We start from the raw sequence: 288,358 nt of genomic DNA, 5'->3' as shown, positions 1-288,358 counted from the left end.
AAAAAAACGATTAAAAAAACTAGAAAATTAAACAAAACAAAAAAATTTTTAACAATTTTAACTAATTTAAAAATAAAAACAAACTAACAAAAATTTAAAAACTATTAAAATTAAATTTTAAAATATAGAAAATAATAATAATAATAATAATAATAATAATTAAAAAAATTAGAACATTAATATTAAAATCTTAAAAAGAAAATATCATTAAAAATAAATAAATAAAAATTGGAGAGCGGGGCTAAAATCTGATTCTGAGAATCGGATATATATATATATATATATATATATATATATATATATATATATATATATAGAATTGAAGGGTAGGGTTGAAATCTGATTCTAAGAATCAGATTTAAGGTCCGACCTAGGTGCCTAAAGGGGCATGGACTAGGCAGGCGGAGCTGGCCCAGTGTCGCGCCCCCTAGGCCACTGGGCAGGGCTGAAGTTCGATATCGGACTTCAGCCCCACCCAGGGGCCGGGGGCGCCACCCTACACTGGCGGAGCTACGTGCAGCTCTGCCCACCCAGGGTCGCACCAATTAGATTTTAGCCCCACCCTCCAATTTTTTATTTTTTTTTAATAATTTTTTTTAGTGGGTGGGGCTGAAATCTGATTCTCAAAATCGGATTTCAGCCCCACCCTCCAATTTTTTTTTTTAATATTTTAATATTAATGTTCTAAAATTTTTAATTAATTATGTTTTTTTTGTTTTTTTTCTTTTTTCAATTATTTATTTATTTATTTTTATTTTTTTAAAGTAGTTTTTAATTTTTGTTAGTTCATTTTTGTTTTTGTTTTTAAATTATTTAAAATTGTTTTTTTTTTTTGTAAGCTAAGGCGTTACTCTGATTTTCCATTACCAAAAATTAAAAACAGTACATATATATGTAGGTCTCAACCCGCCCTTAAGGGAAACTGTGTTTCTTGACCATCTGAAGTTTTTAAAAGCCAACCAAAAAAAGTATATTATCAGTCTATCTATCCAAGCTAAATACACCTCTATTCTTCCTCTAGTCAAACTGTTTTTTCTCAGAATCAGTAACATTTAACATTACAAAAATCAAAATGGAGATTTATATAAAAACCTCCCTGCAGCCGCTCCTTCTTCTACTGGTTCATTGCGCCAGGCTCTGGCTCCTTCTCTATCTTGACTCCCATTCCTCCCATTCGCAGCATCTGTTGAATCTCATCCATTTTCCTATCCTGCATGAGCAGGGTGATCTGAATATTCTTCAGTTCCTTTTTCAGGGTGGGGATTCCTTGGGACAGTTCGGCTATTTCCATGGCCACCTGTTCCATTGCTTTGGCCAGTAACCGTTTCATTCCCCAGTAAACATGTAGCGATTGTTTAAAAAGGGACATTCTCCCCCTCGTATGCCCCGGGTCTGGGAGGAGCCGCTCCCAATCTTCCATTTCGGGGTCTGAAGTCTCTTGCATGGCTTCTTCCTCTAAGTGGTCAATTATCCTTCTGATGTTCGGGTTAGTATCGTGGTGGTAGGCCTCCTCTGCTTCCTGTAGCTTTTTTCTCATATCCCTCTTACCTCCTTTTCTACCTCTCGCCTCACTGGCTTCTCCCTCGTCTAATCCCCTTCTTCCGCCCCTACTCCCTCTTCCACCTCGTTCTCCAGTCCCTCTTTTTCCTCTTTGGTTTCCCCGACCACGCGTTCCTCTGCCCCTTACTCTTCTACCATACTCCTCCTCTTCTTCTTCTTCCTGGTCATCTTCCTCGTCTTCTCGGTTTCTCGTCCCAGTCTGGTTCCCCTCCGACTTACTTTCCTTTCCAGCCTTTGCTCGTCCTGACCCCTCTTCTATAATGTAATTCCTGATATCAAATTCTTCCTCCGACTCGTCCGGGATTGTTAGAAAGATCTTCTGTGGAGCTTCCTCTGCTATACTCTTTCCTTTCTATTCTGGAACTGCCACTTTGCTTCTCGTCCACCTTCCTGCTCCCCTTTCTTGATTCTCTGCCATTTTCCTTGCCCTCTTTTGCTTTCTCCAGCTGTCCTTCGTCCACTGCGGTTTCCCAATTCTCCCCCTTACTTGGCTTTGGTTCGCTCCTGGTTTCTCTCTTTGCGTAATTCTATTGCATGCTGATCCTATATTACCCCTGCTTTGCCACCTTTTCTTCTTGAAGCATCGTTGCTTCCTGTCCTCCTCATTACTATCCTTTTCATTTGTTCTTCCAGTTGTCCTCTTCTCCCTATCATGAGGGCTAGCGGTCTCTGTCTCTCTGACCGTTCCACCTCCCCTTCTCGGTACCTTTCCCACCTCTCTCCTTGAGATGCTCACCTTTCCCGTGGTTTGATTTATCCCGACCTTCATGACTTGATCTTCATATGCTTGATCCTGCATACGCTCTGTCCGAGCATTGATTAACCTGTCCTTTCTCCTCCTCCCCATAACCCAGAGGCATTTAATTGTTTCTTTCCTGTGCGATCGCTTCATTATAGTCCTGATTTAGTATGTTATTTAACTCGATCCAGCTTGGATCATCCTTTAATGATGTCCAGCTGCCATCCACTATCCTGTTCGAACCCCCACTTCCCCAATTGGCCAATAGATCAGCTGTGCGGTTCCCTGTTCTCAATACGTGGTTAATGATTGTGTATTCAATCCTACTCAGCAGCCCCTCAATATCCTGGATTATCCCTGTTGTCCTCCAACTGTTCGTTACCTGATCCCATCTCCTACCATCCCTTAATTTCCTTAACATCTCTATCGTAATTTGGGAATCTCCTTCGATTTCAAGGTTCATGTAACTGTTTCTAACTGCTATCCGGAGACCCTGATGTACTGCCCACAACTCTGCTTCGTTGTTCGTCATTTCCCCTCCCCATTCGGCAAACACCCACCTTGTATTACCTCTACTATCTCTGAAGATACCTCCCATACCTGCTTGTCCCGGGTTACCCTTTGAGGCCCCGTCGAAGTTTAATTTGATCCGTTGATCCCCAGGTGTTTTAGTTGCTTTGTTCTTTTCTTTTTTCTTTTTTTTTTCTTTTTAGTTTTTTTTTTTAATCAAGTTTTTTTTTTTAAATAGCTATTTAAAATTGTTGTACTTTTATTTATTTATTTTTATAGTTTTTATTAAAAAAAATGATTTTTTTTTTAAACGTTTACAAGATATTTTTTTTTTTTTTTACATTTTTTATTTTTTTTTAAAACATGTTTTTGTTATTTTATATATATATATATATATATATATATATATATATATATATATATATATATATATATATATATATATATATATCTATATATATATATATATATATATATATATATATATATATATATATGTATAATTCTTATCTTTTATTGGTTAATTTGTTTTTCTATTTTAACATTTTTATGTTTGATTTTTTTTTCTCTTTTTTCGGTTAATTTTGTTTTTGTTTTTTTGTGCTTGATTTTTTTTTTTGTCTTTTTTATATATTTGATTTTTTTGGTTTTTTTTTTTTTTTTAATTTTATGTTTTTTTTCTTAATATATATTTTTATTTACTTTTGTTAATTTATTTTTTTTTTATTTTACTTTTAAATTTATGTTTTCATTATTTTTTTGAAATTTTAATGTTTTTCGAAGTCATGATAAAATCCTTTACGCCATTTTTTTCAAAATGTTGAAAATTTATCCAAAAAAAATGATGTTATTTCAATATAAACACAATAACACTTTTCGTTTTCAAGGTGTATTTTGCACAATTTTTGCACAAAAAATTAGTTTTCACAACCATTTTTAAAACATGTTGAAAATTTACCGTTGAAAAAAAAGTGTTATTTTAGCATCAACACTTTTCATTTTCGAGTTGATTTTTCATGTTTTTGGGGAATTTTTTGGCTAGAATTCTTGTTTTGAGTTTATAGTTCCCATTTCAAAGTTTACATTGTTATATATAGTGGTCATGGAAGTTAATGACATGGGGGGAGTGGGGGTGGTAGGAAGGAAGTTATAAAACTATGTGGGATATAGTGGAAATAACATATAGATGTTCCTGTCACTTATAATATAAACATTGATTCAATGAATCAAATAACCAGGTTATATTTAAACTATAGCACGCATTTCCATTCCAATGGTCAATAAAACCTATGAGACTTAAAATATCAAAATAGTACAAGAACAGAAAAAATCATATATAACGTATAATTTCTTAAAAATTACCAAATGTTTATGCTATATTCACTTCCCTATAATTACTTATCGATCTTTTATTGTGTTTTTCATTTTTCAAGAAGAATAGGAAAATTATACCAATGAACAAGATGATATCAAAAACATGTCAAAATGGATTTCAAAAAATTGTATAAGGATATGGTCAAATAAATAAGCATAATTAAATTGCAGGAGAGCTATCCCAACAGGATAGTGCATCAAATGTATGTAATCATTGATTTAAATGTGTAGTTAGAGAGATCAATTATCTTTTTGGTTTAAAATTTTCCTCTTTATTATTGCAATAGAGTACTACACAAGATACATCATTGTACTATTGGTCTACCCACTGGGAAACCATACCATTAGTACAGATAGAGACTCTTGATATTGTCTCTTTTCAATAGTTCAAATGACAAACAAAAGACATGAAACTTAATGGCATACATGGAACCGAAAACAAAATTTAGGAAGCTCTGCTTGGCAAGATAATTATAGCTAATCTGGTATAAAAAATGAGTCTTCCATGACAATTATAACAATAAATGGGACTTAACAAGGACCTGGAAGTGCCGCATAGAAAGGCGATGGTGAAGAGCATCTCCCTTACTGTGGCATAGATAGCAATGAGGGCCTTGGAGCCATGCTATATTCACTTGAAGTGGTGCCACCTCCGCACTGTCAGAAAGCCAAAAGGAACTCCCAGGAGAGGGAGAAATCACCATGCAAGGGAAGTTGTGATAATAGCGAGCCATCCAAGTTGCTTGTCAAAAGAAACCAGTATGGAGCCAATATGAATATCTTTGAATGGGGAGAAGAGGAATAGCATTGTCAATGCTATGCCACCACCAGTTTTCCCTAGCAGTCAATTTCCCAAAGCAGCGCAACATTAGATAGATGAAACTTATACACAATAGGGAGAATTTTATTTTTTATCCAGGAATTTCCCAAAGTGTTGAAATTGGTCTTGTAGGTGACTTCCTTAACAATATCCAATTCCCCATTTTAAGACTTCATTTGCAGAGAGGAGAGCACTGTTCTCTAACACCATAAGTATTACTCAATGCAAGATGAGGAAATTTAATTAACTGCATACACCAAACTAGGCTTACCACATGAAAATTCGATCTTCGCCACTATTGAAACAAACTCTACAAGGTTGTGAGCATACCCAAACTATGCTGCAAGTGTCATTTGTTAACCATGAGGGAGTGGAACGTGAAGGGAATTGTTGTCAAAATTGTCTGCTCATGGCTATGAAGCCTAACATCTACTGTGAAAGACACATTATGATGATAAATTGAAGAGGATAAGATAGTGTCCATGACCCCCACAGTCACGTAGGAGGGGGAAGGAATAGAAGACCAAAACAATGTTGATTCTCCATCTTCTCATGGACCAGTGCAAACCCATGGAGGGAGCCACAACGAAATGAAGGGAAATTAGTAGGAATGTAGGCATGGAAAAGTGAATACATGGACATTGCAGAGCATAAAGAGATGCCTTCATGTAAACATTTTGGGCTTGTAAATAGAATGTGGGAGTTGGGAAGAATGACCATGGTGTAGCCCATACACCACCTCCTTGAATGCTCACAATGAACTACCATGATTACGTTACTAATGAAGAGGGAGAATTCGTATGAGGACATGGCCTAAAGGAGTACACCCACTGCAATATATTGAATTCGTTCATGTCATCCAACGATGGGAATCAAATTAGCTAGATGGCTATCAAATCTATGATTTTTATGCATCAATCAAAGTGGTGTGAATTTCCACCCGCATTAGGGGAGTAGTCTTGGTGAGCAATCGAGAAACATATTGACTTAAGCTGAATGTGAACTACATGAGGTCAATGGTTTTAGAATTAGAGTCCAAAGGATAATTGGCCAAGAGATCCATGAGGTTATTCCTAGTGCAACAGATGTGATATAACGAGGGAGTAGATATGTTATTCAGAAGGGTTGCAACTGATCCGGAGCTAAAAATTTGCTCAAAACTCAAATTTATCAAATCAGTGTGGAACCTAAACGACCACATAGTTCTCGTCATCTTGAATCGGTGCAACTTGTTTCATGAGAAAAAAACATCGTATGCTCCCAAAAACACGTTATGTTCATTTTTCAAAACAGGTGAATTTTTGCAAAAAATTAGCAGCACTACATAGTCAGCAGTTCATACTACTAATGTGGCAAACTGACTGGGATGCTGACGTGGTAGGGTGACTGTGAATTGACTAGGTTTCCTCTGGTGAATCAGGTGGTGCCAAGTGACACCCCGTCATTGGTGTGACGTGTCAGTTTCTTGTTGGTGGGTTGGTGGCCCAACTAGGGGCCGCCACATGGCAGCCCGAGGGCCACAAAAATTTATGGCAGGTCAGAAATGCACTTCGTGGGTTTCAAAATTGAGACCTTCTCAACACAAACAATGGACCTAACCACTATGCCAAACGGTGGTAATTGTTATACGTTTGCATAAATATATATTTCAAAGGTTGGATGCGCAGATATGGCGTGAAGGGTCAGGCTTAGGCCTAGCCCTTAGAGACCCTAGTGCCATGAGACCACAAATCGAGGAGCATTGGGGACTAGGCCCTAGCCCGCCCCCATGGTGTTAACCCAATCCTACGACACATAACCATTGCCATGTGACATGGCACAGATCGTGGCGCTAACCCATAATCATCGGGCCGCCATAACCGCCTTCACCTTAATCGTTGCCATGTGACAACTACGCCCCGCAGCATTAGCTGCCAGCACAAACCATTCCCACCAACCAAAACTGCCATGTTAAGCATACATGTGACAAGGTTCACCACGACCATTCCTACAATTAGTGGAATGGGCGGGTGCGGGAGTTAAGAGCCCGACCCCTAGTCCCATGCGCGCCCATGTGGCTACAAATTTCAAAGTTAAGGCCTTAATGGCTAAATTAACACTCCGACAATTTCGCCCTGCGTTTGACGAAATCGACACTCCGTTAGTGGATTTTAGGGCAAAATTGTAGGACCGGTGCAGGATTTGGGGGAATTTGTATAGCGAATAGTGCAAGAGCTAGGGAAGCTCATAACTTCTTCAGTTTTGATCCAATTGAGGAGCATAAAGAGGATTCTTAGGCATTTTTGGGCACTTTGAAACCAATGGAACAAGTTTCAATGTCATTGGATCACTTATGAAGAGACTTTTTACAGATTTAAGTATATGGGAGCGAGGATCAACTAGGAGGTTGAATTCGTTTTTGAATGTTTTTGAGAATGGACAAGACCTTGCAGGGGTTTTCCAGCCTTCATATGTTTTCTGAAGTAGTTGATACATCTATGATGTAGCTCATTTTTCTCTTTTCTCATTATGTCTTTGAGGAAAGTTCTCTTTTAGTACTTCAAGTGAATTGTTCTACTTGTTATGCTCATTGTCAGATGGAGTATGGGGTCTTGATTCGAGAACCCTTTTTCTTGATGATTGTTTCATGGCTAATTGTAGGTTGTCATGTCTTTAGAGTGAGAGTTCTTTTCAAGAGAATGTTTCCTTGAAGGGGAAAATAGCCACTCTTTTGGTCATCACACTTTATGTACTCTTTATCACTAAAGTATTTTGAGCATAATGAGATTGGGACAAGCCATTAAAAGCTGGACCAAGGACACGTAGCCCAGGAGGGGTGAACTCCATTATCAATTGCTGAGTGTATTACTATTATGTTGTTATTCAGTGTTTTACTTATGTTAATTTTCTCATGAAATTTACATATAAAAAAACTCATGTAAAACTAGCAATTTACCTCATAATCGTCAAGAAATTTGTTTACTATTATGAATTGGAATTTAGCGCAACAAACACTAATTTTCCCATTCAGATCAGTAACTTTGGATATATGTGATTTGATTCACTAGTTTTTAGAGATATTGGAGAGTGATGATCCACAGTGAAGATTTTTTAGGATTTATATTATAAGAAATGAGTCTCCCTCAATGAGAAATTGTTGATAATCATGGTGAAGAGAAATGGTGATACTACGCTCCTGAGCCTAGATCTCGGTCTCATTATTGGTAGTAAACCTAATTTTCCTACATAAACATGCAAAATTTGCACTGAGCAGTCCCTGAAGCCCCCCCCCCCCCCCCATAGCTAGAAGGTCCTGGATTACCCTAAGAGGCCTCATCAAAGTTAAGTTTGATGAAGCTTAGGGGGGAGGGGACTAAGAAAAAGGGCTAACAGGATGAAAATAGGGGACAATAGTTAAGGATTGAGGAAGGTTATGAGGTTGGATCCCAAGGAGGCACAAGATTCCTTGTTCAACAGGAGGATAATCCCAGCCCTGCAAGGACCAATTTGAAGAAACAATGGTCTCCTAGAGTTGGGAGAGAATAAGATGTTGAGTAACTTACAAGGAGGATGAAGAGGATTTGAATATCCTAGAGTTTCTTTCTTTCCAGATGTTCTAGGTGATGAATCTAGGAATTAAAATCCAAGAACAATTCAAGATAAGACTGTGGAAAGGAGTGTTATTCAAATTCTCAAGAGAGGAAGAGATGCAGTTTGGCACAAGGTTTGATCTCTGGAAGGTGTTGGCAACCCATTCCCAAATAATAGAGGTGAAATAATAGGTTAAAAATAAGTGATTGTGGTCTTCTACATGAGTCAGGCATAGATGACTGATAAAGGGTCCTACGAAGCCTCTTTTTTTAAGTTTATCCTAGGTTAAGTTCTTATGCTTTAGAAGAAGCCAAAGGAACATAGTAATTTTTTGCCAATGCTTCATTTTCCATAAGTGCCTCCAAATGATATTGGGTTCCATTAGATGAGCCTTTGTAATAATTATGACAAGCATCTTTTAGATTGAAGTGCATGGATGACCCATAACCCAACCGAAGAATGTCATTATTGTTCTGCATCAGGATGTTTCTAGTAGCTAGGATAGGGGCGAGGGTCTGATTCTCTTCAGCATGTGTGTTGGCATATTTAGGAGAGTCAATCTACCAAGCATGCCAAGGAAATTTTGATAAGTGAGGGCCCTAGTATTTTGATACTATTGATATCCCTCGTTGATGAAAGTTTTCTTTGAGCTAATGAGAGTTAATCAAAGATGAAGCTTGGGCTTGGTTCCAAGAATTCTCCCATATTAATGTTTCTAATCCATTTAGAACCTCCCAAAAGCCATGATCATAAATTAGAGCTTTGTTTTTCTAGGTTTCTTTCCAAATATGATATCCTTTGTTACTTCATGTCATGCATACTAGCTGAGGGGAATGATGATTTTGTACATACTTTTTGGTCCACATTTAACACCACAATATTGATGGATTTTTAAGCCACCACCAGATGTTTTGGAACTCATGGCTTTACTTAATACCTGAGGATTCCTCCTGCATTTTTGGGAAGACAAAGTTTATCCAAGCCACTAAATCCCACTTTCTCTCCAGTGAGGTGCTTCCCTTAAGAAAGGATCATTGAAGACTACAAAGCTTGTTGAGAATGGCCTTAGGTGTTTCTAGGGATGACAATAGATATTTTTGCATAGCTTATAGGACACATTTTAGAAGGGTGAGATGACATGCTAGGTTGAGGACCCTAAAAGTCCAAATGGATAGCTTGCCCTCAATTTTCAGAAGGAGCTCTTCCCATACTTATTGGTGAAGAGGATTGAAGGTCAAGGGTGCACCTAGGTATTTGGATGGAAGGGAGCTTTTTTGAAAGCCAAAAATATGAGTGATGTGGACTTGAAAAATAATATGAGTGTTAAAAAAGAAAATATGGGACTTACCTTGATTGATGTTAGTTCCATAGGCCGCAACAAAGATATCCAAAATCTTCTTGAATTCCATATCTTCCTAAAGGGATGGATGCCCTGTGAGTAGGGTATCATCCAAAATTTGCTGATGGCTGGAGTGTTGATGATCATAACCAAGCGAAAGGCCTCTGAGGCACTTCAAGAGAGAGCATGATGGGTGGAGTAACTCAACCCTTCAACTACCAATAAGAATAAATAGGGTGAGATGGGATCACCTTGTCGGATACCCCATGAGGGAGTTTGGATGAGGGAAGGAGATTCATTGATAAATATGGAGAAAAAACTTTGGAGAGGAGATCCACAACCCAAGCAATCCATTTTTCACAAAATACATAGGCATTAAGGGTATGATATAAGAATTTACAAATTGCTATAATATTCCTAAGGGGAAATTAACAGTGATAAAAAATCAATAACAACACATGCAACACAAAATTTCACACACATAATTAAACACCCAAAATTTCTCCAAAAAAATGCACCAAGATGAGCCATTGTATTATAAATCAAGGAGATTGCAATATAAGCATGGAGTAGATGCACCTGGGCTTGCAAAATCAAGGTAGACAAGTGCTAGGTGAAGGAAACGAATGCTCAGATGTTAGAAGTGTCTCCTCATCAATGCACTGCACTGGCCCTGGAAATAATACTGAGAGGGGGGGTGAATCAGTATTATCAAGCAATTTACCAAATCTTCCTTATTTGATCTTTTGAATTATTCTTGCATATCAGTACCATAAAACAATGAGCATGAATAAAGAAAATAGACAGTCACACCAAAGAACACAAGATGTAAGGTGGAAACCCAATGCGGGAGAAAACCACCTGCTGCAATATGTCTCTATCTTCTTTCAAGAAATTCTTTTTACAATGATTTTGTACTGGTGCAGTCCTTTACCAGCACGCAGGCTGCAACCTGCAGAGAGCTACAACTCTCTCTCGTTTTCCAGTTTCTCCTGGAAGGGAGCTACAACCCCCTACTTCTTTTCATGAAGAATCAAATGATCAACAAGTATATAACAGATACAGTCCACTACAGATATCAGATCAGTAATTACAGAAATAACCCAGAACACCTTATGAACAGAAATATACAGTCAACAGATCATCTTAAGACAGGGACGCATATTTTCTTTCTGTGACCTGCGACTGGACGCAGTCTACCTTCCACTGTTCTGCGTGCCGACGCACTGTTCCTCTATGCTTTGCTGCGACCGGCGCACTCAGAAACACTATCGCGCCGCGTCTTTTGCTTCAGAGACGCACTCAATAACACAGTCGCGCCGCGTCCTTTGCCTCAGAGACGCACCTGAGCCTTTACTGTACTGCGTCCCGGCGCACTTTCCCTTCACTGAACCTGCGTCCCTTCAGATATAAAAGATATGAGGACTTCAGAACCAACCCAAACACTCAGATCCACAGATCTGATCATGCGCCATAGAGATCACAGTCCATTAGAAGATTCGCCTTCATAGATCTGGACTAGATCTCACCAAAAGATATTCAACCAAGATAATGCTTAATCCAAATGAACTCCTTTGCTTTATATAGGCAAGCTTCTCCCCAAAACATGGAACAATACCACGAGCCGACACCATAGAAACACAAAAACGTCGGCTAGATACCACGCAAGAAACCCCCACGTGCTTTTCTCTGCCTTGAAATGTGTGCACTGGGCGGACGCACCTCCTGAACGGCTGGCCGGCGTCCCTGGACGCGGGTTCTGTATGGTATACCTGCGGGGACGCACTTGCTGAACATATTTCCTGCGTCCTTCTTGATTTATCACCTGAAAGGGTTTGCCATCAAGGACAACACCTGAATCATAATGCCAATAATCTCCCCCTTTGGACTTGATGGCAACCACATAATCTTCAGCTTCATTCTCCCCCTTTGACATCAAGAGTAAAGGGTATGCTCCCCCTATGCTCATGCATCTCCAGATCTGTAACCAGAAATCCATCATGAAGGAGATAGAGACATATTGCAGCTATTTCCAAGATCTCCTTTTCCATAATGCCAACAATGCATTATGTGCTCCCCCTGAGCCTATACCACCAATAGGAAGATGATCAACAGTAAGATGATGCATCAACAACCCCCAGCTTTTGCCTGAGGTATTCAAAAGTGTCCCTGGGCAATGGTTTGGTGAAAATATCAGCAACTTGTTCCTTAGAAGGAACATACTCCAACTTGACCTTCTGTTCAAGTACTTGTTCCCGGAGAAAATGGTACTTGATTGGTATGTGCTTGGTTTTTGAATGCATAACCGGATTCTTTGAGATGCTGATTGCACTTGTGTTGTCACATAAGATAGGGATTGGAGGAGTACAAGTGATTTGATAATCCTGCAAATTCTGCATCATCCAAAGGAGTTGGGTGCAACAAGATGCAGCAGCAACATATTCTGCTTCAGCTGTAGACAAGGCAATTGAACTCTGTTTCTTGCTGAACCAAGAGACCAGTCTGGGACCCATAAAGAACGCACCACCACTTGTGCTTTTCCTGTCATCCACGCTTCCGGCCCAATCTGCATCTGTATAGGCATGAAGAGTAAGATCTGTATCTCTAGGATACCATAAGCCATAATTTTGAGTCCCTTGAAGATATTTGAAAATTCTCTTCACTGCTTGAAGATGAGTCTCCTTCGGATTTGCCTGAAATCTTCCAACTATTCCAACTGCATGCATGATGTCTGGTCGGGTACCTGTCAAATATAGTAAACTTCCAATCATAGATCTGTAGGTTGGTTGATGTACTGCTGCAGATTCATCATTTGCACTGAGACTACATCCTGTGACCATGGGTGTACATACTGGTTTTGCATCTTCCATGCCATATTTCTTCAAAATCTGCTTGAGATACTTGGTTTGAGATAAAAAGATTCCTCCTTCCTTCTGTTGGATTTGCAAACCAAGGAAATATGTCAGTTCTCCTAGCAAGGACATTTCAAATTCTTTCTGCATGACTGAGGCAAAGCTTTGACTCATAGCTTCTTCATTGCTGCCAAAAATAATGTCATCTACATACACAACAAGTATTAGCAATTTGTCATTTTCAACTTTTATATACAGATTGCTATCTGCTGAACCTTTTAAGAAACCTTGTTGATGAAGATATTTGTCCAACCGGTAGTACCAAGCCCTTGGAGCTTGTTTGAGACCATAGAGAGCCTTTTTCAATCGGCATACAAGATTTGGATCATTTCCAAGAATGAACCCATCTGGCTGTTCAATGTATACTTCTTCTTCCAGGTCTCCATTCAAAAAGGCTGATTTCACATCCATTTGAAATACTTTGAAGTTCTGAAAACTTGAGAGAGCAAGGAACATTCGGATGGCCTCAAGTCTTGCAACAGGAGCAAAAGTTTCTTCAAAGTCTATTCCTTCTTGCTGCGCATACCCTTTACAGACGAGTCTGGCTTTGTTTCTAATTACTTCTCCATTTTCATTCAATTTATTTTTGAAGACACATTTTGTTCCAATAACATTCTTATCTTTTGGTCTAGGAACCAGCTCCCAAGTGTTGTTCTTTTCGATTTGCTCAAGTTCTTCATCCATTGCTTTCACCCAACATTCATCTTTGCATGCCTCTTTCACATTTTGTGGTTCGGTGGAGGAAAGTAATGCCAAATAGCTTGAAGCTTCTGCAACTGTTCTTCTAGTTTGTATACCTGCTTCTTTTTGTCCCATGATCTGAGATTCTGGATGGTTCTTCTGAACATATCTGGATGGAGTCTTTTCTTCTATTCTTGTCCGTTCTTCTGCTTCTTCGTGAGGTTCTTCTTGAGATTCTTCTTGAGGTTCTTCTTCTTCATCATTCTGTCTTTGAGGGTAGCTCTCATCTTCTTCGATGTCTTCACGATGTATTTGCCTAGGAATATATCCCTTTTCATCAACCACTACATCAATGCTGTCAACAATTCTGCCAAGTCTTTTATTGTAGCATTTGTATGCTTTGCTATGTGGAGAATAGCCAAGAAGAATGCCTTCATCTGCTCTAGGATCAAGTTTGCCAAGCTGCTCCTCAGTATTCTTGATATAGCATTTGCTCCCAAATATTTTGAAGTGCTTTACCGAAGGAGTTTTACCACTCCAGAGCTCATGAGGGGTTTGAGTGCTGTTCACCCGGACATTTGTCTTGTTGAGAATAATAACCGCAGTATGTGCAGCCTCACCCCAGAAGGTTGCGGGGTTCCTGATTCATCAAGCATAGCACGAGCCATTTGTTGGATTGTTCTGTTCATTCTTTCAACAACTCCATTTTGCTGAGGCGTTCTAGCTGTAGAGAATTCTCTCCTTATCCCATGTTCATCACAGAAATAGAAAAATTCATTTGAAGTAAATTCCCCACCTCTGTCAGATCTGAGGCACTTAATTTTGTGACCTGATTCATTTTCAGCCAAGGCTTTGAAGGTTTTGAATTTTTCGAATGCTTCATCTTTGTGCTTCATAAGACCTAACCAAACAAACCTGGAGAAATCGTCAATAAATAATATCAAGTATTCCTCTCCTCTAGGTGTTCTTTTTCTGAATGGTCCACATACATCTGTATGTACTAGCTCAAGAGGCATGCTGGCTGATCCTTCTTTCTCTGGAAAGTTAGTTCTGGTTTGTTTTCCAAACTGACATGATCTGCATATGGTGTTGTCAGGAATTTTGATATCTGGAAGATCGCAAACTGCCTGATATTTGCAAGCTTTCCTTATTTGTGAGAAGCTTAGATGTCCCAACCTTCGATGCCATAACCAGTGCTCTTCATTCTTGCTTAGATAGCATTGTTGTTGTCCTTCATCAAATATGTATAGATTATTTGGAGTTCTCTTTCCTTTGAGAACTGTTTTACCTGTATCAAGATCACGAACAAGGCATCCATTTGATCTGAATATAACCTCGGTTCTTTGATCACACATCTGGCTGACACTTAGTAGATTATGCTTCAATCCATCAACAAACAAAACATTTCCAGCCTTAACATCTTCTTTTAAAGGAGCAATACCTTTTCCTTTTATAGTTGCAGGAGTATCATTTCCAAAAGAGACTTTCTTTCCCTTTTCTAAATTAGAATAAGACTCAAGTTTTTCTTTATCACCTGTCATATGCTTCGAACATCCACTGTCAATGTACCATAGATTTTCTTGTCCTTCTGCATAAAATGCTATCCCACATCTTTCTGTTTGAGGTTCCTTTATTCTCCATGTTTTGGCGCCTGAGGCTTGTTCCTTTTTCTGCTCTTGTACCTTTCTTTCCGGAAACCTGCTTCTGCATTCAAAGTCTTTATGTCCAAAATTATTGCAAATAGAACATTCAACTTCATTTTCAAGAGCTGAAAAGTTGTTATAGGTCCTTTTTGTAATCCCTGTCATACTTCTTTGTTTTTGAGCTTCCCTAGTCATGATTGTTTTATACGCAACACATTGAGCTGCTTTGTGACCAAAGTTATGGCAAGAAAAGCATTGTCCATTGAAGAAGCTTCTGCGATTATTGGATCTACCAGCCAACTGATTGTAATTTCTATTTTCATCTATTCTTGAACCAAATTGAGAAGATTTTACCTGTGGCTGGTTGTGGCTTTTGTTCACCCTTAAGCTGGATTGCCCCTGATAGTTTCTGCTTGACATTTGTCCCTGCTTTGCCTGATGATCTTCCTTATGCTCTTGCTCATTTCTTCTTGCTGCATCAAGACAACTTTTTGAAGTGGATGCTTGAGAAGTTTCTCCATTATAGCCCAAACCTGTCTTATTTAGTGGAGACCGCTGCACACTGATAATCTCATCCAAAGTTTCAGATCCTTTGACAAACTTGAGATTAATAGTTTTTGTTTTCTCAATTTCTTTTCTAAGACCAACAATTTCACCTTCTAATTTTTCAAGATGTTTTTCCTTTTCATCAATTTGGAATTGTAGAGTATCAATAATCATGTTCTTTTCTTCTATGCATCTCTTGAGTCTAGTAATTTCATCATAAAGGTTATCCACATCTACAGCATCCTCATAATCATCATCTTCAAATGCCATTAACAACCTATATTTATTACCTTGTTCATCTTCATCACTGTTTGATAAGCCATCACTATCTTCATGGGTGTAGTAGCTTTTCTTGCTTTGTTTCTTGTTCCATCTAACTGGTTCCTTTCCTTTATCCTTATAAGAGCATTTTGCAGCATAATGACCTACTCTTCCACAAGCAAAGCATTTGAAAGGTAGCTTACCTCTGAACCTTCCAGAACCTCTTTGAAGATTTCTGACAAAATTTGATTCTTCTTCCTCTTCTTCTGGATCATGGCTTGCTTCATAGTAATCTTCTTTGCCTGATGCTTTAAAAGCAGCCTCCCTTCTGTCTGATGGTCCTCCCTTTCTCATTTCATAAGCAGTTAGAATTCCATGTAGCTGAGACATAGTAAGAACACGGAGATTTTCTTTTTCTTCTATTGCAGATACTTTGGATTCAAACTTGGGGATAATGATCTTAGAATCTTTTGAACTACTAGAGACTCCTTTACTTCTTCACCCAAATTTTTCATACAATTTACAATCTCATCTACCCGAAGAAAATAATTAGCCACACTTTCATCATTATACATCTTGAGAGTCTCATATTGAATTCTGAGAGTTTGAAGTTTGGCTTGTTTTACCTGTTCATCTCCTTCATAGCTTGTGATCATTTTGTCCCATATTTCTTTTGCTGATTTGAAGTGCATTACCTTCATGAATTCTGTTTGGGATATACTTCCTAATAGAGTACTGACTGCTTTTGCATTTGTTTCATACTTCTTTTTCTCAGCTGGATCTGTAGGAGTAGCTGAAGGAAAAGCATAGCCTGTTTCTACAATGTCCCAAACTTCAGTACCAAGAGATTGAAGATATGCAGTAACTCTTACCTTCCAATAATTGAAGTTTGTCCCATCAAAAACTGGTGGCCTGATTGATGCTTCTCTCTCGTAGTTGCTCATGATGAACGATCTACCTTCAAGCGATCAAGCTTTTCTGAAGGACCTGCTCTGATACCAATTGTTGGAAATAATACTGAGAGGGGGGGTGAATCAGTATTATCAAGCAATTTACCAAATCTTCCTTATTTGATCTTTTGAATTATTCTTGCATATCAGTACCATAAAACAATGAGCATGAATAAAGAAAATAGACAGTCACACCAAAGAACACAAGATGTAAGGTGGAAACCCAATGCGGGAGAAAACCACCTGCTGCAATATGTCTCTATCTTCTTTCAAGAAATTCTTTTTACAATGATTTTGTACTGGTGCAGTCCTTTACCAGCACGCAGGCTGCAACCTGCAGAGAGCTACAACTCTCTCTCGTTTTCCAGTTTCTCCTGGAAGGGAGCTACAACCCCCTACTTCTTTTCATGAAGAATCAAATGATCAACAAGTATATAACAGATACAGTCCACTACAGATATCAGATCAGTAATTACAGAAATAACCCAGAACACCTTATGAACAGAAATATACAGTCAACAGATCATCTTAAGACAGGGACGCATATTTTCTTTCTGTGACCTGCGACTGGACGCAGTCTACCTTCCACTGTTCTGCGTGTCGACGCACTGTTCCTCTATGCTTTGCTGCGACCGGCGCACTCAGAAACACTATCGCGCCGCGTCTTTTGCTTCAGAGACGCACTCAATAACACAGTCGCGCCGCGTCCTTTGCCTCAGAGACGCACCTGAGCCTTTACTGTACTGCGTCCCGGCGCACTTTCCCTTCACTGAACCTGCGTCCCTTCAGATATAAAAGATATGAGGACTTCAGAACCAACCCAAACACTCAGATCCACAGATCTGATCATGCGCCATAGAGATCACAGTCCATTAGAAGATTCGCCTTCATAGATCTGGACTAGATCTCACCAAAAGATATTCAACCAAGATAATGCTTAATCCAAATGAACTCCTTTGCTTTATATAGGCAAGCTTCTCCCCAAAACATGGAACAATACCACGAGCCGACACCATAGAAACACAAAAACGTCGGCTAGATACCACGCAAGAAACCCCCACGTGCTTTTCTCTGCCTTGAAATGTGTGCACTGGGCGGACGCACCTCCTGAACGGCTGGCCGGCGTCCCTGGACGCGGGTTCTGTATGGTATACCTGCGGGGACGCACTTGCTGAACATATTTCCTGCGTCCTTCTTGATTTATCACCTGAAAGGGTTTGCCATCAAGGACAACACCTGAATCATAATGCCAACAAACAACCCCCCCATTTATATATAGTAATAGCTAATATTAGACATATATATGGGGACCCTTTTAAATTTTTAGTCTTTAAAAAATAAATCCTAACTCTAAGAAATTTCCCTGAAAACTCTTAGAAAACAACCCAAGTTTAGGATACTTATCACAAATCGCATTTCAAACTTTTTCATGTAAACACCTTTAAGTAAATCCAGAATTGTGATATGAGATCAAACCCCCTGCTGCGATATTCCAAGAAAAATGCCTTGAGAATTTGCAAACACATTTCACAAAAATCACAAATAAATAAGACATGTCATTGTGTCATCCTTTAACGATTTGCAAAATGCGATATTGCGATATTCGCAATCTCATTTCGCATTATAAACAAGAAACTCTATATAACATCATTCAAAAGTTGTGATGCGCGAATAAAGCACAAAGCGTGGGAAGTAATTGTGTTTATGAATGGTTTGACAGGGTAATAAATTTTTATTAGCCTGAGGAGAAGTAATTATGTTTCAAGTTATGGCTAGTTAGCATTGAATATCTCATTCAAAATCCTCCCATGATTCAAAGTCATTTGAGAGAGCTTTCAGCCTTAATTTCCCTATATCTTCTGCATTGATATATCTCTTCCATTTCAGGCAAGATTCAAAATACATGTCATTGCAGAAGGTGGTGCAAAAATAGAAAAAGCAGAGCATTACAGAGTCTGAGCTATCATAAATGTCTCCTATATTCTCTAATACGGTCTGCAGCTCCGATGGGGGAGAAACCGCATGGGAGGTCATATACAACAAGCTTGAGGATGAGAGTCCCAAAGTTACTATCGTAAAGGAAACAACCAACTCAATAAAACCTTCGAGAGTCCAATTTAAAGATGCTTCCTGCTATTTCCTTCACAGAATAGGAGCAAGAGCGAAAATACTCCCATATACTGATATGGTTAGGTGGGTGGTGTAAAACCTCACTATTGAAGACATGCAATTCAGAAACTCGAGAATGGAACTCATGGGCTCATTCAAAGTTGAAGACCTGAAGCAAATGTACCATATACCTGACCCTCAAGACATATATGATAGCTCATACCTCACCAACTTTGCAAAGAAAAATGAAGAACCTTTCAAGATGATCCAGGGTTGGAGGGTACTGGAGAACAAGCTCAAATTTGATAAAATGGGTATGTATCCTATAGCCTCTTAGGCTAACCCCTAAACTATGTAGCTGCTATGTTATGTAGGCTATATGGATTACCTAATCATGCTAAGTTTTCCATATAATGGATTCCTTTGATTGATTCCTGTGTCAATTCCCACATTATGAATTGGGCCACTATCCTATCTGATAACCTAGCCACTGTCATAACCGAGTATTGTCAGAAGAGATCCTCCTTAGCAGAAAACCTTCCTCCATTCTATTTTAGTGCCTACATCATGGATGACATATGTTTCTGCACTAAATTTCCAATCATGGGTTGGAAATGGACCTTGCAAGACCCCTACCCTATCCATCTCAGCCATAAACAAATTTGGGAATCCCATTACATACCTCATTTCTATAAAATATTTCATGTCGTTATTTTTCCATTGCATCAATTAATTTCTAATAAGAAAGTCTCCATGTTTTCCAAAGAAGCAGCTATAGACCTTCTAGTAGTGGGCAAGTATTTTGTTGAAGAATGGTTTACATACATCAGGGTTTTTGGCAGTACAGTGGACCCGCATGTCATCCCTTCATATGTCTCTGATAAATTATTAACAAGAGAAATAGCCCACCAAACTGTGGGAAAAGGCAAGAAGTCATTATGGCCATATTTTCCTATTCGGTGCAGTTCATTTTCATTAGAAAATTTTAACCATGCAACCAAAGAGTCAGTAAGCCTAGAAAGCCTCAGGCTCCATACTTGCCGAAAAGGCAATTCGATCCAGACAAAATAGCACAATACATCACTACTACAGTAAAGATCAAGCCTTATAATCATGAGGCTAATAATTTTGAAGACCTTTTACAATCATCTAAATCCTTCGAACAAGCGTTCGAGTGGGCAAGGGAAAATATGAGTCTTGAATATTTTGAAAGCTTTTAGGAGTTCAGAAACAAAAGGCTCAAAATAATTCCACTGCATTTGTTAAAAATCAAGGACAAGCCTACAACTAGTGTGACTGTCAACAACGAGGGACTTAATTCTCGCATAGATTCTCAAGTGGATACAGGGAGGGCCCAAGACACCGAGAATATAGCCGAATCCAGCAAGAGGTCAGCCGAAAACCAAGGTACGAGCAGCCCACCTAGAGATATCAGTTCTGAGATCAAAAGCAGTAGTTTTGAAAAGGAGTGGGATTAATTCAAGCAAAAACTACAAAACACTCCCAAGACAACGGATACCCAGGAAACCATGGAGGATCAAAATCCTCTGCATATTCGGAAAAATACAAAGTCTGAATCGATGGATGAGAAAGCGACAACATCTCAACAAACTGAAATCATTCCCTCTTTGCCCATATCTGAAATTGTCTTAAAGGTGTCTGAAATCCCTCCTCTAGATGTGTTCTACAACTCGCTGCACAAGGTTGTAGTAAGAAGATAGAGGAAAAGAAGGAGGGTAGAGACACCTAAAATCCCACCTAGGAATGAACCGATGGACATAGTCTGGAAGGAAATTCCTTCCAATCTAGCCGAAAACTTGACCAGACTGTCATAGTTTACAAGGGCATATGCAACTCCCACCATGGATAAAGCTACCAAGATATCTATTTTGTTGAAGGAAAAGGAAGAAAAGATTGCACAGCTCCAACAACAGCTCGAAACAAAGAAGGCAAGTGTGAATAGGTAGGCCACTGAGCAGCTAGCCCAATTGCAACAGAACATGGAGGTGTTGAAGATAAGCCATGAAGTCGACATATCGGCCAAAAACATGCAACTCCAAGACTTGCAGCAAGACATGGAAAAATATAAGGATGTTCCTACTCTCAAGGAATTCATCAAAGAGGCGCTAGAGCTAAATTCCCTCCTATTAAAACAACAAGAACAATTTTTCCAAAAGATGTCACATATCGCTCCTTATCTGATCACCAGTGACCAGCTAATGGATAAGGTGTTTGACCAAAGAACTAAATTTACTAATCTAAACACAAGAATCTCATTATTCAGCGAGTGGCAAGAAACAGAAGAGCGAAGAAAAGTTAATATGCTTGAGATAGAAGACACGCATAAGGACATTCTATTCACTAATTGGGATGCGAGGATCAAACAAGTTGAATTAGCAGTGGCAAGAAAACCCAGGGTGTTGAAGAACATAGTAAAGGTGGTAAACCACACTTTGTATGCCACCAACCTGGTGAAGGAAGGCAACCCAAAAGAACTACCCGATCTAAATGAATTGCATAAAAGATGGAAGGAAAGAGCGGAAGTCCAAAGGGAAGCAATCGCAAAGATAACAAAGACTGACTGGGAGGTTTATTGGAAATACCTTGTCAAGCCACATAGCCAGATCATGACCCTTAACTACTCACTCCATTCAACTCAGCGAATGTTGCCACCTCTCATAGATGCAATTTTCACAGGACAGGTTAGAACACAGTTTGGGGCACCTCCTCAAGTCAAACCGATGGCCGATATATGCGATTTAAAAGATAAGTTGGAAGACAACAAATCACTATCATAGCCTCTGCTCATCAAGTCACTTTTATTTTTAGAGTTAGTTAACTAGTTAGGAGGAAGGTTGTTTGAAACCTCCTCAAATTTTTGTATAATATATTTTTGAACGTTAGTTAGAATAATATTTATACACTTCTCATGCATTTAGAGAAGGGTCCACAATTTTATCAAAAACATTTGCAAAGAATGCACTTTTGTAAGTTTGTGAATGCTTTGGTGAAATTATGGAACATGATCGTTTCTTTTAAATATCAGACTACTTTCATTTTTTGATGCACTATTGTATACTTGGAAGATAATTTGATCTGAAGAAAGAAGTTAATCTATGTCATTAGTCAAATGAGAAAAACTTCACATATATGGTACTTCTATCTTGTATGATTAGTTATGTTTTCGTTTAATTAGTGATAACACTCTATTTTCATGAATTGTATGTGAGATATGTTCATCCTGTTAAGTGTTAATTGCACTACCGTATGATGCCTAGATGAAATTGTTTATTTTCATATATAAATCATCAGATATATGCGATATAGTTTATACATTTATTTGACTAACTATTTAGTCAAAGAAATTATGTTTATATGTTATCACCTATGTTTTATGCGTGATTGATTTTTATTATCACATGTCAAACATATATCTTTTTAGATCGCATATCACATAGAAATACCCTGGTTTATATTAGATTAAGTTAGCTAGATATTTGCATGACAGAATAGGTCATTTAGTTATCATTGTCCTATTTACAGTCGCTTGAAAACCACCCACTCTCATTTTAAAACCCAAACTAGGAAACTAGTCCCATCATACCCAGTCAGAGGCACCACTTTAAATGGAAAAGGAGTTGTCTTAAGGTCCGGACCAGGTGGTTATCCCCCATGTTGGAGCAGTAGAAACCTGAGGCTTCAACATTTTGGTGCTAGAAGGTGGGCCATCCGACTATGAATGGCATATAAACCTAAATATCAATCGAAAAAAATTCATAAGAGTCAACCCCCCCCCCCCCCCCCCCACAACTTCTACACCTTCTAGATCTCGCTCAAAATCTCCAGATCAGAAATATGAAGTTGTAGAGACATCTCCCTCATCTCCTGAAGTAGCAAGACAACCACCTTCTCTAGATTACACTCCCGAGTCTCTCGAAGTTCACTATTTGATATAGAAATTGGAACAGATATCCATTTATGCCAAGAAACCAGAGAGACACAAAGTTTCTAAAGACAGTGTTACTTCCTTATTACGTGAAACTGGTGTATTGACTAGATTGCAAAGTGAAAGGCTTGGAGTAACTCCTTTTGAGTTTCCCATCCCTCCACGATGTAGGAAATTTATCACATCAAGATCTAAAATGGATACCAGCAAGATCACATCACCCTTCCATCCATTCACTTCTACTCAATCCACTTCTCCAACTAGTATTGCTACTAGTAGTACTAACCTAGTAGTAAGTTATTCGCCATCTATACCTACTTTTGGACCGGCCTTCCTATCTTCCCAATCTCCGACTCAAGTTATGGCCAATCAACCCGCTCAACCTTGGACAAATCCTAGTGTTGTTCTAGTTGCTAATCCAAATTCTCTCCTAGCAAACCCAGAAAAATGGTTACCTAAGTACAATCTTGATGATATTCTTCCTGTTGAAGAACATCTTAATAACTTTATGGTAGCCATGAATCTTAATGGATTTTCACATGAAGATGTTGTAATCATATTGTTCCCTTATACCTTCCAAGGATCTACTGGATCTTGGTATTTTTCCCTTCCAGCAGGCTCAATAAGGGACTAGGACACTTTTCAAGAAGTATTTCTTGCAAAATTTGGTGATGACGGGACCATAGCATCCTTAATTAATGACCTTTATAACTTAAAAGCAAATTTAGATGAAAGGATCAAAGACTTAAACTCCATATTTAACAAGTTACTAAACAAAATCCCAACTGCCTCAAAACCTGTAGTCGATGTACATATGGAATGGTACATATCCTCCCTTCCTTCTAATATTGTGATTTTTGTAGATAGAGCCAATAAGGCTACCCTTGTAGAAAACATGAAGGAAGCGTTGTCTGTAGAAAGAATAATTATTGCTTTAAAAAAGGTCACATGCAGACGAAAGGAAGTCAAAAAAGGTAACATTCACAGATGATTCAAAAAAGAAAGCTTCAAAGGACCCTTTCGATCTTTAAGGCCTTCAGAAAGTGTTAAATACCATGTCCAATAAAATGGTCAAAACCAAGAAGCAGGTTGCAGAGTCTTCTGCTCCCAAGAAACCCTTTCGCTCATTTAAAAGAAACCATTCTTCTACGTCACAACCACTGAATATTATTTCAAATGATGAATCAGATCAAGAAGCAGAAGAAGACTCACCAGCCAAAGAGGAAGCTGAAACAGAAGAAGAAGTTGAATTAAATGGAATGTGGGATTTCATTCTACCAGCTGAAGAGGAAGCACAAGTTATGCCAGTAACTACAAGAAGTAAAAGCTATCCTGATATGTCTATAAAAAATCAGAAACAAAAAACTGCTACCCCTGTAAAGGAGAAAACAGTAAGTAAGAAGTCTAAGATTAGTCGAACTGATCTTATTCCACTAGACCCCCCAAATGCTTCCAAAACATTGGTAATATCGAACACAATGGACTATAACATAGTCAAAGATATGAAAAAGACTAGAGAAAATATTTCATTACATGAGCTGACTAAACTCAAACAACAACAGAAAATTCTATTAAGAGAGTTAAAAGCAGTTCTTGTATCCCCTCTACCATCTACTGTAGTTACTCAAGCTGCCTACGATATGGGAAAACCTCCCTCATCTTCAAATAAATTAAATCCCACAGATTTAGTTTTAATAGGTGATAGGTCTATTTCTCATACACCTCCTTTCCTCCTTACATATGAGATTTTCAACAGAAATGTCCATAATTTCCCCATTGATTCAAAAGCCTCTTCAAATATTGTGCCAAGGACTGTGTGTACTAAATTGAACATTACGCCTCAAAAATCTGCAGTACACATAGTTCAATTGGACAGGACAAAAGTAGAGGTTCTTTGAGAAATAACATCAGTTTCAATTAGGCTTTCCTCTAATCCAAAAGTTTCGCAGATAATCAATATTCTAGTGGTTGATATCCCTAACTTTTATGGTTTAATTCTAAGAAGGGATTGGTCTGAAAAGTTGCATAGATACTTTGCAACAAATTGGTCTCACATGCGGTTGCCACACAATGGTAAGCCAAACCAAATCAGATTAGACCGAGAGAATTTCATGAAATACACAGCCATTGATCTCGAGGGAAGCAATGAACCTGTTGCTTTCACCAATAATATCATTGGAAATTACTCAGCCGATTCATTTTTGGGGTCTTTTAATGCCCAAATATCTCCTTTTCCAGATAATGTTGTAGTGTCTCAAATAGAAAAAATTTCACAAACAGATGCTTCCAAGTGTGTAGATGTAGTTGATACAATTTTAGATAATTCATTGTTCAGGACTCTCTATTTTGATGGTTCCAAATATGAAGATGGTGCAGGTTCTCAATGTATTTTAATCAACCCGCAAGGAGAGAAACCCATTTTAGCCTGCAAACTTGAATTTCAATGCACTAACAATACTATGGAATATGAAGCATTGATTCAAGGGATGTATAAAGCCATTGGCCTTAAAGTCAAGTATTTGTAAGTATATGGAGATTCCGAAATAGTCATTAAATAGGTAAGAAACACAATTCATTGTGTGTCTGGCCACCTTAAACATTATCAATCTCTAGCCCAAAATATTACTTCTCATTTCATTGTTTTTAACATTTCTTCAGTTCCTAGATTGCAAAACGCAAGTGTTGATTTACTTGCTAATGTGGCATCCAAGCTTATACCTTCAGAATAATTTAGTCCAGATATATTTTCTATAGAATTATTTTTTAGGCCATCCATTCCCGATAATGTAACAAATTGGAGAGTGTTTAATAATGATGCTAATATAATCAATTTCCTTACATCAGAAGTATCTTATGAGGAACAAATCATAGATGAACATGAGCATGACTTACAAATCAACCATAAACAAGATCAAAACCTAATCCCAAAGTCTGCAGTTAAGATGGAAGATCTCAATGATTTAAAGGACAGATTTAAGAAAATTACCAACTCCAAACCTTAGAGTTCTACTCTAAGATTTGAAGTAGTAAACCTAGGTTCCCCTAAAAAACCCCAAAATGTCAACCTAGGTCTTGCTTTGTCATCTGAATAAAGAATGCCATTCATTAAGTTGTTGAAAACATATAAAGGTGTCTTTACTTGGGATTACGTAGATCTCAAGACCTATGATACCTCTGTAATTCAACATACCATACCAATGACTTCTAATGAAAAGCCAGTTCAACAGAAGCTTAGGAAAATTCACCCAAACCTTGAAATTCAAATCAAATCCGAATTGAACAAGATTTTGAAAGCAAAAATAATCTTTCATGTTAGACACTCAAAGTGGATATCAAATATGGTCCTTGTGAGGAAAAAGAATGGCGATATTAGGATTTGTATTGATTTTAGAAACCTAAATAGAGCTTGTCAAAAGGATAACCTTCCTTTGCCTACCATGGAGAAAATATTTCAATCAGTTGCAAGTTTTGAATTAATGTCTTTTCTAGATGGATTTTCAAGATACAATCAAATTCCTGTACATCCATATGAAAAATTGAAGACAACATTTAGGACCAAGTGGGGGACATATGCTTATGAGAAGATGCCTTTCAGACTCATTAATGTAGGTTCTACATTTCAACGTGCTATGGATATTGCTTTCAAAGGCCTGATTAATAAATCAGTTGGTATTTACCTAGATGACATTACAGTCTATTCTAAGGATAGAACAATCATTTAAATTACCTAAAACACATTTTTGAAAGATGCAAGAAATATGGCACTTCTTTAAATCCAAAAAAAACCATATTTTGCTTTACCGAAAGGCAAAATCCTTGGATTTATAGTGTCCAAGAAAGAGATTTATATTGATCCTGATAGAGTCCAAGAAATTGAAAATATTCCTCTCCCACATAATAAAAATACCATGCAATCATTCCTAGGCCAAATTTATTTTGTAAAAATATTTGTTCCAGATTTGTTTCAAATGGGGTAAAGATGAAAGAGAGTCATTTGAGTTGATAAAAAAAGCCATTATCAATGCTCCTTATTTAACAACTCCTGACTTTCTCAAACCTTTTGTGTTATACACTTTTTCATCCGATACATCATATGCAACAGTTTTAACACAACTGAATGATCAAAATATAGAGGCACCCATCTCTTTTTTCAGTTCCAACTTGCAAGGTGTCAAGTTAAACTATTTAGTTGTTGACAAACAAGATTTTGCTATTTTTAAAACATTGAAACATTTCAGACCTTTTCTTCTCAAAACCCATACAAAGATAGTAGTACCCTACCCTGCAGTAAGGCAATTATTGATTCAAATAGAAGTAGGGGAGAAAAGAGCCAATTGGGTTATTGCACTTCAAGAATACGATGTAGAAATCCGACCAGATAAAATTGTTAGGGGCCAAGGTTTTTGCAGGATGCTAACTGGAGCTTCCCACTTATCAGTAGAAGAAGATCAAGGTAATGAAGTGCAAATATCATAGGTAAGCCTCAATAATGCACAATCACAGTATGTTGATTTGAAGTTTTATTTAAAGAAAGGATATGATCCTATGCATCTCAATTATAAGACAAAGTGTGCTTTAAGGTTAAAATCAAATCAGTATGAATTAATTGATGATGTATTCTTTAGAAAAAACTATGATTTGGTATTATTAAGATGCCTAGAAAAACCTGAAGCTAAAAAGGTCATGCAGGAATTACATGATGGACCAGTTGGAGGTCATTTCGAAGGAAACACCACAGCTCACAAAATCCTTCATGCGGTTCATTATCGGCCAACAATATTCAAGGATGCACATGAATATGCAATAAATGCAAAACTTGTCAAATTATAGCCGAAAGAGAAAAGAAACCAGCGTTCCCTTTGCAACCAGTCAATATCCAATAACCATTTGAACAATGGGGATTAGATCTAATCGATGAGATTGTTCCTAACTCTTCCAAGCAGCACAAATACATCCTTACTGCTACTGATTATTTCATAAAATGGGTAGGATCTATCCCACTAAAGATAGATAATACAGAAAATATTACAGATTTCATTGATTAGTACATAATTACCAAGTTTGGCTTACCCACAGCTTTAATGTCTGACAATGCATCTTATTTCTCTGGAAATACAATGGTAGAATTTTCTTTAAAACGAGGTTTCAAATTAAAGTATTCAGCCAACTATTATCCACAAGGTAATGGATTAGTAGAATCAACGAGAAAAACCTTATTAGAATCATCAAGAGGACTATAGACCAAAATCATAGGAATTGGCACAAAGCATTGACATTTTCTCTTTGGGCAGACAGAATTACACAGAAGGCCTCCATCAGTTCTTCTCCTTTTGCTTTAGTTTATGGAAAATAATTTGTCCTCCCCACAAACATACCATTCCCATCTCTCGCCCTAGTGCAATTCATTGATGAAAACCATTCCTCTTCTCTTCAAGCAAGACAATTCCTAATTCTTAAGCTTGAAGAAGAAATAGAGAAGGCTAAAGCAGCCCACTTCCATCATCAGCAATTAGTCAAAGCCTCTTTTGATACAACCTCTGCCAGTCATAAAACTTTTGAAGTAGGTGATCTGGTTTTGAAATGGGAAAAAGCACACAAGGAAAAAGGTAAACATACCAAATTCCAAAGACTATGGCTTGGCCCTTTCCAAATCATTGAGAAAATTGGTCAATCAACATTTCTTTTACAGGACTTGTCACGTAGGATGGATTCCTTACCTGTTAATGGGAAAATTCTAAAAAAAATGCTTTGCATAGAAGATAACCTCTTCTAATTTTGTACCATATCACCTTTAAGATTCATAGGGAAATAAAGGTTAAGTAGTATTTACTTTTGGCTTCTCAAAATAAAATCTTTGATAAATTTTCGATTTTTTGCTTCTATAAGTAGGAAAAGTTAAAGAAATAATTAGGACATTTGAGTATCAAAATAAACATGATTTTTTTGTAAAAACTTGACCTTGCTAAAACATTTATTCTATGAACAAGCTCTTATCTTTATAAAATATAGATGTTTTGTTATCAGTCAAGAAAAGAAGCTTCAACCTAGTAAGGACTTTCTACAAATAAGTATCTCAAAACTCTATCATTATCATCCAAAACTCTTAAAAGGGCCAATGATTCACCCCATCTAAGAAAATTTTCCTTTTTGAGAGTGTAATTCTAAAATATACAAAACTTAGAAGATAATAAATCTCATTACAAGCTTGTTTACCATCATCATAGGGGAATAATTAAACTAATATTACCAAAACTGCATACCAAAACAGGGTAATAGCCAATGATCTAATCAATCAAAAGACAAGGGGTTTCATCAAGAGCCAACTTGTTCAGTTTAGTTACAACCAGTGAATGGCATTATCATTATTAGGTTACCAAGCCTAGACAATGTCTTTTAAGGTACTTAAAAAAGAAAGGTTATATAAGAAAGAAAAAGGACAAGATCCAAATGAGATTGAAAGCAAGTGAATATCATTTTGAATTTTGAAAATTGCTTCAAATGGGACAATGAGTCATTGTTGGTTAAAAGATAACCCTATCGAGGCTACAAATGCCTACTAGCAGCAGAGGCTCTATTTGTGATAAATGAGTAAACAATAAAAACTAATCTATGGAAGACACCTGCTATATCTCTTTAAATCTTAATATTGACTGATGCAAAAATTTATATTTTTATCACTACAAGAGAAAAGTGGTTGAATAAACGGGTTGAGTAAGTGATTATGATTCCAGAGAAATTTTTTTTAGTTTATAACTCATGTAATTATTATTCCTATAACTCTTCTAATTTTGAAAGTTCTAGAAATTTCAGAAAACCATCAGACATAACTGGTTCTCCCAAGTGAAGCACCAATTGTTGTACTATGTAACAACCCCCCATTTATATATAGTAATAACTAATATTAGAGATATATATGGGGACCCTTTTAAATTTTTATTATTTAAAAAATAAATCCTAACTCTAAGAAACTGCCTTGAAAACTCTTAGAAAACAACCCAAGTTTAGTATCCTTATCGCAAATCGCATTTCGTATTTTTTCATGTAAACACCTCTAAGTAAATCCCGAATTGCGGTATGCAATCAAACCTCCCGCTATGATATTCTGATTAAAACACCTTGAGAATTCACAATCGCACTTCGCATAAATTACAAATAAATAAGCCATGCCATTGTGTCATCCTTTAATGATTTGCGAAATGCGATATTGCGATATTCGCAATCGCATTTCGCATTATAAACAAGCAACACTATATTACATCGTTTAAAAGTTGCGATGCGCGAATAAAGCACCAAGCGTGGGAAGTAATTGTGTTTATGAACGGTTTGACAGGGTAATAAATGTTTAGCAACCCGAGGAGAAGTAATGATGTTTCAAGTTATGGCTAGTTAATGTTGAATATCTCATTCGAAATCCTCCCACGATTCAAAGTCATTTCAAAGAGATTTCAGCCTTAATTTCCCTATATCATCTGCATTGATATATCTCTTCCATTTCAGGCAAGCTTCAAAAGACATGTCATTGTGGAAGGTGATGTAAAAACAAAAAAAGCAGAGCATTACGGAGTCTGAGCTATCAGAAATGTCTCCTATATTCTCTAATACGGTCTGCAGCACCGATGAGGGAGAAAAAGCATGGGAGGTCATGTACACCAAGCTTGAGGATGAGCATCCCAAAGTTACTGTCATAAAGGCAATAATCGACTCAATAAAACCTTCAGGGGTCCAATTTAAAGACATTACCTGTTCTTTCCTTCACAGAATAGGAGCAAGGGTGAAAATACTCCCATATACTCATATGGTTAGGTGGGTGGTGGAAAACCTCACTATTGAAGATAGGAAATTCAGAAACTCGAGAATGGAACTCATGGGATCATTCAAAGCTGAAGAAATGAAGCAAATTTACCATATACGTGACCCTTAGGACATATATGACAGCTCATACCTCACCAACTTTGCAAAGAAAAACAAAGAACCTTTCAAGATGATCAAAGGTTGGATGGTACTGGAGAACAAGTTCAAATTTGGTAAAACAAGTATGTATCCTATAGCCTCTTTGGCTAACTACTACAACTATGCAGCTGCTATGTTATGTAGGCTATATGGATTACCTAATAATGTTAAGTTTTCCATAGAATGGATTCCTTTGATTGATGCCTGTGTCAATTCCCACATTATAAATTGGGCCACTATCCTATCTGATAACCTAGCCACTGTTATCACCGAGTGTCATCAGAAGAGATCCTCCATTCTATTTCAGTGCCTACATCATGGATGCCATCTGTTTCTGCACAATTTCCAATCATGGGTTGGAAATGGACCTTGCAAGACCCCATACCCTATCCATCTCACCCATAAACAGATTTGGGAATCCCATTACATACCTCATTTCTATAAAATATGCCATGTTGTTATTTTTCCATTGCATCAATTAATTTTTAATAAGAAAGCCCCCAGGTTTTCCAAAGAAGCCGCTACAAACCTTCTAGTAGTGGGCAAGTATTTTGTTGAAGAATGGTTTACATACATCAGGGTTTTTGGCAGTACAACGAACCTGCATGTCCTCCCTTTGTATGTCTTTGATAAATTATTAGCAAGAGAAATAGCCCACCAGACTGTGGGAAAAGGCTTGACCAAAGTCCTAAAAGAAAGCAAGAAATCATTATGGCCATCTTTTCCTATTCGGTACGGTTCCTTTTCATTAGAAAATTTTAACCATGCAACCAAAGAGTCAGTAAGCCTAGAAAGCCTCAGGCTCCATACTTTGCCGAAAAGGAAATTCGATCCAGACAAAATAGCACATAACATTACTACTAGAGTAAAGATAAAGCCTTATAATGATGAGGTTAATAATTATGAAGACCTTTTACAATCAGCTGAATCCTTCGAACAAACGTTCCACTGGGCAAGGGAAAATCTGAGTCCTTAAGATTTTGAAAGCTTTTAGGAGTTCAAAAACAAAAACCTCGAAATAATTCCGCTGCATTTGTTAAAAATCGAGGACAAGCCTACACCCAGTGTGACTGTCAACAACGAGGGACCTAATTCTTGCATAGAGTCTCAAGTCGATACAAGGAAAACACTGGATACAGAGAGGGCCCAAGACACCAAGAATACATCTGAATCCAGCAGGAGCTCAGCCAAAAAGCAGGGTACGAGAAACCCACCTAGAGATATCAGTTCTTAGATCAAAAGTAGCAGTTTGGAACAGGAGTGGGATCAATTCAATAAAAAACTAAAAAACACTCCAATACAACAAATACCCAGGAAACCATGGAGTATCAAACTCCTCTGCATATTCGGAAAAATATAGAGTCTAAACGGATGGATGAGCAAGCGACAACGTCTCAGCATACTGAAATCATTCCTGCTTTCCCCACATAGGAAATTGTCTTAAAGGTGACTGAAATCCATCCTCTAGATGTGTTCTACATCCTGATGCACAAGGCTATAGTAATAAGACAGAGGAGAAGAATGAGGGTAGAGACACCCAAAATCCCACCTAGGAATGAACCGATGGACATATTCTAGAAGGACATTCCTTGCAATCCAGCCGAAAACTTGACCAAACTGTCACAGTTTACAGGGGCATGTGCAACTGCCACCATGGATAAAGCTACTAAGATATATATTTTGTTGAAGGAAAAGGAAGAGATGATTGCACAGCTTGAGAAATAGCTCGAAACAAATAAGGCAAGTGTGAACAGGCAGGCCACTGAGCAGCTAGCCCAATTGCAATAGAACATGGATGTGTTGAATATAAGCCATGAAGCAGACACATCAGCCAAAAACATGTAACTCCAAGACTTGCAACAAGCCATGGAAAAATATAAGGATGTTCATACTGTCAAGGAATTCATCAAAGAGGTGCTAGAGCTAAATTCCCTCCTATTAAAACAACAATAATAGTTTTTCCAAAAGTTGTCACATATCGCTCCTTATCTGAACACCAGTGACCAGCTAATGGATAAGGCGATTGACCAAAGAACTGAATTTACTGATATAAACACAAGAATATCATAATTCATCGAGTGGCAAGAAACATAAGAAGGAAGAGAAGCTAATCTGCCTAAGATTGGAGAGACACATAAGGACATTCTATTCACAGATTGGGATGCGAGGATCAAACAAGCTGAATTAGTAGTGGCAAGAGCAGCCGGGGTGTTGAAGAACATAGTAAAGGCGGTAAACCACACTTTGTATGCCACCAACCCGGTGAAGGAAGGAAACCTGAAAGAACTCCCCAATCTAAATGACTTGCATAAAAGATGGAAGGAAAGAGCGGGAATCCAAAGGGAAGCAATTGTAAAGATAGTAAATACTGACTGGGAGGCGTATTGGCAATACCTTCTCAAGCCACATAGCCAGATCATGACCCTTAACTACCCATTCCATTCAACTCAATTGATGTTACCACCTCTCACAGAGGCAATTTTCGCAGGACAGGTCAAAACACAGTTTGGGGCACCTCCTCAAGTCAAACCGATGGCTGATATTTGCGATTTAAAAGACAAGTTGGCAAACAAAAAATCATTATCATAGCCTCTGCTCATAAAGTCACTTTTATTTTTACAGTTAGTTAATTAGTTAGGAGGAAGTTTGTTTGAAACCTCCTCAAATTTTTGCATAATCTATTTTTGAACATTAGTTAGAATAGTATTTATACCCTTCTTATGCATTTAGAGAAGGGTCCACGATTTTATCAAAAACATTTGCAAAGAATGCACTTTTGTAAGTTTGTGAATGATTTGGTTAAATTATGGAACATAATCATTTCTTTTAAATATCATACTACTTTCCTTTGTTGATGCACTATTGTATACTTGGAAGATAATTTGATCTGAAGAAAGAAGTTGATCTATGTCATTAGTCAAATGAGCAAAACTTCACATATATGGTACTTATATCTTGTATGATTAGTTATGTTTCCATTTAATTAGTGATAACAATCTATTTTCATGAATTGTATGTGAGATATGTTCTTTCTGTTAAGCATTAATTGCACTATTGTATGATGCCTAGCTAAAATTGTTTATTTTCATATATAAATCATCATATATATGTGATATAGTTTATACATTTCTTTGACTAACTATTTAGTCAAAGAAATTATCTTTATATGTTATCACCTTTGTTTTATGCATGATTGATCTTTATTATCACATGTCAAGCAGATATCTTTTTTAGATCGCATATCACACAGAAATACCTGGGTTTATATTAGATTAAGTTAGCTAGAGATTTTCATGATAGAATAGGTCATTTATTTATCATTATCCTATTTGCAATCGCTAGAAAACCACCCACTCTCATTTTAAAACCCACACCGGGAAACTGGTCCCATCATCCCCAGTCGGAGCCACCACTTTAAATGAAAAATGAGTTGTATTAAGGTCTGGACCGAGTGGTTATCCCCCATGTTGGAGCAATAGAAATCTGAGGCTTCAACACTATGAAAATCCCTTTACAAACTTCCTGTATTATGTGAAAATGCCCAAAATCCCCCTTAAATCAATCACATTTTAGGGAACTAGCCAATCCCATATGGATCTAATCTTCTTCTCATGCACCTACACACCATCCTCTCCACAATAATGTGCCCCAAGTAGAGCATCTCAGCTAACCCCAACTTGCACTTGGACAACTTCTCATAGAATTGTAGCCCCTCCAAGATGTGAAGCTCCTCCTCTATATGATGTAGGTGCTCCTCTCGTGTCCTGTTGTAAATCAGTATGTCGTCAAAGAATACCAACATGAACCTATGCAGTTTCTTGCGGAACGCATGGTATATGCAGGACTAGAAGGTTGTAGGTGCATTGGTCAACCCAAAGGGAAAACCGAGGAACTCAAAATGGTCATAATGACATCTAAAATATATCTTAGGTATATCCTGATCCCTCACCCAAATCTAGTGGTACCCCGAGCATAAGTCTATCTTAGATAAGTATTTAGCTCCTCTAAGATCATCTATGCGGGGAATGGGGTACTGGTTCTTCAGGGTCTTCTTATTAAGGGCTTGATATTCAATTCATATCTGCAATGTACCTTCCTTCTTCTTCACCAGAACATCTGATGAAGCGAAGGGGCTAGAGTTGGGCCTAATGTGCCCCAATTCTAGCAACTCATGGATAGCTTACTCAATCTTATCCTGATATGCCTTGGGATGCCTGTATGGGGTCATAATGACTGACTATACCCCTGTCTATATCTCAATGGTGTGCTCAAACCCCTTGTCAGGTGGCCCCCCAGTGGGATGTCTCCAAACAATGTTGGGTATCTGTCTAGAATGGCATAGACATCCGAGGATGGTGGTTTGGTCCCACCCCTTGCATCAGATATCCCAAGCTCTAAAACCCACTCTATATCCCCATGTCTCAATTCTTCCTCCATCTTATGCATTAACATTGTCTATGGGGGATATGAATGCATGCCTCTCAACAAAATTGACTTCCCATCTATCCTGACGAACTCCATGTCCAATTTCTTCCAATCAGTGGTAACATGCACCAAAGAGTAGAGACAGTGAATACCAAGCACCACATTGGTGTCAATAACATCAACCACAAAGAAATGGTTCATACCAAATAGTTCCCCACACCATTGCCATCCCGGGAACATATATGGTGCACTACATGGTATGGTCTCTCGACACTAAGACCGAGAATCCCTCAAAGAACTATGTGTGTACGCCCCTCCTCTCCACCATCTGGGCATCTATGAAATCATGGGTTTCCCCACTATCTACTAGCACTGAAACGCATTTCCCTTACATTGTGTCCCTAATTCTCAGAGTAAGGTACTTCGGTACTCCTTGAAGTGAAGTAATAATTATTGATGCTAGCAAGAAAGGAGCTCCTCCTGGTGTGGATGGTGGGCCTCCAAATTTTCCTCCTCTTATAGCACGTGGCCCATCATCACCAGTGCTTATCTCCTACAATGCCTCATCCTTTGGCTCACTATCAAAAAATACCTCTATGTAGTGGGCCTTGCCCTTAATGAACATGTGCGCTGGTTCCTAAGCCTCCTGGAAAGTGAAGCACAACTTCCTCCTGTGGAGGTCTCTTTAGATCTCGTCATCCAACTACCCACACCCTTGAATGTCTCGCTACCATGGAGGCCTAGTGTCATGGCCCCTTTGTGGAAAAGGATCTTGTGGTGGGACTAGTTCCCTAGCCTTGGGGATTGTATCTTGCAAATCCTTGGCACAAGATATTGCCTCCTATAAAGTGGTGGGCCTGTGAGACCTCACTAACCCACACAATGGCTCAACTAAGCCCTCAACAAAATTGTAGACCCTCCTGGCATCCAAAAGGTCCAACACCATCACTGATACTCTCAAGAACTATGTTATGTAGTGCTCGGGGTTACCTTTCTGTCTGAGCTACATCATCTCTCTGAAATGGACCTTTGGATCTCTCCTATCAAAATGCTGCACAACCATCTATGTGAATTCCTTGTACAAAGTCACTATGGAATTCCCTAGCATGTTCAACCCATGGAACCACCAATCATGTGTTGCTCCCTCCAAGAGCATAATAACCAATTTAATGGCTTCCACCTCAGCCATCCAACTAAGCTGAAAGTATGTGTCCATCTTCTCAAATGATGCCCTAGTCATGCACTTGGATGACCCATCAAAAGTGGGAAGATACATCCTCCCAACAGTTTGTTGCAGCCCTGAATTTTGCATGCCTGAGCCCCATATGCCCTTTTCCTTTTCATTCTACTTGAGCTGGCAAAAATCCTGGAAGGATGACGCAACTTGAAAATCCTCCCCCATAGACTGCCACTCCTGAAATTATTCTCCCATAGACATGTCATCTTAACCAACCTACTCACCAACTCCCGAGGGCAAGAATATGAGAAACATGGTCCTGGTTGGTCCATTGAAAGCATGTGGGTGAGTCAAGGCGAAATGGTGGTCATATTGGTGGGAAGCCCCTGAAGTTTCCCCAAATGGAAAATCTCGGTGAATGCACTTGTCCCAGTTCTGATGCTTGATCTCCTCCAAGATTTCTTTTGTCCCTTAGACAAATCATTCAGGGCCCTCAAGAAGGTCTCAAAATATTCCTCCTATTTTCTCTTTGGTTCCCCCATGTCTACTTCCTATACTGCCTGATATGGGGCCTTAGTGTCAGGTATGATTTCAACCTCTCTCTCTCGGCTCCTGTACCTATGCCTCTAGTATGTAATGTTCTTCTTTTCCTCTACGATCATAGAAATATTCCCATGGCTGAGCCAAGACCATATCTATGATACCAGTGTAATATTCCTAAGGGGAAATTAATAGTGATAAAAAAGCAATAAAACACATGCAACACAAAATTTCACACATGTAATTAAACATCCAAAATTTCTCCAAAAATTACGCCAAGATGATTCATTTCATTCTAAATAAAGGAGAGTACAATATAATCATGGAGTAGATGCAATTGGCCTTGCAAAATCAAGCTATAAAAGTCCCAGGTGAAGGAAACTAATGCCCGAATGTTGGAATTGTCTCCTCCTCAATGATTTATGCTAGCCTTGGAAAATTGCACTACTGGCTTGAAAGAATTTGTTGTTTTCCCCTCCTTAAGTGCTCATAAAATTTTGAGAAATTAAACTACCTCTCCTCAAAGAACCCACCAAAACCTAAAAAGGGTTGTGTTAGGTCCCTATACTACTAGTGTAACCCCTTATTGTTATTAGTACAACCCCTTTATTATATTGTTGTGCCCATGTAGTCCCCATATTGTTATTATTGTGCCCCATAGAAGCCCACTATTGTTATTGTTGTGCCCTTACATTATTATTGTTATGTTGACTCTAATTATATTATGACCCCTTAGACTCCTATATATAGAAACGAGGTCTTGTCATTTGTATCATCCAAGAATTGTTAATTTGTGTAATGTAAAGGAGGTTGCCCCCTCAAAGAGGCTTATTTTGAAGGCATTTATCTATCTTTTCTATCTTTTTTGTGAGCTAGTTTCATAACATTTGGTATCAGAGCTTTGGATTCTAGGGTTTTGTTGCTCCAAACAGGTCATCGTGGAATTTTAACTATAACATTTTCTCTATGAAGTTTCAGAAGCTAAAACAAAACCCATTTGAGAAGAAATCGGTCTGAACCTAGGGTCAAAATTTCAAATCTTGTCTCGCTATATTTTCAGAGGTATGACCTGAGGAAGTTAGGGTTTTTGCAAGCTCCAGAATTCCATCTCAAATAGGTCATCATGGAATTTTCACTATAAATTGTTTTTTACGAAGTTTTAGATTCTGAAATTAAAACCCATTTGAGCTGAAATCGTGGTGAATATCAGGACCGAATTTAATATTTTTATTCGCTATATTTTAGGAAATACAGTCCAAGAAATTTAGGCTTTTTACAATATCCTGCATTACATCCCAAACAGGTGACCTTGGGAAAATTGTCATAACGTTCCTTCTGAGCATCAGATTGAAGTTTTGTAAGAAGTTACAAAAAGAGGATGGCCACATTTTTGTGTATCAGTTTCAGGTCCGAAGGTTGAAACATTGACACGTGGAACTTCATACAAGTTCGCTCTACTGAACCAGTCTATAATCAAGTCATTATGGGAGATTTGGAATAACTCTTCCTTGGAGAATCCAATCTTGATCAAACTTGCGGAGTTGGAAAGAGGATGCAGCGAGCTACCGCATTTCATAATTCTAGACCTTGTAGGGCTGAAATTTCAAATATACAACAAATTCAAGATCGATATCCTAAAATAAAGAAAAGGAATGACTTGAATCAAGAAAATAGAAACACCTAGTAATCAAAATGGGATGGATCATTTGAAGAATGCGATCGAAGCTAAGATAAATAGTTTTATCTATGCCATGGAAGATGATATCAATGGTATGAAAGCATATTGGAAGAAAGGCATGGAAGATTTGAAGAAATACATGGAAGGTTTGAAGGAAGGTGGGACAAAGCTGCTACAAGAAAGGCCTCCTAATGATGAAAAGGTAGTAGAGGAAACTCATGATGATAAAACAATAAATTTTAATCATTATTTCATAGAATCTAACATTGTATTGAAGACCCACCATATTCCAAAGATCGATATGAGGAAGTTTGATGGAAAGGACCAAGAAACATCAAAAAAAGAGGAAATACACCAGGAACCAACCCTAGAGAAAGAATAAATGAATCCAACCATATCTTGTAAAGCATTGGCAAGAATTACCACTCCTCAAAATCTCAAGATAGAAGGACATATCAAGAAGAAAAAATTTTAAGAAGTTAAAGATCACATCGAGAAAGAAGAAGTGAATTCGACCTTATCTTGTAATGCATTGGCCGGAATTACCACGCCTCAAACTATCAAGATAGAAGGACATATCAAGAAGAAAAATGTTCAAGAAGTGAAAGATCACATCGAGCATAAAGAAATGAATCTCACCATATCTTGTAATGTATTGGAAGAAATTACCACTCCTCAAACTCTCAAGATAGAAGGACATATCAAGAAGAAAAAGATTCAAGCAGTGAAAGATCACATCGAGCATCAACAACAAGTTCTCCGACTTTTAAAGGATAACGCCACTTTGGTGCAGAATCGAATGAAACAACAGGCAAATCAACATCGCAATGAATTAAGTTTTGATGTAGGAAATTGGTTATTTTTACGGCTACATCTCAAGCAATCTATTTATGAGAAGGAAATGTTGGAAATACTACATGCACTTAAGAAATGGTGACCTTACCTAATGGGAATACACTTCAAGGTAAAAATGGGTCATGATAGTCTTAAATACTTTTTAGAACAAAGATTATCTTTAGAAGAAAAGAAAATGGGTCACAAATATGTTGGGTTATGACTTTGAAATCATCTACAAAAAAGGGAAGTAAAATGTTTTTGCAGATGCACTCTTAAGAAACGATGAGGATGTGGAAGCATTGTTTTGTGCTATTTATATTATCCAACCAGATTGGATAAACGAAGAAAGGGATGAATGGAAGAAGGACGAAGAAGTGTGGCCACTCATTCAAAAGTTGCAAAAGATCCCAGTTCAAACAATATTGCGAGAATTTGATGAGGAAGGAAAAATCATATTGGAACCTGGAGCAGTCATAGAAACAAGAACCTGATAGCTACGAAATCGATCAATTTCAGAGTATCTCATCAAGTGGAAGAACTTACCCATTGAAGATTCCACATGGGAGGACAATAATTTTATACAGAAGCATCAAGAACTACTCAAGCGTTGAGGACATCACTTTTTGAATGAGAGGGGCATGTTAGGTCCCTATACTACTAGTGTAACCCCTTATTGTTATTAGTACAACCCCCTTATTATATTTTTGTGCCCATGTAGTCCCCATATTGTTATTATTGTGCCCCATAGAAGCCCACTATTGTTATTGTTGTGCCCTTACATTATTATTGTTATGTTGGCTCTGATTATATTATGACCCCTTAGACTCCTATATAGAAAGGAGGTCTTGTCATTTGTATCATCCAAGAATTGTTCATTTGTGTAATGTAAAGGAGGTTGCCCCTTTGAAGAGACTTATTTTGAAGGCATTTATCTATCGTTTCTATCTTTTTGTGAGTTGGTTTCATAACAGGTTGGGCCTAATGTCAACTTCCAAAATTACCCCCAATTTCTGTGTGCTCCTCCACTAGCCCGTTAATTCGACCCACCTAGAAATGGCATTGCCTAAATCCTCCAAAATGATAGCAAAGGCTAGCAAAACTCCCCTCTGAATGCCTCCACAAGTCCCAACTCAGTTCAACCCCCAAGTACCTATTCTCCTATCTCCCACGTGTGGCATAGAAAACACCTATGTGCAGACCTACGCAGTCCCTAAAGATGTTTTAATGCAACAACAAAACTCCCACAAAAATTTTCTCAGCGAGCACCCAAAATCATCAGAAAAAGATGGTCCAAGTCTCTCCTGGAAAGCCCAACAAAAGTGTTTCTCCACAACTAGCTCCCACAGGAAGTGTGTATTTCCCTACTACACCCAATCTGCTATAATAATACCACGAAATGCCTGATAAAACACTCAGAACAACTCCCAAATAGTGTAGATCTCTTCCTTGGGCTGGCACTTGAAGTCCATTGAAGGTAGGGTGATATTCTCGCATGAAAACCTCGTGTGCTCAAAAACACTTGTAAACTTGGTTCAACAACTCAAGCATGCTAGGTGAGTTTGATTTTCAAAGGTTCAAAAACCCCCAAATGATGCATGCTTCTCCTATTTATCCTTGAGCTTCCCTTTCTCCTTGTGGGTCCCATTCATCGACCCTCTTTTTCCTTTCTCCCTCCAAGAGTGTGAATTTTCTAAGGGGTGCATATTTCCCTTTGGGCGTGCCCCCCACCATCCCCTAAGGAATCAATTTTCCCCTTTTCCCCTATGTTTGATGCCTTCCTTAGCAAAAAATTGCAAGCGGGGCCCTACAACCCACTTTTTCTAAGTTGAAAACCAAAAATGTCATAATTGAGCAAAAATGATATTTCACCTAGAAATATTTGCTAAGTGGGAATATCACATTAAATTTATCGAAGTCTTTAGACATATCAAGTTTGATAACCATGCCAGATTGCTTGGATGTGTGAAGAGAGTGGATGGGATCTTGGGCGAGAATGATACTATCAAGGATTTGTCTCCCTTCCACATAATTATTTTGTTAAGGGGTGATGAGGGAAAGGAGGAGGGATTTTAGTCAATTGGAAATGGTCTTCAAGATAATCTTATAAATAACATTACATAGCGAAATCGGATTGAATTCAAAAGGAGATGAGGCTTTGGAGGATTTAGGCATGAGAGAGATGAAGGTGACATCAAAGGATAAAAGTAGAGAAGTTGAACCATGTGAATATTCTACTACCATCCATACATCCCTCCCAATAATTGGCCAGCAAGCCTAGAATAATTCGACTGTGAAGCCATCTGAACCAAGGGCCTTGTCTCTGGGCATGTTCATGACCACTTGTTCTACATCTTAAAAGGAAATTTCCTTGAGTAAGAGAGCATTATTTTCTTCATCCGCAATCTTGGGGATGTGTTAATTTATTTTTTGAATTGCATCCCGCTTGTTTGGAATTAGCTCAATTAAAAGAGAGGAGAAATTATGGGAGAGGGCCTAGACTATATCCTCATGATTCTCCTTGACCTGATTATGCTCATCATAAATGTGATGAATGTGATTGTGTTGTTTATAACTGTGCATAGATCAATGAAATAATTTAGTGTTGCCATTAGAGACATTTTGAGGTCTAAAATGGGCATCCTAAGGAAATTATAAAATAATCATATAATAATAAAATAAGATTGGATTACCTCATCAATTTTTGGTGGGAAAAAATAAAAACTACTTTTTCAACTTACCTCCCCACATATTGTGACTCAAATTTTGAGCAGGATCCTTCATAGGATGCATAATTTATATCCTCATCCAAGGACTACCCATGTTGCATACTTTTGATGGAACCTACTACATGAAAAATGAGAAATACATGAAAAAAACATGATTGCAATCATGTTTTTTCATGTATTTCTCATTTTTCCTATAGCAAGGTCCATCGAAAGTATGCAACAAGGGTACACCTCAGATGAGGAATTGAATTCTTCATCCAATGAGTGCTCCCACTCGAAATTTGAGTAAAATTGTGGGGTGATAAGTTGAAAATACGAGTTGAAAAAGTAATTTTTTATTTTTTTATTATTTGATCTTTTTACCCTTTTACTCCAAAAATGTTGAATCACCCCCCATAGTTTACATCATCATCTTGAATCCTATTGGTTCTTATAAAATTGATTTTGGGTGTACATTTTTGTTTTGAGGCCCATTGTTTACCTCAAAATTTCTCTAATGGTTCTCCTTCTTTTAGCCCTTTCACCCTTGATTTTTGTTTATATAAGATTTTTTCCTACAACAATATTTCCTCCAATTTGTGCTTTAATTCTGTTTCTGCTGAGATTAGATCCTATGTTCTGCCTTCTTGAATAATAACTAGTTTTCTCTCATTTTCTTTTCCAAGTGAAGCTTATCTTCGAAGATGTTTCCCAATTCTTTGATGTTACACTCCTTTAATTTTTGTTAGATGAATTTGAGCTATTGCTAGAAGATGCATGAGGCATACCAAAATGGAGGTTGATTCCTACCAACAAGTCTCTGTATTGGATAGGAATTTTGGATGATGGAGCCAAAAAGCTTCAAATCGAAAAGGCTTATTGCATGGCGAGAAAGTCTAACCCATCTTGAGTGTAATTGAACAACAATCAGATCCATGGTTAGGAAGGATTGAGGATTCCATTGAGATTTCTGCAAGGATTATGAATTGTGAAACTAAGAAGTGATCCAATATAGATGCTACTTATTTTGCACCACCCTGATAGTTCTTCCAAGTTTGAATACCATTTGGTATTTGAACATCTACTAGGTTTCCATTATCTATAAAGTATTTGAAGAGCCATGCCTCTTCTTCTAGTCTCCTTATGCCACCCATTTTTTCGTGCATAGAGAAAATAAGGTTGAAACCTCCCTCCAAGATCCAATGACTTTGTTCTGTCAGACAAACAACCATTGAGTGAATGGAAATGAAATCTCTCTTATCTGAAGGGATTTGGGGACCATAGACATTAGAGATGGAGCCTTGCTGAGAGGATCCTATGGGCTAGAACTGGACAATAGGATCCTGAGAAGGGAAAAGGAGTCAATAAGAGTTATAATAGTCAGATTCAAGAGAATGGCCAAGCATCCCAATGCCCCTAAGGCACATTGGGATAGGATATCACAATTTATCCATAAATAATTTTCAATTTGAGTAAGGGTATCACTAGAGAATTTTGTCTCCTGAATTAGGTTAATGTCAACTTTTTCAGTGGAAATTTTGTTCTTTAGGACTCGACGCTTAGATTTTCCATTCAGGCCCCTTGCATTCCACTATATGATCTTCATCATTAAGATTTTATGAGAGGAGGAAACAAGGTGTTCATGGGAGCAACTATTCCTGAATTGAACAAAAATTCTCCAAGGTCTTGGAGAAGTTAACTATTGGTTTTTGGCCTTTCTTCTTAGGTTCTTTGACCAAGATTAATTGATCCTGGGGTGCCTTTCATTTAATTCCCTATAAGGACAAGGAGGGGGCAGGAGTAGAAGAGGTACCTAGAGTTTGGATTTGATGGAGAAGAAGATATTGATGTTGCAGATATACCCTTGCTATGATTTGAATCTAATATTTTGGGATGGTTGTTGGATCTTTATTGCCCCATTATTTCACGATCTATTGGAGGTATAGGTTTTGAATACCCATATCCTCTAAATATTCCTCCTCCATTGGGATGGTAGTTTCCTGGTTGGTTGAACATTCTTTGTTGCAAACTCCTAATATTTCTAAGCATGATCCAGCTTTGAATTTGACCCATCTTCCTGAATTGGAGGATCCTGAGAGTGATTGGTTGAAGGTTCTTGTTGGGGGGTGTTCCTTAATTGTCTATGTGTTGTAGAATTGTGAAACAGTTTCGGTAAGGGCCACCTTTCCCCTAAGAGCCTTCTCCATGTCTTATGGTTGCTCTCCTTTTTCCATAGACAGTGGTAAAATCATTTTCTAGAGCATTTTCAGGTGTGGTGTTATTGCCTACTTCAGGTTGTGATGGGATATTTGCCATAAAATCTCTAAAAATATGACCATACTCGTGATAATGGCGACATCAAAATGCGATTTTTTCATAATCAATTGGTTTTTCCCATATTATATTTTCAAAACTCAAAAAGATACTACTGGGAAGGGACTAACTGAGATCCAAGTAGACACACATCCTAGCATACAAGGTGTACCACCCTTTCCTAGTAATCCCTGACAACATAATGAAGTGCCCAAGTTTTCTTCCTATGTGAGACAAGATTTTTGGATCCCAATCTTACTCCTAGGGAAGAGAGTAAATCCTAATCTAGATTGGCAAGAAGGTAAAGTATTTTTTCTCAGGGTTGAATCAAGGCACCCAGGGTTTCATGAAGAGACCATTGAATTCATGAAGGACCAACCAGAAAAATGGTGTCATGATATGCAACATTATTGAAGATGATGGTAAAAAATCCTCTTAATCCGAGCTTAATTTTTTCATCTCCCTTAATGACCCAACTTTTATGCATCCAGTTAATGAGAGTCCACTCAGAGAGCTAGGGACTAATGAATTTAAAAATTATCACATGTTCCCTCATATTTTCTACTATGGCACCCAATTTCTCTGTAGGAATATCTAAAATAGTTTATTCCTTAGCTTGTGAGACAGGGACTAGTTGACGGGGACACAGTTCTTGCTGGCTCCAAGTGGGATGTTGTCGTTGTTGGATGTTGCATGTTGGTGTTGGGGTCTTTTGATTGTAAGCCTCAGGTAGTCTTACCTTATTGTTTGTCGCCAAAGTTTCATGTTCTGCGTGTTGTTATGAGGAGCGGTTGGCTATGACATTCTGGAAGAAGGGCCACCCCCCCGTGGAGGAGCCATGAGGGCTAAAGTGTCAAATGCAAGCTGCAACACAAAATCCCTAAGGAATCTCAAAGCTTAGATCAAGTGTGATGGAAAAAAATTACAATTACAGAGATCAATTATCACATGAAATAGTAATATCAAATTTTATTTTGTTGTAGAGAAGAAAGAAATGGTACCCATTCAGCACATAAGATAAGATAACAAGGAAGAAAATGGTTGATCACAAATTTTATGAGTACTTTTCTTTTCTTTAACATTTCACTTTTGTTGTGATGTTTATATTTTAATTAATTTATGATCATCCATGGATGTTTTCAACCAAGTGTTAAAAACAAGAGCCATCCTAACATTTGATTGAAAATGGATTATGTATGGGTTGTGAGTATATGTTGGAGTATCAAGGGTTAATTGAAAAATTTATAAGTAGCTATGTTGTTTTACTTCCCTTATTTTATAATTAATAGAACAAGAAGAAAATTTTCCTTATATATATGCTTTGTCATGGCATATAAAAGTTGCAAGAAACAAAGTATGGAGTAAAGACAATAGAAGGTATGTTGAAAAATAGCATGAGGAATGGCTTTGAAAGAGTATGTATTGTTTATGAATCACTCACTATTATGGTACACTTTTGATATATGCAATTGTATTTTACAATATAAATTTAAATATAGTCATTAAAGTTTATTTCTATCATTTATAGAGGGAGCATTAATACCTAACAAAATAAAATTAATTAGGAGAACATTGAAAATAACCCAAGGATAATATGTCAATTGGGTATATATCGGGTGGTTGGGAGGAATGATTGTTATCCTCCCCACTAAATTTCAATTCCCACAAGTGACATGATGATATTTGGTGCAATGGATTCGAGCCTTCTTGTTTATTCTAAGCAGTCCCTTGAATACTGAAACATGTGTATTCCTCATATAAAATATTAAGATATTTCTCATGGAAAAATGATCCAGATTGGATCAATATATTATTTTTCATCCATCTTGATGGTTTTATAGTGGATTCCATATCATCCCTCATTGCTCATGGAAAAGGGTCTAACCATGTGGGTTCTTTGAAGAAGACACTATAAGAGTCAAGTTCTAACTCATATTGAGGGTTGGATGGGTAAAATTTAACTCCTAGTTAGATATCAGGTTGTGTTATAGTCGAGGCACTAGGAGGAAAAATTGTTTCACTCTATTCAAGTGCATTTTGTTCCATAGATGAGAGAAGTAGTTGCGAGTGGATAGGGAGAGAGAGAAAATAGAGATATTTTGTGCTATGTAGTAGATTGCGAGCCACAAGTCTCACTCCTTTGTACTTGCATCCATTTCCATTTAAAGAAAGAAAGAGCATAACAACCTCACCTTCTAGTTAGGTTTTCTCCCAAAAAGTGTTTCTCAAACCATATCTTTTGTTATTGTGGTTTTGTGACTGTTTTTTTTATTTGTTTTCTATTTTCTCCATATTTATATTTTTCACGCATACATAGTAAATAGTAAATTGATCATTTCAAAAATACAAGGAAAAAATAGCCCTCATAGTATATATTTCAAAGTTCAGTATTTTTGTTATGAAACCAGCTCACAAAAAGATAGAAAATATAGGTCAACGACTTCAAAATAAGCCTCTTCGAGGGGGAAACCTCCTTTACATTACATAAATGAACAATTCTTGGATGATACAAATGACAAGACCTCCTTTCTATACATAGGAGTCTAAGGGGTCACAATATAATCAAAGCCGACATAACAATAATAATATAAGGGCACAACAATAACAATAGTGGGCTTCTATGGGGCACAATAATAACAATATGGGGACAATAGGGGCACAATAATAAAAATAAGGGCTACAATGACAATACTAATGGGGGAATCACTAGTATTATAAGGACCTAACATGCCCCTCTCCTTCAAAAAAAAAAATTCCTCAATGCTCGAATAGTTCTGGATGCTTCTGTATAAAATTATCATCCTCCCATGTGGAATCTTCAGCGGGTAAGTTCTTCCACTTAATGAGATACTCTTGAAATTGATCAATTTTGTAGTTGTCGAGTTCTTGTTTTTGTGACTTCTTTAGGTTCCAATATGATTTTTCCTTCCTCGTCAAGTTCTAGAAATATTTTTTGAACTGGAAGCTCATCACCTATAACCTTCTTTAAGCATGAAACATGGAAAACTGGGTGCACTTGGGAAGCTACAGGAAGCTCCAATTTGTATGTCATAGTACCAATATTTTGCAACACCTTGTATGGACCATAATAATTTAGTGATAATTTATTATCCTTCTTAGCTTGCTGGAGGGACATTTGTTTATATGGTTGTGGCCGTAGGAATAACCAGCCACCTACATCAAAACTTCTTTCACTGCGATGTTGATCTGTCTGTTGTTTAATTCTATTTTGCGCCAAAGTGAGGTTATCCTTTAAGAGTTGGAGAACTTGTTGTCGATGCTCGATGTGATCTTCCACTGCTTGAACCTTAGAATTTTCTCTTAAATATGATGTGATGGATGGTGGATTATATCCATAAAGTACCATAAATGGGGTCGTTTTTTTTGTAGTATGGAAGGAATTGTTATACCACCATTCAACCAGAGGCAACTATTTCACCCATTGTGTCTGTTTATCAGAGAGAAAGCAACGAAGATATCCTTCCAAACATTTGTTTACTATCCCAGTTTTCCCATTAGGTTAAGGATGATAAGATGAGCTATGAGCTAACTGAGTACCAAGACAAGAAAATAATTTTGTCCAAAAATTTCCAGTGAAAATTGGATCTCTGTCGCTTACAATAATCTTTGGGTTTCCATGTATCTTTTGAATACTTTCATAAATTCAATAGAAACTATACTAGCTTTAAATGGATGAGATAATGCAAAAAAGTGTGCATACTTGGTAAGTCTATCAATTACCACCATGATGACACTCTTTCCTTTGGACTTGGGTAAACCTGTGATAAAATCCATTGAAACCTTCTCCCAACATTGGATTGGAATGGATAAAGGTTGTAATAGACCTGGGTCTTAATTGTTTCAACATTATTTTGTTGGAAAACCAAACATTCCACCACAAACTTTGGAATATCTAATTCAAGGCCATCCCAAAAACATTCCTTCTTAACCCTGTGGTAAGTTTTTAAAAATCTTGAGTTCCCTCCTAAGGGATAAGTGTTCAATTCCATAAGAATCTTTTTGTTTAAGTTGGGAGTTCTTACCTAGGTATAAGCGATATTTGTACCATAACGAATCAATTTCTAGCTAAATGTATTAGATGTACTAGGATCTTGTTGTAACTTTTGAATGCGTGCCCGCACTTCTTCATCATTCTTTCATTCATCCCTTGCTTTGTTTATCCAATCTGGTTGGATGATAGAAATGGAGCAAAGAAATGCTTCCATGTCCTCATCCTTTATTGAGAGTGCATCTACCACAACATTTCTATTCCCTTTTTTGTAGATGATTTCAAAGTCGTACCCCAACATCTTTGTGACCCATTTTTTATGCTATTCTGAAGATAAAAAAATTTCTAAAAACTATTTAAGACTATCATGATCTGTTTTTACGTTGAAGTGTCTTCCCATTAGGTAGGGTCACCATTTCTTAAGTGCATGTAGCATTGCCAACATTTCCTTCTCATAAATAGCTTTGCGTAAATACTTTCCTTTTATTGGATGACTTCCGAAAGCAATGGGTCTTTCTTCTTGCATTAAAACAACATCAATTCCAATTCCTGAGGCATCACATTCCACAATAAAGGTTTTTGTGAAGTCCGACGTAGCTAAGACCGGTGCTTGGCACATTGCCTCTTTAAGATGTTCAAAGGACTTTGTTGCTTCTAAAGTCCATGAAATGCATCTTTCTTCAATAATGTTGTTAGAGGTGCTACTATTCTCCCATAATTCTTAACAAACTTGCAATAATACCCTGTCAGCTTGAGAAATCCTTGAAGATGCTTTATGGTTGTGGGGATTTTCCATTCCTTAATGGCTTTAATTTTGCTAGGGTCTACCTTAACACCTTCATGAGATACAATATGACCCAGATATTCCACCTCTTGTACTCCAAAGAAACATTTGGAGATTTTTGCATATAATTGTTTCTCCAACAATAGTTTGAGCACCCTGTCAACATCTTGAACATGATCTTTCCAAGACTTTCTATAGATTATTATATCATCAAAAAATACTAACACAAATTTTCTAAGGTAGGGTTTGAAAATGGAATTCATCAAACCTTGAAATGTAGAAGGTGCATTGGTAAGGCCAGAAGGCCCTTGACCAAAAATTCATAATGACCCTCATGAGTTCTAAATGTTGTCTTTGGAATGTCTTCTGTCTTCATTCTAATTTGATGATATCATGAACGAAGATCCAACTTGGTGAAGTAAATTGATCCATGCAATTCATCCAATAATTCATCAATGATAGGAATGGGAAATTTATCTTTAATAATGAGCTTGTTGAGCTCCCTATAATCTGGACACATGTGCCATGACCCATCCTTCTTGTGTACCAATACTACTGGAGCAAAGAAAGAACTTTGACTAGGTTGACTTATACCAGCCTCTAGCATTTCTACAACCATAAGTTCAATTTCACTCTTTTAGGCATAGGGATATATGTAAAGCCTGATGTTTGGAGGAACACTTCCTGGAATCAAATGAATAGCATGATCATGAACACGAATAGGTGGGAGGCCTTTGGGAGTCTCAAATACCTTGGAATGATTGTCCAAGAATTTTTGGAGATCTAGAGAAATAGATGATTTTGATGTGGGAACCTCTAGCAAACATAATTGTGCAATTACGCCTCGTTGTTCTTTATTTAGAATATTTGTCATTCCGTCAGAGTTGATTATATTTCCTGATTTCCCTATGATACCCCTTAATTCAACTTCCTTTCCTTCCAAAGAAAATTTCATAAAAAGTTCTTTAAAATTAAAAGCTATTATACCCAAGGATTGTATCCATTGGACTCCTAGTACAACATCAACACCACCCATTGGAATGGAAATCATCGGGTTATTCAATACATATTTTCCCATGGATAGCTTGATATTATGGCACTTTCCAGAGAAATTTATCGTTCCTCCACTTGCAACCATCACTTGACACTCTGGTGCTGGATATAGGAAGCAATTCATTACAATGAATAAAATTATGGGTTCTTCCCGAATCAATCAAAACTATTACCTTTTTCTTCTTGATATGTCCTTCTATCTTGATAGTTTGAGTGGTAATTCTGGCCAATGCATTACAAGATATGGTTGGATTCATTTCCTCTTTCTCTAGGTTTTGTTTCTGGTGTATATCCTCTTCTTTTGACATTTCTTCTTCCTTTTCTTCCTCCTCTTCACAATCTATGTAAAATAATTTCTTCTCAGCACACTTATGACCTTTAGTGTATTTGTTATCACAACTCTAACAAAACCCTTTTGCTATTTTTTCTTCCAATTGTTGTGGTGCCAACCTTGTAGGTTGTGGAAGGCTAGGGGAAACAACACTTCCATCTTTATAATTGTGAGTGATAGGCTTCCTTGTTTCCATAATTTTGCTTTCCATTTTTCTTTCCAACCTGAATGCTTTCTCCAATGAATCAGGTTCCCAAAGGAAAACCTCATGTTGGATGTTATCCTTTAAAGTCCCTATGAACACATCACCTATGCTTCTCTGGAATATATTTTACCCTTATATTCAATTTTTGGAACTCCTCAATGTAACACATATTTAATTAAAATTGGAATTTTTTTATTACAAAGACATCACTAGAATTGAGGTTTTTGGTTATTTTGAAATTCTAGATTCACTATTTAATTCCAAATTTAATGAAATATGTGTTATGTGCTCCATCATTGAACCCTTTTGTTTGAGATTTATCAATTAGCTAAAAAAAGTGTTGCTTCTTGTATCCTCATAATGTGTTATCATTTCTTCCGTAAAAATTGCCCAAGTGACAATTTGTTTACGAGAGCAAAGCAATCGATACCATACAAAGTGATTTGGTTCCAAATATAAAGTTTCAATACATACCTTTTGTGTGTTTTCCACATTATGGAGATCAAAATATTACTCCATCTGTAGTATCCATGTTATGGGATCCCTGCCATCAAACTTCCTCATATCGATCTTTGGAACATGGTGGGCCTTCAATCCACCATTAGAGTCTATGAAATCATGATTAACATTTATTTTGTTTTCATCATGAGTTTTCTCTATTACCTTTTCATCATTAGGAATTCTTTCTTGTAGCAACTTTGTCAAAACTTCCACGTCTTTCTTCAAATCTTCAATGTTGTCATTCTTTGAATCATGATTAACATTTATTTGGTTCTCATTTTGAGTTTTCTCTACTACCTTTTCGCCATTAGGAAGCCTTTCTTGTAGCAACTTTGTCAAACCTTCCTTCCAACCCTCCATGTCCTTCTTCCAATATTCAATGTTGTCTTGCATACCATCCATCTTAGCTTCCATGCCTTTCTTTAAACCATCAATCTTATCTTCCATGCCTTTCTTTAAACCATCCATCTTATCTTCAATGCCTTTCTTTAAACCATCCATCTTAGCTTCTATTACTTTTTGTGAGAGTGAAATTTGTTGCACTTGGTCTCATAATTTTGATATATCACGTTGCATTTCTTCCTCTTCTGTTGGCATTATGGCTAAAGTGTTGTCCTTGATGGCAACTCATACAGGTGATGGATCACTGTACAACACGTCAGTAGCAGAGATTGATGATTAGCTCACAAATAATGAAGAAAACAAGAGGTACGCAGGTACACCGTACAAAAGTTGCGGACCCGCAGGCATGTCATAGATAAAGTGCGTACATACCCGCAGGTTACCCGTTCATAAGGTGCGGACCCCCAGTTCACTCACTTCAAGGCAGAGAAGCGCGCTCACGTGGGGTTTCTTATGTTTGGCCCGTGGTATTTAGCCCGTCGTTCTTGATTCTATGGTTTTGGCCCGTGGTATAGGATCTAATTTAGCCCCGGTTTGGATCCCTTGTTTTGGTTATCTATGGTATTGATCCATGATTTTAGAAAGAGCTTGCCTATATAAAGCAAAGGAGATCATTTGGCTAGACACTTGTGAAATTAGAAGATCTTAAGAGAAGCTAGATCTGAAATTCTTGTAATCGGTTTGTGAGAGAGAGTTGAATCAATATCAAGGAGAAACATGAGAATTACAAGTTGGATCTACTAATGGGTTGATATCTCCTCGGCGCATGTTCAGATCTGTAGATCTGACAGTCTGGGTTATTCTTGAAGTCTTGAAATTATCTATACCCGCAGGTACGCAAGTACAGTGAAAGAAAAGTGCGGAGATACGCAGGCGCAGAAGCGTTGCAGGTGCGCAGATACGCAAGCGCAGAAGCGTTGCAGGTGCGCAGATACGCAGGCCCAGAAGCGCTGCAGATGCGTAGGTACGTAGGAAGTCAGTGAGGCACAGTGCGTGGGTACGCAGGAAAGCAGTTGGAAACAGTGCGTATGTACACAGGTGTTCTATGGGTGAAGCTGCGGACTTTTCATGAAATCTATTTAGTTGCCCCTGTTTATTATTGTTGTGTTCTGGGTTTTAAAGTGATGTTTGGTTTCTGATATTATGTTCTGATAACAGCAGTGATTAAGTGAATGATTATGATTAGCTTCAGTATTGATAGATGAATGGATCAGGTTCATAATGACTTATCCTTATATGATCTGGTGGACTAGATCTGGTTGATAACTCTCATTGTATATGTATTGATCTAGTGATTGGGTGATTCAGAAGGTTGTTTGATTATGAGCTTCAATGTTGTTGATGGGTCCAGTATGAAAATTGGATGAAATGTGGCCTTTCAGATTATGTGTTGTGCTTCAGTGTATCCAGTCTGAAAATTGATGAAATGTGGTACCTGGAGGAGAAAAGATTGTAGGCCAGCACCTACGTACTAGTATCTAAGCTAGTACAAGAGCTAAAGGAAATCTTTGGAGCATTGTAGCAGGTAGCAGCCTGCGTACTAGTAAATGGATCGGCTAGTACAAGAGCAAAGGGGGTTGTAGCTCCCGTACTGGTATAAGACTGCACCAGTACAAAATATTGTAAAAGGATTTTCTTATTAAGAAGAAGATTGAGATGACTTTCAGCAGGTGGTTTTCTCCCGCATTGGGTTTCCACCTTATATCATGGTGTTCATGTGTGTGCCTTATGTGTGATGATCTATTCTATGTTACTGCATATGTTAACTGATAATATGGTTGATAATGTTCCAATGCACTCATTGAAGATCAATTAACTTAATCATAAGAAGTTGTGGAAGTAGAATATATGAATCAGAGTTTAGAAATGAAAAAGTTTTATTGACTTGATAATACTGATTCACCCCCCCCTCTCAGTATTATTTCCAACATCTTCTTCATGAGTCATGCTAGAGCTTTCAGGTTTCTTACTAGGTGTTTCCATTTTATTTATTCAAGGCATCAATTAATGATAATTATTCTTCACTATGCCCTTTGAATTCCTTCAAACTATTTTTTCAAACCAAACTTATGAAAAATAAAAAATAAAAAACTACACACATTTTTTCACTTTGTAGGAGCTCGATATTGAATCTGATGTATCTCTGAAATTTCAGATCTCAAAGGTATAAAATTGTGAATTATGGTATCCTTATGAGTCCTCTTCCAATGCCACCATTCTGATCAAAATTGAATTCTCCAAGAAAGCATTATGCCCAACCTCCCAAGATGACCTGATTATACACTTTTTCAGTAGAGCAAACTTGTACGAAGTTCCACGTGTCATTGTTTCAACCTTAAGACCTGAAAACAATGCACAGAAAACTACAGCTCGTCTTCTTTCTATAATGGCTGACGAAATTTCAATCTAATACTCAAAGAGAAAGTTATGACAATTTTACCAAGTTCACATGTTTGGGATGTAATTCGGGAGCCTGCAAAAACCCTAACTTTCTTGGATCATATCTCTGAAAATATAGCGAGACGAGATCTGAAATTCAGACCCGAGGATCATCAAAATTTTGTCTGAGGATGATCAAGGTTTCAACTCAAATGGGTTTTTTTTAGCTTTTGAAACGTTGCAAAAAATAAAAAATAAAAAAATAAAATAAAAAATAAAAAATAAAATAAAATAAAATTATAGCGAAAATTCCACGATGACCTATTTTAGAGCAGCAAAACCCTAGAATCCAAAGCTCTGATACCAAATGTTATGAAACCAGCTCACAAAAATATAGAAAAGATAGGTCAATGACTTCAAAATTAGCCTCTTCGGTGGGGAAACCTCCTTTACATTACATAAATGAACAATTCTCGGATGATACAAATGACAAAACCTCATTTCTATATATAGGAGTGTAAGGGGTCACAATATAATCAAATCCGACATAACAATAATAATATAAGGGCACAACAATAACAATAGTGGGCTTCAATGGGGCACAAAAATAACAATATGGGGACAATAGGGGCACAATAATAACAATAAGGGCTACAATGACAATAGTAATGGGAGAATCACTAGTATTATAGGGACCTAACAATGTTTTCCTTATCATATCTTTTGTGACAAAATGTTGAGTGGAATATCCTCGATAGTTTACAAATCATATTGGTATCAGAATATATGTCTTTGGCCATTTTGTGAGAAGTCGTAGGTATCTACATCAGTTTAAGCAAAAATTCATTAAACCCAAACTATGGTCGATGAATATATTATTTACCCTCGAGATGCGACATAGGAGAGGTTCTCAAGACTGGAAGAATGAGTTGTATATATTAGTTATAACTTGAATGTCCTTATCGTGTCTCTGGAAAATAAGTTGGGAATTGAAGAATATGGAGATTCCAAATTAGAGGTCAAATCAAAGAGGAAAACTAGATATCTCGAAAGAATCAAAGAGGGAGTCTAAGAAAGAACCTTAAAAGGAACAACCTAGTTTGAGTGACTTGAACCATTCACAATCCTTGTTCAAGATAGAATTGAAGGTCAACATCAAGACATATCAAGGTGAGATTGATGCTTTGAAGTTAAATCATTTGTTGTAGTAGTTAGAGGTTTAGATTAGTTTTAATTGCATGGAGAAGAACAAAAAAAATAATTTTTTCACCTAAAACTAGAGACCCATGCCTTGACCTAGTGGGAAATCCATGCAAAAACCCTGATATTTGAGGGATGATTCCAACGACATCTATCTCATTCATTCAGGGAAGTAAATTCCTCCATTCTTCCTTTTCTAACAAACAATAATGTGCATATCATATTAAATTCACACACAAATGGTACAATTACATAGACAATTCCCACAATCTCTATTCAGACAAAATTAAATTGGCTAGTCATCATATGGGCCTTTCTTTGACCTAGCCACATTCTAACATGCCTCATAGGATTACATAGGTTTATAGAAGTATATATAAACCAAAATTGGTTTCGGATCCTAAACTAACTCCTACAATCTCTTTAGATCCCAAAAATCCTCCTAATATCTCTAACAAATCCTTGATTCTTGCTATGACTCAACTATGTGGAAAATATATACATTATTTTTCTCCAACTCCTAAAAACATTTTCCTCAAATAATTTATACATGTCAATGAGGAAATTCTCTCCTCATTTCTCAACTAAATTTCTATAATCAATTCTTTATTTCATTAAGAAAAAAACTAATTCCTATATTTTAATCACATAAATTTGGAAAGATTGCAATCCACTCTCTAGTAAAGATGGCAAGAGCTCCTATGTCTTGTCATCATGTAAAATGCGTCTACATTAGACACACCAGGGAAAAATAATTCTTGAAATCTTGTTCATGAGTCTGCTTTTGTTGGTTGTACCTTTGACATTTTTCAATTGCAGGTGCATCTACTATGATTTCTTCTCCGCATAGATCCCAAACTTTTATCTGTTGATGTCCATCTGATTTGTTATCATCATCATCTTTAGTAACCTACATTTTGATGCCAAATTTCCTCATTTGTTGTTGATGCCAAATTTTCAAGTTTTCATACTTTATTTTGTAATGTTCCACTTGCATTGCTGATGTACTATATTTTTGTCAATTATTTATGTTGTTGTATATCTTCTTCAGTTCAGTATGCCTTCAATAGTCGATTTCTTCATTAGCATGCATAACTTATTAATCTCGAAATATAACACATTCCTTTGTTGATCCATGCTGCTAACACTGCTCCATTGTATCTTTGTTTCATAGATTGAAAATTTTATGGTATCCATTGTCTCATCACTATCTAGCTTCCATTCTTCATCAATAGGCATCTTTCCAAAAATGTTTAAGTCACTTTGTTTCCTCCTCCATGGTTGTCTTTTTTTCCAGAGAAAAAATTGAACTTTCTATTATGGCAATAAAAAGTTACATAGTATATGCACTGAAGAATTCAAAATATTGTATGTTCATCGACAAAACATAGAGTGTAAAGTTGGGCTGGTAATAAAAATAAGCATACTTCTCCCACCCCAATATATGCAAAAGGGCACTGACTCAATTTCTCGGGCCTCCTCATATGTGAGGAAAACAACCCAAACAGGAAACGAAACAGTTATTTTTATGTTGCAAAAGTTTTCTTTTTAAAATAAGCATAGTAAAAGACAAGGGTTTTAATTGTTTATTAAAAATCCTTATTTACATATCGATCAAAACCAAAGTATAGTTTCATACTGAGGACCATGAAGAAAAAACAAAAAAAAGGAGAAACTAGATATAGAAATTCAAAGCACACACGGTAGTTGATCCAACACATGGATCATATCTAGTTCTATTTCTTTTATGCTCCAGCCATCCATGGCCTATTGTAGACCCTCCTTAGGTAGGAGGTCTGCAACCATGTTTCGTTCCCTGTAAATATGGCACACAGTAATTGAATTAAAATGTTGTTTCAAATTTAACACTTCTTATAACAAGGGACTCAACATATAGTTTTGACATCTAAATTCTCCATTAAACCAGTTGATAACATTCTGTGAGTCACCTAAAATTTGAACCAATCTCAAACCCAGGTGTATAAGCCAACATAGTAAAAGTTTTAAGGTTTGAAGTTCTCCATAATTATTTGTTCCTAGTCCAAGGCCCACCGAGGATTTTAAGGTTTTTTGTGCATTTAAATTGATTACTATTCCTACCCCACATATATTCCTATGATCAGAGGCACCATCGAAGTATGCCCAAGGAATATCTCCCCTTATTTGTTCCTCCCTAATCCCCCTCTCATTTGTTTTTGGGATTGGTAAGGGGATGCTCTCATAAATTGAAGTGCATTCAATCACAATGTGCTCACGTGATGGTTCTAGGTCCTTGGATATACTCCTGTTCTGGGCCAGCCGAGTGCCCCAAGATATTATTAGAGGTAAATTTTTCATATTTTCCTTCGGAGTGTCATTTCACCATTTTTTCCACACTTCTCTAATAATTTCTTCATCCAACCTCTAGGTTTTCTCAATCAACCTCAAAGTCTTGAGCCATACTCGTTTGTTGGAAGGACGCTTTATGAACAAATTTTGCACCGACTCCTCTTCTTTCTTGCACAACGAGCACCAACCTGGTCCCATCTTATTTCCTTTTTGAAGATTGTGTGATGTTGGTATCTTATTCCTTAGAATACACCAAAATAACATTCTTTCTTTAGCTAGAAATTTTAATTTCTAAATAGATTTAGACCACCACTCCAGCTCGAACCATCCTTTCTTTGACATGAGATAGTTGTATCCATGCTTTGGTGAGTATTTTCCTATGGGTGCACGAACCCATCTCAGTTTGTCTGGACGGTTTCTAAGGCATACGTTCGATCTCTGAAGTTCCTTGATAAAGTTTTTCCATTCCTCAACCCATTAGGGCTCCAAATGTAGGTCCCTCCTTATAAGCCAAGCTTGATGCCATATTGTTGATTGTCCAACCTTCTCTATTTGGTACAAGTTATAAACCCTCTTGATTTCAAATGGTTGATGATCTCCTGAGATAGGGAATATCCTTCATTAAATCCCACCCATGGATCATGTCCCACCCTTATTTTCTCTCCATTCCCAACATGTTAGGAGAGCCTTTATTCAATGATCTTGATCGAATCCAGTGTTGGTTTCCACACAACAGAGGCTTGGGGGTATCTCTTATCTGGCTTTCTAAACCACTCATCCATTGAGATCATATCAATATATTTCCTTTTGAACACTGTCGTCCATAGATTTTCCATTGATATAAGCCTCCATCCCAGTTTTGTTGCTAAAGATGGGGTGAAAGCTGAGAGGTATTTTATACCCCACCCCCCCTCATTCCTTCAGGCTTGCCACTTTCTCCCAAGCCACCCATGGAAGGACTGAGTCCTCTTTTGAACTGACCCACAAGAATCTATTGCATACTTTCCTTACCCTCGCAAGAATTCCTTTGGGAACCCATGTTAACGCAGTCCAGTAAACCGGGATTTCCATGAGTACTGACTTAATCAATACCAGCCTTCCCGCTCTCGATAACCATTTGTAGCTCCAATGTTTTACCCTATTCTCGATTTTTGCCACCAACCAAAACCAATCTTGAATCCTGTAAGTATCTAGCTTTAAGTGGAACCCCAGATATTTGAAATTGTCTGACATCCTCTTTTCCTCATAGGGAAGGTCCTCTGATATCCTTATAATCTTTGCCCTTGAGAACCCTTCAAGTATCAAGGAGTATTTTTTAATATTAATGCACATTCCAATGGCTTTTAAAAATAGATCAAGGATTGTTTTTAGCTGACGAGTTTCACTCCTGCTTCCATCACTGAAGAGAATTATGTCATCAACAAATAACAAGTGAGATATATGAAGGTTGACAACCACTTCAATGCCTTTTATATCACCTCTTCTCCTTACTTCTAAGATCATTTGACTGAGCCCCTCTACTTCTAGGAGAAAGAGTAGTGAAGAGAGGGGGAATCCTTGATAAAGGCCCCCTCTGGCTCTAAAAAAAAGGTGTGGCTACCCCATTGATCAGGACTACAAAACTAATGTTTGTCATACATCCCATCACCTAGTTTATGAACCCAATGTTAAAACCCAGGTGAGTCATTATAATTCTAATGTAAAGTCAACTAAATCGATCTTATGCTTTGGAGAGATCTATTTGGACAATTTCTCCTTTTCTTTGGCTCTTTTTGATGCTATGTAAAGTCTCTTGTGATACTCCCACTATTTCATGGATCTGTATACCATCCAAAAACACGAATTTCTCTTTTGATATGTTCCTTGAGAGAATTGGTTTCAATATTATTGCAATTACTTTTGCAACAAATTTTTAAATGCAATTACACAGGGATATAGGTCTGAAGTCCTCAAAAGATGAAGGATCCTTCATCTTCAAAATTAAGGCCAAAAAGGTGGCATTGAAAGGTTCATATATCGATCCTTTTACCCAAGATTATTCAACTACCCCTGTAATTTCATACCCAATGGACTCAAATAAATGTTGAAAAAACTCCACATTCCATCCATCCAGGCCTGGGCTCTTATCCTTTTGCATAGACCTTAAAATCCCTGCGACCTCCCCTTTTGTTACTGACCCCATGATAACTTCATTGTCCTCCTCCTCTATATACCTTGGAAAGTTTTGAGCAATCCTGATCACCTCAGTGATAGACACCTCCGCTGGCGCTTTAAATAATTTTTTAAAATGATTCCTTCCAAGGAGGGACAGTTCCTCAAAGGACTTAGTTGGAAGTCTTTGTCTGATTTTAAACCCCAGATAATGTTTATATTTTTCCGGCCTTTGGCATAATTCTGGAAGAATTTTGAGTTTTCGTCCCCAACTGTCAACCAAATTTCTATGCTTTTTAATCTCCACTGCTCTTCCCTATTTGTGAGAATTTTCCTTCGATTGGATTCTAGTTGTTTGATCTTATCCCTATTCACTGTTGACTCATATCCGTCCTCTTCCTATCTCTCTAGCAAATCTAGATCCTCTCCTATCCTTTTTAGTTCAACGTCTTCTTTGTCTTTCTTTATTTTGGCCCATTCAATAGTTTCCTTTTTCATACATTTCAGATTCTCCATGAACAAATATTCTTTTTCCGTACCCTGATCATCATCCCTTGTCCTCCAAGTGGTTTTGAACAAGTTATTGAAAGATTCATCTTTGAGCCATGACGGATTGAACTTGAACAGGGTTGTCAGGATTTTTATTTGGGCCTTTCATCTCTAGCAATATGGGAATATGGTTAGAGTCTCCTCCTTCCCCCACCTAATGTCTAAAGACTGAAAGCCTAGCCACCACTTCTTCTCTAAGAAGGAAGCAATCTAGCCTCTTTTCCACCCTTGCTTCCCCTATTCTCCTATTCCTCCAAGTTCACCTAGACTTGATCAAATTAATGTATATAAGCTTCCTGGAACTGATTATTTTCATGAAGAAGTATGTTAGTGGGTCTACAAGAGTTGTAGGTCCGTTCCGATAGCCCCAACAAGAAGTTCAGGTCTCCGCCTAAAACTAGGTTTGGATTCTTCATAAAATATTTAGAAAAAAGGTTATTCCAGAAAAGAGCCTTGTCCTAACAGGGCCCATATATATTTAGAATTAAAAGATTTGTGCAAATATCCAACGAGTAAATTTCTACTTCCAAATATTGATCTAGTCCCCAGTTGTTTAGGACCTTCAACCTTCCTCTTTCATTCCCGTAGCCAACTGTCGTGATCTTCCTTAAAGACTGAAAGGTTCAACCTGGAAACAATTTGTTTAAATCCCTACGAATCTCCTCTCCATATCCTAGGGTTTCTTGGAACATTAGCACATCAGGATCATAGGATTTTATTAAATCCTTTAAGGCTAATTTTTTGGGGGCACTAGAAAACCCTCTATAGTTAAAGGACAATATAATCATTTAAGACCAAGAGAAGGGTTCTACACTGCTCTAAGCACCCCTGAAAGAGATAATTGTTTTCCATCGGCAATATCGATTTCTTCTCTTAACTAAGCCTTTGAAATGATTGACTTCCTTCCTCTGGATTTTCAAGGCCCAATCGAAATTAGGTGAACCCCCAACCCCCCCATGACTTCCCATGGAAGAATTTTATTTTCTCGAGGCTTGAGGTTATAGTGAGGCTTCTCTAAAGGAACACAGGGTAGACTAGGAGTCTCAAGACTTGACATTGCAGAATAGTTCAGATGAATCATAGGGATAGAAGTGATAATGCTATCAAGGGCTTCATTTACAGATTCAACATGAAGATTTTCTAAGTTCAGCAGCCTAGAATGACTAGGCCTTGATAAATAATTGAGAATAGAAAACAAGGACAAATTAAAAGAAGGGATATGTTCTAGATCCGTACCCTCCAACTAATTTGCAGAAACCACTTCTTCACCTTCCACTGTCTTTGCCCGTGTTGTCTCCCCCTAAAGATCTTGCTCATGAACATGTCTCTCCTCAATCTGCATATCCTCTAATTCATCGAAATCCATCTTCATCTTTTTCTCTTCATCCTATCCCCCTTCTCCTCTAGATTTTACTTCCCCTTTTCCTCCTCCAAATGTATTTCCATCATTCCCCCCTCACTTCTCTGCCTTCTTCTTCTTCTGAAACCCAGAGGTCATTCTCTAGCAAGATGACTATATTTCTGATAGCGGAAAGGTAGATATTCATAATCGATCATCTGAGAATAGGATAAATCCTTATACTTGAGGTGGATTTCCTCTGCTAATACTTCCCTTGGGTTTAAACTTACTAGTATTCTTATCAATCCTTTATCACTTGTGTGCAGGAAAGACATGTCGGCTTCCAAGAATTGTCCCAAAGTATTCCCAATTGCTCTAAAGACCGACTCCATCCATAATTGTGGAGGTAGTCCTAGAAGCCTCATCCATACCAGAATATCATCCACCTTCTTTATTTGAGCATTAAATATGGGATTCCATCTTTTAAACAGTATTGGACTTTTCCCAAAGCTCCAATTCCTTTCCAGCACCCATTCTAGGGTTTTTCCCCCTTGGTGAATTTAATCATGAACTAGCCCCTAGATAGGGTTGATACCTCAAAGGATTTATCAGGTGCCTCCTTCCAACTTTTAGTAGTCCATTCCTTAATGTAATTAGCTAAATCTTTTTTCCATTTAGCCCTCCCGGCCAAGGTAACTTCTGATATCTCCATAACTTCATCGATCTAAAGATCAACTCCTAGGACCAGATTTGGGGTAATCTCTTTTCTTATTAACTTATTTTTCTTTTGCTTCTCCCCTATATTCCTATGCCTATGCCCTTCCTCACCCTGGTAAATTATTATCCGCATTGATATCTACTACCAGGAGCGACTCTAAATGCCCCTGTGCCCAGTTGACTTTGTGGCCATTAAAAATCCCTTCCCCTAACTGACCTTCCTCTCCCACTGGGAGTGGTGTCTCCCCATTTTTGAAAAATGCTCTGCCCGAATAATGCCTTCCCACTCCACCAAAAGGGAAGGTCTGAAAAACCCTCCCTGTTGTTCATAGTTTCCCCCCACCTCGGTCTCTGAGAGCTTCCAAAAACTACTCAAATCCTCCACCCGTCCATTTTCCCTTGGAAACCCTGAGAGAGGACTTCCTTCTTGGTAGAAAACCTCCCCGCTTCACAAATACAGAGGACTCCTACATGCAGTGGTGTTGTCCAGTCGTTTCCCCTTACAACTTCTGACGGCCCCAAATATTCCACTAAAAATCATTTCAATCCCTCATGTCCCTTAATCCCACAACTAATGACTATATATTCTAGCCCACCCAAGAAGAAAATTTGTTCTTTGAGGAAACTAGCAGACATATTACTTACTTGGATCCTGCCCACTTCTCCTATTATGCAACCTATCAAAGAACCTAAATTTTCCTGTCTCCCATTTGGCTCCCTGACTATTCCCCAACTCTCATGTTTTGACATGCATAAGATTTCCTCCAAAATCCCTAAATCTCTTCCCTATCTCCATCCCTCCCCCGAACCTCACCTCTTCCCGCCTAGTAGTCTAGTTGAACGAATGTATTTCTCTATATTATGCCCTGTGACCTCGAATCCCCACACCGACAAAATGTCTCCAGGTTCAGGATCCAAATCAACACAGTCCGGCTGGTTGACCATGGTTTCTCCCCCTGTTTTCAATTTGGATTCTCCCTAGAAACTGGTAGGTGTTTTCTCCTTCTACGAGTGCATGTAGTCACTTACTGTCGGTAGCGCAATGAAAATCAAATAATAAATTAAACCTAGCCTCCATCTTCCTTGCTCCCTATACCCCCATTTACCTTCATCATCGTTCCCAATGCGACCAGACTTAGTGACAGCTACCCACCAGCTGCCCTCCTTGCTCTGACAGCTAACTCCATGCTTCTCCATCTGCATTGTGTACGGCCTCCCTTCTGCTTTCATTCACCAGCAACAATACTAACCCTCACGCCATTATTAGGGTTTCAAATCTCTCCCTTCAACTGCTTTCCAATCTATCTCCTCCATGGTTTTCTTATGAATGATTGACTTTCCTTTTTAAACAAATCATCTTTGCCAACATCTGCGAATTCCCAAAATTATCATTGGTCTCAAGAATGATTATCTCTTCTTCCCCATTATTGTTTAGAAATATGTAGTTTGGTGTCCCTCCATGTGCATTCATTCCTTTTTCATCTTTCACAACCTGTTGGTGACTTTTACTTCTTTCTTCCTATTTATGCTTCATATCTGCAATTTCCTTGTTGTCTTCATTAATCTTTGGACTCACTAACCATTCCTATAACATCTTCAATTCTGCGTTCAAATATGGATTTCCAAGATTTTCATCATTTATTTCATGTGTTGAAATCTTCTTGTTTATGTCATCATCCTCTTGTGTTGAATGAAATAAAGTTTCATTCTCAGGTTCTCTCATCAATCTCTCCATAAAATTGATTTCCTCATCAAATTTCATTAACATTGGATTTTAATGTTGTTCTTCATCTTCTCGGTCCATCCTTTGACTATCCTTAGAAACCAAGATTTCCTTGTTCATTGCAACAATAGTCTCTTGTAGCTTTTCTCTCATAACTGCACCTATCCATTGTGTATGACTTCCATCTTGATTTCCTTCACATGATAATTTTGTCTCTTCCTTTCTTGTAATAGAATTTTGATTATTTTTTTCCCCTATGCTTATGACATTCTTCAATGACCGTCCTTCACCTTCGATATCTGTAATACATACACACAAATTATTAATTTTTAGAACATAAGACTTTTTAGCCTCCCTTGTTGCCGTTTTCATCTTCATGTTGATATGAATTTTCCAAGTTCTTCATGAACTCATCCCAAATTTGATTTTCTTCTTTCTCATATTGAGTTGTTTTGAGTTCCTCTTCTTTCACACAAACACTCATCATGTGCCTCATATTCTTCCTTAGATTTCTTGCAGACAATTCCTTTGTTGGAATGTTAGTGTTTCCATTTATGTCAACCAGTGTTTATAAGTGTTCATCATCATTTCTATACTTTGTATGGGTCTAATGTGTGGTCTCCTATGCTTGGAACAATGTTTCAAAGTTGCATATCCAGACCTTGAATTTGAGTTGCAAATTGAATGGTGTAGGAATATGAAGGTGTCAAGATACTTGCAGAGGAAGATTGATTAGGTTTGTAGTATTTTTCATCATTATCAATGACTTGGTATGGGTTGTAGAGGTCCTATAGGATCAATAGGTGATTGAAGACTTGTTTGCACAAGTTCTGGAAGTTTGGTAGCATGAAGAGAAGGTCTCGCCTAAATAAAGTTACAGTTGTTGGGAGTTAGACCTACATAGTGCATTTGTAGGCTCTCAACCACTGCGAGGCCAATGGAAAGAGTGTGACTATAGTTGTTGGGATCTAGTAGTTGTCCCAATGGGTGTTCCTGTAGATGAATTTTCTCCAGATTACGAGAACACCTCAAAGTTTTTAATGTTTTTAAAGTGATTAAAGTGGAAAATAACTCTCATTTAATGAAGTTAGTGGTAAGATCAAGTCAAGGAGACGTATCAAGGAAAATTCAATGGTGTGAAAAGAATTGAGTGCTCCATCATTTGTTGCATTTGATATTTTAACTATCTCAGAAAATTACAAATATGAGGAAGCTATGTGGTTATTTTGTTAGTGTGATAATGTGCCATTGAGAGGGTATTGAGAGAGAATAAATGTGGTTGTATCAGCTCACACCAAATACCAAAAATAAATCAGTGTTGTATGCAGGTAGCAGTGATCAAAATTGATGTGAAGATGCATAGGTCCTAGACAGTTTTGGATGCAAATTGCAGTGATTAGAGTTGAGGAGAAGTTGTAGAGGTTTGTCTGATTGGGAGAGGACTTGATATGGATATTTTTTTCCACTGGTCTATTGTGATTGTGTTGTAGAGATAGTTGCTTTGATGATTAGGGTCCTAGTTTAAAATATTTTGAAAAGTGGCCCTAGAGAGTTTCAGGGGTGGTGGCTCCTTGTTAGTGGTGGCCAGCTAAATTGTTTCAGGGGTGGTGGCTTCTTGTTGGTGGTGGGAAGTTCAATTGTTTTAGGGGTGGTGGCTCCTTATTAGTGGTGTCCATATTAATTATTTTAGGGGTAGTGGCTCCTTGGTGGTGGTGTCTAGCTAAATTATTGTAGGGGTGGTGGCTTCTTGCTAGTAGTGGCCATATAAACTTTTTATCATAATATTTTTTTATTAATAGAAGATTCAGTGCAGTGTAGAAGAAACAAAGTGGTTTTTCTCCCCTTTAGGGTTTCCACCAAAAACACTTGTGTCTCAATGTGCATGCTTGTGTTAATGGTTTTCATGTTTTTCATGTGTTGAGTTTATGTTGTCTTTACATTCAAATCTAATAATGTTATTGATGTATGTTTCTATTCAATTAATCAAAAAAATAAGTTAAAAACTAAATATATATTATCACTACTAATTCATCCCCCCATCTTAGTAGTGATCTACATTTATAACATCCTTAACATGTTATTCAACCCGCTTCTTCATTTTCCATCCACATCGTTGGTCTCTTGCACTATCCTATAACAGCTCCATTGGTACACTAAGTTGTACCTTTGTCTCAACCATTTCTCAGTCAAATTCCTTTTGACTTATCCTCTTCATATTCATTCCATCTGCCTTAGCATTCTCCTTTATTTTGTTATGGATTTTACTCGAACCCTTCTCATGACTATTAGTAATCATCTTCACGTCTCCCCTTTGTAAACTTCACCTTGTTCACTTGTGATTTTCACCAAGCCTCTGCAATAGTAAGTCTACTTCACCCTGCTACAAGTGCCTCACCAAGCTTCTTCCTAAACTTAGTCGTTTCATAATGTTGGTTCTTTCCTTTGGAACCTCCTGAGCTTCTTCTTTCCTCTAAGCTTCTGCACTAAAACCACTCATGAGAGTTTCACTCATTTTTCCTTCGGACAACTCTACCCACATCTACAGTTTGTGGAGTTGTCTCAACAACTTCTTCCCAACCTCAGCTGAAAGTTGTTCTTATGCAAGCCAAAGTAATTTTTCTATTTAAAATTTCATTTTACAGTAAAAAGAAAACTTGTCATAAATTTTATTAGCTTTCTATTGCTTATTTTTTTTTTTAAATTTATTCACATTTGATATGTAAACTTAGCAATTATTGATTGTGTGTTCTTTAAAAATCAAGGGATTCATAATAAGTCATGTTTTTTGGTCCTAGTGTATTCTTTGTAAACCTTGTGTTTTTGAAGAAGAAAAAATATGTTGCAACAATCTAGACAGACTCTACTTCGGTATGTCTAGATTTACGAAACCAATAGATGCACATCATAATTACTAGAATTTTTTGAATTGAACCAATATGAAAAACAAATATTTTGAACATGTTTAACATAACACCATGTTTCTCAACATATTAGTTAAAAACTAAAAATCTAAAAACTATCCATTAAAGAAGACATACAAACGTAATACAAAATAAATTTTCCATTTTTTTCACAGTGTATTTTGTATTTTGGAAGATACAGAATTTTGATTTCACTAAATCATAATGACCTTCAAAAAAAATTTGCACGCATTTTATTATAAAATTAGTTAAAATTAGCAAATATCTATGAAATTCCAAAAATTGTATATCTACTGAAATTAGATTGAACTCTGCAAATGTTGGTATTGGTTCTGAAATTAAATTCACCATATTTGATGGAGTTTAACCATTCCAAATTGGAAAAAAGTGAACAGAGTTGAGTTGTTGTAGAGTTGCAGGTTTTCCGCTGAAAATATATATATATATATTTTCGTCCTAATTTAGTTTTTCCTCAAATGTACATCAAAATTACTGGAAAAAAAATTCGGCCGAAATTTTAAAAAAGTTCGAGCAAAAAGCCTATCCATAATTTTCGTCGACCACGAAATTGAAAAGATGCGACCCTCCGATATAATTGTTTCAGCCGAATTCTATAAATAAACTTGACCGAAATGTCATTTTTTTACTCACATTCTTCATGTACAACTTTTGAATATCAAACTTCTTTGAATCTAATTTTTGGACAGAAATTTTTTTTGGGCTGGATTTTTAAAGTGAGTTTTTTGCGCTGAATTTTGAAAGTGAGTTTTTTTTTGCTAGATTTTGAAAGTGAGTTTTTTGTGCTAGATTTTGGAAATGATTTTTTGGACTTGATTTTGAAAGCGACTTTTTTGGGCTTGATTTTATAAATCTACATAGATTGAATTATCATGGAGAATCAAAGAAATTGCAAGAGAAAATACGATTGAATTAGAGGCATTGAGATTCGTAGAGAATACTCGAGAAACTATTACAAAAGAAAGAAGGAAGAACACTTGAATATTAAAAGGAAAAATCACTCTCAACAAGAAGTTGAACCAGGTACGTAAATGTGGATATTATAAATGATATTTAAAATTTAATAATGTATTGTGGAATTTAATTTTTATTTGGTGAACTAATTTGAAAAATATTTTGCAATGTAAACAGAGAGAGATTTTCCTCATAACATTGATGATGAGATTGAAATGTTGAAAGACAAAGTGAAAAAGAAAATGAACCAATGATTGATGATGTTGTTGTTGAAGATGTTAAAAGAGATTCAAGTGAAGAAGAATTTGAACCACCCTTAGGTTTGTATATGTATGTCATGTATTATTGAATCTATACATATTTATTAGTTTCAATTTCGTGAACTCTATTTTTTAATTTACTTATTTAATGTACATTTATACTCATTTACATTGAATTCTCATATGTACATATGAAATCAATATCGATAATGGGATGTTAGAAAATGTTGACACTGGCACATATGGAGACAAAAAAGTTGACCATGTTATACGATATCATGTTAAGCTCATTATTGATAAGTTCTTCAAAAATGAAAATGTGACAGTTCAAGCTCAAATTTTGAGAGGTCTCTTAACATCGAAGAAATTAAAAGAAGCTACAACACTATTAGGCATTCAAAAATCAACGAAAGCTAAAAAGGTGAAGGAAAATGTGATTCAAAATATAAATAATGCTCTAAAATCAATTGGAATATCTAGAAAGAAAAGTGATCTAGATGCACATATAGAAATACAAATAGCAGTGGTTTCATCAAGTACTAAAGAAAATAGTTTGGTAAAATCCATGGAAAAAGAATTAGGGAATTCATGAAAAGCATTGCACAAGCATAGGAAATTTTGATTGCAACTAGATGCAAATGATGAGCTTTCTTGTTGGACAATTATTTGTAGGCAACCATACAAAGATAGGCTTCGAGAAGATGTTAACAAAATAATATATGAATATTGGATGAAAAATTCACGTGTTTCACCAAAAGTAATAGAATTGATGCAGCGAAGAATAGCATGAAAGCAATATGAAGAAAATGCAAAACATATATTGGACGCTACTCAGTTAGAGTTATTCAATAAGTTCAAAGAAGAGAATCGTGGAATTAATGTCTCAATCAATGCTATTGTGCAACAAAAACCATGGTATGTTAAACCTACCATTGTACGTAACACTTATTGTTGTCGTTATCATCCGGAATTTCAATTATATTATGACACCTTCCTTAATTTTGGAAAAATTCACCTCCTCCTCCCACTATCCATGATTTCATATCCCAAATTCTACGTGAAAGAGAAAATCATGAATTATTTTACCAAAAGAAATGTGTTGGTGGTAAAAATGTGATCATTGTGGAAAATTAACTTTGTTTCACGATAAATATCCTATTGATATGAATGATAAATCATTGTACAACATAAAAGTGGAATGGAAGAGATATAAACATATCCATACATCGATTGGTTCAAGTAGTAGTACAAGTGCTAGAAGGATTGATTTACAAGAAGAATAAATTTTTGTGATAAATTTTTTGAAGAAGTTTGAGACAGAAATTTATAAATACACCAAGCATTCTTAGAGAGCTCGATGGTAGGACTTGCAATGAAAAAGATTCCATGAAACTTTTCCACAGGGACCATTTTGTCGATAGTTGATTTTGCAGAAAATTACACATTGGTTGCACAAAATGAAATACAGAGTGAATATTGTCATTCTGACCAAGTCTCTATGTTTCTCCATGCTCTATATAGACATGTTGAACAAAATGATAATCATAAATAAATCACTAGTGATAATTGACATGTTATTATAGAATATCATTTTTATATCAGTGATGATCATACACATGATACACATTTTTTACAACACTTCTTTGATCAGATTTATGACTCGTTGAAAGGTTGTGGAATAAAATTCAATGAACATTGGATAACATCTGATGGATGCACGAGTCAATTCAAATCTTCACAATCATTCTTTTGTTTGTGTCATCTTCACATGAAAACCAACATTAAACATTGTTTGAATTTCTTTGAGACTTGTCATGGAAAAGGAGAACATGATGGCACAGGGGCATGTATAAAACAATAACCTCAAAGATATCAAATGGACCACTCTGCAAACTGACTTCTCTCAGCTAAACAAGTTTGTCAATGGTGTATTATTGCACTAAGCCATGAGACTAGCCCATTAAGGTAGGTACACAAATATGTACATATATATTAACTTGTATATACATTTTTAATATATGATCATTTTTACTAATTTTAAAATTTTAAAAAAATTTAAAATTATATCTAGTTTATATAACTGATCGATGATTATATTTGATATATTAACTATAGTTTAAATAACATATTTAAATTATTGTTTGAATTTATTATAGGTTTTTCTAGCATATTGAAGTCCAAGACGTAGATAGATCGATTACATATGAAGCTGAAACAGTAAAAGGGACTTGAAAATTGCATTCAATTAAAACAAAATATTATCAAAATGTGTTTGCATTTGATAGAAGAAAAAAATTGTGTTTTTGACTTGTTTGCATAGAGGACACACAATTCAATGATGTTTGTGAAAACAATATGTATGTGAAATCTTGGCAACAGACAAAACTTAATCCAAAGGGGAAAATGTCGCTTGCAAGCTTCGAAGAGATGGAATCAAAGGATACTATAGTGTCATATGAAGGTGATTGAGTTTATGATCTTGTTAGAGAATGTAACATTTAAATTGCATTCAAAGGATATATATAAATACATGTTTTATGTTTTTAAATTCATTGTGTATTTAAGTATCTAGATAATAGTTAAAATATAGATCTAAATAGATAATAAAATCAAGTACACGTTGATTACTAATTTCTTGTTAATTATGATATGAATTTACCCTTTTTACTATGTAGGAGATGTTTTTGTTGTAGTTGCACCCATTAACAACATAGAAAATGTCGTATTATTTGATGTGGTACACAGAACGAAATATGAAGTTATTGGAGGACTACGTTGATAACAATTTTATATATGAAAGAGGGTCTATTTTACTGAAAGGATATTTTGTTGGGTGTGGAGCTTGATTATCTTCTTGATTGTTCAGAGTTTTTTTGTTTCAACCGCATTGGATCCTTGTTCCTAGCAGGGCAGCAACGCAGCCCATTTAATCGACGTCAAGGGGGTCCATGCGGGCAACAATGACTTTTATGAGCCCCCCCTGGTGGGTGTTCGGGGGTAGCGCCTTTGAAGCTAAAAATAGATGAAATTTTGCCTTGTAAAATATTTTAATTTCGTAGTCAATCACGATCATTCATTAGGTGGATGATATGATGGTAGAATTTATGTTAATTTTGGGTTTTTTCCCCTAGAAGGTAACCCTCGGTTTATATGATAGAATTGTATTGTTGTTATATATTATTATTATGAGCGAGAAAGAAAGAGGGGACTATGTGAGAGAGAAGAAGAAATTATAGCGAATTTGTTTTAGGTTGTATCTCTTCATTTTTCTGGATAATATAAAAGGAAAGAATGGTTGTTTCTCTGTGGACGTAGCCAAAATTGGGTGAACCACATATATTTGTGTCTCTCTTGTTTTATGCGTTTCTTTATTTTTGTTTCCGCAATCTTTTATGTATTCCATTGCTCCACTAATTAATTTCTAGCAACTGGTATCAAAGCCAAAAGCTTATTTGGTTGATAATCTCACAAGAGAGAAGGGTTTCTAGTTTGAGAGGGAGCAATGACGGAAGATGGTAGGTTTAGGGTCAATAAATTTAACATCCAAAACTATTAGTTGTGGAAGATGCATATGAAATATTATTTGTATCAGAAAGATTTGTACCTACCATTGACCAAAAAATCAAAGAAGCCGACAAGTATGACGGACGCAGAATGGGAGATTCTCGACAAAAAGGAACTAGGAACAATACGGTTGTGTCTGGTAGTGTCTGTGGCATTAAACATTTCAAAGGAAACAACAACATAAGGTTTAATGATGGCATTGGATTGAAACTATATGAAAAACCCTTGGCCTCAAATAAGGTATTTCATATGAAGCACCTATTTAATATGAAAATGTTAGAAGGTGGATTTGTTTTTTATCATTTAAATGAGTTTAATACGGTTACCAGATAGTTAAGCTTTGTAGGGGTAAAACTTTAGGATAAAGTTAGGGTTCTATTGTTTCTGTGCTCATTACCAGAAAGTTGGAATGGTTTAGTTATGGCCATTAGTAATGAAAAAAGTTCATATCCATAGCGATAATCTTCAAAATATTTCAAAGACAATAATATCCATTGTAAGATAAGTAATTATATATTAGAGTATTTTAATACAAGTGAGATGACTACAATGAGGGTGAGGGACTACTTATATACCCTAGGCATATAACTCTTCACTAACGGTCACATACCTCTTCATTAACTAATTACTAGATAATTAATCATTATTTATTATTATTATTCTTTACATTAATTGTATTATTTTATATATCTTGTATTCATAACATTTTCATCCTCTTCAAAAAGCTTTGTCCTCAAAGGTTACTAATGAAACAACTTGATCTCTTTTCCCATTTCGAATATCATCTCGTTTTTTAATTTCATCTTCATTGATACAAGACGATATGATGTTTTGAGTGATAGACAAAATTGTCAAACTGAGAATGGAGTGGACCATCCTAGATTAACCTTCTGTGGAATCTTCCAATCACTAGAATTTTGTAATGAATTACTATCATAGGACTGGATTCTGCAAACTTTAGTATTCCTTGGAGCATAAATTTTTTGTCTCCATTCGGAATGGTTCAAATAGATAGACTAACTTAGTTATCTACTCTTATGATTCAGATGTCAATAAGGAGTTCTACTAGTTGGATTTACCCTTATCATGTGTGTGGTAATTTCCTCATTTACTTCAAGTACTATTGTTGTTGAGTTGGCTACATAATAGTCACTTGGAATTTCCATTGTTTGAACTACAACATCTAAATTGGTTTTCACTTCTATATATTTCTCTTCTTCTTGAGTTGTTATATTGATTGGGTCAGAGTTCATATATTTTTCTTCAATTTGGATTGAAGACTTTGACACTTCCTTCATGATAAATTCTTCTAATTTATCGTTCAATGATTTATTATCATTTTGAAGTTTCTTAATTTGAGCGAGTAGACTTCAATTATGATTTTTGAGACGTATGAGTTTCTCATTTTCTGAGTCAACTTTATTTTGGCATTCAAGCTTCTTGTCTTTTAAACGCTTTATTTGTTCTAATAATTTTTTGTTAAGATCCTTCAAGCGTAAATTTTCCTCTTCTTTCTCTGATAGACTTTCATTGAATTTCTTGTAAAAACTTTATTTTTCTTGTTCTAACTTGTGCTTCTTAGTTTTACACTTTTTTACTTGTGCAAGTAGTTTCTGGATATGATCTTTTAAATGAGAATTCTCTTTGTTTTTATTGGATATGACCTCCTCAAGCTCTTTTTGCTTCTCTAATATTGTGTTTTGATTCTTTTGAGGTATTAATTTTGTAATATCTTTAAAGTCTTCTAATGATGACATTATCGATTTTGACTTCATTGTCATGTCTCGAAATGTGATCATCTTTCCCTTATAAGAAAACATCAAAAAAAATTATCTATGTTTAACATGAATGCACCCAATTCTCTAAACCAAGGTTGACCAAGAATTATGTCAACCTCTATGTCATACATTTTTACAACACAAAATTGGGATATGTACTCATAATGATCTACTCTTATTTGTAAAAAATATGTTGGCATCCGAAATTAATAATTGATTCACCAAATTAATATTTATGTAATTTTTTCCGTTGCTTGTACTAATATCGGTATTAACTTTTTTCCTTTGGATAATCCCTCTTCATGTAATTAATTTGTAATGTGTGATTAAAATACCCTTATAGGAAAAAAAACTTCCTTTAATTTTGAATTAGATTACATTTTTTTTCTTCAAAAATTGACTCCCTTTTGTCTTTGTTGATAATTTTATCAAACGATACTCTGACAAAGGCTTAGGCTTTTTAAAAGAGACCCACTTCTTAAATATTTGATTAATATTTTCCTAATTTACTTTCTCAGATGAATGTTATTGCCTTGATCTAAACAACCTTAATATTTCACTTTTTCCTTGATTTCTTTTAACTTTCATAAAACCTTCTTTAAATAATAAGATCTTTCACTTTTATAATAGTTTTTCCCTTCTTATTTTTTAACGAAGTAACTTTACTCTTTCCTTATTTTAATAATACCTATTAAAATAAAATAACCTTATTACCTTTATGGTATAAGGTTTGTTTTTTAACCTTTAATTACTGAAACTTATATATGATTTTTTTCTTTATTTTTTTTAACTAACATCAATGTCCAACTAAACATTACCACAAATAATAGATATCAATGCAGCCGATCCAAAAATTCACAACATATCAAGTTTGGAAGGGTTTGGGTTCTTGTTTTTCAGTCGCAATAACAACTAACAATCATTTATTGCCAACACGATGCAACTACCTTTCCTCCCACGAATTCAATGATATGGTGTATGACACAGGAACAATAGCGATTTTGTGCAAGTCGTGTAACGTTTAACAGGGGTTGCTGACAAAGTTTATGAAAACAAGTTGTGCAGAATTGGGAAGATGGCCGATGAACTAACGCAGTGGCCAAAGCGGACAGGGGCGACGGTTGTTGGATCGTGGTTTTTGTTGGTATGTGGGTTGCAGCGTAGTTGTTGGTATGGCAGCTGCACTATGTTGGGTCTCACGGAGAAAGGTGTCTCGGACAATTTGCGGTAGTGACAAATATTTCGGTGACAGTGGACGACTATTGTAGCGATAGGTAAGGCAATGAACAATTAGGAGCGACATTGGATAGATGCAGGGTTGTCGGGCGGTCGAACGAGGTAAGTTGTTGTTTCGCTTTTTTTTTTAATTAATTTTTTTGTGAAAAGATATATTGTTTAATTTTATTTTATTTTCCTATAGGTTTTTTTACAATTTTTTTTGGATTTCTTTTTTATAATTTTTTTTATTTGAAATAATTTTTTTATATAACTTTGTTTTTCTCTTTTTTTTTATATAAATTTTTTTTCCTTTTTTTCAATCTTTTATTTTCAAATAAATTTTTTTCCACAATTTTTTTAATTCTTTAATTTTAAATAATATTTTTTTTCCATTTTTATATTGACTTCTTCTTTTTCTTCTTCTTCTTTTTCCTTTTATGGCCAAGGGCTAACTAGCGAAAATGAAGAAACTCCAAATTTTTGGTAGTAAAACGCTTCAATTGTGACAACAACAATGTTGACAAAGATTGATGGTCAAAGGCCGACTTAAACTAGTTCTTTGTGTAGCAGTTGAGCGACTAAAGGATCGAGCAACTCTGATACAAATGTAACGAACAAAGTTTGTATACGTAGCGATAATGTTCAGAGTACTTTGAAGAAACTAATATCCATTATAAGACAAGTAATTATATATTAGAGTATTTTAATACAAGTGAGATGATTACAATGAGGGCAAGAGTTTGCTTATATACCCTAGGCAGATAACTCTTCACTAATGTTCATGTCCTTAGGAACATACCTCTTCATTAACTAATTACTAGTTAATTAAGCATTATTTATTATTATTATTGTTTACATTATTTGTATTAATTTATATATATTTTATTCATAACAGTTTAATACAGTTACCAGTCAGTCAAGTTTAGTAGTGGTAAATTTTGATGAAGAATTTAGGGCTCTATTGTTTCTGTGCTCATTACCAAAAAGTTGGAATGGTTTAGTTATGGCCATTAGTAACTATGTCTCTGGATCTAGTTCTTTAAAGTTTCATGATGTTGTTGGTGTCATCTTTAGTGAGGAAATGCGATGGAAAAGCTCCGGTGAGACATCAGGTAATGCTTTGATTTCAGACACTGGGGGGGAAAGAAAGAGGAAGGAGCCCAAAAAATCATAGTAAGTCACGAAAATGAATATCCAAATCTAGATTAGGGATAGTTTGCTAGAAATGTGAGAAAAAATGACACTTGAAGAAAGACTATAAATCTCAGAAGGGAAAAGAAGGAGATGGACAATAACAGAACAATCATGAAATGAATGTGACAAGTGATGTGTTGCGAGATGCTTTGATTCTTTTATTAGAAATTATTATTGAGATTTGAATGATAAATTCAGGGGCCTCATTCCATGCCAAGCCTGATAGGAAACATTTTCATAACTATGTTGAAGGAGATTTTGGACATGTTCTTTTTGGTGATGATAAACCTTGTAAAATTGTTGGAATGGGTAAGGTTTTTATAAAGTAACAAAATGGAAACCAATGGTTATTGAGGGAGGTAAGGCATGTTCCTAATATAAATAAAAGACTAATTTCAATAGGGAAGTTGGGAGGTGAAGGTTGTGTAACTACTTTTACAGACAAAACCTGGAAGGTCACTAAAGGAGCCATGGTAATAACAAAAGGATAAAAGGTTGGTACATTGTATTTATGCAATATTCTATATAATTTTGTTAATGCTTTAACCTCCATAGGAGAAGATATGATACTCTAACATCATAGGCCCGAGCACATGAGTGAGAAGGGGATGCAGATTATTCACTCAAGAAATTTTTTGTCGGGTTTGAAGCATGTTGATTTGGATTTCTGTGAAAGTTGTGTTTATGGAAAATAGAAGAGAGTCATACTTATCGGAGTTGGGAAGGAAAGGAAAAGTAAAAAATTAGAGCATGTGCATACATATTTATGGGAACCTAATTAGATACATATCTCAATGGATCTCACTATTATGTTACTTTTATTGATGATGCAAGTAGGAAAACCTGGATTTATTGAATTCAAAATAAATCTGATGTATTTGATACTTTAAAAAATGGAAAGCTTTGGTTGTAAATGAGACAGGAAATAAGTTAAAGTATCTCAGATCAAACAATGGAAGTGAATACTGCAACAAATAGTTTGATAACTATTGTTCAAAACATGGAAATTTTAGAGAGAAAACAGTTCCAGGAACACCACAAGAAAATGGTGTGTCAAAAAGGATGAACGGGACAATCATGGAGCGTGCGAGGTGCATCAAATTGCATGAAGGATTTCTCTTAAAATTTTGGGTATATGATGTAAATAATGTTGTTTATCTAATAAACAAAGGGCCTTCAAGTTCCTTGGATGGTGGTATTCCAGGGGAAGCATGGACAAGTAAAAAGGTAAACTACTCATTTTTTAGGAATTTCGGTTGTGAATCCTTTGTCCACATCAATAAAGAAAATAGAACAAAGCTTGAGGCAAAATCAAATAAATGTACATTTATTGGATATGGTGTAAATTATTTCAGTTATCGCTTATATGATTATGAAAATCAATAAATCATTAGGAGAAGAGATGTCATATTCAATGAAAAGGTCATGTATAAGGATCAAATGCAGGGAAAGAAACAAGAAAGAAAAAAATACACAGTGCTTGATAAGATCACATAAAAAGTAAAGGTTCCTAAAAATCATAATGATCAGCAACCACAACAACAACAAAAACAATAAAATGAAACTCAAACACCTGAAAGTGGTGTTAAAAGATCTACCAGGATACGTAGACCCCCTGGACAATACTCTCCTTCATTATATTATGTATTGTTGACTAATTTTGGTGAACCAAAAAGATATGAAGAAGAAATGTAGGTAGAAACCAGGAAGAAGTGGGAGAAATCCATGGAAGAAGAAATGGACTCCTTGATGCATAACCAAACTTGGGACTTAGTCAAGTTGACTGCAGGTAAAACAACATTGCAGAATAAATGGGTTTACAAGTTGAGAGAAGAAGATGGAAGTAAACAGAGGTATAAGGCTAAACTTGTTGTGAAGGGGTTTGCACAAAAGAAAGGTATAGACTTTGATGAGTTCTTTTCTCTTGTTGTTAAAATGACTTCAATCAAAACTATTTTAAGTCTAGTGGTAGCAGAAGATTTTCATCTTGAGCAGTTATATGTAAAAACAACATTTCCCCATGGGTATTTGGAGGAAGAAATATATATGCATCAACCACAAAGGTATGAGGTCAAAGGGAAGGAGAAGTTAGTGTGCAAATTGAATAAGAGCTTGTACGAACTAAAACAGGCTCCAAGATAGTGGTATCTAAAATTTGACAGGTTTATGTCTGGACAAGGTTATACTTGATGTCACTCTGACCATTGTATTTATCTTAAAAGACAAAATGATGGTAGCTATATTATATTTTTATTGTATGTAGATGACATGCTTGTTTTAGGATCTAACATGCAGGAAATAAATGAGCTCAAAGGAAAATTGGCAAATTCATTCACAATGAAGGATTTGGGTGTTGCAAAATAAATCCTTGGTATGATAATAACTAGAGACAAGAAAAATGGAAAATTAACATTGTCTTAGAGTGAGTACAAAGAAAAGGTGTTTGAAAGATTTAATATGCAGAATGCAAAACCAGTTAGTACACCTTTGGCTAACCATTTCAAACTAAGGATATGTGTCCCAAGACTTAGGAAGAGATGGATTATATTTGTAAAGTTCCATATGCATCAACAATTGGAATCTTAATGTATGCAATGGTCTGCACAAGGCCTAATATTGCACATGCAGTGGGAGTTGTAAGCATGTATATGAACAATTCAAGAAAATAACATTGGATGGAAGTAAAGTGGATTCTCAAGTATTTGAGAGGTATCACAAATCAAGCATTATGCTTTGGTTGTTCAATAATTTCTCTACAAGGATATGTTGATGCAGATATGGCAGGTGATAAAGATAATAAGAGGAGCACCATAGGGTATGTGTTTATTGTAGGTGGAATAGCTGTCAGTTGGGTTTCAAAATTGCAAAACATTGTTTAACTTTCAATAATGAAATCAGAGTATGTTGCTTCTATAGAGGCTAGTAAAGAAATGATTTGGTTACAAAGGTTTATGGATGAATTCGGCAAGAAGTAGGAGATGGGCATGTTATACAGTGGCAGCCAAAACGTCATTCATCTTTCAAATAACTCATCATTTCATTTGAAGACTAAACATATACAGCTCAAGTACCATTTCATATGGTCAGTGTTGGAAGATCGACAATTGAAGCTAGAAAAGATACACACTAGCCAAAATCCTACAGATATGTTAACAAAAGTTGTAACCTAGGAGAAACTAAGATTATGCATAGTTTCAATTGGTCTTTAAGTATGATGTTGAAGATGAGAAACAACCAAGTCTAAGTGGAGTCATTGTCCAACAAGTGATGCAGTGATGGATTTTATATAATTAGTCACTAAGTGGGAGATTGTTGGGTGTGGAGCCTGATCATCTTCCTGATTGTTCAAAGGTTTTTTGTTTCAGTGTGTTGCTAGTCAAAAATGACCTCATCAACATGTGAGAGATACCATCCAGATCCCCAACTAAGTCCTTATCCATTTGATGTAGTGGTTCTGACTGGTTCAATTGGGTCTAGTTACCCCATGTATCTCCCTGCTGACTTATAATATATATATATATATATATATATATTACTTACTTACCAATAGAAAGATAAATCAGATTTTCCCTCTTGTTGTGCACATGTAAGCAAGCAAATCTTCAAGCTGAATCTATGGCCCAGCCAAGCCAAAACTAAGATTTGTCCCTATGTGAGTGGACTTCTAGAATACAGAATTAAATCTAAATTCAGATTTACTCTAAGATGCAAGCAAAAAGGAAACAAATCCTAAGTCTATCTCGATGAGGAAGATGTATATCTAAACCCAATCGAGAGCAGAATAATTAAATGATTGGAATTTTAACATGCCTTGTTTATGATAAATATATGGCTATTAAATTATTTTGTTAGTTGATATTAAGATTACCAAAACATGTTATGTTTGAAGATCAATTAGCAATGAATGATTGACTATTAAAAACAAGAAAAAGTCATCTTAATTTCAATAGTAATTAAATCGACTTTTGATGGTAGATTTCTAAGTAAAGAATTAATTAGAAATTTGGTCTAACTGCTTGAGCAAAGAGAAATTAATAACAGATCTATGTGACTATGAATTAGATAGCTAACCCAAAAGATACCCGTTCTCACATCAAACATGAATGCACAATATGAGCAAACTTTACACATATCTGACATTACATAAATGAAATTTGCATTTAAATAAATGTATTCAAATTACAAACCAATGAAACCTAGTCTCGTGCTTTGTTCCTTGGACTAATCTCTAACAGTGTTTCACATATCATAAACTATGACACTAAAAGAAAGAGTTGCAATAGTGCAAGATCTGTCTCCAATACAAAGTCTAGATTTGGGAAAAAAATAAAAAATAAAATACATTAACCCATATATGAACTTATTCCTCCTTCCTACAGCTATAATCCCCTATACAAAAGTGCTTTTGAGCCTCTAATTGCAGGGAATAGGAACCCCTTCCTCATTCTCAAGACTGTTATTTAATCACAAAAAATGGAAAATTGTTGAAGTTGTTGTTGTCAATCCTTCATATTATTTCTTTCGGGTCCCTTCTCATTACTCTCAATTTGTTATTCTTAATCCCATTCAAAAAATATCCTGCCAAAAACCAATCAAAATCCATTAAAAAAGATTGCATACTAAAACTAGAATTAGAAAATATGGGAAAAACCAACTCTCCAATCAAAATCTAATTAAATAAATAAAATAAAAAGAAAATTGAGCTTCCCATTAATCCTCGTAAATATCATGTTGATCAAAGATGACAGAATCAAATAGATATGCAACAACAGAAGCATTGGGAAAACGAAAATGCAAAAACAAAGCTCAGAAAATGAGTTTTGATTGCAAATTTAGAATTTAACTTTTTGTTGATTTTTCGGAATAATTATTGACCAAATCTGATCATGAAACCACTTCAAAAATATTCTTCGTGATTTTATCTTTCTAACAAGTTGTCATAGGCTTGATTTGGTTAAGTAAATCTCCAAATATGTTTGTCCAAAGTTGAAGTTTCAAAACTGCTAAAATTCTTAAAAAATGCATGCATAGGCCAAAAATTTATATTTTAATTAAGCATCATAATTTAAATTAAATTAATAAATTTTATTTACCTATATATTTATAATTAAAACATATTAATTACAATCATTAAATTAATTCATTATATACCAATTAAATTAAATTCGAATTATAAATTAATTGATTTTAAAATTAATTAAGCTACAAATTAAATTAATAAAATATTTTAAAATATTAAATTAATTAATTTTAAAACAATGTAAATTAAAATATTAGAACACAAATTGAGTAGTGGTTTTTTGGCTCCATTTAAATGGGCCAAGAATGAATGGAGAGGAGGGTTTTATGATGGGAAAAGTGGGAGGACTCTCCAGCGTCATAAGGAGGATCTCGGGTCTCGAAGGTGAGGGATCTCAGAGGCATAAGGAATGAAGTGACGAGATGGTGTGGTTTCGAGGTAAGGTGAAGCTTATGTGGGAGTGGGACTTCTTTTTTTTCATATAAACTATAACCACTCTTAATAAGTCTCAACTATACATAAACTACAATTACTATTGTTAATGAGCCTTGGGATCTCGGATTTCGTAAGTTTTTTAAAGTGCAATTAGAAAGGTTTTTCGAGATTAAGATTCACGATTTTTTAATATATATATATTAGTTTATCGGTTGCAATGGTTTTATAGAACAGTTAAAATAAAATTAGGAAAATTAAGTAAAAATTAGTATTTATATAAGATTAATTAATTTATAAAAAAGTAATACATATTTTGTACATTTTTTAGTTCACGGATGAAAATCACTAAAACTTTGGACAAGTGTTATTTGCAAACCGTGCATCCAAATGAGATGAAATGAGAACCGATGGAAATCTAACGAAAAATTGAATGCAATAATACAATCAGAATGGAAATCTGAAGAAAGTTAAAATCTCACAAAAATGTCACACACTTAACCAAAAAAAATAATAAGAGTGATTTAACCAAAAATTTTGTAAAGGATCCTATTATTATTATGAAGATAATAAGTTAAAAATGGTGGGGTTGTGATTTTACCACAACATAGCCACGTTGGATCCCTTTCTCCTAACGGTGTGGCAATGTCGCCTGTTTAATCGTCATCGGGGGGGCGGATGTCGACTTTTATTAGGAGAATGATCTGACAGTAGAAGTTATGTTAATTGAGGGTTTTCTTCCCTAAAAGGCAACTCTACGAGGGAATTTTATTGTGGTTGTGTATTATTATTCTAAGTGAGAAAGAAAGATGGGAATGTGTGAGAGCGGAGAAGAAATTACAACGGATTTGTTGTAGGTTGTATCTCTTCATTTTGTTCGATAATATAAAAGGAAACACTGGTTATTTCTCCATGGACATAGCCCAAATTGGGTGAAGCATGTATATTTGTGTCTTTCTTGTTTTATGTGTTTCTGTATTTGTGTTTCCGCAATATTTTATGTATTTCACTACTCTGTTAATTAATTTCTAACATATTTTTTTCCAACTCATCAAAATGAAAGTCATATTTACTTTCAAGACTAACAACTTGATGCCATAAGTTGTCAGTATAGTCACTTGGTGTGTCCATCGCGCATAAAGTTGATAGAAGTTCAATCAAGAAAAAAATCGAAATTTAAAAAATGGAGAATATTAAAAGCTGACCATGAACGGATCATTGAGGATGGAATTCCATTTAATTTTTTTAATTGAACTGCCCAACAATATTTTCTCCTTGTATTCATCTTTGAGAAAGAGTTCAAGTAGATTGTTAACCTTTCTTTTTGTGCATGTACCAACTAAATGCAAATTTAATTTCATTGCTTCATATTCATGAACTTAAATGTAAAACCTTTAAGCATCAAACCATGCATCATACAAAATGTAACATGTTTTAAACAATGTTTATTGTTGATTAAACTCAAAAACTATAAATTGAAACCTTACATCAAACAAAGAGTTGGAATTTAAGTAGAACAATCAAGCAAAGATTGATCCATGAGAACTTTGGTAGGTAATAATGGCATCCAAAATGTGAGGTTTATATGTGGTCCTGTTAGCTCTGCTATAGTTTGCATCATTTGATGGATTAAATAGGTGGTGAGCATTGTTGGTCTGGTTATGCAAAGCTAACATCAGTTTTTCATGCTTTCTTCTTCATTTTCCCTTTTCTCCTTATAACTCCCACACCTCCATCTCCTCATTCCCCTTTAAGCCCCTTTGTCCTCGTTTTCTTCCCATAACCCTGCATAAACCTTTAAATCGGCTTTTGGGCGTTTTGTGTGTTATAATTCTATTAAACCCCTATAAACCCTTTTTCCCCATTCCCGCGCGTTCTTTGTTATAATTTTATAAACCCCCGATAATTTTATAAACCCCATATTAACCTATGGTTTTGGTTTTACCTCGGCGCTAAAAGTCTTAACTTATTATAACTGCGCGCCTTTTCAATTTACATAACCTGGCGGGCCCGTACCTGTCATATCAACTCTCAGCAGGTGTTTTAATCTGTCGACTGTTCGATCATCCCATGGAGTTCCGACGGTATACGCTTTCCCCGCTCTGTGAAACAGCATGTCCATTAACCCGCGGGAAAGTGGTTTTCCCCGTCGTCCTGTCAGCCACGTGTTATTATTTCATTGCATCACTCCTCCATGTACTATTACCGCCTTCCCCCGAAAAGCGATGTGGGGAAACCGCTTACCACCCTTCCGGTACGATTCCCCGCGCGCTAACTATCGATCATCTTTGCCTCCCGTCAACCATTAGATTGTCAATCTTGCAATCAAACGGCCCTTGTCCCTCCATTCCTGTTTGCTCTCGATGGCTTCCATACGTCGATCTCCGCCGTCTGATTTCTCAGATCCACGGCTAATATTCAATCGCGCTCCTGTTCTCTCCCAACAATGCCCGCCAAGTGATCTTGGCCGTCCACCTGAGCTATCCAACAATCAGTATTCATTCGGAGGCCATCGTCCATTTTCATGCATTTTTCAGTGTTTTCGACCTGTTTTGTGCGCGTAAAGAGGGAAGAGACAATCCAGCAACCTGCGCATTAAAACCCTCAGCTACTGCATTCAACACAGTGTACCTCCGAAGGACAAGAAGAACCACCTTGAGCAGATAAATGACTGCAGCAGTTATGGAAATTTATTCAACTAATATTTCACCTTTTCAGGAAGGACATCAAAGTATAGAAAGAGCCATTTTGTTCATTAAAAACAATCAAACTGTATCAGAAGCCCATATCAAATTGTAAATGCAGTTGGTGGTCAGTTATGACCCCTCCACGCATGGGTCTGCAGAGCATTTTTGCAAATAAACTCCATATATACAAAAAAAAAAATGTAATGAGGTTGATGAGTGTTATTCTATTGTAAGCTTCAACTTCTGGAGACTGTAACTGTGTAACCTGCAGCTTCTGGTCTTCATTTCCAACTAATACAAGCTTCTTTTGCTATTAATTGCTCACTTTCCACTTCTTCTTCTTTGTTCCAGGCTGTGCCTATTATGCATTATTTCATGTGCTATTGATGTTTAGCATCAGAGGGGCTGTCATCCCACCTCTATGTTAGGATTTAGCATGTATCATTGAATTTGTTTGCAAATTTCTATTATTTTAATGCCAGAGAGCTGTCATCCTGTCTGTGTATTAGAAAACAGATTTACAGACCTTTTAACTGATTGCAGGCAGCCATCACAGGGTCCTGTGCATCTGCTGGTGTGGTCAGTCTTCTCCATCATCACATTTTCTTTAAAACTGTAAGTAATTGGTGGTCTAAAGCCTTGTAGTCTGGGGGTGTTCACCCATGTCTGGGGTCAAGCACAGTAGAAGTGGTTATCTGGCTTGAATATGCAGCATTTCTTTCATTCATCCACCAATTTTCCAACATTATGTTGAGTTTGTAACGTTCCCGAGCATCTCTGATATACAACCTATGAGAGTTTCTTGGGGTGATAACAGGTCCTACATTTGTTCACAATTTTAATGCATTCTACTTATTCACATTTTAACTTGATACATTCTACTTATCAATTAACTTGAAACATAAATCACTTGAAAATTTGGTATGGGGAAACTGTAACTATTACAAAGGGTATCAAAAGTTGGGTTCTAAACTCTACATATGTGAGTCATACAAAGTACTAACTAAATGAAAATTTGCTTTCATTGTTTCATATTCATGTTTACACCATGGTAATATTCATGAATGAAAAATATGTTTGCACCATGGTAAGATTCATGAATGCAAAATGTAACATATTTTAGAATTTGAAATTTTATTATTCATTAAACTACTTGAAAAAACAACTTCACAAAACATAAGAAACACCAAAGTCCATATTATCTTCTACTAACTTTATAAGAATCATCATGCAAAATGTACCAACTAAATGCAAATTTACTTTCATTGTTTCATATTCATGAACTTAAATGTAAAACGTTTAAGCATCAAACCATGCATCATGCGAAATGTACCATGTCTTATAATGGAATTTTATAGTATGTTTGCCTTAAACAACTTTATATTAAAAAATAAATATCAACCCACATCCACAGTAGCTCTTATATAAAAGATGATGATCTATTCATGAATGCAAAATGTATACCATGTTTTATAATGCAATTTTAAGTTGTGATTTTTTTAGACATCTACACAATGATAAGATTTATGAATGCAAAATGTACCATGCTTTGTAATTTGCAATTTTATTATTCATTAAACAAATTGACAAAACAACTTCACAAAACCTAATAATTTGAACCCAATTACGTATAATCTTCTACTAACATTATAAGAAGCATCATGCAAAATGTATAAACTCCAAAATTAGCATATTAAAGATCAATTCATAATAAAGAGTTTTGTTTAAAATATGTCCAAAATTTACATCATTATAAAAGTAAATATAATAAAAAGTTGTCAAATAAAAATATGCATCAAAAAGATCAATACATAATAAATAGTTTTACTTAAATATGTCCAAAATTTATACCATGATAAAGTAAATATAATAAAAAGACTGTCAAATAAGAATTTGCATCAAAGAGAATCTCGCTGAAATATATGATCTATCAACATCCTTGTGCTATCCTCAGAATCATGGGTGCCCTGCACAACATGTGTAATATTAGTATATACATAAGATTTTGTACTTTTAAATTAAATTTTAATGTATCAAAAAATTAAATGAGAATTTTATCATCAAAACAAAATTACAAAAAGTTTAAAATTTCATGCAATAACCCGTGGTGTTCCCCTCCATTGTACCCTCATGGAAGCCCTATACAACACATATACATCTGTATATTAAAAATTTAAATTAGACATGAAAATACATGAACTCGTAATATTAAAAAAATTGTATCAACTTTTTAAAATTGTGTAGACGATCCAATCCCCGTAGCTGACTCAAGTTTCAAATTCTATGAAATACCTCATGGTGTTCGCTCTGCATTGCGCCCTCATGGATTCCTTGGACAATATAAATACACATATATATTACAAATTTAAAATTGCACAAGAAAATGCATAAAATCACAATATTAAAAAATTGTAGTTTAACTTTATCAAATTGTCTAGACGATCAAATCCCCGTAACTGACTCAAGTTTGAAATTTCATGCAATACCTAGTGGTGTTCCCCCTGCATTGCACCCTCATGGATTCCCTATACAATACATGTACATGTATATATTAAAAATTTAAAATCGCACATGAAATGCATAAACTCGCAATATTAAAAATATTGTAGCAACTTTTTCAAATTTTTTAGGCGATCCTATCCCCGTAGTTGAGTCCATAACTAATGTCCCAGGAGAAGGAAAATTGTCTCCACAAACCTAACATTCGAAAATTTAAAATTGTAAGATAGAGATCTCATTTTTTTAACGAAACGTGCTTCAATTTATAACAAAACAAAAGTGAAATATTCAATACTTATGACAAGTGAATATTTGACACATCCCTTAATAAGGAGGAAGAGAATGGCATTGTGTCGAAAATGTCAGATGGAATGAAAATTTGTTAAAATATTTCTTCACAATACCGATATAATAAAAGTAAAGTAATAGTATCAACATGTTCTTCAAAAAAAACTAACATCTCTCAACAAATGTTCATTTGAACCTGAACCTGGCACCATGTTATTATCAAAATGTTCGTTCAACAAATGACTTAACTGAAAATGGTGAACATATGATACATTCATGTTAGATTATATCTTAAATTAATTACAAAATGTATGTGAATCAACATTATAACACATACATTACATTACATTAAAATCTTAAACATTAATACATATTGAACCCATACCCTCTTCCTCGTGACCAATTAAGTCTTTCCAACCATCATGACAAGCATTTACATACGCTTTAACCTCTTCAATATTCATATTATTTGTCTCCACATCTTATTTATATACAAAATTAGCACATGCATCATCTCATGATCTTTTTTTGATTTAGACCAACATCAATTCCAATCAATGCAGTCTGTATGTTGTCTACAATGGCATCCCTTACTCCTCTACCAATCTAAGCAGTGGCATCCATCTTCGACCACAAAGTTACCAGATGTGGAGTTTGAGCTACCGAAGGAGGCAGAGGACGAGGCAATTCAACATCCCTATATGCACCCTTCCGATCATATATCTAACATTTTCTTGTACCATAATATTTCGATGGATGTTTGGTATAATCAGGTTTCATGTCCAAAAAAACTCTACATAAAATAATTGAGCAAAATAATTTGGAACCTCTTCATTCCATTGCAGCTTGCCATACACTACAAGGAACCTATCATAAAAATGGTGGTTTATTTGAGGGTAATTGAAATATTGCACCTTCAAAATCTTTATTTTTTGCCCTTCTTTGAAATTAAACATAGATTTGGCCTGTGTTGTTTTAACTCTCCTATTTACCTCAACCCATTTATCGGGACCCATCACTATCTCTTTTCTACACCTCATCATATATATAAAGCCATCAGTTGTTTTCCCAAGTTTCTTGTAAATATCAAGAAATGAACTTAGAGAGTGCAAAACTATTTCTAAGATTTGTTGACTCTCTGCAGGAAGCTCCAAGCTCTAAAGATTGTTCTACAATTTTGAATAATGAGTTGTGCACCTCTCTAATGTACATTGTTGGACATTTGTTTCCCAAGGAAGCTCATCAAAAATATCAGAGGGATAGGTGGTAATTGGCGTATGGTCTTCTTCTTGAATCTCCCTCCTTCGACATATTGACTTTGATCAACATTTTCACCCCCTACTTCAATATAATTACATAAATATTAAAACATGTCAATGTATTTATACACATGAAAAATAGACATACATGTATATAACATAAAATTTATTTACATATAAATTTGAAAAATAGACATACATGTATATAACATAAAATTTATTTACATATAAATTTGTTTCAACATATATATATATATATATATATATATATATATATATATATATATATATATATATATATATATATATATATATCAAAATGAGGATTATGATGATATGATTAAGAATCACGATGATTTAGAGCTTTTAACTTCAAGGATGCATGCAGAGTTGCATATAAAAGAGCATATTAATAAAGTAACTTAACTCATGAAAAGAAGCGAAAATCATATAGCAACCATGAGATCAAAGGCGCACAAATGATTTTATTACGGATTTCACCCAATGTGGGCTACGACTCCAGGCCTTGATCAAAGTGGGGAGGCCTGCTTTCATTGAATGACAACAAAGAAATGAATTAAATTCGACTTTACAAAAATGACCCTTATACCTCCAATTAGGATGATGACCTAAAAATGGAGACCTCGAATAGAGAAATAAACTATGCGACTAGATTCCTGGCATGAAAACGTGAAAAAATGACTAAAATTGTCAAATTATGACATTCGCACCTCTGGCCCTATAAAAAAATATTTTTAGCATCTTGGAAGATCCCTCGCTCATGGTTCTACTCCTCTCGACGCCCCTAGTTTCGTTGTCTGCCCTCTGTCAATCTGGTTCGAATGGCAGAAGTGAGGTTTAAATATAAGCTCATGGGTAGATTGGCCAAGGTATGGGTTGTTGGTCCAACGGTAAGCCTCAACGGATTTGGTGGGGGAGGACAGGATTCAAACCTCGCCCAAACCATACTGCGCGTGAATTAGTTTTAGAATATGAGGCTAACATGTTTATATAATCAGCGGAATATTATTTTGTTACGGTCAAATGGAATGCGGTTCGGCAGTTAGTATACGTGGTTCGTCTGGGTTTGGGTGGGTCCTCTAGGGGTTGCCCACCCACCCTTTTTAAATATATATATGTTATATATACCATTGGTAGGACCATTTGGGGGTGGTAGGGGTGGCAACCCACCACCCCAAACATTTAATTTTATTTTTTATTTTTATAAATATATGGTTAAAAAAATTCCATTGTTTTTTAAGGGATATTAGACAAATCAAAGAGGCTACAAATTCACCTGTTTCGACCGTCGTTTTTTGTTCATCGTGACTCTACCAAATTGTTGCCTCGTTAGTGACTACCACTTGGCCCAATTTGACCAAAAATTTGACCAGCTATAACTTGAGCATACGAACTCATATTTGAGTTATGTTCACACTATTGGAATCAGGGCAACGATCACTACAATCTAGTCCTAGTTTCACTTCCATTTGATGACTTTGATTTTTGAGCTATTTTCAAGGCCACTTCTATTTCTAGATCCACCTGGATCATTCCTCCCCACTAATGAGCTTTTGGACTACCACAAGATTTATCATTCAATTGGAAAGTGAGGGAATTTCTCCCTCACTTTCTCCTTCTCCATCCTTCGAGCCTTGCTTGGATGCATTCCTTTGAAGCTAATACAAAGGTACTCCACATCTCCTCGTTGTGAAGTCCTTGTCTTTCTGTCGAGAATGATGTCCTCAGGCAGCTTGCCCAAGTATTCTGGTGCAAAATCATCCATTGTAGGAACCTTTCCAACCTCTTCGATGTCCATGATCAACGAATTCTCATAAAGCTTCAAGTTTTCAACATTCACCATTGAGTACATCTGCATGTATGCTCGCAAATCGATATGAAAAACATTGTCCCCAATCTTCTCTAATATGGTGAATGGGCCATATTGTATTAATCACAACTTCTTTCCTTCCCCTTTCATCATGTCTTTGCTGATGTGGAGCCACACTTTGTCTCCAACCTAGAATTCGTGATTGACTCGGTGCTTGTCATGTTCGGATTTGTATTGAGCTTGACTCTTCTCCAATTGCTCTTGTACTACCAACTAAATCATCTGAATTCACTGAATGAACTTCCGCGCTTTTTCCCTGGCATATTGCCCACTGGAATCTGCATCTCTCCCAAATACCATGTTTAAGGGATCCTTTGGAAAATACCAAAAGCATGTCTTGAATGGTGAAATCTGAGTGGATGAATGCACTGTCTGGTTGTATGCATGTTGTACATAAGGAATTTTCTCTTCCCACAACTTGGGATGATTTCCACAATAACCTTAAATTAAGTGTATCGCTGTGAATTTGACAACCTTTGTTTGTATGTCGGTCTACAGATGAAATTTTGTGCTCCTCTTCAACTTGGTGTCCATCATTCTCCAAAAAATCGTCCAAAACTCTCCAAGAAAGCAAGAGTCTCTATCAGACACAATGGATGTGGGCAACCCAAAGTGGACCCATACAAATTGGAAGAAGATATGAGAATACTTCTCTGCAGTGACCTACTTTTTACAAGGAATTAATACACACATTATGCCAAATCGATCCACAATGACATATAAATAGTCATGACCTCTCCTAGACAAAGCAAAACCGCCTACAAAATCCATCGACACACTTTCCCATGGATGACTCAAAATAGGGAGTGGTGTGTAGAGCCCCAGTTTTCTATTAGTGGGATTGCTAACTGAACATAACACACATCCCTTTACATCTCAAGTCACAAAAATTTTCATGTGAGGCCAATAATACAACCTCTGCAAATGACACAAAGTTTTCCCTACACCAAAATGACCTGACACAAGAGAGGTAGGTGCCTCTCTGATTACATGTATCCGCTCATTGGTGGGGATAAAAAGTTTTCCAATATGGTACAACAACTTTCCCTGCAAATGGTAATAATCTACCTGCGATCCATGAGTCAGCTTTGCGTAAATCTCCTTAAAATGATCATCCTCAACATATTGTTTAGCATAACATTCAAAGATAAAGAGGCATTTTGCAAAACTATAGATGTAGAAATAGGAGGGCGAGAAAGCATATCTTCCACTTTATTATTGGTTCCCTTCTTGTATTTTATTACCTAGTGAAACTGCTAAAGTAATCCCATCCATCTAAAATGACGTGCTTGTTAAAGCTTGGTATGCGACTGAAGGTACTGCAAAGGCGGGTGATCTGTGTGAATGATGGTCTCCTTTCCGATCAAATAGTGTTTCCACTTCTTCATGCTTTGAACCAAGGCATACAACTCCTTATCATATGCGGGATAGTTCACAACAGCTTGGGAGAATGTCTCTGAATGGTAACATACATGTTTCTTCTTTTGCATCAATACTACTCCCATGGTGTATCCACTAGCATCGGTCTTGATCTCGAAAGGTTGTTGGAGGTCAGGTAAGGCCAAAATTGGTGCGGTGTTGATCTTCTCTTTCAGTGCATCAAATGATTTTTGTTGCTTCCCTCCCCACATAAATTTTTGCTTCACACTCGTCAACACATGTAAGGGTGATGCAATGATGGATAATTTGGCAATGAACCTTCTCCAGTATTTTACTGCACCCAAAAAACTAGGAACCTCTATAACATTGGTGGGTTTAGGCCACTTTACAATCACATCAATTTTATAAGGACCTATTTTCAATTGTCCACTACCGAAAATGTGACCCAAGTAGACCAAAGAGGTCTTACCAAACTCACACTTTGATACTTTGACATATAATTTTTCCTTTTGCAAAACATCAAGCACTTTTTTAACATGACACATGTGATCATCCCATGTCCTACTGTAAACAAGAACGTCATCGAGATATAAAGTACAAAACCATCAAGAAAAGGACTACAAATATCATTCATCACCCTCAAGAATGTGGCTAGAGCATTGCATAGTCCGAATGGCATCACCATCCATTCAAACAACCCCTATTTTGTCTTGAATCTAGTCTTCCATAAATCTTGTTCTGCAATCCTTACCTGATGATAGTCACTACGCAAGTCCATTTTTGTGAAATAGACATCATTTTTCAATTGATCTAACAAATCATCAATGCAAGGGAGAGGGTATCCATTCTTCGCCATTATTTTGTTTAGTTCCATTTAGTCTATGCACATCCTCCATGTACCATCCTTTTTCAGCAACAACACGATAGGTGAGCTGCATGGATAAGAACTTGGCCTTATGACCCCTTGGTTAAGAAATTATCATACCTACTTCTTTATCTCCTTCATCTCGATGGCTGACAACTTGTACATACCAATGTTGGGCAAAGTAGCATCCTACTGCAAGTGAATCTCATGTTGGATCTCACGCTTTGGAGGCAGCCCACTTGGTTCCTCAAAAAGCCCATCATAGTTAGAAACAATTTCATATAATTCCTTTTTATGAGTGGGATCAAAACCTTGGAAAGCTTCATATGTTTTGGCATATTTTTCTCTCATAACCATGAGCATCACCCTTTGTTGGAATTAATCAATCTCTTCATCTGGCCTACACTTACAAGATTGGCATTGATTTTGGTGAGATGAGCTCTAACAATGTATTCCACCTCATATTTCATGAGATGATTCTTGTTTTCATGGTGAAATAAAATTTCTTTCTTGTCATACAAATACATACCCCCCAATACAATACCACAAATATCCAAGCCTACAACATCAAGATCAACCTCGTCTACTAGTTTGGATGCAATCACAAATATAACTCTACACTGCTTGGTTACATGTAATTTTTCTTTATCATATACCCAACCAAAAGGGTATGGTTTCGGATGAGGCTTGGTCTCTAATCCTAACTTTTTAACCAAGGATTATGAAATCAAATTTGCTTGTGATCCTAGATCAAACAAGGTTTCCACTTTAGTATGTTTCATTACGACTCTAATGTGGAACAATTAAATTCTCTTTCATTCATTAACAAGAGGCTCATTTGAATAATTTATACTTGCATGTGATTCATAATTTTCATTAGCATGAAGAGAAAGAGTACCTTGTGTGCCCACTGTTGTGATCAATGTCTCATCACTAGAATCAAATCCAAGGTCATGTTGCATGGTTGCCATCATCTTTTACTTGCTCTTCCCACAAAATCTCTTTGGCTTCAACTATGGATGCAAATTCCAACAATGTTCATCATCATGGCCTTCCTTCTTTCAATGTGTGCAAGATGGCTTTGCTCCTTCCTCCATCTTGGTTGTAGCTACCTTCTTGTCCTTTCCCTTGCCCTTTCCTTTGAACCTGCCATTATGAGGTTTAAAAAATGAATTCTTCGGTTGCTCTTCTTTATCATTCTTGCCCCTTCTTTCAAGGTGAATGGCCTTCACACTGGTCACATCAATAGTAGTAGCCTCAAATAATAACAAAGAATGTTTGATGTAACTATGTAAAGCACCAATAAACTTTGTTACAGTTTCTAGTGAATAAAGAGAAATTCCCAAACTCAATGCTTGTTTTCTAAAATCTTCTGTGAAGCTTTGTACATTTTGACCCTTTCCTTGACTTAAATATTTCCACTCCATTAAAGCCTTTTGTCGATAACCAAAAGGATAAAACTGATCTTTTAATGCAGAAATAAAATTGGACCAAGAAGAAAGGAGATTACCCAATTTTTTTCTACATTTCTGCAACTTTCTCTCCCACCAGACGAGAACGGTGCCACTTAACTGAAGAGATGATAATTGGATCTTTGCCTCATCTTCCTCAATCTGCTGAATCCATAAATAAACCTCGATCTGCCTAATCCAATTGTTTAGTTTCTCTACATTACATTCTCCACTATATGTGGGAAAACCAAACTTTACATCTAGCTTTAAAAATGGCTTCTTAGATGTATTCCTATGATTCATGTTAGAGTGATGAGAACAAGAAGAATAATAATTATCACTAGAGGATGGAGAGGGTGGTTCAGAAAGCTCCCCTATTCCACCTTCATGATTTGCATGGTAATCTGGCTCTTTCTTCTCAGGCTTGATTGTCTTCATATACTCTGCAAAAAAAATTCAACTTTCTCTACCATAATGAAGAAGATCTTGCGATAATGTCTCTCTTCCTCCATTTGAGCTTCCTCATCTACCATGTTATGTCTTCATGGTGCACACCCCGCTTCAGGATCAAAGGATTTGAATTTTCCTTCACCTCTTTCAAGCTTGTTCCTAGTTAGAATTCATTCATGCAACTCACATAAAGAAGACCTGCTCTAATACCAAACTTGATACTGATATTTTAACTTCAAGGATGCATATAAAAGAGAATATTAACCAATTAACTTAACTCATGAAAAGGAGTTGACATAACAATAATAATGTAAGGAGAGGATCACTTCAAGAACATAGGACTATGAGATGGTGGGATTAGCAGAGGAAGTTGTGAATGGGATGGAAACAGTGCAACCACACCCTGACACGGGGTAGGCCCTTTGCGGTACACCTGGTACCAGCCTGCAGCTTAGGCTCATTCCCCTGCAGCTCCTCGACCGTAACCATTTGGTGACCTTTGTTCCATCAAACCCCAGCTTACCTCGTGCAATGGTGACTGAACCCTATCGTTTTTGGTTTTGAGTTATCGTTTTTGGTCCCCGCCTGTGTCGGTTACTCCGAAAAACGGTGGTAGCTGGCGTAACCCCTGGGAAATCAATGGAGACTGACCTTATAGATTACTCTAAGGACCCCCTTGAGGGCATTTCCATCTTTGGCAAGCAATCCAGTTCCGAGGCATACTTCCCGTTCAACAGAGAACTCACCGAGGTTATCGCTCCACTTCCATCACTCACAGGACAGACCAGTGCAATTATTGACCTTCCAGAAGTACCTGTTACCTAGCTGGCTTCAAGTGTGTCCCCTCTTATGCTTATCCCCCATCATTTCGCTTCCAGGTTATATGGCCCAAACTAGGCAGTCGGGTCATCTGGCATATACTCCCTCCAACCTTTAGCAGCCTCTCATTTCCCATCCTAGTCTCTTCTCGGAGAGGCCCTGCCCTATCTTACTCCCTCTTCCTTGCCCTTGGAGCTTGCACACCCCTCTGACTACTATACTAACGTCCCTCCCCTCCCAGACACATTCCCTACTAGTCTAGTTTTGTCTTCCCAAAACCCTAACCTTAACCCTCTTAACCCTAATCTCTAAGAAACCCCTGAAGGTAGTGAGGACACAGAGCCTAGTCTTGGGAAGAAGCAAAGGTGTGTCAAACCTAGGGCACAAGAAGTATTTATTGATTGGGAGGAATATTTTCAGTGGCAAGATACCATGGACATAGCGGCAACAGTCTCGGTAGGCAGAGTCAGGGGAAGAAACTACACTACAGCAAGACTTAAGCACCTCTAGCCAGAGATGGATCTAGGCTTGCCTTGATGGCTCCGAAGAAGTGCGGGAAAGCACCTCTTCGGCCACCTTCACCTCTGCTGACTAGGTCTAAGGCGGTCGCTGGAGTCGCGCTATCTTCGAGTATGTCCAATCCTATCCCTTGCTCTGCATCTATTAATTGTACATCTGCTCATAAGGATAATTCTAAGGGAACTCGGCAGGACCCGGATAAGCCTCAACCCAGTCTAAGCCACTCGGTTTGTCCCCTCAATTCTCATGTACCTATTCCATCCCATACTGCCCCTACCACCTTAGTGGAGACACCATGGGAATTGAACCCTAGATTTGATCCAGCCCCTCACCGATATCACCTCCGATCGCATACTCGGACACCAACTCCAGATGCTATTAGCATTGGACTTGTCCCTCCCTCCACCACTCCAAAGCTCCCTCGAGGTAGACCTTCCTCCCTATCAAAAGCTAAATAGAAGGCAGGAATGGAGGTGGCCACAGGCAAATAGCTTACACTCGATAGGGTCCTTAGAGCACAAAGCCCCTTGGAGTCGTCTCCCCCATGAAGGTACTCTCCTTCAATTGCAAAGGGATTTCTAGTCCCAAGAAAAAAATAACACTGAGGAGGCTTCTCCAGAAGGAGTCAATTGATCTGGTATTTCTACAAGAAACCCTGGGTGCGGTCGATATAGTTTCCCCTCTAATGGAATCCATGCTCCCAACATGGCACTTCCAAGCTATTGATGTAAATGGGCACTCGAGGGGCATCGCTCTAGGTTACAACTCCCGCTCAATAAATCTAAAGGGAACTTGGGGGGGCACAAGCTTCATTGGGGCAGATATATACTCTACTGAGCTGGGAACAGAGATTAGAATGATAAACATATATGGGCCCTGTCAGCATCGGGAGAATTTCTGGGAGTGGCTTTTGTCAGCCAACATTTTACAATCTGATAATATTATACTAGGAGGAGACCTTAATTTCTCTTTCGGCTTCTTGGAGTCTTGGGGGCACCAAGCACAAGCTGACCCCTTAGCAGTCTTCTTTGAGCGGCTCCTAGATTCACACAAACTCATTGATATCCCATCTGCCAAACTTACCCTGACCTAGAGGAATAGAAGAATCGGGGGGGACAGCCTTGCTAGGAGACTCGATCGTTTCCTCATCAAGGAACGATTCCTGGAGCAGGGCTTCACTTATTGCCAGTGGGTGGGATCGGGTGGACTCTCAGACAACCTACTAATTTACCTTGACATCCGGGGCAATGTTAGAAAACCACGAGCACCTTTCAAATTCAATTCTACATGGTTGAAATATAACTCCTATATACGCCTCGTCACAGACTTTTGGAAGGCCCACCCACCTGCGAGTAGAGGGAACATAACTTAAGGGTTCGTGGCCAACCTGAAGGAATTGAAGAAGCTATCCAAGATATGGGCACATAATAAGAGGAGTGTAGAAGAACATCTGTTAAATAATATCGAACTAGAGATTACCAATCTGGAGGACAATAGTGGGGGTACCTTCCCTTTAAATGAACTCCGGGACAAACTCACTGATTTAACAGCCAAACGAGGAAATATTCTCAAGGAAAGGGAGGAAAATTGGAGATTGCGAAGCAGAACTATTTGGCTGAAGGAAGGTGATGATAATTCCAAATTTTTCCATAAATTTGCAAATGGAAGGAAAGTTATTAATACTATATGGAAACTGAAAAATGAGCAAGGAGTTGAGGTGGACACCTTCCCTCACCTGACCTCCCTGGCTACCTCTCACTTCAAACAGTTCTACCAGGCCCCCCTTAATGCTACCCTAGCATAGATCATTAGAGTAGCACATCTTTTTCCTAGGTTTATCGAACAAGAGGATGCTATGGATCTTTACAGAGAAGTCACACTGTGGAGCTGGAGGCCACCCTGAAATGGTTTAAGAAGGATAAGAACCCTGGTCCAAATGGTTGGTCGGTAGAGTTCTATCTGGCCTTTTTTGACACTCTAGGACAAGATCTGTTCAAGGTCATCGAGGAATGCAGGACGACTGGCTGTATGCGTGTGGCCATCAATTCCACCTTCATCACCCTCATCCCTAAATAATACAATCCATCATCTTTCAATGATTTTTGACCCATCTCCCTGTGTAACTGCCTATACAAAATCATATCCAAAATCATTGCAAGCCACCTCCACCCCATCCTTTCCACCAACATATCTTCAGAACAATTTTCCTTCCTACATGACCATTAGATACATCAGGCCATAGGAATAGCCTAGAAAGTACAGCACTCCATTCAGACTAAGAAGATCAAAGGTATGATTCTCAAGGTTGATTTGTCAAAAGCTTTCAACTGGGTAAGCTGGATTTACATCACAATGCTCCTTACTCATTTAGGATTTCTTGTGGGAGTCATTAAACTGATCATGTGATGCATTACCAATATATCCTTTAGTGTCCTAATAAATGGGGTTGCATCTCCTTTCTTTGGCTCTGAAAGAGGACTCAGACAGGGGTACCCATTATCTCCCCTAATTTTCCTCCTAGTCATGGAAGGGCTAAGCAGACCGATCAAGGACATGCACCATAGAGGCAGGCTCTCAAGAATTAGGATATCAGACAGATGCACGATAATGCACCTCCTTTTCGTGGATGATGTGCTAATGTTTCTAAATGGGGGGATATGAGACCTTACCGCCATCCAACACTCCACCAATCTATTCAAAGTCGCTACAAGCATGATCATTAATAACTCAAAATCCACCATAACAGTTTCGGAATGCTCTCCTCATGAGATACACTTTGCATTACAAAGGTTCCCATTTACCCTGATGCAGCTAGATGAAAGCCTCCAGTACCTGGGATACATACTGAAGTCACTCGGATATAAAATAGTGGACTAGATATGGTTGATTTCTAAGCTCGATAGAAAACTTAATATATGGTATCATAAGCATCTTTCCAGAGACGGAAGATTGGTGCTCATCAAAGTGGTTCTGGAGGCCACCTCTGTTTACTGGATGTCCTTCGCATGGATTCCAAGAGGCATCCTCAATAGAATACAAAACCTCTGCTGCAAATTCCTGTGGAAAGGCAAACAAATAGGGAGGATATATGCATGGGAAAAATGGGATCTTTTGTCTATCCCTAAGAAATGGGGCGGTTGGGGTATAAATAATTTGGAAGGTTTCTCCTCTGCATTTGCAGCTAAGCTAGGGTGGAAATTAGTCACCACTAACAGCCTCTGGACCAAAATTGCAGTTGCTAAGTATATTAAACCATTAAGGTCGTTGGACTGGCTGAGACAATCAAGCTAGAACAAATCTAGGGTCTCAAATATATGGAAAGCGGTTCTGAATTCAATGTCACTTATATAGGACGAACTTACATGGAGAATATCTGATGGGACATCTGTTCGCATAGGTCGTGATGCTTGGATAGGATGTGAGAATGCACACCTACTACCTGAAGGCTTACTCTAGAACCTTAATGAGAAAGGAATCACACACTTAATACACATTGTGGACCAGGAGAGATCAACTTTCCTGCACCAAGCGTGGAAGTCAGCCCATAGTCTGCTCCTTCCTATTCAGTGGCACCAATCTTGGAGCACTTACACAACAACCCTCACTGAGTCTCACATTCGAATAAGAGAAGGGGAGGATGAGATTACATGGGCCATCGCAAAAAATGGTTGGTACTCCCCAAAAGAGGGGTATCTACATCTGGCCAATCGACACAAGCCTCACCACATAGATTCATGGTGGAAAGGAATGTGGAAGCTCAAAGCACCTCCTCGAACAAGATTACTCATGTGATCCATACTGAAGAATAAGGTACCAACGGGAAAACAACCTGAACAAAAGAGGGAAATATGGACCTTATTGGTGCTTCCTTTGAAAGGATAGCATTGAAACATTGGATCACATGTTTCTCTCATGTCCCATCACAATTGATCTTTGGAACTCCATTCTATCTCACACACCTTCATCCACCAGCTAGAGGGGAAAAACCACTAAGGAGGTATGGGCAAACTGGTGGTCATTTGTACCTACTTCGAAAGCTAGGAACCTCTCCCTACTCATTAGTTGGGAAATTTGGATAGCCAGGAACTGCACCATCTTCTAGGACTCTGCTCCCCATTGGCCATCCATCATAGCCATAATTATTTCCGACTACAACGCACTACCCGAGGATGATGCCAACTCTCCTCCCAAAATTATCATCCCTAAGTCCATTGATCACTCATAGCCCTAGGTATATTTTGATGGATCGGCACAAGAGATAGGGTGTGGTGGTGGGGCAGCACTATATATAACAGATTCAAACTTCTATCATATCAAATGGGACTTGGAAATGGCACAAACAACTATGCAGAGCTCATCACTGCAAAAAATCCCATACAATTTGCAATTGAAAAAAATTGTCATAATCTACAAGTTTTTGGTGACTCAAAAATTGTTTGCAATTGGATTAACAAAACATCAACATGTCATGGATACACATTGCAAGACATATTGGATGAGGTGCATAGATATATTACATATTTTGACAATTTTGCATGTCACCTATCTACATGGAACGGAACACACCCGCTGACAAACTTTCCAAAGAGGTAGTGATCAGACCATGTAACCTCTGGATGATCCAGGAGCAGCGAGAAGGAGAACAGTACTAGTACTACCACTGGACATACATGGACCATGCAGCTCAGGCTCAACAGGAGCCTGAAATCATTTGATATTTGACCTATTATTTTTGTTTATATTTATTTTTCTTATACATAAACATCACATGTTTACATAAATACTCTCTGCGTAGAGTAATAAAATTTTGAGTTTATTAAAGAGCACTTTTTTAAGGACTGTCTCCCTACATGGAGAACATATTTTTGTTTCTTAATTTTGGACAGGCACACAGCCTACTAAATCATGCATATGCTTATAGCATCTACAATGTGTAATTTTCCTATCTTAATGAAAATTACGATTTTTCCAAGGGGAAAAAAACTTAATTCATGAAAAGGAGCGGAAATAATAAAGAAACCATGAGATCAAAGGCACACAAATGATTTGATTACAGATTTCACCTAATGTGGGTTATGTCTCTAGGCCTTGCTCAAAGTGGGGAGGCCTGCTTTCATTAAATGGAAGCAAAGAAATGAATTACAATCAACTTTAAAAAAATGACCCTTATACCTCTAATTTGGATGATGGCCTGAAAATGGAGACCTCGGCTGGAGAAATGGACAGTAGAGTTGGATTCCTGGTGAGAAAATGTGCAAAAATGACTATAAACTTGTCAAATTATGACACTGGAACCTCTAGCCCTCTAAGGGAATATTTTCAGCATCTTGGCAGATCCCTCACTCATGGTTCCAATCCTCTGCCCGTTGTAGTTCCGTCGGTTGCCCTCCATCAGTCTAGTTCGAATGGAAAAAGTGAGGTTTAAATATAAGCTCGTGGGAGTATTGGCCAAGGTATGGGTCATTGGCCCAATGGTAAGTCTCGGCGGATTTGGTGGAGGCTGACAAGGTTAAAACCCCACCCACCCCATACTTGGCGTGAATTTATTTTGGAATACGCGGGTGGCATGTTTATATAGTCGTGGAATATATTTTTGTTATAGTCAAATGGAATGCAATTCAATGGTTAATATACGTGGTTCCATGGTGGTTGAGTGGGTCTATCGGGGGTGTCCCGCCCACCCTTTTTAAATATATATGTTATATATTCCATTGGTAGGACCGTTGAGGGGTGGCGGGGGTGGCAGCCGCCACCCCAAACTTTTAATTTTTTTTTATTTTTATACATATATGGTTAAAAAATTGCCATTTTTAAGGGATATTAGACAAATTAAATAGGCGACAAATTCACTCATTCTGACTGTCGTTGTCTGTGCACCCTGACTCTACCAAATTGTTGCCTCGTTAGTGAGTACCACTTGGCCTAGTTTGACCATTACTTTTACCAGCTATAACTTGAGCATACGAACTCAGATTTGGGTGTTGTTCACATTGTTGGAATCAGAGCGACGAGCACTACGATCTTGTCCTAGTTTCACTTCCATATGATGACTTTTATTTTTGAGCTATTTTCAAGGCCACTTCTATTTTTGGATCTACCTGGATCACACGACCACCTTCACGCAATGACCTAGTGAGAGAGTCTTCTAAAAAAATAGAAATTATAAATTAATTAAGTTAGATTGGCAAAAATCTATTCAATATGTATGTACATGTGATTCTACCAACTTGTCATTTAGGTGAATGCACATATATATACATATGCATGCACGCACACACACACACACATATATATATCATACCATGATAATGTGAATGATGGTCCTCCATTGATTGTTCTGATACTCTCATCGACCGAATCTTGAGCATTAACCAAAGGTTTATATGCATGCTAACGAGATTTGTCGTGGGTCTAGAAGAATATCAGATGAATGAAGGGAGGGTCGTTGTTCAATACATCATGATCATTGTGTATATATGTTTATGTGAATTTACATCATGATCGTGGTGTATATAAAGCCACATTTTGTGCATTGAGTGGAGCAAGTCAAGCATTTCTAAGGAGCGGTCATCCCATGGAAAATAGCAGTACCTCTTCCCAATATTTTGTGCAGGTGGATGTCAATGTATTTTTGATAAAACTATTGAAGCCATGGTTCGCCTCCTGTGCGTCTTCAACCAAAGGCCTGAGGCGGAGATGAAATCCCAGAAATCCTTATAGGAATTAATCAATTCCAAGTTATAGCTAATGCAAATAAATTCGAATCGCATTCGGTACAAAACTCAAATTGAGCTATTTGTAATGCACTACAAGTACTCTGAATTGGAGGAATTAAATGTGTCACATGTTCAAATGGTGACGAAAGACGTCGAATCCAACAAGAGAATTGCATGGAGAAAAGGCTAGCAGGTCCCTAGCTCAAGAAACAACTTTGATTGATGCATTGTCTAGAAAATATGGCACAACAATTTAGTTATGGGTTCGTAATTTTTTGTCTAGTCCCATCTGATGTTGTGTAGATTTTTTTTGTTCCAAGGAGTTCTCTATAGAGACTATAGTATGCATATTTTTAGTATAGTAGGTAAAAGTTGTCACAAGAATAAGCTACATCTATTTTGGACCTCTGAAGGTATAACCATAATGAATTAGGATTATGAATGTAAGGGTTTTGGCCTGGAAACTAGAATATCTTTTTAATAGAAATCAATAACTGCCCCTTGAAAAAAATAAGAAGTGTGAATTTTTAAAGGAAAAGGAAGACAACTACTTTTTTATTGTATTTTGACTTATCTCCTTATAGGTTTACAAAAATTTCAACTGTGGGAACTCATTGGATGTTAAATTAGATTCCACATCCAATGACTACCCACTCTACATACTTTTGAGTCTACTCAAATGTATTCATAGTACTACTTGTTGGATGCAAAATCTAATTCTACATCCGAAAAAAATTCACCATTGAAATTGAGTAAAATTGTAAGGAGATAAGTTGAAAATACAATTTAAAAAAAAAATCTTCTTTTCCCTCTAAAAATATTTACCCCTAGGGATGACATTACATCAAAGTTTTCAATTATTTATACTATAAGGTTATAGTAGTTTAATTCCGAAGTCATTTCATTTCTCAGTGTAACCCAAGAATTTATTTAACTAATATCATTTATACATAGATAATAATAACCTCTTAACTACAATATATAACCCAAGCTTCATGGTTTGAATAGTCAAAGTGGACTTGAAAAAATGAATATGTGTAATGCAACCTGAGTTTTCTTTCTAACACGCTCTATGTAGGGCTTAGGTGAACCCCTTAATCCTTTTATTCTTTTATAAATTTGGTGGGAAGGTATAAGGATATTTCCTATACAACATATAAAAAATTCAAACTCTAAATCCAGTAATTGAAGGTACAGTGATCCAATACTAAACCCCTATTACCATAGAAATCAAGAAATTTTTTACTCTAGACATTTGCATAGTATTTAAGCTCAATATTTTTTTATGGAACTTAGTGAGCAAGTAGAGCAAGGTGTCCTTTATCGCATATCCAAACTTCAAACCTTCAACAACCAAAACAAATTGATAGTTTTTTTTTATGTCCAAGATTTAAAGAACCCATATTTTCTCCTACATCAAAGATTCATGATGAAGATTGCAATATATAAAAAACATCAAAAAAAAAATATTTTTGGGCACTAGAAGAAAATTGTGCCTTATTAACTTGTACATTTCCTACCTCAACAATGAGAAGAAATGTGTGCCCTATTACCCTATACATTTTTTATCTCAAAAACGAGAAGAACTTTGTGTCTCCTCGTGGGAAAACGGGGTGGTTGTATCACTAGTATGTTATCCCCCCCACCTTGTTTCAAATACCACAAGGGGGGACCATGGCCCATCATAGTAATGCTAGAAGGATATGTGTCACGTTGGAGTTTGGGATCCTAGTTTTGTTAAAATTATGCAACTACAGTAAAATTCCATTTTTCACAACTCATATGATGAAGATAATAATTGCAATAGATTCTTCTTTTCTAGAGGACCAAAATAGACCTAAATATCACTTTATTTAGACAAGCATAAGTTGGTTTTTGAATTTATTTATTTACTCATGTATATTAGATTAGGTCGGCCTTAAGCACATGTAAAATTGGATAGTTTGGCCTCAACATCAAATGGACCCTCATGGAAGCCTATATATAGAAGATACCTCAATCTCATTTGGACACAATCATCAAGCACTCTCTTCTCTCTTCTATTGTTTGGTTTGCACAAGTCTGATGGAGAAAAGCTCATGCAAAGGGTCTGAAACTATAGGGTCAAAGCTCGCACGTGTCTAGGGTTTCTGAGTCTCGGGCGCATGCTCATAACTAAGGATTTTCGTCCCTAAGTGATTTCACTGTATGGTTAAGGGAGCATCTGGGAAGTCTCAAACGCTCGCACACAGTGTCTAAGAGAGCATCTAGGAGGCTAGGGTTTCCGCAATACAGTTTGGTCCCCAAACGCACGCATCCAATTCTCCAGGGAGCGTCCAGATTAGTATCAGACGCATGCACACAATGTCTCAGCATGCGTCCAGGACCAAAATATGAAGTTTCAGTATTCTGAATATTCCTCTCAATGACAGTTGTATTCATTAATTGACTATAGTCAATGACAGTGCATCACAGTCCTCAGAAATAGGGTTTTGAGCACAAGTAGGTTTAGGGTCATGTCATGGATGTTCTAGTTGTTTTTTTTATGGATCATTGTACTCCCTTTTGTTGAATAATTTGATGACGATCTACGAAGAAGAATAATTTGCAAGATTTTTCCCCATAGTGGGCTTTTTCCTGGTCTCCGACTAATCCTAGTGTCTCTATGTGTGCATAATTTTCTTCTATTGTTCCTTTATGTTCTGTTGCATTGATAATGATGATATTTTTATTTCTACATATTTTCATATGTTGATGAATAATAATTTAAATCTAAATAATGTTATAATTTTATGTGGTGAACTTAATGTGTTAATGAAGAAATGCAATTATCAAAGCACATAACATTGATGTAGCACTGTGAAAAATTAACATGGTATCATAGATAGGCTGAAGAAAATCCATGGAGATCACGCCTATGATGACACCATTGATGGAATCAAGAAGAGGATGGTGGAGACCTAAAATAATTATAGGGTTTGAAGAAAACCCTGGGCAACTTGATTATTATGGTTTGATGGAGCTTATGAGGTTAGGCTTGGAGACAAAATCCTAGTCTATGGAAAAGACATGAGATATAGTATGGTCAATGTAAAGAGGCTCAAGCACTTGGGAAATATTTGATGAAGCCTTAGATGGGATAATTCCTAGTAGGCATGGTTGGATAATTGAAGGCAACATTGGTATGTGGACAATGGACATTGATGGCTCTTGAAGATTGGTTCAAGAAGAAGAGGATCACTTCTCATTAAAGATAAGTATTTATTGACTTATGATGCTTCCTTATGTCCTTACTTTTGTTTAGACTTATGGATCTGATTATTATGATTATTGCCTATACTTCATGCATGTGTATTTAAGTATATGGATGTTTCTAACCCCCTTGATGAGTTGTGATAAGTGGATCCATCTTGAGGATCATTTGAAATGCAGCAAAGGTGGTTTGAGCTAGAAAAGGTAAAGAGGCACTACATGCCAAAAAGTGCTACAAGTTGCCTATGTCTAATGAGAAGGTGCACGGGTACTTGAATATTTCAAGGTATGCATGATATATTGTTTCACTATTATGTTTCAGCTATTAAGCCCTATCAAGAATATCTCCTTCTCAAATGGTCTGTACATGCATATGAAGGTGATTTGATTTATGATGAAATGATGCACCTCGTATTGAAAAAAAAAAAAAAATTCTTCAATTCTATGTTGATCTTTGACATACTTGATGTTGGATATTTTGATCCCATAAAGAAAGCTAGCACCTTGACTCTAGTATAAGATACTCTTGATACTTGACATGCATAAGACATGATGGATTTCACATAGAAGGTTAGCTCCTTGATTCTTATAAATGATACTATTATGCTTACGGAAGGGTTGACACTCTTGTTGTTTTGATTAAATTTTATTGAATGACCCAACTTGATCTTATTGAGAATGATAAGCATGGTGATAGAAGTGTAACTGTGGTCATGTCTTGATGTGACGAGTAACTATAGCATATGGTAAAATGTGATGATAGAAAGTGTTATTGTTCATGATCATTGAGATATGATGTCACATCTATTTGCTTCCCTAATCATTCAAGTCTAACCCTTGATGAAATATTGATGACCATGATAGATATATGTTGATGATCTAACATATTTTTGTTGCATGACTCTAGTAGAGACAGGTTAATGACATGAATGAAGATGAATGAAGTAGATTCCTAGTCAAAGGGAGAATCTATTCTCAAGATTCTTACTCATATTATTATTTGCATTATATATTGTTGGAGTATGATTTATTTGCATCTGGCATTATTGAACTACAACAAAGTCACATATATGAAGCTCATACAAAATTAGGTTTTAAGTTCTAGACGCAGGCATAGAACTGGGAGATTTCATCCCTATACGCACACATGTTAAGGCCAAGGTAGCATCCAGGAAGCTAAAGATGCTCCCATGCTAGCATGAAGGGAGTGTCCAGGGGTTTGACTATAGTTTACCATCATCTGAAGTTTTTTGAAGATGTTTGAAGGTTGAATCAAGGTGTCTCTAACATATTCTACCACTATAAATTGATTTCTAAAGTTGTTGGATTGAATTTATAATCACAAAAAAATGAAGTATTGTGCATGAAATCAAATGTCCACCTGAAGCATGTCATTACTACAGATAAGAAGACAAAAATATCTATGAGCAAGAAAAGTTTAGATATTTTCTATAATATGAACTTGTGTTTGTAGGTGACCGAGATAAGCATATAGATATGACAGTATGATTTAACCATTGAAATTTTTGATACAAGATATTTGGCTAACTGATATAGATAAGAAATGTTTGAAGTTTGACATGATGCTTGAAAATGATTCAGAACTCTGGTTTGATATTGAGATATGCTTTTAGACTATAGATATCTCTATGATAGAAAATTTAGATTTGACCTAATGTCTAATGATTTGATCTGGCGGCTGATGATTTGCCTTGATGAGAATGATATATGAGCATAGTCACTTTTGATGACTTATATTGTGACAAAAATGACTTGTATTATGATTATGAAAATGACTTGATTGATATTGCATGATAGATGACAACTTGTTGGCATGAGAATTGATATTGTGATATTGATGACTTTGATGAGCTAACTTAGTTGATGGTACAATATTGATTTATGAAAATATGAGAAAGTTGGTTTGGTAAAGTGTTATGTTTTCATATATCATTGCATTAAGTAAGCTTCCCTATCAAGATATGTCTGCAGTGACTATTATCTAGTGAAGTCAGGATGATGTGTTCCAAGGTATGACTTTGATTTTGGTTTTGGTTTTTATACACTAATGGTATACTCCTGATAGGTAATGAGCCTCTAATGATCTAAGTAAGAGGGATATGGCTTTTGAAGCTTTAGATGATGAATCATGGCATGATAAATGGGAAAAAAATAATCTATATTGTGAAGCTATTGAAGAAGTATTAAAAAGAGGAAATGTGAATCCTTAGACACTCGGATTGAAGAGATATTGTTGAACTTGACTTGGCAACCAACAATTGATTGAAGCATAGATGTTTTGTTTCTAAACATATGTTTGTATACATACATGATGTGCATAGAACCTGAGTCGATTCATTCACATAGAGTTGCCACCGAGCACCCTTTGAGATACTTGCATGGGATGATCTATTTTTGGTCTGAGATATTCTTCCTATGATATATGATTGTATGGATGTGTTGATGATGATTGGGATTGTTATTGATGAGATGAACACATAAGAGTGTTTCCTTAGTATGATATTTTCCATGATATCTTGATGAGAGGTCTGTAGCATGACCGAGGTTGAGTATGATGTTGCTAGCATGACTAACTATGAGGCATAATGAAGAAGTGTTTGAAGAGATGTTTGAGAAAGTTTTTGGATACATTGCGATGATAAAGAATGGGATTTGATTGGTAGAGAATCCCATATATATAGTTGAGATGCTTTCAGTGAACCAGTGCAGCTATTTGAGACAAGATTAGGCTTGTGATTGGCACCTCCTTGAGAGGGAGGATGATTATGGTATCCTTTTATGATTTATATGATTACTTATGTTCTAACATTATATTTTATTTGATGTCCTGTATGAACAAGAAACAACTGCTATTGAGACATAATGATTACCAGACATATGTTGTCATAGAGAGCATCATTAATCGAGGACACTAAGGCATACTCTTCCTCCCCTGTCTGAGCTCCCACGGTATGGAATTGAGATAAAGGGATCCTAGGGTTGAGGGAACTCTGTATACTAGGGTATTAACCCTATCTGTCACCCATAGGCTTGGATTAGTATCTCACCCTATCTTGGTCTTTGCAAAGTATACCCCAATTGGCATCATACCCACAAGTTGGGATTTTTGGGATTATCCCTCTCCGTCTAGCCAATAGGTGAGGAGCCCTGGGGCGTGAGATCCTTACCTTTGGTAAGTTAGGTATCTCACCCAAGCTAGGATTACGATTCAAGTGTTCTACCACATGACTATTGAGGGTCATTAATGGGAAGATCAATAGGTGATAGGATGGTATGAGTAGTATCTCCCTTATATTACATATTGCTCTATATGGGGTCGTAATATCTCCCCCATGATATTTCGGTTTGAGTAGTATCTCCCTGATGTGATTCCAGGTTGATATGTTCTCCCTGATGACATGCTCTCCAAAGATGATACACTGACAAATATTTCAGGAAGTAGCCTGATGACCCGGATTTCGGGTAGTATCCCACTGACTGATATTCCAGGTAGTATCCCGTTGACTTATACTCTGGGTAGTATCCTGCTGAAGGAGATACCGGGTAGTATCCCAATGAATAGAGGGTTGTAGCTTAATCTCCCCTCTAGTAACAATTTCTTCTTCTTTTAGATTCGATAATATTCTACATATTAGCAGGGACGATCTAGAGATAAGCAAGGGATGGATTGAGATGTACATTGATGATTTTTATGGCATGAAGACTACATGACGGAGATAATTAGTGATGATATGTTATGACACTCGAATATACCAGGATGGCATATTGATCAATGGACAGATATTGGCAGGTGGAATTCTCCCTAGTTAAGAGGGAGTGTTAAAATTATGCAACTACAGTCAAATTCCACTTTGGATAGCCCATATGATGAAGATAATAAAATAAATAGATTCCTCTTTTCAAGAGGACCAAAATTGACCTAAATATCACCTTACTTGGACAAGCAGAAGTTGGTTTTTGAATATATTTAGACAATCATGTATATTGGATTAAGTCGGACTTAAGAACATGTACAATTGGACAGGTCGGCCTCAAAATCAAGTGGACCCTCATGGAAACCTATATATAGAAGATACTTCAAGCTCATTTGGACACAATCATCAAGCACTCTCCTCTCCCTTCTATTTTTTGGTTCGCACAGGTCTAACAGAGGAAAGCTTGCACAAACAGTCTGAAACTAGAAGGTTGTACCTCACATGCATCTAAGGTTTCTAAGTCTTGGACGCACACTCATAACTAAACATTTTCGTCCCTAAACGCTCACAGAGTAAGGTTAAGGGAGTGTCTAGGAAGTCTCGGACGCTCGCACATAATGTCTAAGGGAGCATCCAAGAAGCTAAGGTTTCTACAGTCAAGTTTGATCCCCCAGACACACGCATCCAATTCTCCAGGGAGTGTCCATATCAGTCTCAGATGCATGAATATAGTGTCTCAGCATGCATCTGGGACCAAAATATGAAGTGTCAGTATTCTGAAGATTCTTCTCAGTGACAGCCATAATCAGTAGTTGACTACAGTCAGTGAAAATGCATTACAGTCCTCATAATCAAGGTTTTGAGTACAAGCAAGTTTTGGGTCATGTCATGGATGTTCTAGTTGTTTTTGTTATGGATCATTGTACTCCTTTTTGTTGAATCATTTGAGGATGATATAAGAAGAATAAGAATTTGCAAGGGTTTTCCCCGTAGTGAGTTTTTCCTTGGTCTCTAACCAACCCTGGTGTCTTTATGTGTGCATGATTTTCTTCTATTGTTCCTTTATGTTTCGCTGCATTGATGATGATGATATTGTCCTTTCTACATAGTTGCATATGTTGATGAATAATAATGTAAATATGAATAATGTTATAATGTTATGGGGTGAACTTAATGTGTTAATGAAGAAATGCAATTATCAAAGCAAAGAACAATGTAGCACTATGAAAAATTAACAGGCTCTAATATCCATTGGTATTTGAATGTCTTGGTCCTAGATTGAACTATGAATTTCTGATATATGTGGCATGCGAGTGATTTCATATATATGGGGAGGTTTCTAGTTCCCCATCAACCATTTTTCTTTAAGAAACAAATAAACAATGAGAAGAAATTTGTTCCTTGTTACCTATATGCACTCCAAATTTCCATCCACTACTTCTCAATATATTGCTTCTCCATTTAATGTTTTGACAAAAGCCATATTTCTTGCTCAATGCTACAAAAATATGGCCCACCCATGAAAATAGACAAGTGGACTTTTTCCATTCTAAATAACACCATTTCTAAAACATGAAAAGTTTAGGTCACTAGTGTATTTTCTAAAAAGAAGAAATGTATATGAATTACATTTTTTTAAAAGAAGAGGGCCATACGTTTTAACCACAATAGAATGTAACATTCCTAAAACTATCAGAGAACAAAGCTCTCATCATCTAATTGTCATAGGTTTTTATTAAATGTCATCAACTCAACTCCACAAAAGTTTCCTTTAATTCATATTAACCTTAATGGTCTAAAGAAAAATCAATTTATTTTTAGTGCATAGGATCTTTTTGTTTTGAGGAAAGAAGTCAACCTCTATCTCAACCCAAGGTCTAGAGTGAGATTCTTGGTACTATGCTAGCCCACAAGTATGCTCACTAAATAGTTCACAAGGCTCAAATCCAATACAACATTATTCATAGGCACAAATCCATCACAAAAATATCTATCAAGGCATCATAGCTCATCATGTCACTAGTGGGGCTTTGAACCTACATGGGGAAGATAACAGCCATTCCACCGAACCACCTAAGATAACTCTAATTGAATTTTTTAGTGCATAATATATAGAAATTTCCATTGATAATTGTGGGAGAGCCGTATGGACCTATTGTTTAAAAATGAAAATCAAATTAATGGTAAATCTATCGAATTTTTAAAATTTATTAAAAACAAATTGGTAACCCAAATAATAGTATCAAGACTTGTTATAGCAAAATATTTCACCTTAGTCAAAAGCCTCACTAGGTGACTAAGACAATGAGTAACATGGGAGAGTCGTCATTGTCACCTTAACAACTACTTCTCTCATTTTAGTGATGGACATAATCCAACATAAGGAAGGCATTCATAGTAGATCCTAGGGATCTAATGGGTCGGTGAAATTAAGTCAAGAGCCCTCTAAGGCTTCTACTTCTATTATCACCAATTAAGAGGATCAAAGAATCAACTTTTATGGTGGATTTGGAGGTAAATTCCATATTTGAATTAAAAGGGTCCTATGGTTGTTCTAATGACTTAGGGGAACCAATATGAGCTAAATTAAGGTCTACAAACATACACAACCAATAAATAATATGATGTTGTAGCATAAAATTATATCAATAAACCAATTTATAACATCAATAACTAGTAGCCCCAATATCTATGATAATAAAGTGAAAAATGAAAGGGTTGTCACATCAATAAAATAGACATTGGAATGAAACAAATTGCTGTAATAAAAAGGTATATAACAACACTAAAAACATTAGATATTAGCCCTATAAAGTGGTTGAAAATGCATTAAAAATGAATTTGTATTTGTTAACGTACTTTAAACAAGTTCTAAACCTAGTACCAAGACATTCAAGCGATTTAAAGATGAAAATTTAAGATTTTGTTGTAATATAATCTAAATTACCCTAAAACAATAAGAAAATGAGTTCATATGAAGTAATTACTGATACAAGGGAGAGACTAGTGCCTTTCTCTACCTATGGAATATGGAGTCAAGAATTAACACACTTAAAGAGGTTGGAGTAGATATAGGTTCAAAATACTAGAGTAATTCCACTTACTATCCCTTAATGTTTGACCCAATATTCTCAATATTTAATGATGATATAGTGGAAGGAGCCAACTTTCTCCTTCCTCAAAAACTTAGAAGAAAATGTTTTTCTAAGAGGAATCATGAAAAAAATACCATGCTCCTTCCTCAAAAGCTTGGAAGAAAAGTTTGGCTAAGAGAAATAATGAAAAAAAAAATACCATTCCCACTTGCTTAATACTTAATTACCATTATCCATAAACAATAACCAAGATAAAATAAGTCTAATTACTTAGATTATCATGCATTCATCCAATATTTACCAATATACATCTAAGAAAAGAGTCCAATCCAAATCAGAAGTCCTCCTTATGAGGTTTCTCTACTTAGATGTCCATAGTGCATGAGAGAAACGTAATAAAACTCAATGGGAGAGAAGTCTTGACAATGTGAAATGATCCAAACAAGCAGACAAATCCCTCTGTTTATATGAGGAAAACAAGTGTTCCACCTTTATAATTAGATAAGATGAAGTAGAATCCCTAAAAAAACAATAATTCCATGATACGAGGTCAATAGGTCAAGACCCAAAAACAGGTGTCACCAATTATGAGTAAAATATTCCATAAATGGCAGACATAAACCATAAATTCCCTCCAAGATCACATGTGTGAGTGAGTGAATGAAGTATGTGTAACATCATCTTCAAATAGGGGTAATAATTCTCTAAAACTTATGTCACTCCATGAAAGGGTGCAATGTATCATCAAAGGTCATATCTTCTCATCCAAAAGTTGCACCTCGTCATCAAAAGGTGTTAAGCAATTAATCATCATGCTAGGTCGACTCCAAAATAGCCATACATCATCATTAAATGAAACATCTTATCATAAGTACAACACCCTCAAGTTATGGCATAATGTCAGTTGAGGAGTAGGTGCAATAACCCATTTAAATGGGTGTATTAGCATCATCACATCCATCGTCATCAAGAGAAATTTCAATTTCCATTAAGAACGTACACTGCCATCATGGGGTGTCATGCCCTCTCCAAGAAGTTAAAAGTCACCAAGAAGCCCAACATTCTTAAGAATACTCCAAAGCATCATCAAAATAGGAGAATGTTCTCAAGATCCATGGAATGATTATAATTATGAAAATTACTTGATTGAAATTGCATGATATATGAAAACTTGTTGGCATGAGAAATGATATTGTGATGTTGATGACTTTGATGAGATAACTTAGTTGATGGTACAATATTGATTTATGAAAAGCTGATAAAGTTGGTTTGGTAAAGTATTATGTTTGCATAGAACATTGCATGAAGTAAGTTTCCCTATCAATATATGTCTGTATTGACTATTATTTGGTGAATTCAGGATGATGTGTTCCAAGTTATGACTTTGATTTTGGTTTTGGCTTTTATACATTGATGGTCTACTCTTGACAGGTAATGAGCCTCTAATGATCTAAGTAAGAGGTATATGGCTTCTGAATCTTTAGATGATGAATCATGGCACGATAAATGGAAAAGATAATCTATATTGTGAAGCTATTGAAGAAGTATTGAAAAGAGGAAATGTGAATCCTTAGACACTCTGATTGAAGAGATGTTTTTGAACTTGACTTGACAGCCAACAATTGATTTAAGCAAAGATGTTTTGTTTTTGAACATCTGTCTATATACATACATGATGTGCATAGAACCTGAGTCGATTCATTCACATAGAGTTTCCACCAAGCACCCTTCGAGATACTTTCCGTAGGTTTTAACCACGTACAGAAATTACCTGCATACGAATTCTAAAACACAGAAAATAAACAATGCGAGAACATAACACATATACACAGAGATTTTCCCCTCGATCCCGAAACCGGGACTACCAGCTTGATTTTTCATTATGTTCCTTTCAATGTTACAATACATATTTATACATGTCGAAGCATCCAATACCATGGACCGAAAACCATCACATCCAAAACCATGTGTGAAACCCATGCACAAAACCATAGGTAGGTTCGCCCAACCTAATATAGGGTCCAAAAAAATTTCCCCGGGGTGCTGCCCAAACCCCATAGAGGGGGGCTAACCGCCCCCTCAAACCCCCTGTGACCCCCCCGTTGTGCAATCGATGCAATGAAAGGGGGGCTCCGCCCCCCCTCTAACCCCCCGGCTAACTAGGTGGGCTAGTCGTGGAAAGAATATAACACAACCCAACACTTTCATGGGACAATCTATTTTTGGTCTGAGATCTTCTTCCTATGATATATGTCTGTATGGATGTGTTGATGATGATTGGGATCATTATTGATGAGATAAGCACATAAGAGTGTTTCCTTAGTATTATATTTTCCATGATATCTTGATGAGAGGTTTGTAGCATGACCGAGGTTGAGTATGATGTTGTTAACATGTCTATCTATGAGGTAGAATGAAGAAGCGTTTGAAGAGATGTTTGAGAACATTTTGGATACATTGCGATGATAAAGAATGGGATCTGATTGGCAGAGAATACCATATATATATATATATATATATATATATAAGATGCTTTCAGCGAACCAATGCAGCTATTCGAGACAAGCTTAGGCTTGTGATTGGCGACTCCTTGAGAGGGAGGATGATTATGGTATCCTTTTATTATTTATATGATTATTTATGTTCTAACATGATATTTTATTTGATGGCATGTATGAACAAGAAACAACTTCTATTGAGACATAACGATTACCAGACATATGTTGTTATAGAGAGCATCATTGATCGAGGACACTAAGTCATACTCTTCCTCCCTTGTCTGAGATCCCGAGGTATGGAATTGAGATAAAGGGATCCTGGGGTTGAAGGAACTCTGGACAATAGGGTATCACCCCTATATGTTACCCATAGGGTTGGAGTGGTAGCTCACCCTATCTTGGTATTTGCAAAGTATACCCCATTTGGCATCATACCACAAGTTGGGATTTTTGGGATTATCCCTCTCCATCTGGCCAACAGGTGAGGAGGCTTGGGGTGTGAGATCCTTACCTTTGGTAAGTTGGGTATCTCACGCAAGCTAGGATTATGATGCAGGTGTTCTACCACATGACTATTGAGGGTCATTAATGGGAAGATCAATAGGCGATAGGATGGTATGAGTAGTAGCTCCCCTATATTACCTATTTCTCAATATGTGGTCATAGTAGTATCTCCCCATGAGATTTCGGGTTGAGTAGTAGCTCCCCGATGTGATTCCAGGTTGATATGTGCTCCCTGATGACATGCTTTCCAATGATGATACATTAACAAATATTTCGGGTAGTAGCCCGATGACTGACATTCCACGTAGTATCTCGCAGACTAATATTCACGGTAGTATCTCATTGACTGATATTTCAAGTAGTAGCATGCTGAAGGAGATATCGGGTAGTATCCCGATGAATAAAGGGTTGTGGCTTAAGATCCCCTCTGGTAACAATTTCTACTTCTTTTATATTCGATAATATTCAACATATTAGCAGGGAGGATCAAGAGATAAGCAAGGGATGGACATTGATGATCAAGATATAAGCAAGGTATGGCATGATGACTACATGACAAAGATAATCAATGATGATATGTTATGTCACCTGAAGATACGAGGATGTCATATTGATCGATGGACAAATATTGGCAGGTGAATTCTCCCTAGTTGACAGGGAGTGTTAAAATTATGCAACTGTAGTCAAATTCCACTTTGGAGAGCCCATATGATGAAGATAATAAAATCAATAGATTCCTCTTTTCAAGAGGACCAAAATCGACCTAAAGATCACCTTACTTGGACAAGAATAAGTTGGTTTTTGAATATATTTATTTACTCGTGTATATTGGATTAGGTCGGCCTTAGGCACATGTACAATTGGACAGGTCGGCCTTAACATCAAGTGGACCTTCATGGAAGTCTATATATAGAAGAGACCTCAAGCTCATTTGGACACAATCATCAAGCACTCTCTTCTCTCTTCTATTGTTTGGTTTGCACAGGTCTAACAGAGGAAAGCTTGCGCAAAGGGTCTGAAACTATAGGGTCAAAGCTCGCACGCGTCTAAGGTTTCTGAATCTCAGACGCACTCTCATAACTAAGGATTTCATCCCTAGCCGCTCACATAGTAAGGTTAAGGGAGTGACTGGGAAGTCTCGGATGCTCGCACACAGTGTCTAAGGGAGTGTCTGGGAGGCTAAGGTTTCCGCAGTCAAGTTTGGGCCCCAGACGCACGCATCCAGTTCTCCAGGGAGTGTCCAAATCAGTCTCATACGCATGCACACAGTGTCTCAGCATGCATCCGGTACCAAAAGATGAAGTGTCAGCATTCTGAAGATTCTTCTCAGTGACAGTCGTAATCAGCAGTTCACTACAGTCAGTGACAATGCACTACAATCCTCATAATCAAGGTTTTGAGTACAAGAAGGTTTAGGGTCATGTCATGGATGTTATCGTTGTTTTTGTTATGGATCATTGTGCTCCTTTTTTCTGAATCATTTGATAATGATCTAAGAAGAATAAGAATTTTCAAGGGTTTTCCCCGTAGTGAGTTTGTCCATGGTCTCTGACCAATCCTGGTGTCTCTATGTGTGTATGTTTTTCTTCTATTGTTCCTTTATGTTTCGCTGCATTGATGATGGATATTTTCCTTTCTATATAGTTGCATATGTTGATGAATAATAATGTAAATCTGAATAATGTTATAATGTTATGGGGTGAACTTAATGTGTTAAGTAAAAAATACAATTATCAAAGCAAAGAACAATGTAGCACTATGAAAAATTAGTAAGCTCCAATTTTCATTGGTCTCTGAATGTCTTGGTCCTAGGTTGAACTATGAGTTTCTGATATATGTGGCTTGCAAGTTATTGTATATATCTGGGGAGGTTGTTAGTTCCCCATCAACCATTTTTCTTTAAGAAAAAAATAAACAATGAGAAGAAATTTGTTCCTTGTTACCTATATGCACTCCAAATTCCAATCCACTACTTCTCAATATATAGCTTCTCCATTTAATGTTCAGAAAAAACAAAAAAAAAAAAGGCCCTATTTCTTGCTTATTGCTACAAAAAAATGGCCCACCCATGACAATAGACAATTGGAATTTTTCCATTCTAAATAAAACCATCTCTAAAACATGAAAATTTTAGATCACCAGTGTATTTTCTAAAAAGAAGAAATGTATATGTATTACATTTTTTCTAAAAGAAGAGGGTCATATGTTTTAACCACAATAGAATGTAACATTCCTAAAACTATCAGAGAACAAAGCCCTCATCATCCAATTGTCATAGGTTTTTATTTAATGCCATCAACTCAACTCCACACAAAGTTTCCTTTAATTCATATCAACCTTATGTGTCTAAAGAAAAATCAATTTGTTTTTAGTGCATAGTATCTTTTTCTCTGAGAAAATAAATCAACCTCTATCTTAACCCAAGGGCTAGAGTGAGGTTCTTGGTACTATGCTAGCCCACAGGTATGCTTACTAAATATTTCACAAGGCTAAAATCCAATACAATGATATTCACAGGCAACAAATCCACTACAACAATATCTATCAAGGCATCATAGCTCATCATGTCACTAGCGGGGCTTTTAACTTGGGTGGGGAAGATAACATCCATTCCACCCAATCACCTAAGATAACTCTAATTGAATTAATTAGTGCATAATATATATAAATTCCCATTGATAATTGTGGGAGAGTTGTATGGGCCTACTTTTTTAAAACTGAAAATCAAATTGTTGGTAAATCTATCGAATTTTTAAAATTTATTAAAAACAAATTGGTAACTCAAATAAACGTATCAATATTTGTTATAGCAAAATATTGCACCTTAATGCAAAGCCTCACTAGGTGACTAAGACAATGAGTAACATGGGAGAGTTTTCATTGTCACCTTAACAACTACTTCCCTCATTTTAGCAATGGACATAATCCAACATAAGGGAGGCATTCCTAGTAGATCCTAGAGATCTAATGGCCTGGTGAAATGAAGTCAAGAGACCTCTAAGGCTTCTACTTCTATTATGACCAATTAAGAGGATCAAACAATCAATGTTTATGGTGGATTTGGAGGTAAATTCCATATTTGAGTTAAAAGGGTCATATGGTTTTTCTAATGCTTTAGGGGAACCAATATGAGCTAAATTAAGGTCTACAAACATATACAATATATATAATATGATGTTGTAGCATAAAATTATAGTAATAAACCAATTTATAACATCAATAACTAATAGCCCCGATATCTATGATAATAAAGTGTAAAATGAAAGGGTTGTCACATCAATAAAATAGTCATTGGAATAAAACAAACTTCTGCAATAAAAAGGTATATAATAACACTAAAAACATTAGATATTAGCCCTATAAGGTGGTTGAAAATGCATTACGAATGACTTTGTATTTTTTAACTTACTTTAAGCAAGTTCTAAACCTAGTACCAAGACATTCAAGCGATTTAAAGATGAAAATTTAAGATTTTGTTGTAATATAATCTAAATTACTCTAAAACAATAAGAAAATGAGTTTAGATGAAGTAATTATTGATATAAGGGATAATACTAGTGCCTTTCTCTACCTAGGGAATATGGAGTCAAGAATCAACACACTTAAAGAGGTTGGAGTAGATATGGGTTCAAAATACTAGAGTAATTCCACTTACTATCCCTAAAAGTTTGACCCAGTATTCTCAATATTCAAGGATGAGATAGTGGAAGGAGCCCACTTGCTCCTTCCTCAAAGATTTAGAAGAAAATGTTTTTCTAAGAGGAATAATGAAAAAAATACCATGCTCCTTCCTCAAAAACTTAGAAGAAAAGGTTTTTCAAAGAGGAATAATGAAAAAAATACCATGCTCCTTCCTCAAAAACTTGGAAGAAAGGTCTGGATAAGAGGAATAATGAAAAAAAATACCATTCCCACTTGCTTAATACTTAATTAACATTATCCATAAACAATAACCAAGATAAAATAAGTCTAATTACTTATATTACCATGCATTCATCTAAGATTTACCAATATACATCTAAGAAAAGTGTCCAATCCACATCAGAAGTCCTCCTTATGAGGTTTCTCTACTTAGACATCGACAGTGCATGAGAGAAAAGTAATAAAACTCAATAGGAGAGAAATCCTCACAATGTGCAATGATCCAAACAAGCAGACAAGTCCCTCTTTTTATATGAGGAAAACAAGTGTTCCACCTTTATAATTAGATAAAATGAAGTAGAATCCCTAAAAAAACAATAATTCCATGATATGAGGTCAATAGGTCAAGACTGACACCAAAACGATGTGTCATCAATTATGAGTAAAAGATTCCATAAATGGTAGACATAAATCATAAATTCCCTCCAAGATCACGTGTGAGTGAGTGAATGAAGTAAGTGTAACATCATCTTCAAAGAGGGGTAATAATTCTCTAAAACTTATGTCACTCCATGAAAGGGTGCAATGTATCATCCAAGGTCATGTCTTCTCATCTGAAAGTTTCACCTCATCATCAAAAGGTGTCAAGCAATTAAAGATCATGCTAGGTCAACTCTAAAATAGCCATACATCGTCATCAAATGAAACATCCAATCATAAGTACAACACCCTCAAGCTATGGCATAATGTTAGTTGATGAGGAGGTGCAATAACCCCTTTAAATAGGTGTATTATCATCATCACATCCACGTCATCAAGAGAAATTTCAATGTCCATTAAGAACGTACACTACCATCATGGGGTGTCATGCCCTCTCCAAGAAGTAAAAAGTCACCAAGAAGCCCAACATTCTTAAGAATAACCCAAAGCATCATCAAAATAGGAGAATGTTCTCAAGATCCATGGAATGAGAGTGTATTCATCATCATGATGGTAAGAAGCACGCCCACCCCCGCATCATGGTGTATCATCATATTTGTGGTCTCTTGTCATCACACATCCAAGGCACCTACTTTTAAAACAAAATAATAAGTGGGTCATGACATATACAAGGGCCATTAGGTTATATCACATCAATAACTCTCACAAAAATTCACAATAGTTCAATATTTAACACAATTTTCCAATTCTAGATACAGTACAACCATTACTTGCCCCATGCATACAATAGAACCCAAGGTAGGAAACAGGTCTCGTAAAGCCAATGAACGGATATATGAAGTTTAAGATGAGTATCGGATAAAATGGAAACAAGGAGTGGTCATTAATTGCCTTATACAATCAAGTAATGTCAAGAAATATTCATCCCATGAGTGCCTTTGTGGAGGATTTCCCTAATACTTTGAATTATCCTCTCATTGGCACTAAGTATTTCCATTTCCTTTTAACTTTCTTCTCCCTTCCTCGATATTTGATTGGGGCATCTTACTTTTCATTTCATAATGTTTGTATATAAATATACATTTATATACATGTTTATTGATTCCATTATTCAAATGTAATTCAATGACATTAGGGGAATCTTAAGGTCTAAAATGGGCCTCCTAAGGACAATAATAAAATAATAACTAAAATAATAAAATAAGAGTTATGAATTTTAAAGGAAAGAAAAAAAATTCTACTTCTTTAATCATATTTTTGACTTACCTCCTTATAGGTTTACTCAAATGTCAATTGTAGGCACTCAGTCAATATGGATGTTTGAAGAATATGTTTTTTTCGTATATTTGCAATTTTTCTCAGTGTGAGTTTACTCAAGAGTATGCAAAGTGGGTACTCGTTGGATGCAAATTTTAATTTTTCATCCAACAAGTGCCTACACTTGTATTTGAGTAAACCTATAAGGAAATAAGTCAAAAACATGATTAAAAAATGTAGTTCTCTGCTTCTCCCTCTAAAAATATTTACCCATGTGGATGATATCATCATCTTAGATCCTATTAATACTTTTAAAGTTGATTTGGTTGGTATATTTTTTTTTTAGTCTCAATTCTAATTTAAAAATTCCCCTAATGATGGGGCATCCAAATACTGCATTTATCCTTTTTAAATGATAAATGCATTCAATACATAGGACTAAGGGGTGATGGCATCATGTGAGACGACATCGTTTTGGCTTAGATTTTGTGGCACTATGATCCCTTTTATTATTCTTTTGCATTTTGACCTTTCATAATTGTTCTTAACTTTCTTTTATTAACATCATCTTCAAGCTTATTGGCCCTTTTTTCTCATGTGACTATTGAAAAATGGACCCATGATAGGAACATGTAAATTCAACCCTGAGCAGAGTATGAAAGGAAAATGGAATCATGTGTGCGATGGGGATATGGACATGATACCTTTTTCAAACACTCACCAATACCAAACCGAAGAAATCCCACACTTTACTAGAAGAGGGTGATGGCCTTCAATTGAACTACAAAAAGGTAAAATGCATAAATAAAGAGTGTCTTAATCCATCCAAAAAACCTCCTAATTTTCACGAGGATAATGCCAACATATGAAAATAGTACGCATTATGAAAAATGGAAATAATATACCTCATAAATATTTGGCACCATAAAAAAACGACCTAAATGAGAGTTAAGAAAAGCATTGAAGGCATTGTCAATCATATGCACTGTGGAGAATAAGGGTATGTGTGGCTACTATATAGAAATTTGCATCATACGAGAAAACAATTTCTTGTGGTTAGCCATGTATGTGGGTGGGTAACATCTGGCTCCAACTTGAGAACATGTGCTCATTATAGATCGCATGAGAACCTCAACATCTTTAGTACTCAAAGATCTATAACTTGAATCACTCTAACATATTTTCTAGATTCTACAATAAATCATTAGTAGAAAAGTAACAAGGAAATACACTCACCCTGGAATCAATAAATAATTCCTAAGCCACACATCTCTTGCTTTATTTTTTAAAAATGATGTAAATAAATATGCATAAAAATCAACATGACATCAAAACAAGGATGCAATATCAAAACAGACAACACACATCCTACCTAACCCTAACTCAAACTATCACTTAAAAGGTAAATCAAGTGCTAGTTTTAGCATAGGGTCTAAAAAATTGGCCATTAACTAGCAAGGGTAACTTCACTCCATTAAGGTTGGAAAAATTAAAAGAATCAATTCCAACAATTTGATAAATATTTTTTGGATGAGGATCATTCTCTACAAGTACAATGTATCCCCTTCCAAAATCCTCTCTTTAAACCTTGTGATCAAAGAATATTTTGGATCTTTGTTTTCTTCTCCTTTCATTTTCTAATCACAAGCAATTTTCTTAGAGTTATAAAGGTATAAAATGTATTCTCATGGCTATTATGAATAGAGTGTAACAAAATATCATCATCTATATGGCATATGTCACCTCCAAACTCAACATCATCCTTTTCTTTTAATCTTTCATTATTTATGACCTTCCTAGAAAAAGAATTGTTTCGAAGCAATCTCAAAACTCAAAGGTTCAACTTGTTTATTTTCATTGACTTCCCTTTCTTGGACAATATAATCAATATTTTCCTCATTAGAAAAAGGGAGAATGGCCAAGTTGCAGGAATGGTCGTTCATTGGTGTGATTGAATTATTGAATGTACAATGATTCCCAAATTCTCTACTTATGTTTGATATCATATTTGTAGGTTCTTTGAGGTCTTCTACTTGGTATTTCGCAACAAGTTCCCTATACAAAATAAATTTGTTTTCCATCACGCATAGGGTTGTTCATTTTCATTGACTTCCCTGTCTTGGACAATATCATTGATATTTTCCTCGTTGGGAAAAGGGACAATGGACAAGTTATAGGAATGATCTTTCATTGGTGTGATCGAATTAGTGAATGTATGATGACTCTAAAATTCTATACTGATGTTTGGTATCTTATTTGTAGGTTCTTTGGGGTCTTCTACTTGGTATTTCACAACAAGCTCACTATACAAAATAAAATGGCTTTCCATCATGGGTAGAGATAGTGGCATAAGATAAATTCATTTGTAAATTTCCTCCCAAGGTGGAAAAATACTTTCTATGTAAAAACATACCCTGCACATCTATGACAACAACATCCATTAGCATAGATATACGAGGAAAATAAACTAATTTAAATTTTACATCCTTGATGAGACAAAAAAACTTGGATAGTTATTGATTCAAATCCACACATTCCTATAAGACCTCGTGATCTGCAATTCTAACTATTTTATGACCTTTAAAGGCATCACATTAGTGGAAGCACCAAAATCAAGCCAACATTATGAAAAAGAAAATTATTCACAACTAATGTGAGGAAGAAAAGTGCATGGCGTCCATATTTTTTGTCATAGTGTATATTTTGTAATATTAGAGGAGGGTACTTCGTTTCTTTATCAATAATAAATAATTGCTTCACTTGGTCCATATAAGAAGAAAAATTAGTCAATTCAAGAATAGGCATATGAATAATTACTTTAGCAAGGACATTACTCAAGTCAACATTCAAAGCAATATCATTATTTTGGGTTGGTGAGGGACTATGATTAGTATTCAAATATGAAGTAAATCTAGTCCACTTTTTTGAAGGGGTATCAATATTATTTGGTTGAGAGTTTTCAAACTGCTTATTCCTCCTCGTAAATTATAATGACTTATTAAACGTATCTGGTGTTTCTTCATTAACACCATTCACATCCAACCTTGTGAATGTAAGGGTATTAATACATCCTCTAACAAATTGCTCATGATGCTCTTTAGCAACATGGTAATTTATACTAGGCTAAACAAATAGGTGATATGAATCATTAATCAAAAACATGTGCTCAGTGTCATTAGGGATTTCCTCTTTGTATCCTTGATTTAAAAGGGCATTCATCTTCTTTATGTAATTCACCAAAAATAATTACAATGAGGGCTACCTTCTTCTCTAAGCATATGAGCTAAGGTATTTGGAACACTTTACGAAGGAGGAGATCTATTGTTATTCCAATCTTAGTACCTTTTAGGTGGCTTATTATTGTTATATTTAGGTTTAGGAGGATATTTTGGAAGTTGTCCCTTATCTCTTTCTAGAATCATAGTTAACCTATTCATCATGGCAAGTTGATCTTGAAGGGTTTCATTCGACACTTTGTCAAACTTATGAGAGAAATAAGCTAAATCACTTTGGAGTGGATCAACATGGTTCATGGACCGACATTTACTCTCAGATTTGGCTTGAAGGGAAGGAAAGGGATCAATTTTAGATACCATAATATTCTCTTAAATATTGATAGCATATTCTTTATCTTGGGAAAGATTATTAAGATATTTATCACTAAAGTAAAAACCAAATTGGCCCTCAAAAGCATTATTATATTTCAATATAATAGCAACATCAAGGAGCTCAATGTCTCTACGAATCAAATTGACCAAACCATCAAATATTTGGTTAAATTTTTTACCATTTTTAGAATTTTTCTTCTTGATTTTATGTAACTGGGTAAGCAACAACTTGTCATATTTCCTAGATGCTCATGATGTGATGAATGCATCCTAGAATTGTGTCCAAGTCTCAGATGCTCTTTTGGGTAAATCCTTGAACCGTAATTTTTCATTTTCTTGCACATAAATGGAAAAATTATAATTGCAACATTCTCATTTTCAATGTCAAGAGTAGCGATAACATCATTGAAAATTCTTGTGTTCTTCAATAATGATGACATCATTACCAAAAAATTTCGATAACCATTCATCGAACTTGTCAACCATTTTGTTATGGTAATTTTGAATGGCTAACATATCCAAAGGCTTAAAGGAATTGGTGGGCCATGGTTTAAGAGACATTGAAACTACTCTTGGAGTGTTATTGAAGAGATAATTAACAACATGGGACTTTTCTTGATTTCTTCTCCTATAGACTTTAGAATGGTTAGCAAATATTCTATTGGATACTTTGTTACTACATCATGGGTTCAAATGAGATTGTGAAGTGGCCAAATGAGAACACTAATATAGGTTTTGAGATACACACATAAAAAATAGGTTGAAGGATGAAATTCAAATCACAAAGAGAAGGACTCAATTCCTTGGCAATGGTGCCAAATGTTACGATGAAATATTGCACCTTAGTGCAAAGCCTCACTAGATGACTAAGAAAATAAGTAACATTGGAGAGTCACCACTGTCAGCTGAATGACTACTCTCATTTTAGTGATGGACACAATCCAACACAATGGAAGCTTCTCTATTAGTTCTTAGGGATCTAATGGCATAGTCAAACCATGCCAAGATCAATCTAAGGATTCTACTCCTATTACCACCAATAAAAAGGATCAAACAGTCAAGGTTTATGGTGGATTTGGATTGATTTCCATATTTTAGTTTAAAGGGTCATGTTACCACAAAATCTCACAAGGCCCTAAGGGGAGAAAACCTACGGGAAAACTACTAGAGTAAGTGACAACAATGGGACAATGGCCCACCATCACCATAGCCTTCAATTGTTATTTTTACCAGTGATGATGACAAAGTAAAATTCATAGAACTAGAATTGGTGGCCATGACTCTGATGGTAGAAGGAATAAAGGACAACCTTGTCCCATTCATAGTTAACATCGATCATGCTCAGGAAATGTATGAAGCCTTGTCAAAGTTATTTACTATTAAGAACATTGGTCAAGTAGCAAGTTTGAAGAATGAGCTAAGGACCACAAAGATGACTCAAGAAGACATAGTGGCATCCTTCTTTGTGAAGATAGCAAAAATTGGGGATGAACTTTTGGTCATCGATGAAATTGTTTCAGACAAAGAACTCGTAATCACTACCCTATTAGGATTACCACCTACTCGGGGTGCATTTGTTGCAGGTCTTAACAATTGGAAGGAAGCCCCCACTTTTGTAAACTATTGACTGTCTGCAATCAAGGAGAATTGAGGATCTCTTTAGTTGTCAATTCTGAAGGTGTTTCAAATGCATACATTGCTCAACATAAAGGGAAGAAATCGAAAGGGCCAAGGAAGAAAGTTGAAGATAGAATGCTATCAATGCCATAAGGGTCACTACAAGAGTGATTGTCCCGAAAATCAAAAGAATAAGAAGAGAGATAGAGATTATGCCAACATTGTTGAAGGAGGAGATGCAAAGAAAGCCAAGCCTAAAGAATCTAACATTAGGGACTTACGCTACTAAGTCCTTTACTTGTAGCCGTAGATATCTTATTTTATATTTTGATGTTTTCTGAATTCATAGGTTTTTAGCAGATTTTGGAAAAGGCATTTTTATTGTTTTTATAAGTATATAGGTATCCCTCAAGCTTTGGAGGGAGCCCCTAACAACTCCCAAAGATAAGTATCTCATCCCCTTTCAGTTTTTGGTTTCATGTACTTGTTTAAGTTTTGACTATATTAATACTAATCACCATTCTCCCTCTATTGTCTTGATTAGGAAAACATATGCTATATCCTCAAGGAGTTTGAAGAGAGATACACAAGGAAAGGTTTGTTGAGAAACAAAGGTATGCCTTAAACTATAATACATTGATCTCTTTATATTTTAAAAGGTTTATTTATTTGACAATGTATTACTAACATTATTATGTCTAGCTATATTGAATCATAATGATTCTTGTTTTCGGTGATTCACTTGATAAATCTACCCACCCACTCCTACTCTTAACTGATTTTATAGAACCATAGACAGGTTCTCAGAAAACCCTAACCTAAGGGTATGCTAATGTGAATGTCTGAAACCCTAAACTACTTGGGGATGTTTTGAAATGTTATTTGAAGTTTTATTAATGAAGTCATGTTTGGGATTTTGGTATGTTACCTAACTTGTTAAGATTGAATGATAAAGTCTAAACTCTCGAACCTTTGAAATATTAGTAATGTTGGGTTTGATGTGTTCCTATGTTGAAACACTAACTCATTAGGGTTTGGTGGAATGTGTAAGGAAGACCCTTATAATGTCTTAGAAATGATTTCCTTGTTATGTGTGTGTTTGTCTGATCAAAACCTAGTCTAATCAAGTTTGTCTAAACTCTAATTGATATTTTGTGAAGTTGGGTTTGACTAACACATGATATGAAATGCCTTTGCATGATGATGAAACCCTAGGTATATATAGATATGTCCCTTTCATCGAAACCCTAACTTGGTCTAGGTCATATGTATTAATGTTGTCAAACATATGATATGCTTATAAATGATTATGAATTCCTAGATATGTGTGTTGACCTAGTTATTGAGGGTCGTAAGTCTTAGGATTTGATATAAGTCCTTGTCTGAGCTTCTAGGATGATGAAATTTGGAAATCTAGTGTTTTGCAGCTAACCCTAGTAGGAATTAAATTCTCTACTATGTGTGATAAAACAATCTGAGATCTATGTTTATAATGATTGTTGAGATTGTGAAAAATGAAATTCTAGGGTTTTGGAGTTAAACCTTAGTAGAAGTAAAATCTCTTATGTATGATGACAATAATTTGAGATTTGTAAAAGATCGTTGAAATTTGAGTTTTACTTGTGATTGACAATTGATTGAAAATCTAAGGAGTGCAACCAACCCTAGTGGAAGCTGATCATGTTAATGACTAAGCTGTGATTGGTTTTGATTGATTCCTTTGTATGAAACCCTAGTGAGAGGTCTAATATATTAATTTTGAAAAGTTGTTAGATGTTTTATATTTGTTTGAATTGTTTTTAGGGTTTGCTATATGTTGAAGTAAGGTATGTCATACCTTTGGAAGAAACATTGAAACCCTAGATGGAATGAAAGTTGTTATATTGAAGAGTATGTGTCTCTTGTTTGAAAGTTTGGGTATTTGATATGTATAAAGTTGAAATGCTTCCATGATTTTGAGAACTAACTTCATGTTTCTATAGTATTGTATCTAAGTTGCGCAGGTACACAATCTTCAATTTGGTGAAGATGCTTGATGTGATAAGCATGATGAGGATGGCAATAACTCTGATGAACTTGGAAGCCACGAAAGGTTCTCTGATGTCAAAAAGAAGAAGTTGATCTCCCTGAGGAAGCCTAAATAGAAGAGATCTCCCTAAGATTAAGAGGGAGTCTGGATAATCAGATGCTCCCTGGTTGAGAGGGAGGGTATAGCTTGGTTTTGATTGAAGAATGAATTTTGGAGGATATGTTGCTGCATGAGAAGTAGGAAAGCATATGATTGAGGAATCTTCTGTCAAAGATTCGGTTGATAGCCCTACAAAGTTGAGGAGCAACATCAAGTTCTCTAAAAGACCCCAGAGGTTTGTATTTGATTATGTACATGTGAAAGTATATTATTGATTGGAGTTGTGATTGTACAGGTGAATCTCTCGAAGGTGTTAATAACATGCTGGTCACCAATAAGTTTGATTGGGAGAGATTGGTCATCTTTGATCTATTGGACCAAGGAGTGTTGAGGCATTGTGAGTGAAGCATTGCATGGGAGGACATCTAGTTGGCACATTGTGTTGATGTCTAAAAGTTGGAAAGGTGGTGTTGATCATAGAGCTTTGTTTTTGGATACGCGCCTAGATTTTTGGGCTAGTGTTTAGCAAGTAAGCCTAATGGTGCCTAGAGGAGCTGAAAGTTTGAGTCCATCTTATTCCCACTCGGATAGATTGCCCTAGTCAAGAATCTAGTCTATGGCATTGTGATGCCTAAATTATTGAGAAACCAATGGATAGATTGCACTGGTAACAAATCTAGTCTGTGGCATTGTGGTGCCTAAATTGTTGAGAGACCAATGGATAGATTTCCCTGGTCACGAATCTAGTCCATGGCATTGTGGTGCCTAAAGTTTTTCATGGTTCATATAGTTTGAGATCTTTCATTGTACTTGTATATGATGAATACCTCCCTAGTTAGGAGGGATTGTTGAAAAATGTAACTAGATTCGGCCTTCATTTAATGTATTTGAGTCATCATGTAATGTACTTGTCAAAAGAATAAAGAAAAGAATTTTATTATTATTATTGTGACTTTTTAAAGCATGGATTTCATGCTTGGGTCACCATGTTTTAGTCAATGTCCCCATTGAGGACTTCTAGGATTTATTCCGAGTCAATAGTCATTGTACTTTTAAAAAAACCCTTCTTAAACTTTTGAATCACGTAAAAAGGTTAAGTATTGAGTCAAATATAATTTATGTATCCTCTGCAGCAAGTCGGTCTAGAAGAAGATCAAGTCGGCCTAAGGACACTGCTTCGACCTACAAGAAGTCTATAAATACAAGCCAGTCGAAGTCAATTGGAGCATCAATCTCTCACAAGAAGTTCGATATCTCTTGTAGCTGGAAATTGTGCGAAGTATGTTGTCAGGAAGCCAAGGTAAGTGTGAGTTTGGGGAAGCCTAAGGAGAAAGAAAAAATTGAAATTTTGGTGCCTCTCTCTCCCTCAATTTCGTGTCCTGGATTGGGAGATCGAAGTATTTCAAGTTTCACTGTTTCCGAAAGTTGTTGCCTAGTCAAAGTTGCTGGAAAGAGGTCCAAATTCTAGGAGGGTGACTTGGTGTGGAGGGAAAGGTTGGTCTTGGTCTAGGGTGAAGAGTCTCAAAGAATACTATTGAAAGGAAGAATTTTTCAAATGGGTTTTCCCCTCGAGGGGGGTTTTTTCCTTAGCATAGTGCCTACATCTAGTGTCTATTGTTTTATATGTTGCTGCTTTGGTAATTGCTTGATGAAATAAAAGAAAGAATATATAAAGAATTGTAATAACAAGAAACATCACAAGTAATTATCAAGAATAAAAAAAATCTTTCTACCTTTCTGATTTTCTAACACGTCTTCCTCAGACGTAAGGAAACAGGGTAACGGCCCAAGACCCAAAGGCATCTCGCAGGAGTGAAAGTCTACTCCCTTACGGACCACCAGTGGGTTATTCCAATTGGCGTGGTTTTCCTTGAATAATGGTGATGAGTCAATTTGCATTCACGGATAGCAGCCAGAGATGGTTGTCCTCACTGCTTGCTTGACAACTGAATTATGATAGGTTTTCCCACCGTGTTAAAAAAAAAAAGACTCCCAAAAAAATTTGTATCAAAATTAATAACTATGGCTTAGTGTATAGATAAGACTGGCCGAATGTAACACAGTATCATACTGATAATTATCTAAACAAAGCTAGTTTTACAACCAATTTTCCGGAATTTTGAGAATAAGTGATTCAACACTATACTTTTTTGTTGGCAATAATTCTCTTTATGAACAAGACATGGAAAAATTCACACGAAGTATGTTACAGTGTATCCTACCCCAATTGAAACTCGAAGAGAATAACTGTAAACATTATGAATCACGCAAGTGTGAGAAGCCATAGCGATATAAAACTTTGCAGAAATCGAGCGTGTTTTTAATTCTATGTTGGATCCGCATGTGTCACATTGGCGGACAGGAATAAAAAGCAAATAAACCTATATATTTTTCTCAATGACATACGATATGTGGTTTCTGCACACTCTGTGTTACATAAGCTGTACAATTTCAATAGCCATAGGCAGAGAAATAATTGCTCAGTGGTGCTTAACACCAGCTTTTCACGAACTGGGAAAAAATAGGCTAGAAATCCAAGCTTGAATGTTTCCGCAAATCAAGCGAATATTTCTTTGATAATAAGCACAAAAATCATGAGAAGGCACATGAAGATGAGTACTGTTGCACACATAACCATGCCTCCTTCCCGTTGTGTTCGCTCAGCCTGCATGTCCAAGATCACAAAGATGGATGTATCAGAACTTAAAAAATCTTCATCCAAATCTAAAGTAACTGGCATGGAAACACTGACAAGATCACCACGCAGCCATGAAAAGATGGAAAAATCTTCAAGGAACCTGCCTAATAGCCTATCATAAAGATATAAACCACAACCTTCTGTAAATGTTTAACACCCTGCTCAACGGAGGATGCAACATTCTGAACATTGTAATCAATGCGATCCATTATAGTTCCCTGCATTCATAAACAACAGTCAGAGCCAAAAACTGATGAAAATCAATTTTATTTGGTTGTTAAATACATTTTAGGTTTTTTTTTTTATAAATGTAAAACGTTAATGCTAAATCACCACCTGATCAATGACAAGAGAAGAAAGATCCTTCATGATTTGCTGCAGCTCATTTACTGACCCTACAATCTGTACAGGATACCGAGATAAAAATAAATCTTTGTATCGGAGACGGTACTGCAACAAAAATAATCTCAGAGTAGTTTAATCATATTATCAAGTGCCAGGTAAGTTACCCACTTGAAGAATTTCCCTCTCCCTTTCAGCTGTCAGCGCTTCACTCTTCTTCATCTTGGCTAGCTGCTGTTCGCTGAAACCCTGGGTGAAGATTAGAAAGAGAAAGCTAAGAAAGTGGCGTGTCAAGTCCAAATAAAATAAGCACATCTTATAGGTGATAAAGACAGACATCTTTCGTTCAGACTCCACAAATTCTACAAACTTAGCTACATGGATAAGACTGAAACTATGAATAAATGCTATCCTTTACCGAGTCAAAAAAATCATCCTCATCATGTCTAGATTTCTGGCCATTCAAGTCTATGCCTATGTCAACTCCATCGGGTCCCTGCAATAAAAAGAATTAGAGGTAAATTGCTCAGTTTATTCCACTGCTAACTGATAAGCTAGCCATCCATTCATAACAACGCATCATCACCTTCTACGCAAACACAGAGGACATAACAATAAGATGCAGCTTGCTGCCTGAATAAATTTGAAGTAACACTTGTTTTGCCACAAATAATTTTAGCCTAAATATGCATCGTGATTCATAACAGGAAGAAGCAAGTAGCACCACACATCTTGTAACTGCTGTAAGCGCTGTAAATAAGCCTTCTGTTGTTTGCGAAATTCCATGGAAAGTAACTGAAGATCAGTGGCAAGAGATCTCTGCATGTAAGATATATTTAGATGGTCAGAGGCAATGGAACAAATGAGGATCCACATAAAGGATCTTTCAATAAAGATCCCTCGTCTTTTGTGTGAACCTCCTAATTACTATTCATGGATACCAAGTTCCAACTATCCTATCATGTTACAAAGCTACCCGACCCATTCACCTGGACATTCTTTTGAACACTTGCATCCTCAGACCGACCATGTCCAGAAAGCTGTTGTAGCATTTGCTCACTTCGTTTCAACAGGTGAGTTATATCTTGGGTCAGTTCTTCAATTGCGTGCTGATCTGTAATGGTGTCACCAAACGTGGGCATCAAGGCTTTAGCATAAGTCTTCACCAATGTAGAAATTTTGCTGCGTGCCCGTTGTATATTAGTTGCTATCTCCTCTGATATATCCACCCATGCAGGAGGTAGACCAATTGTTACAGCCTCTTCCCTATAGCATACACCACAATTTTGATCTTACTATGGTATTATGTAGACATGACAAAATTTACTCGTAACAAGAATTCTACATCAAATCACCGGCAATGGAAGAATGCCAATTAGATATAAGCAAAGCTTTGGTGGTACAAAAATCCATAAACAATCAGGGCGAGGAGAACTTTAAGAACTCAAACTTCTCCATTCTATATAGTATGCATACAGACACAAAGATATAGTTACACCTGCCGTCCACAATCAATCCTGCAGCTTTGTAAATGGCTGCATTGTTGGTGATGACTACGACTACGTTTGAAGGCCCAACATTCTTAATTGTTTCAATCATAATTTGGGTGCACATATTTATGGAGTGTCCCAAAACAAAAGCACATGGAAATGGTTTGATAGCTTTGCCAAAGGCACTAACACTTCACATACTTGCACTTCCTACTCTAAATGTCATCAAATTGTTGCAAATAATGTTGACCAAATTCAAATCCAAGCTAATTGCACACGGAACGAGGGTACACGACAAGAAATATCTCATAATACATTCAGGTCAAGGTCAAGACAAAAGAGATAGTATCATGGTTGTAAATTCCACCATAGGAAAATCCCTTCACAGCCTCCCACATTGGAGAGGAAAAGGAGAAATGACGACTGGTGGTAAGAAACGGAAAAGTTAATCATGCCATAGATAAGATAAGGTGAGATAATTTTATTAAACTCAAACAGTAAATCAATGGAACTCTGAAGTACAATCTGAATCCAATGTAAGTACATAGTGGGAGCACAAAAGTAACTCCTATCCATAGAGGACAAGACCAATCTCAACCTTGGTTGGACAAACAACACTAACATATCTCAAGTTTGTTGCTACTTAATCATGTACTCCTGTACTCATTTTCTATGCATATTACTGTCACGCAGGTTGTTGGACTTTGATACCCAGCATTTTGTTTTTCGTTCCACATGATGGGTATGATCTGAATTGGTAAGACAAGGATTGTACCAGCCACTTACATGGTCAAATGTTTGAAAAAAATTTAAAAATTTAACTTATATGAATATTTATGTAGTTTGAGTGGAATTTGTATAGGACGGGATCCAACTGTTTGACACGAGACAAGGGTTTCTTGCAATCAATGAAATGAAAGCTCAATCACAACATACAATCCTCATGCAATCAAATGTCAAACAAGAATGTCGAAACTGGAATGACTACACTACGCAAAAAATTTCATACCAAGAAGCAAGTTTTCACCACATCACAACACTGGTACAACTCTACGATCCAATTAAAAAAAACAGGAAGTGTGAAGCATCACCACTTGTAATGTCACAATATCCACTCTTGAGCCCTCTGTACAATGTTCCACCGAGTTTCCAGGATGGGAAAACGCGGGAGCGGGGATACACACAAGAGGGTTGTATATAAGCAACCCCAAAATTTAGGGAAACGAGGGAACATCAAAGTCAAAAATTATAAAATTATTAAAATTTAATATATAAAATTAAAAAATAAAATCCCAACAATATGTCAATAACTAGGTTAGAAAATAGTAAATCTTAATAATTATGAAATGTACATCTAAATATGATCATCATTTCGTATTAGACTATTATGAATCATAATTATCATTTGACATTTCTGCAATCATCAAATGTAAAATTGTAAATATAAAAGTAAATTACTAAATTGAATCCATCATTTGACATTATGCAATCTTCCATCTAAATTCATCATTTGGCAATGGGCATTAATATTATGCAAGGTACATCTACATTAAATTAATCATTTGACAATTGAATATACACAATGCACATCGAAAGTAAATTCATCATATGACAATGACATTATGTTGAAGTCTAAAATAGACATAGAATACTAAACTAAAAGTAAACATAGAAAACAGTGAAATCCTAGTAAATTTCTCAAAAAGTACTAAATAATAAATCGCAGCTCCAATCCGGTGGCTCCAAGTCACAAAATTAAAATCGCAGCTCCAATCCGGGAGCTCCAAGTCACAAAATGAAAACTGAAGCTCCAAATGTAAATCCGAATCACAGCAAATTGCAAATGGAAAATGTTGAGCGGCGACAGCAAGAAAATCCCAGACGGTAAGGTAAAATGTCGAGCAACAGTAGGAGGAAAATGTTGGGCAGCAAGGTAAAACCGTAGGGTTAATGAGAAATGTGAATGATTATGTTTTAAAGTTTTAATTTATCCTTTAGTTTTTATTTTCACTTTTTTAATTATATTAAAATTTGTAATTTTTTATGTTTTTAATTTCTATTAGCAAAAAAATTTGGGGGGCGCGGGGGGACACTTTTCATCACCAAAAAAAGTCCCCCCCCCCGGAGTTTCCTCGAGTTTCCCCAAAAAGGGGGACATGGGGAAACGTTTCACCAGGAGTTTCCCTGTCTCAAGAGTGTGGGGGAGCGAGGAAGTGCATCCCCCACTCTGCAATGATGTAGCAGCCAGCAAGCAGCAATGACGTGGAGGAGCATGTTACCATTGAATCTAGCAAGGGTCCTAGGAGGGGTTCCAAAGAGACTGCTACTAGACCAAGTGACAACAATGGGACAAGAACCCACTGTCACCTCAGTCAATGTCCCCTACTCTTTACAGACTTTCACCGATGGGAGGAGTCCTCGTATGGAGAAAATCACTTGAATGACAGGATCAATGGCAAGGTATAACATGATTTCCTAGGCCCATTCAAAGGAGAGGCTCAATTAATGGTTCAAATACTTATAGAAAGATGAAAGGCTCCTAAAGAAAGACCTGTGAAGGATGACCTCGAGCTTAGGAATATTCAAAAATGATAAATGTCTAAGATCAAAACTTCCAAAATCCCTCACTTGTGATTAATGTGTTTATACTAGGGTTCAAAGTGGGGCCAGGATGGCTCATTCAATGGAAAGATTCAATTAAAGTGTGAGCTTTGGGAGAAGCTAGGGTGACTTTGCACGAAAAACCCCTTGAGAGAAATACTATAAGAGACCAAGGGTTGAAAGATATACCATGATAAAGGCCCATCCATTGGTCACCGATACTTAAGAGAAAAGGTTTTGAATGATGAACTACAAAGTGCAAACCTTCAAGGAATCCCCACGTCAACGCAGCTTCAAGGGTTCCCGCTTGATGTGATAGCTAGGACATCAATTTATTTGAAATTCCACTATTGGAATTCATTCAAAATTGGAGGATGCCTAGAGGAGACATAAATGAAGAAACTTGTCCAAACTGAATCCTAAAATTTCGCACCAAGCCCTAGAAAATCTCCTTATCCTTAGGGGGCGAAAAAAAGAGGGAAAAAATGTGAAAGGATGATATTTTGTTAACTTAGTGTGATCACCAAGGATCTAGGACCAATGCTTAACTATTGGGAAGATTGGACTCAAAATGATCAAGATTTAGGAACTTCACTCTTCAAGGAGGCCTAAAGAAGCAGCGATGCTTTCTATGGATGCAACTTCACAGCAACTTTAGACTTTTATACTTCGATATGCAATATTTGATGGAGTTTCAAGGTAAAAGGTGCACAACCTACCCCCAGGAAAATTCGTTCTTCTTGCCAAGATGAATAACATATGCAACAAGCCAAGCTTATAAGTGTTCCATAGATTCGCATTAATTTTTAGGGCACAAGTAAAATCATGACATAGCATTCCATACATTAGACATGAAACGTTATCAAATTCTCATGAAAAGAGCACTTGCATGACAAAAAGAGTATATCCATCCATAAACTTGCCAAATAGAAGCTCGAAGAGGGATAGCAAAAATATTCCACACATCAAAATGCATTTAATCATCCAAATCATTCCACAAATTGCAAGTCTGAAATCTTTAAAAAGATGTATCCCAAATCCAAGTGATGATGAGAAATCAAATGATCCTCTCTTATATTTATATGATCCTCCAAGGGATTCGAATAGCCTAATTATGCCTAATAATGCCCCTACAATAAAAAAAATGTGCAAAATAACATCATTTTGGTGACAAACCCAGCAAATAAATGCATAATATGAAAAATAAGTCTCAAAAGGGCCGAAATGATAATACATAGCTAGGAGGGTCGTTGGAAGGCCTAGTGAAGTACTTCATGTGCCATAATGAATAGGAGGGCTCCAACAACAATGATGAAGGGGGTGGCCCCTTAATCTCCAAGCAAATGATATGTGGTGCTCCCAAGTGGTTGTGGGGGCACAAAAGCATGCTCATGGATCTCCTACTAAATTGAACAAGCATGTATCCCATCTGCAAGGGACAGAACAATGATGCAAGCCCTCCCTTGTCCCCCATGGTGAGATAAACCCAATCTGGGCCCTGGATCAATTGCCAAGTGTGTGGTGCAAATGTATAACCCGCTGGGCAAGGTGGTCTAGGTGCATCATCATCATCAAATAAGTCGAACACGAGTGAGCAATGAATGGTGTTGAAGGATCCCATGGCATGGCCATCTTCTCTCTGCTATAGTGGAGGCCCATGGCTCTCAACACACACCCTACAAAATGTCAATATGACCCTCTGGAGGACTTGGTCCTTGTATACAAAGACCAAACCCCAAGATGAAGACCCACTTGCAATCTTGTATAAGATCCAATGTGTCTCCTCACCTTCCAGCACAACAATTCATTAATGCAATTGAGCAAATGTGCGTACAAATCATGGAACCAAATGGGCACTTCATGTTGAATTTCCACGACCTTGGGTCTAGGTTAGAGTCTTAAAATCACTAATGCTACCAAACCAAGAATCTCAACCATAAACTACTTTGCACAGCGGAAATATAAAACAATAAATCACATATGCACAATACACAGTTTTAAACAAAATTGTACAATATTGTAGAATCCAATCTTCGTTATATTAAACCAAATTTGAATAATACAACAGTCTATGGTATACAAGATATAATGACAAACGTCGTTGCAGCTTCTATGTCGTATATTGTCCTGTCGGTGCTTCGCTTATGTACTGCTCACTAGTAGTGCCTTAGTCCATCAAGGCATCTACACATCGAGACTCCAAGAGGGCTACGTCCTATCATTGTTGCAAGTCACGTCGGCTACAATGAAAATGGGCTCATCAACTGCTCTCTGGGAAGGCCTAATTCCCGAGCTCCAATATGCCAATCTAGCAATCACTTTCGCCCATCAAAGTGTTGCACATAAGCCTGCAATACTTCACCCAATCTCGCACCAACAACGTCCTTCTTGTCTGTTGCTCTAGGGATACTTTGGGTAGCCAACATGTTGCCCTCCAACAGACCTATGACACCCAATCCTGTCACTGTCAGATCTGCACCTAGGAAGACACCTTCCCTCCCTAGAATGTCTTCCAATTGGCTCCAACAATGTGCACCAACAAAACTGATCCAAACATAGTCAAATACCTTGATCCAATACACCTCCAAGTGTTGTTGTTACACCTTGCTGCAATGTCGCACTATTGCACCCCTGCTTAGGGCACACCACGCTACCCTCGACCTCCACACAGCTCAACAACTAGCCTCCTTTCTTATTGTGGTCCACCTTAGGGAGACTCCTACCTTATAGGGTTGTTGTCCACCCTCAACGCAGCACCTATAGGCTCCATTTGTTGGCTATGGCCTGCAGCCTAGCCTAGCAGTGGACTGCAGTAGCTGTCTCCTCCACACAGTCTGCAATTATGTCTTCAAAATAGCAGCAACACCCTTCTCTTAACTGCGGCTCTCTTGCCCTACAAATGCACCAAGACAAGCCCTTAACACAAGCCCAAACAGTCCTCCAAATGCAATGTTATCACCTATAGCATTGTAGCTCGATCACAGAAGATTCCCATGTTGTTTTCCAGGCTCCTCCACGATGTCTTGTGTTCCCTTGTTGCAGCTTCTTCTCCACGAAATTTTAGAGATATCCCTCGAGTGTATTGCTCACAAATGGATGCTAAAACAACAAACCCTCGTCCTCCTTTTATAGGCATAAAGTGGGGCTCCCACGATTTAAGAAGAGACACATCTATAGCACTTGTTTACATCAAGTCGGCCTACTTGATAACCAATAATTAATTTGTCAACTTCAAAAATCAATTTCTCTCTAACGACAACTCGGATTCGAACGATTTACGTTGTGTTGGAATCATCTTTCCAAGCACTATCATCCTCATCCATCACATGTTGTAAATCCATCATCGTTTTGTCCTAAATCTCGATGGGCGCCAAAACCCCATACTTGGGTTCCAAGCCCACAAGCTGCCCTTATGGTGCTTTGCCCTCCAAACCCTGAACCCTAGGGGGCTTAGAGTACCTCCCAAGCTACACAAATCAACACTTCATAGTGGCATGCCCTTCCATAATGGGCTTAGAATGTACAGGTGTCCCCTGATTCAAGAAGGAAGTTAATCAAGGACCCTATTAGGTGGTTTCAACCTCTAAGGGAGCCACAATTCCATGGTACATCCGTCAAATGGCAGTTGTCATGTGAAATAATAGTGGAACAGAGGGAAAGGTTCTAGGCCACATGCCATGGTACAAGGGTAGCTATAATGAGGGAGGCCCACACATGGGTTTATAGATGTAGGAGGGAGCAATCATGGAAAATGAGTTACCCTGGCCTTTGTCTTTCCATCCTTCTTCATATGCCTTTTTCCTTTTATTGATTTTTATTTTTATAATTGCTCGGGGCTCCATGGAATGAAAGCATGATGTGAATGATATAGCAGTGAATACCCCCCTTAAGGTTGGGCAGTTCATTGCCCACCAGGGGTTGGGACAATCATGGGTTCCTTAATGATGCAGGGGGCTCACATAGGGGCCCTTGAAACCAGGGTGATGGCCATGTAAGGGGTAGAGCTCATGCTTGGCTTTTTCCCACGTGCTAAATTTTTTATGTCCCAGCCATCTTTTGCATTTTATGGTACATTTCCTGTTGTAAGTGGCCAAATTATTCTTTTGAATTTTTTTTTAGCTGCATCAACCTTCGGGGCATCGTTCCAGACCTGCCCAAAATGTCAACAACGGGAGGGGGAGACTAAATCCTTGTGGACCCAATGGACAAATGTGGACCCGGATGGGAAATATGTTAAAAGAGGTTATAATGAGCAGAGGGGAGTGATGAATGTGATGTTGGCAAGCAGGACCACGCAACCAAAATCAAGGTTTCCCATGTGGTGCCACTCCTAAATCTAGTAGCCAATAGAGGAGATCCCACGAGACTAGGATGCAAGGTTAACCACCAAGTTGGACAAGGGAACAAGAGTACAGACCAAGCCCATTCTTTCCACCGAATCCCCCCACTAATCCATGCTCAAAAGTGAGAAAAATACCCAACTACATAATGAAATCCATACCTTCGGGGTTGGAAGGCCCACCTTCAAACATACAATCATGACAAGTGGGCGAAGGTGCATAATGGTTGGCTCAAGTGGCGGAGAAGACAGCACATCGAGCTATATGGTGGTTGCAAGGGGCTACTGGTTGACGATTGAAGACAATGTAAGAGAACATTTTCTCATATGGGTGTCACCCACAAGTGGTGGGTAACATAGCACAACTCCAACCATGCCAAGAGCCAAAATTGCAAACGCCAATATGTTAGGTGATTTTGCAAGATGAATCCAAGATTACAAATAAATCAGTCAAAACACAGACCTCATGAAATAGAGCCAGGGAACACAAACAGTTTCAGCCTTCAACATATAGTTAGAAGCTCTCCACAAACCTTCATGGAGTTAACAATAGGGCTACAAGATTTGTGGGCCAACCCCAAAAGGAATAGTGTACCCTGATACACCTACAATTGCACAACTGTGATGTCTCAAAGGAGTCGGGTGATGATACCCTCTAATAGGGAAAATGAAAAGAGATTTATTTTTCAAAGGAGACAATTAGGTACACATACTACACAATTTCATCTGCAACTACATTCTATATCATGTGATAAGGGAAAAGTGTGCACTGACACAAGACGCAACTCAGCAATCATGAGGGGAAATAGAGGTCAGACAACTAAAACCACATGGAATGTCCAAGGACCTAATTGAGGACTTGGGTAGAATCAATGTAGTTCCAAATGTAGCTAGAGGGCCTCAGTAGTGCCTTCTAATATATTGAAGATGGACTCTAGTGGACTCTAGACTCTAGAGTAAAGATCCTAAACTAGAATTAGTAGCAAAAGGAGGGGCTATAACACACAATAGAAGATGAGGTTATAGTGGTTCTCAAAAAATTAGGCAAATCTCCAAAACAAAGTTACAGTATCTATGTAGGTGTACATCATGCACATGTATGTAGGATAATTCTCGAACCCTTTGTTGTTAGGGAATTACTTTTAGTATTGGTTTAAATGTTAATGTCTCTAACAAAGATCTACTTTAATCCAAGGGTCAAATTCTATATTCTTCTCAATCAAAGCATGAAAATCATATTCTAATCTATAGTTATTAATTATAGGTTTGGCCATAGCAGCAAAGACCAATGGAAAAAGAGAAGTATCTCTTCCCTATCATTGCATAGACAAACAATATTGTTTTTCTAGTACTAGGCCACAATCAAACATTAACTCACAAACAAACACTATATAAATATGAACACTGATTTTGAAGGCACCAGGAGTTGGGTGCTCATCATGGGCTTTGATCAATAACAAGCAACAAAATATGCATGGGGGATAAGCATGGAAACAAATAATGAGGCTAAATGCCTTGCAACTTTCCAAGGGCTAAAGCTTCTATCCAAGAGCACATAAGCAGGTAGCATTATGGTGATCAAGGACTCATCTCTAGTTATTAATACCTTATGCAACAAAGGAGGCATCTCCTTGCATCTGATCGCAAGAATCAATAGTTGAACCAAGAATTTACTCAAAAGATTTGAAAGAGTGGCCTTCATCCTAGAGTCACACAGTGGCAAACAAAGGAACCTCTTGAATGAGGGAAACCTACAAGTTAGAGGAGGGGAAGAGGTCAATCCCACTCTGGGATATCACCCACGATCACAACCTTGAATTCTTGGTAATGGAGGTGTCTTGGGTGGACACATCATGATTTGAACTCTTGAAGACATTTTGAGGGAGGTTCCACCCAATGTTATCAGAACTGAACCGGTCATCAAATTGATCAACCCCAAAACTAGAAACCACACTGGAACCAGGTAAAAAAAACAGACGACCAAAAAATACATAAATATACAAATTTTGAGAAGAAAAGAAAAAAACATATATATTCATGTGCATCCATATGAATCCAAACCAGTATACACAAATATGCAATGTTTCTCATATATATAGCAAGGGTGCATATAACCAAAATAGCACTGAGTGCCCCGGATGCGGGTGAGCATTGACGTGATGGAGGTTACGATCCGGTAGATGGGCGCGTGGCAAGCCCACAGGTTCGCCGACGGAAGGCAGGTCCTCACCCCTGGAACAATTAAGTTGATGGGCCATCACCCTACGCGACATTTAATTCGGTGGGGAGGCCGAGACATCAAGAGTTTCAACATGAAACCTCCAACCCCTGTGACTCCGTCCTCAGTTGAGAATTCAGATGCTTGGTTTTGGTATTGTGGTGTACTGTCGGTCTCCATGTCGAGACAACTCCTGCCTGTAGGTTCTCGCTGTTCGCCGGAAGCTGATCTGCACAGTCTTCGCACCACGGTTGGAAAGCGCTGCCCGCTGGCCTCCTGCATTAGTTTCATCCCTGGTTATCATCACTCGCACAACCCGTTCTGTGCTCAGCTCCTCCCTGCTCTGTTCGGCTTCCGCTCCCACCCCCCTCTGTTGGAGCCCCCTCTCATTTCCGCCGGCTCTCTCGACTTCAGTGTTGCAATGCCAAAGTTGAGGCACCGTATGAGATGCCGCAGGGGAGGCGTCAGGCCTAATCCCTCCCCTTCCCCCTCCACTAGCTCGCCCCCCTCTCGCACTCCCAGCGAACGTGCTTCCCGTCGTACTCATGGAAGGGGCCAAGCTCGTCACTCCCCTCCCTCCCCGCGGAACATCTCCTTCGCCTCTCACCTTTACACTGAACCTCGGCGTGCTTTCATCGCTTCTCCACCGTCTTCTGGACCCCCTATCAGCCCGCAGGCCTCCCCTTCTGTTCCGCCAGCTCCTCTGCCCGTAGATTATGGTCCCTCTCGCCTGGCTGATGACAGCAGCTCTGGCCTGCTCCAGAACACAAGGACGACTCCAGGCGAGCGTGAAGTGGTGGATGACGCTCCTCAAAGGGTTCCCGAACCAGATCCTGATGAAGGCAGCTCTGGCCAGCTCCAGAACACCGGGACAACTGCAGGCAAGCGTGAAACGGTGGATAACGCTCCTCAAAGGGTTCCTGATCCAGATCCTGATGACAAGGAAGGATGGTGGTGCAGAATTGAAGAGGAATCGCCCTCGGGTGACTATGGACTCTAGCGCCTCTGCTTTTTCTCGCCATCATGTTTAGTTTCTTGAGCATTTTGCTGGTTTTGTCGCCTATGTACCTAAGCGTGTCTAAGCTGATCTCTGTAGTTAAAACAGTTTTTAATCTATGTACGAGTCGGTTTCCCCTGGTGGGCGGCTCCGTTTTTTGGCATTCTATCATTAACTCAAGGCTGGTTTCCTCTTGCGAGGCAGCTTTCAAACGTTTCTCGGGCCGGTTTCCCCTTGCGGGCGGCTCAATTTTTGATATCTTGCTGATTGTATGGCGGCACTCTGATGCCTAGAATTCTCTGTACCATATGTTATATTAAATGATTTAAGCTTACTTAGAAAAAAAAAATAGCACTGAGTGCAATCCATCTCTAAACCAAAAATACATCAACAAAGAGGCTATAGGTAGCCTCCAAAGTCAAAAAAAGAAAAACATGCTACAACAAATACCTACATATTATCACAATTGTTACCTATATTGGGGTTTTCATCATCAATATCACCCTGTAAGCATTAAAATAGGATAGAAAAATCTTAACATGTCAAATTGAGATTTTGTTTGAGTGATGGATACATTTTTACTAGAGTCATGAAAAAGGATTTCAACAATTAAAGGCACAAACATCGAGGTACATATAGGGCTTGGTACTCTTGATTAAATTCTAGTTCCAAACCCTCATATATGAAAATATCCAATGGAAATGTTGTAATCCCACCAATCCTAATATCCTAGGAAATTGTTAAGGTTGTTGGATTTTGAGTGGAATCTAAAATTCTACTTTCACCATATGAAATCCAACAAGGTTAGAACCATTCCCAATCATCATGAAACAATTAATGATAATGTTAAAAATTTAAGCAAGGAGATAACATTACCATTACTTACATAGCATTAGTAGGGCCCTAGGTTTGAATATTAGTTTGCACCACCAGATTTTTTTTTTTTTAATTTGTGTTTTGAGGGTCCCTAGTTGCATTGTACAGAATCAGTTGATTCCGCACAAAAACAAGTTGGCTCGATACCAAACCAGCCTTTTCTAGTTTTGTGCAATTGGTCAAATCGGCTAGGACCTCAAAACGATTGGACCAATCGGTTCACCTAGTTTCGGTCTGGTTCTAATAACACTAGTTCCACCTTCCCCTATAACACCTTATGGAAGGGATTAAGGGGAGGTTTTTTGAATTTTCTTTTGAAGTTGAGCACTTTACATTACATCAAATGAGGGTTACATAGACCAAATATTTTCTACTACTAGTCTGCTCAAAGGAAAACCAGACCAGTAACATAAGTTCAAATTCTTGGCATTGCTAAGACCTCGTCTAACTAGAGCTTCTTGTAAAGAGAAACTTATTAAAATAGGCTAGTTGTGTCAGACATTGTGGTCTATACTATCAATTTTTTCCTCCATTTCTATGAATTTGATAGAATTCTCTTGTTGAGTCCTCCTATACCTCCCTATGCCACTCGCAATATTCAAATGATATTTAACCTTGTGTTGGCTTCATGCCATGATTGATGAAGTGATAGCAGTGCATGCAATGCGCCAAGTATAGTGGGAGCTACAGCCCCCTTTCGTGTGAGCTAGCATCATATCAAGGCGAAGGGGAATGCCCACTCCTGGGAACCTCCTTAGGGGGGATTATGGGAAGCTATTACTCGCACCCTTGTTGAAAAATTGTAGCTCACATAGGAAGTTCTTACATAGGTTTCAATGTGAACATGCAAGAAGTGGTTCCAGACATTTCATTGATGACCACCATGTAAAGTTGATCACTAATTTTCTCCTATAATTTCACTTAAAAATAAAAGTTTCAAATAAAAAAATGGAGATATAATGTTTTGAAGCTGACTTAGTCCTAAAGATCTAGATATAAAGTTGTAAAAGTTTTGGAACATTAGTGACTTAGATTAGACTTTAGTTTTAGTCGTACATCTCAAGATTGAGATAGGTAGTAGCTGAGATTGATGAGATTAGTTTTTATATGAAAGCATAAATAGGACAAGAGAAGAAAGAGGTCAACCTCACATGAGAAGAGAGGAAGAGAACTGGGAGAGAGCAAAGTGCATTCAAGGAGAAGAAGATTAGATAATTAAAGAGATCAGCAAGACTAGTAGGTTGTACCATTGTTGTAGCTGATTTTCTTCATGCACAAGCCATACACCTTCAAAACAAGCCATACATTGACTTCTAAGAGTTTCTCAAGTGTGGCTCAATGTTGAGAGGAGAGATACAGAGCAATTTAATGTTCAGTAAAGGCAAAAATGAAACACGCCATATTGTTGTAGCTTAACCCTTACCTACAAACATTGTACACTTCAAATATAGGAGATTTTTATGACTATACAATTGTTAGTTCAAGCACGCTACAAAGATAAGATAATTGTATTAATGTCCAACGATTGACCACAAAAGTAGGACAATAGAACTAAAGGATACATCCAGTACAAGTACAATGTGGGAGTGCAAACGCAACTTCTAGAAAATGCCAAATCTAAAATTAGGATAAAGTGAAGTAAAGAAGGATACAACAATAGTACAGCCTCAAAAACATGTATATAACATGTTCAAAGGCCCTCGATGATGTAGAAGACTAAGAAAATAAGTCCAGGACTGGAGGTCGATGATACCAAGAATGCCCAAGCCTGATATCCAAAGGAGAGGGGAGCGACAATGGCATTGGCTTGCTATCGAAGTCTTATGGATCCATAGAGGCGTCTAACCACACAATCCTGGGGGAATGTAGGGGTGAGGGATACTCCTAGCATTTGAAACTAAAGGAAAGAAGCTTTGGATAAGTCTTTGGTTGTTTCACTGGGGCTGGGGAGAAGTCCATCTGAGGGGTGTCATCCTACTCGAGAACCATATGGAAGTAAAACCATTGACGCTCTGAATGTGAATGAATTGATGTGTTGTTTGGCATCTCTGCAACAATCTCAAGGATATCGGTTGGCCTCCCAAAGGGGGGGCTAAGGGAAACCCGAGGTCTCATAATTCTACTATCTAAAATACTCTGGAACTCAACTCATCACTTATTGCTCTGATCAACCTAAGCAACCTAGAGGTATGATGTGATCGTCTGAAACGTCTGTGACTGAGGTAAGTTATCTAAGACCTGAGATCTATGTCTGAATATATCCCTGATGAAGAGGGCTAGGCATATCTAGTCAGGATACCGAAAGAAGGTAGAGAGGGATCCTCCTGAATCTCTATAGAGGCAGTGGTAGCGCCCTCTGATCTTGTAGTATAAGGGGCACCTAAAAATGAGGTGTTGCTTTGTCTTTGGCTCCTAAAGGTGACACACCTAGTTGATCCTATCAGATCTTGGTATATGGTGGTCAATCTCTACTCAGAGTCGATGAGAACCAACATGAAGCTGGCCCAAAGGGATCTTGACGGAGTGCATCCAATGTCTACGTGCGTATGGTGGGCAGACGGTGATGCCATCTTATAACTCTACAAAATGCTCAAGGTAGAAGGACATCTTCGGGCGCAAGTCTGTCAGGGGAGGAAATCCAAGTGACCTTAATGTACAATTTGTAGATATCCTCTCTGATGGACTGATTTAGTACCTTTATGGGCAGAATGAGTTGACTCGGTGCAGCAATAAAGAATCTGAAGGAGGGAAGACACTTTAGGGAGATGGTCAATGTCTGGAAAAGTTGAGAAACGTCTGAGAACCAACCTCATGTCCAGCCTAAGGGATGAGCCGAAGCAAGGGCCTCCAAGGATCAAAGTGCGAGGTAGGGATACCAATCTCTCCCAACAGTTGAATCTCTGAAAGATCTGACTTCGTAGAGGAAAGAAACCAAGCAAAAGATGACATTGAGGCAAAAGGGGTGAGCACCAAACTCGGCCTAAATAATGGGTTGTGGAACTGTACTTTTGCATCAAATGAGACACTTGAGAAGCAAGGTCCTAAGTCTCTCCATCTAGGCCTAGTCTATGTGTACCAACCTTAGCCCCAGATCTCGGAGCCATAGAGGACCGTGGGTCTAATAGTCACATCCATGAGGTAGAGCTTGGACGAGATGTCCTAAAATTAACTCTAGAAGCATTGTCTCTCGATAAGGGCTAGGGAACCATACCCTCTGCAAAGCCGAGGCTGGAGAGCTTGCCACATACCAAAATGAAGTCCCATGAACTGTACTCCCAGGTAGACATGATGTGATGATCTCGATCTATTCCCCCTAGAAGTAGAAATGCATGTTTTTAAGAGTTTTCTTCGAAGCATTGGAGATCATAACCATGTAAACTTTAATCAAAAGAATGAAAAGTTGAGTTGAAAGAGAAATCCATGTGTATGAACGTTTTGCTTCTATCATTCATTATTCAACAATTGTGTGCTTGATGCAATGTTTACAAATTTAATTTTTTGCCTTTAAATCATTTATGTTTTGAATTATTTAATGAGAGAATATTAGGATAGCAGTCACCTAAGCTAAAACATTTACATGGTATGAGTATGAGAGTGGTTTCTCTTATTGAGATTCCCAAGGGTTTACAGCAATAAATCAATTGCCAAAAAGAAGGATGACCAATTACAGAATTTCAATATTCCTTTTTTTTAAAGACTAATTTTCAAATCTGGGAGTTTGAGCATTTAATCTCAAAGATGTCCTCAACTAGCCTCAAATTCAGGGACAGACTACACAACATTTCAAAATTATTGTCAAGAAAAGTGAAGGTTACACTCTTATTAGAAGAGTGAACTCTGGGATATTGTCAAGGATGTTGTGCCTTTACCTATAAATCAGCAACAGTTGGTAGCTCACAAGAAGGAAGTGAAGGCCAAGTGGATGATCATGAACAACATAAAGGATAATTTGATCCCTCATGTATTTGAGAAAAAAATTGAAAAGGAGATGTTCACTGCCCCGATTGGCCTCTACTAAAGTGAGAACATAAATAGAAAGATGACACTGAAAAAAAAAACTCAAATCCATTAAGATGACCAAATCAAATTTAATTACTAGCTACCTTACGAAGGTCAAGCAAATTCAAGATCAACTTGCAACAGTTAGAGAAGATTATTGATGTACAGCTAGTGAACATGACACTAAGTGGATTCCCAACTTCACAGGAACCATTTTCCAAAGATATTTGTGAGAACCTTCCTAACTTTGGAAGGTTGTAGGATGAGATTGATGAGATTAGTTTTTATATGAAAGCATAAATAGGACAAGAGAAGAAAGAGGTCAATCTCACATGAGAAGAGAGGAAGAGATCCGAAAGAGAGAAAAGTGCATTCAAGGAGAAGAAGAGTATATTATTAAGGAGATCAGCAACACTAGAAGGTTGTACCATTGTTGCAGCTGACTTTTCTTCATGCACAAGCCATACACCTTCAAAACATGCCATACATTGACTTCTAAGAGTTGCTCAAGTGTGGCTCAATGTTGAGACGAGAGAGACAGAGCAATTTAATGTTCGGTACAAGTACAAATGAAGCACGCCATATTGTTGTAGCTTTACCCTTTCCTACACGCATTGTACACTTCAAATCTAGGAGATTTTTTTGACTATACAACTGTTAGTTCAAGAACGCTACAAAGATAAGCTAATTTTATTAATGTCCAACAAATGACCACAAAAGTAGGTCAATAAGACTAAGGAATACATCCAGTACGAGTACAATGTGGGAGTGCAAACACAACTCGTAGAAAATGCCAAATCTAAAACTAGGATAAAGTGAACTAAAGAAGGATATAACAATAAGACAGCCTCAAAAACATGCATATAACTAGTTCAAAGGCCCTTGGTGATGTAGAAGACTAAGTAAATAAGTCCAGGGTTGGAGATCGATGATATCAAGAATGCACGAGCCTGATATATGACGGCGAGGGGAGCTACAGTGGCGTTGGCTCGCTATCGGAGTCTTATGGATCCATAGAGGTGTCTAACCACACGATCCTGGGGGGTGTAGAAGTGAGGGATACTCCTAGCACTTGAAGCTGAAGGAAAGAAGCTCTGGATAAGTCTTTGGTTGTTTCATTGGGACTAGGGAGAATTCCATCTGAGGGGGGTCACCCTACTTGAGAACCGTCTAGAACTAAACCCTTTGACGCTCTGAATGTGAATGAATTGATGTGTTGTTCAGCATCTCTGCAACAATCTCAAGGATACTGGTTGTCCTCCCAAGGGGGGGGGGGGGGCTAAGGGAAACCCGAGGTCTCATTGTTCTATTGTCTAAAATACTCTAGAACTCAGCTCATCGCTTATTGCTCTGATCAACCTAATCAACCTAGAAGTATGATGTGATCGTCTGAATCGTCCCTGAGTGATGCAGCGTATGTAGGATCTGAGATCTATGTCTAAATATCTCCCTGATGAAGAGGGCTAGGCATCTCTAGTCAGGATACAGAAAGAAGGTAGAGAGGGATCATCCTAAATCTCTACAGAGGCAATGGTAGCACCCTTTGATATCATAGAATAGGAGGCACCTAAAAATTAGGTTTCGCTCTGTCTTTGGCTCCTGAAGGTGACATGCCTAGCTGATCCTATCATGTCTTGGTATATAGTGGTCAGTCTCTGCTCAGAGTCGATGAGAACCAACCCAAAGCTGGCCCAAATGGATCTTCAGTGAGTGCATCCAATGTCTACGCGTGTATGGTGGGCGAACGATGATACCATCCTATAACTCCACAAAATGCTCAAGGTAGAAGGAAATCTTTGAACCCAGGCCCGTTAGGGGGGGGGGGGGAATCCAAGTGACCTGAATGTACAATCTGTAGGTATCCTCTCTAATGAACTAATTTAGTATCTTTCTGGACAACATGCGCTGACTCGGTGCAACAATAAAGAATCTAAAGGAGGTGTTGCACCGGATTTGTCAAAGTTCCAAGGAAGCGAAAGTACGAACTTTTTTCAACAAGGATCGGATCACATATCAGCAGTCCATGCGTCATGGTCATCCCATTCTGCAAGTTATATATTGTCAATGATCTTAGTAAAACCTTGAGTCTATGTAACGACCTAGGTAAGCCTATAATTTGATGACGAATTCCATCCTAGGAGGTTTTTTAACCTCACTGATTACTTGTGTTTTTCGACACATCTAATCAGAAGAGTTTTTTCCCTCCAGCGTAAACCCCCAAAGCTAGGGTGAAATTTATTGTTGAATTATTAGGTGAGTCCTAGTGTTTTAGTTGAATATAATGTAAAAGTGGTTTGGGAATAATTTAAGCTAATTGGCTAAATTATTTTATTACAAATCACTTGGTTTACTAGATCATATTGAGTCGCAGATGGGTTATGTGTCTTGAGAGTCTAAGACAAATGTGTATTCCCTCTTTGAGTCTTGTAAATGAAAAATCATATGTATTAGAGGGTTGGAAAAATAATTAATCCCCTCATGTGTAAATTAATTAATTTTTCTAGCAAAATAAAATTAAATCCTAAGCCAGAAAATTAATTAATTAGAGTCAAAATTAAATTGTCTAGGAAAATAAATTCTCCAAATGGAAAAATTCGTGGGTCTTGAAAGAATCAATTTTAAAAGGTCCTCCACCAACGTAATATTTTCTTTTTCAAGAAAATTTGGACCCTTGGACCTTGGTGGTTAAGTCAAAGTCAAATTTTTTAGGAAATTAGCTCTAAATAATTAATTTTGAACTAATTAAATGATAAATTTGAAAATTCCTAAAAAATAAGAAATTAAGGGCCAAGATTATTTTGACAAAGGTCAAAGAAACTAGCCATTATTTTTCCATTGGAGCATTTACCTATAAATTAGAGCGTCATTTGAGTCTCTAATCATCTTGATCTCTGACTAGAATTGTTACTGAAGCATTTTGTAAACTATTGTCCTGCTGGGAACTATTTTTTCTACTATAATAAAAGACTTTGGGGTGCAAATCGAAGAGTTCTTGTTCGTTTATCTGTGGTATGTATCGACTACGGGCTTTCTATGTGGTGCTTTATATTATTATTTTGAGATAATACATAGTGTTTGTAGGTACTCAATCCTTGGTTTCCAAGTTCACAAACTGTGGGAAATGGTTAGTTTGCTTGGATCTCTAGTTTTTATATGGTGGATTTAATCTTTGCTTGGGCTATAGTGAATCATTAATTTTTCTGAAGCATTTTAGTCATTCTTTCAAGTAAAAAAAATTATTAAAAAAATTAATTTTCTCAAAATCCATTTCAAAATCCATGTATATTTTTGTAAATTTAAATTTGTAAATTATTTTTCTAACTTGGGTTGGGGTTTTAGATCTATTTTGTATATACTTGGGGTTTGGGTGTTTCTATTTTTATTGTTGTAGGTTAGATGAAGGATTTAAGTGGAAGAAGAGCTAGATCTAGGCCCTTGAGAGTAAGATTTAGTCTCTTGGAATTTTTTGCAGGTTTCCCACGACAGAATTTTCAGAAAATCAAAGAGCTGAAGCATAAAAAACATTTTAGAGCAAGGGTTTTCATTTTTTGGCCCTCCCAAGACTTGATCTGACCAGTGTTGATAATATCGGTATCGGGAAAATATCGGCGAGGGTCCAGAAAATATCTTATCGGAAATATCGGCGAAAATATCGGCAAAATATCGGCAAATATCGGCAAGCATAAAAAATAATTTTTTCAAATTTTTAAATATAGCCGATATTTTCAAAATATCGCGATATTTTGCCGATATTTGCCGATATTTTGAAAATATCGCGATATTTTCAAAACAGAAAATATCGCGATATTTTCTCGGCGATATATCGTTTTGCCGAAAATATCGCGATATTTCCGAATATCGCCGATATTATCAACACTGGATCTGACCCCTCAACCACTGCGTCATCCCTTCCTCCTCCTGCGTCACCCTTTTTGGCCTCTCTAAGGTCGACCATGAGACCTAGAGGCCTCAACCTCCTCTCCAACCCCCAACGCAGAAGGTTTTAGGCCTTCTAGGGCCTAGTCGTGGCCTCCTTTGGCCTCGGCCTCCCTCTGAATGGATAGAGGGCTGCCCCTTGAGGGTTTGCCTATCCTTTTCAACCTTCAAACCCTCCAGCGTCCTCCTCTTGGAGCCCTTTTTGCCCAGCGTCAAGCCTTAGAGGCTTCTCCTCCCCCATCGTTGACTCTCTGTGGCCTTTTCCAGCCTTAATGACACCCGATCTATCATCTTCACCCTTTTTTCCCCACAAATTCTGCTCTTGTGACCTTGATCTCCATTTCTTGGCATCTTTTCCCCCAAATTTGGCCTGAAACCCTATCTGAAGATTTAAGGTTAAACACTTGGTGAATTTGCAAGATTAAGGTCTAAGAATTCATATCTATCAAGCAGCAGCATTATCCCAAAGTTTTAGGGACTTTCAACGGTGGGATCTTCAAGGCCTTGGGCCTAGGGTTTGATTTCTAAACCCTTATTTTTCTGCAATTTTATTACAGCAAGCAAAACACAAATAACTAGGCCCTAAAATCAAATTTTATATGGTCAAATTGTTTAGAATAGCAAAATCTTCATTTTCACAATTTTTTGCCACTTGGGCATCTCTAATTTGACCTAGATTTGACATTTTAGCTTGCTGGAAATTTTTGCATAACAATGAAAAATCAGATCTGAACATTTTTTAATCATATCCTAATTAAAGTCTAAAAAATCTGAATTTTCAATCTTTTCGGCAAACTTACTATTTTTAAACATTGTGGGGATTATCTGCAGTATGTTCAGTTTGTTGATCTATCATTTATACATTGTTGTTTCAAAACTTATTCGTTCTGAAAATTGCTGAATCAAACTCTCCTGAAGCCCTCAAATTGGAAATTTTCAAGTTTTAGTGTATTTTGTCATTTCTGGAAATATTGGTTATCTATTTCTAGCAATTTTAGTTTACTGATCTGTCACTGCTTCATTGCTAAAATAAGTATGTCAGATCTGAAATTTTCTTAGTCAAGCCCTTAAAAATCCTAAAATATGATTTTCCTCAAGTTTGGCAATTTTTACTATTTTTAGGCATTTTTGGGCATTGGTGCTAACATCACTATTTGTTGATCTGTGGGTTATCGTACTGTTGCAATTTATACTTCATATTTGAAAATTTGCTGAAAGATACATCTTGAGAAGGCTAACATGCATAATTTTCTAAGTTGGCATATTGTTGTGATCTTGGTTTAGCATTTTCTCACTGTTGTTATAACTGAATTTTCTGAATATTTATTGTTAAGATACATCTAAAATTGGCTAATCTCATTAATCTCATAGCTTGGCATAACATCTTGTGTTAATTGGTGAATTGGTTACTTGAAGTTTACACGTGTACCTCTTGAAGCATATCTTGTTTAAGATTGCATCATAACATTGTTAAGTACTCTTAAGATAAATCTCACATAAGTAATTAAGTAATCAAACCAATCTCAATCCAAGATAGCAATCACTCATAATCTCCTGCATAAGCATCTCACATAGGTTAGTCAATCATTCGAGCAACAGGTGTCCATCCAGTTATTTAGTTCCAATTCATAAGAAGCAAGAATTTGTGACTCCAGTAAGGCACTGGTCTCATAATAGAAAATCTAATTTAATCATAATCTTGCTTGATTTCAACCAAGTATCTAGGCCACTCATTCATGTCTCCCAAGTAAGTTGACTCTCAACTTACTTTCTTTCACTTCATTCCATAAGGACTACCCCCATAGCCTGATGTTGGGAGACAGCTAGAACGGAGTGGGCGTGGATCAGAGCGACAGCCCCCGGCTTGAGCGTTGTCACTGTGTCTGTACAATCTAGGGACAACATTTTTTGGCGCCTTTGTCAGGGACAAGATTGTCTTGTTGTCGGGGTTAACGACATTCTCATTATTGATCTCTCATTTCTCCATTTAGCCCGTCAAGCGGCACAACATTTTTTGGTGTCGTTGTCGGGGATAGATTTTTTCGTTCCCGGGGTTTACGACAATATCTCAATCTTTCAATCTTTCCATTTTTCTTCATCCCTTGTCCCTTCAAAGCGGCACAACATTTTTTGGCGTCGTTGCTAGGGATCGATTTATTGGACCTTGGTGTTGACGACATTCTCATTAATCTTTGTAATCCTCTAATCCATTTTCATCTTCTTGACACCTCATTCACTAATCTCCTTATCGCCTTATTCACTCCTCTATTTGCACTTTAGCACCTAGACATTTGAGTCAGATTCTTGTTTGGGTGGCGACTCCGTTGTTTCATCCATTCACAAAGGCTTACATTAGAAAGAATCATGGTAGCTTGCTTAACCCTGCTCTCAGAGCTCGGTTAAACAAATTACATTCTAGTAGGCATTCATTTTTCTTAGACAGGAACCCTTAATATCCACGTACTTTTCCTTGACTAACTTTTTGGTTTTTGCCTTCTGGATTTTGGAGATAGATTCATGTTCAAGTGGCGACTTCACTTCTTTCATTTTTTGCAAGAATTTTTTCTAGAAGCTCGCCTCTTGTGGATTTCTTGATTTTCTTGAACAAGGATCTCCTTCTTTGACATCCATTAGCAAGTCATCATGGATGACTTATCCATCCCTTTTCGTTGTATCAACACTCAAGGTTATCCTCATGATCCTCCAGAAGAAGAAGACAAGGTTAAAGAATTAATAGAGATTGTTAAAAGAATACAAGTTAAGGAGCATAAACAATTTGTTGATATGCAGAATCTCATAAAGAAGATGCAAGAGAATCAATTACACCATGTTAGTGATCAAGAGAATGTGCCATATTGTAGATATTGTAATCATTGTCATGATGAATCCAGTTGTGCCATTGCAAGAAGAATTTTTTATAGTATAGACGCAGGGACCAGTACCCAGATTAATCATTTTGACAATGAAAAGGAAAATGATAAGCATCTTGTTAAGGAATTAACTCAAATGATTAAAGACATGTAGTCTATTCAAGCAAACTTAATAGCAGATCACCCCAGAGAAATGACTTCCATGGGAAATAGGTTGCAGTCAATGGAAGTTGCTCAATATAATCAAAGGATCAACTTTAAGAACATGGTGGATACCATAGAAGAGGAACATGTTGAGGAGCTAAGCTCCATAAAAGAAATTCATAAGAAAGAAATCATCTATATTCATGACAGGGAGGTCAGTCTTCAGGACAGATTATTAGCTAGAGAAGAAAAGCATAATGAGGAGCTGAAAATTATGGAAACTAATCATTCTAATCGGATGACCACCATGCAAAACCATTTGATCACCATGGAGGAAAATCATGCCAGGAAAATCAGTGTTATTAAGGATAAGCATTCCAATCAAATGAAAGCCATTGAGGATAGGTTGCGAAGCATGATTAATACCATGGAGGTTGATCACATACAACAAATGAAAATTATGGAATCGGTACATTCTAATGAAATAAATGCCATAATAATTGAACAGGTCACTCTTCAAAATAAGCTACAAATGTTGGAAAAATCACAACTCCAGTCAAGACCGAAGGATCCAGTACATGAACCTCTCAGCTCGCGCAAACAGCCTTCATCTTATTATAACGAAGTCATTGATTCCATTGAGAAATGGTTAAACGAGAATGATCTAGGTAGGAGGGAAACTGAAGGAAATCATATCGATGGTTGCAACACCGATCCAGCGGCTTTGACAGAACAGGGTCACGAAAATAAGGAAGAGCAGGTCACAAAAAACAGTGGCATTCCAAATCTTCCAAATGAACGTTGTTTGAATCAGATAGAAAGTTGCATGCCGATCATGTCAACATCACATCCTATTGAGAGCAAGCGTAAAAGGCAAAATAGAAGAAGGAAGAAGTTTGATGCATCCGATGCTCGGGAGTAGCTCGATATTCGGATAAAAGACAAAGTCCTAGCATTGTCAGAATTCAGCGTGGCACATCCAAGAAGCATCCCACAAACTTGTCGAAAAGTCGGCAGAGGCTCAATATGCACTACGTTAAGGGCATTTGATGCCATGAGCATCATTTTGTATAGTATCTCTAACCCTATTCCCTTTTTATTTCATGTTGTTAGATAGTTTATTTCACGCATTTATATTATATTTTTTATATTTCAGTTTGTTAGTATAGATTTTCTATTCCAACGGTATTTTCTATATATGCATGATGATTTCAATGTTGAATGGATATCTATTTGATGGACTTTTGTTTCCTTGGATGCAAGGTTTTGGGATTCTCACATTACTTCTTGAAAGTAACGTGTCCCCATATAGAGCTAGATGTTACACCAGATTTCTCAAAGTTCCAAGAAAGCGGAAGTACTACCTTCTTTCAACAAGGATCAAATCACATATCAGCAGTCCATGTGTCATGGTCATCCCATTCTGCAAGTTATATATTGTAAATAATCTTAGTAAAACCTTGAGTCTATGTAATGACCTAGATAAGCCTATAATTTGATGACGAAATCCATCCTAGGAGGTTTTTTAACCTCAATGATTACCTGTGTTTTTCGACATAGCTAATCAAAAGAGTTTTCTCCCTCCAGTTTAAGCCCCCAAAGCTAGGGTGAAATTTATTGTCGAATTATTAGGTGAGCCCTAGTGTTTTAGTCAAGTCTGATATAAAAGTGGTTTGGGAATAATTTAAGCTAACTGGCTAAATTATTTTATTACAAATCAATTGGTTTACGAGATCATATTGAATCGTAGATGGGTTATGTGTCTTGAGGGTCTGAGACGAATGTGTATTCCCTCTTTGAGTCTTGTAAATGAAAAATCATATGTTGGAAAAATAATTAATCCCCTCATCTCTAAATTAATTAATTTTTCTGGCTAAATAAAATTAAATCCTAAGCGAAAAAATTAATTAATTAGAGTCAAAATTAAATTGTCTAGGAAAATAAATTCTCCAAATGGGAAAATTAGCGGGTCTTGAAAGAATCAATTTTTAAAGGTCCTCCACCAAGGAAATATTGTCTTTCTCAAGAAAATTTGGACTCTTGGACTTTCGTAGTTAAGTCAAAATCAAATTTTTGAGAAAATTAACTCTAAATAATTAATTTTGAACTAATTAAAATGGAATTAAATGATAAATACGAAAATTCCTTGAAAATAAGAAATCAATGGCCAAAATTAAAAGATCTTTAAATATTTATCAACGACCAAGATTATTTTGACAAAGATCAAAGAAACTAGCCGTTATTTTTCCGTTTGGAGGATTTATCTATAAATTAGAAAGCCATTTGAGTCTATAATCATCTTGATCTTTGGCTAGAATTGCTATTGAAGCATTGTGTAAACTATTGTCCCGTTGGGAACTACTTTTTCTATCATAATAAAAGACTTTGGGGTGAAATTCAAGGTGTTCTTGCTTATTGAAATGTAGTATGTGCTGACTACGGGCATCTCTATGCTATGTTGAATATTGGTAAGATCTATTTTGTCATTAGATGGAGATAAAATCATGCTATTTATAGTTTTGGGCTAATCTTAGGTGGTTTGATTCCCCATGTGATTTAACAGAATATTTTTTGAGATAAATACATAGTGTTTGCAGGTACTTCAGTCCTTGGCCTCCAAGTTCACAGACTTGGACAAGAATCATTGTTGCTTGGATTTCTAGTTTTTATATGGTGGATTTAATCTTCGCTTGCGCTATAGTGAATCATTAATTTTTCTGAAGCATTTTAGTCATTCTTTCAAGTAAAAATCTCAAAATCCATTTCAAAACCCATGTATATTTTTGTAAATAAATTTCTAAATTATTTTTCTAACTTGGGATGGGGTTTTAGATCTATTTTGTATATATTTGGGGTTTGGGTGTTTCTATTTTTATTTTTGCAAGTTAGATCAATGAGACAAGTGGAAGAAGAGCTAGATCTAGGCCCTTGAGGGTAAAATCTAGTCTCTTGGAATTTTTTGCAAATTTCCCACGGCAGAATTTTCAGAAAATCAGAGAGTTGAAGCATAAAAAAAAATCAGAGCAAGGGTTTCCAGTTTTTGGCCTTCCTGGGAATTGATCCGGCCCCTTAGCCTCTACATGATCCCTTCCTCCTCCTGCGTCACCTTTTTTGGCCTCTCTAAGGCCGATCGTGAGGCCTAGAGGCCTCGGCCTCCTCTCCAGCCCCCAGCACAGAAGGTTTTAGGCCTTCTAGGGCCTAGTGTCGCCACCTTTGGCCTCGACCTCCCTTTGAAGAGCTAGACAGTTGCCCTTTGAGGGTTTTTCTACCGTTTTCAACCTTCAAACCCTCCATTGTCCTCCTCTTGGAGCCCTTTTTTCTCAACGTCAAGCCTTAGAGGCTTCTCCTCCCCCGGCGTTGACTCTATGTAGCCTTTTCCAGCATTATTGACCCCCGATCTATCTTCTTAACACTTTTATCCCCGCAAACTCCACTCCCATGACCTTGATCTCCATTTCTTGGCATCTTTTTCCCCAAATTTGGCCTGAAACCTAATTTGAATATTTAAGGCTAAACACTTGGCGATTTTGCAAGATTAGGGTCTAAGAATTCATATCTAGCAAACAGCAGCATTATCCCAAAGTTTCAACGACTTCCAACGGTGGGATCTTCAAGGCCTTGGGCCTAGGGTTTGATCTCTAAACCCTTACTTTTCTGCAACTTTATTATAGCAAGCAAAACACAAATAACTAGGCCCTAAAATCAAATTTTATATGGCCAAAATTGTTTAGAATTGCAAAATCTTCATTTTCACAATTTTTTGCCACTTGGGTATCTCTAATTTGACCTAGATCTGACATTTTAGCTTGCTGAAAATTTCTACATAACTGTGAAAAATCAGATCTGAAACATTTTTTAATCATATCCTAATTAAAGTCTAAAAAATCTAAATTTTCAATCTTTTTCGGAAAACTTACTATTTTTAGACATTGTGGGGATTATCTGTGGTATTTTCAGTTTGTTGATCAGTGATTAATATACTACTGTCATAAACTTATCAATTCTGAAAATTGCTAAATCAAACTCTCCTAAAGCCCTCAAATTGGAAATTTTCAGGTTTCAATGTATTTTGTCATTTCTGAAAATATTGGTTATCTATTTCTGGCAATTTTAGCTTACTGATCTGTCACTGTTTCACCGCTGAAATAAATATATCAGATCTGAAATTTTCTTATTCAAGCCCTTAAAAATCATAAAAATTGATTTTTCTCAAATTTGACAATTTTTACTATTTTTAGGGATTTTTGGGCATTGGCGCTGACATCACTATTTGCTGATCTGCGGGTTATCTTACTGCTGCAATTTATACTTCAGATCTGAAATTTTGCTGAAAGATACATCTTGAGAAGGCTAACATACACAATTATCTAAGTTGGCATATTTTTGTGATCTTGGGCAAGCATAAGCATTATTGGTTTAGCATTTTCTTACTGTTGTTATAACATTGATCAAGTTTAAATTTTCTGAATATTTATTGTTAAGATACATCTGAAATTGACTAATTTCATAGCTCGGCATAACATCTTGTGTTAATTGGTGAATTGGTTACTTGAAGTTTACACGTGTACCTCTTGAAATATATCTTGTTTAAGATTGCATCATAACATTGCTAAGTATTTTTAAGATAAATCCACGTAAGTAATTAAGTAATCTAATCGATCTCAATCCAAGATAGCAGTCACTCAAAATCTCTTGCATAAGCATCTCACACAGGTTAATCAATCATTCGAGCAGCGGGTGTCCATCCGGTTATTTGGTTCCAATTCATAAAAAGCAATAATTTGTGACTTCATTAAGGCACTAGTCTAATAATAGAAAATCTAATTTAATCATAATCTTGCTTGATTTCAACCAAGTGGCTAGGCCACTCATCCGTGTCTCCCACATAAGTTGATTCTCAACTTGTTTTCCTTCACTTCATTCCATAGGGACTACCCCCCATAGCCTGCTGTTGGGAGACAACGAGAATGGAGTGGGTGGGGATCAGAGTGACAGCCCCCATCCTGAGCGTTGTCGCGGTGCCTGTACAATCCAAGCGACAACAGGAAGGAAGACGCTCTAGGGAGATGGTCAATGTCTGGAAAAGTCGAGAAACATCTAAGAACCAACCTCATGTCCAGCCTAAGGAGTGAGCTGAAGCAATGGCCTCCAAGGAACAAAGTGCAAGGTAGGGAAACCGATCTCTCCCAACAGTTGAATCTCTGAAAGATCTAACTGTAGAGGAAAGAAACCAAGCAAAAGATGACATTGAAGCAGAAGGGGTGAGCACCAAACTCTGCCTGAATAATGGATTGCGGGACTGTACTTTTTGCATCAAATGAGACACCTGAGAAGCATGGTCCTAAGTCTCTCCATCTAAGCCTAGTTTGTGTGTACCAACCTTGGCCCCAGATCTCGGAGCCATAGAGGACCATGGGTCTAATAATCACGTCCATGAGGTGGAGCTTGGACGAGATGTCTTAAAACTAACTCTAGAAGCATTGTCTCTCGATAAGGGCTAGGGAACCATACCCTCTGTTATGTCGAGGTTGGAGGGCCTGCCACATACCAAAACGAAGTCCCATGAACTGTACTCCCAGGTAGATGTGTAATGTGATGATCTCGATCTCTTCCCCCTAGAAGTAGGAATGCATGTTTGTAAGAGTTTTCTTCGAAGCATTGAAGATCATAACCATGTGAACTTTAATCAAAAGAATGAAAAGTTGAGTTGAAAGTGAAATCCATGTGTATATATGTTTTTGCTTCTATCGTTCATTATGATTGTGTGCTTTATGCAATGTTTACAAATTTAATTTTTTGTTTTTTTCCTTTAAATAAATTACGTTTTGAATTATTTAATGAGAGAATATTAGGACAACAGTCACATAAGCCAAAACATTTACATGGTATGAGAGTGATTTCTCTTATTGAGATTCTCAAGGGTTTACAACAAGAAACCAATTGCCAGAAAGAAGGACGACCAATTAGAGAATTTCAATATTCCTTTTTTTTTAAGACTAATTTTCATATCTGGGAGTTTGTGCATTTAATGTCAAAGATGTCCTCAACTAGCCTCAAATTCGAGGATAGACTACACAACATTTCAAATTTATTGTCATGAAAGTGAGGGTTACACTCTCATTAGAAGAGTGAACTTTGGGATATTGTCAAGGATGTGTTGGATTATCAATGCAAATAGATTAGAGTTTGATCCCCCTTACTTGATAATTACTTGTGAGTTATGTTGGCTCCTTTTACTTCTTTATTATCTTATCTTTCATCAAGCAATTGCCATATTATGTGTGTATGAAGATCACAAAACAAGAGACACAAGATGTAGGCACTATGCCGAGGAAAAACCCCCCTAGAGGGGAAAACCCAATCAAAAATTCTCTTCCTTTCCATAGTATTCTTTAATACTCTTCACCCTAGACAAAGACCAAACCTTGCCTCCACACCAAGTCAGCCTCCCAGGTCTTCGACGTCTTTCCAACAGCACTTCCTTCCCAACAATATCGACTATGCAGTAGCTTCCGGCATCAGGCAACAACAAAACTTGGAAGACTCTGATCTCCCAAACTAGGGCATGAAATAGAGAGAGAGAGGCTCCAAAATTTCGATTTTCTTCTTCTCCTTAGACATGACACAACTCGCATTTCCTTTTGCTTACTTAGACCCACTTCGCACTTCTCCAACTTCCTTAGGGATATCGAACTAGTTTGAGATGAAATGCTCCAAATGAATTCGACTTGCTTCTATTTATAGGCTTCAAGTGAGGTCGAATTAGTATCCTTAGGCCGACTTGATCTCTTCTAGGACGACTTGGTGTGGAGGATACATAAATTATATTTGACTCAATAGTAAACTATTTTACATGATTCAAAAGCCCAAGAAGGATCTCTTTGAATGTACAATGACTCTATAAACTCAATATTAATCCTAGTAGTCCACAATGGGGACTTTGACTAATATAATGATGACCCAAGAATGAAACCCATGCTTTAATAAGTCATCGATACAATAATAAAAATTCTTTTCTTTATTCTTTTGACAAGTACATTTTATGATGACTCAAATACATTAATGAAGACCAAACCTAGTTACATTTTCCAACATTCTCTCTTAACTAAGGAGGTATTCATAATATACAAATACAATGGAAGATCTCAAACTATATGAACAATGAAGAACTTTAGGCACCGCAATGCCATGGACTAGATTCCTGACCAGGGCAATCTATCCATTGGTCTTTCATCAATTTAGCCACCGTAATGCCACAGACTAGATTCCTGACCAAGACAATCTATCCAAGTGGGAATAAGGTGGAATCAAGCTTTCAGCCTCTCTAGGTACCATCCAGCTTACTTTCTAACCACCAACCCAAGGACCTAGGTGTGTATCCATGGTCAAAGCTCTACGACCCACGCCACCTTCCTTAATTTGGGACCTAGATATCAACACAAAGTGTCGGCCAGATGTCCTCCCAGGTAATGCTTCACTCGCAAAGCCTCAACAAATCTCTTCCAATCCTTTATCATCAATACAATCAACAATATCTACTAAACCAAGCAGGTTCCTCAGATATTCAAACTTCTTATTGGGAAGAGCCTTTGTTAGTATGTCAGCTACCTGTTCATTTGTTGAGACATACTCCAACTTCATGATCCCATCCTGCACCAAGTTCCTAATAAAGTGGAACTTATTGTTGATATGTTTTGTTCTTAACATGAAACACGGGATCTCCAGACATCTTGATACAACTTTGATTGTCACAATTAATCACAATAGGACCCAGAGACTTCTCAAACAAATCTGTCAGAAGCTTCCTTAACCAAATAGCCTCTTTTCCTACTTCACATGCAGTCACATATTCTACCTCATCACTACTTAAAGCAATGGGATCTTGCTTCCTACTCATCCATGAAATCATAACAACTCCCAAACTAAAACATCCTCTCGTGGTATCAGTCTCACTGCCACCCCAATCAGAATCTGTGTAGCCAATTAGCTTGAATTCCTTACTATCATACTTTAGGCAGTGATATATAGTGCCACGAAGATAGCTCAATATATGTTTGGCAGTTATCCAGTGATCATGACAAGGCTCCAACCGAAACTGACTAAGCTTGTTTACTGCAAAACATATATCTGGCCTAGTATTTACCAGATACATTAGGGAACCCACCAACTGTCGATAGGAGGTAGGATCCACGAGACTAGAGTCAGAGTCCCTCAATTTCTTGAGATTGGTGATCATAGGAGTAGTCATCGACTTGGAATCCATCATCCCAAATTTCTACAACAACTTGATGATGTACTTTCCTTGCCCCAAATATATCTCCCCAGGTCTCTGCCATACTTCTAGACCCAGGTAATAGTGCATTAGTCCTAGATCCTTCATTTCAAATTCAACTGCCAACATCTTCTTGCATTCTTGAATTCTTCGCTCCACACCTGTGATGAATAGATCATCCACATATAGTAGAATAATGACGGGCTCATCATTCACGACCTTGATGTAGAGATTCGGATCAGCAGAACTCTTCACGAACCCAATTCTAAGTAGATATGCATCCATCCTTGCATACCATGCCCTAGGTGCTTGCTTCAAACCATATAGGGCCTTCTTAAGTCTGCAAACATGAGAGTCCCTACTATTAACTTCAAAGCCTTCGAGTTGTTCGATATACACTTCCTCATCAATGGTCCCATTCAGAAATGTGGTCTTCACATCCATTTGATGGATATTCCAACCTGTTGTAGCAGCCAATGGAACCAAAGATCTAATGGTAGTGTACCTTGTTGTGGGAGCAAAGGTTTCATCATAATCAATGCCTTCCTTTTGAGAGAAACCCTATGCAACGAATCTTTCTTTGTACCTGTCTATACTTCCATCAACAACATGTTTGATCTTATAGATCCATTTGGAGGTGACAATCGATTTGTCACTAGGTCTAGGAACAATTTCCTAGACCCCATTCTTCATGATGGATTGATATTTTTCCTGCATCACTTTATTCTAAACCTCTTAATGAGCAGCTTCCTTGAATGTCGATGGTTCGGCTTCAATTAACTTCGTCATATACGCATCATAACCAGAATATCTCTCCGATCTCTTACGGTCCCTAAAGGTTCCTTTTGCAGCTCTATGTCCTTCAGCATCTTCTAACGTAGCTTTTAACCAATTTGATCTTTTCCTTGTGTTTGGGATGACCACTAATTGAATAGGCTCACTTGGTCCTTCTTCTTTTTCTTGATTTGTAGTAGGGTTTTCATGATGAACTTCTTCTTCTTCAAATATAGTAACTTCTTCGTCATCAAAATCAATAGGAATATCCTTTGATTTCTTGTATGCTTGATTTTCATCAAATATGATATCCTTGCTTACTTCAATATGTCTTCCTTCCTTAATGTAGATTCTATATGCTTTTGAGGAGAGACTATATCCAACGAATATTCCCTTGATACTTGTAGAGTCCAACTTCTTTCGCTTGTCCTTTGGAACATGGATGTATGTTGAACTTCCAAAGATTCAAAGGTGATCCACACTTAGCTTTTTTCCTATGGATACTTCGGGTGTTGTATTATTAAGACTTTTATGAGGACTTCTATTTTGAATGTACACGGCTATCATTGTTGCTTCTCCCCATAAGAATTTTGGTAGGTCTTGATCAAGGAGCATAGTTTGAATGCCTTCTTCAATTGACCTATTCTTCCTTTCGGCCAATCCATTTTGTTCAGGATAATAGGGAACAATGAGCTCCCTCTTAATACCTGCTTCCTTACAATATGCAATCAATTCCTTAGAAGTGTATTCCCCACCATTGTTGGACCTTAGAGTTTTTATCTTTCTTTTGGTTAGGGTTTCCACTTCGGACCTAAACTCCTTGAACTTATCAAATACTTCATCTTTTGTTTTGAGAAGGTAGAGCCATGTCTTTCTAGAATGGTCATCAATGAATGTTACATAGTAGAGATGACCTCCAAGTGATTTTGTAATGAACCTAAACAAGAAATTAAGTGATAAACAAAGTAAGCAAACAGTGCAACAATCAGAAAAATGAAATACACCTCAAGCACCCATGAAAACGTTGGAAATAGGGAACCGCTTAGCCATTTTATTAATTCTTCAAGGGAAAATACAATGATAAAATAGAATGGTGTGCCTGGGCTTGTCTCTAGGGACAAGCATGACAAAACCCAAGTGAGCAAATGCTGATCTGAAGGTTGCCCAACTGCTGCACCAAAACTGATCTGCGTTGCCCAGAAATTGCACTGTCTTCTAGAATCGAAGGGCTTGAATCATTGTTTCCCGTGCTCAGAAAATTATAAGATTTCAGCTCCTTTCTCCTTAGCCAAAACCTGGGAAGGGTTTGGTCTGGTTCAAACTCCTGAAATCCGACCCTCAAGGAGCCCAACCTCAGCTGCAACTACAAAACTTGGCCTATTGGAATGAAGTTGTAAAGCCTCTTGGAAACTGCCCCAAATCACTAAGATGAACCCTCCTATGAATCTCCTTCTTTCCCAGCTGTGATTCCGGGTTGTAGCTCTTCGTGTCAAGACCCATGTGTTCCCTGAACTGGCTCTCTACACCGTTCTCCAAGACTGGAATTCGAACTGCCTGTTTGTTGTCCTCTCTTGCTCTAAAACTCCTCCTAAATGCTGACCCAATTATGTCCTTCGAATTCCCTGGTTTCTCCAACTAATGGCTGGCCCAAACTATGTATTCTCTACTACTGGCCCAGAAATATGCACTTCGTGGTGATGGTTGAATGGATGTGTTGTAGATACTTCCCGAAACTCCTCAAGGGCTATGGAACTGCCTTCCTAGGGTGGCACTCGTAATCCCCTGAAGGTAAGGTTGAATCTCCCGCTTGAGAGATTCGTGGTTGAACAGCCAGTTGACTCAGCTAAGCAGCTCAAGCAAACAGTCAAGTAAAATTCAATATGCAATAGTGAATGAATAACCAAGTGAGAGGTTGCTCCTCCTTATGACTTCATGGGCCTTCCGTTGACTCATGCGGGCCCCTCCAACAGCTATACAAATTCCCTCCAAGCAATTCGACTTGCCTAGTACGCATTCCCATGTGGGTGGCCCCCACCTTCCACTAGCAAACTAATTTGGCCGTATTTTCTCCTAAGTCCCTAAATCAACACTGCTTGGGTCCTTTCCCTTAGCAAAATTGTGCAAAATTGTGTAGAGATAAAGCCTGTTACAAATGCTTTTGGGAAGGGACATGACAGTCCTCCCCTCCCAAATGTTGCTTCCCTCAAGCAACTTCAGAGTTGGGTGCTCCAAAATGTGCTCACCCTCCCAGGTGGCATCCTCATCCGGCAAGTTCTTCCAGCATACCAAGAACTCCCTAATGGTCCTACTCCTCAGCTTCCTCTCCCTCCTTTCCAAAATGGCCTCAAGTTCCAAAACCAAGTGGCCCTCATCATTCAATGGGGGTTAACTCTATTGTTGTTGTCACCTGTTGTCCCAACACCTTCTTAAGGCATGAGACATGGAATATATTAAGAATCTTGCTCCCCAGAGGCAGCTCCAGCTCGTAGGCTACCTCCCCAACTCGCCTGACCACCTTGTATGGCCCATAAAAACGGGGTTGTAGTTTCTCGACCCCCTTTTGCTTCAGCGTGGACTGCTTGTACGGCTGTAACCAGAGGTACACCAAATCCCCCTCCTCGAAATGTCTCTCGATCTGATGCCGATCTGCGTACATCTTCTATTGGTTTTGCGTTGTCACTAAGTTATCCTTGAGAGCCTTGAGGATATCTTGGCTCTCTTGGATCCAATCTTTGGCCTTTGGGGCCCGACTGTCTCCAAAAACATCAGCAAAAGATAATGCATCATAACCATACAAGGCACGGAAAGGAGTCATACCAATGGACATGTGGTGGGTGGTGTTGTAGCAATACTCGCCCAAATGCAGCCACCGGATCCAAGCCCTCTGCTGCCCAGTCACGTAGTTCCTCAGGTACCCCTCCAGCCACTGATTAACTCACTCGATCTAGCCATCTGTCTAGGGGTGGTAACTCATGCTAGGGGTGAGCTCGGTACCAACCAACCTGAAAAGCTCCTGCCAGAAGCCTCCCATGAACCTGTTATCCCTGTCACTCACAATGTTCTTAGGAAGCCTGTGTAACCGAAAGATCTCCCTAAAGAACAACTCTGCAACCTGTGAAGCCGAATATTTGGTAGGGATGGCGAAAAAGTGGGCATACTTGGTCAACCGGTCGACCACTACATAAATGCAGTCCTTGCCCTGTACTGTGGGGAGCCCTGTGATGAAATCCATGGAGATACTTTCCCATTTCCCCTCGAGGATGGAAAGCGGTTGTAATAATCCTACAAGATGAATCAGCTCCTTGTTCCTCTGACATGCCTCACACTCCTGTACGTGCTCCAGCACATCCCCCTTGAGGCCCTTCCATGTGAAGCACTCCTTGACAGCCATGTATGTTTTCCTGAACCCCTGGTGCTCTGACAATGGCAAGTCATGTGCTGCCTAGAGCACTCTCTCCCTCAACTATGAGTTGGGCACCAGAAATATGCGCCCCTTGTAGTAGATGACCTCATCCATCACCCGATAGCACTCATCTGCGTGGTTACCCTTCAAAATCTCGCATGCCCTCCTGTCCTTTGAATACTCCACCAATAATCGGCAAATGCTCATGAGTGATAGGCCTGCGGATCTCCGGGATAGAGCATCAGCCACCACATTGTGATTTCCCCGCACATACTCTATGTCGAAGTCATAGGTCTACACCTTGCTGACCCATCTATGTTGTCTGTCGTTGAGGCCCTACTACCCTATGAATTGACGAAAACTGTTGTGATCAGTGTTCACCCGAAACCTGTTACCCACCAAATACTGTCAGAATTTGGCCAATGCATGCATGATGGCCAACATCTCTTTGTCATATATAGAATATGACCTCTCATGGGGTAAGAGCTTCCGACTCTCGAAAGCAATGGGGTGCCCATCCTGAGATACTACTGCTCTGACTCCCTCCCCAAATGCATCACACTCCACGTTGAAGGGCTGGGAGAAGTCCGAAAGTGCTAAAGCTGGACAACTACTTATCACCTCCTTGAGGCGATCAAAAGTTGTCTGTGCCCCATCTGTCCATGCGAAAGCCCCTCTCTTGGTCAAATCTGTCAGGGGAGCTGCCAACTGCGAAAACCCCTTGACGAACTTTCGGTAATATGTGCAGATGCCCAAGAAGCCACTCAACGTTATCACATCTTTGGGTATTAACCGATCACGAATAGCTCATATCTTCTCCTCATGGAGCTTCACCCCATCTGCACTAATGATATGCCCTAAGTAGAGCATTTATGTCAGGCCAAACTCACACTTACACAGTTTGGCATAAAACTATTGCTCCTCCAAAATATGGAGCACCTTCTCCAAGGGTTGGAGATGCTCCTCCCAAGTCCTGTTGTAAATCAAGATATTGTCGAAGAAAACCAGCACAAATCTCCTCAACTGCCTCCAAAACACATGGTTCATACATGACTGAAAAGTAGCCAGGGCGTTGGTCAACCCAAATGGCATGACCAAGAACTCGAAGTGCCCATAATGGCACCGAAAATTTGTCTTGGGGATGTCCTGATCCCTCACCCTGATCTGGTGGTACCCCGAACGTAGATCTATCTTAGAGAAGTACTTGGCTCCTCTAAGCTCATCCATCAACTCATCGATGTGGGCGATGGGGTACTAGTTCTTCAGTGTCTTCCGATTATGGGCCTGGTAGTCAATGCACATGCAGAAGGTTCTATCCTTCTTCTTCGCCAACACTACTAAAGAAGCAAAAGGACTGGAACTTGGCTTGATATGGCCCAATGCCAACATCTCTTTGATGACCCTCTCAATCTCATCCGTATAGGCCTTAAGATGCCTATAAGGGGTAGTGATCACCGCCTGCACACCCGGCTCCAACTCAATGGTGTGCTTGAATCCCCTATCTGGTGGCTGCCCTGGTGGAATATCCCCAAACACCACTGTGTACCTGTCCAACAAGGCTTGTATGTCTGGAGATAGTGGTTGGGCCTGTCCTCCAACCTCTGAAACCCTCAGCTCCACTGCCCATGCAATGTCCCCATGTCCCAGGTCTGCCTCCATCCTATACATTGAGACTGTCTGGGGTGGGATATGAATGCATGCCTCTAAGGATTGCCGATTTTCATCCGGCCCGATGAACTCCATCTCCAATTTCTTCCAATCTGTAGTAACTCGCCCAAGGGAGTACAGCCACTGGACACCCATCACCACGTTGGTGTCTAGCACATCGACCAAAAAGAAATGGTCCGTCATAGAGTAGTTCCCCATAACTATTAACGGGCACATACCGAGTGCACTGCATGGTACGATCACCTGGTACCAGGACTGAAAAGCCCTCAAACTCGGTTGTGGTGAGGCCCCTCTTCTGAACCAACTGGGCATCTATGAAGTTGTGGGTAGCCCCACTGTCAACTAAGACCGACACTCGATGTCCCTGTATAGTGCCTCTGATCCTCAATGTCAAGAATTTGGGGACCCCGCATAAAGAAGCAAGGACTCCCCTGTATGGGGCAAAGGAAGCCCCTCCTTGTGCAGGTGGTGGTGGTGGTCCCCTATCTATCAGACTCTCACTGTCTCCCATACCACACTCCTACTCTATCTCATCCTCCTGGTCACTATCTGAAAAGACCTCAATATAATGTGCTTTGTCCGTCGTGCACCGATGGCATGGTGCCCAGGGCTCCCAGCAAGTGAAGCACAACTTCCTCCTCCTAAGGTCCTTCCATGTCTCATCATCCAACTGCTCCTGTCCCTGGGTGGTTCTCTGAGGTGGGGAAGCTCGAATCACTGCTTCCCATGCTCAGAAAATTATAAGATTTCAGCTCCTTTCTCCTTAGCCAAAACCCACCAAAACCCAGGAAGGGTTTGGTCTGGTTCAGACTTCTGAAATTCAACCCCCAAGGAGCCCAACCTCAGCTGCAACTGCAAAACTCGGCCTACTGGAATGAAGCTGTAAAACCTCCTGGAAACTGCCCCAAATCACTGAGATGAACCCTCCTATGAATCTCCTTCCTTCCCAGCTGTGATTCTGGGCTGTAGCTCTTCCCCTCAAGACCCACGTGTTGCCTGGACTGGCTCTCTGTGTTGTCCTCCAAGACTGGAATTCGAACTGCCTGTTTGTTGTCCTCTCTTGCTCCAAAACTCCTCCTGAGTGTTGACCCAATGATGTCCTTCGAATTCCCTGGTTTGTCCGACTAATGGCTAGCCCAATGAAGCTCCTTCCTCTACTACGTATTCTCTACTGTTGGCCCAGAAATACACAATTCTTGGTGTGTTGAAGAAAGTGTAACTAGGTTCGGTCTTCATAATGACATGATCTTTGTAATTGATGTAATAAAAGGAAATAAATTATTTTTGTAATCTTGCTACATGGGTTTCATGAGCAAGAAGTGTCACTAGGTGAAAGACTTCTTCTTGATGTCTTTAGGATTTATTTATATGTCAAAAAGTCATGTCATGTGTATAGAAACTCTTCATGAGTTTATGTAAATATGTACAAGTGTTCAAGGTTGTGTAACAGCCCTCCAAGACCAAGATCAATGCCTCAAAAGCAAGCCTATCAAAGTTTGCAAGCAAAACGATAAGGAGATGATCATGTCGGCTTCAAATAAATGAATTAAATATATAAATATATGTCATGTCGACTTGAAGCAAAAGTCACATCGGCTCATATATGGAACGCTCATCACTATAAATACCCATAAAGGGTCAGCGCAAAAGTGAGAAGACAAAATTCGTATGCCTCTGTAATCTTCGCATATTAGGGCAAGCCACAGTAGGGTTTGACTACACCTCATTTGGGTTTTAGGTGCAGTCACAACCTCGGATACATGGAGCAGTAAATAACCTTGTATGATGTCACCGCAGTGAGTTAAGTTCTGAACCCTTTCGGCATGCCTATGATTTGAAGGTGGTGTCCTCGGATGGAGAGAGCAAAAAAGGATGTATGTGATCTGGGCATGTCACTATCTCATTCTCGGCATATCTATCTCGGATAGATGAAGCAAGACAAACTTCGGATGAGGACGCAGTAGATGGACTATCCTCGGCCTACACATATAGTATTGTCTTGGCTTAGTAGAGATCACGTTCGTCTTAAGGATGATATCCCTGTAGCAGCATGATGAATTGCAGCGGTGAAGATCTATACTATCTCAGCAAAATCATGAAATGAGAAACCCTTGACATACCTGTGAAAAGAGACATCCACAGCATTCGGATTGAATATGATACAGTCTTGATGTACTACAAAGAGCAGTGACAAGGATCACAGTCTAGATCTTGACATAACTATAATCACAGTAGCTATATCTTGTAGATCAGTGATCTCATTGTCTCGGAGCGCAGCAGTGATATCAATGCAGCAAGAGATGCATTAGTAAATAATCTCAGTGATACTATTGTGAAGGTCTCTATATTGCAGCAATGGTCTCGATGAAGAAAGCAACAAGGACGATCTCAGTTAAAGTACAGCAGTAGTGCAACTATGATGACATAGGTGCAAGCAGCAGTGATGATGATGATCCCAACAATGGCAAGGAAGAGGATTGATGTCTTGGTCTTGGAGAGGCAAAATGTGTCAAGGGTCATGGTCTTGGTATTCGTCAACGGAATCTCTATAAGAAGAATTTTTGCATGGGTTTTCCTCTCCAAGAGGGAGAGGTTTTGGCACTGGTAGAAAGCCAAACATTTGTGTTGTCTCTTTTGTTTTCATAGCAATTTCATGAAGTAATCTCACATACTAATAATGATTGGAACATTAAGCTAATATAAATTGTATAAATGCTTCAAAAATTGTTATCATGTTAAAGAAGAATCACCTTAATATGCGTGCCCTAGATTCTTCAACATGGTGATGGCTGAATGGATGTGTTGCAGATACTTCCCGGAACTCCTCAAGGTGCTATGGAACTACCTTTCTGGGGTGGCACTTGTAGTCCCCCGAAGGTAAGGTTGAATCTCCCGCTTGAGAGATTCATGGTTGAACAACTAGTTGACTCGGGTAAGTAGCTTGAGCAAATAGTGAAGTAAAATTCGATATGCAAGAGTGAATGAATGACCAAGTGAGAGGTTGCTCCTCCTTATGACTTTGTGGGCCTTCCCTTGCCTCATGTGGGACCCTCCAACAATTATACGAATTCCCTCCAAACAATTTGAATTGCCTAGTACGCATTCCCACATGGGTGGCCCCCACCTTCCACTAGCAAACTAATCTAGCCATATTTTCTCCTAAGTTCCTAAGTTGAAACTGCTTGGGTCCTTTTCCTTGGAAAAATTTGCAAATTTGTGTAGAGATAAAGGTTGTTACAAATGCTTTTGGGAAGGGACATCACAAATTTTTCAGACATTGGGCCACATACATCAGAATGGATGAGGTCTAATATCTCTTTAGACCTAGTTTCACTATTCGGAAATGGCTTTCTTATATGTTTTCCCAAAGAGAAACCCTTCCACACACCTTCATGATCTAACTTCATATTGGGGATTCTATGAACCAATTGACTAAGAGTAGGGATGAACTTATAATGTAGATAACCATACCTCCTATGCCATAGCAATGGGATTGATTTCCATATGAACCAAAGCTTGAGAAGGTGGTGTAATAACTCTATAAAGGCTTCCTTCACGAACTCCAATAACCCTAGTTTTATCAATGCTAGAGTCTTTTCCCCAAAACAATACTTTTCCATCAACAAAAACAACTCTTTCCCCTTTATCTTCTAAACAAAAAATAGAAGGCAAATTCTTTTTCAAACCTGGAACAGATAGAATGTTGTTGAGGTGCAGCTTCAATCCATTTTCTAGCTTCAATGATGTTGATCCCAGGCCTCTAATAGCATAGCTTTTGTTGTCACTCAATTCCACTGCATGAGAAGATGGCTCCTTTGATAGTGTATGAAGTTATTTACTTTCTCCTGTCATGTGTCTTGATGCTCCACTATCAATGATCCATGCATTGTCATCATTAAGAGAACCTGTAAGAGCAACCAAGAATCCTTGACTTTTGACCTTGTTGAATAAGTAATGGATGACCTTCTTGATCCAGCTTCCAGCAGTGTTGATACCCATTCTTATGTAGTTCATCAAAGAGGGAGAATCCATGCCAACAAAGTGATCTTCAACTTTTCCTGACCTTAGCTCTGAAACCATGTTGGAAAATAAATAGGGTTTGATTCTCCTTAATTGATAATTACTTGTGAGTTATGTTAGCTTCTTTTACTTCTTTATTATCTTATCCTTCATCAAGCAATTACCATATTATGTGTGTATGAAGATCACAAAACAAGAGACACAAGATGTAGGCACTATGCCAGGGCAAAACCCCCCTCGAGGGGAAACTCAGTCAAAATTTCTCTTCCTTTCAATAGTATTCTTTGAGACTCTTCACCCCAGACAAAGACCAAACCTTCCCTCCACACCAATTCAGCCTCCCAGATCTTCGACCTCTTTCCAGCAACAGCTTCCGGCATCAGGCAGTAGCAAAACTTGGAAGACTTCGATCTCCCAAACTAGGGCACGAAACAGAGAGAGAGGCTCCAAAATTTCAATTTTCTTCTTCTCCTTAGACTTGACCCAACTCGCACTTCCTTTTGCTTCCTTAGACCCACTTCGCACTTCTCCAGCTTCCTTAGGGATATCGAACTAGCTTGAGATGAGATGCTCCAAATGAATTCGACTTGCTTCTATTTATAGGCTTCAAGCAAGGTCGAATTAGTGTCCTTAGGCCAACTTGATCTCTTCTAGACCGACTTGGTGTGGAGGATACATAAATTATATTTGACTCAATAGTAAACCTTTTTACATGATTCAAAAGCCCAATAAGGGTCTCTTTGAATATACAATGACTCTATGAACTCAATATTAATCCTACTAGTCCACAATGGGGACTTTGACTAATATAATGATGACCCAAGCATGAAACCCATGCTTTAATAAGTCATTGATACAATAATACAAAATATTTTCTTTATTCTTTTGACAAGTACATTTTATGATTACTCGAATACATTAATGAAGACCAAACCTAGTTACATTTTCCAACGGGATGTTGTGCCTTTGCCTATAAATCTGCAACAGTTGGTAGCTTTCAAGAAGGAAGCGAAGGCCAAGTGGATGATCATGAACAACATAAAGGATAATTTGATCCCTCATGTATCTGAGAAGAAAATTGCAAAGATGTTCACTACCCCAGTTGGCCTCTACTAAAGTGAGAACATAAATAGAAAGATGACATTGTGAAAAAAACTCAAATCCACTGAGATGACCAAATCAAATTTAATTACTAGCTACCTTAGGAAGGTCAAGCAAACTCAAGAGCAACTTGCAACAGTTAGAGAAGATTAACAATGTAGAGCTAGTGAACATGACACAATGGATTCCCAACTTCATGGGAACCATTTTCCAAAGATACTTGTGCTCATGAAAACCTTCCTAACTTTGGAAGGTTGTAGGATGACTATATCTAGGAAGACACTCAAATGGAGTCAAAGGCCAACAAGAAGGGTGATGACAAGAACCTATCCCAATTTGGTCAGACAAATAAAGGCAAAGGTAAAGGACCCAAAATCGATAAGGGAAAATGTGCGAAGTCAACCTCACAGTGATGAAAGGAATTGAATAAAACCAAGTGCTTCATTTGTCAAAAAATGGTATTATTCATCACAATTTCTAAATAAGAAAAAGGGAAAGGGAAATGAAGCAAAAGCAAGCAGCAACCTCTGTAGAAACATAGATGAACAAGTTAGTTGCCAAGTTCCGGAAGGAACCCTCAATGGTACCTTGCCTTTCTACCAACACGGTTCCTAGGAATGCATGGTATGTGGATAGTGGGATATGTTGGAAAATGCAATATGGCAGCTATTAATTCAGATTTTCCTTATCCTTAATATTTGCTTGTGAACCTATTTATCTTCTTCTGTTCTTCTTTATTAGATCTTTTCATCAAACAAATATCAAGAGCAGTACAATAAAGACAATGGAAACAGATATTAGACTCCAAGCTAGGGAAAAACCCCTCCAAGGGGAAAACTCGAAAAATCTCCTCTTCTTATAGAATCTACTTCAAATGAGACAACAAAGACCCAAACCCTAGACCAAGTGCTCCTCCAAGTACCAAGTTGTTGAAGAATCTAGGGCAATTAGTATTAGTGGGATTCTTCTAGGCTTGATAACAATTTGTGAAGTGCTTTTACAATTTATCTTAGCTTGATCTTCTTCTTATTATTAGTGTGTGTGTTTACTTCATCAAACTACTACCAAAAACAAAGAGACAAGAACACAAGATGTTTGGCGTTCTGCCAGGACCAAAACCTCTCCCTCTTGGAGGAGGAAACCCGCACAAAATTCTTCTTATAGAGATTCCAATTGACGAACACCAAGACCATAACCCTTGACCTACTAGGCCACTCCAAGACCAAGTCACCAATCTTTCTTCTTATTGTTGAGATTATCATCAACCTTGTTGCCTCACCTAGTTCATCATTCATGCACCTTCACAGAGATATTTATCACAATAAGGAGAACATAGTTGTTGCACGATATCTCCATCTTCTTTTAGATCATTACTACACTTCTCACTGAGATCATCATCATGTTGATGAGACTTCCATACTGAAATATGTGAACGCTTCAATGATGTCTAGTGTGTATAGCAGAGAGCTTCTTGTACTAGGATCCTTATCATGATATATATGCCAAGACTGTCATAGTATGCCGAAACTGTAATCATGATGATCATCTGAAATACTCAACCGAAATTGTAATTATGATGCTCAACCGAGATGTTATACTCCTGTACCCTGTCTGAGATACTGTCCTTTCTAGGCCATCCGAGATTCTGTACCACACCTTCAAAATTTCAGACAAGTCTGAGATTCTATCTGAGTTTTTGCAGATACCCCAGCTGGGTATACATAGTGCCTATGTCTCCATTTTTTAATCGACCTTAACAAGTGAACCGTTGTCTTTTATATGAGCCGACATGATATTTGTATATATATTTGAGGCCGACATGATGTTCTCCCTGTCGTTTTGCTTGCAGACTTCTTTGTGCTTGTTTTGGAGGATTGTGCTTGGTCTTGGAGGGTTGCTCTAGGCTTGTATACATTTTGCATAGGCTCATGAAGAGCTCCTTATTCATGACTTTGACTCTTTGACCTTAAATATAAATCCTAAGGCTCTCAATGGGAGCCATCTATAAAACCTCTTGCTCATGAAACCCATGCAGCAAGGAATAATAAATTTATTTTCTTGTTTTACAAAAATCATAATTACAATGTCATGAAAACTGAACCTAGTTACATTTTCTTCAACACTCCCTCTTAACTAGGGAGGTATTCATGATGGTACTTGGTCATTCTCAATTTGAAGAATTTCTCATAAGAAGAATCGAATTGGTAATCCCATCTGTATAGCATCATATCAATCAGCATTGTCATAGTGCAAGGCCTTGACTAACAGCTCCATCTCTCTACAAGACCATGAGCTACAATGCTGGTGAGACCAATGATCTATAGACACCTTCATCATTGTCTCTCAAGGTTCATACCCACCTGGGTGTTCACTAAGTATGACCTTCTAGGACTATTCTTATCTTGGGTTCCCAGCACTCAAAGAATATCGATCCTCTTGCCTACTCTTCTCTTGGATGCCCTACACATGCTCAAAGAGTATCGGATGCCAGATGATTACCCAACCCTCCATTCTTTCTTCCCAGGTGAAGACAAGAATGATGTGTCCATCATGTGTCTACATTTCCATTCATGGCCTTCATCTAGACATACAGTTGTTAGTCCTAGTCTAGTGCATGACTTATGAAATAGAAAAACACAATTGTCACTCCTTTGTAATCAGGGGTGATTTAATTCAAACTCCCTCTCGATCAGGGACCTATCAGAGCTCCCTCTTAGCTAGGGACTCTTCTATATACCAACAACTTGTTCTTCGTGGGTCCATCGGTTGCTTGATTAACTTCTCTCCTTGATGTCATGAAATTTAGTTGAGCTTCTTCCTTGTAGAGCATTAGCCATCCATCACTTTCCTTCTTGGTTCGTTATGTCATTCCTTTCTTCATGGAAAGTGGCCTTCTTGATACATATCTAGAACCTTCGTCATATGGCTACTTCTTCCTCATCATGTTTCTTTCAGGAATTTCCATCCACCACATGAATGCTAGTTGTACTTGTAATTACAACTCTTGTGCCAGTAGCCCTGCATGAACTCATCCAGATATTATTCAAAAAATCAAAACATAACATTAAATCAAATTGTACCTTTTGATATGACATCTTCCTGTAGGTATCAGCATCTGGCATAAATGTTGACACATCTCCCAAAGATATCCATTGTCAAGGGTCTTCATCTTTTTCAAACTTTCATCAGAGTCTTCATATCTTTCCAGGATATTTCCTAGTCAAATCTTCTTGGTCTTTTGGATGTTGATTGCCTTCATCATGGTTGCATATCTCACGATCTCTTCCTTCCTCACACATTCCATTTCCAGGAGCTTTCAATCAGAGTTTCTTAGTCAACTACCTCATACTTCATATGAGGACATATTATGTTGATTTCATCTAGTGTGACTTATGCCTTCCTGCATTCTTTCAGAGGAGAATATCCTTTTTCTCTTGATCATGCTTCTCAAGATAGAAGTAATGATCCATGTTACCTGCAACCATATGACATGACATTATAATATTAAATACAAGCATACATACCTCATTTTACCTTTAGGTCATCTAGGCTTCTTCCAGCAGCTTCCTTGATTGAAAAGATCTTCAACCTCTTCATCTGCTTCATGTCATCACACCATCATCCCATGAATTCCATGAGTTGGAGTTCCTGATGAAACACTTGCTTCCTCTCTAGATTAGTGAACCATCTGATGAGGATTCCATCAGAGAACCTTGAGGATCTTGCATATCTCCATCTGGTAGATGCTTCCTTTTTTCCTTAATTTATGATGAGCCTTGTCCTAGATGACATCTGTCTTTCTTTCAATGTTCAATGAGATTCCCAAGAGCTATATCCTTCATGTTTGACTGCCATGGATTTTTCCCGTTTTGTCCTTCATGATTCCCATGGTGATGTCACGAGCTCTTGCTTCTAATGCTTCCATGATGACATGATGCATCTTATTATCATTGGCATATCTTATAACAAGATCTAGGAGCTTATGATAGGACCTTTTTTTGAGGGATACTATCTTACTCATAGGAGAGATTTGTTACTCCCTCTTTCCTTGGCCCTTTTCTTCAACTTCCTCCATCTTTCAGTGATATGAGCTTTTAAAATCTTTCTATAGCATTGAATCTTAGCTATACTTATTTTGTCTTGTTTGAGGACCAACCTTGCCTTCCTTTTCTACACATGGTTGAGTTCTTTTAACTTTCTATATTTTTTCCATCAACTTGTCCTTCTCTATCTTGCATAGAGACCACAAGTCGTTGAATGAGGTAACCTTCTTGTTCATGGATATTTGTTACCTTGCCAGTGCATCAATGATGGTTGTCTTCATTCCTAGATCTTATATATAAGACCTTGTGAAGATATCCTACATCCTTTGATGCCTTTTTACTTTCATGTAGATCAGATTTCATTTGACCTTCTTTATTGCACCTTAAGAGAATGAGTTTATCATCTACATCACTTTGATGTCTCCAATTTTGCTATGTGAGGGAATCTTTCATAAATATCCCTTTTCATAAATTCAGAGGAGACCTTTTGATGACTTCAGCTACTTAGAGGACTATGTCTATTCTCCTTCTTCATGCAAGGAATCTTGATAACCCATCCAATTCATAGATGTCCTTGCAATCATGAAGTCATTTAACCAAACTTGAATATAGAATGAAAAGATACTTACTTGTCATGTGAAGATGAAATCTTCACCTTGATGCTTTCTTGAATGATCTCCTTCAATGAGATTCTTGCTTGAGTTTCCTGGTACAATAGAGTTCCAGAACCTTTCTTGAGACTTCCTTGCATTGTTCAACACCAAGCACTACTGCCTTTTATGATATGTTGAGATTATTTGATTCCTTGACTGTGAGGGTATGGAATCAAAATCAAGAATTTTGAGAGCATTGTCATGATGTCCACCTGAGATGTGGCATTGTGTTCTCCTTCTGAAGTGATATTGTTGTAATGTATGTTGTGACTGTATATCTTTGTAACCTTGTTGCAATGCTCCTTGCTAGAGTAGAACCTTGCTTGAGTTGACTAGCATGAGCAAAGATCTTTGTGGCCTTCGAGCATTGTTCAATACCAATCATCAAAACTGCTTAAGTCATTAAGATTGTTGTGGTATGACATGGGTTGTAATGACACCCAAATTTTGAGGCTAGCACCGAGACTGTGAAAGGTACTGTGTTTTCCTTTTGTTGTAGTGTAGATTAGGACTGCTTCTCGGATTTTCGACCTTCTCCAAGATGATAATATTTGACTTTGAGTTATCTTGCTTTGTAGTCATATTGATAAGGTTCTTAGTGACCTTTTTGATGATGACTGTGGAGAAAAGGTTATTTGCTGATGTAGACTTGATCCTTTATTCTTGACAAAACCCTTAACCTTATTTTGATGCCCTTCTTGAGGACTGATCCTTGTATGTCTCTTTTGCTGCCCTTCCTTTGACTTCTGCACCTTACCTCTAATACCATGTTGAAGAATCTAGGGCAATTAGTATTAGTAGGATTCTTCTAGGCTTGATAACAATTTGTGAAGTGCTTTTACAATTTATCTTAGCTTGATCTTCTTCTTATTATTAGTGTGTGTGTTTACTTCATCAAACTGCTACCAAAAACAAAGAGACAAGAACACAAGATGTTTGGCTTTCTGCCAGGGCCAAAACCTCTCCCTCTTGGAGAGGAAAACCCACACAAAATTCTTCTTATAGAGATTCCAATTGACGAACACCAAGACCATAACCCTTGACCTACTAGGCCACTCCAAGACCAAGTCACCAATCCTTCTTACTGTTGAGATTATCATCAACACTGTTGCTTCACCGAGTTCATCATTCATGCAATTTATTCATCAATAAGGAGAACATAATTGTTGCACTATATCTCCATCTTCTCTTAGATCATTACTGCACTTCTCACTGAGATCATCATCATGTTGATGAGACTTCCATACTGAAATATGTGAATGCTTCAATGATGTCTAGTGTGTATAGTTGAGAGCTTCTTGTACTAGGATCCTTATCATGATATATATGCCAAGACTGTCCTAGTATGCCGAAATTGTAATCATGATGATCATCTGAAATGCTCAACCAAAACTGTAATTATGATGCTCAACCGAGATGCTATACTCCTATACCCTGTCTGAGATATTGTCCTTTCTAGGCCATCCGAGATTCTGTACCACACCTCCGAAATTTCAGACAAGTCCGAGATTCTATCTGAGTTTTTGCGGATACCCCAACTGGGTATAAATAGTGGTTATGTCTCCATTTTTGAGCCGACTTTAACAAGTGAACCGTTGTGTCTTTTATATGAGCCGACATGACATTTGTATATATATTTGAGGCTGACATGATGTTCTCCTTATCGTTTTGCTTGCAGACTTCTTTGTGCTTGTTTTGGAGGATTGTGCTTGGTCTTGGAGGGTTGCTCTAGGCTTGTATACATTTTACATAGGCTCATGAAGAGCTCCTTATTCATGACTTTGACTCTTTGACCTTAAATATAAATCCTAAGGCTCTCAATGGGAGCCATCTATAAAACCTCTTGCTCATGAAACCCATGCAGCAAGGAATAATAAATTTATTTTCTTGTTTTACAAAAATCATAATTACAATGTCATGAAAACCGAACCTAGTTACATTTTCTTCAACACAAGTCAGCCCTTCTAATAGAATCATATCACCACAGCGCAATCCTACATCAACTTGCAACTTCGACCATAGCTTCAACCCTGCAACTTCAGCCCTGTAGCTACTACAGAAACCCTAATTCAGCTTCTTTAAGAGATCCTTTTTTGAGCAAGACAAATCTTCCCAAGGTCAACGAAGTCAAAACGGAGTTTTTCCTCTTCTAGTAACTTGATACTGCAGCTTGTCCTACTGCAACTCGAACTTGCAATTTTGGCCTTCCTGGAAGCTATAGAAACCCTAATTCTTCATACGTGTGAAAGAGATAGAGCCCAAAAACAAGTTTTCTTCCTTCTTTTCTTCTCCTAGACCTTCGCTCTTCTTGCTTCCCAGCTACAAATCGAATTTCCTTTCATGAGATCGAACTTGTGAGTGAGTGCCAAATGAGGTCGAATTTGCTCCTTTATATAGCCTTTCCAAGGGGTCCAATTTCCTCCTATAGGGCGACTTGAAGCTGTCAGGCCGACTTGTACTTTGGAGGTTTCCAGGACTTTCTAAACTCAAAATAAATTATTTTAAAATATATATTTTCCTCAGAAGGGTCTTATAAACATGATGTTGACTCCCTTGACTCATGACAATATATCTTATGACCTAACAAACCCTGGAAGCGTGAAGAACATGCTTTTACATAGAAGACCATAAATAAGGAGCATGAAACCCATGCTTTAAAATAATAACTTTTTCTTTTCTTCTTTTGTTTGTTACATAAGATACATATTGAAATGAGTACAATTATGAAGAGCGAAACTAGTTACATTTCCAGCAGGATATCTCGTCATACAACATCAAACCAGTAGTTATTTTCTAGTATAACAAAGCAGGAATCAGTAGTACAAATTGAGCATGGTGATGATGCCAAGTATCCAGTAGTGGGAGTTGCTACTCGCTTCCATCTGAAGTCAAGTAACTATTTTGATAATGTCTTGTTTGTTCCAAGTCTTAGAAATAACTTGTTTTTGGTTTCGTTTATGGAGTATAAGGGCTATGTAGTTGATTTCAAGAAGTAGCAAGTCCTTATTAGATTGAAGGAATCTAACACAAATACATCACAAGTAATAAGTGTTAGGGAAGGTAATATTTACAAGTTGTAGGGTGAACCTGTTCGGGTCCTAGTAATGAGCAGTGATAGTTTCTTCAAGTTGTGGCACAAGAGAATAGGGAACCTATATCATAGAGCATTACGTACTCTAAGGGAGATAATCACAAGACTTCTAGAGTTCAACATTTAACAACACGGAGTATGCAGAGGATGCACACTTGGCAAGGATGACAAGGCTACCTTCCCAAGCAACAGCCATAGGTCTATCAGGAGATTCTAGACCTAAGGCATTCAAATGTTTGTGGACCAATGTTAGTAGCATCAATTTCAAGAAGCATGTACTATGTCTCTATCATTGATAACTTGTCTCACAAAATTTGAATCTACGTCCTAACGACAAAGGATGAGGTCTTCAACGGGTTCTAGGAGTTTAAAGCTTTAGTTGAAAATCACACAAGAAAGAATATCAAAGTCTTGAGATTGGATAATCGGTATGGGTAAGGAGTTTGAGGGGTTTTACAAGGAGGTTGGAATCAAGAGGGAGCTAATTGTTTCGTACAAACCACAGCGAAATGGGGTTATAGAGTGAAAGAGTTACTTCATCATAAGTGTTGTTAAGGCCATGATTCATGACCAAGACTTGCCCATGTTTCTATGGGCAGAGACATGCAACACAACAGTCTACATCCAAAACCAATGTCCTCACAGAATCTTGGAGGACAAGACAGGACACTCATTGGCTTATATCCCAAAAGAAGTTTGAGAAAAGAATAAGAAAATAAGCTTCATATTTCTATTCACTAGAAAAAGAGAAAGAGATTTCATTTATTTAGTTAAATGCAAGACCATAGCTAAACCCAAGAATCTGAGGGGCTAGAACCTTAAGCACCTACACCATTTTGGGAAGGCCTTGGTTGCCAAGAGCCTATGGAGACTTAAAGTGTATTTCTTTAGTATGCATTTGTGGTTATGTAATCCAACGGACATGATATATTCTAAACACAAAGTGATTCAACAATTCATATTCTCCTTGATACTAATGACTATACTAATGTGTGGCTTAACACCTAATTGGTCCATGATCTCTATATCACCTCAAGTCACTGCATTGGCTAGGGTTGTGGATTGTTTCCCTCTTTAAGGATTTTTAACCACAAAAACACCATTAAATTAATCTTGGATCTATTTGTATGAGTGGTTACTTAAAGTGTTCGTCCTATGTGGAAATACCCTATTTTGTCAAACATGCTAACACAACCTATATGAAGACCCACTCCCATTGTCGATCAAGATCTTAAACCTATGTCACCAAATGCATCAAAATATTTTCAGGTTCTATTATTCATGTGCATTTATGGGTTGAGCAGGTTGTTCCATTGCATCCAAAGCATTGCTTTCAATTGGAAACACTTTTTGTTCCACTCAAATGTTTGATAAAACAAGGTATTTCCACAAAGGAGAAACACCTTATGCAACCAATCACACAAACAAATCAAATATCAGTACAACAATGTTTTATGTGGTTGAAACACTCAAAGAGAAAAGCAATGCACAACCCCAACCAACACAACCACTTGAGGCAATATATTAATGCAAAAGAAAAATATTGTACATAAGAGTTTCTCAAATCGATCTTCAACAAATATCTCCCCATTCTCTTTAATAGAGATCATAGTCCAATCACCTGTTACGCCATGGATCAATATCAATATAGTTGTTAGTGCCAAGGAGAATACAAACCATTGGATCACTTTATGTCTAGAACAATTTGTGTAAATCAGATTACATAACTACCAATGCATACTAAAAAAACACACTTAAACTAAAGACACATCAAATTAAGTTGATCTTCACTAACTCATAAGTGTCTATATCCTAACATCCCCCCCATAAGAACAACTTGGGATAGAATTGAAGGATTGACAAAGATGACACAATAAGAGAAGCAAGGCATTAGAGACTATATTAGAGATTATGTTACCACTCATAAGCCTAAGTGGCAAGTCTAAAACTAAGACTAAAACCATAACCCACAGTAGACTTCCAATCATCAAGGTCGCTAACCCAATTGGAATCAATAAAACCAACCAATAACGGAGTTCTCCCCAAATTATAATGTATCCCAAATCTCACTGTTCCCCAAATACACTAAAATATCATTTTTGTTGCTTTCCAATGGATCTCATGGAATGTTTGCATATGGCAAGCAACAAGATCAACAACAAAAGAAATATCATGAGTATGAGTGAAATACAAAAGGATACAAACAAACTAAGAGTACAAAATGGTATCTATTTTAGTTGTACTACAGGTAGCAATGAGTTTGACTCCAAACTAGAAGGGAGAAAACATTGGTTTACAATATTCTATGTGAAAATGGAAAATTGGAAAGCTCCATCAAGATCACATTCTTGAAGTGCTCTTTTGCCTTGCATATGATCAAGTTGTAGAAATTTTCACAAAAGGCAACATTTTCCAAACTTCGGTCTATGTGAAAAGTTCAGGAATTTGTCACTAAAGGGGAATAGGATTTAATGCCTCCTTCCTTGTCCTATTGTGTCACCTTTGGAAATCCTAGCTCATCTTGATGTGAGGTATGTTAAATTATGAACCTGGTAACCTGGAAATTTATTTCCTAGCAGATTTATCACAGATTCACTGAATAAAAGCATGATTGGGATCTTAACATAAACAAAAATATTCAACATAATCAAATAACACAACCAATCTCAATCACATAAGCAAACACAAGCTTTATGCCCAATCAAATAATTCTTCATTAATAACTCAAAACCTACTCGGGCTCCCTAACTGAGAAAATGGCCCTCTGCAGAAATTACATAGACAACAATGAACCTAGATGTAATCCAACTAATCAAACCCTAGATCTATCCTTTGATTTGTCCTAGCTGACATGGATCTCCCTTGTTGCTCCTTTCACCTTCCTTGAACCCAGCACAATTGAATGGAAGTCCTTCTCCACCCAGTCACTAATATCTCACTCTCACTATGTCTTGTGCTCAAGATGTCTTGTGTGTCTTCTACTTTGGCCTAGACTTTCTTTTCTAAGCTTCAGTTGTAACTGAATCCACGACCCTAATCTCCAAAGTGGTTGATAGTTGAGATTAGATCTCGACATTAACTGAGATTGATGGTTGAGATTCATCTAATTCACTAATGCAAAATATTCACATTTTGTTAGATTAACTCACTTTTTTCTTAGAAAAGAAATTACTTTAATCACTAAAGTAATTACTAAGGTTAAGGGCTAAGTAACATGAGATGCCCCCCCCATCATGAATCTTTTGTGTCGAACACGACATGATGATGACACATGCCCGACACAAGTTTGACTCGTGTCCAAGGTGAGGGGCACGAGTTTGACTCAAGTCAGGCACGTGCTAAAATCGTCCCCAATTTTGTGGCACGTGTCCGCAAAAAAATCGACCCTGCGCACTTCTAAAAGTCAATTTTGGGCCAATTTCCCTCATTTGTGTTTGTGGTTTTGGAGTTGTAGGTGTGTGTGGACGACCAACAAAGGAGGAACACGAGTTTTAGAGAGATTCAAGGTGCAAGTAAGTGGATTTCCCTTCCAAATTGTTTTATTTTTTCTATAGCAGCCTACCGATCCGTTTTTGTTTACATGCACAACCTTACAACAATCCATTTTTCTTTACATTCATAGCAATAATGGCTCAATCAAAGGCAGCAGGAAAGGGGCAAAAGAAGCAGAGGAATGCTCCCATTAATAATGCCCCCCCTCTTTCAATTTCATTAGAGTATGCTAGTATTCCATTTGTTGGAAGTGGCATTGCAACAGCAGCTTCAAATGTTGGGAGAAACATCCTTTTAGCAAGACAATAGGCTCAAGAATTGAAATATCCATTGTACAAGTATGTTACAAGACATCAAGGGTTAGGGAGCAAGTTAAAGGGAGGAGGCAATGTTCTTTGGACGTGCAACTTTTACAACCATCAATTCAATAGAACTTATTTCTGTGTGAAAGGGCATTTGTTGGGCACATCTTGTGGACTTGGAGCGTGTCCAGGAGTGAGTGCATCAATTAGGAAATGACTAGAAAGAGAGGCCAATGTTGGTGTGGCAATGGTGGCTGCATCATCTAAGAAAAACAAGAATGAGGATCCTCTTGCATTCTTGAGGAAAAAGCAATTATCTATTTGCGAGTTCCAATGGGGATGCAAGTCAAGCAACAAAAAGGAGGGCACTTGGTCCAGTGGACAAGATATTTCAGTAAGAGAGGTGAGAAGAGATTGATCTTACCATTGGTTTGTTTTTCTTTCTCAACTTCATATCATATAATGTTGCACAGTGACCTTTATTTATTGAGATGTGTCAATCTCTAGATCAAGGGGTTGCATTAAGGTATGTGCTTCTTAGTTCAGAGAAGCTTAGAACCACATTGTTGGTTAAGGCAAAGGAGGTGGATAAAATGATTGAGCATATTAAATGAGTATGGCCAACATCTAGGGTTAGTATTATTTCTAATGGATGAACAGATGCAACACGCCATCCACTCATCAACTTCATGGTGTCTTCCTTGAATAGACCAATTTTCTTGAGAGTAGTTAATGCTCTTGGAAAATACAATAATGCACAATATATGGTGAGTTGTTCATTAAAGTTATTGAAGATGTAGGTGTTGATTCTTGCGTGCAAATCATTACCAACAATGCCCTATTTGCAAAGTTGTTGGTATGATTATGGAAGCTAAATATCCACAAATATTTTGAACACCTTGCATTGTCCATTCTTTGAATTTACCATTTAAATCTATTGCTTCTGATGTGCCATGGATTGAAAATCTTATTGAAGATGCACACCATATCCGCAACTTTGAACAAAATCATACCAATATCCTCACAATCTACAAAGAGTGCACACATCTATCATTGTTGAAAATTTCAGATACACGGTTTGCCTCTGCAGTCATCTTGCTCTTGGGGCCATGGCTATTTCAAAGTTTTGGTCTTTTTGGAGAAATTCAAATCAAGCAACCTTAAAAAAAGTCAAGGATACAATGTTAGATGATGTTTGGTGGGAGAGGGTAGATCTTACTATTAAGATCATGGACCCTGTCATTGCTTTGTTAGAATTTGCAGACAAAGACCAACCCCGCCTAGGAGAGGTTTATGAGGGGTGGGATTCCATGATTGAGTCTGTAAGGACCATTATTTTTCAAAATGAGTGCCCTAAGTATGGACATCAATGTAGTTCTTCTTCACCACCATACAAGATATTCTTGTCAGCAGGTGGGACAAGAATTGCACACCTCTGCATTGCTTGGCTCACTCATTGGATCCAAAATACTACAGCAATGGGTGGCTCAATGGTTGACCTTCACGCAGATTACCTCTTCACATGGATATTGAGGTTTCACAAGGGAGGAAGAATGCATTTAGAAGGATATTTCAAGATAGAGCATCCCTTGATGAGGTGGAGGATGCATTTGAAAAGTTTCCCACTAGCACTGGGAGATTTGCAGGCTATGATGTGATTAGAAACAGGGGGCTAAGAAGTTCTATGCTTGGTGGGAAACTGGGGCAACATGCCCTCCTCTACAATAGTTAGCCATGAGGCTCATCTATCAAGTTACTTCATCCTCTTATTGCGAGAGGAATTGAAGCACATATTGGAATCTGTATAGTTTGAAGAAGAGCAAGCTTGAGCAATCCAGGGCAAAGACAATGGTCTATGTGCACACCAACCTTCATCTTATTTATAGGCAAAGGGAGAAGTGGTTGAAGGGAAAGACAAAGATGAGGGATGTGTTTCCCGATGATATGGTTTAGACAACAGTGTTGAGTTGACATTTGCCAACTTGGATTTTAATGAGCTAGTGCTAGAGCCTGTCACTTTTGATGATTGTGATACTCTTGAGGAGTCATCCTCCACACCAGTAGATGCAAAGATTACATTGGATATAGAGGAGGAGGATGCAAAAGACAACAGTGGTGGTAGTGATGTTGATGAGCTATAGCTTGTTACCGCTCAAACTAGCAGGGGACCTAAAGGGGATTCCTAAAGGGAAAATGTTAGGCCAAGGGCAACAAATGGAGACTTAGCCCATTTTCACCTCAGCTAAGGCTCCCTTCTCTTTACAGACTTTCACTGATGGGAGGAGACCCGGTATATTATGGAGTCACTGATGAAGGATAAATCAATTGATTGGATATGAGTTGACCCAAATAATCCCTTTCCTGAAAGAGCTTGAAGGATGGAGCTTGCTTGCCTTCTAAGCAAGGTACAATGTCTTCTAGGGAAAGGAAGGGAGGATTTGAGGGTTAGGTTTATGGGATATGACTTGTGAAGGAGTTTCCCAATCCCTAAAATCCTTGTTGAAATTGGTATCCCAAATGGTTCTTGAAGAATTGTCTTTTCAAAGGAACGGGACCACACAAGACCAAGTGGACCCAGTCTAGGGTAGGAGGAAAGAGTATGGAAACCAATGATGTTCTTACCCTAAACAAGGTGGGGGAAAGGATCAAAGAAAGAATTCTCACTTGAAGGTGTTGAATTGATCCTATAAGGTACTAGCCTTGGGGATGCTAGGGCAAAGTTTGATCTCGGAGCTAGGGCTTGGCTTTTCTCCCAACTCCACCGTTGAAATGGCTTCAAAATTAGAGGCCTTGAGGAGACACCAGCGCAGGAGATCCTAGGAGATCAAACTTTTTGGATGGATAGTTTGTCAGGAAAATGATGCCCTAGGTGACCCAACTTGGCTAGACCTGGAAAAATGTTAAAAATATATGATTTTAGGTGACCACCTCTTGGTAGATCAAAGGAGTCTATGATGAACGAGTGAGACCTTTGGTTCTTGGTCAAGGAGGCCTCAAGACTACTTTTCTAGCCTTCTAGGTCAAAGAGAAGCAATCTTGCAACGTTTATACTTTGATGTGCAAAGGAGATGGCTTATCAAGGTCAATTTGTTGATAGAATTACCCATAGGAGATTTCGTTCACATTACATGGCCCATACATTGAGAGATGTTATAATAGAGCCAAAATTCCACAATTTAAAGCAGTAAATGCATGCACCAATTAGCCCTAAAAATAATGAAAATCCTAGTCTAATGTATATGACAATAAAACAAGAATAACATTAAAAGCATGTACTTACATGTAATAGAGTATATCCATCCATCCACAATTGACAAAAGAGAAGCTCCAAGATAAGATAGACCAATATCCACACATCAAAATTCATCCATAAAGCTCCAATTCATCCTCTAGAAAAAGTGCGAAATTTTCAAGAGAGAGAAAAGATCCAATCCAAAGTGATGATGAGCAAATGAACTCACCTCACTTGTATTTATACACTAATTAGGAGTTCAAATTAACCCCCTTGGCCTACATGACCCCCAAAAATAAAATAATGTTCTAATAATTCAACTTTTTGGTGACAAGCCCACCAAACTAGCTAGTAAATGAAAGAATAAGCCTCTCAAGAGGTCAAATAATAATTTATGCATGTTGTAGGGCCCTCTAAAAGGCCTAATGAGGTCCATGTGTGCCATAATGAAGAGTAGGGCCCTCAAAAGCAGTGAACAAGGGGTTGGCCCCTTGTAATAACCTGTGGTGCTCCAAATGACACGTGGGGGCACACAAGAGTCCTCATGGGTCTCCAAACTAATCGAAGATGCTTGTAGATCGCCTACAAGGGCTAGGATGATGGTGTAGGTGATGCCACATCATCGTGCAAGTCATGGATCATCTGCCAAGTGTATGGTGCAAATCTGGGGCCAGCAAGACATGATGGATCAAGTGCGTCTTCCTCGTCCAATAAGTGAACCATGGGCAATCTTGGAATGCCTATCGGGATCAATGGAATGTTGTCTGTTACTATGGAGTCCAATGGCTCTCAACGCGCACCTTGCATGTGCCAATGTAGCCCTCTGGCGGGTTAGGACCCCGTATAGGGAGACCAAACCCAAGATGGAGACCATCTGCAATCCTGCATAAGATCCAATGCATCCCCTAGCCTTCCAGTACAACTAGTCATTGGAGAAATCGAGTAAATGAACTTATCAATCATGGACCACAAGTGGGGACTTCATAATGGTCTGCCCTTCTATAATGGGCTTCGGGATGTGCCAATGTCTCCTAAACTCCAAATGGGGTTAACCAAGGATCTTATTAAGTGGTTTCTACTTCTAAAGGGGATAATATTTTCAAGGCACATCCTTCAAAGGTGGTGGCATGTGACAGATAGGTGAATGAAGTAGGGGATGAGAAGGGGCAGCCCTGGGTCACATGTTGGGGTGCAAGGGTAGCTAATAAGAGGAAGCCCACACTTGGGTTTATAATGTATAAGAGGGAGCAATCGTGGTACATGAGGTCCCCGGCCTTGATTTTTCACCCTTCTTTTATTGCCTTTTGCCTTTTTATGATTATCTTTGATTAACTACTCGGGGCTCAAGGGTAAGAGCATGATGTATAAGATATAGCAGTGAATACCCCCCTTAAAGTTAAGGCGGTTCATTGCCCACCAGGGGTTGGGACAATCAAGGGTTCCTATATGATGAAGGAGGTTCATAGAACCTATAGGAACCAAGGTGATGGCCATGATGATGGGGTAGAGCTCATGTATTGACTTTTTCCCACGAGCTAAATGTGTTTGTCCCATCCATCTTTTGCATTTTGTGGTACATTTTCCTGTTGAATGTGGCCAAAAATGCTTTTATCTTTCTTTTTAGCTGCATCAACCTTCGGGCTTCATTCCAGGCCATGACCAAAGGTGTGGGCAAGGGGAAGGGGCAAACTGACCCTATGTGGACCCAGTGGAGGAATGTGGACCCAGGTGGGATAAATGATGAATGGGGTGATAATGAGTGGAAAGAAGGTAATATAAGTGAATAAGGGAGTGGGACCACCTAAGCAAAATCAGGGTTTCTCATGAAATGTCATCCCTAAAGCAACATGATCAGAAAAAGAGATGCCACGAGACTAGGGTACAAGGTTAATATCCAAAAGGGGGTTGGGGACAAGGGCACAAACCTAACGCATTCTTTCCGCCAAATCCCCCCCCCCCATTAATCCATGCCCAGAAGTGTTCATGATAAGCAAACTACAATACTCAATTACCACATGACAAGGCATACCTTTAGATTCGGGAGGCCCACCTTCAAACATACTATCATGGCAGATGGGCGAGGGACCACATCGTTGGCTCAGGTGGCAGAGAAAAGGCATAATGAGCTAGTTGGTGGCTACAAGGGGTTGTTGGTTGTCAGTTGAGGACTATTTTAGAGAAAAAAATTCTCCTAGGGATATCACCCACAAAATGGTGGGTAACTTAGCCTATGAGATTCTTCCATCGTGATTTGTGGTTCTAATATCTACACTGTTTTGTATTTCCTATTTGCCATTGGCATTCCCGCACAGAGTATCTATGACTTAGTGATTTGGGACTTAGTATCTATGTAATACATTTTGATTTTGATGGCTTAAAGAGAAAACTACAATTTATGGTTAATTTCTTACGTTTGTCAATCTCATCATTGATGTAGTAGTAAGTACTAGTTGTATCATTGATGATTGTATGTATACTGTATGATTGAATTTGGATCATCATCATGTACATGTTTTCGTTTTTAGATTGAATTTTCTACTCTATCTATCTATTTATCTATATATACATATAACATGTCCTTTGTCTCATGTTTTGGAGGGTCATTGTGTCACATGTCAGATACTCGTATTTTTGTGTCCTTCATGTCCCATGTCCTCACATCATGTGACATAGGTTAAGGGTGTATCACACAACTTCTACACGCCTAGGCACTCAGACCCGTGCACAAGTACCTGCCTAAATAACAAGGTACATAGGATTGTGCCCTCACTATTGTTGTAATTATTTTTCCTTATTAATAAAATTATGTGTCTAGTGACACTTCTTCAACACTAGTATCAGAGCCTTGTTGGAAAGCATTGGAAGATATTGGTGATGGGTTGAGGATGCAAGGACGACTCCACGACATCAAACTTGGCTCTCTTAAGCTCACGGACAATGGTACTAAGTGATTTGAATGAGAAAAAAAAACCACCATCAATTTCTTAGTATTTCACAAGGTTGAAACTTCAAAATTAGAAAGAAAATTTTGAATTACCATTGTGAAATTAAATGATTGATAGTTATTTATCTTTGACCACCATCTCTTGCATTGTTATCAACCAAAGGAGCCCCTGGTTTCCAACATTATCCCATATGACCAAGTTGGGGCTTTAAATCGAGAAAGCATGCGATTCAATGTGGTTTTATTTGCGAACTTAATCCATTTATGGCTTCTTTAGCCTTGATGTATTTGAGCCAAACTATTATCAGCACTAGAGAGTGTCATTGATTCTCCCACTTGTGATATTACTTCAACAAATTTGTGTTTTTTCAAACTTGCATATTGTTGAAAAGTGTGACTAGGTTCGGTCTTCATAATGACGTGTAATTATGATTTTAAGAATGTAAAGAAGAAAAATAAAATTATTTTTGTAATGCTTGAATCATGGGTTTCACGATCAAGGAATTTTGTTTTTAGTTAAGGCTCCCATTGTGAGCCTTTAGGATTAGTCATCATAAAAGTAGTCTATAGAGTCAACGTCAAAGATGAAAGACCCATTTGGGCATGTAATTTATTGTAAAAGAAAATTGGTGAACCCTCCAAGACCATGTCACAAGGTCACCTTGAAGCCGGCCTTAAGAAAATTCTAGAAAGGCATGTCGGCCTTGTCACTGGGAGATGCCGACTCATTTTGATGAGCAAACCACTATAAATAGGCAGCTCGACCTTCATGCTAGAGACAAAATTTCGGTCAAGGATAAAAGGCAAAAAAGAAGTGCGAAGTTCATGAAGAAGGAAGCCTATAACCAAGCGAAGGAAGGAGGAAACTTATCGAAGCTATTTAGCATTTTTTTTGGGCTAGTATCTTCACACGTGTGGCAGAAAACTAGGATTTCTGCAGTAGTGTCAAAACAGTCCAAGAGTAAGTCACTGAAAGGATCACCAAACCAACTCCATTGCTAGCCGAGGTCATCTAGAGAAGTCTCCAAGTATAGTGAAGAAGGGAAACACCTCCAAGCTCGTTCTAGCTCCTCCCACGTGCGAAATTGAAGAAGTACGAATTGCAGGTCTGTAGAAAAGAGATCGAAAATTTCAGGGTAGCCGAGAAGTGCAATGCAAGGAGGCAGGTTGACTTGTGCTAACTTAGCAGAAGGGTCTTGTGACTTGGTCTTGGAGAGGAAAATAGGTCAAGGGTCAGGGTCTTGGTCTTGGTATTCGTCCATTGAAGTCTCTATAAGAAGAAGAATTCATTTGGGTTTTCTTCTCAAGTTGGAGAGGTTTTGGCCCTAGATGATCTCTTACATTCTGTGTCTCTTGTCTCTTTATTGTTTATGCTTTGGTAGTTGTTTGATGAAGAAGAACACTATAATAATCTAACGAATGAGAAGATTCTAATCTAAAGAAGTAAAAAGCATTCACAAGTAGTTATCATTATAGAGAAGTCTCCTAATCCTAATGCCCTAGATTTCTCAACATGGTATGAAAGCTAAGGTGACAAATCAAGGAAAGGGCATCTCATCAAGGGACACACAAGAACTCAAGGATCAAATCTCGAAGGACATCAAATCAAAGTCAAGATCTACAAAGACGTGTCAAAATCTAGATCGAAGAAGAAGTCTTGGGATCCTCAAAAGACCATAAAGACCCTACTCAAGTTAAGGATACCTACAAATCAAAATATCTTGAAGACTATTCATCCAAGGGAAGCAAGATCAAGGACATTCTCATCATCTTCAAAGGCAATCTCCCTTTCGTTGAAGCAAGATCCTTACCATTGAATAAGATCATCCAAGGAGCATCAAGACATCATCAAGAAGTCATCATTGATCATCATCAACAAGGACATCACCATCAAAGGATCTAAAGTGATCTCCCTCTTTGTGGAGTCAAGGATCATTCTTGAAGAGAAATATCTTCATCAAGGAGAAGCTCTCTATTATCCATATCATCATCAAATTCAAGGAGGCGGCAAGTGGAAGAAGCATCTTCACAAGTAACTATATTTATGTCTACATCTAAATCTGTCAAAATGTCTTTTTACAAGGAAAGCAACAAATTGGTTGGGCGCTTCAAGCTATCTTGCATGGAAAAAAAGGACAGATCTGAATCTCATTGAAAATGCGGTCATGTTACATGTTAAGGGCTCAATCACCATACGTCCAAAAGAAGATGCTTAGGCACTTGCAAAGTTTATGAAAGGAGAAGTAAGGGCTCAAAGGATTCTCATAGAATCCATCAAGGATTCCCTCATCCCTTATGTATCTAAACTCGACACTTCAAAAGAAATATATGACATTGGTAGAGTTGTTTCCGTAAGCACTGCAGGAGAAGTTATCTCTCTAAGGCAATAACTCTAAGCTAAGGATATCAAAAGAAGAATGGATAGCCTCATACTTTATGAGGATATCTGAAATAAGGGATCAACTACAAGATCTGGGTGAAATAATGTCTGACAAAGAGATGACCATTGTAGTACTAAATGCACTACCAAAGGAATGGGGTAACTTTACTTCAAGTATTTATGGGAAGAAAGAAGCCACTCCATTCCAAGATCTATGGTCTCTATGTAAAATTGAAGAAACTAGACTAAAGGAAAAAATTGATGCAAGATCAAGCCAACAAAATCAAACATATGCCACAATGACAAAAATAAAGGGAAGGTTTGGAAAGTTTGGTCCCCAAAAAATAAGAAGAACATGGCTAAGATTCAATGTTATGGAGGTCAAGAATAGGGGCATTACAAGAGAGATTGTCCTAAGCTAAATAAGGACAATAACAAAAGGGGAAGAGAAGAAGCCCATATCAACGAAGAAGTGGAGGACGCTGAAAAGAAGAAGTCCAAGAAAGAGGAAGTAAAAGATCTCTATTATGACTGAGATAGTCTTCCTCACCTAATTCTTTTCAAGTTCCTGTTTTCAAATTTTCTGTTATAAGATATGGCTATCATGAGTCAATAAGGAAAATGATAAGATGCACCATGGAATCATAGAAGCATTGAAAGCAAGAGCTTGTGACATCATCATAGAGAAGCATGAAAGATGGTTGAAATAGAAGTCTATGGAAGTCACCTATGGAAGGATATAGCTCTTGGTAACCTCGTGAGAAACATAAGTGGTACTTATGGAAAAGGAAAAGGTCATCCAGTTCAAAGTTCATCATACATCAGTCAAAAAGGAACTTTTGCTGGATGAGTATATGCAAGATCCTCTATTGGAATCTTCACTAGAGGATTCACCATTTAAAAGGAAGCAAGGGTTTCATAAAAAATTCCAACCCTGTGGGAATTCATGGGATGATGGTACGATGTCAAAAGAAGTAAAGCAGATCAAGGAATTGAAAATCTTTCAGTCAAGGAAGCTGTTGAAGATAGTCTAAGATGACAAAAAAAAAGAGGTATGTATGCTTGCATTTGATAAACTAGAGTCATGTCACATGGTTGCAGGTAACATGGATAAATGCTCTATCTCGAGAGCATGATCAAAAGAAAGGATTTCCACCTTTGATAGGATGCAGGAAGGCATAGTTCACACATTGTCTAGATGAAAGCAACATAATATGTCCTCATATCAAATATGAGGTGGTTGACAAAAAATTGAAGGAACTCTGATTGAAAGTTCCTGGGAAGGAAAATGCGTGAAGAAAGAAGGGAAGAGATAGTGAAATATGCAACTATGAAGAAGGCAACCAACATCCAAAGACTGAAAGTTTTGACTAGAATATCTCCATGAAAGATTTGAAGACTCTAATAAAGTCTGAAAGAGAAAAGATACCCTTGACAGTATATATCTTTTGGAGATGTGTCAATGTGTATGCAGGATGTTGATGCAAACTAGAAGATGTCATGATGAAAGACCATCACAAAGGTAATTTTGATTTAATGTTCATTTCTTATTTTTGAACAATATATGGATGGGCTTATGCAAGGTTTCCAAGGGAAGAGTTGTGGATGTCTTCCACCACAGATGACCATGTAGCTGGATGAAAGATCCTTAAGGAAACATGGCATGAAGAAGGAAACAAAGCATGAAGGAGGACCAAATATGGACTAATGTATCACTTTCCAATGAAAGGAATGATGACATGACTGACTCATGGATGAAAGTGATGGATGGTTTGTGCCCTACGAAGAAGTCCCAAAAGATGTAGACTCTATGACAAAGAAGAAATTCATGACATCAAAGGAAGGAGTTCTACAAGCAGTTGGTTGTCCCATGATCTCCACCTGAAGAGCTACTGAAAGCAAGTCCCTGGTCAAGAGGGATCTTAGTCAAATCCCTAGTTAAGAGGGAGCTTGGGTACATTCATGCTTGTAGGAATGAGTGTTAGAAAATGTAACTATGTTCGGTCTTCAATAATGTACTTGAGTCATTATGTAATGTACTTGTCAAAAGAATAAGGAAAATATTTTTTATTATTATTGTTGTGACTTATTAAAGCATGGGTTTCATGCTTGGGTCATCATGTTTTAGGTCAAAGTCCCCATTGGGGACTTCTAGGATTTATTCTGAGTCTATAGAGTTATTGTACATTTAAAGAGACCCTTCTTGGGCTTTTGAATCATGTAAAAAGATCAAGTATTGAGTCAAGTATGAATTATTTAACTCCACACCATGTCGGCGTAAGAGAAGATCAAGTCAGCCTAAGGACCCTATTCGACTCCACAAGAAGCCTATAAAAGGAAGCACATCGATTCATTTAGAGCATCATTCTCTCACACAAGTTCGAATTCTCTTGTAGCTGGGAAGAAGTGCGAAGTTGTCTTGTAGCTAGGAAAAGGTGCTAAGTCTGTTGTTGAAGAGCCGAAGTGAATGCGAGTTTGGGGAAGTCTAAGGAGACAAGGAAAATCGAAATTTTGGTCTCTCTGTCTCTCTCTATTTCGTGTCCTAGATTTGGAGATCGAAATCTTCCAAGTTTCATTGTTGTCAAAAGCTGTCAGTTTTCGTAAGTTGCTGCATAGTCGAAGTTGTTGGGAAGAGGTCGAAATTTTGGAGGCTGACTTAGTGTGGAGGGAAGGTCTGGTCTTGGTCTAAGGTGAAGAGTCTCAAAGAATACTATTGAAAGGAAGAATTATCTTGACTAGGTTTTGCCCTGGCATGTGCCTACATCTAGTGTCTATTGTTTTATGTGTTGCTGCTTTTGGTAATTGCTTAATAAACTAAAGAAAGAAGATATAAAGAATCATAATAATAAGAAACATCACAAGTAATTATCAAGAACATAAAAAAATCTTTACTGCCTTTCTGGTTTTCTAACATGGTTTCAGAGCTTTGGTGAAAAAGGAAGAAAAAGGCAGTCTCAAGCACTTGATCCATTCATAGGTACTATCTCAGGGAAGGAGTCTATTATATTCAAGGAAGATGTCTAACTCAATCAAGGGTGAGAACAAACTTGAAGGAGCATCTAACTTCAAATCCTGGAAGAAGAGGATTGACCTAATCCTCGAGAAGAACAAGGTGTTGGATTTGGTAAAAGGAAATGTAAAGAAGCCTACAGAAGAAGCCAGTGATGTCGACAAAGCAAAATTCAGGGATTTAGAATTGGTGGCTATGACTCTGATGGTAGAAGGGATAAAAGACAATCTTGTCCCATTCATAGCTAACATCGATCATGCTCAGGAGATGTATGAAGCCTTGTCGAAGTTGTTCACTATTAAGAACATTGGTCAAATAGCAAGTTTGAAGAATGAGCTTAAGACTACAAAGACGACTAAAGAACATATTGTGGCAACCTTCTTTGTGAAGATAGCTAGACTTAGGGATGATCTCTTGGCCATCGATGACATTGTTCCTAACAAACTGGTGATCACTGCTCTATTAGGATTTCCACCCTCTTGGGGTGCATTTGCTACAGGTCTCGACAGTGGGAAGGTAGCTCGCACCTTTGAAGAATTATGGACCACCTGTAGTCAAGAAGAATTAAGGATCTCAATAGTTGCCAATCCTAAAGGAGTATCAAATGCTTATGTTGCTCATCATAAAGGAAAGAGATTGAAGGGACCGAGGAAGAAAGTTGACATGTCCAAGATAGAGTGCTATCAATGTCATAAGAAGGGTCACTACAAAAGTGATTGTCTCGAGAATCCAAAGAATAAGAAGAGAGGAAGGGATCAAGCCAACCTTGCTGTAGAAGGAGACTCAAAGAAAGTCAAGCCCGAAGAACCCGACATTAGGGACTTACACTATTAAGTCCTTTGCTTGTAGCTTTATATATCTTGTTTTATATGTTTTAGAATTTATAGGTTTTTAACATATTTTGGAAAAGGCATTTTTGTATTGTTTTAAGTTTGTAGGTTTCCCTCAAGCTTTGGAGGGAGCCCCCAACAACTCCCAAAGATAAGTATCTCATGTCTTTTCAGTTTTGGGTTCATGTACTCATTTAGTTTTGATTATATTAAAATACTAATCACCTATCTCCCTTTGTTTTATTGATTAGGGAAAACATCTGCAAGGAGAATCTCTCAAGACAAGGTTAGTCAAGAAACAAGGTATGCTTTAAATACATTGATTGGAAGGATTATTCATTTGATGATATATTACTAACTTTGTTATGACTAGCTGTATTGAATCTTAGTGATTCTTGTTTGGGTGATTCATCTCTTGATAAATCTACCCACCCACACTCTTAACTGATTTTTGTAGAACGCCAGATAGGTTCTGGAAAACCATAATCGAAGGGCATGCTAATGTGAATGTCTGAAACCCTAAACTGCTTGGGGTAATTGTGAAATGTTAGTTGAAGTTTTATTGATGGTGTCATGTTTGGGATTTTGGTATGATCGAGAAATCCTAACTTGTTAGGTTTGAATGATAAGGTCTAAAATCCTGAAACCTTTGAAGTTTTGGTAATACAGGGTTTCTTATATTTCTACATTGGAACCCTAGCTCATTAGGGTTTGGTGGAATATGTAAGCAAGACCCTTATATTGTCTTAGAAATGTTTCCTTTGGTATGTGTGTATTTGTCTGATCAAACCCTAGTGTAATCAAAATGATTGTGTGTCTAACTCTTATTGATCATTATGAAGTTGGGTTTGACTAACACATGATATGAAATGTATTTGTATGATGATGAAATCTAGGCATATATAGATATGTCATTTTGGTTGAATCCCTAACTAGGTCTAGGTCAAATGTATTAATGTTGTTAGACATATGATATGCTTATGAATGATTATGAATTCCTAGATATATGTGTTGAAACTTGACCTAGTTATTGATGGTCATAAGTCTTAGGATTCAATGGAAATCCTTGTCTCAAAATCTAAGATGATGATATTTGGAAATCTAGGGTTTTGTAGATAAACCCTAGTGAAGTTAAAATATCTTGTATGTGAAATTTATTAAATGATTGTTGGAAATGAAAATTTAGGGTTTCGCAGCTAAATCCTAGTAGCAACATTGTCTAGTGTGGAATGTAACAATTTGAGATCTATGTATTAATGATTGTTGAGATTGTGAAAAGTGGAATGCTAGGGTTTTGGAGTTAAACCTTAGTAAAAGTAAAATCTTTGAAATATGATAATTTGAGATTTGTGTAAGATTGTTGAAATTGCAAAAATGGAATTCTAGGGGTTTTGGAGTTGAACCTTAGTCGGAGTAGAAATATCTGATGTATGATGACTATAGGATAATTTGAGATTTGTGACAGATTGTTGAAATTTAAGTTTTGAATGGATTTGAGGATTGATCGGAAATCTAGGGTTTGCAACTAACCCTAGTGGAAGCTACTCAGGTTAATGACTACGCTGTGATTGACTTTGATTGATTCTTTTGTATGAAATCTAGGTTTTGTATGAATTCCGTAATGAGAAGTCTAACATATGAAGTTTAAAAGGTTGTTAGATGCCTTGTAGATCTATACTTGTGTGAACTATTTCTAGGGTTTGCTATATGTTGAAGTAAGGTATGCCATACCTTTGGAAGGAACATTGAAACCCTAGATGGAATGAAAGTTGTCGCAAAGTAATCTAGGGTGTAGAACAAAGTCCCTAGCAAGATGTTGAAGAATATATGTCTCTTTTTTGTTATTGAGTTTGGGTATCTGATATGCATAAATAGGAAATGTTTCCGTGATTCTGATATGGCTAACATCATACTTCTATGGATTTGGTTGTACTTGCTATTTAAGTTGTGCAGCTACACAATCTTCAACTTGGTGAAGATGCTCGTTGATGTGATAAGCATGATGAGGTTGATGATAACTCTGACGAAATGGTTGGAAGCCAATAAAGATTCTCTGATGTCGAAAAGAAGAAGCTAATCTCCCACAAGAAGCATGAATAGAAAAGATCTCTCCAAGATTAAGAGGGAGTATGGATAAAGAGGTGCTTCCTGGTTGAGAGGGAGGGCATAGCTTGGTATTAATTGAAGAATGAATTTCGGAGGATATGTTGCTGCATGAGAAGTAGGAAGGAAAGCATATGATTGAGGAATCTTTTGTCAAAGATTCGGTTGATAGTCCTACTATGGAAAGTTGAGAAGCAACATCTATTGTCTGGAAGACCCCGGAGGTTTGTATTTGATTATGTACATGTGAAAGTATATTATTGATTGGGGTTGTGTTTGTACAGGTGAATCTCTCGAAGGATTTGATAGCATGTTGGTTACCAATCAGTTTGATTGGGAGAGATTGGTCATTCTTGATCTGCTGGATCAAGGGGTGTTGAGGCTTTGCGAGTGAAGCATTGCCTGGGAAGACATTTGGTTGACACTTTGTGTTGACGTCTAAAGTTGGAAAGGAGTTGTTAAACATATGACTGAGGAATCTTTTGTCAAAGATTCGATTGATAGTCCTACTATGGAAAGTTGAGAAGCAACAATTGTTGTCTGGAAGACCCAAGAGGCTTGTATTTGATTATGTACATGTGAAAGTATATTAATGATTGAGGTTGTGTTTGTACAGTTGAATCTCTTGAAGGATTTGATAGCATGTTGGTTACCAATCAGTTTGATTGGGAGAGATTGGTCTTTCTTGATCTGTCAGATCAAAGGGGTGTTGAGGCTTTGTGAGTGAAGCATTGCCTAGGAAGATATCTAGTTGACATTTGTGTTGATGTTTGAAGTTGGAAAGGAGGTGTTGGTTATTGAGCTCTGTTTTGGAAACACACCTGGATTTTTAGGTTGATGGTTAGCAAGTAAGCCTGAGGGTACCTACAGGGGCTGAAAGCTTGAGTCTATCTTAGTACCATCTGGATAGATTGCCTTGGTCAGGAATCTAGTCCTTGGCATTGTGGTGCCTAAACTATTGAGTGACTGTTTGGATAGATTGTCCTGGTCATGAATCTAGTCCATGGCGTTGTGGTGCCTAAAATTCTTCATGCTTCATATAGTTTGAGATCTTCCAGTATATTTGTATATTGTGCATACCTCCCTAGTTAAGAGGGAGTGTTAGAAAATATAACTATGTTAGGTCTTCAATAATGTACTTGAGTCATTATGTAATGTACTTGTCAAAAGAATAAAGAAAAGAATTTTTATTATTATTTTTTGTGACTTATTAAAGCATTGGTTTCATGCTTGGGTCACCATGTTTTAGGTCAAAGTCCCCATTGTGGACTTCTAATATTTATTCTGAGTCTATAGAGTTATTGTACATTTAAAGAGACCCTTCTTGGGCTTTTGAATTGTGTAACCTCCACACCATGTCAGCCTAAGAGAAGATCAAGTCGGCCTAAGGACCCTATTTGACCCCACTAGAAGCCTATAAAAGGAAGCACATCGAATTCATTTAGAGCATCGTTCTCTCACACAAGTTCGAATTCTCTTGTAGTTGGGAAGAAGCGCGAAAATATCTTGTAGCTGGGAAGAAGTGCGAAGTTGTCTTGTAGCTGGGAAAAGGTGCAAAGTCTGCTGCCAAAGAGCCGAAGTGAATGCAAGTTTGGGGAAGTCTAAGGAGACAAGGAAAATTGAAATTTCAATGTCACTTTCTCTCTATTTCGTGTCCTGGATTGGGAGATCGAAGTCTTCCAAGTTTCATTGTTGCCGGAAGCTACCAGTTGTCATAAGTTGTTGCATAGTCAAAGTTGCTGACAAGAGGTCGAAATTCTGGAGGTTGACTTGGTGTGTAGGGAAGGTCTAGTCTTGGTCTAGGGTGAAGAGTCTCAAAGAATACTATTGAAAGGAAGAATTATCTTGGTTGAGTTTTCCCCTCGAGGGGGGTTTGCCCTGGCATGTGCCTACATCTGGTGTCTAATGTTTTATGTGTTGTTGCTTTTGGTAATTGCTTGATGAACTAAAGAAAGAAGATATAAAGAATCATAATAATAAGAAACATCACAAGTAATTATCAAGAACAAGAAAATCTTTACTTCCTTTCTGATTTTCTAACAATGGGTACATTCCTTCAATGGAATGTGTATGTCCTCCCTAGTTTGAGACGGAGAGATATGTTGAGAAATTGAAGGGCAATATAAATATTTGATTTCTCTTATTTATGACAACTACTTGAGATCTTATTACTTTGAATTCTTCCTTTTATTGTCTATATGAATTATTATCTTCAAACAATTACCAAAACAAGAAGATCAGAATACACAAGTACACAAAATATTGGCACCAAGCTAGGGCAAAAAACTCTCCTAAACTTGAGAGGAAAACCCCTTTGAACTCTTGCTTATAGAATCTTTATTGAGAAATTACATGACCCAAACATTGACTCACAAAATGCCTTCAACATCAAATGACAATACCTCCAAACATGTACACAAACATACTGTATACTTCTACGGAGAATTAGGTTTGTAGCATTATCATGACACTTAGCAATGATAGACTCGGATAGGCTCTTCTAGCCTCTTTCTATCCTCGTACTACATGAAGATCCTCCATACTTCAACAGAACAATAATTGGAGCTTATTTCAAGGCTTTGTAATGCTAAAACAGTGATTGTCCCAATACAGCGAGAATAGAACCCTTTTATATCAGAGTGTAGACATATATGTGAGTAGGGTTAGGGCTCTTCTAGCCCTACGATATCTTCAATCTTTACGGCAGTGAATTTCTCCTTGCAAATTCAGCTAGAAGCCTAGATCAGAGCTTCAACTCAACAGCATACACAAGAAATGAGATGCCCTAACTCGGATCAGAATGCCGCAATAGAGAACAAGCTTGCAGATGAGGGAACAAACCTCCTCAACGACTGCAGCTCCCCTTATCATCGACCCCTTCACTTCACTTGTATTTACAAATGAGAAATGAAGTTGTTGTTGTTTAGCCGACGTGATTCTTGATTTAGCTGACGTGGTAATAAGAGGTTTCCAGGATTTCTTCAAGCAGTTTCTTTGCAACAAATCTGTGGGTACATGTTGGAGTATTTCGTTGATGATCTAGAAGAGTTCTTGACTTACATCAATTATATTTACACGAGTAATAATACATGACTATCTTCATTTTTACATGACTCATCTAAGACTCTCAATAGGAGCCAAAACTTCTTGAGCATGAAACCCATGTCTCAAGCAACAATAAAAAAAAAAATTATTAATACAAAAAATACATTGTTACATTATTTCACATGATGAAGACCGAACCTAGTTACACTATTTTCAACACTCCCTCTTAACTAGGGAGTTATTCATACATACATGGTACATGGACATTCTCAATACAAGAGTTCTCATAAGAAAGAGTCGGATTAGTTATCCATCTGTTCTAGCATCATTTTAACCAACATTGTTTCCATATAGCAAGGCCTTGACTAATCGCTCTCTCTCAAATAGATCAGAGCACAATGTTGGCGAGACCAATGACTTATAGACACACTCGTCATTGTCTCTCTTAGGATCATACCCACCCAGGTGTTCTCCGAGTATGTCCTACTAGGACTATTCTCATCTTGGGTTCCCAGCCCTCAAGAATATCGGTCCTCTTGCCCACTCGTCTTGGATGCCCTGCCACATCCTCAGAGTGTCGGATGCCAGATGATAACTCAATCCTCCATTTCTTCTTCATTCTCAGAAGACAGAAATGTAGTGTCTATCTTTCTCGCTCAAATAGGGATGACATATCAACCAGACCAAGCTTGTCTTGAAAGTACACAAGCTTCTTGTTCGGAAGCGATTTCGTTAATATATCGACAATCTGTTCATCGGTGGGAACATATTCCAGCTTCAGCACACAATCTTGCACCAGCTTCCGAAATAGTGATACTTGTTATTTATGTGCTTTGTCTTCCCATGAAACACTGGGTCCTCAGACAATCTTAAACAGTTGGTATTATCACAATGAATAGTTGTAGGGGCAATGGTCCTGCAAATAAATCAGATAACAATTTCTTCAGCCAGACCGCTTCCCGGCTGACTTCACATGCTACTACATACTCGGCTTCAGCACTACTTAAGGCAATTGTCTCTTGCTTCTTGCTCATCCAAGAGACCATCGAGGATCCTAGATTGAAGCATCCTCCGATTGTGCTTCTTCCATCCTTCTCCTTGCCTCCCCAATCAGAATTAGTAAATCCTGTCAGAAGTACATATTTTCCTTTCTCATATTTTAGGCAGTGATGTATGGTTCCACGCAGGTATCTCAATATATGCTTGGCTACCACCCAATGATCATGACAGGGTTCCATCTGAAACTGATTGAGAATATTCATTGCAAAACATATATCTGGCCAAGTATTTACTAGGTACATCAGGGATCCAATTAATTGTCTGTACCTTGTGGGATCCACTTGACTGGATTCAAAGTTTCTCAACAGTCTCAGGTTTGTGATCATCGAAGTAGTCATCGGCTTGCACTCCATCATATCAAACCTCTTGAGAATTTCAATTACATACTTCCCTTGACCCAAATAAATCTCATTAGGTTCTTGCCATACTTCCAGTGCCAGATAATAGTGCATGGATCCTAGATCCTTCATATCGAATTTTGTAGTCAACTGTTTCTTGCATTCCTAAATACATTCTTCTATACCAGTTAGTAGAAGATCATCTACATATAGTAAGATGATGACAGGATCATCCTTTACCACTTAGATGTAGAGGTTGGGATCAGCCGAACTTTGTATAAAGCCCAGTCTTCGCAGATAAGCATCCATCGTGGCATACCATGCTCTAGGTGCTTGCTTGAGGCCATATAAAGCCTTTTTCAACCTGCAAACATAGCCTTCTTTACCCTTGACTTCGAACCCCGAAGGCTGCTCAATGTAGACTTCTTCATCTATGGTGCCATTCAGAAATGCAGTCTTTATGTCCATTTGATGAACTTTCCACTTCATGGATGCTGCCAGGGAAATTAGTGAATGAATGGTTGTATATCTTGTTGTAGGAGCAAAGGTTTCTTCATAATCAATTCTTTCTTCTTGAGTCAAACCTCTAGCCACAAATCTAGCTTTGTATATGTGTAGCTCCCATCCACAGCATGCTTGATCTTGTAAATCCATTTCGAAGTAACCACATATTTGTTTTCCGATCTAGGAACAATTTTCCAGACACCATTCTTCATTATAAATTGATATTCTTCATACATGGAAAACTTCCACTCAGGGTGTTTGGAAGCTCCTTCAAATGTGGATGGCTCATCTTCTATCAATTTTGACATGTAGGTTGCATACCCAGAGTACCTTTTAGGTTTCTTGTTTTCTCTAAACATTCCACTTGCCTAGGGTCTTTCAGCATCTTGAAGTGTGGAGGTCAACCAATTAGGTCTCTTCCTCTTTTCAGGGATAGTGACAAGTTCACTAGGACCTTCAACTTCTTGATGAACATCTTCTTCTTCTTTATTGACTTCTTCCTCAAATATAGGAAGATCTTCTTCATCGGAATCGAATGAAATATCTTTTGACCTTTTGAATGCAATGTTCTCATCAAAGATTACATCTCGACTTACCTCTATTTGATGTCCTCCCTTGATGTAGATTCTGTAAGCCTTGGATGAATTACTATATCCCACAAATATTCCCTTCTTGCTTGTTGGATCTAACTTCTTCCTTTTGTCCTTGGGAATGTGGATGTAAACCGGACATCCAAATATTCTGAGATGGTCCACATGAGGTTTATTCCCCGTGAAGACTTCTTCAGGAGTTCGATTATTCAGAGACCTGTGGGGACTTCTATTTTGAATATATACAATAGTCTCTGTTGCTTCACCCCATAGGAACTTCAGTAGACCTTGGTCATGAATCATTGCCTTGACACTTTCTTCTATGGCTCTGTTCTTTCGTTCAACTACTCCATTCTGCTCGGGATTATATGGAACTATGAGCTCCCTCTTAATCCCAGCCTCCTTGCAGAAGGCTATAATTTCCTTAGAAGTGTATTCTCCATCGTTGTCAGATCTCAAAATCTTGACCTTTCTTTCTATGAGATTTTCCACTTCAACTTTGAATTCTTGAAATTTTGAAAAGACTTCATCTTTGGATTTAAGAAGGTAAACCCAAGTTTTCTTGAAGTGGTCATCTATGAAGGTGACATAGTATAGATGTCCTCCAAGAGATTTGGTCATGCGACCTCGGCATCAGAGTGTATGAGATCAAGTATTTCTTGAGCACATGATGTGCTATGTCCAAATGGTTTCTTTGCAATCTTGCCCAATGCACAGCCCTTGCATACACCTTCATGTTCTTCCTTAAGACTTGGGATTCCATTTACTATGGAGTTTAGGGTTGGAAGAATTTTAAAGTGTAGGTGACCCAATCTTCTATGCCATAATTCACATGCACTAATTTCAATATGAACAAGTGCTTGATTTATAAGAGAGGCTAATCTATATAATCTTCCTTCTCGAACACCAATGGTTCTAGCCTTTTCCATGCTTGAATCTTTAACCCAAACAACTACCTTTCCATCTATAAAAGGAACTCTATCACCCTTTCCTTCTAAAGATGAAATGGAAATAAGATTTTTGCCCATACCTAGAACATAGAGGATGTTGTTGAGACGAATGTTGCTTCCGTCTTCAAGCTTGATGGAGGTAGATCTGATGCCTTTCACTGGATAATTTTTGTTGTCACCAAGCTCCACAGAATAGGACTTTCCCTTGGAGAGAGCCTTGAGTTGATGATGGAGTCCTGTCATATGTCTCGAAGCTCCACTCTCTATTACCCAAATGTTCTCATCTTGGAATGTGCCCGAGAGTGCAGAGAATAAGCCATCAACTTTTGTAGATCTGTCAATTTTGGAGATTAAATAAACCCATACTTGCTTAATCTTTTGATTGATGAGGTTTTTCAACCACAACCCAATGCTTTCCAGCTACCGCATGAGAGAGTTGATCTTCTTTACACCCTTTGTTGAACCTCCCTCTGATACCATGTTGAGAAATTGAAGGGCGATATAAATATTTGATTTCCCTTAACTATGACAACTGCTTGAGATCTTATTACTTTGAATTCTGCCTTTTATTGTCTATATGAATTATTATCTTCAAACAGTTACCAAAACAAGAAGATCAGAATACACAAGTACACAAAATATTGGCACCAAGCCAAGGCAAAAACCTGTCCTAAACTTTAGAGGAAAAACCCTTTGAACTCTTTCTTATAGAATCTTTATTGAGAAATTACATGACCCAAACATTGACTCACAAAATGCCTTCAACATCAAATGACAATACCTCCAAACATATACCCAAACATATTGTATACTTCTGCAGAGAATTAGGTCTATAGCATGATCATGACAGTTAGCAATGATAGACTCGAATAGGCTCTTCTAGCCTCTCTCTATCCTCGCACTACATGAAGATCCTCCATACTTCGATAGAACAATAATTGGAGCTTGTTTCAAGGCTTTGTAATGCTAAAACAATGATTGTCCCAATACAGCGAGAACAAAACCATTTTATATCAGAGTGTAGACATATATGTGAGTAGGGTTAGGGCTCTTCTAGCCCTACAATATCTTCGATCTTTACGGCAGTGATTTTCTCCTTGCAAATTTGGCTAGATCAGACCTTCAACTCCAATAGCATACACAAGAAATTAGATGCCCCAACTCGGATCAGAATGCCGCAACCCAGATCAGAATGCCGCAATAGAGAACAAGCTTACGGATGAGGGAACAGACCTCCTCAACGGCTGGGGCTCCCCTTATCATCGACCCTTTCACTTCACTTGTATTTACGAATGAGAAATGAAGTTGTTGTCTCTTGAAGAGGTTTCAACAACCTATATATAGGCTTGCCTCCTTACCATTAAGCCGTCGTGATCTTTTTACGTGAACCTTTTAGCCGACATGATTCTTGATTTAGCTAACGTGGTAATAAGAGGTTTCCAGGATTTCTTCAAGTGGTTTCTTTGCAACAAATTCATGGGTACATGTTGGAGTATTTCATTAATGATCTAGAAGGGTTCTTGACTTACATCAATTATATTTACACGAGTAATAATACATAATTGTCTTCATTTTTACATGACTCATCTAAGATTCTCAATTGCAGCCAAAACTTCTTGAGCATGAAACCCATGTCTCAAACAACAATAAAAAAAAAAATATATATATATATATATATATATAATATACAAAAAATGCATCGTTACAATATCTGACATGATGAAGACCGAACCTATTTACACTATTTTCAACAAGATAGACACATCATTCTTGTCTTCACTTGGGAAGACAGAATGGAGGATTGGGCAAACCTCTGGCATCCAATGCTCTTTGAGGATGAGTTAGGGCATCCAAGATAAGAGTAGTCGTAGAGGACCGATATTCTTTGAGGACTAGGAATCCAAGATAAGGAAAGTCCTAGTGGAACATACTCTGAGAGAACCCAGGTGGGGAATGCTCCAAGAGTGACAATGATGAGGGTGTCTATACATCATTGGTCTCGCCAGCATTGAAGCTCCTATCTTGTGGAAAGATAGAGTTGTTAGTCAAGGCCTTACAATGTGACAATGTTGGATGACATGATGCTAAACGGATGAGTTAACAATCTGACTCTTCTTATGAGAATTCATCAGATTGAGAATGTCCAAGTACCTTGTATGGATTATGAATACCTCCCTAGCTAAGAGGGAGTGTTGAAAGTGTAACTAGGTTCGGACTTCATAATGACATGTGTAATTATGATTTTATGATGTAAAGAAGAAAAATAAGATTACTTTTGTAATGCTTGAATCATGGGTTTCATGATCAAGGAATTTTATTTTTAGTTAAGGCTCCCATTGTGAGCCTTTAGGATTAGTCATCATAAAAGTCTATAGAGTCAATGTCAAAGATGAAAGACCCATTTGGGCATGTAATTTATTGTAAGAGAAAAATTGTGAACCCTCCAAGACCATGTCACAAGGTCACCTTGAAGTCAGCCTTAAAAAAATTCTAGAAAGGCATGTCGACCTTGTCACTGGGAGATGTCGGCTCATTTTGATGAGCAAACCACTATAAATAGGCAACTTGGCCTTCATTCTAGAGACAGAATTTCGGTCAAGGATAAAAGGCAAAAAAGAAGTGCGAAGTTCGTGAAGAAGGAAGCCTATAACCAAGCGAAGGAAGGAGGAATCTTATCGAAGTTGTTTAGCATTGTTTTTGGGCTAGTATCTTCACACGTGTGGCAAAAAACTAGGGTTTTTGCAGTAGTGTCAAAACAGTCCAAGAGGAAGTCACTAAAAGGGTCTCCAAACCAACTCCTTTGCTAGTCGAGGTCATCTAGAGAAGTTTCCAAGTATAGTGAAGAAGGGAAACACCTCCAAGCTCGTTCCAGCTCCTCCCACGTACGAAATTGCAGAAGTGTGAACTACAGGTCTATAGAAAAGAGGCCAAATATTTCAGGGTAGCCGAGAAGTGCAGTGCAAGAAGGCAGGTTGACTTGTGTTGACTTAGAAGAAGGGTATTGTGACTTGGTCTTGGAGAGGCAAATAGGTCAAGGGTCTTGTTCTTGGTATTCATCAATTGAAGTCTCTATAAGAAGAAGAATTCGTTTGGGGTTTCCTCTCAAGTTGGAGAGGTTTTTGCCCTCGCTGATCACCTACATTCTGTGTCTTGTCTCTTTATTGTTTATGCTTTGTTAGTTGTTTGATGAAGAAGAACAGTGTAATAATCTAACTAAAGAGAAGATCCTAATCTAAAGAAGTAAAAAGCATTCACAAGCAGTTATCATTATAAAGAAATCTCCTAATCCTAATGCCCTAGATTTCTCAACACATATAAGATGAACCATATTTTGAATCAACGAAAATCGATAGACTTCAAGCAAGCCAAGAGAAATAACCATCATTCTACATTTTCTCATGAGCATTTTGAGAACTAGCACAATTTATTTCATATGACTCAGATTTGAAGAATGCAAATCGTTGACAAATATTCTTGAGATTGTTGATGTTTGTAGCATCAGAAGTGAAAATTCTTTTATGAGTAAGTTGATTATTGCAGCGTCGCACTTATCGCGATAATATCACCAAAACTAACCTTGGTGATAATATCGGCAATAATTATCACAATAGTTTGCCCTTTTCAAATTATCGTGATAATTTCAATTTATTATGATAATTTAGGTAATTATCGTGATAATTTCAAGTTATCGCGATCATTTAGGTAATTATCGCGATAATTTCAAAATTATCGCCCTATCTCTGTCAATTTAAATTTATTATCATTTTTTTCTTTCAACCCTAATTTTTTAAAAGTGAATTAGGGGATTGCGTTGTGAGGATACTCTAACAATTTCCATCAAGCAAACAAGTAGAAATCTATTGTTTTCATTTCACACGCTTCATCTCATGAGATATATACCCTAGTAGTTAATGGTTATATCAAATTCTTAATGTAAAAGTGATGTTTTCCTTTATCTTCCATTTTCATCCTTTTACTTAAAAAATTTTAACATTACCATTAATTGACACGGGATATTTGACATGGTTCCAACCTCATTCAATTTCATATGGAGAAAGTAGAATTTTTTATCCCACTCAAAAACCAGCGGACTTAACAGTTTTTAGAATTTCAAGGTTGGTGGAATTGCAACGTTTCTACTAGATTCTAAGATGTATCGAGGTATGGAACTAACATTTAATCAAGATCACCAAGCCCTCTGTGTATCTCAATGTTGGTGGCATTGACTGTTGAGCTCCCCATTCATGACCCTAGTAAAAATGTACACTTCACTCAAGCAAAATCATTGATTAGGATGTTAAGCTTTTTCTATCTTATTTTAATGCTTAGAGGGTGATCTTGATGAGGAGGATCCCAATATAGGCAATGATTTTTATCTTATGTAGCTATTTGTTGTAGCATGATTTTCATTGGAATTTGGAGGCCATTTAAAGCCTTTCTATTGATCTATTTTGATTTAGAGATGGATTGCACTTAGTGATAGTTTGGTTATATGCACCCTTGCTATATACATGAGAAATTTTGCATGTTTGTGTATAATAATTTGGATTCATATGGATGCACATGAATCATATGTTATTTTCCAAAATTTAATATTTTATGTATTTTTTGATCAATCAATCTTTTGGTCCAATTCTAATAACATTGTTGAGGATTTTGTGACCATTTTCCATCAAACAAACAAGGGGAAATATGTTGTTTTCATTGCCATGATTCATCCCATGAGATACACTTATTTTAGTTTTGACATGATTTTGTATTATTCAATTAGATCTTATGACTCAGGACAAATATCATATTTCAATATAGATATTTGATGTAACACTTGACATCTTAGATCTTATATATCAATTTTATTTCCATGCTATGAGGTTCTCTACACCAATCAAAAACAAGTCATCCACATAGAGCACCAAGATAAGCGATTTGTACCAACAAGTATGAAATACAAGTCAAAATCCACTTCACTCTTAGTGAAGCCCATGCTCAACAAACATTCGTCAATCCTGGAATACCATGCCCTTGGTGCCTACTTGAGTCCGTGCAAAACTTTCTTGAGCCTGCATACATGAGGCTCCCTCCCATGTACCTCAATGCCCTAAAGTTGTTCTATGCAATGTTTTAAAACTCCGACTCAGCCGAGGGTCGGCTCCGACTCCGACTCCGACTCGGTATCGACTCGGCCGGCTCGATTTCAATGTCATTGTAAAAAAATACATTAAATATTTATTTCTTATAAAAACACATAATTTTAAAGATTTTCGTTCATGTTTCCAAACACAGCATTAGAATATAGATAGAAGACAACATATGATCAAAGTAGGCTCATGAATATATCCATTATACTAAAACTGCACCCAGTGCACTGTCCAATACATACACGATGATGATATAGAGATCAAAACAAAAACACATAACCAAGGAGGCTAGAAATGGCCTCTACAACAAAAGTCTGTGACCGGCACTACTGGCTACTGCTAGAGTTGCCAACATCATCTGGCTCAGTGTTACTTGGGAGCGGGAGCGACATTTTAGAAAGCTCCCGGTTTGGGAGCGAATCCCTGAGGAGTTCGACAACAATGTCACTAACATCAAGGTACATAGAGGGATTGGTGCTCTTGATTAAATATGAGTTCCATACCCTAATACACGACAAAATTCAATGGAAACATTGCAATCCCCCAATCCTGAAATCCTGAAAAACCAATAAGTCTGCTGGATTTTGAATGAAATCTAAAATTCTACTTTCTCCATATGAAATCCAATGAGGCCGGAACCACTCTCAAACATCCCGAGTCATTTCATGGTAATGTTAAAAATTTAAGTAAAAGGATGAAAATGAAGATTAAGGAGTATGTCACTTTTACTTTAAGAATTTAACATTACCATGAATAGCATAGCCTTAGTAGGGCAATATGATCAAATACTAGGGTTTGGGAGAGAGGAATGGACCCCAAAGACCAGCAAACTAATTCATAAACCCCTTTGGAGTCCCCCACACTTAGAAAAATTAAAAAAAAAAAAGTCAAAAAAGGCGTATTTTTATGGTTCACTGGCCACTGTCAGCTACCTGGCCGAGTAGTTACAAATCCGGCCGAGTTGGCCAAGTTATGACTGACTCGGCCAAGTCATGCTATGACTCAGCCGAGTCAGTCATAACTCAGCCGACCGAACCGAATTTTCTGCCGGGTTGAAATTTTTTTTCCGGCTCGGACCAACTTGGCCGAGTCAGTTCCGAGCCGGCTGGATCTTAAAACAATGGTTCTATGTACACCTTCTCAATGACTCCATTGAGGAATCTTGTCTTCACATCCATTTGATGAATCCTCCACCCCATGAATGAGGCAATGGATATAACAACTCAAATAGAAGTATATCCAGCAACTAGAGCAAATTTCTTCTTGTAGTCCACTCCATCTTTCTAGGAGAACCGTCTCCCCACAAACCTCGCCTTGAGCTTCTTGATGCTACTATCTACAGCATGCTTGATTTTAAAGAGCCACCTAGAACTCACCACTAACTTCCCCTCCAGTCTCGACATTATGTCCCACACATCATTCTTCATAATGCAGTGGTATTCCTCCACCAAAGAATCCCTCAAAATTTGTTGATTTGTTGCTTCCTCAAAACTAGAAGGCTTGGAACCAATGATACTACTCATAAGTGCCATAAAGTTAGGAAATTTCCTCGAAGGCTTGATCTCCCTAAATGCACTCCTAGGAGCCTCAACATGCTCCTGAGCATACCTCAATGTCTATGTGAACCATCGAGGTCTCCTAACAAAGTTGGAAGGGGCTACTACTCCTCCTCCACACCTTAAGATTGACTCCTTGAACCGGAAGCCTTTGAATGTTGTTCACCCTTCATAGCCTCCTGCTTCTCGTCTTTTGTCACTGCTAAGGGCTCGTGAGTCTTCCTAGATGCCAATTTTCGTCAAACTTCACATCTTGACTCACAATTGTCTTCCTCTACACTAGAATGAAGATCTTGTATGCCTTTGAAGTCTTGTTGTACCCAACAAATATACCCTTCTCACTTGAGGTCCCCATCTTTGTTGTCTTCTCCACAAGCACATGGATGTATACTGGACAACCAAAGATGCAAAAATGCCCTATCTCTGGCTTCACCCCAATGAATGCTTCCTCTAGAATCTTGTCCCCTAAGATCCTATGAGGGCTCCTGTTTTGAACATACTATGTCGTATTACATGCCTCTGCCCAAAGAAACATAAGCAGATCCTAGTAATGAATCACAACCTTGGCAATTCCAACGATGGACCTATTCTCTCTCCACAAACCCATTCTATTATGGGTTGTATGAGACTATCAACTCCCTCTTGATCCCTGCCTCCTTGCAGAAATCCTTCAAGTCGTTGGAAGTGTACTCACCCCCATTGTTGAACCTCAATACCTTGATCTTCCTTTCAATTTGATTTTCCACCTGAGCCTTAAACTCCCGAAACCCATTGAAGGCCTCATCCTTGGCCTTCATGAAGTAGATCAACGTTTTTCTAGATAATTCATCAATGGATGTGACATGGTACAATGCTCCCTATACTGATGTCACTGACATCAGTCCACACACATCTAAATGAACTAGATCCAATATCCACTTGGAAGTATGCTCACTACTTGGAAAAGCAATGTTAGCATTCTTACAAAGAGCACACTCTTCACTGCTCAATGTTGAAATATGGAAGGTCAATAACAATCTCCCTCATAATCAACAATGCCATGTAATGCAAGTGTCCCATCCTCATGTGCCATAAATCACATAGGTTGTCAATGTTGTGTACTAAGGCTTGAATTGGCTTACCCTGTAACTTGTAAAGATTTCCCTCTCTAACCCCAAAGACCTTTGTTGTGCCACGGCTAGATCGCTTTAAACAAATGAGTATTTTCCCTTTCTGAAAAATCACAACAAAACCCCCATCCTTGATAACTGAGGTTGAGAATAAATTCTTCTGATGTCCTAGTACATAGCAAGTACCTCTCTTCTAATAAACCTCCTAACTCAAGTTGGAACAACCCCTCTCATTGCATCCCTAGCATCATTACCAAGCTCCACATGAATATATAAGTCCTCTATCAAACTGGTAAATAGCTCTAGTGTTGTTGTCATGTGACAAGATGCACCATTGTCCAAGTGTTAGTTTTTGTAGCATCGGATGGTGTTCTAATCTCAAAACTTTGTGTAGAGGCTAAAACACAGGAGTTCTCCAAAACCCAAAAATTGTTTCTGAAAATTCCACCTAGAGATAGCTCAATTAAATTAGTTGACCATAATTAAAAATTTCCTAACTCTATCATAAGAAAAGTGGTTAATTAATAGGAATTAATTGATAAAGGTGAGAATTCTCTAGAAACTCACACAGATCAACTTGGAGATGTCTCAACCATCGATTAAGTTTTAATCGTGGTCGTTGGAGTCCCAACTGGAGATTATGAGAATAGGTTGATGGATAGATGGAGATACACTCTTGGAGAGAGGTTTCCTTGGGTAGTTCGATTTTCTACAGAGCAACATTTTGTCATAAGAGCTTGAGCCAAGGGAAGCAGAGACATAGAGGGGCAGAGATAGTGGGTTCGGAGGACGTTTTCCAGTTCCAGAGAGTCAGCTACAGGAGGGTCAAGTTTCCTCAGTGGGGCTACGCAGGGCCTACATAGAAGCTTTAGAGGCAGAGTTCGATTTAGCCCATCAGAGGGTCGATTTAGTTGCTGAACACCAGGAGAATTTCCGGAAGGGGCCAATGAGTCATTCTTAGAGGCTGAATTGGGCAGACGACTTGATCAATTGCAGTTTCGAGACAAAGCGTACAAGATCTTGCGTAGGTGTGACGCAGAGATTTCATGGAGCCCAAGAATTGCCATTTTTGGAGCTGGATCAGTGTCGAGTGAAACAAAATTTGTCTCACTAATTTTTGTGGCCAGTTTCTCCTATAGAAAATTGCCAGTGTTGGGCATCCAGTTGTACTCATAATTTCTCATTGCTGCTTCATAATAAAACCCTCAGCTGCTGCACCAATTTTTCCACATGGGGTTTTTCCGGGAACATTTGTCCAAAAAAAATTGTGTTCTTCTTTTATGTATGCATGCCAGTGTTTTCTCAATTTCTAGTTTATCTTCCGCAGAATATTATTTGTGAAGAAACTGCAGTGCGAATATTTCATTATTTTGTTGTAAACAAAATAAACTGCATAATAAATTTAGCAGTTACAAGAAATATTTCCAGTTGCTGCATTTTAAGGAATTTTTCACATGGTATCATAGCTTATTTGACGATCAAGAAGCTCAGAAGTCGAAGGACGAAATCATCCAGATTCATAGGGAGTCTAATAGCTCGATTTCCAGATTTCCGTAAAGGGGCCAACGAGTCATTCTTAGAGGCTGAATTGGGCAGACGACTTGATCAATTGCAGTTTCCAGACAAAGCGTACAAGATCTTGCGCAGGTGTGACGCAGAGATTTCATGGAGCCCAAGAATTGCCATTTTTGGAGCTGGATCAGTGTCGAATGAAACAAAATTTGTCTCACTAATTTTTGTGGCCAGTTTCTCCTATAGAAGATTGCCAGTGTTGGGCATCCAGTTGTACTCATAATTTCTCATTGCTGCTTCATAATAAAAACCCTCAGCTGCTGCACCAATTTTTCCACATTGGGTTTTTCCGGGAACATTTGTCCAAAAAAAATTGTGTTCTTCTTTTATGTATGCATGCCAGTGTTTTCTCAATTTCTAGTTTATCTTCCGCAGAATATTATTTGTGAAGAAACTGCAGTGCGAATATTTCATTCTTTTGTTGTAAACAAAATAAACTGCATAATAAATTTAGCAGTTACAAGAAATATTTCCAGTTGCTGCATTTTAAGGAATTTTTCACATGGTATCATAGCTTATTTGACGATCAAGAAGCTCAGAAGTCGAAGGACGAAATCATCCAGATTCATAGGGAGTCTAATAGCTCGATTTCCAGATTTCCGTAGAGGTTGGCCAAGCAATTCGAACTACTGGGCAGAGTGTTTAGTTTTTCTCGTGCAGGTGGCAAGAAAAAATCGCAGAGCCCAATAGCAATTCCAGCAAACAAAGTGAAGTCGGGAATCAATTCTGGTGAAGTAGATCAGTATTGTCGCTGAGTAGATTTCTTTTCTGGGCGCAAGAGGGTTTTGCGGCAGATTTTCTAGAGCAGAATCAGCGTCGAGTGGAAGAGAAAGTGCACACATAGAGGGAATTTCTCTTAGAGGGTTTATAGTTCATAAATCTAAAATTTCCAATTGTAGGATGTCGTGTGAGTTTGCCAGGCTAACCAATTCATGTTGACGAGATTACAGTTCGAGTTCCAATCACTGGAGAAGGACTTCCGAAAGGCCGAGCGAGTAGTTTCAAAGTGCAGTTGAAGGCAGAGCAAGGCAACAGTAGCAGTTTTGCGCACTCCAAGAGGGAGTGCGAGTAGCAAAATAGACAGTCGAGCAAGAGAAAGGAGGAGATTCTTGTTTATTTTCTCAGTTTTTGAGTTTTGTAGATTTTACAACTTTGCAGAGATGGTCATACAAGATTGCAAGAGGACGTCGTGCGAGTTATATAGAATGCAGATCTAGGCAACAAATCGATTTCCAATTGTCAGAGACAGGTGTCAGGGGAAGTATGAGTTATCCAATGCGAGTTGCAAAGCAAAGAAGGGTCCCAGCTAGGGACTAGGCTTGAAAGGAGATAGAGGGGCACCAAATACAGGAGGAGGAGGAGTATGAGACTCTGATGTGCCTGATAGGTGGGATCTAGTGCAGAAGCAACAAGGATATCAATTAGATCAGTTCTAGTTGTTGCAGCAGGATCATCACCCTTACTATAGGGGCCCACATTATTCAATAGGAGGGGGATCAGTGTCAGTTGATGCAGTCAGTTTCAAAGTGACAGTTGCAGTCAAATGCTGAGGAGTGCAGAGCAGTGTTGACAGCAGAGCAAGAGGCTCAGTGTAGAATCAGCAGCAGTGCAAATTTCTCAGTGGGCAGTGCAGAGGCTAGTAGCAATCAGATGCTCAGGAGACAGTTGCAATACAAAGACACAAATGATTCAATATTTCGAATGCTTCTCAGTTGCAGTAGCAGCAGCAACATTTGAGAGGGAGTTGCAATGCAAATGCAAAGTTGTCAGCAATACAAGTTGTACAGTGCAGTGTCAGCAGCAGCACAGATGCAATGGTTTGATTCAACTACAGTCGGTAGCAGATGAATCAAAGTTAGCACAGTGGTTGGTGGAAAGTGGTAAGCAGCTACAATTGTCAGACATTCGCAGTGTGGTTGGAGGATGTAGCAGAGACAGGGTGTTGTGGCAGTACAACACTAGAATATCTTCCTCGCTAAGAGGGAGTGTTAGTTTTTGTAGCAATGAATAGTGTTCTAGTCTTGAAACTTTGTGGGGAGGCTAAAACACAAGAGTTCTCCATAACCCAGAAATCGTTTTTGGAAATTCCACCTAGAGATAGCTCAATTAAATTAAATAAGCATAATTAAAAATTTCCTTAGTCTAACTTAGGAAAAGTGGTTAATTAATAGGAATTAATTTAGAAATGTGAGAATTCTCTAGAAACTGACACGAATCGACTTGGAGATGATCTCAACCATCGACTAAGTTTTAAACGTGGTCATTGGAGTCCCAACTGGAGATTATAAGAATAGGTCGATGTGTAGATGGAGATACACACTTGGAGAGTGAGTTTCCTTGGGCAATTCGATTTTCCAGAGAGCAACATTCTATCGGAAGAGTTTGAGCTAGCGAGGGGACGTAGAGACAACGAGTCCAGAGGAAGTTTTCCAGTTCCAGAGAGTCAGCGACAGGAGGGTCAAGTTTCCTTGATGGAGTTGCATAGAAGCTTCGGAGGCAAAGTTCGATTTGGCCAGCCAAAGGGTCAATTCAATTGTTGGAGACCGAGAGAACTTTCGGAAGGGGCCAGCGAGTCATTCTCAAAGGCTGAATTGGGCAGACGGCTTGATCAGTTGCAGTTTCTAGGTAAAGAGTACAAGAGCATGCACAAGTGTGATGCATAGGCTAACGCAAGGGTTTCATGGAGCCCAAGAAGTGCCAGCGTTCGAGCTAGATCGGTGTCGGGTTAGACAAAAGTTGTCTCACTAATTTTTGTGGCCAGTTTCTCTTGTAGAGGATTGCCAGTTTTGGGCATCTAGTTGTAATCAGAATTTCTCACTATTGCGTAATAATAAAACCCTCAGATGTTGCACTGATTTTCCCACATTGGGTTTTTCCGAGGACATTTGTCCAAAAATATTTGTCATTCTTTTATGTATGTGCCAATATTTTCTTAGTTACAGTTTATCTCCGACAGAATTTTATTTATGAAGAAATTACAGTGTGAATATTTTGTTATTTTGTCGTAAACAAAATATACTGCATAATAAATTTATCAGTTAGAAGAAATATTTCCAATTGTTACATTTCAAGGAATTTTCACACCAAGTACCATGAACTCCTTGTGATTTTGCTAGTAGAAAGGTAGGAAACTAGTGAGAAGTCCTTTTCAAACATCGCAACAAACTCATCCAACTGAGTTTTTATTGATGTTGCTACTTGCTACGATTTTCCCTTACCCTTCTTCTCTACGATGCATAATGTCCATTCTTGTGGCATATGAAGCACTTGATCTTGCCCAAGTCCTTCTTCCCCGATTGTGAGATTGACCCTTCACCTTTAACCTTTTTGCTAGAACCCTTTCCTTTGCCCTTTTTCTCTTGACTGACAAAGGCCATGTTCTCATCTCTTCCTTGCAAGTTGGATTTGGACTCTTCCAGAATCTCTTCCAAGATGCAATCATCCCAAAGCCTCTCAGGAGGGAAGTTTCTCCTGAGCACAGATATCCTTGACAAACAATTCCCAAGGCTTTGAGAAATCATTCAATGCCACAATTAACTAATTTTGCATCATCCACCTTCTCCCCTACTACTCCAAGTTGATCACATATCTAATTGGTCCTCACAAGGACGCTGGTAACATTGCCAAATCCAGACATCTGCATGGATCTAAGCTTATTCCTCAACATCATTTTCTTGTTCATGTTGTCGCTCTGGAAAAGATATACTAGAGCCTTAAACATTTCTCTGGGCAAATATTACTCAGACAAGTGAGGAATCAAATAATCCTTCACGCATCTAAGATCATCCGTTGGGCTCTTATATCCTTCTTCTCAAGATTTGCTAATTGTTGTGAATCTATTAGTGTAGGAATCACCTTGTCAATTGTTCCCCAAAGGTCATTTTCCTTCAAAAGCAAGGAAAACCTCACTTTCCAAGACAGGAAATTTAAAGCCCCATCCAATATGTCTTCAAACCTGAGACTTGCTACTGCCATTTTTAGATCCGAACATACTATCGTGTGCTTGGTCCTTTATGCACCCACAAAAATTATTATTGGTTTATAGATCTATTGTGATCTACAATTTAAACTAAGAAATTGGCCTCCTCTTCAAAGTGAAAGCTCTGATACCATGTTAATTATTCTAACCCCAAAACTTGACGAATTATTTCCTTGTGATTTCCTTGCTAAAAAATAAATTTATTTCAATCCGCATAATAAAATGCACACACTCAGATTTTTCATTGGCAAAATAAAAATTTAGCACAAACAAATAAAATAAATTTCCACAACACATCAAAATATTTTGCCCTTCATATCAGCTTCTCATTAAAATAATATCAAAGCTTACAAGGGCCCTTACTAGGAAAACAACCCATAGAAAATAAACACAAGCTACAACAAATTTATGGAAATTAACTAGGAACCTGTACGCCCTATACAGCCCTTCAAAAATCATGTATCACCAAATCAACCTATTGGCCACTCGTGTGACCCGTATGGCCTATACAACCTCACTAGATTGTTGTACGACAGCCTCTACTAGCTTATCTACACACTTGGCCTAATGTATAGCCATCGTACAACCTAATCTACACCCTCTAATGCTCTATTTGACCCATACAGCCCTAGCCTCCATTTGATCAAGCTATTGGCTAATTACTCTACTGCTAATCATTGCATTTGTCTTCTCTGGGCTCGAGTCATTGTCCTTTGTGCCTCAATCTCTCACTAAGTTATTCTGTGTCTATCCTCCACCTAGCCTTGCCCTTTTAATCTTGAGTCATGGACCAAATAAATTAACCAGTGACGACTAAGTCTCCATAACCCTAATCTCTCAATGAGATTGGCAATTGAGTTCGAGTCCTTGTTACCCACCAAAAAGTGGGTAACCCATAGTAGAAAAAATTTCTCCTCCTTGGACAATCGACCAGCCAACAACCCTATATGATCAGCACATGACATGATAACAGGATCCTCCACTTCTTGTTCCAATCATATTTCTCTCTCTCATCTAGCATTCCTTCTTAAAAGAATGCTATGTCATAAATCAACACATAATTTAACCATTTTGCAATCATGTGCTTTCACTTAATGTTATGGGATACTAATATGGATCAAGGGGCAAATTGGATGATTGACTAATCTTGACTGTATTCTTATTCCCACTTCAACTAGGACGTTAGCCTTTGACTCTAGTCCGGTGGGACCTCCTTTTGTTAGTTTTTGTAGCATCGGATATGTTCTAGCCACGAAATTTTGTGGAGAGGCTAGAATACATGAGATCTCCGAAACCCATAAATTGTTTCCGGAAATTCCAACTAGAAGTGTCTTAATTAGATTACTAGCCGATTTTTAAATATTTCCTAAGTCTAAACTTAGGGAATATGGTTAATTAATCAATATTAATTGAGATAAGGCGTGAATCATCAAGAGACTAACACGAGTCTTAGCCATTGATTAAGTTTTAATCTTGGTCGTTGGTGCTTCAACAGTGGATTATAAAAGAAAGTTGATGTGGTGATGGAGATAATCCAGTGCAGATACTTAGTTGCCCAGGCAGTTTGATTTTATCAGTAACAGCAGCTCAACGGAGACGATAGAGCCAGAGGGTGAGTAGTAGGTGGAAGAGGAGAGCAGTAACATTCCGAGAGGAAGTTTTTCAGTTCCTAGAAGAGTCGAAGGAAGGAAGGCCAAAATCTTCAGAGGGCCAGCGTAGCCACTGCACAGAGGATGATGCAGGCATCTCTGTGTAGAGGCTGGGGAAGCTATTTCGAAGGCAGAAAATAGTTGTGGGGTGAGAGAAAATTCTCACAATATTTTTGCCAGTATTTTCTTCAGATTAGATTGCCAACTGGGCATCTAAATTATTGTACTCAGAATTGTTGTTGAACATTAATAATAAAACCCTCATCTGCTGCACCGGTTTTCCCAAGTTGGGTTTTTCCAGGGACAATTATCCAAAAATAACTGTGTCAAATTTATTGTGTGTGCTAAAATTTCTCAGTTTCCAGTATTTTATTTTCCACAGTATTTTTATGGTGAAAATTGCAGCAGTGATTTTATTCGTTATTTGTCGTAGCAAATAAACTACATAATTAATTTTTGAGTTAGAAGAATAATTTCTAGTAGCTGCAATAGATAAAATTTCACATGGTGATTAGCTGGGAAGCTCAGAAGTAGAGAAAGGAATTTAATTGTTTAGAGGGAGCAGCAGATCGAAATTCCCAGAGGAACTGCGCAGAGCCCAGTACAAGCAGTTTTGAGTTGATAAGGTAGCAATTCAATTTTTCAGTTGAAAGGAGGCAGGAAAAACCGAATTACCCATATTAGTGATTCCAACAGTCAAATGGAGCAGTTGTAGCTCAGATTTTCGCTAAGCAGAATCCTGGTTGAATGCAAAGAGTTTTTGTTGCTAGCCGTAGAGTATAATCCGCGTTGGGAGAAAAAGACGAATAGCACACTAAATTTGTTCGAGTATAGCCATGGACAAAAGTAACATTCAGGAGAGTTCAGATTTGTCTTCCAGATTGGAAGACGAATTTGCTTGCTTAGCAAGATCAGCTTCACAGGGAGTCTAGTATATAGGCAATGGAACTTCAACTCACATGACTAGGGTTAGAGAATATTTCTCTAGCTACAAAGAGGAGCAAATGGATTTCCAGATTACTATGGGAAACAAAACGAAATGTACTCCAATAGGGAGAGGTACCATAGATTTTCAGGGGGAGTCAAGAGCAAGCACCAGCACTTCAGATGTATTGCATGTGCCAGGATTGGGTATGAACCTGATTTCAGTATCCCAGTTACAAGATAAGGGGTATGATATTCACTTCGTGGGGAAGAAAGTGTATGTCAAACACCCGAGCTGGAAAAAGGTAAGATAGATTGGAGTTCGAAGTAACAAATTGTACCAGTTACAAATCGATTCTCCAATGGCACTGATAGGTAGTAACAGTAGCAGTGGGAAGGAGCTGAATGAATTATGGCACAGGAGAATGGGACATCTACACCATGGAGCACTCAGGATGCTCAAAGAAACTGTAACAGGGGTTCCTAAACTTGGAACTGAACATGATGATGTGTGCAGAGGGTGCGTACTTGGGAAGTATGCTAAGGCGGCATTTCCAAGAAGTGACAGTAGAGTTGATGGTGTGTTAGGACTTATACACTCAGATATTTGTGGCCCAATGTCCAGTAGATCTCTCAGCGGTGCCGAAAATTTCGTCACCGTTATTGATGATCATTCCAAGAAAAACTGGATCTACTTCTTGAAGACCAAGGATGAGGTCTTCAATCGTTTCAAAGAGTTTAAAGCTCTCGTGGAGAATGCGACAGGGAAGAAGATCAAGGTGTTTCGCCCAGATAATGGTGGAGAACATATTGATAAAGACTTCACAGATTTTTGTGCGAAGGAAGGCATCAAGAGTGAATGGAAAGATCCATATAATCCACAGCAGAATGGTGTAGCGGAGCAGAAAAACAGAACCATTGTTGGAGTTACCAAGGCTATGTTATATGACCAGGATCTACCTAGATTTTTGTGGGCAGAAGCATAACACACAGCAGTGTATATTCAGAACAAGACTCCTCGTAGAGCATTGGGGAAGAAAACGCAAGGAGTCTTCACAGGGAAGAAGCCACAAGTCAACCACCTCGGAATTTTTGGCAACGTTACTTATTGTCACATGCCAGATGATAAAAGGACCAAACTGGATCAAATTGCAGAGAAGGGGTTTTTCATTGGGTACAGCGAAACCTCAAAGGCTTTCAGAATCTACATTCCTAGCAATAGGAAGATAGTAGTAAAGCGAGATGTGAAGTTCATGGAGGACCGAGCTTTTAGGAGGTCTCGTGAGCAAGTGATCAAAATCAGTCAGCAGAAGCTACTTTAGCCGAGCAGTAGTGGCAATCAATGGGACAAGCATGGGGATAGTCGCAAGGGTTAAGTACTGTGAGCAGTACCAATATTTCCTCAGGTGCAGGAAATTCGGGGAGTTCTCAGCAGATGGAGCAGCAGAGACAGGATGAGGAGAAACTGGCAGAACCTCCCATGACTAGTGGTCGAGCCAACAGAGAAGTTTGTCAAACATTAAGAGATGCAGAGGATTTTATTGGAACTCCTAAGACGAGCAAGAGACAGCGCAAATAGCATGACAAGTACCAAGCATTGGTAACTCAGGTTGCAAAACCTTCCAGCTTTCAGGAGGCTACACAGCATTATGTGTGGATAGATGCCATGGTAGAAGAGTATAGCTCTATCATGACAAATGATGTTTGGGTGGTAGTATCCAGGCCAGAAGACACATCGGTTGTAGGTTCGAGGTGGATCTATAAGATCAAATATGCAGCAAATGGCAATGTGGAAAAGTACAAGGCTAGGTTCGTGGCAAAAGGGTATGCACAAAAGGAAGGGATAGATTATGAGGAAACCTTCGCCCCAATTGCCAGATACACTTCTATCCGGTCAGTTATATCTCTAGCAGCTCAAATGGGATGGCAGATTCAGCGAATGGACGCCAAGATAGCCTTCTTGAATGGAGTGATAGAGGAGGAAGTGTACATAGAACACCCAGAGGGCTTTCAGACTCATGAGAGGCGCACGCGTGTGTGAAAATTGAAGAAGGCTCTATACGTGCTCAAGCAAGCTCCCAAGGCATGGTATGGTAGAATTGACACCTACTTGCAGCAGACGGGTTCGTCAAGAGTGATGCAGATCCCAACCTTTACTATTTGATGGTAGAGAATGAGCCCCTCGTTCTAGTTTTGTACATGGATGATCTATTCTTCACATGATCATCAGGGCTCATAGAGGACTGCAACAGGAACCTGGCAGCAAAATTTGACATCAAGGATTTGGGGTTGATGCACTATTTCCTAGGATTGGAGGTGTGGCAGAAGGATGGGGAGATCTTCCTTGGGTAAGGAAGATATGCTACAGATATTCAGAAGAGGTTCAGAATGCAGGATTGCAGACCCATGTCTACACCCATGATTACCAACTGGAAGAAGATAGATTCATTAGATGATAAGGATGTTGAACCCACCTTGTATAGACAAGTCATTGGGTCTCTCATATATCTGGTCAACACTAGGCCAGATATTTGCTTCGCAGTCAATACCCTTAGTCAGTTCATGGTAGAACCGAAAAGGGTACATTGGGCAGCAATGAGGCATATTCTGAGGTACATTCGCGACACAGTCGAGTATGGGTTAAAATATACTCGAGAGGATGACATCAGACTTTGTGGGTACACAGATGCAAATTGGGAAGACAGTTCAGTGGACAGGAAAAGTACCTTCGGGTATTGCTTCAGTGTTGGATCAGGGATGGTTTCTTGGTGTAGCAGGAAGCAGAAGTCAGTAGCACTAAGCTCTGCAGAAGCAGAGTATATGGCAGCCAGCACAGCTACGTGCAAAGCTATATGGCTTCGGAAGCTGCTAGTAAGCTTGTTCAGGCAGAAGATGGAGGCGACTAGTGTCTATTGTGATAATCAGAGTTGCATAAAGCTCTCTGAGAATCCAGTGTTTCATGACAGGTCGAAGCACATCGATATTTGGTGTCACTTCATCAGAGATTGTGTATAGCGAGGAGCAATCCAGCTACAATATGTTCCCACAGAAGAGTAGGTTGCAGATATACTCACGAAAGCTCTAGGGAGAGTTAAGTTCGTCTATTTTAGAGAACATATGGGTATGGTGAACCCGTTTCAGTAGCAGGGACAGGCTATTTTGGATGTTGCAGATGTTGCAATTGTCGCAACAACATATGAGAGGGAGTTGCAGTGCAAATGCAGTGTTGGCAGCAGTATGGCAAGGTCAACAACAGCACAGATGCAGCATATATCAGAGCTACGTAGCAGTTGGTGGGCAGCAGCAGCCAGACATTAGCAGTGTAACAGGAGATGATGCAGAGACAGAGTGTTGCTACAGGAAGCAGCAACGCTAGAACACATTCCTCGCTAAGAGGGAGTGTTAGTTTTTGTAGCATCGGATGTGTTCTAGCCACGAAATTTTGTGGAGAGGCTAGAATACATGAGATCTCCAAAACCCAAAAATCGTTTCTGGAAATTCCGCCTAGAAGTGTCTCAATTAGATTATTAACCGATTTTTAAATATTTCCTAAGTCTAAACTTAGGGAATATGGTTAATTAATCAATATTAATTGAGATAAGGCGTGAATCATCTAGAAACTCACACAGATCAACCCAGAAATGATCCTAGCCATTGATTAAGTTTTAATCTTGGTCGTTGGTGCTCCAACAGTGGATTATAAAAGAAAGTCGATGTGGTGATGGAGATCATCTAGTGCAGATACTCAGTTGCCCAGGCAATTCGATTTTCTCATTAGCAGCAGCTCAGTAGAGAAGATAGAGCTAGAGGGTGAGTAGCAGGTGGAAGAGGAGGCAGCAGCATTCCAAGAGGAATTTTTCACTTCCCAGAAGAGTCAAACTAAGGAAGGCCAAAATCTTCAGAGGGCCACGTAGGCACTGCGCAGAGGATGATGCAGGCATCTCAGCACAAAGGTTGGGGATGCTATTTCAGAGGTAGAAAATCGTTGTGGGGTGAAAGAAAATTCTCACAATATTTTTGCCAGCATTTTCTTCAGATTACATAACCAACTGGACATCTAAATTATTGTACTCAGAATTGGTGTTGAACATTCATAATAAAACCCTCATTTGCTACACCGGTTTTCCCAAGCTGGGTTTTTCCAAGGACAATTGTCCAAAAATAACTGTGTCAAATTTATTGTGTGTGCTAGAATTTCTCAGTTTCTAGTGTTTTATTTTCCACAATATTTTTATGGTGAAAATTGCAGCATTGATTTTATTCGTTATTTGTCGTAGCAAATAAACTGCGTAATTAATTTTTGAGTTAGAAGAATAATTTCCAATAGCTGCAATAGAAAAAATTTCACACCTTTGAGGCCTTGAAGTTTTAGGAAGGGCACTACTGGGGAGGCTCTAATTGAAGTAGCATGTCCATGATGTTTCACGCTTACCACTTTCCATCTTTCCCTTTATTCATCTCCATTCTTCAGACTAGTGGCCATTGGTCATTGGGATTGGCATCCTTTCATCCTCATCCTTGTGTCTAGGTCGGGAAAACTTTGCCCAAGAGGTTGATGCAACTAAAATATAGATAGAAGCATAAGAAAGCGACAATGATAGAAAAGAGTAAAATGAAAAACTTGGCAAGGACATTTGATTAACATGTGGGCAAAAACCTAGAATGATCTCTACCCCCGCGTCAACCATCACCCTATTCCTCGAGCACGTGATGCTTTATCCATAAAAAAAAAAAAAAAAAAAAAAAACTCTTATATTGTTCCAACTCTAATGAGCAATAAAATGAATCATCCTTAACGGGTATTGTAAAATATCAAAAGCAAGCTTGTGCTCCTAAGCTATGCACCCAAATAAAAATAAATCACAAAGAAGTAAGAGGCACACCAAAGGGGTGGAAAAAGCAATTTGAGGAAAGGAGTAACCCATGCCTCCATGATTGCTCCCTCCTAACATCTATACACTTAGGATGTTGGACCTCCATTATCTAGTCACATGGCTATGGCACCTTTCCCTGAAGTCTTTCTCATTCCATAGCCACCATTCTCACACGCACCTATGGGTGACGTCATAGTGGAGCAAGATGTGTGGGCTCTTTGGCATTATTTATTATGTTTTTGAGCTATTATGAGGTTGGCTTGTAACCTCACACTTGTTTAACACTCAAGTAAACTTCCAATAGGACCTTTACTTGTATTTTTGTAAAAATAAGGATTCTAAGCCTCACATAAATAGAGCTCCCTCTTAGTTCACTTCATCATCACACATTTTATTACTCTTCTCTAGCATAGAGTGCGAATTAGTCCATTTTCGCTACTTGGGCAAAGCTGTGACTTTTTTGTGGTGTGAATTCTTGTGAAGATGATTTTTTGTATAGAGGTGTTTTCATAAGATTGAAAGAAGTGTTTCTTGGATATTTTGTAAGTTTTGATGCTATATCTTCTATACTTTGCATATTGTATTTGTGCTAGTAGGGTTTCTATTTCGTGCCATGACTAAATGCTAATTCTATGTTGAAATCTTGCACCATTATATTATGCAAAATTGTTCTCTTGAACCTAATGAGGAAACTCTGATTGTGCATTCCTTATATTCAATTTCTCCCCTCACATAGAAAATAGCAAGGGTTTTAAAAGTGGATGCCTTGGTCACCCCTCCTTACTCCATAAAAACATTTTCATGGAATTTTAGCCCAAGAAGCTCCATTAAGCCCATTTAGGATATAAGGCACTAATCATTATTGTGTTGATCATCCATAAAAATTATTAAATTTCTTCTCATTTACTTTGTTCCTAGATATCTAGGGTCAGCTGCTAGAGTTTTTGGGCAGAATTTTGCATAAAAAATGAATCTGTGTGGCATGTTTATGGTTCATAAGTTAGCAATTGCATCAATAAATCACACAAAAGCAAAATCTAGCATTGTGCATGGTTAAACTTCCTTATTAGGGCTGATATCATCTGAATTTAGTGTTATACATACTTTTCAGCCATAATATATTAATATTTCATTTCCTAACCCTAATCCTAGTGTATATTGAAAGGCCTTGATTATCTTTCAAAGCCCTTTTCTTCAGCTGCTATATGACATTGTGCACCCTATCACTATAAATCAATAAAAACCTAAATTATAACAGCCATCTTTTTGGTCTAGGAATAAAGTACTTGAATTGTGGCGGAGAATATCTAGGCCCTTCTAGGCTTTTTCGATACTTTGTGCCATATTGTAGATCTCTTCTCCATCACCATGAGCCATAGTATTAGAATATCCTTTGGGTGATCTAGGGAAGTCTCCCTTATGGTTAAACACCATTAAAGAGCAGGAAAAAGGTTGTTGAGGTGAGAGTGGCAACCCTTCTCTTGTTACCATAAAGTTTGGCCCTGCCTAATTAGACTTTGCAGTAGGCCTGCTAGATTTTGCAGCAATAATCCCAATCAATGGTCAAGATTCATCTAATTCACTAATATAAGAACCTTTAGATTTCATTAAATTAAACTCACTTTTATAAAAAGACATTTCACTTTGATAATTCCTTTTATTAAAGTTAATTACTAAGGTGAGGACTTTGGACGACTTCCACACGTCTTGACACTTGGACCTATGCGGAAGTACCTATCAAAGCTACAAATGTCAACACTTAATCCGATGGATCACATAAATTTTTGGGGTGTCGCACATATGGAAAACCCCAAAATAATCCTCATCATCCATCAATTCACCGTGAATGACCCGATCTCCATCAAGCATTTGAGTTTTGGAACAAATCATGTCAAGCAGAAGTGCCAATCTGACTTGCCCACCATCAGATCAACCCAGCATCTAATAGCTTAGGGAACTTCAGGGGTCACTTGTCTTAATGGTGGCTGAATTCAAACTCCATCATTCGATTAACTCTTGCACAATATAGTGGTTGACAACCCGTCAAGGACACCCATCATTCATCGGCATCCAATTTAATTACTCCATGTGATGAACCAACTGCATTATATATTGGGAATACTAACAATTTTATGGATCTTGATTCACTCTTGCACAATCTAGTGGTTGATAACCCACCAAGGTCACCCAGCATTCATTGGCATCCCATTTAATTACTCCATGCGATGAACTAATTGCATTATACATTGGGAATACAAATATTTTTTTATGGATCTTGATGCAGTGACATGTGACGTGATAAACTGCTTGGGATTTAATTAATTAATGAAACTATTTAAAGTTTAATACAGTGAGATGACTTGGGGGAAGGCCTTATTACTACATTCATTATTTTGTTTGACCACGAAGAAAAGAGGAGGGGCATAACGAAAGAGCAGGGGAGAAGAGTGCCTGAAAAACAAAAAGCTAAGGAAGTAGAACGAAGGAATAGAGGAGAAGTTATGGAGGAAGGTCATGAGGAAAGGAGGAGGGTGACAAAAGAGAGGATGAGAGAGGTAGCAGAATAAGAGAGGAGAACCTAGACAACTGAGCAGAGAAGGACCCAAATTTTGGTTTTGAGAAATTTTTTTAGAACTGTAATGCCCAGCAGAGACTGAGACCAGCAGGATCTTGAAATTCCTTTTTTGTTATTGGTGAGACCCTTTGAGGCATAAATGGTGTAAATCATCTTTATGAGCAATAATAGAAACCAGTGGTGGAGGTTTAACTGCTTCATATATATGTGTTTTCTTCTCTTAAATTAAGTGTGTGCAGGCTTCCAATTTAATTTGCAGTGTGCTTTGTGTTTGAATTTCCTTTCACAACCTTGTTGTCCTCTTTTATTTGAAATCCCAGCAGGGCTGCAGGGGTCATTATCTTCCTCAATTAAACACGCACCATAGGTTGTAATGTCCTCTTTTAATTAAATTGCCCAATGGAGGACGAAGTAGCCTTCTAACCCCGTAGGCTATAGTCATTTGTAAAGATGGAAACCAATTATTTGATCTTATTGGGGTAACATTAGATAGATTGGGGTAATTGGAGGAAAACTTGTAATAAAAGCCAAATTTGGGCCAAAATGAAGGGAAACTTGTTAGACCCTCAAATTAAAATTAGGAGAGAAGACCCCAAAAGAAATCTATAAAAAGGAGAGAGGAGAATCATTTTAATCATCATGGATTGTTGATCTTTCTGATTTGTGAGCTGAGGCTCTTGAGGGTTTTAAGACCCCTTTTCTCTGGTTGGTTTCAGTGGTGAAAGATTCCACCCTAGCCAATCTCTCTCTCTCTTTACTCTACTTAGCATAATTTCTGAGGAGTCATTCATCTATCTGTGGAAACAAGGGTTCTGTGGTACAATTTGTGGCAAGCAAGGGTTTCTGTGACTAAATCTTTGGCAGCGAGGCTTTCTAAGGCAATTCTGGGCAGCAAATTATCATCTAGCCATTATCTAAGGCAACGGCCATCTTCAAGTGCTTATCTGTAGCATTGCACGGATTTTTGAGGATCTTTTGTGGCAGCAGATAATCCCTAGAAGACCCCTCTGTGACAGCAGGGTTTATGAGACTCAACTGTGGCTGTGGACTAGTTCTAGGGCATTGACTATAGCAGCAGACTGTCTTCTGAGGCCCTCTTTGGACAGCAGGTCCTTTCCTAAGGTTTGAACAATTAAGTTCAGGATAACGTAGTTCTGTTCAAGGCCTAATTCTGTCACAGCCAATTTCTGTGGCCTTACCTGGGCAGCAAAGGGGTAGCGTAGGTCTGTTACAAGGCCTTCTCGAGCAGCAAGGGCTTGAAAGCCTTGTGTTCTGAGGTAGTGAGGATTTGAGTAAACACTAATGGCTGTGGATTAATCCTGAAGCACCCTTATGGCAGCGGCTCATCCTCAAGGTCATATGCTGAGGCGGCAAAATTATATGAAGGTCTGATCTGGACAGCGAAGTGAAGTCTGGGCAGTGAGGAATTATTAGGGCATTACCGAGGCCGCAAAGTCTGTAAGGTGCAATCTGAGCAGAAGAGGTAACTGTTAAGATATCTCCTGAGGCAGCAAGGACACTAATGATTTTATAAGTTGGTTATTTGTGTGTTGGATCAGTCAAATATACTGTGGGCTGATAGGATGGGCTGATCCTCGTGTAAATTGCTGGTGCTTTCAATAATAGATTGCCACTGTTTATGAGTTGATGAGTACTATACAGCCAGGTCTATAATCAGCCCAAGGAGTAAGATCGTGAACTTGTAGTCTGCTATAAACTACTGTAGTGTTGAAAACAACTACTTGTTTACACTGTTGTGCATTCAATATCATTTTGTTTGAAATTAAAAAAAAATCCTATGTTACTGGTACAAGTTTGTCATGCGCTCTTCAACCCTAAGGATAATTCCCCTAAGGGATACCACATAAGTTTCGAGACAGGTATGGAAAGGGATCAAACAATTATGCAGAACTCCTAGATTTGAAGTTGCTTATAAAACTGGTAGCAGATAAAGGCATGCCCAATGTTCAAGTTTTGGGGATTTTCATTAGTAATTCATTGGATGAATGGGAGGTTCAGGATGGGTAATCTGGTTCAAGTCCTATCTTTGAAGAGGTGAAAAGAATTGACATCAGTTTTTATCTCAATTTCTCTCTTTTATGTCTACAGAGAGCTCAATTTTCAGGCTGATTCCCTTTCAAAAGAGGGACTCCAGTTAGCTGCTGAGACTTGGATGGCAAAGGAAACAAAGAATGGAACAGTTGTAAATGAATCCATCCTCTCAGTTTTTGGTTTCTGAACCTGGGATCAGCATAGTCCATAAGCCGTTACTGCTCTTCTCTCCTCTATTGCATTCAGCAGCTGAAGTAGAACATTCTAGGTCTTATGTTATCTGATTGGTTAGTTGTAGTTTTCATTTTCACTTTCTGATGGATATATGGACTACTGCGGAGATATTGTGTTGTTAATATTTGGTATGTTCTATGCTTAGAGCAATTTATTTCAATTTTTCATTTTGCTCAATATCAATTCCAGATTAGCAATCACATCAGCATGATAGTAAATTGCAGATAGAACGTAAACATAAACATCGCCCATTAGATTGATGTTGTAACAGCAGCTGGTTTTCTGTTATAAGGGATCAGCCTTCAGTTTTATGTCTCCACGGAGACAACTGTATCTGAACAATTATATAATCTTAATATAATTACATCCTGCTTTTTTCTTTTGAAAAAAAAAAAAAAACATAAACATCAAAAAACAAGCCAAGACAAGAGAACACAAGATGTGGCACCAGCCAGGGACAAACCCCATTGTGGGGAAATCCTTGATCAATTCTTCTTATATATTCTTCAATAGTTCAGCACAAAGAGAGATAGTACATATACATCAGAAGTCAACATTTTGACTTGTCATAATAAGAGCAGAGATCTTCTCTATGAATATAACACATGAGGTAGCTGATCTGAACTCAGGTGAAGGCATATTGCTTCAACTGATCCTCCAAGGTGACTCCAATACCATGCTGCACCTATCACTGTGTTGCACCTCATCATCATGCTGCACCTGACATTGTGCTGCACGCAATCACTGAGCTACTCTCATCACTATGTTGCTCCCATCATTGAGCAGTACCTCATCATCATGTTGTACCCATCAAGCTGCTCTTCATCATCATTACACTGCATCCTTCATGTTGCACTATGCTTAACCCTTCATTGCACTATGCTGTACCCAAATACATACTGTAAATCATCATCATGTTGTTGCAATACATTCTTACTGCTGCACTACTCACATCATGCTGCTGCACCTATCATCATCATGCTGCTGCCATACATCATGCTGCTATAATACTTATGCTGCACTTTCCATACTGCATATACCAGCCTTAGTTGCTTGCTATGGCTTGCAGCCTAGCAGAGCAGCTAGGTTATAGTTGCAGAGTCCTTCCAAACAGCTTCTCCCTCAGTCCTCTAATATAGAGACAGCTGCTACCAAACATACATAACCCGTGCTTGAGAACAGCAGTCTTTAACACTGCTGCTGCTAGGTTCCCTTTGTTGTGACTGAGGGCAGTATATACATCCTTGACTGCAGCATATCCTCACATTAGGACTGCGTCCTTTTTGGAGCATCCATAGACAGCGTATATATGCTTCTCCTTGCTGGGTATAAAGGACTCCTTTAGGACAGCATGAAAGGTCATTACTCTGCGTTAGGGCTGTCCTCCTTCATGACTGTGTTAGGCCCTTTTTGATGACTGCATTAAGGTCATCTCCATAGGGTCATCACCATAACAGTTAGGCCTTTATTAATCTGCAGCCATGATTCTTCTAGGACTGCAGCTATAGTCCTCCCAGTAGGACTGTGGCTAGGGCTTGTATTCACAGCGATTAGGGTACATAAAACCCTCTTTAAACTGCGGCCTAGAGCAGTTTGATAGGGCAGCATTAGGGCTTTATTAGGGCAGCGTTAGAAGCCTATCTTCATGACTGTGTTAGAATTCTTTAATGACTATGTTAGAGTCTAGGGCATCCTCAAGGGCAACGTATTAGGTTCCAGGGCATCTTTCCATGAAAGCGTACTATATTCTTCCATGACTGCTAGCAAGACTCCTCCTTTGACTGCGTTAAGGACTTGCTTCATTGACTGAAAAGTATGGCAGCATAGGATCTACAAGAAGACCCTTTTTCTTCCATGTCTAGGGTACTTCATGGCAGCGTTAGGGCATCATTAGGCTTCTTCCCTTTACAGCGGATTGGGGCATCATTGAGCAAGCGTATATCCTAGAGCACTCCCTCTAGATCTCTTCATCAAACCCAATGAAGGGAGATCACAAGAGTGAGTGTGTGTCAAAAGACTTAAAGTCCTCTTCTATTTATGCTAAAACGTGGAGGATAAGTGGGCGCAATTTGGTTGTCAGCCGACCTTGACGAATTGTCCCATAACACAAATAAATTCATATCTCCATGAATACATGTCAGAATCAGATGATCTTTAGATCAATCCTACACCTCTCGACGAGAGGAATCCAAGCAAAATATCAGTTGCCATGAATAAGAAGACCCACATGGAGTATGGCCCTAGTTGCCAATTTTAACACTCCCTCTCAACTAGGGAAAACTCCATCTGCTAATCCATCTGCTAGACCATACTATCTCTGCCATCAGTGCCCTGCACTGCTCTGCTATGCTCTACTCTACTTTGTTGAACTAAGAAGAAGAAGAAATGATCGAGAATGTATCCTACCATCATCCTCTACTGACCCGAATTCAGGGCCATATAAAAGACAGTGTCTCATACCATTCTTACTGATCCGAAATCAGTTCCAAATAAAGAAAGTGTCTCATACCACTCTTACTGACCCGAACTCAGTCCCATATAAAAGAGAGTGTCTCATTCATTCTCACTGATCGGAAATCAATTCCAAATAAAGAGAGTGTCTCATACCACTCTTACTGACCCGAAGTCAATTCCAATTGATCCCAAATCAATATCATCCTAGCATAGGGAGTACGGTAGATACACTATGTGTCCATCGGTACTACTATTGTCCCTATCCTCATTTCCCTACTCATTGGCTAGATGAGAGGTACTTCCCATGAGTCCCAGATTGTATGGATAGGATGTCTCAGCAGGAGAAGGATGAACCACTCATCCTGCCTACATGTCGCCCGGGGTATCCCAGGGGAAGGGTGAACCACTCATCCTGTACATAACAAATCACTAGGGGAAGGCTGAACCACTCACCCTATGACTGTGTCTCAGCAGGAGAAGGATGAACCACTCATCCTGCCTACATAGCAAACCACTAGGGGAAAGCTGAACCACTCACCCTATGACTCTGTCTCGGCAGGAGAAGGATGAACCACTCATCCTGCCTACATAGCAGACCACTAGTGGAAGGCTGAACCACTCACCCTATGGTTGCTCATCACTCCAAGATGTACCCCCAAGCCCCCTGGAGCTCCCAAAGCTCAATGTCCATATCATACAGGACCCTTAGGAGAGAGTCTCTCCACGACTCCTAGTCGTTCTCAGTTTTGTCACAAATTTGACCTTTCCTAGGGGCTTCGACAGAATATTGGCAACCTGCACATCAATCCTAATGCGATCAATCCTTCTTGCTCCTCGATGTACTATATCCCAGATAAAGTGGTACCTGATGTCTATATGCTTGGAGCAATCATAGAACACAGGATTCCTCAACAATCGAATCCCCCTCTGGTTGTCACAAAAGATCACGATGGTTTCCAGCATGTGTCCAAACAGCTCACTGAAGAGCTTCCTCAACCAGGCAGCTTCACACGAGGTCATATTTGTAGCTATGTATACAGCCTCAGCGGTGCTTAAAGCAATCGACTTCTGCTTCCTGCTCATCCAAGATATCGAAGCAGAACCCAAAGAGAACCAGCACCCAGAAGTGCTCTTGCGATCCTCCACACTGCCTGCCTAAGAATAATCATGCAGCTTCACATTTCCGGCGATGTATCTTAATCCATGAGAGATTGTGCCCCGAAGATATCTCAAATGATTCTTGGCATCAATCCAATGAGGCTCAACTATATATGAGCTCAACATGCTAACTGCAAAACATATATCCGAAAGGCAGTTCACCAAGAACATCAATGCTAGTATGAGTTTATGAAACTCAGAGGCATTTCCCAAATCAGGTCCGATATCACTACTGCATAACTTCTTTAGGCTTCATCGAGGTAGTCACGGGCTTACAGTTCACCATTCCAAATCTAGAATCCAACTCCCTTTTACTTTTGCAAATGAGAAGGTCTACACGAGTTAGAAAGAGATCGTCCTCATAAGGTGCCAGTATGAGAGGTCTATCATCCACAACCTTAAAGCAATGGTTTGGATCGGCTTCACTCCTAGTGAATCTCAGCTTCATCAGATAGTTGTCAATCCTCTTATACCAAGCTCGAGGTGCTCTCTTAAAATCATAGAGAGCTTTCCTCTACCTGCATACATGAGATTCCCGATCATGAATCTCAAACCCCTTGGGTTGTTCCAAATCTGTGGACTTGCTACATGAGGGGAATGCTCCCCTTGTAAGTTTTCCTTCGGTACATCTCAGACATGTACCTCCATGCTCTTCTTGAATTCAAGCATCCCTTGCACCATCAAACTCACATCGGGTAGGGCCTCATAATGAGCGGATCTTTGGTGCTATAGAAAAGATGTGTCAACTGACATGGTCCCCAATGGACTTCCTGCAACTTGATACAAATTCCAACCCTGAACTCAAAAGCATCTTTTCAAAAATTCTTTATCCACACACGTACCTTTCCATTGATGAATGCCACCTTGAAACCTTTGACTTCCATTGTCGAAATGGGTACATAAAGAACTTCTTGTAAATGAATCGTGTTACCCTCATTCAATTGAGTGGTAACATTCCCTACACCCTTTCCAAGATAGGTGGCATCGTCTCCAAGAATAATTTCCCAAATTGTTTCATTCTCTATCAAATTAGAGAGAGCCCCCTTCTATCCGATGAAGTGCCTTGAAGCACTACTATCAATAAGCCAGATTCCCAAAGAGTTTGGAGAAGAAGTAGTGGAGAGGGCCAATATAAGGTAATACCCTTTTAGCTTATCAGAAACAAGCTTTCATTCTTCATACCTCTTGCTTTCTTTTAAGAGTCGACCATTTCCTTGATGACCTGCATTCCTTTTTCCTTTGCCATTGTACCAGTCATTCTTCCAATCATTGAAGATGCCCCTAGAATGATTGTTATCATCATCAAGTGATGTGTCCCTTCTATTTGGACATTTCCTCGCATAATGGCCAAACTTATTGTAAGCAAGGCATCTACCTTTCCTTCCGTTCTCAGATCCGGACTTCCCACTGAAGTGACCTATAGGTAGGCCACCAGATGCTTCCGCTATGCCACTTTGATAATCATCTTTGCTTCAACTTCACCCTTGGCGAATTTGAAGAGGGATGAGGAACCCAATGAGCCTTTTTGTCTTTTCCAACTGACTTCAGTGATTGCTCTTTCACTCTTGTTTAGGCTTTGTTAAAATTGGCAACCAAGGAAAAACTTCGTGTGGGTCATCTTATTCATGGCTGATAATATTTTTATTAGATTCCTCTCGTCGAGAGGTGTAGGATTGATATAAATATCATCCGATTTCGATAAGTATTCATGGAGATATGAATTTATTTTGATTATGGAATTATTATCAAGTCGACCTACAATTCATGTAGGCTCTGAAGCCCAACAGTCGCATCTATTCAAACACCAACGTTGTGTATAAATAATAGGACTTTTCCTCATTTGCACTCACTCTTCTCATCATATCTCTCTCTCTACTGCGCAGAAATGAGTCTCTTCTCTACTGCGCAAAAATGGGTCTCTCTCTCACACATGTGAAGCCGGAAGCTGTTGAACCTAAAGTTGCAACTACAGATCCAAAGATTGACCTGCGTGGCCTAGAAGATCTTCTCTTTGGAACTGCGTTGTAGGTCCATCTGGATCTCCTCTGAAAGCCGCAACTTTTGGTGGTGGAATGAAGTCAATCCGACGAACGGTTTGCAAGATATCGACTGCCCTAGTTTGAAGCCGGAAACTGCTGAAACTGAAGTTGCAACTGCAGAAGTAAAGATTGACCTGCGTGGCCTAGAAGATCTCCTCATCTGAACTGCGTTGTAGGTTCATCTAAACCTCCTCTGGAAGCCGCAACTTTTGGTGGTGGAATGAAGTCAATCCGACGGTCGATTTGTGAGATATCGTCTGCCCTAGTTTGATAATGAAGCCGCTAATGTTGATGCTGTTGATCTAGGGTTTGCTACTGCTGATATGAATCAGATTTATTGTACTATTTCTCTCTGTTGAATTATTGAAGATAAAAGAATATTTGATCAAAGGGTTTCCCCACACATTGTGGGGTTTGTCCCTGGCTAGCCGCCACATCTTGTGTCTCTTGTCTTGACTTGTTTTTTGTCGATCATTTAATGTTCTATCTACACTTTACTTTATGTACATGTGATTGCTAATCTGTGGAATATAATAAGAAAAAGAAGTAAATTGTTATAAGCATAGAACATACCATAACTTAACATGGTATCAGAGCTGAGGTGAAGACAAAGCCCGAGCAAGAGCAAGAGCAATCACAGAAGAGAAGATTGGCAAGGCTATCCTACAAGAACTATGGGGTCCTCAACACTCTTTCCTGCCGAAGACAAGCTCTGTGAGAAAGATGACTATCACGCATGGAAGATGTCTATCGATCTAACCCTAGAAGATCCAGGAGTGCTGGACCATGTGAGAGGCAATATTGTTGAGCCTCCATCAAATGCATCCACTGCTGCATGGAACAAATGGAAAACCGAAGAAGTCAAAATAGAAGATCATCCAGGACTCTATCGACAAGCACTTGGTGAACTACATCTCTGAATTGGACACCTCCAAGGAAATCTACGATAAACTGGGAAATGGCACTCACGACTCTTAGAGGATTACCATCTGAATGGTACGTGTTCAAGACTACTCTTTTGAACTATAATGTAATTCTTGGTTTCGAGGAATTAATGGCTAGATGCATTCAAGAAGAAACAAGGGAAGAAGAGCAAGAAATGTCCATGCCTAAAGGTCCTCCTGCTACCTTTTCTTTTCATGCTAAGAAAAGAAATAATTTCGGGACTAAATCAAAAGGAAAGGCTGGACCTAAGGGTGGAAGAAAAGGACGATGTTACATCTGCGATAAAGCAAGTAACTATGCAAGGGAGTGCCCTGATAGAAAGGACTCACACCGGGACGATGATCAAAATCCCTCTGATGGCAAATCAAAGGAATGACAAATTCAACAGCAAAGGTAAGAGGAGAGCTGGGGATCGAGGAAGAGGACAACCATTCAAGAAGGCTAGAAAGTCCAGGATGTATTAAATGCACCTAACCTCAAAAAGAACCTAGTGTCCATCTTGACAATGGAAGACAAAGGCTACAAGGTAACCTTCAGCAATGGCAAGGTATGTATATGGAAAAATAATGTTAAAGATGCCTTTACTCTTGGGTTTAGTGTTGATTCATTATATCAGGTCAATGGAAGTCCGCTAGGTGTCATGTCTTGTGACACAACTCTTCAGTCCGAACATTGGCATCGGAGGTTTGCCCACCTTCATTACAAAGCTCTACCCGATGTAAGACACATGGTAACAGGGATGCCCGAATTCCAAGTAGAGAAAGAAGGTGTATGTCCGGGATGTGCCGAAGGAAAGCTCAAAAGGGGACCATTCCCCTCAAGCCAAAGCAAGACCTCCGATATATTACAATTGGTTCACTCAGGCATATCTGAGGCTGGCATTAAGAGGGAGACTACTACACCACGTACTCCTGAGCAGAATGGTGTGGCGGGAAGGAAGAACCGCACGATTGTGGAAGCTGTCCGGGCCATGCTACATGATCAAAGACTTCCAAAGTTTCTATGGGCTGAATCTACAAACACTGCCGTATATGTACAAAATTGATGCCTTCATCAAGCATTGGGTTCCAAGACTCCTGAAGAAAAGTTCACTGGTAAGAAACCTGATGTTTCTCATTTTAGAGTTTTTGGAAGCCTTATATATTTTCATGAGCCGAAAGAGAAAAGAAATAAATTGGGTGCATCTGGAAAGAAGGGAATTTTCGTGGGCTATGGTGAAAATACTAAAGGCTATAGAATCTATGTAGCCGGTCAAAGGGAAGTTGTAATTAGTCATGATGTCACCTTTGACGAAGATATGGCTCTCAGCAAGGTGAACAATCTTCCGACTTTGAGGAGCTCTCAAGAAGCCGACACCAGGGAACCGAAAGAAAAGGATGATGAATCAATGCCTGATGTAGAAGAACCCATGGATCTGATTGATCCTCCTCCACATGAGCCTTCCTCTTCTAGGAAGAGGCCTTCATGGCTTAGGGGGCTACTTGATGATGCTGAAGGACATGCTACACCCCGAGGAACCTTTCGTGAAAGTAAGAAACCTAATAGGTATCAGGGATACCTGACCATCATGAGCACGATCATACAAAATAAGCCTTCATCATTCTCAGACGCCGTCAAGCATCAAGTATGGAAGGATGCTATGACCGAAGAATATGAGTCTATCATGAAGAATGATGTCTGGGAAGTAGTTCCCAAACCCCAGGACAAGATAGTTGTTACTTCCAAATGGCTTTACAAGATAAAGCATGCAGCAGATGGAAGTACGGAAAAGTATAAGGCTCGTTTTGTTGCTTGTGGTTTCTCCCAGAAGGAAGGTATAGACTATGATGTGATATTTGCACCTGTTGCCAGATATATGACCATCCGCTCGATCATAGCCCTTGTCGCTTCACAAGGATGGAACCTACATAAAATGGATGTCAAGACTGCGTTCTTACATGGCTCGATCAAAGAAGAGGTCTACGTGGAGCAACCCGAAGGATTTGAAATTTATGATCGAAAATCTCATGTATGCAGGTTGAAGAAGGCTCTCTATGGGCTAAAGCAAGCACCCCGAGCATGGTATGAGAGGATCAACAGCTACTTGATGAAGCTGGGATTCACTAGGAGTGACGCCGATCCTAACCTTTACTTTAAGGTTGAAGATGACAAGCCTCTCATACTGGTGTTGTATGTGGATGACCTCTTTCTAACAGGTGCAGGCCCTCTCATTCACAAATGTAAGAGGGAGTTGGTTTCTGAATTTGAAATGAAGGACCAAGGACTTGAAGTATGGCAGAAGCCAAGGGAAATTTTCCTATCTCAAGGAAAATATGTGGTAAAGATATTGGAAAGATTTGGTATGATGGACTACAAGCCTGTGACTACCTCGAGGATCTTAACTTTTAGAAGTTATATGGTAGTGATGTCGGACCAGATTTGGGAAATGCCTCTGAGTTTCAAAAACTCATTCACGTTGATGTTCTTGGTGAACCTCCGTCCAAACATATGTTTTGCAGTTAGCACTGTGAGCTCATATTTGGTTGAGCCTCACTACATTGATGCCAAGAATCTTCTAAGATATCTTCATGGCACAATTACTAATGGATTGAGATACACTACCGGAAATATGAAACTGCATGATTATTCGAATGTTGATTAGGCAGGTAGTGTGGAGGATCGCTGGAACACTTTTTAGTGTTGTTTCATTTTGGATTTTGCTGCGATATAATGGATGAGGAGGAAGCAGAAGTCAGTTCCCATAAGCACCGCCGAGACCATATACATATCTACGAGTATGATCTCGTATGAAGCTGCCTGGTTGGGGAAGCTCTTCAGTGAGCTGTTTGAACACATACCACTGTGATTCTCTGTAACAACCAGAGGTGGGATTCGATTATTGAGGAATCCCGTATTCGTCGATTGCTCCAGCAGATAGACATCATCTGGGATATGGTAAGACGATGAGCAAGGAGGCTCCATTGCATTAAGATGATGTACAAGTTGATACACCTTGTCAAAGCCCCGAGGAAAGATCTAATCTGTGATTTTCCCAAACGACTTGGAGTCGTCAAGAAACCCTTGTACAAGGGTCCTGCATGTTGCATACATTGAGCTCTGGGAGCTCTGAGGGCTTTCGGTTCTTACTGGAGCAACATACGACCACAGGGTGACTCACCCTCCCCTGGTGGTGCGCACTGGAACAAGATGACTCGCTCTCTTGTGGGACAAGATGATTCGCTCTCTTGTGGAACAAGATGTTCGGTCTCCTGTGTAACAGGATTGATGTGTTCTCCTGTGAGGCCTGGATTGATGTGTTCTCCATGGCGATAGTAGCAGGATTGATGTGTTCTCCTTTGAGGCCTGGATTGATGTGTTCTCCATGGCGACCTGGATTGATGTGTTCTCCATGGAGATTGTAGCAGGATTGATGTGTTCTCCTATGAGGACAAGATTGATTAGTTCTCCTGTCGAGGCATCCTACCCATGCAGTCTGGGACTCATGGGAAGTACCTCTCATCTAATCAATGAGCAGGGAAATGAAGTTAGGGACCATAGTAGTACCAATGGACGCATCATTGTATCTACTGTACTCCCTACGCTAGGATGACCTCCATTGATCTGGGACCAGTGGTATGCACTCTGAGACTGACTTTGAGTCAGTGGAGGATGATACTGGTCTGGGACCAGTGGTAGGAGTTGTACCATACTATGATGCTGACTTCGGGTCGGTTGAGACTGGTCTGGGACCAGTGGTACATACTCCGAGACTGACTTCGTGTCAGTGCAGTACTGGTCTGGGACCAGTGAGAGTGGTACATACTATGACGCTGACTTCGAGTCGATTGAGACTGGTCTAGGACCAGTGGTGCACTCTCTGGAACTGCGATACTGGTCTGGGACCAGTGGTAGGAGTGGTACTTACTATGAAGCTGACTTCGGGTCGTCTGAGACTGGTCTGGAACCAGTGGTACGCACTCTGAGACTGACTTTGAGTTAGTGGAGGATGATACTGGTCTAGGACCAGTGGAGTTGTACTCACTATGACGCTGACTTCGGGTTGGTTGAGACTGGTCTGGGACCAGTGGTACATACTTTGAGACTGACTTTGAGTCAATATGATACATCCTCGATCATTTCTTCTTCTTCATAATTCGGACAAAAGCAGAGCAGAACAGAACAATGCAAGAGCAGAGCAAAACAGTACCGATCAGTACAGGGCAGAACAAGACAAAGCAGAATAGGCAGAATAGAGCAGAGCAGGGCAAGGGTCAGGTTGTACAGGGCAGTGCATTTGATGGATGAATAGTAACGACCGATAGACAGATTGCAAATGGAGTTCTCCCTGGTTGAGAGGGAGTGTTAAAATTGGCAACCAGGGCAAAACTTCAAGTGGGTCATCTTATTCATGGCTGATAATATTTTTATTAGATTCCTCTCGTCGAGAGGTGTAGGATTGATATAAATATCATCCGATTCCGATAAGTATTCATGGAGATATGAATTTATTTTGATTATGGAATTATTATCAAGCCTACCTACAACTCATGTAGGCTCTGAAGCCCAACAGTCGCATCTCTTCAAACACCAACGTTGTGTATAAATATAAGAGGACTTTCCCTCATTTGCACTCACTCTTCTCATCACAGCTCTCTCTCTACTGCGCAGAAATGAGTCTCTTCTCTATTGCGCAGAAATGAGTCTCTCTCTCACATGTGAAGCCGGAAGCTGTTGAACCTGAAGCTGCAACTGCAGATCCAAAGATTGACCTGCGTGGCCTAGAAGATCTCCTCTTTGGAACTGCGTTGTAGGTCCATCTGGATCTCTTCTGAAAGCCGCAACTTTTGGTGGTGGAATGAAATCAATCCGACGAACGGTTTGCAAGATATCGACTGCCCTAGTTTGAGGTCGGAAACTGCTGAAACTGAAGCTGCAACTGCAGATCCAAAGATTGACCTGCGTGGCCTAGAAGATCTCCTCTTTGGAACTGCGTTGTAGGTCCATCTGGATCTCCTCTGAAAGCCGCAACTTTTGGTGGTGGAATGAAGTCAATCCGACGATCGGTTTGTGAGATATCGTCTGCCCTAGTTTGATAATGAAGCCGCTAATGCTGATGCTGCTGATCTAGGGTTTGCTACTGCTGATATGAATCAGATTTATTGTACTATTTCTCTCTGCTGAATTATTGAAGATAAAAGAAGATTTGATCAAAGGGTTTCCCCACACATTGTGGGGTTTGTCCCTGGCTAGCCGCCACATCTTGTGTCTCTTGTCTTGACTTGTTTTCTGTAGATCGTTTAATCATTAATGTTCTATCTGCACTTTACTTTATGTACATGTGATTGCTAATCTGTGGAATATAATAAGAAAAAGAAGTAAATTGTTATAAGCATAGAACATACCATAACTTAACAGGCTTTGTCTTCACCTCAACTCTGATACCATGTTAATTTTAGGTATGTTCTATGCTTAGAGCAATTTATTTCAATTTTTCATTTCGCTCAATATCAATTCCAGATTAGCAATCACATCAGCATGATAGTAAATTGCAGATAGAACATAAACATAAACATCAGAAAACAAACCAAGAAAAAAGGACACAAGATGTGGCGCCAACCAGGGATAAACCCCAATGTGGGGAAACCCTTGATCAATTCTTCTTATATATTCTTCAATAGTTCAACAGAGAGAGAAAGATACATCAGAAGTCAACATTTTGACTTGTCATAATAAGAGCAGAGGTCTTCTCTACGAAGATAACACATGAGGTAGCTGATCTTAACTCAAGTGAAGGCATATTGCTTCAACTAATCCTCCAAGGTGACTTCATCACCATGTTGCACCCATCACTGTGCTGCACCTCATCATCATGCTGCACCTGACACTGTGCTGCACCCAATCACTGAGCTGCTCCCATCACTGAGCAGTACCTCATCATCATGTTGTACCCATCAAGCTGCTCTTCATCATCATTATGCTGCATCCTTCATGCTGCACTATGTTGAACCCTTCATTGCACTATGCTGCACCCAAATACATACTGTAAACCATCATCATGTTGCTGCAATACATTCTTGCTGCTGCACCACTCACATCATGCTGCTGCACCTATCATCATCATGTTGCTTGCCATACATCATGCTGCTGTAATACTTATGTTGCACTTTACATACTGCATATACCAGCCTTAGCTGCTTGCTATGGCTTGCAGCCTAGCAGATCAGCTAGGCTATAGTTGCAGACTCCTTCCAAACAGCTTCTCCCTCAGTCCTCTAATATAGAGACAGCTGCTACCAAACATACATAACCCATGCTTGAGAACAGCAGTCTTTAACACTGCTGCTGCTAGCTTCCCTTTGCTGTGACTTAGGGCAGTATATACATCCTTGACTGCGGTATATCCTCACATTAGAACTGCGTCCTTTTTGGAGCATCGATAGACAGCGTATATATGCTTCTCCTTGCTGGGTATAAAAGACTCCTTTAGGACAGCGTGAAGGGTCCTTACTCTGCGTTAGGGCTGTCCTCCTTCATGACTGTGTTAGGCCCTTTTTGATGACTGTGTTAAGGTCATCTCCATAGGGTCATCACCATAACAGTTAGGCCTTTATTAATCTGCAGCCATGATTCTTCTAGGACTGCGGCTATAGTCCTCCCAATAGGACTGTGGCTAGGGCTTGTATTCACAGCGGTTAGGGCACATAAAACCCTCTTTAAACTGCGGCCTAGAGCAGTTTGATAGGGCAGTGTTAGGGCTTTATTAGGGCAGCATTAGAAACCTATCTTCATGACTGTGTTAGGCTTCTTCCATGACTGCGTTAGAGTCTAGGGCAGCATATTAGGTTCCAGGGCATCTTTCCATGACAGCGTACTATATTCTTCCATGACTGCTAGCAAGACTCCCCCTTTGACTGCGTTAAGGACTTGCTTCATTGACTGAAAAGTAGGGCAGCGTAGGATCTACAAGAAGACCCATTTTCTTCCACGGCTAGGGTACTTCATGGCAGCGTTAGGGCATCATTAGGCTTCTTCCCTTTATAGTGGATTAGGGCATCATTGAGCCAGCGTATATCCTAGAGCACTCCCTCTAGATCTCTTCTTCATCAAACCCAATGAAGAGAGATCAAAAGAGTGAGTGTGTGTCAAATGACTTAAAGTCCTCTTCTATTTATACTAAATCGTGGAAGATAAGTAGGGGAAATTTGTTTGCAGGCCGACTTTGACAAATTGTCCCATAACAAATAAATTCATATTTCCATGAATACATGTTGGAATCGAATGATCTTTAGATCAATCCTACACCTCTCGACGAGACGAATCCAAGAAAAATATCAGCTGCCATGAATAAGAAGACCCGCATGGAGTTTGGCCCTAGTTGCCAATTTTAACATGTGTGTATTATTTTCAAGCTCTGTGATGTTTTTGAAAGATAGTGTACTTTTTGGTATTTCAGTGAAGAATTGACCGGCTCAGTTCTGAGACCTGTTAAGAGAAATATCAAATCTTTTTTGTGTTGTTCAAAGATATTTAATTCTTAAGGTTATTTTCTATACGCTAGAAGCATATACTGTATGTAATTTCCTTCCCGCTCGAATAGAAATTATGATTTTTTTTTCAAGAAAAAATAAATTAACTTCAAAGTAAGAGTTCCAACCCTGTTGGGCGCATAGGCAAACAAGATACAAATAATGTAATGAAATTTTGCAATGCAGTGTTTCAAATAAAAAAAAATCCCGATTTAACATTTTAAAATGAAATTTTCCAATCCGATTAATAACATGATCATTCTTGCTATAGCTAACCATTAGCTAAATTTCCGGTTAAGATATTGGTAACATGAAAGCACTGGGGAAGAAATCAAGCAGCTAGGCTTAAATCCCAATGCCGAAATCCCATCAAAAGCCGACACAAACAATAAATTTATGTAAAGCACGTCCAACTGTTGGAAACCAAAAAGAAAAAAGACAGAATCTTGACCAGAACTGCCGACCTGTGCATATCAGTGTCGTCCGTGCTCAGTTGAGCATACCCGCGGTGATGCATGAAGGGAGAGTTCGACAATTCAATAACAGGGCCGCTTCCGACATGCCCTGAAGTTGATGGCTCTGAAGATGAAGATGACGGTTTTCTCACATCGCGCAAAGCATCCCTGTAGTTCCTGAACAATAAAGTTCGACTGCGAGTCGCCATTTCCACCAAAGGTTTACAAATTTCTACAATTCCTGGCAGATTCCAGCACCTACTGTCAATCCATGAAAGAAAACTCCAATTTGAAAGTTTTATCAGTGCAAGATCTGTCCATATAATATTCAAACGTCGAAATTGTACAAATTTGGACAAATATATATGCCTGTGTAGTCAATTTTCACCCAAAACGATCGAATTGTTAGGGATGAAATACCGGTTACTGTCTTGTGAATAGACCTGACTTTGCCGGTGATATTTAGAGGGCGTTTTTAACAATTTAGGAAAGTTATTTCCCAAACCCTGCACAGGGATCTCGCCAGCTGAAGCAAAAGGACACGCTCTCATTTCCTGTTTTATTGCGAGGCAGAGAGAATTCGAAGATTTGGTGAAGTTGATGTGTAACTTGAACAAGTCTCGCTCCATTTCAACAATATAAAATTGAATAAGAAGCAGGGCATTTATTTGGTTAAATTGGGTTGTTTTTCTTCGCAATTAAGAATGGTAACTTACCATTAAAAAACAAAGAGATCATCTTCATGGCCTGTTAAAACTAGCATTTGCACCAGATGTTGCAAAATAAATTCTGTAAGGCATAAATTGAAGAAAGCAAATACAGCAACAAAATATTTTGATAAAGAATAAAAATATAGTGAACACTCAAATCAATGCCCCATTAACTTGAACCACTTAGTAGACATTCCATATGAAATGGGCATATGATCCAAGAACATCGCTCTATAAGAGAGCTAATTAGTCAGGTAACATAGGTATAAATGGTTTCATATATTAAAATCCACAGGTCTAACAAATCTTGTTTAGCCATTTAAGATATAGAAGCTATCTTGTTTAGCCATTTAAGATATAGAAGCTTTGAAACCTTTGTATATGAGCTATTATCAGAGGACTGCCCTTATCCTCAGAAGCATTACCACTAGTACCAAGGAGATCAGGACCTTCAAGCTGCCGAACCCCATGTATTTCATTGCCTGATCTTAATGATTTCATTTGGTTATGTAAAAGCCCCATGTATTTCATTGCTTGATCGTTATATAAAAGGTTACACCTTCTCTGGAAATTTAGAGTTGAAAATTTAAAGGCTATCATCATATTTTGGTCTTGAACGCTGATTGGCATGCCATGAATCTGTGGGGTTTTATTGGGAGTTATCCAGGCGACCTGTGCCCAATTTTTTGTTTGAAATCCCGTTAGTTTTTATTGTTGGGGTTTCTGGTTTTTTTTTTTTGCTGGTGCACCCTTTGGGGTTTCTTGGCAGGCCTGGGTGTTTTGCTCACTTGTTGGCCTCTTAGCCATTTTTCTGATTCGTTGTGAGACATTAAATGTTCAGCCAAACTAATGCTTTTAGCATAACACGTTTCACAACCTATATAATTCCTGATTCCTGGTATATTTGGCTGCCAACCACCATTACCAGGTTCCAGAGACTTTTCAGATCCCGTGATGGTAAGAGCAAGTCTAAGAAATATGTCATTCTGCTTCATCAGTGGCAGGGCCTACTGTGTTGTCTTTCCCAATACTTTCCCATATAGTGTGATGGCAAGGCTTTCCATCATGGCACTGGTGCTAGCTGAATTTGACAGAATGGAGAGGAGAAGAAGCAAGTGGCTCCTCCTTTAAAAATATTTAAACGTTGATTTTAGTGAAAGCTATTTTTTCAATGAAACGAAATGTAGTTAGAATGTGCAGATGCCTTTTTGGTTCCCTGTTTGTTATGGGTCCACTTCTCTCTGCCACTTAAATGAAGATAAACTTTACCATGGAAGATAAGTCAAATTTTGATATAAAGTGGCTTTGAACCAAGCTTTTGTATGATGTGGATGGAACATTTATATTCTAGGAAAGGGAAATGTGTCATCATTTGTGTGTGCATCTTTTGAACTGGGATATTATGTAGTCTCTATATCCTCAGGGGCTTTGGTAACCAAAACAGGTTGATTATGCTGGGGAGGATAAGAAGAAGATGCATCAATTTTTGAATCTAATGCACTGGATTCTGAGTGGTCATATCTCTCAGAGGCATTTGTAGTTTCCATGTCTCCTGCTGTTTTGTATCTTCGGAGCAAATGCAATGGAGAAGATCCATGGATTGGAGTTGTTTCTCCGCTTTGAAATCCTTAAAACACAGTTGATCTGCTTGTGAAACCAGGGGAAGAATGCAGTTTGCTGCCATCTGTTCAAAGCATTTAGCTGTCCGTTCTTCAAATATTGCCTTCTTCATGTGAGATCCCATCTGCATAAAAATATCCCATCATATTTTAAGAGCACATTCCTTTATACATGATATTTAACCAGAACAGAGTGTTTTTGAACAATCCAAGAGTTCACTAGAACATTTGTACATACTGGAAAAACAAAATTTGCCCCAAAAATGGATGTTCTCTATCTATCAACAAACAGGGTAAAATGGATGTTCTCTATCTATCAACAAACAGGGTTATATCAAGAAATAAAATTAAAATGATTTAAAGAAAATTCATCATTTCTATTTCTTCCAGACTGCAAAAAATTTAATTTAACAAACAAAATGAAGCATATTTTAGAGTGGTCACACATTTCATTCGAAAAATTAAATAAAATTACGTAGAAATATAACCATGTAAAATATGTAATATCCGGGTTGGAATTAACATTTACATTTGGGTGAACATGTACATGTACCTTTGGGGCTTCTAGTATCATCAATAACATATCATCAATCACATTGTTCACGGGTGCAGAAAAAGAGTAAAACGATGAGAATTTTCCCAATAAGGAGTAAAATGATGAGAATTTTCCCAATACATCTCGGTCAATGCATACCATTGCAAATGAGGTCTCTTCTCATAATGTTATCTTGGGTCTTTACTCCCTGAACCTTTGTTCATATCACTTCTCAATTTGAACAAATGGGCCTCTTCTCATAATGTTATCTTCTCAATTTGAACAAATGGGCCTCTTCTCATAATGTTATCTTGGGTCCTAATTCCCTGAACCTTTGGTTCATATCACTTCTCAACTTGAACAAATGCATAAACTTCAGACTTATCCACTTCCAATAATGTAGGTCAAGTATGTTTTTAATTTTTAATTATATATTATTTATAATTACACCATCCTAGATCCGTCTTTTAATTTAAATACCACATATTACATTTATAGTAATAGGAGACTTGACTTTATATTTACGAATTTATTTGTTTATTTATTTTTTAACTTAGAGATGAAATGATCATATGAATGTAATTTATTGATAGATTCATTTTGGTTTTGACTTTCAAATTAATTATAGAAATTTTTAACTTAGAGATCAAATGATAAATTCCGGCAAACAACTACATTCACTATAATTCCAAATCTAAAAAATATTAAATAGAAGACTATCCTTCACAAAAATAAGAATAAGTAAATAAAAAATAATTCTACATTATAGTCCAAAATTATAAATTAGTTATTGTTATATAATTTTTTGGGTTAATTGTAATATTATCATGTTGGTATATATAATTTAATAAAAATAAGAAAAATATAATTTAATTAAATCATGATTTAGTTTTTTAATTTAAATTTTAGTTATATAATATCTAATGAAATTATATATTTTTAATATTTAAAATATATTAAATACATTCAATATATCGAAATATCTTTAAATATTTGTATTATACAAATTTAGAATTCTAATAAATTTCTATGGACATTCTAATAAAAATATAATCCCAAAAAGACCACAATTATATTAAATATTCAAAATATGTTAGAATAACATAAATAAATTAAATAGCTTAAAAATTATATTAGAAATAAAATTATATAATTTATAACCCTACATGTCCATGTACCTTTGGGGCTTCTAGTATCATCAATAACATTGTTCATGGTGCAGAAAAAGAGTAAAATGATGAGAATTTTCCCAATAAAAAGTAAAATGATGAGAATTTTCCCAATACATCTCGGTCAATGCATACCATTGCAAATGAGGCCTCTTCTCATAATGTTATCTTGGGTCCTAACTCCCTGAACCTTTGGTTCATATCACTTCTCAATTTGAAGAAATGCTAATATACTCACTTTAAATAAAATTACGTAGAAATATAACCATGTAAAATATGTAAGTACATTTGGGTGAACATGTGCATGTACCTTTGGGGCTTCTAGTATCATCAATAACATTGTTCACGGGTGCAGAAAAAGAGTAAAACGATGAGAATTTTCCCAATAAAGAGTAAAATGATGAGAATTTTCCCAATACATCTCGGTCAATGCATACCATTGCAAATGAGGCCTCTTCTCATAATGTTATCTTGGGTCTTGGCCCCCTGAACCTTTGTTCATATCACTTCTCATTTTGAACAAATGGGCCTCTTCTCATAATGTTATCTTGGGTCCTGACTCCCTAAACCTTTGGTTCATATCACTTATCAATTTGAACAAATGCATAAACTTCAGACTTATTCCACCTCTAATAATGTAGGACAAGTATGTTTTTAATTATTTAATTATATATTATTGATAATTACACCATCCTAGATCCATCTTTTAACAACGGATCTATATCAAATCTCTCAAGTGCAAACTTTTCCTAAAATCAAATTGTTAACACTAAAATAATGTCGTTATTAATGAATTAGCTTTTTTATATACTTACTCATGACACTTAAATGTTGTAACAATATATTTAAATACCACATATTACATTTATAGTAATAGGAGACTTGACTTTATATTTACGATTTTTTTTTTTAACTTAGAGATGAAATGATCATATGAATGTAATTTATTGATAGACTGATTTTGGTTTTGACTTTCAAATTAATTTTAGAAATTTTTAACTTAGAGATCAAATGATAAATTCTGGCAAACAACTACATTCACTATAATTCCAAATCTAAAAAATATTAAATAGAAGACTACCCTTCACAAAAATAAGAATAAGTAAATAAAAAATAATTTTACATTATAGTCAATGCATCTCGATCAATGATGAGAATTTTCCCAATACATCTCGGTCAATGCATACCATTGCAAATGAGGCCTCTTCTCATAATGTTATCTTGGGTCTTGACTCCCTGAACCTTTGTTCATATCACTTCTCAATTTGAACAAATGGGCCTCTTCTCATAATGTTGTTCATATCACTTCTGAATTTGAACAAATGGGCATCTTCTCATAATGTTATCTTGGGTCCTGACTCCCTAAACCTTTGTTCATATCACTTCTCAATTTGAACAAATGGGCCTCTTCTCATAATGTTATCTTGGGTCCTGACTCCCTAAACCTTTGGTTCATATCACTTCTCAATTTGAACAAATGCATAAACTTTAGACTTATTCCACCTCCAATAATGTAGGTCAAGTATGTTTTTAATTATTAATTATATATTATTGATAATTACACCATCCTAGATCCATCTTTTAACTACGGATCTATATCAAATCTCTAAAGTGCAAACTTTTCCTGAAATCAAATTGTTAACACTAAAATAATGTCGTTATTATTGAATTAGCTTTTTTATATACTTACTCATGACACTTAAATGTTGTAACAATATATTTAAATACCACATATTACATTTATAGTAATAGGAGACTTGACTTTATATTTATGATTTTTTTTTTTTTTTTAACTTAGAGATGAAATGATCATATGAATGTAATTTATTGATACACTGATTTTGGTTTTGACTTTCAAATTAATTTTAGAAATTTTTAACTTAGAGATCAAATGATAAATTCCGGCAAACAACTACATTCAATATAATTCCAAATCTAAAAAATATTAAATAGAAGACTATCCTTCACAAAAATAAGAATAAGTAAATAAAAAATAATTTTACATTATAGTCAATGCATCTCGATCAATGATGAGAATTTTCCCAATACATCTTGGTCAATGCATACCATTGCAAATGAGGCCTCTTCTCATAATGTTATCTTGGGTCTTGACTCCCTGAACTTTTGTTCATATCACTTCTCAATTTGAACAAATGGGCCTCTTCTCATAATGTTATCTTGGGTCCTGACTCCTTGAACCTTTGGTTCATATCACTTCTCAATTTGAACAAATGCATAAACTTCAGACTTATTCCACCTCCAATAATGTAGGTCAAGTATGTTTTTAATTATTAATTATATATTATTGATAATTACACCATCCTAGATCCATCTTTTAACTACAAATCTATATCAAATCTCTCCAGTGCAAACTTTTCCTAAAATCAAATTGTTAACACTAACCTAAAATCAAATTGTTAACACTAAAGTAATGTCGTTATTATTGAATTAGCTTTTTTATATACTTACTCATGACACTTAAATGTTGTAACAATATATTTAAATACCACATATTACATTTATAGTAATAGGAGACTTGACTTTATATTTACAATTTTTTTTTTTAACTTAGAGATGAAATGATTATATGAATGTAATTTATTGATAGACTGATTTTGGTTTTGACTTTCAAATTAATTATAGAAAATTTTAACTTAGAGATCAAATGATCATATGAATGTAATTTATTGACAGACTGATTTTGGTTTTGACTTTCAAATTAATTTTAGAAATTTTTAACTTAGAGATCAAATGATAAATTCCGGCAAACAACTACATTCACTATAATTCCAAATCCAAAAAATATTAAATAGAAGACTACCCTTCACAAAAATAAGAATAAGTAAATAAAAAATAATTCTACATTATAGTCCAAAATTATAAATTAATTATTATTATATAATTTTTTGGGTTAATTGTAATATTATCATGTTGGTATATATAATTTAATAAAAATAAGAAAAATATAATTTAATTAAATCATGATTTAGTTTTTCAATTTAAATTTTAGTTATATAATATTTAATGAAATTATACATTTTTAATATTTAAATATATTAAATACATTCAATATATCGAAATATCTTTAAATATTTAATTGCCAAGCTAAAGAGCAATGAGGGGGGTCGAAAGATATTAAGTGTAACATCGGAGTTAAACAAGGTTGCCCCCTCTCCCCTACCCTATTTGGCATTTACATCGATAAGCTCGAAGGCTATTTAGAGGAAGCAGGATGTGATGGCACGATCTTAGCTGGGATAGTCGTCATCCTTCTTCTTTATGTTGACGATATTGTTCTTTTGGCAAGGTGACCATCTGATCTTAATAAGCAACTCAAGCTTCTTAAGGATTTCTGCTCTACCATGGGTATGACTGTTAACACTGACAAAACAAAAGTTATGATTATCAAATCCAAGAAGGACACTTACGCTAATTTTATGTATGACAATAATAACTTGGAGGAAGTGTATTCTTACAAGTACCTAGGAATTGATATTCATCACAAGCTCAACTTGAACCATAGCATTGAGAAAAGGATTAATGGGGGGTGGAAAGCTTATTTTGGTCTTGAAAATAATTGTAAAATAGCAAACCTCGTAATGTGGGATAAAAAGAAGTTCCTCTTTGAAACTTTAGTCACTCCTGTTATCTTATATGGCTGTGAGGTTTGGGGTTGCAGCATCTCCAGAGAATCATGGAGAAAGATTGAGCAAATCCAAAAGCGTTTTATAACTTATAACCTGAAAATTAAAAGTAATACACCCTATCCTATTCTCCTTATAGAAGCAGGTCTTTCCCCTATTGAGAGCCTAGCTATGCTTAGGTTTCTGTTGTACAAGCACAAAATTAGTAACATAGACGATCATAGACTTCCTAAGCTAGCTTTAAATTCTAGCCAAAACCACCTAAGGCTCAATCGAGGGTGGCATAAAGACACAAGGGCCTGGTTAAACTATTGGGAGATCAACGAAAATGATGCATTGCAAAACATAAATAACATTAAAGATATTGTTACCTCTAAGTTCAAAGAAAAAATGTGGTGTGAGAAAGATTTAGCGGCTAAAAGAAAATTAAGTTATTATAAGAAGGTCATCAACCCCACCCTAGAAGATCAAAAGTATCTCTCTATTTTAACTAGCTCAAAGAGGAAAATTAATATAGCAAAGATTAGAACGAATTCTCATGAGCTCCATAGTGAAACAGGTCGTTGGGCAATTCCTAAAACGCCATGGATAGAAAGGATTTGCCATATATGTGAGAATAGGAACATCGAGGATGAAAACCACTTCCTCTTAGAATGCCCTGCGTATAACCACATTAGATCTCAGTTTCACAATCTTTGTTACAATACTGACCTTCCTAGCCTTTTCCAATGTCAAAATTATAGTGAGCTCGGGAGGCTTCTCTCCAAGCTTTTTGAGCATAGGAATAAAATCTTAAATCAAAATAAATAATTTGTTTATTTAGGTCCGATAGACCATTGTTTGGTCTCAGTGGACGTTAACCATCATCATCATCATCATCATTATACAAATTTAGAATTCTAATAAATTTCTATGGACATTCTAATAAAAATATAATCCCAAAAAAACCACAATTATATTAAATATTCAAAATATGTTTAGAATAACATAAACAAATTAAATACGTTAAAAAGTTATATTAGAAATAAAATTATATAATTTATAACCCTAACTAATATAAGAACTTTTAAATAAAATTAAGTAGAAATATAACCATGTGAAATATGTAAGATCCGGGTTGGAATTAGTATACATAAGAACCATATGGATAGCATAAGCGTCAATAACATATGCACTTTCTCAGTCGATAATGCAAGATCTTTTTATAAAAAGTAACTTTACCATCGAAGATAAGTCAAATTTTGATATAAAGTGGCTTTGAACCAAGCTTTTGTATGATGTGGATGGAACATTTATATTCTGGGAAAGGGAAATGTGTCATCATTTGTGTGTGCATCTTTTGAACTGGGATATTCTGTAGTCTCTGTATCCTTAAGGGTTTCGGTAACCAAAACAGGTTGATTACGCTGGGGAGGATAAGAAGAAGATGCATCAATTTTCTGATGCGCTGGATTCTGAGTGGTCATATCTCTCAGAGGCATCTGTAGTTTCCATGTCTCCTGCTGTTTTGTATCTTCAGAGCAAATGCAATGGAGAAGATCCATGGATTGGAGTTGTTTCTCCGCTTTGAAATCCTTAAAACATAGTTGATCTGCTTGTGAAACCAAGGGAAGAATGCATTTTGCTGCCATTTGTTCAAAGCATTAGTTGTCTGTTCTTCAAATATTGCCTTCTTCATGTGAGATCCCATCTGCATAAAAATATCCCATCATATTTTAAGAGCACATTCCTTTATACATGATATTTAACCAGAACAGAGTGTTTTTGAACAATCCAAAAGTTCACTAAAACATTTGTACATACTGGAAAAACAAAATTTGCCCCAAAAATGGATGTTCTCTATCTATCAACAAACAGGGTAAAATGGACGTTCTCTATCTATCAAAAAACAGGGTTATATCAAGAAATAAAATTAAAATGATTTAAAGAAAAATCATCATTTCTATTTCTTCCAGACTGCAAAAAAAATTAATTTAACAAACAAAAGGAAGCATATTTTAGAGTGGTCATACTTTTCATTCGAAAAATTAAATAAAATTACGTAGAAATATAACCATGTAAAATATGTAAGATCCGGGTCGGAATTAACATTTACATTTGGGTGAACATGTACATGTACCTTTGGGGCTTCTAATATTATCAATAACATTGTTCACGGGTGTAGAAAAAGAGTAAAACGATGAGAATTTTCCCAATAAAGAGTAAAATGATGAGAATTTTCCCAATACATATCGGTCAATGCATATCATTGCACATGAGGTCTCTTCTCATAATGTTGTCTTGGGTCTTGACTCCGAGAACCTTTGTTCATATCACTTCTCAATTTGAACAAATGGGCCTCTTCTCATAATGTTATCTTCTCAATTTGAACAAATGGACCTCTTCTCATAATGTTATCTTGGGTCCTAACTCCCTGAACCTTTGGTTCATATCACTTCTCAAATTGAACAAATGCATAAACTTCAGACTTATTCCACCTCCAATAATGTAGGTCAAGTATGTTTTTAATTATTAATTATATATTATTGATAATTACACCATCCTAGATCCATTTTTAATTTAAATACCACATATTACATTTATAGTAATAGGAGACTTGACTTTATATTCACGATTTTTTTTTTTTTTTTTTTTTTTTTTTTTTTTTTTTTTAACTTAGAGATGAAATGATCATATGAATGTAATTTATTGATACGCTGATTTTGGTTTTGACTTTCAAATTAATTATAGAAATTTTTAACTTAGAGATCAAATGATAAATTTTGGCAAACAACTACATTCACTATAATTCCAAATCTAAAAAATATTAAATAGAAGACTATCCTTCACAAAAATAAGAATAAGTAAATAATAATTCTACATTACAGTCCAAAATTATAAATTAATTATTGTTATATAATTTTTTGGTTAATTGTAATATTATCATGTTGGTATATATAATTTAATAAAAATAAGAAAAATATAATTAAATTAAATCATGATTTAGTTTTTCAATTTAAATTTTAGTTATATAATATTTAATGAAATTATACATTTTTAATATTTAAAATATATTAAATATATTCAATATATGGAAATATCTTTAAATATTTGTATTATACAAATTTAGAATTCTAATAAATTGCTATGGACATTCTAATAAAAATATAATCCCGAAAAAACCACAACTATATTAACTATTCAAAATATGTTTAGAATAACATAAATAAATTAAATAGCTTAAAAATTATATTAGAAATAAAATTATATAATTTATAACCCTAACTAATATACTCACTTTCAAATAAAATTACGTAGAAATATAGCCATGTAAAATATGTAAGATTCGGGTCGGAATTAACATTTAAATTTGTGTGAACATGTACATGTACCTTTGGGGCTTCTAGTATCATCAATAACATTGTATTTACATTTGGGTGAACATGTACATGTACCTTTGGGGCTTCTAGTATCATCAATAACATTGTTCACGGGTGCAGAAAAAGAGTAAAATGATGAGAATTTTCCCAATACATCTCGGTCAATGCATACCATTGCAAATGAGGCATCTTCTCATAATGTTATACCATTGCAAATGAGGCCTCTTCTCATAATGTTATCTTGGGTCTTGACTCCCTGAAATGGTTCATATCACTTCTCAATTTGAAGAAATGCTAATATACTCACTTCTAAATAAAATTACGTAGAAATATAACCATGTAAAATATGTAAGATCCGGGTCAGAATTAACATTTTCATTTGGGTGAAGATGTGCATGTACCTTTGGGGCTTCTAGTATATCAATAACATTGTTCACGAGTGCAGAAAAAGAGTAAAACGATGAGAATTTTCCCAATAAAGAGTAAAATGATGAGAATTTTCCCAATACATCTCGGTCAATGCATACCATTACAAATGAGGCCTCTTCTCATAATGTTATCTTGGGTCTTGACGCCCTGAACCTTTGTTCATATCACTTCTCAATTTGAACAAACGGGCCTCTTCTCATAATGTTATCTTGGGTCTTGACTCCCTAAACCTTATGTTCATATCACTTCTCAATTTGAACAAATGCATAAACTTCAGACTTATTCCACCTCCAATAATGTAGGACAAGTATGTTTTTAATTATTAATTATATATTATTGATAATTACACCATTCTAGATCCATCTTTTAATTACAGATCTATATCAAATCTCTCAAGTGCAACTTTTCCTAAAATCAAATTGTTAACACTAAAATAATGTCATTATTATTGAATTAGCTTTTTCATATACTTACTAATGACACTTAAATGTTGTAACAATATATTTAAATACCACATATTACATTTATAGTAATAGGAGACTTGAATTTATATTTTTTTTAAACTTAGAGATGAAATGATCATATGAATGTAATTTATTGATAGAGTGATTTTGGTTTTGACTTTCAAATTAATTTTAGAAATTTTTAACTTAGAGATCAAATGATAAATTCTGGCAAACAACTAGATTCACTATAATTCCAAATCTAAAAAATATTAAATAGAAGACTATCCTTCACAAAAATAAGAATAAGTAAATAAAAAATAATTTTACATTATAGTCAATGCATCTCGATCAATGATGCGAATTTTCCTAATACATCTCGGTCAATGCATACCATTGCAAATGAGGCCTCTTCTCATAATGTTATCTTGGGTCTTGACTCCCGGAACCTTTGTTCATATCAATTCTCAATTTGAACAAATGGGCCTCTTCTCATAATGTTGTTCATATCACTTCTCAATTTGAACAAATGGTCCTCTTCTCATAATGTTATCTTGGGCCCTAACTCCCTGAACCTTTGGTTCATATCACTTTTCAAATTGAACAAATGCATAAACTTCAGACTTATTCCACCTCCAATAATGTAGGTCAAGTATGTTTTTAATTATTAATTATATATTATTGATAATTACACCATCCTAGATCCATCTTTTAACTACAGATCTATATCAAATCTCTCAAGTGCAAACTTTTCCTAAAATCAAATTGTTAACACTAAAATAATGTCGTTATTATTGAAATAGCTTTTTTATATACTTACTCATGACACTTAAATGTTGGAACAATATATTTAAATACCACATATTACATTTATAGTAATAGGAGACTTGACTTTATATTTACGATTTTTTATTTTTTAACTTAGAGATGAAATGATCATATGAATGTAATTTATTGATAGACTGATTTTGGTTTTGACTTTCAAATTAATTTTAGAAATTTTGAACTTAGAGATCAAATGATAAATTCTCGCAAACAACTACATTCACTATAATTCCAAATCTAAAAAATATTAAATAGAAGACTATCTTTCACAAAAATAAGAATAAGTAAATAAAAAATAATTTTACATTATAGTCAATGCATCTCGGTCAATGATGAGAATTTTCCCAGTACATCTCGGTCAATGCATACCATTGCAAATGAGGCCTCTTCTCATAATGTTATCTTGGGTCTTGACTCTCTGAACCTTTGTTCATATCACTTCTCAATTTGAACAAATGGGCCTCTTCTCATAATGTTATCTTGGGTCCTCACTCCCTGAACCTTTGGTTCATATCACTTCTCAATTTGAACAAATGCATAAACTTGAGACTTATTCCACCTCCAATAATGTAGGTCAAGTATGTTTTTAATTATTAATTATATATTATTGATGATTACACCATCCTAGATCCATCTTTTAACTACAAATCTATATCAAATCTCTCAAGTGCAAACTTTTCCTAAAATCAAATTGTTAACACTAAAGTAATGTCGTTATTATTGAATTAGCTTTTTTATATACTTACTCATGACACTTAAATGCTGTAACAATATATTTAAATACCACATATTACATTTATAGTAATAGAAGGCTTGACTTTATATTTACTATTTTTTTTTTTTTTAACTTAGAGATGAAATGATCATATGAATGTATTTATTGATAGACTGATTTTGGTTTTGACTTTCAAATTAATTATAGAAATTTTTAACTTAGAGATCAAATGATCATATGAATGTAATTTATTGATAGACTGATGTTGGTTTTGACTTTCAAATTAATTTTAGCAATTTTTAACTTAAAGATCAAATGATAAATTCCGGCAAACAACTACATTCACTATAATTCCAAATCTAAAAAATATTAAATAGAAGACTATCCTTCACAAAAATAAGAATAAGTAAATAAAAAATAATTCTACATTATAGTCCAAAATTATAAATTAATTATTGTTATATAATTTTTTGGGTTAATTGTAATATTATCATGTTAGTGTATATAATTTAATAAAAACAAGAAAAATATAATTTAATTAAATCATGATTTAGTTTTTCAATTTAAATTTTAGTTATATAATATTTAATGAAATTATACATTTTTAATATTTAAACATATTAAATACATTCAATATATCGAAATATCTTTAAATATTTGTATTATACAAATTTAGAATTCTAATAAATTTCTATGGACATTCTAATAAAAATATAATCCCAAAGAAACCACAATTATATTAAATATTCAAAATATGTTTAGAATAACATAAATAAATTAAATACCTTAACAATTATATTAGAAATAAAATTATATAATTTATAACCCTAACTAATATAATCACTTTTAAATAAAATTACGTAGAAATATAACCATGTGAAATATGTAAGATCCGGGTCGGAATTAGTATACATAAGAACCATATGGATAGCATAAGCGTCAATAACATATGCACTTTCTCAGTCGATAATGCAATATCTTTTTATAAAAAGTAATCATTCTTATAATTGTTTTCTTCTTGTTATGGCACGACAAAGATTTCAGCTTCGGTGTTGTGAAGCGAGAAAGGTATCGCATTTTTGGTTTCCCTTTGTATCCTGTATTTTGTTAGAATTGTGGTGACACTTCTCACAAAATAAAATTACAACCAAGCTAATTTGTGAGTGAAAAAAGAAAAAGCATCGAAATATAAATTCTCCCTTCATTTCTTAATCCAAGTAAACTTCTAAGATGTCTAATGCCGTGAAGAGTCACCAAGAAAATAAAACAAAGTTCAATCTGTTACTGGGCAACAAAATATCAAAAGCATCATCCAGAGAGTCAACCCGTTTCCAAAAAGTATGAAAGACACCTGCAAGTCTTAATGAAATACAATGAACCATCCCAAGTCAATATTTGAAATCATGACAAACAAGCGGATGTCATCAAAATAACTTTCTTCATACGGATTCTTTTCGAAACTAAATCCTTACGCTGTTATCATCATATCTTCTTGCTTAATGCTTATATTCACAGTTTCAGTATCCTGTCCCACTAACTTCACAGAAGGCCTATATCGTGTAAAATCTAGCTATCAGAAAAATAAAATCAGAAATTGTGAAAAAAACAATATTATTAAATTTTTGATGTGAAATGTCTGTTGTTGATGCTATCTCTCAAAATACAACAGTAGTTAGTGCTAAGCATCCAAAGAGTCAACCTGTTTCCAAAAAGTATGAAAGACACCTGCAAGTCTTAATGAAATACAATGAACCATCCCAAGTCGATATTTGAAATCATGACAGACAAGCGGATGTCATCAAAATAACTTTCTTCGTACGGATTTTTTTTTTCGAAACTAAATCCTTACACTGTTATCGTCATATCTTCTTGCTTAATGCTTATATTCACAGTTTCGGTACCCTATCCCACTAACTTCACAGAAGGCCTATTTACTGCAAAAAAAAAACTTCACAGAAGGCCTATATCGTGTAAAAGCTAGCTATCAGAAAAATAAAATCAGAAATTGTTAAAAAAACAATATTATCAAATTTTTGATGTGAAATGTCCGTTGCTGATGCTATCTCTCAAAATACAGCACTGGTTAGTGCTAAGCAGCCTGAAGAACCAAGAACCGATGTAAAAAAGAAGCCACATTCATGTGGCTCGGGATCCTGTAGAATATTGAACGGTTGCGCGCTGGTTAGTTGTATTTACTATTTTCACAATGCAGCGAGAGGTCACTGAATAGATCGATGGTTACGATATTGATGCGGTAGCTTGGTTAACCACGTTCCAATCAGAATGGAGAAGCATAGAAAGAAATGGTTAAGACCGTTACAAAACCAAACATATAAACTGTTGCCTCCGCCTTCCAACTACCATCGCATAAGCTGACGGTTTAACATTCTCTAATCGTCTAACATGTTAATCCAAAGGCGCAGAATTATGACAGGAAAGCAAAGAGGAAAGTTATTTTCAAAGGTAACGCCTTACGGTGTAAAAATGTAAGGCAAATTTGGATAGAATAAGTATTTATTTGGTGGGATATTTTAGGGATATTTTTATGAGGTTGATGGAAAGTAAGAAATAAATAAATTATTGTACGGTTTATGAGGTTAAATATAGTTTATGGGACAGATTGTTTCTTCATTTGCTTGATGTATTCAGCTGTTTTTCTGTGAAGCTTCAAATAAATGCTCCCAGCGTCTCAACAAACCCCTCACTAAATAGATTATCCCAAGAGCTAGCTGCTAGCATATCTGCATAATTTCCCCTGTTGTCTTTGAAGGCCTCATTTTTTGTTTCCACTTTTTTGGAAAAACAACAAAAAACGTACTCTTTCCTCCCACACTTCCTTTGGCATTTTCCCACAACCGAAATAATAAAACATAAATTGTAATGTTGAAATAATAAAGTTTTAGATTAAAAAATAAATAAATATTAGTTTAATTTAATATTATTTTATTTTATCAATAAAATAATAAATAATTTAAAATATATATAATATACCTCTCATATTAATATAAATTGAAATAATAATAATTTTATTTTTATCTATAAATATTTCAAAACATATAAAGTTTGACTTGGTAATATTTCTGGATCCATCATATTGATGATGAGTCACATTTATTTGCTAGAAATCATGACTAAAAAGTTTAATCATAATGGATGTGGAAAAACCACATCAAAATTGCTCTACTCACAAAAGTCTTAACTCTGAAATATACAAATTATAATATACATATCATATTAACATAAATTTAAATAATAATAATAATTCATATTTATATCCACAATATTTCAAAACATATAAATTGTAATATATATATCACATTCACATAAATTAGAATAATAATAATTCATATTCATATCTATAATATTTCAAAACATATACAATCTAGCCATATAAATAAAAATATTTGGAAAAATAAAAATGTGAAATATATATAGAATATAAATAGTAATTATAATTAAGATCTATTTTACAATATAAATTAAACAAAAAATGTAAGCTATAACAGTTTTTAGATTGATATTGTTTGTGTCCTAACAAATTTTTTTTGGGATTAGTAAATAGATAGACTAGCCATAAATTGTTCCCGTGATCCCATATTTAGCCAAAAATACGACAAGAATCACTTAGTAGCATGCTAATTAATTCGCCTATTAAGAGTTCCATGCAATGAAGTTGTTGGGCAATGTAAAGAAAATTATGTGCACATATAGCCTAGTAAGCCATATTGATATCAATGAAAACATAGTAGAAGTGAACATAACATAGACCAAAAATAAATCATGCACCATGCAAGATTACTAGTCTAAGATAATGACTGGAGAAAGAGCATTAGAGTTGCCTTGAGGTGAACCATCTGTTGGTGCGTTGATAACAGTCGGAGTGCCAAGCTATGAACCAGATCCAGAGTCAGAATTGGACACCACAAAACGTTCAACCCAAGTTAGTCTGGTGACTATGTCATCCAAGTTGTATCTGATGTCCCGAAGGATCCTTTTGATCTCCTCTTGTCCTACAAATAACTGATAATGGTTGACTTGCTTGTCACAGATGACCATGTGAAGCAAGGTCTCTAATTGTCGGTGCAGAGCCACTGAGTGGAGAAAATGAAGTCTCCTTTTGCATAACTTTCCCAGGTTCGGAGTCCATCTGAAGGTGCTACCACTAATTTAAAAGTTAGAGTAATATGCACAGTTGCCAAATTCATTGGCTTCCAAATGAAGGATCTTATTCCTCATCTTGGGAGGGACAAAATCAAAGTGGTAAGCCACATATTGTCAACCAAAAAGACATCGGTGTCGAGAGGTAGAATCTTTTTCCACACCACCCTAACGAGTAGGTTGGCAAAGCCGAGGTGCCATAATGACAGTTTTTTTAGACGAACTTGTATGGATTGGGAAAAACACAGTGAAATCGGTATTGTGGACAAACACAAGGGATGTGAGCATAAACAAACCCCAAGTACTACAATGTTGGAAGGATATTAGTTGAGGAATGTAGTAACTGGCAAGATAATGAAAACGATACACCAAAAAGATGTCATCGACCATAAACTGGGCAACAAACGAACACACCCTAAGTAACTAACATTTCTTTGACATTTTCTTGACAAGAGGTGACAGGTAAATACTCTACAGACTAACCTTTGGAATCATATTACTAGACAACTATCAAAACCAAATTGAAAATGTGTTCGAGTACTAGACACTACATATCAGGATTGGCAAGTTAAATGATATACATGTCGAGTCCGAGATTTGAGAGGACGCAAAAGGCAACACAACGACCAATTCAAATGAAGGACCCTTCGTTGTGTTGTGGATAAAGAGAATAAAGAATTGTAGAAATTAGGTTGTAGATTTGCAACTGCTCATGAAGTTTTAACCAAAATCACAAGACACAAATCTACACCTTTGCGAACATTAATTCACAATTTAGAACAAAAATCTCAGACATGCAAGAAGAAATAACACACATGCAACAATTATTTTTATTTGGGAAAGAAATCTACTAGAAACCCCAATGCCTCTTGCATTAATCAAATGAAATAGAGATGTATTACAATTGCTTTGCTCAACTGAGCTCACCCGGTAAGTGCACAACCTATCTCTATGCTCACTAAAGGCCTCTAACACAGACTTAGTCAAATTTTCCCTCGACTTGAGCTCATATTTCTTTGCGTTATTCCTTGAGGTATTAGCCCATATTATTTCGGAAAATTCCCTCAATTGAATTGTGCAATTCCTTTTGGGTTGATCATTTAACTATATGCAACACCTGTACATTCAAGACTACTCTACAACTTATGTTACACTGACTTCGAATCTCCACCTCAACTGGGTAACTTGACTTCTCTGCATGCACTAGCTATTTTGGGTTGATTGATCAGTTAATTAAATGATCATTGAGTTTGAATGAAGTCCCACTGCTTAACTGACCTTCCACTAGTTCCTCCAAAAGTTGGAACTAGTTTAACTGAAAACAACTTGAGATAATTGACCTTGATTGCTACAAAGTAGCAATCACACATGCAAAACTGAACTTTAACTCTTCCAACTTGAATATACTAAGTAAACAGGGTGACACAAGCCATGTCATACAAGTTAACATCATCCAAGTTGTTTGTTGATGTGGAAATTCAAATTTTCTCAATTTAATCAAGGCAAAATCAAATTGAGAATTTCTTGCTACATTTCCAACAAGAAAATTGGCATCTGTAGTAACCAACCAGAGTGCCACATCCAAACCAAACAGGAGAGAAAATGGAACAATAAGAGAAGGGTTAGCAAGACAGGTGTAAATAACTTAATGAACATGCCTCAAATTCACAAAGCACCAGCGTATACTTATTGCAGTCGAGAGAGAAGAGAAGTTGGTTTGCAGACATGGAGACGGTCCTAAAAATCCACCACCCTGAGTTGATATCCCTGCACTTATAAAGAACCCCCATATCCTGAGGATTTAACAGACCAACATGACTATCTGAAGGAACAACCGCGAAGGAGGGACAAGTGTGTGTTACATCACACATATTAACACCTGCATTAAACACTCCAAACATGTGCGCTCTTCCCTGGAATGCCTCTATTATCAAGTTCATCTGCCAAAAACTATGAACCAGAGGAATGTCGGACAAGAACTCCTCTCCCTCCACTTTCCTATTTTTAAAGTGATTTGATAAAAATTTCAGATGTTGATCGTATATGCGATGAGGAAGCGATGCATAAACCAATTCCGGACAGGTGGTTACGTTGTCGCTTCTTGCCATGCCTACCTTCCTCTTGGCCACTATAATCTCATGCATGTCAATCATGTGAACTGGCTCCCTTCCTAACCATAAATGCACCCCCATCGGGGAACAATATAAATTAAAATCATGATTCATATATTCATGATCATTACTAAAATTCATGATTCATATAGTGTTGATGATAATTTTATTTTAAATTTAATTAATAATCATATAAAAATTTAATAATTACAATAAACTCTTCTTTTTCCTTGACCGTATTTTATTGTCTTAATATTTTAATGTCATATATATATATATATATATATATATATTGCTCTCTCTCTCTCTCTTGCATGTCACATTAAAATATTAAATTGAAAATTTTATAAAATATGTCAAAAAAATTGTCAATAGTTATGTGTATTATCAAAGTCTACTGTGTGTAGTTCAATTGGCAATGCCCATGAAAATGAAGTATTATGTTCCAAGAGGTTCCAAATTCAAATCCTGCAGGTTTACTGGTGGGCCACATTTTGGGAGTGGTATGGTTCACCTAGAGGTTATAATGGTAGCAGTTGGAATCGACCATGTGTCACGCGAGTACGAGACTAGCCTTGTTGTCGATTCCTCTAGTTACAAAAAAATAATAAATAAATTATATGTATTATCAAGATTTTAATAAAATTTAAAATCTGTGTCATAGAGAGAGAGAGAAATTTGAAGAATCTTGCGTTGCTTTTCGCCTTCGACCTCTGTTGAAACCCTAGACACGATCTCACCATGGCAACCCGAAGGGTGTTCCTCCCTCTTCTTTAGATGAGGTTGTGTCCTTTCAAGCTCTTGTAGCTACTCTTTCAAAAAAGCCCAGATCCAAACAAGCACAAGAAATATTTGTGAAGAAGGCAAAATCCATCCCTTCAATTGTCCTCCCGATGGGGTTTCGAAGAACTTAATTGGCCTTTTTAGATGAACTCTAGTTGGGAAGTTCACTAGAATGTGGTTGTACTCATGAGCCACGTAAGTGTGGATGGAAAAGACCTGGAAGCCTATGCGAAAGGAAATATAGGACTGTATGTTTGTGGAAATGGCTTCTTCGCTTTCTTGTTTGAATACAAGGAAGATAAAGATGTGATCTTGTGAAATAAACCTCAGTTTTTTTTAATCGAGAAAGATGTATCTGAACAAATGGACACTAGACTTCGATCTAAATGAAGATATTTCGAATGCTTTTCCTGTATGGGTCAAGATCCCTAAGCTCCCACTTTCTTGCTAGAGTGATGATTATATGCGTGATACTGGAAACGGGTTGGGGAAATACTTTGATAGGGAAAATCCCAAAGGATCCCAGTTTGGATTTGTCATTATCTATGTAGAGGTGGATCTGGAGAAAGTTTTTCCCTCGCAAATAAAACTTACACAAGGAGAATTGACTCACTGCCAGAGTTTAGATTATAAGCAATTGTCGTTCAAATGCAAATATTTCCATGAGTACAGACATTTTGCAAGAGACTACAAGAAGAAGTAATTAGGCAAAGGGGTAAGGACATCAGTAGGGCAAGAAGAGCAATTGCAAAAGTAGAAGAAAGGCAGGAACAAAGGGAAATCGACAGTTATTAAACCCCAATCTCTAGAAGGCAAAAATGTACCCTTAACCTCAAGAAATATGTTTGAAGTTTTGCAGTCCCGTGTAGAAAATTAGTAGGAGGGAACCACACCAAGCTCAAGGGAAGGGGCTCTAGAGGAGGATGTTGTAGATCATGATGCAGAAGATGGAGAAATAAAATACCTAAATAAAGTGTAGAAATTCCTTGTAGATTCAAACTGCTAATTGTAATATGCTAAAATAATGGAATTGATTCTACTCTACTCATCAGCAGAAACAATTAAACGATTGAAAAATCATGAAGCATACAAGAGAAAGAATTCATTCAACGCATTACACAATGATTTTATGGGGAAAGCCACAACTAAAAACCCATGCTATCTGTATATTGCATTAATCATAAAATATGAGAAGATTACAATGCTTTGCTCAAGCTCGAGAAACCTCTGCACTATCTCTATCTATCTCACTGCTACCTAGGCAAGCCTAGGTTGAATACAATATGATTTTCTCAACCTGCACAAATATTTTCTATCCTCTGCATGACTGACTTCCTTTGTCCAATACTTAGCCAAATTCCTAACCTTCCAAGCTCCTACTTCCTTGCACTGTTCCCTTGAGAATTAACTCCTATTTAATGGGGAAATTCCTCAATTATGAATTGCACAATCCTCATAGGTTCCTCTGATTGCATGCACCATGTGTTTAATTTAGATGATTTTACAATTGATAGTACATTGCCCCTGAACTCCAATCTCAATTGGGTCTTTCTCTGATCTGACATGCATGAGTTAATTATGGGTGAATCTTGATTTATTGGTTGAACACTGTAGGCAACACCACACTGCACTTTATGTAGCACCCCATTACTGTAGGTTACATCCTACTATTGCGGGTTACACCCCACTACTACATGTTACACCCCACTACTGCAGGTTACAACCCACTACTAGACCTCCCACTAATTCCTCTATAAGTTGGAACTAGTTTAACTGAATTTAACTCAGTTATACTGAATTAAATAATTACAACTCAAAATAAACTCAACTAGTGCTCCTAATTGTAGGAGACACTCTACATGACTCTAGTTAGACCCTCAACTCGAATTAACTGAGCCAACTAAGTCAAATTAACTTAGTTAACTATTACAAGTTGTCATGAGATGGGGAATTACAATTTAATTCCTAATTTAGTTCAAGGACAAAATTAAATTAGGATTTTTCTTGATGTTATTTTTAACATTTCTTGTTGTTATTTTGAACACTCCCTCTCAACAAGAAAGGAATTCAACTCTATCCTGATCTGGTACCTTTGGAAAGTTTTTCATGCAATACATGTCACTGTTTTTGTTGCTACTACAACATCTGCAACCGAAAAGCATCCAAACAAAATAAATTGAATCAACTATGTTTGCGAATGTCTTTTGGGAAAATTGTATTGTTGTTAACTCTACTACTAAGCCTCATGCTCTGCTGTCAACACTGCTCTACACTTCTCAGTATTTGATTTACATTGATCCTGTTGCTATTGAATATTGTGGGCCCTCGTAGCAAGGTAATGATCCATGAGACAAAAAAAACCTCAATGGATCCTTCCCAAATTTATGCACTCTTGGGACTATTGCTTCATATTACCCCACCTCTCACCTGGAGGTATGGCTACATGTGCTCCCTCTGCCCACTTGGCTCGAAATTCCCCCCTACTCGGGGTCTATGCTTGAGTGGATGTCTCCACTCGATCTCCTCTCTGCTTCTCCATCTGTGGCTGCTCCACAACTTGTTGAGGTTGCATGTTGAGAGGTAATTCATGCTCCCTCTCAACCACCAAATATCTAGTCTTTGCCTTGCTCCTTAAGGCTTTGCATGCACGAGCTAAATTTGATCTACTCATACTCTTGTTGCTTCCATACTGCTACTGCAACTACTACAATAATGAGTCTGATCTCCCCAGATCTTGAAGTACTAGCTTCCATAGGACTGCTCCCTCTGAAACTAGACTCCCTCTAAGTCTCAATCTCCCTATGGGAAATCTCTCTGCTCCTCAATCTACCAATGTCAATGATCAAAACTCCTTTTTATGTCACTAAACATTGGCTCGTTGGCCTTCCCACTAGAAACCTTCTTTCTCCATTAAGAAGTTGTTGTAGCGGCTACAACCACCCTCCAAAATTTTGCCTTAGCTTCGTTTTGGAGCCTCCCTACCAACCTTCACAGCATCATGTCTTGCTTCGTCAACTACACAAGCTCCGGTGATTTTCTTGTAGAGAGACAGCTTGTCGATCAAACCTTGATGCATTTCCCTCACAGATTGTTCATCCGGACTTGGTCCAGCAGTATGCTGAGCAACTCCTTCAAGAATTTGCGCAAATCTAGAGGGCAACCAGCCTTCCCTCCAAAAATTGTGCAATCCTTACTGGCAGCCTGCTGGGCCCCAAAATTGCGCAATTCTGCTGAGCAAGCTTCACCTAGAAAATTGTGCAATCCTTCCTAGCTGGGCTACTCAGCCCAGAATTTGTGCAAATATGGGCAGTAGTCAGCTGCTCTACCTAGAAATTGCGCAAATCTTCTGAGCAGCCAGCCCAACTCCCAGCCAGAAATGCGCATTTTCTCCCAGCAGTTGAGAAGTCTCTTGCATGTGCAGCTGAGTTGACCGGTTCCCTCCGGGACCGAGCAAAATTGACTTACATGCATGGGCTGCTTCTCCAAGGAAGCATGCAAAGGCATCCCTTGTTTCAGGGATCTATTTTTGGCAGTTGGAGGTTACATACAAGGATCATTTCAGAAACCTCCCACCAAGTGTCACTTTCCCTAGATTTGTGGCATGCGCATCACAACCTCGATTTTATCAAAACTCATCAACCAGACGCTGCAAATCTCATTCCTCACATCAACCTTGCATCTCTGACATCCCACATCGCATCTAGGAGCTATCGGCACATTCAGCTCAACTGTTTTGGGGTAAGCCCACTTTCCATATCTTGTGTTGCATTTTTGCTGCTTTTTGTGTTTCTTTACTTGATTTCAATGAGCGCTTATTGTCGTTTTGATACATACTAGCTTGTACTAACACCGTTTCAATTTTCATTGCTATCTCACTGCTTTCGCATGCATGAAACTATTTTGCACGAACGGTCGCCGATTCAGCGACTCACTTCACCCACATGCATGTTGATCTGTTTACTTAATCTTTCATTCAATGTTTGCATGCACTATTAATCACTTATGCTTCCAGTTAGTGTCGTCATGCATTCAATGTCATATTTGCTTTCAGTTGTCCATCGGCGAGTCTAGCCAACCTTGGCCCGGACTCTGCCTTCACTGAGACAACATTGCGTAATCTGGTGAAGGAAGGCTTTGTCTTCCTCTCCATAAATGTGCATTTCTTCCCAGGCACTGTCCTCCAGGACTGTTTTGCGCATTTTAGAGGGACAGTGATTGTTGGCCCAGAAAATTGTGCAATGCAGTCACTGAGCCTGTAGCCATTGCCAGCTGAGATTATGCATCGCGCAATTTCAGCAGTCAGCAGCCAGACTGGATTGTGCATTGCGCAGTTCCAACAGTTATTTAGCCTTCCAGCAGCCCAGATTGTGCCTTGTGCAGTCTTAGCAGACAGTCTCCCAACCTCTTGGCAGAAATTGCGCAACCTTCATGATCAGTCACATAGGTATGTTGCAAGTCAGTTCTCAAGTTCATTTTGGTTTTCGACTGACAGATTTCTTGCCATGAGTGTTTCCATGTCTCTAGGCATCGTAGGTGTTCATCTGCCTCTTAGCAGCATAGGTACAATGGTTTCGAGGAGAGAAGAGTTGAAGACACCGTTCAGAGAACACTTGGGGATGTAGTCGAACAAGTGTCTATGAGCTTGTCTACTTATGAAAACATCAAGTTGTTTGTAGACAAGGACATCAAGATATGACGGCAGCAACATCAAGATGAGCAGCATCATGAACAGTAGCTGAAGGCAGCATACTAGATGCAACGAATGCAAGAGGAAGGTTATTGACAACACAGAGGTTGAACAAATTTGCAAGCTCAAGTAGATCCATTGATGATGAAAGCAACTTTGGAGACTTGGGCTATGAGGTGACGATGCGATCGCGTGAAGACAGAGAATGGAACAAAGAAGGAGTTGCATGTGTTGAAGCAGAAACTCAAGGAAGAACATGAGCTACACAGACAAGTAAATGAGTTGCAGCAGGAACAGGAACAGCAGGGGGCACAAAATGCATTCACGGATGAAATTGTGCCCGTACAAGTTATAGATCCATCCCAGTAGCTGGCACGAAGCAGACATGGTGAGCAATGTTGTTGATCACATGCAAGGGATTCAACAACATGCATGTCATTGTGCGCACGCATGCGATCCAACCCATTCAGCACACTCACCAAGGCGAAGACAAGAAGCAAGTTTGACTAGAGCTGAGCATGTAGTTGACAGTTGATGCGCATGACCACTAGCACACACTGGAAGATCAACACGGACACTATGCATCAGTGTGTTGCCGATTTGGTTGCACTAAGAAGACCATGCGCATGCTAGCAGATGAGTTGGATGAAGGAGCCACACCAATGCACCCGGATGCAACAGAGGCAAGAGTTCACTTCAGCAAGATGTCACCATGGGGTGCATGCACACCATCACGGACGACCAAGCTTGGCATCAACTCACCACCTTCACCATCACAAGCATGTCAAAGAGTTGGTCTTACCACAACAAACCGAGTGCTAGTGGTGTCTTGCATGACTTGCTCAAGTCATTTTGTCTCAAATGAGCACATGTGCATTGTAATGTAACATTGTGTCGAGTGGAAGTTAAAGTGTCAATAGTTGGATGTAACAGTCATATAGTAGATGAAGAGTCATGAGGTAGATGAACTATCACAAAGGGGAATGTCAAGGGTCACCCCACCCTTTGCTATAAATAGAACCTCATAACTCATTGTAAAGGCTTTTGGTTAGCCAAGCTTCGATAGGAGTATCTTAGAGAAAGCTTGGACAGTATTGTAACGAGCCTTGGCTTCTCCACTGCGCAGAGCTAGTACATCTCTTTGGAGGAGTAGGTGGTTGTGGCTGTAATGTTCCACTATTGGAACTAGTGGTTGGACATGGATGTATTATATGACTGGAACTTACACTTAGTATAACAGAGACAACACGTTTCATGCATATGTTGTATTGTATTCTATGCTATCTGGTTTACTCTAAATGATATATGTATTTGTTTTCTTACGCATGCATGTATGGACTATTTTGTATAAGTATGTATGAATCTTTCTGAAATGTGTTGTTGGTTTAACCATCACTTTGGATTGCTCACTAACTTGCTTTCCATCTTGTGATGCATCTTCGCTCGTGTGTTCCCTTCCAAGATGCGTACTATTACAGGTTTCCAAGGGGTGCACTCACCTCACCCTTAGTGTGTTAGAACCTCTCATGCACCTTCCTTGGCTTGTTGCAGTTGTCACACCCTTGCTACCAACAGAGATATATTACTTTCCTCTATGCAAAATCACGGTCAAGGCACTACCGTACGACCCACTGTTGGGAATCCTACACTAAACGGCTTGAGGTCTAATTGGGACTTCTTACCAGGGAGATCCCCTTACATGTTGGTGGGTCCAACACTGTCAACATTTTGGTGCTAGAAGGAAGGTCAGATGACAAGCTGAGTCCTCACATCTATTTTGAATCTCTACACATCTATCATGAATAACTACCGAGTTGCTCTTCTAGAATGTATGTCTTATGGAAACAATTTCACTATCTTGGAAAAGCTCTCGGATAACTTGTCTCATAAAACATATGATGGTGGAGGCTACGCAGCCTTGGTTAGGCTCACAGTCGGCATTATAGGCTCATGCGAAAGACATGGATTCTTTGAGGAATACATGAGCTACACGTTGTTCATCTACATGCTTCAAGGGCACCTAATGCACTGGTGTGCCATGTTGCCCGAAAAATCTATTCATTCTCTTGTTCATCTGGTCGCAGAGATAGACTGTGCTTTCAATCACTTTGACCATGAAGCACTTGATCAAGAAATTCTGAAATTACGAAAAGCACCTGATGAATCCATTGATCAGTTTTACACATGCTTTTGTAATCTTGCATACCGATTTCCTGAAGATGAAATTGATTGGGAATTTCTTTATGGAAGATTTGAAAATCTTCTTCACATATCTGAACCCCGCTCAACACACTTCGGTGATGGAGCTGCGCAATCACAGGCAGGGACAGTCGTTGTCACAAGTGACTGTTCGCCTTCACCTCATCGAACAACTCCACCATCGTAGAGTGATGTGGGAGATCATGCACACACCTCTGTTGAACGATCACATCCTCCCAACCCACCTGCTCTTGATATCTGCGCAGATTTGGCTTGCAAACCTGTTGGTTATCACCTGGATTCATTCCCTTGTCCTCCGTTCTCGCATTCTGTTGATCCTATGGATTGTACTATCTTGTGTTCTACCATTCCAGACTCCTCACCTGCTGTGAACAAGGATCAAGTTGTCGACGGAACTGGTGTTATGCAACCAACTTGTGCCATCATTCACGATGAGTGTGTGCGAGAATCTAATGAAGAACACGTGGTGAAGGATGACTCCCTTCCAGCCCCACCTCATCTGCTTCATCCTGACATCCCTTGTGATTCTGCCACTGTTGATCTCCCCTATGAAAACCCATTTCTGGATGTTTCTACTCCCGATCATTTACAAGACACGTCGGATGTCAGTCTGTCATTACAGTGTGGAGAGGACACATCTTCCTTGGAAAATCTATTTGATCTGTCATCTATCTTTCCTGAAAACACAGAGTGTGAGCATCTTTGCTTCCCATCTAGCCCTTTGCCTGACTCATCAGATCATGACGATGCTGACAAACATCCTGAATTTTCTGAACTTGGTTGTCGTGATCTATTCACTTCCTCATTCGATCACAATGTTGATTCAATTGTTGTTAATCTATCTAATACACTGGTCTATAATGATCTATCTGTCAATGAAGTTGAAACCCCGCAGACTATCGAGGCACTTCAGCCCGAGCTGATGGTTATGTCAGGCCCACGCTGTCCTGGGTTTGGTTCACTTCTGGTCAGGAAATTGTTGAAACACTCAAGGTTCCTCATCACTCTTTGCTTTGCATTGAAGATCAACCAAACACCCAGATTTCGCTTCCTCCACTCGAACTACAATATCCCATCGCTCATGTGTTGGAGGAATCTTACATAGCAAGCACACATGCACAACATAAGTGGTCTACCTTTCTCACATTTGCTTTCATGTCACAGTCAAGAGAATGCACATACTCAATATCTGCATGCAGTGTAGCACAACACCATGGCAACTCCACAGAGTGCATGTCATGCGCTTTCACTCATCTCTATTTTGTGGTCGCTTGTAAACTCGGAGTGTGTTTGTCTTCACTGTTATATCTTTCTTGTTTGCTGGTTCACATAATTGTCTTGTTCACGAACCATGCCTTCACCGACATGGGTCAACCAATGCGCCGATGGCTGCATTGGAAATATCACTTCATGTGAGATGGCCCATGCACCATTAGCTTAGGAGTAGGAGTAGTGTTTGTTTTCAGTCTGAGTGCTTGCATGCTTGTTTGCTTACTTGCTTTGTTGGTTTGTTTGTCTGTTTACTCGCTTTGCTTTCGCTTTTGCTTTTGCTTTTTCTTTGCTTTGTTGTTAGTTTGCTTGTGTTGTTCGTAGGTTAGTTTCGCATGAAAACAGGTATGACTCTTGAAACAAGTTGGGTAAAGTACAAGAGGCATTATGCAACTATCACTACTTGGTTATCTATCATCTTTCCTCTGTATGAAGAGCTTGTTAATTTGGTCCATGATACATTGAAGGAAAATAAGTATTGTTCGAAGTGAACCTTGGTGAAAACACAACGCTTGTGCACTAACTAGTATCACCTACTCTAGTCGGTTGTTTTTGGGTTAACCCTTGTTAGCTCAGTCTAATAGAGTAAGGTGAGGAAGAAAACCTTAATAGGCATGTCAAAGGTATAATAAACTACTTCTCTGCTAGAACAACCTCTTCTGCTCTCAATAAGTCGGGATCCCTCTTTCTGCCTTTGAAATGAATTAGTGCTATGCACAGTTGAAAAAAATGAAAAAATGAAAAGTGAAAAAATTCAAAATGAAAATGAATAAGGCGAAAGAAGAGAAAGGCTTCTTGCGCAGAGAGGTGATGCAAGTAACTCTGTTGGGGTACTGACCAGGCTCACTAGTAGAGGAGCCATGCTTGTGTAACTATGTGACTCCATCGGGGTACTTTCCAGGCCTGCTAGCAGTGGAGCAACACCAGAGATGAAACTAAGACTCTGACGACTATACTGCTTGTGTAACTATGTGACTCCGTCGGGGTACTGTCTAGACTTGCTGGCAGCGGAGCAACACCAAAGATGAAACTAAGACTCCGACGACTATACTGCTTGTGCAAATATACCCCTCAACCCTAATACAAACAAATGTCTTGCCTTGGCTTGGAATGTGTGTCAATCAACCAAGAGCTTGGCAGATGCTACATCTTATAATAAAGCTAGTGTGAAACCAAGACAAGCTGAGAACTGAACAATACTTTTAGAGGTGTTAGACTTGCTTTTCACGAGCAAGGTCCATTTAGAGAGCTAGAGTTCTACCAGTGTGTCACCAAGTGTTGTAGCGGCTACAACCACCCTCCAAAATTTTGCCTTAGCTTCGTTTTGGATCCTCCCGACCAACTTTCACAACAACATGTCTTGCTTCGTCAAGTACACAAGCTCCAATGATTTTCTTGTAGAGAGAAAACTTGTCAATAAAACCTTGATGCATTTCCCTCACAGATTGTTCATCTAGACTTGGTCTAGTAGCAGGCTGAGCAGTTCCTTCAAGAATTTGTGCAAATATGGAGAGCAACTAGCCTTCCCTGCAGAAATTGCACAATCCTGGCTGGAAGCCTACTGGACCCCAGAATTGCATAATTCTGTTGAGCAAGATTCACCTTGAAAATTGCCAATCCTTCCTAGCTGGGCTGGTCAGCCAAGAATTTGTGCAAATCTGGGCAACAGTCACCTACTTTGCCCAGAAATTGAGAAAATCTTCTAAGCAGCCAACCCAGCTCCCAGCCAGAAATGCGCATTTTCTCCCAGTAGTTGAGCAGTCTCTTGCACGTGCTCCTTCTGGGACCAAGAAAAATAGACTTGCATGCATGGGTTGTTTCTCCCAAGGCAACATGCAAAGGAATCCATTGTTTTAGGGATCTATTTTTGGTATTTGTAGGTTACATGTAGGGATCATTTCAGAAACCTCCCTGTCGCTTTCCCTAGATTTGTGGCATGCACATCACAACCTCGATTTTATCAAAACTCATCAACTAGATGATGCAGAGCTCATTACTCACTTCAACCTTGCATCTCTAACATCCCACATCGCATCTAGGAGCTATCGGCACATTCAGCTCAACTGTTTTGGGGTAATCCCACTTTTCATGTCTTATGTTGCATTTTTGGCGCTTTTTGTGTTTCGCTTCGTGTGAACACTGTTTACTTGATTTCAATGAGCGCTTGCTAGCATTGTTTCAATTTTCGTTGCTATCTCACTGCTGTCACATGCATGAAACTGTTTTGAGCGAACGGTGGCCGATTCGGCGACTCGCTTCACCCACATGCATGTTGATCTGTTTACTTAATCTTTCATTCAATGTTTTCATGCATTGTCAATCAATTCTGCTTTCACTTAGTGTCACCATGCATTCACTGTCATATTTTCTTTCAGTTGCCCATCGGCGAGTCTGGCCAACCTTGGCTCAGACTCTGCCTTCACTGAGATAGCATTGCGTAATCTGGGGAAGGAAGGCTTTGTCTTCCTCTCCATAAATGTGCATTTCTTCCCAAGCACTGTCCTCCAGGATTATTTTGCACATTTTTGAGGGACAGTGACTGTTGGCCCAGAAAATTGCATAATGCAGTCACTGAGCCTGCAACCATTGCCAGCTAAGATTGTGCATTGCGCAATTCCAGCAGTCAGCAGCCAGACTGGACTATGTTGCGTAATGCAGTCATTGAGCCTGCAACCATTGCTAGCTAAGATTGTGCATTGTGCAATTCCAGCAGTCAGTCAACCTTCCAGTAGCCTAGATTGTGCCTTCGTAGTCTTGGTAGCCAGTCTCCCTACCTCCCGACGAAATTTGCGCAACCTTCATGATCAGTCACACAGGTATGTTGCAAGTCAGTTCTCAAGTTCATTTTTCGTTTTCAACTGACTGATTGCTTGCCTTGAGTGTTTTCATGTCTCCAGGTATTGCATATGTTCATCTACCTCTCAGCGGCATAGGTACAATGGTTTCCAGGAGAGCAGAGTCGAAGACACTATTCAGAGCACACTTGGGGATGCAGTCGATCAAGTGTCTATGAGCTTGCCTACTCACGAAAACATCAAGTTGTTCGTAGACAAGGACATCAAGATATGATGGCAGCAACATCACAGCGAGCAACATCATGAACAACGGCTAAAGGCAACATATCAGATGCAACGAATGCAAGAGGAAGGTTATTGACAACATGGAGGCGAAAAAAAGTTGCAAGCTCAAGCAGATCCATTGATGATGAAAGCAACTTTGGAGACTCAGGCTATGAGGTGACAGCGCAATCGCACGAAGACAGAGAATGGAACAAAGAAGGAGTTGCATGTGCTGAAGCAACAACTCAAGGAAGAACATGAGCTACACAGACAAGCGAATGAGTTGCAGCAGGAACATGAACAGTAGGGGGCGCAACATGCATTCATGGATGAAATTGTGCTCGTACAAGTTATAGATCCATCCCAGTAGTTGGCACAGAGCAGACATGGTGAGCAGTGTTGTTGATCTCATGTAAGGGATTCAACATCATGCATGTCATTGTGCGCACACATGCAATCCAACACATTCAACACACTCACCAAGGCGAAGACAAGAAGTAAGTCTGACTGGAGCTGAGCATGTACTTGATACTTGATGCGCATGACCACTAGCACACACTAGAAGATCAACACGGACACTATGCATAAGTGTGTTGCCGATTTGGTTGCACCAAGAAGACCATGCGCATGCTAGCAGATGAGTTGGATGAAGGAACCACACCAATGCACTCAGATGCAATGGAGGCAAGAGTTCGCTTCAGCAGGATGTCACCATAGGGTGCATGCACACCATCACAGACGACCAATCTTGGCATCAACTCACCACCTTCACCATCACAAGCATGTCAAAGAGTTGGTCTCACCACAACGGACCGAGTGTTAGTGATGTCTTGCATGACTTTCTCAAGCCATTTTGTCTCACATAAGCACATGTGCATTGTAATGTAACATCGTGTCGAGTGGAAGTTCAAATGTCAATAGTTGGATGTAACAGTCATAGAGTAGATGAAGAGTCATGAGGGTAGATGCACTGTCACAAAGGGGAATGTTAAGGTTCACCCCACCCTTTGCTATAAATAGAACCTCATAACTCATTGTAAAGGCTTTTGGTCATCCAAGCTTAGATAGGAATATCATAGAGAAAGTTTGGACAGTATTGTAATGAGCCTTGGCTTCTCCACTGCGCAAAGCTAATACATCTCTTTAGAGGAGCATGCAGATGTGGCTGCAACGTTCCACTATTGGAACTAGTGGTTGGACATGGATGTATTGTATGACTGGAACTTACACTTAATATAACAGAGCCATCACGTTTCATGCATATGTTGTATTGTATTCTATGCTACCTGGTTTACTCTAAATGATATATGTATTTGTTTGCTTACGCATGCATGTATGGACTATTATGTATAAGTATATATGAATCTTTCTAAAATGTGTTGTTGGTTTAACCATCACTTTGGATTGCTCGCTAAATTGCTTTCCAACTTGTGATGCATCTTCACTCGTGTGTTCCCTTCCAAGCCGCATACTATCACAGGTTTCCAAGGGGTGCACTCACCTCACCCTTAGTGTGTTAGAACCTCTCATGCACCTTCCTTGGCTTGCTGCAACTATCACACCATTGCTACCAACAGAGACATCTTACTTGCCTATGTGTGAAATCGTGGTCAAGGAATTATGGTACAACCCACTGCTGGGACTCCTACCCCAAACAGTCTGAGGTCTAATTGGGACTTCTTATCGGGGAGATCCCCTTACATTTTGGCGGGTCTAGCACCGTCAACAGAATTTTTCACATAGGCATTGAAAATAACAACAAGAAATGATAATAATAAAAAAATCCAGAAATTCCAGTTTAATTAGTCCTTGAATTAACTGTGAATTAAAATAGAATTTTATTCTCATAGCAACTTGTAATAGTTAACTAGAATGAATTGACTTATTTAACTTAGTAATTTCGAGTTGGAAGTCTTTCTGAAGTCCTGTATATGTTCTCCCTATATTAGAGGGGTCTACGATGAGTTAAGTATGAGTTGTAATTAGTTAACTTAGTTTACCAATTTAAGTACAGTTAAATTAGTTCCAAACTGTTTGAGGAACTAATAATGAGTTAACAATCAGTTGATGCATTAGTGCACTCAACTAGTGCTACTCCAGTTAACTGAAGATTCCCTCATCAAAAAATCATGCATGTCGATTCTGAGAAAGACCCAGTTGAGACTAGAGTGTAGGGACAATGTACTATTTCTTGTATAATTTTCTGAGTTGTACAGATAGTGCATGTAATCAGGAACTGATCCTTGAAGGGATTGCATAGTTTTGGATGCACTGGTTTCCCTTTAAGATGGGATCAACCATAGGAATTGCGCAAGGAAATATGGACTTGGAGAGTTGTAGAATTGGCTAAGCGCTGGCCAAGAGGTTGCTTGTGAGTTGAAGATTGATTTTACTGAGTGGTGGGATTGTTCTTGTGAGAACAAGCATTGTATTATCATCTTGGATTTCTAATTAATGCAATACAGATAGTGGGATTTTGAGTTCTGCCTTTCCCCGGATACTTATTGTGTTACGTGCCATTGGTTATCTTCTTCTTGTTCATAATGTTTTCATTGATCTATTGGCTTCCGTTAATTGAAAGTAGAAGTAGATTCTAGTCTTGTGCTTTAGTAAATTGCATGAGCTTGTGAATCTATAGAAAATTCTACATGGTATCAGAGCTAGGTTTTTAGAAATTATTCTACATGGTATTGGAACTAAGAAAAGTATACTAGATGAGATTTCAAAGTTTTGAGTTTCTGGGTTACATGTGAAAGTTGAATTTGCAATACATACTTCAGGATCAGTAGATGGTGTTCCATGGGTTGAGGCTTGAGTATGACTTGGAAGGCAGCTTAAATTTCATAGCCTAGAGGGACATGATGGAGGTTGTGCTAGAGGACAATGGCTTGAAGGAATTTATTGAACAAGCAATTCCTAAGCCTACAACTATTGATGCACAAAACTTGGCTGAGTGGAAGAAGTGTGTGGCGAAGGCAAGGCAAATAATCCTTGAGGGAGTTCAAGATCATATTGTCTCAAGTCTCCATGGAAAGGATACCTCGCATGCTACGTGGAAAACATTGACGGACTTGTACCAAAATAACAGTGATCAAAGGAAGTTGGCACTGAAGGATAAACTTCGTAAAATCAAGATGGAGAAAGGCGAGACCATTCCGAAATACTTGACCAAGTTCACTCAATGTTGGGATGAACTTGGAAGTGTTGGAATCACGGTTGTCATGGATGATATGGTGAGTCTATATCTTCTTGGAATCCCAAAGAGTTGACATTGTTATCAGGGCTCTGTCAATGGTCGGGAGAAGCTTCCAGATTGAGAACGACTGTGGTCGGATTCGATGCAGGAGGAGATTAGGAGGAACACCAGAGATGGGACCTCTTCCAAAGAAGTGGAAGAGGATTTTTCCTTAGCAAGTAGGGCAAAGAAGGCCAAGGGAAAGATGTACCAAGGCGGGGAGGGGGGAAAGAAGATGGACTTGACGAAAGTCAAGTGTTTTCACTATCACGAGGACGGCCACTATGCCAAGAACTACCCACAAAAGAAAGCAAGCAAGAAGGAGTCGATAGTAGTGGCAACAAGTGAAGCTCTAGCTTCACAATTCTAAATTGATTTCACTCTCATTGCATGCATGGTCAACAATGTCATGGGAGGCGTGTGGCATCCTGATAGCGGTGCATCATTCCATATGACGGGGAGTAGAGATCTCTTTAGTGGTTTTGAGGAGAAAGACCTCAAGCAGAGCATAGAGTTTGGAGATGACAAGAGGTATAGAGCTACTGAGATCGATACAATTACTTTTTATAGGGAGTCTGGCTCCCCTCTCAGGATCACAGATGTGATGTATGTTCTAGGACTAAAGAAGAATCTTGTTTCAGTCATGGTATTGGAAGACCATGGCTATGATGTGGTTTTTAGTAAGGGAAAGGTTTTCCTTAGACACATCACCACGGGACAGGTGAAACAGATCGGTGCACGGGTCAAGAAATTGTATGCTCTTGAGGTTCAAGATGCATGCAAAGCCTTGAGGAGTAAGGCAAAGGTTAGAGACTTGGTGGTTGAGAGGGAGAGTAAATTACCTATCAACATGCAGCCCCAGAATAAGCCTCAGAAGAAGATTCAAGAAATTGTGGAGTTGTTGCAATTGGAGAAGATGAGAGGAGACCGAGCGGAGAGATCCACTCAAGCAGTCTCAAAAGGAGTCGCAGACAATTGTGGAGTAGCCATAATTGGAGAATCCGAGAGGAGACCGAGTGGAGGCATCTAGTCATGCAGAGACCTCCAGTAGGGGGGAATTTCGAGCCAAGTGGGTAGAGGGATCACATGCAACCATACCTCGAGGTGTGAGGTTGGGCGATGTGAAGTGATAGTCCCAAGAGCGGTAAAATTGGTCAGGGTCCATTGAGTGGTTTTATCTCATGGATCGTACCTTGCTATAGGAACCCAAAGTACATAGTAGCGGGAGGAATCAATGGGATTGATGTAGTCAAAGATCAAAGTGACAGAGGCTAGAGCAGTCAGATATTGAAGGGCGTAGGAGGGTTGAAAACAAGTGCAGAAAGTCAGAGTCAACAGAAGCGCAGATTTTCCAGTCAACAGAGGCAATAACAATCAAAGACTTTGATGATAGAGGCATCATTCTGATTTAGGTTGGATGTTTTTGGTTTCTGTAGTTGTTGGAGCAACAACACTAGAGAGAAGTGTTACATGCAAAACATTCCAAAGGTTCAGGATCAGGATCGAGTTGAATTCCTTTCTTGTTGAGAGGGAGTGTTAAAAATAGCAACAAGAAATGATAAAAATAGAATCCAGAAATTCCAGTTTAATTTGTCCTTGAATTGAACTGTGAATTAAAATCAAATTTTATTCTCATGGCAACTTGTAATAGTTAACTAGAGTGAATTGACTTAGTTAACTTAGGAATTTCGAGTTGGAAGTCTTTCTAAAGTCATGTATATGTTCTCCCTATATTATATGGGTCCAGGATGGGTTAAGTATGAGTTGTAATTAGTTAAGTCCAGTTAAATTAGTTCCAAACTATTTGAGGAACTAATAGTGAGTTAACAGTCAGTTGATATATTAGTGCACTCAACTAGTGCTACTCCAGTTAACTGAAGATTCCCTCATCAAAAACTCATGCATGTCGATTCTGAGAAAGACCAAGTTGAGAATAGAGTGCAGGGACAATGTACTATTTGTTGTATAATTTTATGAGTTGTACAGATAGTGCATGCAATCAGGAATTGATCCTTGAAGGGATTGTGTAGTTTTGGATGCACTGGTTTCTCTTTAAGATGGGCTAATTAGCCATAGGAATTGCACAAGGAAACAAGGACTTGGAGAGTTGCAAAATTGGCTAAAGTGTTGGCCAAGAGGTTTCTTGTGAGTTGGAGATTGATTTTACTGAGTGTTGGGATTGTTCTTGTGAGAAAAAGCATTGTATTATCATCTTGGATTTCTAATTAATGCAATACAAATAGTGGGGTTTTGAGTTGTGGATTTCCCTGGATACTTATTGTGTTATGTGCCATTGATTATCTTCTTCTTGTTCATATTGTTTTCATTGATCTATTGGCTTCCGCTGGTTGAAAGTAGAAGTAGATTCTTGTCCTGTGCTTTAGTAAATTGCATGAGATTGTGAATCTACAGGAAATTCTACAATAGGGTCTTCTGGAGCTGCCTTGAACTAGAGCTCCATTAATCTGCAAGGACAACTTCGAATTCTTCTCTTCTATCGTGATTTCAGCTTCAAGACAATGTAGAAATTTCTACAAATCTAACTCTGATACCATGTAGAAATCTCTACAAATCTAACTCCAATACCATGTAGAAATTTCTACAAATCTAGCTATGATACCATATAAAGATTTCTACAAATCTAGCTTCGATACCATGTATAAATTCCTTGTAGATTCAAATTGATAATTGTAATATGCTAAAACAATAGAGTTGATTCTACTCTACTCATCAGCGGAAATAATTAAACGATCGTGAAATCATGAAGCATAGAAGAGAAAGAATTCAATCAACACATTACACAATGACTTTCTAGGGAAAGCCACAACTAAAAACCCTTGTTATATGTATATTGCATTAATAAGAAAATATGAGAAGATTACAATGCTTTGTTCAAGCCCGAGCAACCTCTGCACTATCTCTATCTATCTCATTGCTGCCTAGGCAAGCCTTGGATGAATACAATATGTTTTGCTAAACCTTGAGCTCAACCTGCACAAGTATTTTCTATCATCTGCATGGTTGATTATCTTTGGCCAATACTTAGCCAAATTCCTAACCTTCCAAGCTCCTACTTCCTTGCATTGTTCCCTTGAGAATTGGCTCCTATTTAATGGGGAAATTCCTCAATTATGAATTGTACAATCTTCATAGGACTTCCTCTGGTTACATGCACCACGTGTTTAATTTAGATGATTTTACAAATGATAGTACATTGTCACTGAACTTCAATCTCAAATGGGTCTTTTTTTTATCTTACATGCATGAGTTAATTATGAGTGAACCTTCAGTTTACTAGTTGATCACTATAGGCAGCACCACACTGCACTTCAGGAAGCACCCCACTATTCGACAGGCAACAACCCACTACTGCAGGTTACACCCCACTACTAGACCTCCCACTAATTCTTCAATCAGTTGGAACTAGTTTAACTGACTTTAACTCAATTAGACTGAATTAAATAATTACAACTCAAAATAAACTCAACTAGTGCCCCTAATTGTAGGAGACACTCTACATGACTCTAGTTATACCCTCAACTCGAATTGACTGAGCCAACTAAGTTAAATTAACATAGTGAACTATTACAAGTTGTCATGAGACGTGGAATTACAATTTAATTCCCAATTTAATTCAAGGACAAAATTAAATCATGATTTTTCTTGATGTTATTTTTAACATTTGTTGTTGTTATTTTCAATAGAAACTTCAAGAGGCAGAGTAAGAAGGTAACACACAACCCCTAGATTCGGGCATTAATATGGTTCAAAACTCAATGGAGGGTAGTATTGGAAGCATGACAGCCAAATCCGGAAATGTTGCAGGTGGATCTCCAAAATCCAAAGGATATCCCCCAAGGATAATTACTTGGAACATGGCTCAAACCCTAATTTGGGAAGATGAAGTAGCAACCAAGAGACGAAGAGTAATAAAAAAAAAGAAAGGAAGGCCTTTGAAGAAGACCAAATGCGAGATAGAGGTAGAACAAAACAAAACTTGGGAAATCAACCAGTAATTACCGAGATTCTCAAACCAGTAATGCACAAAGAGCTAGAAGTATCAAAAGAAACAGGAGCTAAATCCCAAAACCCCCTAAAAATGATGAAAATCGTGTGGAAAGGAAGGGGTCTGGGAAGCCCCACAAAATCTCCATCGATAAAATATATAGTGGAACAAGAGTATCCATGGATTTTTTTACTCTAAGAAACCAAACTCAAAGAGAACGAAGCTATTAACGCAACAAAAATATTCTGGCGAAATAGCTCCATAATCTCGCAAAGCTCTTGCAAAGCCTTTGGTGGACTAGGTACATTTTGGTAAGATTATCTCTTTAAATTAATACATAGTGTGAAGTATCAATTTTGCATAGCATTGCTCTTGGAAAGAAAATATACAGGGGAGCAGATCTCCATCATCAATGTTTATGCCCCTATATTATATGGGGGAAAAGAAAAATTTTGGGATTTAGTGATCTCACTCAAGGAGAGATTATGGCATAATAACAACATTATAGGTGGTGACTTTTATACCATCCTCTGATCCATGGAGAAGAGAGGGGGAAATCCTATATGTGAACCATACAGAGAGAGAATGGAAGATTTAATAAACGAATGGGATTTGGTGTATATACCTTCTAAAAAGGCTAAATACATGTGGACCAACCATAAAAGCAGGGAGAGGCATATTATAGTGTGATTGGATCGTGTGCTAATGCACAATGATTGGATTCTAAAAGGGTTGAATTGTTCTTCTTCAATATTGGTGCAAGGTGAGTTGGACCATAGACCTATGTCATTGTTGCTTGATCATGTGGAAAATCTTGGTCTAATCCCATTTAGGTTTAATCCAGGATGGTGTTGACGGTACTTGATCCACCAACATGTCAAGGGATCTCCTTGGTAAGAAGTCCCAACTAGACCTCAGTCCATTTGGAGTATGAGTCGCAATAGTGGATAGTAAAGTAGTGCCTTGACTGCGGTAGTGCGCAGAGGTGAGCATGATAACTTTGTCAGAAGCAAGTGTGTGACCTTGTAGCGAGTAAAGTGAGATGCATGGGGGTTCTAACACACATAGGGGAAAAGGAAGTGTGCCCCTTAGAAGCCAGTAATAGTACGCAGCTTGAAAGGAACACATGAGTGGAATGACATCACAAGCTAGAAAGCAAAATATTCCACAAACCAAAGTGACGGGTTAATACAGAAACACGTCTTCAACAAGATTCATACAATTGCATAAAAAATAGTTCATACACAAATGCGTAAGTTAAATAACATACATTGCTAAAGCAACAAGAATAATCCAACTACAATAACAACATATGCATGAAAATGGGTTGGCTCAGTTTATATTATTAAGTGAAAGTTTCATCCATACATACACCATTGACAACCACTAGGCCCAATAGTGGAACATTATAGTCAACACCACCTGCTCCTCAAAAGAGATGCACTCTCTCTATGTTGTGGAGAAGCCAACGCTCATCACAATAATCTCCAAGCCTTCTCTAAGCAATGCCTAGCCAAAAGCTTGGCTCTCAAAAACTCATGCTATGGGTTATGAGGTTATATATATAACAAAGGGTGGGGTGGCCCTTGAAATTTTCCTTTAACTCTTTAACTACCCTCATGACTCTTCAACTCCTTTACAAAAAACTCTTTGCATTACATAGTGACTGTTCACATTTCACTGATGACACTTGGATTTTCACTTACAATATATTTACAAATAATAATACAATTTCGACATATACCTATGTGGGACAAAATAGGATTGAGTCAGCCTAACAAGACAAACACTATCACTCGAAAGACCGGGGAGAGACAAACATGGAAACATCCTCTTGATGTTCTTCGGTGATGAACTGATACCAAGCTTGGTACTGCGTTATCGTGTCCCCATACTATTTGGTGATGTCTTTCTGGAAACAGACTCTTATCTCCATGGCTTCCGGGTATATGGTTATAGAACCTTTGTCCAACTCATATTGAAGCATGGGTAACACTACCCTGAGTGTGGTTGGACCATCAATGTACTTCTGCATGTTTTTTGTGCTCAACTACAAGTCATCACTTGTGGCCTCCTGCATCAACTACTCCCTGTAATTGTCAACCTCCAACGAGACTTATTTCTTCTTCATGGCTTGAGTGAGGGATCCAATTGAAGTGATCCTGCGTGTCCTCACTATGACATCCATACTCGTAAACAATTGGGCATATGAAGCCTCAATGCTAGTGATGAGCGGAGGGAGTTGCTCATAGTTCCAGATCAACATATGAATTTGTGCTTTGTCTAGCTCTGCCTGCGGCTTCATTATCTTATGCAAGTAAAGTGGGGCTCCCTTGTACCTCATTGTCCATTCCTGTACATGCATAATAGCAACGTGTATGTCTTTGAGAGTTTGGGCAATCTTCATGCATTGCTACTGAAAACCATATAGATGGACAACCGCCTTGTGCACGAT

General features: G+C 37.8%; 1 protein-coding gene across 2 annotated transcripts; it reads right to left on the bottom strand.

Moving 5' to 3' along the window:
- Positions 1 to 130,760: 130,760 nt before the first annotated feature.
- On the bottom strand, positions 130,761 to 247,559 carry LOC149157775 (tlg2p-like protein a). 2 transcript variants are annotated; one of them, XM_089436003.1, is made up of 9 exons: positions 247,348 to 247,559; positions 246,937 to 247,168; positions 132,425 to 132,701; positions 132,165 to 132,254; positions 131,854 to 131,931; positions 131,607 to 131,684; positions 131,430 to 131,495; positions 131,231 to 131,311; positions 130,761 to 131,060 (listed from the first exon to the last, which is right to left on the bottom strand). In XM_089436003.1, exons 2-9 carry the CDS (start codon positions 247,134 to 247,136, stop codon positions 130,953 to 130,955), a joined length of 978 nt encoding a protein of 325 aa, XP_089292129.1. In that variant the 5' UTR covers positions 247,137 to 247,168; positions 247,348 to 247,559; the 3' UTR covers positions 130,761 to 130,952. The 2 variants fall into 2 exon arrangements, with proteins under 2 accessions (XP_089292129.1, XP_089292130.1); XM_089436004.1 differs by having other exon boundaries at positions 247,371 to 247,559.
- Positions 247,560 to 288,358: the final 40,799 nt, after the last annotated feature.

The sequence above is a fragment of the Pinus tabuliformis genome, chromosome 5_2 (genome assembly GCF_031772625.1).
Source record: "Pinus tabuliformis cultivar Carrire ecotype Pingquan chromosome 5_2, CPIR1, whole genome shotgun sequence".
Lineage (NCBI taxonomy): Eukaryota > Viridiplantae > Streptophyta > Pinopsida > Pinales > Pinaceae > Pinus > Pinus tabuliformis.
This window is presented reverse-complemented; position numbering and strand designations above follow the sequence as displayed.

What these genes read in the sequence shown, in the direction of transcription:
- LOC149157775 (XM_089436003.1), bottom strand. Translation starts at nt 247,136, where the DNA reads ATGGCGACTCGCAGTCGAACTTTATTGTTCAGGAACTACAGGGATGCT. An exon ending in GGGAGAGGGAAATTCTTCAA is followed by an intron (nt 131,496 to 131,606) that starts GTGGGTAACTTA and finishes TATCCTGTACAG; the next exon opens with ATTGTAGGGTCAGTAAATGA. An exon ending in CTTCTCTTGTCATTGATCAG is followed by an intron (nt 131,312 to 131,429) that starts GTGGTGATTTAG and finishes TTATGAATGCAG; the next exon opens with GGAACTATAATGGATCGCAT.